The sequence below is a fragment of the Hemicordylus capensis genome, chromosome 1, assembly GCF_027244095.1.
Source record: "Hemicordylus capensis ecotype Gifberg chromosome 1, rHemCap1.1.pri, whole genome shotgun sequence".
Classification (NCBI taxonomy): Eukaryota; Metazoa; Chordata; class Lepidosauria; order Squamata; family Cordylidae; genus Hemicordylus; species Hemicordylus capensis.
The window spans coordinates 219,568,976-219,823,081 of NC_069657.1; the positions used below are offsets into that span (position 1 = coordinate 219,568,976).

The 254,106-nt window shown below is 42.9% G+C and overlaps 7 protein-coding genes across 31 annotated transcripts; 3 read left to right on the top strand and 4 right to left on the bottom strand.

Moving 5' to 3' along the window:
- Nucleotides 1-1,895: 1,895 nt before the first annotated feature.
- Nucleotides 1,896-16,205, bottom strand: CLK1 (CDC like kinase 1). The gene is made up of 13 exons (XM_053279261.1): nucleotides 16,047-16,205; nucleotides 10,885-11,042; nucleotides 10,457-10,682; nucleotides 9,055-9,145; nucleotides 8,618-8,684; nucleotides 7,919-8,035; nucleotides 7,539-7,705; nucleotides 7,257-7,351; nucleotides 7,045-7,174; nucleotides 5,015-5,097; nucleotides 3,944-4,023; nucleotides 2,277-2,367; nucleotides 1,896-2,186 (listed from the first exon to the last, which is right to left on the bottom strand). Exons 2-13 carry the CDS (start codon nucleotides 11,040-11,042, stop codon nucleotides 2,043-2,045), a joined length of 1,449 nt encoding a protein of 482 aa, XP_053135236.1. The 5' UTR covers nucleotides 16,047-16,205; the 3' UTR covers nucleotides 1,896-2,042.
- Nucleotides 16,206-18,180: 1,975 nt separating this feature from the next.
- PPIL3 (peptidylprolyl isomerase like 3) lies at nucleotides 18,181-34,365 on the bottom strand. 7 transcript variants are annotated; one of them, XM_053279314.1, is made up of 8 exons: nucleotides 34,083-34,209; nucleotides 33,677-33,835; nucleotides 32,340-32,385; nucleotides 30,588-30,662; nucleotides 28,685-28,778; nucleotides 27,353-27,420; nucleotides 20,523-20,641; nucleotides 18,181-18,564 (listed from the first exon to the last, which is right to left on the bottom strand). In XM_053279314.1, exons 3-8 carry the CDS (start codon nucleotides 32,340-32,342, stop codon nucleotides 18,438-18,440), a joined length of 486 nt encoding a protein of 161 aa, XP_053135289.1. In that variant the 5' UTR covers nucleotides 32,343-32,385; nucleotides 33,677-33,835; nucleotides 34,083-34,209; the 3' UTR covers nucleotides 18,181-18,437. The 7 variants fall into 7 exon arrangements, with proteins under 7 accessions (XP_053135289.1, XP_053135299.1, XP_053135270.1 ...); XM_053279324.1 differs by lacking the exons at nucleotides 33,677-33,835; nucleotides 34,083-34,209 and adding an exon at nucleotides 34,210-34,361; XM_053279295.1 differs by lacking the exons at nucleotides 33,677-33,835; nucleotides 34,083-34,209 and adding an exon at nucleotides 34,228-34,338.
- NIF3L1 (NGG1 interacting factor 3 like 1) lies at nucleotides 34,025-44,466 on the top strand. 2 transcript variants are annotated; one of them, XM_053279274.1, is made up of 7 exons: nucleotides 34,025-34,454; nucleotides 36,391-36,834; nucleotides 39,638-39,803; nucleotides 41,165-41,291; nucleotides 42,334-42,472; nucleotides 43,250-43,333; nucleotides 44,115-44,466. In XM_053279274.1, exons 1-7 carry the CDS (start codon nucleotides 34,283-34,285, stop codon nucleotides 44,297-44,299), a joined length of 1,317 nt encoding a protein of 438 aa, XP_053135249.1. In that variant the 5' UTR covers nucleotides 34,025-34,282; the 3' UTR covers nucleotides 44,300-44,466. The 2 variants fall into 2 exon arrangements, with proteins under 2 accessions (XP_053135249.1, XP_053135259.1); XM_053279284.1 differs by lacking the exon at nucleotides 34,025-34,454 and adding an exon at nucleotides 34,461-34,639.
- A 13,395-nt stretch (nucleotides 44,467-57,861) lies between these two features.
- On the bottom strand, nucleotides 57,862-93,964 carry ORC2 (origin recognition complex subunit 2). 5 transcript variants are annotated; one of them, XM_053279412.1, is made up of 17 exons: nucleotides 93,946-93,964; nucleotides 89,888-89,988; nucleotides 88,919-89,062; nucleotides 88,289-88,375; nucleotides 86,072-86,164; nucleotides 81,733-81,764; nucleotides 80,007-80,064; nucleotides 78,166-78,329; nucleotides 76,530-76,628; nucleotides 74,820-74,929; nucleotides 72,221-72,353; nucleotides 71,639-71,735; nucleotides 69,142-69,288; nucleotides 65,504-65,675; nucleotides 64,592-64,653; nucleotides 63,423-63,541; nucleotides 57,862-59,099 (listed from the first exon to the last, which is right to left on the bottom strand). In XM_053279412.1, the coding sequence occupies exons 2-17, from the start codon at nucleotides 89,976-89,978 to the stop codon at nucleotides 59,016-59,018; spliced, it is 1,692 nt and encodes a 563-aa protein (XP_053135387.1). In that variant the 5' UTR covers nucleotides 89,979-89,988; nucleotides 93,946-93,964; the 3' UTR covers nucleotides 57,862-59,015. The 5 variants fall into 5 exon arrangements, with proteins under 5 accessions (XP_053135387.1, XP_053135376.1, XP_053135365.1 ...); XM_053279401.1 differs by lacking the exon at nucleotides 93,946-93,964 and adding an exon at nucleotides 93,653-93,719; XM_053279390.1 differs by lacking the exon at nucleotides 93,946-93,964 and adding an exon at nucleotides 91,938-92,105.
- A 380-nt stretch (nucleotides 93,965-94,344) lies between these two features.
- Nucleotides 94,345-161,244, bottom strand: HYCC2 (hyccin PI4KA lipid kinase complex subunit 2). Of its 8 annotated transcripts, XM_053279445.1 has the most exons (16): nucleotides 160,989-161,154; nucleotides 159,803-159,835; nucleotides 159,190-159,245; nucleotides 135,847-135,906; nucleotides 126,531-126,626; nucleotides 122,929-123,008; nucleotides 122,597-122,698; nucleotides 120,702-120,881; nucleotides 119,972-120,052; nucleotides 119,388-119,503; nucleotides 118,447-118,542; nucleotides 115,749-115,865; nucleotides 114,817-114,904; nucleotides 109,303-109,462; nucleotides 107,920-108,087; nucleotides 94,345-102,732 (listed from the first exon to the last, which is right to left on the bottom strand). In XM_053279445.1, the coding sequence occupies exons 6-16, from the start codon at nucleotides 122,983-122,985 to the stop codon at nucleotides 102,134-102,136; spliced, it is 1,764 nt and encodes a 587-aa protein (XP_053135420.1). In that variant the 5' UTR covers nucleotides 122,986-123,008; nucleotides 126,531-126,626; nucleotides 135,847-135,906; nucleotides 159,190-159,245; nucleotides 159,803-159,835; nucleotides 160,989-161,154; the 3' UTR covers nucleotides 94,345-102,133. The 8 variants fall into 8 exon arrangements, with proteins under 8 accessions (XP_053135420.1, XP_053135429.1, XP_053135401.1 ...); XM_053279454.1 differs by lacking the exons at nucleotides 159,190-159,245; nucleotides 160,989-161,154 and adding an exon at nucleotides 161,224-161,244; XM_053279426.1 differs by lacking the exon at nucleotides 159,190-159,245.
- Nucleotides 161,227-179,396, top strand: NDUFB3 (NADH:ubiquinone oxidoreductase subunit B3). Of its 5 annotated transcripts, none has more exons than XM_053279545.1 (3): nucleotides 161,227-161,337; nucleotides 169,222-169,359; nucleotides 179,140-179,396. In XM_053279545.1, the coding sequence occupies exons 2-3, from the start codon at nucleotides 169,226-169,228 to the stop codon at nucleotides 179,294-179,296; spliced, it is 291 nt and encodes a 96-aa protein (XP_053135520.1). In that variant the 5' UTR covers nucleotides 161,227-161,337; nucleotides 169,222-169,225; the 3' UTR covers nucleotides 179,297-179,396. The 5 variants fall into 5 exon arrangements, with proteins under 5 accessions (XP_053135520.1, XP_053135489.1, XP_053135499.1 ...); XM_053279514.1 differs by having other exon boundaries at nucleotides 161,285-161,433; XM_053279524.1 differs by having other exon boundaries at nucleotides 161,299-161,433; nucleotides 169,225-169,359.
- Nucleotides 179,397-207,512: 28,116 nt separating this feature from the next.
- On the top strand, nucleotides 207,513-249,013 carry CFLAR (CASP8 and FADD like apoptosis regulator). Of its 3 annotated transcripts, none has more exons than XM_053279580.1 (10): nucleotides 207,513-207,927; nucleotides 217,689-218,297; nucleotides 223,646-223,757; nucleotides 228,902-229,037; nucleotides 233,560-233,645; nucleotides 234,760-234,805; nucleotides 235,626-235,675; nucleotides 239,127-239,214; nucleotides 245,095-245,572; nucleotides 247,642-249,013. In XM_053279580.1, the coding sequence occupies exons 2-10, from the start codon at nucleotides 217,945-217,947 to the stop codon at nucleotides 247,775-247,777; spliced, it is 1,485 nt and encodes a 494-aa protein (XP_053135555.1). In that variant the 5' UTR covers nucleotides 207,513-207,927; nucleotides 217,689-217,944; the 3' UTR covers nucleotides 247,778-249,013. The 3 variants fall into 3 exon arrangements, with proteins under 3 accessions (XP_053135555.1, XP_053135535.1, XP_053135546.1); XM_053279560.1 differs by having other exon boundaries at nucleotides 207,518-207,927; nucleotides 235,623-235,675; XM_053279571.1 differs by having other exon boundaries at nucleotides 207,519-207,927; nucleotides 217,794-218,297; nucleotides 235,623-235,675.
- Nucleotides 249,014-254,106: the final 5,093 nt, after the last annotated feature.

Consider the following 254,106-nt stretch of genomic DNA (forward strand, 5'->3'; position numbering starts at 1 on the left):
CCTTTGGGGACAGATAACCATCTTATTTATGTATTATTTTTTTCTATGTGGTTGGAGCAGTATATAAATAATCATAGTAATAGTAAGGGAGATCCCCCCATTTTGGGGGACTCTCCTGAGCTGGTAAGGTCTTCTCACTTAAGAACCTCCTCTAGTAGGATCAGCTCAAGTCAGACTTCAATATATTTGGGGATTTCCTCCAACCCCACCAGTACTGAAATCCTTGAACCCTGGGGCAGTTATGGGCAGCCAGGACTCACCACATCTGATGTAAGCTGGCTGGACTGCATATGCTGGCTCCTGGGAACTTTACAGCCCTCCTCCAGGACTGCCTTGAGCCCCCAACATCACCTGCTATGTATGCAACTACTTTCCCACCATCAAGGCAAGCAGGGTTCTTTTTCTTTGAGACCATAGCTGTATCTTAGGGTCCTGCCACTTCTTCAGTTGCAACTCAAGAGTCTGCTTGAGGTTCGCACAGCTCACAGCATGTGGCAGAGGCAGACTCATCCAGAAGAGAAGCCTCCCTCGCACTCTTATTGTACCAACAATCAAACCAGGTCTGGCAGGTTAAAAGCTAAAATCCCAGCTGGCTGATGCAGCTGTGTCCTTTTTCTCTCCTATAGACACAGGAACAGACAAGGCACCAAGGCTCTTGCTCTGGAGCTAGAAGGCAGTGGATATGCCCCTCCTGAATGGGTTACTTGAGCTGCTTTGCTATTGATCCTGTCTTAGGAGCAACCCAACCTATGGATACACTCCTCCACTGAGAAAGGCGGCCTATCTAGTGAGCTCTTTTTGCCCAGGAAAACATGAAGTACCGTATTTTACGGACTATAAGACGCTACAGACTATAAGACGCACCTTAATTTTAATCCAGTTTTTCAGAGTTTTAACATATTAAACTGTTAAAACATATAAGATGCTCCTGAATTTTGGCGGATATTTTTCGAGGAAAAAAGTGAGTCTTATAGTCCATAAAATACGGTATTTAATAGAATATGTGCCTTGCTCTTTGGTAGACTGAGGGCCTTTCCCCTGACAAAATACAAGGGGCAGACACTTTTAACATGATCTCTGGTGGCAAGAGGACTGTAGAGCTGGATAACTGACAGCAACTCTTCTACCAAGGGCAGCTTCAGCAGAGGCATACAGATTATTATTATTATTACTACTACTACTACATTTATATCCAAGGAGCCCAGAGCGGTGTACTACATACTTGAGTTTCTCCTCACAACAACCCTGTGAAGTAGGGTTAGGCTGAGAGAGAAGTGACCGGCCCAGAGTCACCTAGCTAGTATCAAGGCTGAATGGGGATTTGAACTCAGGTCTCCTCAGTCCTAGTCCAGCACTCTAACCACTACACCATGCTGGCTCATTATACAATGCCAGATGAACAGAGTAGTCAATGCCAAAGTGCACCTCCTACCACTTTTCCCTCACTAGATAAGAATGAAGCTACGTTATTAGATTTAGAGCGCTGAATTCAACCCAATACTGCTATGAATATATAAAACAGCCTCTATTTATTTATTTATTTGCATAGTCTTTATAATATACTGTATGTGTAAACAATTCACAGAAGGTGAGTGGGCATTGATTTCATGTATTAAAATACAAAATGAAAGCTTAGATTTCATCTCTGACTGTGAGTGGCGACAAATATACAGTGAACCTCAAGCCAGACTACAGCTGAATAGCTGACAGCATTTAGTGCCCAACCAATAGCTTCATGTTAAGCTAGCCTCCACTGTAAAGAAAGGAATACCTTTCTGCAACTCCACACAGGTTTGTGGAGGTATGACAGCAATACTAGATGAACCTTGTGCTAGTGTCCTAGCCTAGGCTACAGAAAAGCTGTAGAGATAGTAAAGTTACCAAGTATTGGTACGTCACTGTCAAATATTTTAATGCAAGAGCTAGGTCAATGGATTGAACAATACAAAACATTTACAGAGCTAATATACAAGAAGATTAAAAATCTTATTTGCTTTTTCCTGACTGACACAGTCTTTAATCATCTACAGATATGCAGTTATTTACATCTTCTCCTTTAATGAAGAAAAGAATGGATGTTCCAATGCTTCTACAAGAGTAATTCTTTTGGCAGGATCATACTCCAACATTCGTTGTATGAGATCAAATAGATCTTCGTGATCAAGATCATGGCACTGCATGAATTCCTACGGAAACAAGAAAATTAGCACCATGCAACTATGAACAAATTAAGAGTAGAATCAATCACTGCATGAGCATACAGGATCGTTTCGTACCTTCAGTGGCTTACAACGCCTTGAAACATATCTGCCAGCAGAACTTTGCTCATCCCAATCCAATCTGTCATGGTGGAAATACTTGCGCTTTCTGTTTGTGTAAAAATTAGATTTAATTACCCAACAAATCTTGTGCAACAAATTGTCTACATTTAGCAGTTCTGGTAATGCATTTGACATAGGACTACAATAATATTTAGGAAGAGCGCAACTACAAAAATCCTGACATTTTAAGATTGATGCTTTTTGGGTATCAAGACTAACCAACTAATTGAACCCTAAAGTAACATACTAACATACTAAGCATGCTATATTATATTAAAAGTAACAATATATCACTACATCAGTCAGTATCAAGCTTGTGCATAATATACCAGGTTTCATAAATGCCGGTGATTACAGAAAAGAATCACTTTTCCTTTCCTCCCCCACTCTATAATAATAGGTGCTTTCCCCTGCAAATTGGGCTTCTGCAAGAAATGCCAGCAACACTGCACTACTGCCTTCTGCATAAACCCAAGTAGAAGTATAAGAAACACAAAAACTAGGCAGTCAACTACTACAAGAGAACAAAAGCAATTTCAGAGCAGGATTTCCTACTGAACATGAGCAGAATCACATCCAGCATATTATCAAGGATAATGATGTCTAAAAAAAATTGCCCCGCCAGGCCTACATAGTGAAATATTTAAAAATTGCTTCTTCATGATCTATGTATTCTTACAGATGGGTTTGTGCCATCACAGGACCTAACATTCACAAATTTTCAGCACTTAGCTTCAAATTTTGGGAGGTAAAGCCCACCTCCAGAAACAAAAACTGCTTCTGAGTCTAAAGACATATTCACATTGACCGCAGCAATTACGCAGACAAAATATGGATATACTGTATTCACTTGAATAGAAGGCGACTCTAAATGTAAAGCAATGCCTTAAAAGAGGTTAAATACAGGTTATACCTGTATATACACTAAATAAGGTGGACTCTGAATCCTTATTTAACAGGCAAGAACTAGGAAAAAATCTCATCTTAATAGATGCCCCCTGTGAGAAATGGGCCTAGTATAAACATCACTGTACCTGGAAATGCAACTTGTTTCTACAATTGTTATTTTCACATTCAGAGGCAATTCACAACATACAACTTCCATGCAATTAGTAGATGTGTAGGCATTTACATCTTAAGTAGCACAGTGGGGAAATGCCTGACTCACAAGCAGAAGGTTGCCAGTTCAAATCCCCGCTGGTATGTTTCCCAGACTATGGGATACACCTATATTGGGCAGCAGCGATATAGAAAGGTGCTGAAAGGCATAATCTCATACTGCGCAGGAGATAGCAATGGTAAACCGCCTCCTGTATTCTACCAAAGAAAACCACAGGGCTCTGTGGGCGCCAGGAGTCGACACCGACTCGACAGCACACTTTACTTTTAGGCATTCTAAAGAAGTTACATGTGTGAACCCATATCCTGTATGCATCATTGCTGCCACTAGTATTCTAAGACCTTTAGTTCCATACAGTATTCCTAAAAAGCCAGAGGGAGTGGTTAACAGACTTGTTATTGTGATATCGAAGATAAACTGAAAGTCCATATAGGTATTAGTGGCACTGTGCTTGGGGGGGAGGCTCCTGAAAAGCTGAACTCAAACACAGAATTATGTTTACCTTGTTTTCTGGACCATGTGAATTGGTAGTGGCCCCAATATCTTCTCCATCATTGCCAGATGCTCTTTACTGTCATGTGTCTAAAACAAACAAACACCACAAATATTTACATACAGCTTGAAAAAGAATCAGGAAAAAGAAAACTAACTGAGGGTGATTCATACATTTGGAGCAAAGGGTTTATTTTTGCAGAACCCTCAAGTTGCTGCAACTTGAATGATACTAACCAAAGGCTATAAAACAGCACAATTTAGAAAACATGTGTTGCACTCAAGAGAGCGAAGGCTCTCAAACCAGAGATTCATAGAGCTAGGTGTACCACAAGGCTTATTACTCTTCCCTCTCGTAGCCTTAACATTCTCATGAAAGCCTGCTTTGCAAGAATTATGGATAATATCTTTATCAGGCATCATGTAGCACAATAATTCAGGTGCTTCTATAATGGCTTGATCCTGGGGGCCCTAAAGTCTCAAGGCACAGGTGGCAGCCAGTAATCTGAGTGACATTTTATGGTTAGTAGCTATCCAATCTGCAGTTGGCTTAGTCTGTTCTCCAATAATAAATATTTCTGATTCTATCTACCACAGAATATAGACATTTACACTTCCCTCTCATGAAGAGCACTGATTTGCCCAGTACTACTTCTGGAGGATGGGTGAACACTTGCATGACTAAGGGGCAGAACACTGGGGGAAAATTCCAACCAGCACCAGTCTTAAAAAACAAACATCTCTGCAGGCTATAAAGAAATCTTATTTGGGAATATTGTGAAGAAATCCCTTTTGGGAGTAGCGGAGGCAGGCAATATGAAAAATGAAAACATTGCAAGGAAGAGCTGCAAGGCATGGTTGACAAAATGAAGCAATATTAAATCAATATGTTTTTATGGTTATAATAGCTGATCAGTATGCTTTTACACTAAGAAGTATCTAAACATTACATTGTTTGCTTTAAATAACTCAAAACACATCTAGCAAACAATATGCAGCAGCATATACATCATATAAAAACCAATCTGTTTACTCAAGAAGGATGTCACCACTGTTTTTTATAGCCAATGGTCTTACATACCGGAAATACAGTGAATCCAAGGTAATATTCAATGAGAATGCAGCCAATACTCCATACATCACATGGCTGTGACCATCCCAAAGCTGTAGGGGCAAAACAGAACAAAAAACCCTTTTCAGATGTGGGTAAATTTCTGGTCTGCAGAATCTATATTTTTGTGCATGTGCACTTGAAATCCAAAGTCCACCAGCCAGAGCTATGTTGAAAATGATTTAAGGTTGTGAGAACTGTAGAGTGTGATAAAAAAATGGTAGCTCAGGGAGCATACAGTTATTAATTGCACACTATGAGCTACATATGTCCACCTAATGGCACAGTGGGGAAGTAACTTGTTTAGGGAGCAAAAGGTTGCTGGTTCGAATCCCCACTGGTATGTTTCCCTACGGGAGATTATTATTGCTAGCCGACCCACACAGAGCATCTGTGTACTCTTTGGGGCTGGCTGTTTTCCCCTCCCTCCAGCCCCCCTCCCCCTCCTGCCCTCCCCCCAAGTCTCTCTTGCCCTTTTGCCCTCCCCCACTCTCTCTTGCCCTTTTGCCCTCCCCCACTCTCTCTTGCCCTCCCCCTCCTCGCACTAAGTACTTTACCTCTGCTGCCACAGCCCAGGCCCTCTGTAGGGCAGTGGGCGGCCGAAAAGGGCCCCACCGCCGCCGTTCCGCCTCCCAGACAGCAAACAGGGAAGTCCCGCTGCCTGGTTCTCTCCCGCCCCGGCCTCCCACAGGCACCTTGTCTCAACGGGCGCCTCCATGGCCAGGCCCACCGCCTGGACTGGCCTCCGTGGGCGGGGCGGGCCGGGCCCACTGCTGCCTCGCCACGGTGGCCGGGCCGAGTGCCAGCTCCTTGGCTTGCTGCTTGCCTCTGCTTGTCTCCCAGTGCCAGTCCTGACCCTCACACAGAGCATCTGTGTGCTCTTTGGGGCCAGCCAACTCTCCCCCCCGCACCTGCCACAGTCTTCAGTGGGGCCGAGTGCCACCTCCGCGGCTGGGCCCACCGCAACCGCTACTGCGGCCTGGCCTGGCTCACCGCTGCCGTGGCCAGGCCCGCCGCCTTGCCTCCGCAGCCGCCTGGCCAATTCTCCTGGGTGCACCCCAACCAACCAGGCGCCTCCACAGCCCAGCCAATCAGCTGAGTGCCGGGACGCACATTCCAAGGCACACCCAGGAGAATTAATATAATAGATTTATTTATTCATTCAATTTCTATACCACCTTTCCAAAATGGCTCAGGGCGGGAGATGGCAATGGTAAGCCCCTCCTGTATTTTACCAAAGAAAACCGCAGGGCTCTGTGGTCACCAGGAGTCAACACCTACTCAACAGCATAACTTTAACTTTACTTTATCAGCTACATGCCAAAATAGCCTGCTTATACAAATCTACATCCAAATTCTTAGAAAAATTGAACAATTATGAGTCAGAAACTCCTCCTGATCTATCATAAATCTAGTAATTTACCAGCATATTACAATCCACCCTCTTGTCCACCACTAGCTTATTTAGTTTAAAAATAGTTTACAATATACAATATGAAATATACAAAAGCAATTTGAATTTCTTTATGAATTCTTCAAGTACACTCACAAGTTTCTGACAAATGAAAATCTAGTCATAAAACAGATTGCCAAGACCTGTTTTGGCATCAAGAATTCTCATTCAAAATCAGAATGAATCTATTACAGTATGCACATTAGTAAACTTGTTCTACACTTACTTAGAACAACTAAATTGGAATCAGAACCAATATTTAGTCTGAAAGCTTGCCATGGGTAAACAGAAAATGACCAACATACTGACTAAAGTTACTCAATATTAAGTCCCATTGAAATAGGACATGTTCCTCATGATGAATGTGTCCTATTAATTTCAATGTGATTCCCCGAGTTACTCAACAGACGTCAGCCAGTATTTTTACCAGCTCTAGGAGTCAATCCTAAGCTAGAAGCACGTTCTTAAAAAAATAAAATAAAATAAAATAAAAGAATACTTCAAGCATTGTAACTTTCTGGATTCAAGTGAAATCTTTTCAACTCACCCAAAATAACTTCAGGAGCTCTGTAATGCCTTGTAGACACAAGAGTACTATGATGTTCATAATCGTATGTTGCGCTTCCAAAATCTACAACTTTGATATCTGGACTTTTTAGTGTTCGTTCATCACGTTTCTGAAATATACCATAAACAGCTAAATATTCCAGCAAAAACAATAAATGGTGTAAGTAACTTAGCACAAGATATTAGATTTACCAGTTTGGGGTTATACTGTTCTGTGTAGTCTGACTTCACAAATAATATGTTTTCAGGCTTCAGATCGGTATGAGTCAGTTTGTTTGAATGCAGAACTGCAACAAGAGGTCAGTAAATAATTTTAGTTAATTATCAGATATAACACTGACCTACATGTTTGAAGCTGCCATTTAGGGCAGCTTTTAGTGTACTGTGTTATAATTCTCTTTTCTTTAACCATTAACTGCTTCGAAAGAGGCAGCACAGAAACTGAAATAAACAGATTGTATGTCATATACTTACAGTTTACAGATCTGCAAATCTGGTATGCCATTCTTCTAATGTGGTCAAGACTGAATGGCAGAAAACTATTCTCTTTAATGAAGTCGTATGTACTAAGTCCCAGAAGTTCAAACACAATGCAAATATGGCCATGATGTTCAAACCATTCCAACATTTGGACGCAGCGACTGAAAGTACAATAATAATGCCATTCAAAAGATTTTTCAATTAAATGAGGAACTTAAATACCTTAATTCAAAATACAAGATTAGAGTTAGGATCAGCAGCCAAAAAGTGTTATTTAATACACTATAAAAGGCCCACACTTAGTTACTTTTTCTAGACAGGGAATCTTTAAAAAGAGAGTAAATGTTTAAAAACTTCCATTACTGTATACTTACAATATGTTGTTAGGATCCGATGCATTTAAGTGCTCCAACACTTGTATTTCAGAACGAGCTGCTTCTGTGTATCTATCAACATTTTTAACTATTTTTACTGCTACACGTCTATCTCCCCTAAAAAAAAAGGGGGGGGGAGAAAGAGCTTTGAAGAATCACTGGGGTACTTCAGGATGTCACTATCAGAACAAGGTAAGATTCTACAATGCAGTTTCCTCACAGATAACAAGGTATTCCTTTTAAATTTAAATACTAATGGGGGGGCTCTCTCTCTGACTTTTTTTAAAAAAATGATTCTGGTGTATTATTGTAAAGAAAATTAATGTTCACCACGAATACACATTGGAAAACACAAGTAATAAGCAAAATAGGACAAGATCCCTTTCCTGGAGAGCTTACAATCTAAATTTCAACAATCAGGAAGATAGCAAAAGGCGAAAAATGAGAATGAATATATACAAGTGCAGTTAAGTGTATACAGGTATTGGTTTCAGTTGGGGATGGAGACAGATGGGTTAAATAATCGGCTTCATGGAAAAAAGTAGGTTTTCAGGAAGGTTTTGAAGAGAAAGATGTGGCATCTTATAGATGTTCCAAGTTCTCATTGTAAGGGGTGGCAACACAAAAATATGAGACCATACACAATCCAAGATCTGCAGTTCACTACAAGCACTTCTAGGGGGGGAAAATGCAACTTACGCTTTATGATCAATGCACTCCACCACTTTTCCAAAAGCACCTTCACCCAAAGTAGTGACAATTTCATCTAAAAACAGGGGGGGAAATCAGTTATGCAAACAGTGACATGTTTTCATTATTCAATACACCATGCTATGTTCTAGGCTGTGCCGCTATGTAAAAAGTGTAACTAGCCATCTTTAAAATATTTAATTGGACAACTCTTCAAGACAGTTATGGCTATCTCATTCTAGATTAGCTTTGTTTACTATGTAGAAAGTTCTGATTAAAATTTAACTTCAATGCAAAAATAATTCCCACCCCCAGAGAAAAACAAAAAGCACAGAACAAAACAAAACAAAAACCAAAAGAAAAGGATTTCCAAAGACTCCTGACTTCTTATCTAAAAGAAATTATTCTATCTGAAAAGTGAATAAGTTTTGAAAAATATTCTATACATCTTGCACTTAGTACGTCTCCACTCTGACAGATCAGGTGACCCTCCTCATCATCCTCTACACTCCTCGATCTTTTCCTTCGGTGATTCCTCTGGTAACGGCAAGTGCGCGGCACCAAGATCATCCAGCCAATCAATATACCCGAGTGAATTCAGGGTAGAATACGAAATTCATTCAGCAGGGAGATATTCAGGTATTCAGATACGCGCCAGGCCACAAACGGTTGGCAGGAACAATTTCAAATTCCCCAGAATTTCACAGGGCACATAGTTTAGGTTTCAGGAAAAAAACATGGCAAGGAACAGATTTTCAGATAAGGTACTTCAAGTGGCAAGGCAACATCACAATATAAATGCTTTTTTAAAAATATGGTTTACTAGAAGAGTTATATATTTTTAAATGTGCACACAGAATCTCTACTCTAATGCTTTTACATAACAACCGTTAGAATTTACCAACCTATAAATTCTACTGACAGACAAGGAATCTAAAACAATGCTATATCGTAAAATATGTCTAATTCAAGGCTCTGTGTATAAGAATTAACAAAATCCAGCTGTACACAGCCACCACTTCAGTTGAAGAGATCTGTGCATTACATATATCCACCCCCATCCAGTAACACAGCACTCACTGCTATGCTTGTGGACACTCTTCCACCACTCAACAGATTATCAGCACCATCAGCTCTGACAGCAGTGATCACCCATTAGACGGCAAGGAGTGGGGGAAGAGAAATGTGTGGACCAAGTCCAACAACAGCTTCCTATTCCTGCCACAAACATGCTCCAATAGCAATGAACATGCAAATCCCATCCCTGAATAAGCCATCTGCTAGCCTGATAGAGCAGATCTGTGCACAGAAACAAGTTCCCATGCATAATGACCCTTGCTGGATTGGGTGACTATGTTGGCTTACTGTTCTGCAAAGGTTTATCAGAGAGTACACCCACCTAGTAAACAATGTATAGCTAATACTTAAAACATGCACCACTATTTGTTTACAAGACATTTATTCCACTTAATCTTCATACAATGAGATCTCTATTGTATTGCTCAGGAAAGCAATACAAGACACTCACAATTTAATTTATAGCTATTGCTCCTATGGAATTTGTTTATTAGGAAACACACTTCACGTTGCATCTTAACCACACTTCTAGCAGTTGCTTAATTCAGGAATGTAAGAAGATCAGTGGAAGACTGTCTAATAAACAAGTCATACTAATTATGCTTAAAAAAAAATCTAAATGCTATGCAACCTTCCCATTTCAGGGACACAAGACCTAACAGAAAGATTCATATTACTACTGGCTAAAATACATCTCCAACTTCCTTCTTGTGTGTTGTTGTTAATGTGAATATTTAGAATAGTATTCAGAGTGTCCTAAATTATTCATACCGTGTGTGAATGATGATGTGATTTATGATGAGTCTTGTGCTTCCTTTTGTAGCTGCTTCTGCCACTATGACCAGATGACTTGCTACTGTGGTTGTGATAACCATTTTCAGGGTCTCTGCAATGGTGTCGGGTGTCAGAAAGTTGACTATAGTTGTTTCTGTATTCTTCAACATAGCACCGTTCATGAGGATCTTTTTCATGGAAGGAACAGGCATCTGAATAAAGGCTGGGGGTGGGGGGTGGGTGGGGGAGGAACACACACAATTGATTCTAAATATAGCCTACTAGTAAATCTTCTCTATGTAAGTTATATTTGATTCTAATTCAAAACAAAGGAACAGAGACCCAAGATTAAGAGCAAGACATTTTTAATCAAGTTAAAGACTTAAGAGACAGACTTTCCATTGCTGTGGAGGAAAGTAACTTACCTGTCATACTCTTCAGTGTGATTATGTTTACAGCGCTTGCTCTCATGGGCACTGCTGTGGGATTGTCGCCTTCTCTTCTGGTGGCTGCTGCCTGCTTTGTGATCCAAACCTTGTTTTTCATCCCAGTCAGGATAGTTAGTTCGTTTGGAATACCGCATCTATTTTAAAAAGAAATCTCCTTTACATGGCTATGTAACTCATGAAAATTAACACAAAAAAGTCAACAGAAACGATTACAGTACAGAGCAATGTGCTATATGAAGATACAGTTTTAGAGAAATTTCTAGCAAGTTTGTATTTACATTATCAAGGCAGGGGGATCTGCTACTAAAGCAGCCTTGTAATTAAGCCCTCAAAACGTACCTGCCCATAACATTCTTGTACATACCTGCTTGGGGGCATTGGAGGGAGCAGATTATTTTTTAAACGTGCCTCTGCAAACAGTGCCACCTTAAGTGGCGCAGCAGGGAAATGCTTGACTAACAAGCAGAAGGTTGCCGGTTCAAATCCCCGCTGGTATGTTTCCCAGACTAACACCTATATGGGGCAGCAGCGATATAGGAAGATGATGAAAGGCATCAACTCATACTGCGAGGAAGGAGGCAATGGTAAACCCCTCCAGTGTTCCACACATTTTTTGATGTCCGCTCAGTTAATTTTAGATCCTGCTCAGGTTGAATTGAGAAGGCCCCACCCTGAATGCATGTGTGCACACACTGCCTTGATACTGCCATCCAGAACAAATCTAATTCCACACAGATGGAAAAAAGAGAGAGAACACTGAACCCCTACTAAAGAAAACCACAGGGCTCTATGGGCACCAGGAGTTGAAATCAACTCGATGGCACACTTTAGCTTTACCTGCAAACAGCAGTGATTATAACATTCCCAGTGGCTGGATAGCACCATTAACCAATTTCACCCTTTAGAATGTACCAGGAAATGATTCTACAACATGTCGTAGGGCAAGGGCACACAATTTAAATGGCCTGGTGGAACAGGGCCACCCATGACTTGATGTGCAGGAGCCAAGGTCAATGCTCAGTGCATAAATTTACATTAAAATTATTTAAATGATTAAGGAAGGTGAATATTAGTTACTTGTGGATTTGCATCAAGGGACCCACAATTTTAACCATGAATACTGGTCAGAAAATATACTCTTGTCAGTCAGTGGGGCACTTAAATGCATGCCAGGCCCAATCTGGTGTCAGGGGGTAAAGGCCAAGGGAAATAAGGGAGGGTGTCAATGGGCTCCTGCTCAGAGGTAGGGAGCATCTGGCTTCAAGTAGCCAATTGCACTGGGCCACAGCTGTATGTCAGTAGACAGGTCAAAATCTCTTCATGGTTCCTGCTGTTGCTACAGGATATTCCTACCTGAGGGCCAGCCAAAAATAAATAAATAAATAAATAAATAAATAAATCTATCTATCTATCTATCTATCTATCTATCTCCACAGTCCAAATCCAGCCCTGGGCCTTATGTCGTGCAGGCCTGTCATAGGATTATTTCCTCCTAAACTCTTAGAGAGGAAAAGTTTACAACTGGCACCTGCAGGCCACTGGGGAAGTGATCAGCATTTCAAGCACTGCTAAAGGCACCACTACCCATAGAAGTGCACTGGCGGGTGGGGAGGGTTTAAAAATAAATAAGTCTCACTAACTAGAGATGTGGGTTTTCCAGAAAAGTTTGAACTGGAAAAATTTATCATGTACGTTTTCAAACTATTTGCATAAAACTTGCATTAATATTTTTCTCAAAAATGTTTGCTATACACATTTTCCTGATCCTCTAAATAGATTGTGATCTGATATGACATGTTATTTGACAGTTGTAAGAACTACTCCACCATATTAATTTTCCACACGATCTCAAAGGTTTTTCAAGTGGTTGAACTGAAATGGGGGGGGGGGGCGGTCAATAAAGACACTCCATGTGTTTTAACTGTTATACTGAAACATTCAAAGCTTTATGTGGAAAGGTCTTTTACTGCAATATTAAATAAAATGTATGTACCCTCACACACACTTCCTAGATATAATCACCTTAAAAACATTAAAACTTTCAAATTGCTGGACCTTCCTAATATCGCATTGGCAGTCATTGTTATCAATAGGTTTTATGACACAATTAAGAACATTTTGCACATGTGCAGCACTGCGAGTTCCAGACTACTGCTGCACTGTCACTCCAGCTGGGGAAAGGGGAATTTCCCCTTCCCACTGAAGCCCACTCTGCATTACCAATGTATGTCCCTGAGCATCATACAACCCTCAGGAGCCTCTTTTGATGACACACAGTGGACTTCAGAGGTAAGGGGAAATGAACTAAAATCACCCCTTTCCCTGCTCCAACAACCACACAGCATTAGTCCGGAACTTTTACTGTCGCACATTTTTTATTAATTGTTTTATTGTTTGATTTCTATACAGCTTTTCATTAAAAAATGCCCAAATGGATTGTGCAATACTATCAGCCAATGAAATTTTAGCAGTAAAAAGTTTCCAGGAAGTTTTCCACCCGTTCTGCCACTAATGCCAGCGTTGTGTATCAATCAATTTATTACAACCATAGGCCATACAGAGAACATAAAAAGATAAAAACAGGATTAAAAACACAATATGCAAACAATAATATAATACATAATAAGGACCGGGGAGACCCGAGTTCAAATCCCCATTCAGCCATGATACTTGCTGAGAAAATTAAGTATGTAGTACACCGCTTTGGGCTCCTTGGAGGAAGAGTGGGATATAAATGTAATAATAATAATGATGATGCCAGTCACCCTGACAGAAATTGAAGGTTATGACTGGCAAGCAGTAATAACAGTTGTGAACCCTCGGCTTTGGAACGCCCTCCCTGAAGAGCTTCGCCATGCTCCCTCCCTCAGTGTTTTTAAAAAACATCTTAAAACACACCTTTTTAAGGAGGCTTTTTAATGTTCCATTTTTGTGTGTGTTATATCTGGTAGGTTCTTTAGCTTTTTATAATTTTCAGTTTTAGCTTTCAAAATAACCTTTAATTTGATTGAACCTAATAATGATTGCGGTTTTTAATCTGACAACCTTTTTGTTTAATTTAGTTAATTTTATTACTTTTATTGTATCTTGTGTCTATCTTATTGTTGTGAGCCGCCCCGAGCAGTAGTGCAGTGGAGGGGCAAGATATGAATATTTTAAATAAATAAATTATAATAAATAAGAAGAGTGCTTAAAAGACACAACAATATTGGGGCAAAGATGTCAGACCCCACCAACAGTTTTCTTCTGCCTGGGCCCTCTGACAGCTGACAACATTTTCAAGAGGGGGTGGGGGAGACATATCTGAAGTAGTGACTTAATGAAACATACAGTTAGTTCAGGAATAGAATTCCCAGCACATCAGTCTCCCATTCAATCCTGCATTATGCAATCCAATGCAGAAAACAAAAAGAACCATGAACACCAATACTCTTGTTCCTATTCCACAAATACTATCCAAATTCCTATATAGGAGGAATTAATATATGAATGTGTGTATCAACACATTAAAACAGAAGGATTGGCCTGAGTGACAGCTTGCAATTCAACCATGCAATTGCCAGATTGTGCATATTTGTTATTGATCCTTCCCTTCTCCCATCAAGGAACAAAGGATTGTGAATGCATGCTATAGTAGAAGTGTTTCATAAAGTAAAGTGTGCTGTCAGTTGACTCCTAGCACCCACAGAGAACTGTGGTTTTCTTTGGAGGGGTTTACCATTGCCTCCTCCCGGGGGCGTAACTACTATTAGGCAAGGGGAGGCGGCTGCCTGGGGGCCCCCACACCTCGAGGGGCCCCCCAAAGGCAATTCACACGAGGCAAGTCACATGACTATATATTGTGAAGTGTGTGTGTATCAGCGAGGGGCCCATTTTAAAATTTTGTCTCTGGGCCCACTCCAGCCTTATTACACCCCTGCCTCCTCCAGCGCAGTATGAGATGATCCCTTTCATCATCTTCCTATATCCCTGCTGCCCGATATAGGTGTTTCCCATGGTCTAGGAAACATACCAGAGGGAACTCAAACCGGCAACCTTCTGCTTGTTAGTCAAGCATTTCCCCACTGCGCCACTTATCAGATGTCAGTAAAAAAAAAATTCTATTATTGCAGTTCCCCCTCACTCCGCCCAACACGAAATAGGAAAACCAAACACACAGGGGCGCAGGTCACCCAACCAATGACTTCCAACACTTCCTGGAACACCAAAGAGGCTATGCGCACTTAGCCTCTGATTGTACTGGTAAACATCACCAGAAACCAATGGCCCAACTCCGCGTTTACTTAATGGAGAAGGTTCATATTTCTCCATGCCAGTTGTGTTACTCAGACCCTTTATGATTCATTAGCTCAACGCATCAGCCGCATCATTTCCCCCGGCCCGCATTTCTGCCCTCTTCTCTCTCTTGCGCTCCCATCTTTTCTACATTCACTCTAACCTTCGTTTCCACATGGGACGCAACGGGGCTCCTTTTTCTCTTGCTTCCTCTCGGTCTGCGGCTGCTGCTGCGCCCCATTTACTACCCCCCGCCCCGCCCCCCCGTTCCATTCTGGGGCACCTGTTGCTCGAGGAGGATGGCACGTGCAGCCGTGGCTCTTCCCCCCCCCCCCGCTACTCTCGCCAGTCAGGAACTAGAATGCCAGGCAGGCCTCAATAAAAGAGGCTGATGGCCACCAGGGTGGCCAAGAAACCCGAACCGTAACTTGAGACACAAAACTCGGGCCCGACAGGAACAAACAGAGACAACCCGCCTGGGGTGGGGGCGGCGAGAAAACCCTGGCCGAGCCCAACGGGGCAGCGCCGTCCTCCAGGGCCGGCCCAGCGCAGGCGGGAAGCGGGGCCATTTTCTCGTCTCTTGGAAGAAGCAGCAGGAGACGGGAGAAAATGGCGGAGAGAGAAGGCAGCGCCCAGTCCCTCATCCTCCATGTCCCCGTCCCCGCTGTTTCCCCGGGAGAAGCCAGCGACTGCGCCCCGCGTCGAAGGCCAACCCGGGAGGCCCCTGCCCCCTCCCCCCGCCAACCACGCACCCACCCTCGGGGAGTGAGCCGATTCGGCTCTGGGGGATTCACGCTCCTGCCAGCAGCTGTCCGTGTGCCGACAAGGCGGTAACCCCAATTCCTGCCCTAGAGACTACTTACTGCTCCTTTCGAAGTCGCCACCCCTTCACAACTAAGGTCGGGGTCTTTCTCTTTCTCCGCTACCTGACCTCTTTCGGCCAACCGCCGCCAGGAAATATTCCTCGCGACAAAATGGCGCCGGATAAGAACCTTCTGGAAAGGAAAGGTTGTCACACAAAGGGGCGCATGCGTAACAGTAGCCCTGCCCGCGGGAGGGGCGTTCTCTTGGGCATAGACTAGACCTAGAATCAGCGCATATTTAGCTGCCGGGCTCTCATAACTCGGATAATGTAGTGCTGCTCAGCAGAATATATTTCACATGACGTAACATCTAAGCAAGATCATGAAAATATGCTGTTACCTTGCAGGGTTTTTGTTTTGTTTTTTAGAAGAACAAAGAAGAAACGCCGCTACTCATAGCATAGTTACCAGCCGCGAAGGAGGAAAAATCCCCTTTCAAATAACCAGAAAGTATTGCTACTAGATATTGATCGAGGGCAACCACTCTAGAATTTCTCTAAGTCTATGGTTCTTGCTCAAGAGAGGGAGAGAAAGCTGCGCCCACTTGCTAAAAAAACCAAAAAGCGACTGTAAAGGGCTGGTGCTGTTTACGTAAGTGCTGCTGCAGTCTCCATTGTGTTCGTCGTGCCCATTGCTCACAGCCATTATGCTCAAACAAGTATGGAATTTGTAACAGGTGTCTCCAGCTACAACCCGTCTACCCCGGTGTGTTAAAAAAGCAGCAGCACAATAACATGATCAGTGTGTTTTGCAATAAATTGGTTTAAACTTTACAGTTGACCTCCTTCCCTGAATAATCCTGCGAGTTTTGTGAGGGTGCCGAGTCTCCTCCTTGGATTATGGGCCATCCCTAGAACGCCAGTTCACAGACTTCCTTACCAAGGATGGCACGACAAACCTTTGGCTTAAGTGTATAGTGTGGACACTTACTTCGTGTTGAACACAAGTGCAGCAAGGGTCCAATGCTTCTACTTACTCATCACCCTGAGAATCAGTGGCATAAGCACAAAACATTTGCAGCAGATACAGAGTACATTGACCAGGAGGGGCAAATATTGTAGAAATGAGAAGTGCCTACGCATATTGTTTTCCTCAAAATAAGTTCAATCGTGTTCCATGCAGCTGACTTCCAGGTATGTGTGCACAGACTGCAGTTTTGTGTACATACTCTTGAGAGCAAACTGCCCTGAACATAGTGAAACTTACTTCCAAGACAACATGTGTAGTGTTGGGATGCAAAAATTTCTGAGCTATTAAACTATGGAGCTGAATTCTATGCATACATGCTTGAAAGAAAGCCCTGTTGAACACATAGAGACCTACCACCAAGTATATACACATAGGATTGCATTGTAAGCAGGAAAGTGTAATCCCCAATTATAAAGTTAAAGCCTTACCATGAACTGCCCATCAGGTCTCCCAAGCATTTATTGTACCTTTGGCCCTGTCCTGGTGGACAATATCCAACCTTTTAAATTAATACAAATCCTACCATATTGCTGAAGGGTGCAGGAACTAGGAGTTGCTTTGCAAGAACAAGGCCAGAATTCTATTAGAGATGTGCACGGAACTGGTGGTTCGAAGGGGGGGGGCATACATTTAAGGACGGGGGAGGGTGTCCTTACCCCTCCCGCTGCATGTCTGCTGCCGATGCTCCATTTTAAAAGTCTCCGTCAGGGTGGCAGCGTACCTCCCTGCCGTCCTGGTGTCGTTGGCGGCCAGAAGTAAAAGGAAGCACCTGGCATGTGTGCACAATATGCATGCGCTCTGGGTAATTCTTTTTACTTCCGGCTGAGGAGGATGCTGGGGCAGCAGGGAGGTATGCTGCCACCCTGATGGAGACTTTTAAAATGGAGTGCTGGCAGGGAAAATGCTGTGGGAGGGGTAAGGGCACCCTTAAAAGGTATCCCCCCCACACCTTCAAATTGCCAGTTCCATGCACATCCCTAAATTCTGCACACTACTTATAAGTTCCTCTGGGTAGCCTTATAACTAGACTTCAGTGCATATGTAGAAAAATAAAAGGCAGCCACCTGTTCAGAATTCCAATAAGTGAAATTGAGAGAGACAAAATGCCTTTCAAAAGAACAGCTAGTATCTCAAGACTGAACAAGAGACCTTTAACAGAAACACATGGCTTGATGAAAAGCATTTAATTTTTTTTAACATACACACATACATATTTCCAGATGCTCTTCTTTCAGCTTTGAGAAACATAAAATGGAAATATCAAGAGAAGACTTTTCTCCCTCATGAAGTGTTGACATTAAAAAAACCCAGAAGAGATTTTGGAAAACTTTTCATTCAAAAAATGAATTTGTGAATCCCTCTCTTTTCAGAGACCATCAGCAGTTCAGTCTAAACAAATTTTCAGGAATCTGTCCTGGCAACTTATTGAGCAAAAGGGTTAGCATGGATTGTAATGTCTTTAATATGAACATCATTAAGAGGCCGGAATGTCTTTTCATTCACGGGTAGTTTTTCCAGCTCATCCAGGGTATCCAAGCCATCAATAACTCTAGGAGAGAGGGAAAAAGAATTATGAAAATATCCTGTTTTTGTGAAAACAGTTATAAAAAAAAGAAACCCTCCTGATGTGGAAAGGCAATCTTTTCGTGACAAATGTTCAGCCTCTAGCATGACACACATATGCACCAGGAGCCATACACTTACCAGGGATGTGCACAGAACCGTTCTGTGCTCCATTGTAGGAGTGCTGAACCGGTTCCGGCAACTGGTGTTCCAACCGATTCAGGTGGGGCGGGGGTCAGTTTAAAGGGCAGGGACGGTACTGCCTACGTGCCAGCCCCTGCCGACGCGTGTGTGCATGCACGTTGGCCTTTTGTGTGGGGATGCTGATCCCGGCTGCAAGGAGGCACGCTGCAGCCCCGCATGCCCGCTTTTTGGGAAAGCGCCGGTGAGGGAAAAGCTACCCCCCCACCCTCCCGGGAGTGTACAGAACCAGTTCCATGCACATCCCTAATACATACAGAGGATCCCTATACATATGTACAGACACACAGTTCTATTGCTACAAGAAGAGTTTTAAAAAAGTATTAATCATTCAACTAAAAGTGATTCAAGGGTGCAGACCTGCTTGTGGCTCTGTGGGCAGAGTCTCATGAGAAACTACCCCACAGAAATCAGTAGAGTCACTGGGGTGCCATCACACATCACCATGGTCAGGTCCTTCTAAGCCTCCACTTCAAATATTCACAAGCTCATTTTCTCCAAGTCCCCAACTTTTCCTGAAAGGAGCCTCTCCATGAGGTCTGCATATGTGTGTAGAGAATGGACTGTCATGGAATTAATGGCCACAAAGCGGGAGGAGAGAGCTCTACTAACTCCTATGGGGTAGCTCTTCAGGCTACTCTGCATGTGTGGTCTCTGCAGAATTGCACTCTACAGCTGTAATACTTCATCCTGTTAGATCAGCATGGGCACAAAGTTACAACTTAGAATATCCTTGACCATTTTAATTTTGATTTTGACAACTGCGAAGCTCTTGCAAAGCACATTGGGCATTAGCCAATCAAAATTAAGCTCTTATGAAAATTAAATTTTCGTAAACTATATTTGCAAGGCAAGGATTACATCTAAACTTACTCCTGCACTTGCTGAAGCTGAACTTCCATGAGCACAGCAGCAAGTTTGCATACAACCCAATGACCATAAGTCTAAAGCAGAGTTACGAGTGCTAAAACACTGGTTTCAATGGGCTTAAACATGCCCAACTATATTGCACTATGGCCAAAATCCTTGAAATGAGAAATTAATAAAATGATGATGATCCATCAAACAGTTGCAAAAACATAATGAGTTCTCCAACAGTAAACACTGGGTGCAATAAGAAACCAAGGGTTTCCTCACTTGCAGATTAGGAATTGGAGAAGAAAAGTATGCCCCAAGTAAAGACAAAATTCCATCTGTGGGTTCCCACAGTTTACAGAAAGTTCTATTTAATCTTACAGGCCGACATCCAGAATAAAGTACTTTTGAATAGCCTGCTGAAATTAGGCTTTTGAGTACCCTACTGAAATGAAGTAGTCTTTTAATGTAACTCCTGAGTAATACAATAAGAGTAACTTAATTTGGATGTCAGCCACTATCTGCTACTTTTATCTTGATTTTTAAAAGCTCTAACTAAATTAAATACGATAATATCTTCTACACTTTTACAGACCACCACCCGCATCATTGAAAACAAGAGTGCCAATGTTTATTTGCTACTTTCTTATATTACATGTTTGTTAACGTCCAGGCAAACTTCAAATATACTTGACTAAATCTCTTCATGACTACTTGTTTTTCCATTACATTAATATTTCAGTGTTTGTAAAATCAATCACAGTTAAAAACTCTTGTGAATCCCCCAAATATGTCATGCCCTTTTAAAATCATAGAATGACTGCCATTTTGACTGATATACCATCTTCCTACTATTCATATCATCAGGTGCAATACTGTATTACTTACTTCCCAAACACAGTATATTTCATGTCCAGATGTGGCTGTTTTCCATAGGTGACAAAGAACTGAGAGCCATTTGTGTTTGGGCCATTATTTGCCATAGAAACAACGCCACGGACACTGTGCTAAAAGAGAAACAGCAAAATGAAAAAAAAAAAGCCAGAATCCACAGACAATCTTAGAAAAATTTATATGCTCAGTTTCTGGGTTTGGGGCGGGGTGGGTGGGTTAATCCTTTGAGAACGCTGTTCTACTGATCTATCCCTCATTCTAGGGATGTGCAGAATGTTTCAATGACAAAATGTTTTGACTTGAAACAGGCCGTTTCGAGCTCAAAAAAACCACCCTCTAAATAAAGGACCTGTTTCGAGTTTGGAGCAGAAAAACATTTCAAGTGCGATTTTAGAGGCCTGTTTTCCCCTTGCTGGTTAGTTCTTTGGCACTGGCTTCCAATTGGCTTGCTATCTCCTTGCTTCGAGGTTGGCTTGTTATCATACAAATCAAATGTTGTCATGGGCAACTGTGCCCCCCATTGGCTAGGGGGAGGGAGGGGGGAACAAGTAACGCTCTTTAGACTGGCTCTCCAGTCCAAAGTCTGGCTCTCCAGTCCAAAGTCTCCATCATTGGGGGGCGGGGATGTCCTGCATAGAACCCTATGGGGGGTTGGGGAAATGATTAAAAAATTGTTAAAAATTGCCCGCTTGCCCATTTCTTTTGTAGGTTGGGTGGTATGTAATCTCCATTAGATTCCTATACTCCAGTCTGACCTCAAACTGTTTTGGGAATGTCCCTTAAAACACCACAAAAAGAGGCCAAAAAAGGAGGAGAAGCCCAACTGGAAGTACTGGCTCCAAACCAATCCAGAGCACAGCTGTCACTTTTCTGGGGGGTGATGAGGGAAAAGTAGCTCCCAATTCCTGCTGAGCAATGGCCTGTAGCTAGAGCAATAGGATATTACCAATATTACTGTTACAATCCCTGCTGCAGATCATCCCTGTTAGGTTGCTGCAACACCAAGAGTGCAGATGAGATGGTACTCAGAGAGAGAAGAGGAATACACGATCCAAACGTTCTCACCCTCACAATATCAGTAGCGCTGCTGATGTTTGATCCTCAGTGGTAGTGGCAGGCAGAAAAAAGAAACCCATCCAGAAGTATCACCTGCCCATAGACCAGTCTGGAGCAGAACTGTCACCTCTTCTAGTCAGGGGACCAGCAGTAATAAATCTTTCCTATGATCAGTTTTCCATTGCATGAGGAAGGCAAGCTCAGGGATCAATACCTGGGCAGTACAGGTGATCCAAGCGCTAGGAGAGTGGTCCAAAATAAGCCAGAGCTCATCCGAGATTTGATTATGGATGAAGGGGCTGACCTGGTATGTATTACTGAGACTTGGTTGGGGGAAGTTAGTGGTCCAGTTTGGTCCCAGCTTCTTCCTCCAGAATATTCTGTAGAGGAGCAGGTCAGGGGACGTGGGCGGGGATGTGGAGTTGTAAGGCCTAATCAGATCAATTTTACATTGAATAAGTGCATGGATGGGCTAGCCATATTGTATTAGATAGATGCTTGACATAAGTCCATTTGCTTGATGCAGTTTGGGCCTTGATTTTAGCACCCACGAGTGAATGCCAAGTTCCCCTGTTTCAGTAACAACCCCCACAAAAGGCTTCTGTCTAAATCTAGAGAGAATCGGCTTGTCAGTTCAGACATACTTCTTCATTTTTTGGTAACTCATATCGAGAATGCTCCCTCCCAAATGTTCCATTTGAAGGAGGGGGTCACTTGACCTGCACCTGGTTCCTCTTTCATATCTCTCCTGGTCGTACAGCACACCTGGTTCCTCTTTCGGACCTTCCCTAGCCAATGGTGTTAAATGTCAAGAGTTACAGGTTGGGCAAGGGGTCATGGATGGTCAGGCCCCCTTCTCTGTCCAATCACTATTGATGCGTGGGTGGGAAAGATTCGAGGATACTTAAAGACCCTAATCTGAGGATAGAGGGTACCGGGCTCTCTCCCTCAGGGAGGGTGGCTCAGGCATGGCACACAGGAGGAGGAAAGGAGGAAGTTGATCCGATTAATCAATTTGACGGCACCTAGCATCTAGCAGAAAGAGGAACAAGTCGAGGTTCCCTTGGGGTATAGTATATTGTGACCGCAAGGGTCTGGCTGTCCTGTCAGTGTCTCAAGGCTGTGAATTTTATGATTGCTTTGTGTGAGAGAAGTAATTTTGCTGCTTGCTGTATGCTGTGATTCATCTGAACATTGGTAAGAAAATAAATCTGCTTTGATTAGATATAATCCCTTCATTCTCCTCGTATCTTCTTGAGTCTTGGGATTCTTGATAGCCAGGACCATCAAAAGAACCCATTGGTCAGTGTGAGGATTTTTGTAGCCCTCATTTATTCCTGGTTGCAGGGATTTTGGGGTGTCAAAAATCTCTTACAGAGTGGCTGTGGTCTATAAGGATGTCATTTCCCTTACCAGGGTCCCTGTTAGGGTATCGGACCATATTGAACGTGTGTACTTAAGTTTGGGGACCAGGGATAGATTGGGACTTTTGTTGGTGTACCGATCGCCCTACTGCCCAACTGAGTCCCTTACTGAGCTCACGGACTTGGTCGCGGGACTCGCGTTGGAGTCTCACAGACTTTTGGTGCTGGAGGACTCACCTTGCTCCTCTGTAATGCCAGGTCGATCCAGAACAAATCAGAAACCATCCATGATTTGATTCTGGATGAAGGTGCCAACCTGGTATGTATTACAGAGACCTGGTTGGGGGAGGCTGGGGGCCCAGTGTGGTCCCAGCTTCTCCCTCCAGGGTACTCTGTTGAGGAGCAGGTGAAGGACTGGGGGGCGGGGAGGTGGAGTGTCTGTGGTCTATAAGAATAATATCTCCCTTACCAGGATCCCTGTTCGAGTGTCAGACCATATCGGATGTGTGTACCTAAGTTTGGGGACCAGGGATAGAATGAGATTTCTCTTGGTGTACCGATTGCCCCGCTGCTCAACAGAGTCCCTAACTGAGCTGACGGTCTTGGTCTCGGACTTGTTGTTGAGGTCGCCCAGGCTTGTGGTGCTGGGTGACTTCAATGTTCATTTCAAGACCAATTTGTCCAGGGCAGCTCAGGAGTTCATAGTGGCCATGACAACTATGGGCCTATCCCAAGTGTCTCGGGACCGATGCACACTGCAGGTCACATGCTTGACTGGGTCTTTTACTCTGATCAGGGTGGTGTTCCGTGGGTGGGGACTCCTGTGATTTCCCCATTGTCATGGACGGACCACCATCTGGTTAAGGTTGGGATTACAACCACTTCCCATCTCCTCAGGTGCAAGGGGCCTATTAGAATGGTCCGCCTGAAGAAGTTATTGGATCTAGCAGGATTCCAAGAAGCCTTGGAAGGATTGGAAGGATTTAATGTTGGTTTTGCCAGTGATCCTGTTGATGCCCTGGTTGAGAATTGGAACAACTTGCTCACCAGAGTAATAGATACGATTGCTCCTAAGCGTCCCCTCCGACCCGCTTCAAAATTGGCCCCTTGGTATACAGAAGATCTACAGGGGCAGAAGCAAGGTAGGTGACTGGAGCGCAAGTGGAGAAAGACTCGACTCGAATCCGACACATTACGACATAGAGCACATTTAAAGATCTATGCTCAGGCAATACGTGTGGCAAAGAAACAATTCTTTTCTGCTCTTATTGCTTCTGCGAGTTCACGTCCAGCGGAGTTATTCAGGGTTGTGAGGGGACTAGTATCTGCCCCCCCTCCCCTGAACCAGAATTTGGAAGCATCAGTCACCCGCTGTGATGTGTTTAATGAATTTTTCACAGACAAAATCTCTTGGATTCGGGCCGACCTAGATGGTGACTCCACAATTAATTTTATGTCTGAACTGGAGGTGTCCAATAATTCTTCTTATACGATTCGGCTAGATCAATTTCAGTTTGTGACTCCTGAGGATGTGGACGAACTGCTTGGATCTGTGAGGCCTACCACCTGTTCTCTTGACCCTTGTCCAACATGGCTTAGTCTATCTAGCAGGGAGGCTGTTGTAGGTGGCCTGGTAGAAATCATAAATGCTTCTCTGAGGGAGGGCAGGATGCCTCCTTGTCTTAAGGAGGCAATTATTAGACCTCTTCTAAAGAAGCCTGCACTAGATCTCTCAGAGTTGAGCAATTATAGGCCTGTCTCCAACCTCCCATGGCTGGACAAGGTTATTGAGAGGGTGGTGGCCTCTCAGCTCCAGACGGTCTTGGAGGAAACTGATTATCTAGACCCATTTAAAATTGGTTTTCGGGCGGGCTATGGGGTAGAGACTGCCTTGGTCGGCCTGATGGATGATCTCCAATTGGCAATGGACAGAGGAAGTGTGACTCTGTTGGTCCTTTTGGATCTCTCAGCGGCTTTCGATAGTATCAACCATAGTATCCTTCTGGAGCGTCTGAGGGGGTTGGGGGTGGGAGGCACTGTTTTACAGTAGTTCCGCTCCTACCTCTCGGACAGGTTCCAGATGGTGTCGATTGGAGATTGTTGCTCTTCAAAATTTGAGCTTAAGTGTGGTGTCCCTCAAGGCTCCATACTCTCTCCAATGCTTTTTAACATCTACATGAAACCACTGGGAAAGATCATCAGGGGATTTGGAGCTGGGTGCTATCAGTACGCTGATGACACCCAGATCTACTTCTCCATGTCAACCTCTTCAGGTGATGGCATATCCTCCCTAAATGCCTGCCTGGAAGCAGTAATGGGCTGGATGAGGAAGAATAAACTGAAGCTGAATCCAGATAAGATGGAGGTACTTATTGTGCAGGGTCAGAACTCCAGAGACGATTTTGATCTACCTGTTCTGGATGGGGTCACACTTCCCCAAAAGGAACAGGTTCGCAGTTTGGGAGTACTCCTGAATCCACACCTCTCCTTGGTTTCTCAGTTTGAGGCGGTGGCCAGGGGTGCTTTCTATCAGCTTCGGCTGATACGCCAGCTGCACCCATTTCTCAAGATCAATGACCTCAAAACAGTGGTACATTTGTTGGTAACCTCCAGACTTGACTTCTGTAATGCGCTCTACATGGGGCTGCCTTTGCAAGTAGTCTGGAAACTTCAGTTGGTTCAGAACGCAGCAGCCAGGTTGGTCTCTGGGTCATCTCGGAGAGACCACATTACTCCTTTGCTGATGGAGTCACACTGGCTGCCGATAGGTTTCTGGGCAAAATACAAAGTGCTAGTTATAACTTATAAAGCCCTAAACGGTTTAGGTCCTGGGTATTTAAGAAAGCATCTTCTTCGCTATGAACCCCACCGCCCATTGAGGTCATCTGAGGAGGTCCGTCTTCAGTTAATGTGAACTCGTTTGGTGGTCACACAGAGACGGGCCTTCTCGGCTGCTGCCCCGAGATTGTGGAATGCGCTCCTTGCTGAGTTACGATCCTCCCCATCTCTGGCTATTTTTAAAAAACATTTGAAAACGCTTTTTTTAACCCAAGCCTTCTCAGGTTTTTAATTTAAAAATACTGTTTGTTAATTTTATGGTTTTTAAATTATTGTATTGTTGTAACTTTTAAATGTGTAATATGTTTAACTGTTTTAACTTTTTATGTGTTTTAATTGTTGTTAGCCGCCCAGAGATATAGGTTTGGGCAGGGTAAAAATAAAATAAAATAAAATAAAATAAAATAAAATATAAAATATAAAATATAAAATAAAATAGCTTTTATTTATTTTATCACATTTTTATACCGCCCAAAACGCGAATTCTCTTTTAGCACTGTCCGGAGCAACCAAACCTATTTAGTCCTGTGCACAAAGTTGCCTTCTTTCAATACATTCACTGCAGGTAAATGAAGGCGTGGGACCTGTTGATGTAATGTTTCTGCTAGGTAGGCCTCTAAACAATCTATTCAACTACCAAGCCAACTGAGGAGCAGAACTGCATACCAGGGACCATTCCCCTTACACCAGAGAAACAGGTGAGCTACCATATCCTCAGTAATCAGTTACACAATTGCCTTGGGTTTTTTCCCTTTAAAAAGTTTTATTTCTCACTTTTCATTAATAATGGAACAAAATAATAATAGCACCAACTGCTGGTCTTGTGGTAGCAAGCATGAATTGTCCCCTTTGCTAAGCAGAGTCTGCCCCTGGCTCACATTTGAATGGGAGATGTGTGAGAACAATGTAAGATACTCCCCTCAGGGAATGGGGCCGCTCTGGGAAGAGCATCTGCATGCTTGGATGAAGAAGGTTCCAAGTTCCCTCCCTGTTGTCTCCAGATGGGGCTGAGAGGGACTCTTGCCTGCAACCTTGGAGAAGCGGCTGCCAGTCTGGGTAGACAATACTGAGCTAGATGGACCAAGGGTCTAACTCAGTACAAGGCAGCTTCCACAATACTATATAACAGTATACATCAGGGCTGCACAACTTGGGCTCTCCAGATGTTGGAATACAACTCCCATCATCCCCAGCTACTGTGGCCAATAGTCAGGGATGATGGGGGTTGTAGTCCAACAACAGCTGGAGGGTCAAAGTTGTGCAGACCTGGCATATATCAATTACTAACAAAACAAAATTTCAGCACAAAGAGGACCTACAAAATACCCTTATAACTGAACACACAATGTTTACTTAATATCATTTTTAATTATTCTGGCCTAGTGTAAATAGATTTAGAATTATCAATACAATTTTAAAAAGGAATCCATCTATCAAAAAACAAACTTGTAATCCAAATTCGACTAACTGCCTTAGTGACACAGTTGCTTTAGGCTCAAGGCTCTAAAAAACAAACAAACAAACAAACAAGAGAACAAAAAAAGCTACTGTAAACAGCAAACATACCTTTAAGTATTCACTGTATTCGTCCTCAAATTTTCTGCCCCAAATGCTAGTTCCTCCTTTCCCAGACCCTAAGAGAGGGAGATGGGGAAAAGTAGCTTAGCAGGGCTCCACAAACTCTGCCCGGCACAAAAATCCAGTCGCCTCCCACCAAGACTTTGCTAAATTGCCTAGGGCAGGGATCCTCAAAGTTGGGTCCCCAGATGTTCTTGGACTTCAACTCCCATAATCCCCAGGCCCAGTGGCCTTTGGCTGGGGATTATGGGAGTTGAAGTCCAAGAACATCTAGGGGCCCAACGTTGAGGATCCCTGGCCTAGGGGATGGGCAGAAGCCTTCTCTCATTTGCACTGGGATTTAGGAACGATAGAGCTCTCCTATCTTCTTCAAAACTCAGTGCATATAAGAGAAAGTCACATCTCTCTCCTTTGTGTTCTCCAAGTAAGCTAGTGAACTCAGGGGGTTTGTGGAGAGCACTGTTGGCTAGTAAAAGTTTGTCAACTCCTGTGGATTAGATTTTAATAGAGATGAGATGTTCTCAGTCATTAGGTTTGAAGATAGAACTGAAGATAGTCAGTTGACAGCTCAGTCCCTTATCCATTCCAATCTCACTTCCACCATGAACTCACTACCCTTAAGCAAGCTATTATCTTCCAGTCTCCATATACCACACAGGGATAATACAGCTGCTTTGTGAGAATTACCAAAGTAATGTATGTGAGGCACTTTAGCACTTACATTTAGCACTTACATTTATATACTGCTCTATAGCTGGAAGCTCTCTAAGCGGTTTACACTGATTTAGCATATTGCCCCCCAACATTCTGGGTACTCATTTTACCGACCTCGGAAGGATGGAAGGCTGAGTCAACCTTGAGCCCTTGGTCAGGATCGAACTTGCAACCTTCTGGTTACAGGGCGGCAGTTTTTTACCACTGCGCCACCAGGGGCACCAAAGCCCTATATAAACGCCAAGTATTAGTTTTGTGTGGTATCCAAGATTTTTTCTCTATACCAGGGATTTTCAACTTTGGGTCCCCAGATGTTATTGGACCTCAACTCCCATAATTCCCAACAAAGGCCACTGGGGTTGGGGATTACAGGAGTTGAAGTCCAATAACATCTGGGGACCCAACATCGAGAATCCCTGGTCCATACAACAGGTTACCTTGATATGCCTTACTGAGGTATATTGTGTTCTAAAATACAAGCTAGCACTTACTTGTTTAAGAAGTTTACATAGCAGGTTAACAAAAACCACAATAGTGGTTCTCGTCTGTGCAGCCAGATGCTGAGAACAGTTTAATAACTTATCTGATGTTATTAAGAGGAATTACCTGTTGGGTCTCCTGTTTGCACCATAAAGCCTTTGATATTCCGGTGAAAAATACAGCCATTGTAATAATTACTAGCACAAAGAGCCAGGAAATTCTAGAGAAAGAACCAGATGCTATCTAAGAAATAATCAAGCAATGATATGCAATACATCAGTCACACACACTCACTCCAGCATATTAACTATGGTTAACTTTCATGCAGGGTTAAAAATGAAGGTATGCAATGGCCAATGGTTAGTGTCAACATTAGTGCACATGAAACTCTAACCAGAGTAAGAGCTGAAAAGGGAAGGAGGGGGTAAATTCAAACAGGAAAGGAAGGATGGAGAGGAGGTGGGAGGAGTGCCCAAGTTCAAAGGGAGCCCCCAATCTCTTAAAGGGACTGGGAAACGTTGCAGCTACATTGGGCCAAAGAATGTAAACTATTCAGGCATGTAGAACTGAAAATCAAAGCTTTCAGTTGTGGTCTGCAACATCTGTATTTGTCCTTGCCATGTGCTATCTGAATAGGCTCAGAACCAGTGACATACAGATAATTTCATATAACCAATTTAGATAGCATCACATTTACTGCAGACATAGGCAAGCAATCCCTCAATCACAGCTTCTTGTGCTGCATCGTAGATCCTCTCCCAACATTCCTGCAAGATCACAAAGTGGTCAGGTAACACGGACGCCTATGTTCAGAAGGAGGCATCTTTCGGTTCAGACGTCTCGCTCCCTGCATGCAGCTCACAACACAACCCTTTGGATCCTGGCCATAGTTTCAGAGAAGTATACTAGTCATAACCTGACAGCAGAAAGTAGTAGAATTAAGTCTAAGACTTTAATTCCAAAAAGAATCTTAATATGTACCCCTCAGTCAATGAGAGGAATTTCAGAGGACAAGTCTGTTTACACGGAAGACAATTAATAAGACTAAACGCAGATATCAGACAGGGGAGGCATATTGCAAAGAAAGCTAGTAATGTATAAAAGATAATAAATGGTACAGTTTGCAATAAACAAAAGGAACTGGGGAAGTGCACATGTGCGCGCATGTACGCGTATAAAAGTTGAAAACATAGTTCTCAGCATAAACACTCAACACCGGAAACCCATCTTATTATTTCTCTATGTAAACCGCATTGGAAACTTTTGTTGAAAAGCAGTATATAAGTATTATTTGTTGTTATTTTATGTCAGACAGTCCTGGTCACCTTGCATTACTTTTGGGGCACAGCGGAGTACAATTAGAATTGGCACACTGGGGCATGGCCCATTTGTCTGTGCAGTACAGATGTCAGAAGTATGTTATTATACAGCTGATTTTGCAAGCAAGAAGTCAAACTAAAATGGATGGGAAGCAACATTTTTAAAAAATTTATTAATTATTTATTTTATTTGATTTGATTTCTATACTGCCCTTCCAAAAATGGCTCACATTCTAAAAAAAACAACCACCACAAGATAGACACCAGCAACAGTCCCTGGAGGCACTGTGCTGAGGGTGGATAGGGCCAGTTACTCTCCCCCTGCTAAATAAAGAGAATCACCACGTTAAAAGGTGCCTCTTTGCCAAGTTAGCAGGGGTATAACGTTAATTGTGCTGCCATGATAAATAGCTATTAACCAGAGAACAGATATCTTGTCTGTTCTGAAAATAAAACCTGTTGGAAAATGAGCAATGAAACTGGACTTGCAGTGTAACAGGTTTTAAGCTGTAGCTTGGTCAGTTACAGTAAAGTGCCTATTAAACACAAAAAGGTTTAGTCCGATAGCCATCAAAGAAAATGCACTAACCCCGCCTACCCTTTCTTGTCCTACTGTGCCCTATTGTGAATTTAGTTTATAACAGGAGAGAATGCTGCTCACATAATGCACAGACAATTTAAGTAGATGCTGTTGCAGTTTCATTACTTACTTCACAAGCCTTGGGCGTTCGCTCACAGAATAGCTCTATTTTAAAATCTCCTACATCAGTGTGTAATGTCACAGCCTGGGAAGTGGGGGGAGAATTAAGTTACATTATTTATTCATAGCACCACACACAAAAATTGTAAATTTTATAGTGATGCTCATTTTCAAAACTAATTTCTCCTCTTTTGGGGAAGTTTCCAGGTCACTCTGATGAATTTTATTTAGAGCTTTTGTTATCTAACTTTTGCAAAGAGATCACTTTCAATGTGGCTAGGTATTGCTACATTGTTTGTATTACACGCTTGAGTCTCATGTAATTTTTTGTTGTTGTATTGTCTGATCTAGGATCGTAATAAAATGTATCCTCTCTAATAAAAGGCTTGGTGTCAGTCCGTGGACAACCAAGTGTCTGTCCGTGCCTCCCTCGGCCGTTCTGCGCATGCGCAGAGCGCATGCGCACAACGGCCGAGTCAGAAACGAAAAAAAGGGAACATGTTGGGCGGCCAGAAGCGGCCGCCGCGAAGAAGCTGGTGAAGCCTGGCCGAGGTGGTGGCAGAGCCGCCGCCAAGGCCTGGCGGCGCCAACAAGGACAGGCGGCTGGGAGACCTTGGGGCCCTTGCCCGGCCCCAAAATTGCCTTTGCCCTTGCCCCACTTGTTACCCGCCGACCGCTCTCCCGCCCTCCCAGCTGCCCAAATTCTCCTTCCCCGTACCCCCCCCGCAAATGATTAAGGGCCAAAATGGCCCATGAGAATGCCTCCGCGGCCGCCGCCACAGCCGACGACCGCCCTCCCAGCTGCCCGAGCCCTCCTTACCCGATCCAGCCCGCAACAGTCGGGCGAAGTAAAAGCATATTTTGCAAAGAAGAAAAAAGGAGCTCGCGAACAGAGCTCCTCTCTGTGCTAAGCCTCTTCCCGAACTGGTGCTTTGGGCGCAAAGGACGCCTATTGCGTCCTTTGCGTCCATAGCGGCAGTTTGGGCAGTGGCTTAGCACAGACAGGAGCTCTGTTCGCGAGCTCCTCTCTTCTTCTTTGCAAAATATGCTTTTACTTCGCCCGACTGCCGCGGGCTGGATCGGGGGCGGCGGGACCACGAAACAAGGGAGAAGGAAGAGCAAAAAAAAAAACTGAAACAAGGGAGAGGGAAGAGGGGGGGGGAAAGGTGCAGGAAAACAAAAACAAAGAGAAAAAGAGGAAGAGACACAGAGAGAAAGAAACAGACAGGCAGGTAAAAAACAAACAAAAAACTAGCGCCTGTTATTATAACGGGCTTAAACATACTAGTTCTATTCTATTCTAACAGGGATTCCCAGATGTTGTTGACTACAACTCCCATAATCCCCTAGTAAAAGCCATTGCAGCTGGGGATTCTCGGAGTTGTAGTCAACATCTGGGAATCCCAGTTAGAGGGAGCACTGGGCCCAAGTCTCACCTCAGCTATGCACTCACTAGGTGACCTTCAATTCAGTTCCTTTGTTTGCTTTAACCACTGGCCTTAACAAAAGAAGTCACAGACAAAAGAGCAACTAAAATGTCTTCTTCAGGAACCCACTGTTGCCTCAGCAATATCAAGATAATTATTCTAATCTATTTTTTGCAAGGATTACCAAGAATGTGAAACACTGTTCACTCAAGCAATATACAAAATGTTAAGTAATGTTATAGCTATATTGCACTAAACTGGAATTATTTACATACCTACAACTATCTAGCGTTCAAGAACTATTAAGTAGAAGATACTGAAACAAACAGCCTCACCATCTCTGATGGCTAGGAACACAAAACACATCCGTCTGACGATTTCCTGCAAAAACAATACTGTTTAATTTAGAATTTCACAGCTCTTCTTCCCCAGTCCCCACCCCCCACCCCAAGTTCACGATTACTGGCTGTGTCATTGGAGCTTCCATGTTGCTTCAGTGACAAAGGCATGAAGGAACTGCATAAGTCCTGCTAGCTTGGCAAAGAGGCACCTTTTAACATGGTGATTCTCTTTATTTAGCAGGGGGAGAGTAACTGGCCCGATCCATCCCCAGCACAGCATCCCTCCAGGGCCTGTTGCTGGTGTCTGTCTTATGTTTCTTTTTAGATTGTGAGCCCTTTTGGGGACAGAGATCCATCTTATTTATTCATTATTTCTCTGTGTAAACCACCCTGAGCCATTTTTGGAAGGGCGGTATAGAAATTGAATAAATGAATAAATAAAATAGCTGGGAGAGTCTCATCCATGGGGGAAGATCCACGTTAGAGGCTGGATCAGGTGAAGCAGGGTGGCCTTCTCATGGCTCTGCCCACATTATCCCACCTTCCCACATTACAGAGCAGTATAAGAAGCTGCTACTAGGGATGTGCACAGAACCGGCAGTGGCTGGCTCAATGGGAGTGGGTGGGTTTTACCTTTAAGGAGCAGGGATGATGATCCCCACCACCAGGTTTCCCTCACCAGAACTGTCTTTTTAAAGGGTCCGGCGGGGCAGCAGCATACCTCCTTGCTGCTGCGGTGCATGTCGGACTGGAAGTGCCCAGTGAGCGCATAAAACCAGAAGTGGCGGGCATGTGTCACGTACGCAAACGTGCACAGGCCACTTCCAGTATTACATTCACCGGGGCGGCAAGAGGGTATACAGTTGCCCCGTGCCAGCGGTTTTTGAAGCAGCACCAGAGGAGGAGTTAAGAGCATCCTCCCCATACCTTAAAGGTGCCCCCACCCCCACGTTCCAACACGGAGGTTCCAAACCTGTTCAGCATTCTAGGAATAGAATACCAAGCAGGTTCATGCACATCCCTAATTGATGGCAATCAATAGCAGTGCTAGCAGAGAAAACCTGTCCCAAAAGTCTGGTTCAAATTAAACCCTGCTGGGATAAATACACTTGGGATGTGTATCTACCTATGAGTGCACACACACTTTTAAGTATCCTGAGAGCATTGTTAATAGCCCATAGCATTATTACTGGGTTGTTGTTGTTGTTTTACTTTCTTCACCCTCAACTGCACCTTAGTTTCCAAGAAGAGAGATCAGAGAGCATACACCTCTGTATGCCAGTAGATAGTATTGGAGTGGGTTCAAATTCATGTTCAGCCACAAAGCTCACCGAGTAGCCTTTGAAGACGAGTAAAAAAGGGAGAAAGGGCGGGTTTGCTCGCCTTTCCCATCACGCATCAACTGTTGAGCACCAGTGAAGGTACTCTGCTCTCCCTCCCCGCGGAAATCTTTTCTCTCATACAAACTCAAGTACATCCTCTCTCCAGCACTGAAATGAATGAATACACAGGTCATGTTCATGAAAAAAGCAGCAAACGGCTGATCCTGTCTTCAGCACAGCTACCCATCATATTTACGCACACAGCCGCCATCATATTAACGCTACTTTAATACACTTTGATCTTTCCGATTCCATTGTTTCCTCAAAAGTAAGTCTTACTGAATTCCACGTGACTTCCTTCCAGGAAGGCGCGTGTGTAGCATTACACGTGTTATTATAAGGAGCGCACACTCACTCTCGCTCCCTCCCTGACAACTTTTCTACCCTTCGTTCCAAGTAAACATTTTTGTAGTTCTTTGAATCTACGGTATTTCTCTATCACCCGGAAAGATAACCCTACGGAGGTCCTTCTCCCAGCGTGCCTTTTGGGCAGCTCTTACCGCTTGCTTCCTCCTGCGTTGACTCAAAGGGACCTCGCTACTCCTCCCCTTCCGAATGCGTAGAGTCAGGACGCCTTATCGGCCCCTTCCGACCATCAGGGGATGCTGGGACAGCAGGTGGCGCTGGTCCGGCGCCGAGGAGGAGGAGGAGCCCCTAGGAAAAAGGCCGATCGCAGCGTTGCGTGACTCCTTGCCGTTTCCTCGTCTCGTTCCACAGAAAGAAAGAGGTAAAGAGATTGAGAAAGAAGATATCCATCCATCGGATTCGTCGCTCTCGGACACCTGATCCTCTCCCGGATCGGCGAGAGTGTTTTTATTCCTGTTAATATTATACAAAGAACATACCTTTCCTTGTAGTTGCAGAATAGACGCGGCTGAAACCTGAACTAAACTGCGTTACAAAAAGCTGGAGGTCGGTGTTCATGCTCGAGATCATTTAGCATGACCCGTGCATGTTTGTTTGAAAGCTAAACTCATTGAGTTCAGTGGGGGTTTTTTTGCTCCCAAGTAAGCTTCCGTTACTACTTTTTCCTATGCAAAACTCGAGTGGCAAAATCCGTTCAAATTTTGGCCAACTTACTGATTCGATTTCTCTTTGTAGATTTAAGTTTATGTAGCTATCGTTGAACACTGAACAGGCTACTTCTTTTGATTCAGTTGTATTCTGTGACGTTCATCTCCAATTTAGATCTTCCCAGGTTTTTATGCCCTTTTGGTGGTCTAAAACTACAACAGCACTCGAGCCCACCTGTAACATGTAACAGTTTTTCCTGTGAGCAGCTTGTATATCTCAGTATTTAAAACTGTACAGAGAGGGGGTGTTGAGTTAGAATAAATGTGAGGGAATAGATTTGTTGAAGAATATTTTACGTTCTTTTAGGGGTATAAGCCAGAATGGGGTCAACAAGTATGTTGTAGCTACTACTTGAACTTAATGGTGGATTCAGTTATTTCCTGCCTTTCCATATACAGCAATGAGCAACAGTACTACAAAGATGTAAGCAACCACGTTTGTTTGATGATTGAGGAGCTGTAGGTGCATGGAGGCTGCCAACTTCCACATGTCCATGCAGAGTCCTAGCCTAAGGAGGTACTTTGAAGCACGAAATCATTGGGAAGAAGGAAAGAGAGGGGGAATTGAAGAAAAAGATATTCCTAGAAATCCCTCTTGACCCCCCCCCCCAACTGGAGCTGTTCTCTGTCCTTTGGAAGCAGAGAACAGAGAAGACCCAACATTTCCCATTATCTTGTTTTAGGGACTACATAACGCTTGGTGATCTTGAAGTCCTCTTATCACCGCTTTGCTCCCAAACAAGTGCCATTTGTCCAGAGCTATATCTTGAGACCATGTGTACCCACCCAGCATCTTAGCTGTATTTCCAGACATTGTTACAATTTTGTCAGATAAATCTTCAGAAGAAGGCCATCCTTTATCTCCACTGTTCACAAAACATTCAGCTCTTCCAGATGCTTCTTGTTAAGAATCTCTTGTTGTTAAGCATCCCTTGTTGCTGCATCTCAGACAAAAGCCACATTTATTTATTTATTTGATTTATTTGATTTCTATACCGCCCTTCCAAAAATGGCTCAGGGCGGTTTACACAGAGAAATAATAAATAAATAAGATGGCTCCCTGTCCCCAAAGGGCTCACAATCTAAAAAGAAACATAAGATAGACACCAGCCTCAGTCACTGGAGGTACTGTGCTGGGGGTGGATAGAGCAGAGCCAGGCTTTTTCCATATCCCAGCACTCCTCAGAGATTCACCAAATGTGAGCCAAACTCTAGTTCACCAAACATGCAACTATTTAGGGGTAGCAGGAGTTGAAGGGTTATACAGAGGTTTCTAGAAGAAGATTATCAAAAAAGACCACTAAAAGGCAAGGGGGGGGGAATCTGGTGCGTATGGGGAATTGCAAGAGCCCATGCCGTGCTCTCAAACTTTTATCCATGGTTAAGTAGTTGGGAACACTATGTCTGCAACTGGCCAAAGAAGATGTTACGATTGAAAAATTGTGGTGTTAAGTTGTCATTAGTTTTCAGATGTTCATTGAACCAGAGTTGCTTTGAGTTCTTAAGATATATGTATCATGTCAAAATATTTTTTTTTACATTTTACTTTCAGAATTCCAAATTGTGTGTTTTGCTTTTGTTGTTGTTTAGAAATCTGCATGCAACTGTCCTGTCTGAAGCGGATTCCCCGACAGTTCTTGCATGTACAATCCCTGATTGCTTGGACTTCACGATCTTCCATGGATCTAAAGGTTCTGGTTTCTTCCCTGAATGATTTTGCTTCACTCTCACTGGCTGAAAGCTGGGACAATGTAGGACTCCTGGTTGAGCCCAGTCCTCCCCATACTGTCAGGACTCTCTTTTTGACCAATGACTTGACAGAGGAAGTGATGGAGGAAGCACTGCAGAAGAAAGCAGACCTCATTCTTTCTTACCACCCACCCATTTTCCAGCCACTCAAACACATAACATGGAAGACATGGAAAGAGCGACTGGTGATCCGAGCTCTGGAAAACAGAATTGGCATTTATTCTCCACATACAGCCTATGATGCTGCCCCTCATGGAGTCAATAACTGGCTTGCTAAAGGACTTGGTGAGGCATTCTTATTTCTTTAAAAAATATATAGTGTCACTAGTATTTTTCAGCCCGTTATAATAACGGGCGCTAGATTCCCCCCCCTTTATGCCTTCTTCCTCCGCCCCCTCCCCACCTGATTAAGGGCCAAATCGGCCAAAACAATTGCCGCCGCCAACCGCCCTCCCAGCTGCCCGAGTCCTCCTCTCCCCCCCCCCGATTAAGGGCCAAATCGGCCCATACAATTGCTGCCGCCGCCCGACCGCCCTCCCTCCCAGCGGCTCGAGTCCTCCTCCCCCGCCACCTCTTCCCTGGCTTCGCTTCTTCTTCGCCGCCTCTTCCCTGGCTTCGCTTCTCCACAGCGGCCGCTTCTGGCCGCCCAACATGGCCGCCTGGTGCTGGCGGTCGTGTCTCCCTCGCTCCGTGCATGCCCAGAACAGCCGAGGGAGACACGGACACACGCCACGGACGGACACCAAGGCTTTTATTATAGAGGATTACTTAAGTACAAGGAGAGTGTGAAGAACATTAACAAAGATTTGCTGTTTGTGCTTTAAAAATTACTTTTATGCTAATGTTGTAACATTTAATGTTGCTATTTTATGTTGGCAAATGCTGTACAGGCAACCAGCTTGGCTCAAATGCTAGCTTGAAATGGATGGCTGCTTCAGTGAATGGAGAGCAGGAAATTGAAAGCAGAAACCAGACTGAAATAATGTAAAGACATAATACTCTATTGAGAGTATTGAGTGTGGGCCTCTGCAGATGTAAATTCATACCTGATTCCTTAACCATGGTTAAGAGTTTCGGGGTGGATGATGGAATTGCACACTCCCTCTACATAGCCTCTCCTCTCCTGTGCAAAAGTATTTCTGCCCTTGATCATGTTTAAGGATTACATCTGCAAAAGGCTTAATCATTATTAATGCTAATCAGATTCCCCCTGAACCGGTTTGGAAAACTATTTCCAGACCAAATGGGAACTCTGGTTAGTGTTAACCACAGTGAAGGTCAGTGCAGAATGAACTCTCAACCAAAGTTAAGAGCAGAGGACGTTTGTGCTAGAAAGCAGAGGGGACACACGATCCTGCTCCCTGTTAGCCATGTGGATCGGCAGGGAGCAGGACAAGACCAGCCCTAGTCATGACCTGTGCTCATCACACAATGAGGAGCAGCGAGGTGATGCCATAGGGTAAAAGCAGAACACTTGGCTTTTGCTGGAAAATTGTCTGCCATTGGTTTTATACACACACACATCACTGTATGGTAACTAATTTTTTTTTTAATGCCTGGAATCTGTAGAGTCAGTCTGCAGAGCAAATATAAATTATTCATGGCTGAACACTTTTAAGTACATTTTCAAAGACTGATAGGAATGCATCTGCAGGTTATTTTCTGCCTGTACTTACACTATGTAGCACTAGTGCTGCTGACGATGTATTATTAGTGTGCCACTTTTTTAATTCTATAAAAATGGAGACGAGGTGCCTCACGTATATTATTTCAGGATCAATGAAATGGTGCTACCAGTTTCCCTAAATTAGAGCCACCTGGGATTGTCCTAAGTTTCTTTGCATTGAAGAATGATGAGATTCACTATGACCTGCATACAGTGTAACCTTACACGAACAAGCTAGGTTCTACTAGCACAAAGAAGGAATATGTCCCTGAGGGGGGACCTTCAGGAACATATTTTTGGAGGAGCAGCCGAAGGAAGGATGATTGGCAAACATCATCCCACACACACACCTTCTTGTGCAAACAAAACATACTTTTGTATGTGGAATGTTAGTCTGTATATGAGCCAATGGCTTAAAAACAACAACAACCAGGCACTTTAAAAATGAGGCCCTACTACTGAGAAACTTGTACTCACTAAAGGACTACTATGAAAATTTATATATCACTCTTCAACCAAAGATCTCGAAGTGGTTTACATAGAAAAATAAATAATACGTAAATAAATTGGTCCCCAGAGGGCTCGCAATCTAAAAAGAAATATAAGGCAGTAGGGATGTGCACAAACTGTCTGTGCACTCCTGGGAGGGCGGGAGGGGTTGCTTTAAGGGACAAGGAAGGCTCTTGCTTACCTGTCAGCCCCTGCCCCGCTGGCACTCTCCAAACCAGTGGGGCGCACTGGGTTGCAGTGTTCCTGCTTGTGCCCCGATCAGTGACACACCACACTCATGTGCTCATCAACATGGCGACGCTGCCCATTGAAGCGGTTCAAATGCTGGCTGATCAAACTGGTTCTGCACTCCAGGAAGTGAGCGCCGAACTGGTTCATGCACATCCCTATAAGGCAGATACCAGCAACAGCTACTGGAGGGATGCTGTGCTGCAGTTGGATAGGACCAGTTGCTTATAAGAACTGGAATAACTATATATAGAGAGATATAGTTTTAGCTGGTGACTATATAAGACTGCTATATAAGAACTGGAAATACGTCCTATGACAATTATCATGCAATATAGTGCTTTTGCCCTCTACTACTACAGAATGCAGATGGGTGAAATGCATAACCGAATGTCAAACTCCCTGCATATTGAAAACAAGCATGTAATGGGGAAGGCTAACTAGAACCTCACACTTTTCCCTAATATATGATTCATTTCATATATTTAAACATTACTGTGGTCATCCTTGCTTGTCAGCTTGATACTAATGTACACTAATAAAGCCTTGCTACCGCATAATGAAACTCTGCCAGTCTGTGTACAAATTGATACTGGGTAAAGTCATATAATTTGATTGCTAGGAAGACAGATTTTTGCTGAGTGTACCCCATTCAGTAGTAAACTGTTGCTTTCTTTTTCTAAGGGGCCTGCACCTCTGTCCCTCTGCGACCCTCGGAGGCTTCTAGTTACCCTACAAGTGGGTCTTACCGGATTGAATTTAGTGCTCACTCTGCTGAAAACCTAGACACAGTTTTGTCCAGTCTACGTGAAATGTCTGAGGTGTTTCTCATCACAACTCATCCTGTTAGGTACAGTTCAAGGCTGCACAAAGCTTTTTGCGCATAGTAACAAAGGTGAACATGAAAGCCTGGAGCTTTGGCAGCTTTACAAGTCAGGCAGACATGTTTGAAATGTTTTTGTTAGCAGGATATTTGTGAGCAGCCAGGATTTTACCACGCAATCTCTGTGGAGCAATTGAGAGTTTTTAGGAGTGGGGTCAGGGAGTTGTTCAGAATTTCATATACATTTTAAAAAGGTCTTAGAGTCATAACTTGCCTAGTAAAGATAATTGTGCTATAGTATATGAGAAAATTATTTGAATCAGATGAATTAAGTGAGGCCATCGCTTGGATGCTATTCAAGTTTGGGTTATTACAGATGCTTGTACATTCTATGTAATGGAATTCCATTAGTCATATTCAAAAATTGCTGCTGCTTTCTTAATACTGGATGTCTGATGAAGTAGATTATTCTTCCAGAAATATGCCAAATCATTTAGTGTCTAAGATGCCACAGCAGTTTTTGTATTATTGTTTCTACAGACTAGTACAGGTAACATTTGTGGAATCTAGTTTCCCTATAGTTAGTGTGCCATCGAGTTGATTTCGACTCCTGGCGCCCACAGAGTCCTGTGGTTGTCTTTCGTAGAATACAGGAGGGGTTTACCATTGCCTCCTCCAGTGCAGTATGAGATGATGCCTTTCAGCATCTTCCTATATCGCTGCTGCCCGATTTAGGTGTTTCCTATCGTCTGGGAACCATACTAGCGGAGATCTGAACTGGCAACCTTCTGCTTGTTAGTCAAGCATTTCCCCACTGCGCCACTTAAGGTGGCTAGTCAAGATTAAAGCAGGGGATATGATAGCCCTTCTGCATGTAAACTGGAAAGTGCCTCTGTGTCCTGGCCCCAGATCTCTTGCAGCCCCCAGTGTGGAAACTGCATGTTGCAGTCCACATACAGGGATTTGGTAATTCACTCAGCTGTGTCCAGGTGCTGGAATGGAGCAGAGTAGATAAGTGTGCAAAAAAAAACCCCACCTGGAACCTGCAGAACCCAGGAGCTTTTTCTCACTCCCAGGAATGCATCCTGGTGAAACCGGGTGTCCATAAAGGATGTCCGTAAGGACACCCCCTTCCTTTCCAGCAAGATCCTGGGTTCTGTCAGACTCTGAGTGGTCCCAGCACACTTTCACAAGAGCCTGCACTGGCAGGTGCACCTGTTGCATAGCCATGATTTGAGGGGCATGGCCACTCCACAACCGGCTCTTCTAGGCACCTTGTCCAGGGACTAGATAGAATCCCCAGACAGTAAATAATAGGAATTGTTACCTGCCTGAAGCATAGTGGATGTCAGGACAGAAATGGTAACGAAACGTTTAATTTTTCCAAGGGTTGACGATGAAGAGCAGATACAAGTGCGCTTGAACTGCACTCAGCAGGCCTTGCCGCAAGTGGTGGCTTTTCTTTCCCAGAAGAGCCCTCTTTATCAAAAGACTGAAATCCTATCCTTGCAGAAGGTAAGTGCTGTACATACAGATGTAACTCTTCAGCACTTGCCTCATGAGAGCAAGGGATCATGACAGAAATGGCAAAAAATAAAGGGTTGAAGGGACAGTGCCCCACTTGAGACAATCTAACAAGCCAAGGTTTGTTGCACTGTGAATGCGCAAGGAGGCGGCGACCGACCCCTGTGCTGCCCTCCTCCTCTCCCCGCATGTGCACCTGACTAAAGGCAAAGTTTCCAGGGGAACTAGAGTTTTCTAGGACATCTGAACTAGGAAACTGGTTTAAGCAACCCCACAGGGCAGGATGTCGAACCACAGCTTGAGCTTGATTTGATAACCTGGTTTGTTGGGATTGCTTAAACCACAGTTTCCCAGTCTGAGTCTGGGGCATCGCCAGCTTAGACATCACAGAAAACTGTGGTTGAATAAAACAGCCACGTGTAGTCTTCTAGAGCGCCTTATGTATGTTTTTGAAGCGTGCCTTTTTTGGTGGAAAGTGACTGCAGTTTTAACAGAGTCTGTCACTGTGGGAGCTGTTGCATTGAAATAAATGAGATATAAAGGTCATCCTCATGACCGAAATAGGGGCGGGGAAGGCAGGGAGGGACCTACCTCCCCCCCACCCCCCTGACTATTGGTGATGTCCTCTTTGGCATCTTTGGATCCATGCAGTACAGATCTCTGGAGTCTTGGGCTCGTTTTCCGGGTCTCCAGGAATTCCACCTGCGTGGTGCATTGAGGGATTTCCCCAGGAGGCAGGTGCTCTAGGCGCCCAACTCTGCGGGTGCTTGGGTTGGGTGCAGCCTGAAAATGCACACAACCCTGGACCTGGGGGAAAGTGTGCATTCATGCCCTTGAACCCAGGTAAAAGTACAAGTCGAAAACATGAGCTACTGGGGGAGGCAGCACTGCGATTGGCCTTGATCCCAGCGCTGCACATGAGCAGCCCTAGCCAGGTAGGGCTGCCCTAACCTGGGCACGGCTGCTTGTGTGCCCAGCCTCATAGGTGTTTAAGCAGTTCTAAAGTAACTCTTTGATCTCTGCTTCTTCTCAGCCTCTGCTTAAAGATACTGGAATGGGGCGTTTATGCACACTGAAGGAACCCGTCTCTATATGTGTCTTGATTGAACGAATGAAAAGCTACTTAAAACTACCTCATATTCGCCTGGCCCTTGGAGTGGGGAAGTCTTTGGGTATACTGATTATTGTATTTGATTTTTCTGATGGCACAAAACGTTGGCAACACACATGTGCATGCTTGCTTCCTGAAAACAGTCTTTAGCTCTCCTCCCCCTAGCAAGCACTCCCTCTCTTTCAGAATACAGAGCAATCCAATTCTGAAATTATTTGTTCGAATGATCATTCTGCTAATACTAGATATTTCAGTTTTTGAAGGTATTTCAAATTCGACATGAATTTGTTTGATCTGCTCCTGAAACCAGTTTGGATTGGCTGAAACTGGCCAGAGAAAATGGCTTCAAAATCATATAGACCAGCAGCCAATTTTCTCTTAAACAAAAATGGAACAAATCTAAATGAATGTCCTGAATAGGACAGGTTGTTTGTGTGGGTGTGTTTTCTAGCCTAAGAGTTCCTTCTCAAGATAGCAACTACGGAGGGGGAATGAAATCTGCATAGATATACTCCTCGTTAACACAATTTAGAAATAAATTTAGTAATATGTTTTTTAAATTTTTATATATATAATAAACATATATATATAAACAAAGATATCTTACACAGAATCAGACCATTGGGTCATCCAACCCAGTACTGTCTCTGACAGAGAAGGGTTTTTCATGTTCCTGCTTCCTTTAACTGAAGATGGTGAGGATTGAACTTAGTCCCTTCTGTGTGCAAAGTGTGTGCTTTCTCCGTAGGCTGCAGCCCCTCCACATGAAATTCTTGTGGCAAAGTAAGCTGTCTAAGAAGAACTAAGGCATCTAACTATACCATTTATTGTTGTGTAGAGTCCCAGGTGAAGGTGATTGCTCTCTGTGCTGGTTCAGGAGCTAGTGTTTTGAAAGGTACAGAAGGTGATCTCTATTTCACAGGTAAGAAGCTTAACATACCTAATGATCTCTTAAAGGTAACCACTGGAAGGGGAAATTACCAGTTATAACAGTGAAACCAATGTAGTAGTCTGTCTTGTATGTTCCTCTAACTGCACCAATACCATCCAATGGCTCAACTTATTTGAATAAAATATAAACAAACTATCGTTTACAAAAACCTCCAGCCACCATTTTGAGTAGGAAGCCAGGAAGAGACAAGAGGAGCCATTTTGTGGCTCGTTTCTGTGTGGGGGGAAGGTCTTTCTGTGATTTTTCACGGTTTGGAGGGGGGCATTCCTGAGCACATGGGGGACCCATGGAGCATGCCCGAGTACGTTCTGGCCAATTTTGGAGCTTTAAAAATCCCCCCCCTGCACCCTGGAACCTAACCCCTCTTTCCCCATAGACCTAATGCCTTGTTACTTGCGGTTTCGCTACTCACGGAAGTAGGTGAGAAACGGAACCCCGCGAGTAATGAGGTTCCCCTGTGCCTTGCATAGCACGGAGAGCTATGGGATACAAATAAAGGCCCTTCACTCCCTATAGCACCCCCACCCCCATTATTGCCCACCAGTGCACTTGCATGGGGGAAGGGGGAAACAGGGCTCAGTTGAGTAGTAGGAGCCAAGTGCTGGCACTGGTGATTCCTAGATCAAGCCCAGCGTTTTTTATTTCATGCATTTTCATGCCAATATAGCTATGTCCTGTTGATTACTGCCTTCTTGAATTACAAGTGATGTGACTCAGGCTCTGAGTGGTATTCTCTTGATGGTATTGCTAGGAGAGATGTCCCACCATGATGTACTGGATGCTGTTGCCAAAGGGATCACTGTGATTTTGTGTGAGCACAGCAACACTGAACGAGGCTTTCTGTTGGAGTTGCAGCAAGTGCTGGCGGAATACCTTGAGAACAAGATTGATATTGTAGTTTCGGAGAGAGACAGAGACCCCCTTCAAGTAGCCTAGAAAACAGCAAAGGCTATGGTGTGAAGGCATGAATCTCAGTATATCTTTCAGGGTCTCGACATGCAAGCAAGCAAGGGTCATGCGGACAGGCTGGAAGAAGACCAAAATATGCCTTCTGAAGCATTGATGGCAATCTGCGAGTAAACAAATAAATGGCTGCTGACAAATCTTGGTGCAGAGTTTAACTGTGTTTATTGCATCTAAGAAAACCATTTATTCAAATATTTAGACTCATTTCATATCATGCTGAAGACTTCAGTGTTTATCACATTTTAGAATAGCCATACATAGGGGTATCCCATCTGACTAATCATTTTGGGAGGCCAACTAGGCTGCGCAAAAGTGACTTGTAAAGGGCCATCCAGTGAACTCCAAGGAAGAGGGAGCATTTGAACCCAGGGTTCTTCCAAAAAACAGTCTAACACTCTATCCACTACACTACAGGGGGTTCTGTCAAGTGTACAGATACCCAGTACTGGCACAGCTAGCCTACAGTAAATGGAAAGAGCTGGGAGATGCTCAGGTTTCAGGGGAAGTGAACACCATACCTATAAGGTACTAGGAAGAAATAGCTATGATCTTTTATGGTATAGACTAATTAGTCATGAAAAGCATTTCTTTTGCCTTCTGTGGGATACTGTTTCCATCTACCAGTTAAAAGCAAGAAGGGATGGTGGAGTAGAGCAGTGGAACATAGGAAGCTGCTATATACTGGGTCAGACAATTGGTCCATCTAACTCAGTATTGTCTACACAGACTGGCAGCAGCTTCTCCAAGGTTGCAGGCAGGAATCTCTCTCAGCCCTATCTTGGAGATGATGCCAGGGAACCTACAGGTGAAACTTGGAAAATTAGAATATCGTGCAAAAGTCCATTAATTTCAGTAATGCAAATTAAAAGGTGAAACTGATATATGAGACAGACGCATTACATGCAAAGCGAGATAAGTCAAGCCTTAATTTGTTATGATTGTGATGATCATGGCGTACAGCTCATGAAAACCCCAAATCCACAATCCCAGAAAATTAGAATATTACATGGAACCAAGAAGACAAGGATTGAAGAATAGAACAATATCGGACCTCTGAAAAGTATAAGCATGCATATGTATTCAGTACTTGGTTTGGGCCCCTTTTGCAGCAATTACTGCCTCAATGCGGCGTGGCATGGATGCTGTCAGCCTGTGGCACTGATGAGGTGTTATGGAAGACCAGGATGCTTCATTAGCGGCCTTCAGCTCTTCTGCATTGTTTGGTCTCATGTCTCTCATCCTTCTCTTGGCAGGCGAGTTTGCTGGCCAATCAAGCACAGTACACTGTATACTTTTCAGAGGTCCGATATTGTACTAAGATGCTCTTGCCAGAGCGGCACCATCCCCTGAGGGGAAGATCTTACAGTGCTCACACATCAGGTCTCCCATTCATATGCAACCAAGGCAGACCCTGCTTAGCTAAGGGGACAAGTCATGCTTGCTACCTCAAGACCAGCTCTCCTCTCCCTGTGGCAAGCCTCTCAACCCTATGTGTGGCTAACTAATTGGGCCAATGTAAAGCTTCATCCAGAGACAACCTTGTAGTGCTATACTTTGCCCAGTGTGTGGCAGGGGGGAAGGGTGCTACTTAAAAGGAAACAGAGCCCTCTTGAGCCCCTTCTCCATCTTGGAAGAGTGCCTGGGAAGTGTAGCCCTTCACAGTGCTTTCCTCCTAGAGCTCTTAGGAGAGAGGTCCATTTCTCTTAAAGGGCTGTCCCAGCACCGAGAAAAAAGCAGTACTGTGCAGAGGTCAGCACAGTGGGAAATGACTCACACAGTGATGGGGGGGGCGTGTTTTCTTTTGTTTTTTGCCAAAGTGGCCCCTGCCAGAAAGACAGAGACCACTGAACGAGATGGACTTGCCTCTTTGTCAGGGTGCATGACAGAGGCTAGAAACTCCTCCTTTTCCTGTCTGCAATAGATCAGAAGGTTTGTTTTGTAGCTTTCTATAGACGCTGTAGTGGACTGAAATGTATACAGGTCTGGAATTAGTCATTATAACTGATGAATTACACATTGAGTACTACTAATGGAAGTCTCTTTGGGGAAGTATCCCAGAGAACAGAAACAAGAAGGAAGTTAATAAGCAACACTTCTTTAGAAGTTTTCACAAAATAATTTCCTGCTTGAAGGAAAGCAAATCCCAAAGGGCACTGAACAGACACTTGCAGTAAAACCTGCCATATGAACCCAAGACTACTTTCCTGGGTAGCTGTAACCAATTTAAATGCCACCAGTATGTGAAGTTAGCCTTGTTTTATGCCATTGCATTGTACTTCCTTTAAATCTCATGGCCCTCTGAAGCACTCTGTCCAGAGTCTCCTTAGGATCTCCCTAACCTAAATAAATGGTGTGATCTGTACAGTTTTTCCCTGGTTCCCTATCATTTCAGTAAGAAATGGCATCAGTCCCAAAGTTAAATCCTTTACCGTCCACTCCTTTCCCACTGTGAAATCTGTCCTAATAAGTTACATAGGAAGCTTCCCTCTATGAATCAGACCATTGGTCCATCTAGATCAGCATTGTCTACACAGACTGGCAGCAGCTTCTCCAAGGTTACAGGTAGTAGGAGTCTCTCTCAGCTCTAACTTGGAGATGCCAGGGAGGGAACTTGGAACCTTCTGCCTGCAAGCATGCAGATGCTCTTCCCAGAGTGGCCCCATCCCCTAAAGGGAATATCTCACAGTGCAAACCAGGGTGGACCCTTCTTAGCAAAGGGGACAATTCACCACCAGGCCAGCTCCCCTCCTCCATGACAGTCGTTATCTGTCATGACTTTGACACATCGAGAAATGCTTGTTGCCCCACAGTTCCTATCAATATGACATGCACTCCCCATTGCTCTTCATCCCTAACTGAAACTAATCAACCAGTTGACCTAAAGACAAACTCAGAGCCCTGAAGTGTTTTCCTTGCTCTTTCCTTTGAAGGAAAAGTTTGTTCCCTATATACTAGTAAGCTTAAACCATTTTGCAGAGGTGATTAAAACTCCAATAACTCCAACTCAAAAATTTGAACTGATGATTAAGTTAGACTTTTTAAAAACAAATTGTACCTATTTGCTTAATTTGTTCAAAAAATAACTTGGTTTAAAATAAAATCTGGACTTAATGCAGACATATAACCCCTTAAAATAGAACTTATGCCCCTGTTACGAATAATTACTTTCCTCTGTAAAGTAAGAACTGCAGAAAAACTACCTTCATCAGACATTATACAGTGTAACATGTTATAGCTGGATACAGAGAGTCAGGCAGGGACTAGCAAGGCATCATAGCTGTCATCTATTGACTGATCTTTCTGGCTGATCTTTTACTCTAATTTCCTGCCACCTGATATCCTTTGGTAGACAGAGCAATAAATGGTATATATTTACCTCCCATCTCATGGGCAACACTTAACTGGCCAATAACTACTTGGGGTGGGGGGCATGGCAGCTGAAAACAGAGAAGGAACATTTATAATGTTTTTCTTTCAATTAAAAAAAAACTGCTGTAGCTGCAGTTCAAACTCCCTTTGGGAATATTTTGAAGAAATCCTGAACTGAGAAAAGGAGAACATGTAGCAAATGTAAGCAGTGCAACAATTGGATGCAAGATCTGATTGTCAGACTGATGAAACATTAAATCCTCACCTTATTGTTGTAGCAACCAATTTAATATGTTGTTTTCTTTAGAACATATCTATATAGTAAACAATTAGATCTGCCCCCTTTTTTTGGCAATTTCTATCAATCCACCTGCCTTAAGAGAGGCTTGAGGCTGTTTCAAAGCTCATTGAGTAGTCCACGGGTTCTCAACCTGAGGTACTCCAGATGTTGCTGAACTACAATTGCCATCATCCCCAGCCTCAATAAATAGTAGCCAGGGATGATGGGAGCTGTAGTTCAGCAATATCTGGTATGCCACAGATTGAGACAATTTGGACCTCCCTCTGCCCATCCAACAAATTTGCCTTCATCCAGCCTTTTCATCTCCCAACTCTTCAGTGGGATATGAATCTCTTACCTTTTGAAACCCTTCTTCCAAGGATTTTGGGGGAGGGGAGAGAGAGAGAGAATGCATTAAGAATAAATTTATACATATGGATCTTGCATGTTCCGCCAGGAGAATCTGCCTTGCTTTTCTCTCTGCTTTCAAAGAAACATGTATATAATTAACTCCCTCTGGCAAATAGATCCTGCAGTAAATTTGAAACAGGTTACTTTAACTTTCAGTGAACTCATGCCTTAACCTTAGGAGAAACTGAACCAAATTCCACGTGTGTGTCAAAGCCAGCTGTTGAAATAGGATCCTTATAAAATATTCAGAGCTCAAACCTCTGCACAAGAAGTTTTCACACATTTCAGGGCAGATATATTAATTTCTTCTGCAATGTGAAGGAATTGACCCAAACCTCATTTTGGAACTGTACACTGTGCAAGGGGAAAAGTGAGCAACCACAGACGTTTAAAAGCACCATATGTAGCATCTCTATCATGTGCAAGGAAAACAGGATGCTCACCTGTAACTTATGATCTGGTAGAGATCTGTCGACATCCATAAGAAGTGGGTACTGCGCCTGCGCAGGGACCATGCGGTAGCTATGCCGAAGCTTGTCAAGGCGTCCTGGCCATGCCCCACGCTCTGCGCGTGCTATTTAAGGGCAGCCAGGACGCACGTTCCTCAGTTCTTTGGACGACCGCAGCAAGGTGACGATCATCCAGGTGAGTTTGTGAAGGTATTTCATGTTTAATACACACATAAGACCCTAGGGGAAACAAATGCTGCACACCTGACACACTACTGCAGAGGGGTAGGACGGGAGGGTCTTATGGATGTCGACGGATCTCTACCAGATCATAAGTTACAGGTGAGCAACCTGTTTATCTGGGTCGAGATCCGTCGAGATCCATAAGAAGTGGGTGTTTGGCAAGCTCCCAAAAAGGAGGAGGGGCAGTAGTAATCAAGGTAACACCCTTTTTAAAACACTCCTCCCAAAGTTAGCCTCTGCAGCAGAGCGTATATCTATAGCATAATGTCTCACAAAGGTCGTCTCGGAGGACCAGGTCGCAGCTTTGCAGATGTCCATGAAGGTCACTCCGGAGAGGTGTGCAGCGGAGGAAGCATGAGCCCTGGTAGAATGGGCTCTGATGGCTTCCGGAGGAGTTTGGTTCTGAAGTTTATACGTGAATAGTATAAGATCCACTAGCCATCTGGACAGACGTTGACGGGAGATGCAGGTCCCCGTGGAGGAGCCCGCATAGGCCACAAATAACCGAACCGCCTTGCGAAACGACTTTGTACGCTCCAGGTAGAAAAAGAGCGCCCTGCGTACATCGAGAGAGTGCATGGATCTTTCTAGAGCCAAGGATGGGTCTCTAAAGAATGTCGGCAGGACAATGTCTTGGTTCAGATGGAAACTGGAGACTATTTTAGGCCGAAAGGAGGGGTCCATACGCAATAGGACCTTATCGGGATAGAATCGAGTGAATGGGGGGGTCACTTCGCAGAGCCACCAGTTCGCTAACACGTCTGGCCATCGTGATGGCGATTAAAAAAGCGGTCTTCTAGGAGACTAGTTTTAAAGGTGCCGTTGCCATGGGTTCGAATGGTGCTTCAGTGAGCGTGGAAAGAACCAAGGAGAGACTCCAAGGTTCCAGAGGCGGTTTGACCGGAGGGTAGACGTTAGTCAATCCCTTCAAGAAGGCCTTACTGTCCGGGTGAGAGAAGAGGGTCTTGCCATCCGCACCAGGGTGACGGGAAGACAGGGCAGCCAGGTGCACTTTCAAGGAAACATTAGCCAGGCCCTGGGCCTTCAAGGAGGAGAGGTAGAGTAGAACTTGCTTTACAGAGGCCCAATGGGGCAAAATCCCCCTGGCTTTTGTGTAGTGTTGGAAGCGGAGCCATTTGCTGGCATAATTTCGCCTTGTTGATTGTTTTCTACGGTTCAAGAGGACTTTCTTCAAAATCCCACGCGCCACACGGTCAGTTTCAGGGTGTGAACGTCCGGGTGAAGGTTGAGGCCGTCGTCTTGAGATAGGAGGTCCGGCACCTGTGGGAGACGTTGGTATCTGTTCCGAGAGAGTCTGCGTAGCTGTGGAAACCAAGCTTGTCTTGGCCACCACGGCGTCACAAGGATACAGGGAATGGGAGTTGCTAGGAGATGGGCCACTACCCTGGCTATTATCGGTAGAGGTGGGAACATGTATGGTAACTCTGTTATCCAGTCCCACTGGAAAGCATCTCCCAAAGACAGCGGGTCGCGCCCCGCTCTGGAACAAAAGCGGGCACACTTTGTGTTCATGGCTGTTGCAAACAAGTCCACTGTCGGTTGAAGCCATTGGTCGAAGACGGGGGTGATATACTCTGGTTTGAGTGCCCACTCGTGGGGCCTGTCCTGAGGGAAAACCCGGCTGAGGTCGTCCACTAGGACATTGTCCAACTCCTTGATGTGGACAGCTATGGGTGAGACTTGGTGACGGAGGCACCAATTCCATATTTGAACAGTGAGGGCACATAGGCTGCGAGACACCGTCCCACCTTGACGGTTTATGTAAGCCAGAGCCGTTGTATTGTCTAGTTGTATTTGCACATACGAGCTCTGGAGGAGAGGTTGGAAGGCTTGCAGAGCAAGAAGAACTGCGAGCAATTCGAGAAAATTGATATGAAAACTGGCCTGTGTCGGTGTCCACAGGCCTTGAGTCCAGTGGCAGCCACAATGCACTCCCCAACCCAGAAGAGAAGAGAGGCGTCTGTTGTCAGCCAGACTGTCAGGGCCGGGGGTTGGAAGGGCACGCCCTCAAGGAGATTCCATTCCGTCATCCACCAGGTGAGTGAGTCCAGGACCTGGGGCGGGATTTCCAGACGTCTGTGTTGGCTGTGTCTGGAGGAATGGAAGACAGATAGGAACCACAACTGTAGCTTTCTCATTTTCAAGCGTGCAAAGTGTATGACATTGTTGCAAAACGCCATCAAGCCCAGAAGGCGTTGTATTGTGTGAGCTGATTGGACAGGGAATTGGCGGCATAGATGTACCAGGTCGCGGATGCGTACATATCGCTCTTCTGGTAAGTATGCTCTTTGGGTGTTCGTGTTCAAGACCGCCCCAATGTACGTGGTCACCAGAACTGGGTCCAAGTGAGACTTCTTCCAGTTCACCTGAATGCCCAGGTCGGAGAGTAGGTCCAACACACAGTGGATATGCGAAAGTAACTCGTCTTTGCTCTTTGAGGTCAATAGCCAATCGTCTAAGTACGGGTAAATCGAGATTCCCAGTGTCCTCAGATGGATGATCACTGGGGCCATGCACTTCATAAAGACCCTCGGGGCCGTAGACAGTCCGAAGGGTAATACGTTGTATTGGAACACTTGCGTTCCTATGGTGAACCTCAGGTACTTTCGATGTTGAGGCCTGATGCTGACGTGGAAGTAGGCGTCCTTGAGATCCAGCGTCGCAAGCCACCTTTCTCCTTGTAGGAGGGGGAGAATTTGTTGTAACGCCATCATGCGAAATTTCCGGACGCGCACAAACTTGTTCAGACAGCGGAGGTCCATAATGGGACGAAGTCCTCCATCCCGCTTGGGGATTTGAAAGTAGCGGGAATAGAAGCCTTCCTGCTGGTCCGCCTATGACACCAGGGCTATTGCCCCTTTTTGCAGTAGTTCCTTTACCTCTTCCCACAGGGCACACATTGGAGGGGTGAACCTCATAGCCATGAACCGTGGTATCGTCCTGAATTCGATGGCATATCCCGAGGATATGATCTTCAGGACCCAATGGTCCGATGTTATGCGGTGCCATGCGGGGGCATGGCTCGCCAGTCTGATGTAATGTGGCGGCACAGATGATGGTAGATACCCCGCAGGCAGGGACGGGGAAAGAGGAGGCATCAGTGGGCGGATGGATGGTTCAGGGACGTTTCTGGGTGTCAGTAGACTTCCGATGAGCTTGGCCTGATTTAGACTTGGCTTGAAAGTTACGCCTTTGGAACTGGTTGTATAGCCTACGGTAATCACGGCGATCTTGGCGATGGTATGAGGGCCTTTGACATTGGAATGAGGAGCGGAACCGTGACTGGTAGGAGGTCGAGGTTGAGGCTTGATTTGTAAAGGTCTTTGCTGTAAACTTTGACTTTTTTAGTTGTTCCATTGTGGAGTCAGTCGCGTTGCTGAATAGGCCAGTGCCATCAAAGGCCAGCCCTTCGATTTTTCCCCTCATATCGGGTTGTAAGTTAGTGGAGCTCAGCCAGGCATGCCTGCGTAGGGTAATTGTGGAAGTCATTGCCCTGGATTCGCTTTCCACCAAGTGTTTTGCAATGCTCAGGAGTTGTCTGGTCAAGTCACCTGAGCGTTCTAAAGTGTGGCAGAATTTTTTTACGAAACTCATCTGGGGTAGTGTGTCAAAGTCTGAAAGCAAGCTCTCCCAGATGCTGTGGCTATATTTGGCGGTACAGGCAGAGTAATTTGCCACCTTTATGGAGAGGCAGGAGGTCGAGTAAACCTTCCTGCCCAGGAGATCCAATTTCCTACTCTCTCTGTCAGGCGGCACCGTATAGTGCTTCCCTGATTTGGATGTTGCAGTGCAATCAATCACCAGGCTATTTGGTGCAGGGTGCTTGTGAAGATAGGCATTATCCTTGTCCTGGATACGATATAAGCTCTCCAGGCGTTTCGACATTGGGGTGGAGGTGTGGAGCACCTCCCAGGCACACTTTGCAGCTCGTGTGATAACAGGAAGCATAGGTAGGGCAACAGGTGCAGTTGACTGGGTCTTAAGCATGAAATTATAGACCAGGTCGTCGATGGTTGCCAATTCTGAATGAAGGTCCAGACCCAAGGCGTCAGCCATAGCCTGTACATGTTTGTGATACGCCTTGAGCTCCTCATTTGGCAACACATAGGTGGCAGGGGTCACTTCCGTTGGTGGTTCCACAAGTACTTCCTCTCCCTCTTCTTCTTGATCTGATACAAAGTCTGATGAGCCCCCGTGGTCAGAGTGCGAGGTAGAGGGTGACGCTGGCGTCGGGGTTTGGGTTTCCGCAACAGACTTTTGAAGAAGAAGAGGAAGGTCAGTTTGGGTGGACATGGAGCGCGTACCCACAGATCTTGTTTGTGAGGCTTGGTGCAGTAAAGTGACAGTAGTGGTCTGTGTCGAAGCCACAGCGCACTCCGGGCATGCTATCAATGCAGCAGGGTGGGCTAGCTCAGAAACAGGTCTCCACGGTCCCAGTGCCTCACCTACGCCAGTGGCCCCTTGTGATGAAGGGCCCAGATTCTGGACAGTACCCACATGGGAGAATCCACATGAATGCCACGAAAGGGGGCTGTGCAGGTGGGCTGCTGTCAGTGTTGAGGTTGGACGAGACAGCGAAGGCGCAGATCCAGGGTTCTCTACTTCTGGGAGAAAACCCAGAAACGTCGACGGGGTGTTGGATGTCGAATCTAGCAAATTAAGGAGAGCATTCTGTTCCGTCGAGACGAGAGGCACCGAGGAGTCGACAGGTTCTGCAACTTCAACATCGAAGGTCGGTGGTCGACATCGAGGTGAGACTTGAGTAGATACCGAGACTATTGGAGTATGCAGTGTCAAGAGAGGAAGAATTGTCGTCCGCGGTGTAGGTGGAGGTGACGAGGTAACCGGCGTCGGAGCTGGGGAAAGAGATAGTGCTCTCGAAATATTCACACTCGGTACCGACGGCTCGGTAACGAGAGAAGGTTGTGAAGCGCTGGCCGAGGTGGCAGGGGCCGACAGAGGATATACACTTGAGGGTGATGGAGTATGTTCTCCCGTCAAATCAATAAGCCTCTGACGCTTCCTTCCCGGTGTCAAGGTGTGTTCATGCCTTCGCTTTGGTGACTTAGGCATCGAAGGAAGAGACGTCTCCGGAGCCGCCTCCGACGTCGAAGAGCGGTGTGCCTTACGCGTCGATGCAGCTTTTCCCGTGGATGTTGATGGGGTTCATTTTCGACGTCATGGGCGGTGTCGAGGCCCGTTTGTCAGTTTTACTCGCTGCAGCTCTCAAATAACGGCCAGGGCTCTGAGTCGAAGATCGAACGTGCGACTTCTGCTTATGCGAAGTCGACGCCGATGGTGGAGCCAAGGAGGATTTTGGGGGAAGTTCGCTTACCCGATGTTGAAGGGCAAGGCATTCCCGGCATCGAAGGACTCAGCATGTTGTCATAAATGGCCGCCTGTAATCGAAGCGTGCGGTTTTTCCTGGTTTGCTTCGAGAAGGATGGGCAAATTTTGCATGTGGTGACGTTATGCTGCTCGCCTAGACAGATGAGGCATAAGTCATGCAAGTTCTTAGAGGGGAGTTTTGCTCTACAGCACTCACACCTCTTAAAGGATTTCTTCTCCTCAGCCATCGTGCCGAGAAAGTTGAAGGATCGTCAGTCAGTCCGTAAGGTCAGAGAGCCAGAAGAGTCCGTCAGCCAGTCCGAGTTCGGGGAGAGGGAGAAAATCCGTCAGCCAGTCCAAGTTCAAAATGAGGGAGAGAGCACGTCAGCCAGTCCAAGTCAAAAAAAGGAGAAAGAGCAGTCCGCTGATTCACAAACTCTTGAAGAAAAAGATACAAGGAACTTCCCAACTAGTGGCAGACCGAGGTCTTAACGCAACGGCGGTCGGAAAAGAACTGAGGAACGTGCGTCCTGGCAAGTGGAATAGCAAGTGCAGAGCGTGGGGCGTGGCCAGGACGCCTCGACAAGCTTCAGCATAGCTACCGCATGGTCCCTGCGCAGGCGCAGTACCCACTTCTTATGGATCTCGACCCAGATTATTAAGTTACAAGTTTAAGATATTACTTATTCATAACCAGATAAACATCACATGAACATTGGTGCTTTTGCAATACAACAGAAATGCAAGACAATGTATAAGCATATTGATTGATTGATTGATGAATTTATATACCACGTTTCATTAAAAACAATCTCAAGGCGGTTTACAAAAGTTACAAAAACATACAATAAAATGACAATTAAAAAGATTAAGCTAAAAATATAAAAACAAACCAAATTTCAAATCTATAAAATACAAGCATAAAAACTATACACGGGTAAAAACACATAGAAGCAGCAATAAAAACAATCATGTAAAAGCCTGGATAAAAAGCCAAGATTTAACAAGTTTTCTAAAAACTGTGATGGAGTCCGAGGAGCGAATGGTCACTGGGAGAGCATTCCAGAATCTGGGGGCAGCAACAGAGAAGGCCTTGTCCCGAGTGCATGACAGCCGAGCCTCCCTCATTGTCGGCACCCGGAGCAGAGCCCCTTCAGATGACCTCGTCAAGCAGGCAGCAACCCTTGGGAGCAGGCAGTCCCTCAGGTATCCTGGGCCCAAACCATTAAGGGCTTTAAAGGTCAAAACCAGCACCTTGAATTGGACCCAGAAATGAACTGGCAGCCAGTGCAACTCTTTCAGAATGGGTGTGATGTGTTCCCATCGGGCAGCTCCGGATAAAACCCTAGCTGCCGCATTTTGCACTAGCTGCAGTTTCCGGATATTCTTCAAGGGCAGCCCCACGTAGAGCGCGTTACAGTAATCCAGCCATGATGTGACTAAGGCATGGGTAACCGTGGCCAGATCTGCCTTCTCGAGAAAAGGACACAGCTGGCGCACTAGCCAAAGCCGTGCAAAGGCACCCCTGGCCACTGCCTCCACCTGAGCTTCCAAAAGCAGAGCTGGGTCCAGTAGTACCCCCAAGCTGCATACTTGTTCTTTCAAGGGGAGTGCATCTCCATCCAGAACCGGTAAAATCTCCTCATCCCGATTGGCTCTCCTACTGACCAACATTACCTCCATCTTGTTTTGATTCAATTTCAGGTTATTAGCTCACATCCAACCCATCACGGCCTCCAGCCCCCAATTCAGGACATCCACCGCCTCCCTAGGATCAGGTGACAAGGAGAAATAGAGCTGAGTGTCATCCACATATTGCTGACAACTCAGTCCAAGTCACCGGATGACCTCTCCCAGCGCTTTCATGTAGAAGTTAAACAGCATGGGGGACAAGACCGAACCCTGCGGGACCCCACAGGCCAGTGGCCACGGAGACGAGCAGTAGTCCCCCAGCACCACCTTCTAGACCCTCCCCTCAAGAAAGGAACCACTGCAATGCAGTACCTCTGACTCCCATACTCGAGAAGTGGCCCAGAAGGATACCATGGTCGATGGTATCAAACACCGCCGAGAGGTCCAGCAGAACCAACAGGAATGCACTCCCCCTGTCTAGTTCCCGGCGTAGGTCATCCACTAGAGAGACCAAGGCAGTCTCAGTCCCATACCTGGGGCGGAAGCCAGATTGAAAAGGGTCCAGATAATCTGTATCATCCAAGACCCTCTGCAGCTGTATCATCCAAGACCCATATCATCCAAGACCCTCTACACCCTCTGCACCACACACTCTATCACCTTGCCCCAAAAGGGCAGGTTAGAGACCGGTCTATAGTTGTCCAGGTTGGAGGGATCAAGAGAGGGCTTTTTTAATAAAGGTCTTACCACTGCCTCCTTGAGGCACAGTGGCATCCTGCCCTCCCTTAATGAAGCATTAATAGTCACCTCCACCCACCCACCTGTACCCTCCCTGGCAGCTTTTATTAGCCATGAAGGGCAAGGGTCAAGAGCACACAATGTCGCCCGCACTCTGCCCAGGATCTTGTCCACATCCTCAGGCTGCACCAACTGAAAAGAATCTAAAACAACAGGACCAGATGGTACCAGAGGCACGTCTGCCGGAACTGCCAAAACTCTGGAGTCCAAATCGGCATGGATGTGAGCTACTTTATCCACAAAGTGACATGCAAACTGATCACAGCGGGCTGTAGATTATTCCTCCCCCATTGTCTGGGGGAATGAGTACAGCAATGTCTTTGCTATATGAAACAGCTCCGCCAGTCTACACTGAGCAGATGCAATGGAGGTGGAGAAAAAACATTTCTTCGCCACCGCCACACAGTAGTCCCTAAAATGGCCTCTAGCCTGTGTTCGGTCAGATTCGTCACGACTCTTCCTCCAGCATCGTTCCAGCCGTCGCCCGAGTTGCTTCATTGCCCTAAGCTCCGAGGAAAACAAAGGAGCAGATATGGTTCCACCAAGCCAGAGAGGGCGTTTAGGAGCAACCGTGTCAACAGCCCGGGCCGTCTCTCCATTCCATTCCAGAGATCGACCAGGGCCTCAACAGGGTCACCAGCTCTGGACACCGGAAACTCCCCGAGGGCCATCTGGAATCCAAGCGGATCCATAAGCCTCCGGGGCGGACCATCCTAATCGGCCCACCACCCCTGCAGAGGGCAGACGGAGCAGTCAAACTAAACCCCACCAGATGATGATCTGTCCATGACAAGGGAGTCGTCTCAAATTCCCCCACCTCCAGATCATTTATTTCCTGGTCGGCAAAAACCAGATCCAGAGTATGTCCTGCCACGTGGGTGGGACCCGATACCAACTGAGACAGGCTCATGGTTGCCATGGAGGCCATGAAATGTTTCCTAGAAGCAGGGAACAGTATTGGTTACTAATAGGGTATGATAACAACCATTAAAAAACAACGATTTCACAGTGACAAATTACTTTTATTCAGGGGATTTAGAACAGTATTCCATCTCCTTACTTTGGATGTCATCACTAAGAAAATAGACGTTAAAAATCAGCATATTTCTTGAAAGAGGCAGTTGCACACACAGAGCACTGGAAGACCTCCATCCATTGCTGAACAAAATATTGTTGCCACCCTTCATCCACCATTCACCCACTAGGGAGGCCTCAGCGTGGACACTGAAATCTCAACCTTTTCAAATAATCAAATTTTAAAATAGCAGAGGTTGATCTGGCCAACTATTCCATAGCGGTGCAGGTTCTAATTTAGACTGGCCGTTAGGTCAAACTACCTGTGACAAGCAGAGTCTAACTCTACCCCAATTTTGCTGTATACAATGTTCTTAAGCCCCAGCCTTTTCAATATTTCAAATGCAGATGTTTCCTAGAAGCAGGGAACAGTATTGGTTACTAACAGGGTATGATAACAACCATTAAAAAACAATGATTTCACAGTGACAAATTACTTTTATTCAGGGGATTTAGAACAGTATTCCATCTCCTTACTTTGGATGTCATCACAAAGAAAATAGACGTTAAAAATCAGCATATTTCTTGAAAGAGGCAGTTGCAATTTAGAATCAGACATGTAAAATGGTTTATATTCTGAGGAAAAGCATCCCTGTTCTACCCTTAAGGTTTTTGATTAAGGCTAATAGTTTATTTTAACTTTCCATAATATCCTGAGTCTCTGCTGTTCATATTTGCCTTTGCCTAAGTTCAGGCTATTCCCATCATTGCCAAAATCCCAAACAGCACACACTAGACCACCAATAATGCAGTCTACACACAGAGCACTGGAAGATCTCCATCCGTTGCTGAACAAAATATTGTTGCCACCATTCATCCAACCTGCAATTCATGAGTAATTTCAAGAAGTTCTTCCAGCCAAGCCCTTCCTTGCAGAAGGCTTATTTATGAGCAGAAAAAATTGTCTGTAATGAAAGTCAGGATGCAGATATAATCCAAACTAAGAAACCTGAGCAGATCTAGTACAGACAAGCCTCCATTATTACAGGTAGAGAAGTCTCCTGAGATTGAAAACAGGCTGCACTGCAACAAGCATTCCAGTAGCCTTTGAGAGTTGTTGCCATACGATGTTGGAGGGACTTCAAACTTCATTATCTTTCTGTAAAAAGTCAGTCAAGGTTCCGGGATCCACAGGAATTAATAAATATTCCACTCCATCAGTGCCCTGAAAACAAATTACACTACATAAATTAATTCAAAGAGATACAAATGGAATCATGATGCAATCATGATGCATCACTAGGATAAACAAACTGAACTATATTTATTCCTTATTAGGGCACTATACAATGTCCTACCAGAAATGTTAGAAGATTGTTGGAGCTTTGTATGCTACAGAAGTGTTAGCAACTCTTATTTCTGTTATTTAAAAACAAAGAGACAGGAGCGGCATTCTCAGTAACAGAGATTCCCAGATGATGCTGACTACAACTCCCATCATCCCCATCTGCAATGGCCTTTGGCTGTGGATTATGGAAGTTGTAGTCAACAACATGTACCACACCCACTGAACGGGGGTAGTTTTCTGGGCACTTTACAAAGTAGGCATAATTAGTCACCCAGACTATTATAGTAGTATGGACATCATTTAGCAAACAAAAAGAAGAACAAATATTTATTATTATTATTATTTCTTGTTTACTCAGTCAGACAGGTGTTATTGACTGGTTTGTTTTATCCAGACATCGAGTCCTTCCCAAGGACCTGGGATGCCAGAATTTTATTGTCAATTGTTATAGATATCGTCGCAGAATATAGGCTGTTCCCAGTAAAGCTGCTTTTTGTAATTGGCTGATGGTAATTTCTGTGGCCCCTTTGGTGTTGAGGTGCTCTTCAAGGTCTTTTGGAACTGCACCCAGGGCGCCAATTACCACTGGGATTATTTTGGTCTTTTTCTGCCACAGCCTTTCAATTTCAATTTGTAGATCTTTGTATTTGGTGATTTTTTTCTATTTCTTTTTCTTCTATTCTGCTATCCCCTGGTATTGCTATGTCGATTATTTTGACTTCTTTTTCTTTCTTCTCGACTACAGTTATATCTGGTGTATTGTGTGGCAGATGTTTGTTTGTAGTCGGAAGTCCCATAATATTTTTACATCTTCATTTTCTTCAACGTTTTCAATTTTATGGTCCCACCAATTTTTGGCTACAGGTAGCTTGTCTTTTTTGCAGATGTTCCAGTGTATCATCCCTTCTACCTTGTCATACCTTTGTTTGTAGTCAGTCTGTGCGATCTTTTTACAACAGCTGATTAGGTGGTCCATGGTTTCATCTGCTTCTTTACAAAGGCGGCACTTGCTGTTTGTGGTGGATTTTTCGACTTTTGCTCTTATTGCATTTGTTCTTAGTGCCTGTTCTTGTGCAGCCAGTATTAAACCCTCTGTTTCTTTCTTCAAGTTGCCATTCTTAAGCCATTGCCAGGTCTTGGTGATGTCTGATTTTCCACTTATATTGTGCAAATATTGACCATGCAGGGGCTTATTTCTCCATTTTTCTGCTCGGTTCTTGACTTGTTCTTTCTTGTAGGCCTGCTTTCTTTCATTGGTGTTGAATAGTTTCACGTTATTGACCATTTTAAGTGCATCTTCTTCACTGTCCTTGATATATGCTTCAAGGCCTCTTTTCTCCTCCTCTACTGTTTGATGGACTTGCAGCATTCCTCTTCCACCTGAGCTGCGAGGGAGGTATAGCCTATCGACATTACTGCGGGGGTGCAGAGCATGATTGATGGTCATGATTTTCCTGGTCTTACGATCCAGCGTCTCTAGCTTTGCCTGGGTCCAGTCTATTATTCCTGCAGTGTATCTGATAACAGGTATAGCCCAGGTGTTTATGGCTTGTATGGTGTTCCCGCCATTGAGTTTGGACTTTAGGATTTTTCTAACTCTCCTGATGTTTTCACTTCCAATTTTTCTTTTAACTTCAGTGTGTGCAATGTTATCAGCCTGGAGAATGCCCAAGTATTTGTAAGGTTCTTTCTCTTCCAGGTTCTTGATCTTGCTTCCATTGGGCAGTTCTGTTCCTTCTGTTTTTCTTATTTTCCCTCTGTTCATTATTAATGCAGCACACTTGTCTAGTCCAAACTCCATTGCTATATCGCTACTGAATATACGGACAGTGTTTAGCAGTGATTGAATTTCTGACTGGGACTTTCCATACAACTTCAGATCGTCCATGTACAGCAGATGGTTGATTTTACTTGATGTTTTAGATGTTTGGTATCCGAGGCCTGTTTTGTTGAGTATTTGTGAAAGTGGGGTCATGGCGATTACAAACAACAGAGGGGATAGTGAGTCCCCTTGGAAAATGCCTCTTCTAATGCTAACCTGTCCAAGTGTCTCGCCATTGATTGTTAACTGTGTACTCCACATGCTCATTGCTTTTTAAATAAATATCTGAATGTTTTTGCTGACACCAGTTGTTTCTAAACATTTTAGTATCCATGTGTGAGGCAATGAATCAAAGGCTTTCTTGTAGTCAATCCATGCAACACTTAGATTTGTTTTTCTTCTCTTGCAGTTTTCTAAAATCATTTTGTCAATCAGCAGCTGGTCTTTTGTGCCTCTGGTGTTTGGGCAATTTCCTTTCTGTTCACCTGAAGCTGTTTGTTAGTTAATAAGTGTTGCATCACTTCATCTGCTATTATTCCAGTTAATAATTTGAACATGGTTGGCAGGCAGGTGATCGGTCTATAATTACTTGGAACTGCACCTTTTGCTGGGTCTTTCATGATGAGATGAGTTTTCCCAGTTGTTAGCCATTGTTCAACATCACCGCCTTGCAAAATGTGTTTGAACTGTTTTGATAGATAGTAGTTTATGAAGGCTTGTTAGGTGTTTAAGCCAAAAGCCATGCAGTTCATCGTTGCCTGGTGCAGTCCAATTTTTAATTTTCTTTGCTCTTTCACTTATTAATTCTGGTGTTATTATTAGATCTTGCATTTGTTGGTTACATTTTTTGACCTCTTTCATCCAGCCTAATTTTTTATTATAATCTATTGGATTGTCCCATAATTTCCCCCAGAATTGCACTGTTTCTTCTTTATTTTGTGTTTCTACGTTTCTTGCAGTTTCTCCTTCTATACTTTGGTAGAAACGTCTCTGATTCGACTGGAATTGGAGATTCTGCCTGTGTTGTGTGATTCTGGCTTCATATCTGCTAATCTTCTTTGACACTGCTGTTATTTGCTGCTTTATTATTTCCAGGACTTCTCTAATTTTCCTTGAATCTAGGTGGTATTTTTGGATCAGATACTGTTTGGTGTTTTCATTCTTCAGCTTCTTGTCTTTCATATCTTTCAATTTACTAGCATCTGATCTAAGCCTGGAGATTTTATTTTCTAATCTAATCTTCCATTTAGGTGATGTACTGCTTTCTTTTTTGACAGGTCCACTGATCTTATATCCGAGCTCTTGTGTTGTTATTGTTGCTGCACTGTACATTAGTTGGTTTGTTTCTTGCAAATTATTGGTTGTTATTTCTGCAAGTGCAGCATTAACATCTTTTAATGCCTGAGCAAGTTGTTTTTTGGCAACTGTTTTTAGAGCTGGAAGTCGAACTCTGGTGGTTGTTTGGTTCATGTGCTCAGTTATTTTTTGCTTTAGTTCTTGTTGCTTTTCTGTTAAATGGCATTTGGGTTTTTGAGGTGAAGGCAAAGGGGCGGTTGCCTGGTTTTGATTTTGAAACAGTTCAGCAACAGTGGCATCCTTGATTTCCAACACCTCCTCCACCTGCGCCTGAGCAACTTCTTCAGTTGGAGGTAATTCTTCTTCCATATCTTGAGCCTGTGTTGCTCTTTGCAGTTCTTCCAGCTCAACTCCTGTGAATACTTTATTTCTTATTATGAATCTTCTCTGGTCTGCTAGCCTTTGTTCTGTTATTTCTGTATCTGGATGCTTCTCTTTCCAAATTTGGTACATTCTTTTTAAATAACCTCTTCTAGTTGGACTAGACTTGTAATAGCAGATCATTATTTCCTTGTTGGCATTTTTCGTATATTTTTTTCGGTTAAGCGAATTATTATTATTATTATTATTTTATTTTACATTTATATCCTGCTCTTCATCCAAGGAGCCCAGAGTGGTGTACTACATACTTGAGTTTCTCTTTCACAACAACCCTGTGAAGTAGGTTAGGCTGAGAGAGAAGTGACTGGCCCAGAGTCACCCAGATAGTTTCATGGCTGAATGGGGATTTGAACTCGGGTCTCCCCGGTCCTAGTCCAGCACTCTAACCTTCCAAAGTGGTTTACATAGAGAAATAATATATAAATAAGATGGATCCCTGTCCCCAAAGAGCTCACAATCTAAAAAGAAACTTCAGATAGACACCAGCAACAGTCACTGGAGGTACTGTGCTTGGGGTGATAGGGCCAGTTACTCTCCCCCTGCTAAACCACCATGTTAAAACCACCATGTTAAAAAGGTGCCTCTTTGCTCAGTTAGCAGCTCACATTAACATTTCTAACACACAGTAGCACCTCACTCACCCTCTTGGTCCGAATGAGCTTGTGATCCCTGAATTCTGTGAGTTGAGCTCTAAGTGTTAGGTCACTGTTGACTAGGAAGGCCTCCCGACACTGTTGGTAGAAATCTTGGAAGGAAAGCCCTAGCAAAAGGAACAGAAGTAACAAAACACCTAGCATTAAAAACCAACTTCTTACTCCAGGAAAGAGCAGGGTTACTATAGTGCTGAAGAAGCATAGTCTTAGATCATCAGAACAAATCTGTTGAAGTTAAAATATTTACTGGTCTGGATGGAACAAGGTTATTGGGATACCCAGCTGATAGGTGCTGCAAGGAGAAAGACAGCCCCCTCACCAAAGACTACTGTATTAAATGCAGTAGCATTTTTATGTCTTTACACGAAGTCACATTTTAATGCCATTTTAATCTCTTTGACCTCAGAACAGTGGTACATATGCTGGTAACCTCCAGACTGGATTACTGCAATGCATTCTATGTGGGGCTGCCTTTTTATGCAGTCTGGAAACTACAGCTGGTTCAGAATGCGGCAGCCAGGTTGGTCTATGGGTCATCTCGGAGAGACCACGTTAGTCCTGTATTGAAAGAGCTACACAATGCCCACTGAGATAATCAGGAGAGGTTCATCTGCAGTTGCCACTGGCTCATCTGGTGGCTACTCGGGGACGGGCCTTCTCCGCTGCTGCCCCGATGCAGTTTTCAAAACCAATATGTTATTCTTGTACACAACAGTAGCATAACTTTGGTATTATGGCGGAAGAAGTTGAGAAGAGTATTTTGGTAGAGCTTTGGGAAGCTTTCCTACACTTAGACAGCAAATGAATGGTCAAAGAGAACAGGATTTAGACCTCAGCTCTAGAGTGGATATTTCTTTCAACTTAAAGCTCTATGATATTTCAAAGACTGGCTTCGTGACTATAAGAGGAGCCTGTGACCCCCATCCATCACTTCTGCATGCGTCAAGAGTCACAGTACTACTTAAGAGATACTAATCAATACAATCCCACAGAAAATGGGGTGTTGTTTTGCATATACTGATAGATACCATCCTCAGAATTCATGTCCATTATCAAAATGTTGGTATCCATTGCTAGTTCTGGTGGTGGCAGCACTACAACTATTTGACCTCCAGAAAGAACCAATGAGAATGCATGCCAATTGGCACATCAGTTACCTGGATATGAGGTGTTATCCTTATTTTCCAACTGATACTGCACCAGAAGCCTGAAAATCCCCCTGAAGAGAAAAAGAATCAAAGAAATATTTTCAACAAGACCAGGAACTTATTTTCCCCTCGTACAACCACCAAGGGGGGAAATGTTTTGAATTCAAAAAATAAAGACACTTTAAATCCATATATGGCCACTTCCATATTATTTCTATTCTCAATTCTGAACCTTCTTTTGTGGTCTCCCTTTCATGCGTCAACTTACTGGGGATCCCTATTGAAAATCTACCTTTTCTCCAAATGTTATTTTCCAAAGTTACTAGTCTTCCCGTTGAAGGAAGTTTATCTTCAAGCATTAACACTGAATTAGACATGCAAAATCATCTTTGGGCCAATTGAGATGAACACAACCCCCACTAACGTGATAATGCTGGGGATGTGCTCAGAGTGCATGTCTCCGGACACAGCCGGCAGGCACACGCTCTTGGCTTGTCCTTTAATTGTGACAAAGAGGTGTTCATTTGAATCATCACTATATACATTCCCAAACCCAGGCTTTTATGTATTCTGGGAGGCACCATACATAATTAAACAGTTTAACTCTGTTGTAAGGGAACAACAGAGAGGCAAAGATGATGATCTGTAAGGAACCACATTCAATATGATCTACAACATACAGGGAAATATTTGGGGTCTCCCTCAGATGTGCTGCTGACAAATATTAGACCACACTAATCCTCAGACACTTAGGAAATCCAGCATTCAAGATGCTCTATTTTCCCAACTGAAAAGTTGAAAAGGGGCTCTTCATTTCCAACCGATGCTTCATGAATTTATTTATTTTCCTAGGGCCTGACCATTTCCATTCTGTTCACAGTGAAGCTCTCCAGTTGCCGTTCTTCACTGACAACGTCTTACCTTGCATTAGGAGTGAGACTACGCAGCACATGTGTGAGGGAGCTCAGAGCCAAAGCCCCAGACTGCTGTATCAAGAGGGAGTTCTCGTAGGAGGTTTCTTCTACGTAAGGACTGTAAGTGGTCGTTTCATACCACAACCAATTATACAGACTTTGTTTTGCCTGATCCCACACTACAAGAGCAGAAGACAAAATGAAAACAAGTAACAAGTTAGATGTACAGGGTCAGCTTTATGACTCAGAATTTGGAAGGGGTAGGAGAATAAGTCCCACAAGGTACTTACACGTAACGGTATCCACACGTACCTTTTAAAAATTAAATTAAACCCTTCTTGAGAAATTCATAGTGCAAAATTCAGACTAAATCCCATAGAAATTAATTGGACTTAAATTAGTCATGACTATGTTTTCTTATTTATTTCAATGGTGCTTAGTCATGACTAACTAGTCTGGATGCTGCCCACAATATCTGAAATGGTCTTAACTTCTGTTTTGTAAAAGAAAACCGTAACAACTGCACAGAGGTAATATTTTCAGAAGTGTTCAATATGACAGATATGTGCAATGTCTGAAACAGCCCATAGCTGCTGGAAAATAAGTCTATCTGAACTGAACACCAACTAAAGAGCCATTTTCAGCACTTATGTTTGTTGAATAGGTGGTCATTTCCCCCCAACCCATTGTGACAGTCCACTGGTATGTTACTGGATATGGTCCAGAATTGCAAGCCCTATGTTTAAAACGTGGCACTCTTGTGGTTGGCACAGCAGCATGCCTGAAATGAATTCTCACCTTAATAGTGCATTTAACGATTCATGATCAGCTACTGGCCAAAGGACAGGGAATGTTGTTTGGACATCAGAGACAATAGTCGTATCCTGCCTGTGTGCAGCACCTGCCACATCTAATCTACAATCCTGCCCTTTACTGAAGGCTTTGAGAGCTCATTTGTGGTCTCTTCTAGAGGATACGGCAATAAAAAGGAGCATTGGTTACTCACTGTGAAGGCTGCTTCTTGCTGCTGGATTTGAGGACATCTCATGTGGGTTATCCTTCCCATGTGCTCCAGTAGGCAGGACTATGCAAATCAGAAGAAGCTTTAAGAGCATGGGAAGGAGAACCCTCTGCAGTTCATAGGAGCAAAGTCCAAGATATAGAGAGAAGTGAGATTAAAAAAACCAGGTAAACACAACAGAATGAAACACACCAGTAGACATAGACGCCCGGTCAGGTGGGTCGAGGTGTCCTCAAATCCAGCAGCAAGAAGTAGCCTTCATGGTGAGTAACCACTTTCTCTGCTGCTGGATGAGGACATGTCACATGGGAGATGCCACAGCTAAGCACCCTGAGTGGGAGTGTCAGCATCTACTAGGGAGGAAGAAAGTGTTGAAGGACACGTCTGCCAAAGGCTGCTTGTGAGGAGCGATGGAAGTCCAGCTTATAGTGTGGTGTGAAGGAGGATGGTGATGCCCAGATGGTTGCTTTGCAGATTTCTGAAAACGGTGCCTTAGCAGAGAATGCAGCTGACGTTACCACTGATCTCGTCAAGTGTGCTGTGATGTGGGGCAGTAGTCGGAGGTTTTGTACCTCATAGCCCAACGTGATAAAGGCCTTAATCTATCTGGCTATGGTTGTGTTGGAAATCTTCTCACCCACAGAAGAAGGAAGGAATGAAACGAACAAGGTGTCTGTGGAGTGAAAGGAAGCCATGTGGGAGAATTCCCATGAGGGAACTTGTCCCTACAAACAGGCTCTGTACCAGAGGACTGGGAAATAGCTACTGTAACTCCAATTTTCAAAAAGGGATCCAGGGGGGATCCGGGAAACGACATGTTGCTTAGCTTAACTTCTGTGCTGGGTAAATTGATGGAAAACATACTTAAAGGGCAAAACTGTTAAACATATAGAAGAAAAGGCCATGCTGAAGGACAACCAGCATGGCTTCTGTAAGGTCAAGTCTTGCCTCACTAAACATTTGGAGTTCTTTGAGAATGTCAACAGGCATGTGGAGAAAGGTGATCCGATTGACATAGTTTACTCAAGGCCTGCACTCTCATCCCCATCTTAAATATTTCCTCAGAGGTGCCTCACTACTTTCACCTCCCACTGTACACAGGTTCCCATCCTGCAACTTGCATAAAGTGCTTCACAAGCCACCCTTCGAACTCATCATGTCGATACCTCTACACATTCACTCCTTCAAACTCTTATTCTCTGTAGCTATCACGTCAGCCAGTCGTGTCTCAGAATTGTGCGCACTGTCTGCCAATCTAATTTTTTTCATTTTTTCACCTGACACCATTCATCTCATCCCGGACCCTTCTTTTCTATCTAAAGTAGCTTCTGTATTTCACCACTCTCAGGAGTTAGTTCTGCCATCATTCTGCCCTAAGCCCATCCATGCCTTAGAAAAAACCTGGCATAAACCCTATGTCAGCCATTGTCTAAAAGGTGTATAAAGGCCTATGGGTCTAAAGGCCCATTTAGTCCGGCATCCTGTTTTAAACAGTGGCCCACCAGTTGCTTCTGGGAAGCCCACAAGCAAGAACTGAGGGCGTGCCCTCTCTCCTGCTTTTGTTCCCCTGCAAATGGTATTTAGAGGCATTTTACCTCTGAGGCTGGAGGTGCCCCAGGTCTCACCCATTCCAGAGGGAGGTCAGGAGTCTGTTGGTCCAACTCACTGTTTGGGTGTTCTGGCAGGAGCGGCTGTAAGATAGTCCCTTTCCCACCATTGCCAGGCCTGTCTTGGTCTTGCTTGTGACCATTCTCTGGCATTGTGGGGTCATTGCTGGGTGGCGTAATCAGAGAAGTGCTCCCTCCATAGGGTCCCTTTTGCTGGTCCACCCGGGGGCTGGAGAGCTTGAGTGGTGGGCCTGTAGGCAGTGCATTTGTTGTGTGAGGCGCTGCACAGTGTGGCCGTCTAGTGGGCAGTGAGGTCCTATATATGCCTGTTGGAATGCTGGAAAGCTGTTGCCAGTGCAAACCGGCATTCCAGGGTTTGCTGGGACCAGCAGGAAGGACTGTTTGTGCCTGAACCCAGAACGAAGACTGGCTGGGCCCGATGGGCCTTCCAAAGGGTCAGGACTGCCTCTTTCAAAAGGAGAACACCGGTGAGGAACAGATGCTCGTTGACATGCTAGTGGCAGCAGAGAACGTTGTCCCTACTTGTAGGTGACGTCTCCCCAGTGGAGGAAAGGGGGAATTCTTTTTCCCTTCAGGGAGGAAGATGTTCCGGATTCTGCCTGGCATCTGGGCCATAGACAGCCGAGGGACAGAAAAGATGAGAGACACGAGGTTTTTGTTTCGTAAGAACTAGAAGCAGGAAAAAAAGCATGGAAAGCTGAGGATACATAGAAGTTAAAAAGGATATAAGAATAGAAAGGCTTGGCTAAAAGGAAAAAGCTGTCTCTGGAGCAGGATGCAGGACAAGTAAAACTGGGGAGGGTTCTCCTTGCCAGTTTGCATAGTCCTGCCTACTGGAGCACATGGGAAGGATAACCCAAGTGAGATGTCCTCATTCAGTAGCAGAGAATAGATATTTTACACACACACACACACACACACACACACACACACACACACACACACCCCACTAGTTACAAAATTAATCTTAAAAGCAAAAAAGGCTCAAGAACTCACTGAGTGGTGCATTGATGTGATCAATAGAGGCTATGAAATAGATGTTGGGAAGGGATGACAATTGTCCTAGGATTTGTTGGCTTTTGTCTCCTCTCAACATCTGGCTGTCCAAATTATGGATGATCAGGTAGAGCTCCAAAGAAGGATCTGGTAAAGAAAAAGAGTATCCATGTAAGGATTAAAAATGATTATGAATATGAATGGGTTTTAAATAAATTATAGGTAAGGGGTGCTTCAAATGAGCTAGATTTGCTCGAACAAAGCATCCCATTCAGAAGATTCGGTTCTATTTGGGCAACCTTCTCTAATTGATCTCAGGCAGTGATATGACTTGGTAAGCTGTTCCCAAAAATCCCCCCAAGTAAAGAAACTCAGGTAAATTTCTGCTAAGCCTTTATTTTTATCTTACCACGATTCAAATCTGCAGAGCAAGGCATAAGAACATAAGAACAGCTTTGCTGGATCAGGCCCGAGGCCCATTTAGTCCAGAATCCTGTTTCGCACAGTGGCCCACCAGATGCCACTGGAAGCCACAGGCAGGAGAATAAGGTCTAAACTAATGGCAGCTTTACTAATGGTTGGGACTAACAGATCCTCTGCCGGAGATCCAGTCAGACCCCAAACAATGAAATACAATCCATTTTATACCATCAGCACAAACAGCACAATTGCCTATCATATTCTAACTGGCAGTGCATCTGATCACGTACGCATTATGTTTACGCATGCTATCATGATCACAAACATTCTATGAGTTATTCAATACTTTCAGAATCGTTGCCCAGTTTCACACCCATGTCTGCAGTTTAGTTTCTTTCCTGTTCTTCTGCCCCACGTTGAAAGTAACCCTTCTAATGCTTCTAGCATCAGCATATATTAACTTCCCCATTCAGACAACTTCTGATGCACAAACATCTGTAAGGTCACTCTTGAGGACAAGAGGCCTGCTGATAATGTTTGGCCAAGTATACACTTATTTATATTGATAACGATTGCTATTATGGGTGAATATAGAAATTGCGCAATAGAAGGTCTAACACCAGCAGACAAAAGTAAAATACAGAATAGCAAAAGAGACTCAACTATAAGAACAAGCCAGCAACGACAAGCTCTCTGTGGCTGCTCATTACCTGCAAATGATAAATCTAACTATAAATCAATCAATAAAATGAATTAATTCCTTAGGTCTAAATGCCTATCAACCAGTATTTAAGTGTCCAGGATACATGGCTATTTGGTAAATAAATAGTCATGTATTCTGAATAAAAATGGAAAGGCATTCAATTTTAACCCACACTATAATATTTTGTATAGCTAAACTCTAGAGGCACACAATTTGTTTCAAAACTCACTTCTTGCTAAAGAAAGAAAGAAAAAGAGTTCTGGAAAGAGATTAGGAAATACATTAAACATTTAACAATGGCAAAAAAGGCTGTCTTTGGATATAAAATATGTAGCCATATCCTCATTCAACTCCGGAATTCCGCTACTATCCAGTAAGACAGCTAGAAAATAAATAGTCCTTTACTTAAAATGCACAAAATTATTTTTCGAAACTTAATTCATTGTGACTAACTTAAGTTCTATTAATTTTAGTGGGACTTAGCCATGACTAACCTTCTTTGAATACAACCCATTGTGGACAAAATATATATTTTCGAACCCCAATTAGTTTTTTAGTTTGTACATTCAAAGATTCATTTTCTTCCATAGTGAACAGACTTATTTTTATCTGGGACATTTATATGCACACTACAGAGGTTTTGATTAAGAAACTCTCTTCATTTTTTTAAAAGGAAAGATTTCTAATTCTCCTGACTGCAGGGGGGGATATGCTTTTGATGTGTTTAGAAAACCAAAGAAACTCCATTTTTGCTTAGAAACCCCATTTCTAACCCCAGCCCAGCTCAGGGACATAATTTACATCACTGCCTTTATTGTAGCAAAATTGTATCTATAAAACTTGTTAACAGTCAAGCTTCTCACTGTTTTTCGCTGACAGTCAAGAAAACAGGATCTAACCAAATAAGGAGTAATCACCCAATGAACAATGAATCATTCGCATGCGTACTAGATACTTGGGCCATGTATACTGTGTCTAGGGTGTCAGCACCATTTAGATTGTTTGTATCAAAGTAAGATGTATCTGTAACCAAACGGTAATCGGTTTGAGAGCATGAGCCTATTGATTACCTATTGCTGACTGCAGAGCAATAAACCTCAATTAATAATTCCCAATCCTTGTGTCTGACTGACTGGTTAAGCGGACTCAGGAACGAGCCCCATCCACATCACTTTCATAGGAATCCCATCACCACCACCACCACGAAGCATTTCTGCAAAGTGTTGGCTCTCAAACATAGCAGGGGAAGAGAAACTGTCCCAATTCAGCTCTGCGGTGGCCGCTGTTGGTGTCTCCTTTTTCAGTGTGTGTATTTAAACGGCATGCCCTTTTGGGACAGGAAGCCATTTTTCATAATCTTTTCAACTACTTTACCTTCTTTAAATCTTTTCATGATCAAGTCCAACTGATCCTGGGGGCTGCGAAAAGTGCCCACGTGATCCAGCACCTCCTCCGTTATGGAATTCAGAATCTAGCACAGAAAAGGGGCAGATCACCATCTTTCCTTTGGGACTCTCTTTTTAGCTATGGCTTTAGAAAAGAGGTAGGCCCAGACTAACTTAAAACCTCCGTTTTATATTATACATTAGAAAATTCCTACACACTGAAGGCAACACACAGTTCACATACATAATGCATGGAAAGACCTTCCATGTATGAATTTCACAATGTAAGAAAAAGTGGTATGTTACTTTTATAAGCAAAAATCACAAAATGCGCTGGTGAATTTTCTCTCGGCTTCCAACTGGTGCCGTTTCCTTATGATAGTTCGGCCTTTCCTACAAGTGAAATTTGCAAACCACCAGCCCCAGCTGTAGTCCAAGTAAGCCCAGCGCAAGGACTGCCTCTGTGTTCTTGAGCTGTTCATCTGAATGAAAAAAGCTATCTAAAGGAAATTGCACTGCAGCTTTTGCCAACTTCTTTCACTGAATGCTGACTGTTTCTCTTTTTGCTTACCGATTTTAATGTCATGTTGGGGAAGAATCCATTTACAACAATATGAACAGAATCCTGAAGAAAAGAGATGCGAAACTTCTCTAATAGTTCTCTCTTTGAGCCTAAACCATACAGCATAATATTGAATCCCAAGCTGCAAGAAAGAAAGGGGGAGGGGGGCATTGAAGGTTATAACAGTGTGCCGTCCCCTTTCAAACTGTTTAGATTTATAACAGGGCTAATTTTGCTATTCTGACATCACAGTATTTGCCTTTCCTGGTTCTATTCCTTAATCATAATCACCACTGAATTTAACTTTTTGAAGTAGCTCTGAAGAAGTAGCTCTGATTTCCAACCCCCTCCAATCCTGTAATATCAGAACTACATGAATGAACACAGTACTGTATTCCCAACTCCATGTTTGTTGTGTATATGCAAAACAGTGAAAAGAGAGGATGGAGAGATCTCCAGAGAGAGAGAGTGGCAGACAGGTAGGGCAAGTACTTGATGCTGGTCCTCTACAAGCAATTCTCACAGCTGCTTTTTTCTCCAGCTAGGGTTCAACATCTTGTTTCCTAGCTAAGTAGGAAGGAAACTTCAAGGAGGAAATGGTGGGCAAGGAAAGGCTTAAGCAATCCCATCATGTCTGCTGCTTTTCTCTCACAAATGTGCACATCACCACCACCACCCCACTCCCCCAAACGCGTGGCATTTTATTTATTTAATTATTTATTGACATTTCTATGCCGCTCTTCCTCCAAGGAGCCCAGAGTGGTGTACATGAGTATGTTTATCCTCACAACAACCCCATGAGGTAGGTTAAGTTGAGAGATACATGACTGGCTCAGAGTCACCCAGTGAGTTTCATAGCTGAATGGGTATTTGAACTCAGGTCTTCCTGAATAGGTCTCTGTTTCTCTTAAAAGTGATAGGTCCGAGAAAGTATGCAAACCTATGCCCTGTCACTTGCTTAGGGAAATTTAGTATCTCTGAGCCTCATTATTTCCTAGCTCTAAAACAGAAACTTTATGATTAACTAGTATTTTTAAGCCCGTTAAAATAACGGGCGCTAGTAGGCTGGACCTGCCGCTGCCATTTCGCGAAAAGCTGGACTATTAAGGCGGACAAAGCTTTGTCTGGAGACCGGCTTGGGAGTGACACGCAGGCAACCCTGGGCGGCCGCCCTTCCTTTCCAGAGGAGCCCTGCCAGGCGGACGCTCACGGGCAGAGTTACTGCTGTCGTCGCTGCTGCTGCCGCCGCCGCCTGACAATGAAACTGAAAGACAAATCCCGAGGAGGGGGCGGAGGAGGAGGAGGCGGCAGCAGCGGCTGCTGCTCCTCCGTCTGCTGCTGGTCTGGGTGATCCGTCCTGACCTCCGCGGTGGGCTTCTTAAATCGGGGACGGTTTGAGAAGGAAATCTCCTCTCCCCTTCTCCTCCCTCACCGGGGTGATAATCGGTGACTCCGCTTCCCATCAGCAAAAGAGGTGACTGAAGAAGGAACGGGGAGCCTGCCTGTGCGAGGAGGAGGCAGCCCTGCCTGCCTGCCTGCTCCACCAGCAGCCCCCATCGCCTCTGCCCTCCCCGCAGTCCGTCCGGTCCCGCGGCCGCCGCTTCCGGCCTTCCCACGGCCGGGCCGGCTATCCGGCCAACATGGCTGCCTGATGCCTGCCGCTGTCTTTTCTCCCCGCCGCTGCTGCCTCATATGTTCCAGCGGCAGGGCCGGTCCCGCCGCCGCTGCCTCCGCCCTCCCCGGTCCCCGCTTCTCCTCCTTTCGCGCGGAGAGGCAACATGGCTGCCTGGTGCCTGCGGCCGTATCTTTCTCGGATGTTCTGGGCATGCGCTCTGCGCATGCCCAGAACAGCCGAGAAAGACACGGGCGCAGAGACACGGGCGCACACCCAAGCCTTTTGTTATAGAGGATAATGCTGACACACCACACAGTTCTAAAAACAGCAAATAAAACCATTATTATGCTATGGATTCAGTGGCTGGCTCTGAGCTCATCTCTCATCCCTTGTAAAGAATGAGGATTAATTGGTTGCCTTTTACAAACTCTTAGGCCTGCTCAGCTGACCATTCGGGGAGGTCTGACATTAAAACCCATGGACAACATCCCAACCAGTACTTCCACAAGCGGAAGAAATGCAACTCATGCAAGACAGTGAGGGGCAGTTTTCAACAATCACCCTTTCCCTCTACTGTTCTTAGCCCCCCACCTCACCCCCCATTTTGCTCCCCATAACCTTCAAGAACATATTGTCAACTTCAGAGGGAGGTGGGGGTTGGAGAAAAGCACAAGCTAATCAGGAAGCTGCTCCTTGTCTGCTGTAACTTATATTTATACGTGAATATATACAGATCAGCCCAATGGTATGTTTCATGGAGTGCAGCAGGTGACTCTGCCCGTGAGCCACCATTCTGGGCCTGGTTCCATGCACTTTGCTACTAGTTTGGGTTTTGCTCAATGGGTAGATCTTGGAGTAGTAGTAAAAAAAACAATGCTGGTTACCCAAGCCTGAAGTCTACTTTCTCCTAACCAAGCTGGATTCCAATTTTTTGTTTCTTCTGGTAGACCACGGCATGCTGCAGGTTCTTAAAGAGACCCACGAGCTACTTACCGGAGTTGCAACATCCACTTGTTAAAGAGCGATTCATGTTGTTTGGTTAACTCCTCACGCTCAGCAGCAAAAGCAACAGGCACTTTGTTCAAGAGGTTTTGCAGGGACTCCTGTATCAGGAAGGGGGAAATAAGCCATTAGATTGAATACAGAGCTGAAGGAAATCATTCAGTGCCTGCCTAGGTAAGGATGAAGATGGAAAGCTGGCTTCATCGCAAAATATACTGTTCAACACACGTGGAATTCAGCAGAGGCGTTAGATTCCGGACAATCTCAACTTTCACTATAAAAGGAGTTTTCAAAGAGACAGAAACTTGTTAGACAACTAGCAGGCACTTTTTGTTAGCACAAGAGTGATCGGGGTACAGCATCTATGCTGTCTCTGGTTCCATTTAATCCCTTACTGCCTTTCGCTTATAGATATCAACTGGACTGCTTCTCACTATCAGACCATTTTTAGAGCAGCAGATCAGTGAAGGGGCTTGCCTAAGGCCACCAGGATTCAGACCAGGGAAGTCCCGATTCACAGCTCAGCCCCTCAGTCACTACTCTGCTGCACCAGCTAAACTAGTGTTCGTCACTGTAAGGCCCAGGAGCCAGAGGCAGCTCTCCAGGAATCATTCATTGGGCCTGTGCATAGGATTTTGCTGAAGCTACACAGTCCCATTGGCACCATGCACAGGTGACCATCCCCACCAGGGCTTCGCCCAGCACCACCTTGGAAGGTGTGCACAGAGCGCTGGGAAGCGCAGTACAAATGGACCCCGTTATCCACAGGGGGTCATTTCTCCGCTACAACTGTGGATAACAGAGCCACAGATTACTAGTCATTGAGTCAATGGGAGGGTTAGGTTCCTGAAGGCTCAGAAAAGAGAGAAAAACAGCAAAAAGGGGCCTAAAAACTATGGGGAAAGGGCCCTACCATGCTCTGCAGGTCTCCAGGTGTCCAGCAATGCCCCCCAAAAGTCCCAAATCCAGCATTTTTGTGCAAATAATTGTAGAGTTGGGTTTTTTTAAAAAACAAATGAGCCACAAAATGGCTCCTCTCCTCAAAATGGTGGCCAGAAATGACCTTGGAGGTCATTTCCAGCCACCCTGAACCCACAGATATTTGGAAATTAACCCTTTGTTTTCTGCGTATGCCAAGGTCAGGGGTCAATTATCCAACCGTGGATGTCGGATCCGCAAATGGCGAGGTTTGCTTTATTGTGCAGAAGTCAGCACAGTGGGAAATGGCAACCACATTGAAGGTTGTTTTTTCCCCTCCTCAAAATGGTTCCTGCTTGAAAAATAGCGAAGACCACCAAGCAAAGTATTCTGTTATCTCTCTCTGGTACCCTGAATGTATTTAAAATAATTTAGAAGATGCTGCCCAAGAGAAAATGTCAGCCTAGTTTTCTCTCTCTGTATGTGTAATCCCTGCTTTCTCCTGATCATACTTTTTAGCTGAAACAAGGTTGATAAATGCCTTTTTCTTCCAAAAGTCTTCTCACTATGATTTTAAAACTCAAACTATACTAGTGATGTAAAGGAAATATTTATTACTCTTATTAAGAATATGTTATACAACACCTTTCAACAGTGGTAATCATTCTGTCCCCTGGCTCTGCTAACAGCAAGTCACCTGACAATCGCTAGCCATTCTCTCAAACAAAACCCCCACAGGAGAAAGTCCAGAACCAACACAGCCCCTCTTGGTAAATACTGTACCTGATCCAGTTTCCCCCGCTGCAGCTTCTGAAGTGTTCGGTCAGAGGTTAACACTTTGGAACTGCTATGTGCTTCAAAATACTCTTCCACCAAATTGCTCTGAGGAAAGAGACAACAAAGATCATTAGGTTTCTCTCCTGACAAAGTTAGGCAACAAAATGATGGGTTCATCTCATCACTTGAAGATAATAGCTGTCCAAGTTCTCTTCAATGAGAGGAGAGCTGGTCTTGTGGTAGCAAGCATGACTTGTCCCTTAGCTAAGCAGGGTCTGCCCTGGTTGCATCTGTTTGGGAGACTTGATGTGTGAGCACTGCAAGATATTCCCCTCAGGGGATGAAGCTGCTCTGGGAAGAGCAGAAGGTTTCAAGTTCCCTCCCTGACATCTCCAAGATAGGGCTGAGAGAGATTCCTGCCTGCAACCTTGGAGTAGCTGCTGCCAGTCTGTGAAGACAATACTGAGCTAGATAGACCAAGGGTCTGACTCAGTATATGGCAGCTTCCTATGTGCCTAAGCGAGACATGGGCCTCTCGGAGACAGCACAGAAGAAAAAAGCAAAAAAGACAGGAGCAGACTATGAGAGAACAAGAGGCTACCTTGTGGGTGCAGTGTACCATCATTTTAAATGACCTTTATATTTAAGAATGACTTTATACCTTATATATAGTAAATGAAAAACAAACTTGCCTTCACATTCTTTTTGCATGTGTACTAAATTGTGTGTGGTGGTGAGGGAGGGGGGTGGATTACAGCTCAGTCTACTTCCCTTGTATTTGACTGTAGCTGAATTACATCAGGGTAAGGAATGTACATGTTTCGTTCTTGATTACTTTGGGAAGCTGCCGTTTTTGTTTTAAACTTTGTGACAAGTACAAAGTTTTATGAGGTCTTGACGTGTAAACCTGGAAACACACCTGACTTGAGCCGAAAGAAATGTCTCATAAAAAGCACGAGTCCAGTGGAACCTTATGAAAAGTCATGTGGTTCACCTCAGGCCCTGCCTGCAGCAGGCACCACTGGGCAGCTGCCAGAGCTTCAGCACCCTGGCAAGGTTCCTCCTGCTGACGCCAAAGACCCAGCCAACACAGTCTGCCCTTATGTCTACTGGAGAGGATTGGGCCCAGATACTCTCTCCCCCCGCCCCGCCCCGCAATGCTCCTCATATGACATCCCAAAACATTATGGCCAAAAAAAAAAAGGCACCCACTACTGGTGGCCACATTTCCCCCCACAATGCCTCAGAACGATAATATGCTGGAAGCGCGGGGGAGTTAGCAGCTGCCAACTGAGGGCTACCAAGACTACTGCCTCTCTGGTAGAGGTCAAAAAACAAAAAACCATACCTGCTGCTGCCAAAATAACTCGCCTCTACGAATCTGAAGGGGCCCAGTGGAGAACATTTTACCAAGGGCACTCTCAAACCTAAAATTAGCCCTGGGTCATGGTTGCAAAGATAAGCCTGTCTGGAGATTGAAAACTGGTTTACATTTAGTTTTACAAAACACTTAAAACTTTTCCTGAATTGTGTTTAATTTAATTTTTGAATGCCATTTTAAACATTTTCATTGACAACATTTCTTACTGGTACTGGTACTATGGCCAATGCAGTTGATAAAATGAACTGCATCTACACTCACAGAAGTCTCTTTCTTCAGTTTCTTAGCTGGAGCAGAAGTTGTTTGGAGTCTGGGGGCTGTTTCCTGATGAGTTACAACAGTAGTTTCTTTGTAACTGTCATCACCATCCTCTTCAGAGCACGATGCTGAATAATCACTTTCACTATCGGAGGACGTGTTTAAAGCTAAAAGGAAACGTTTGGCAGGAGACAGTCATGAGTTTCTTTTCCCAAAAGACCCATTCTACCAAATATACTGCCTTCAATGTATCTTTTGCACACTGCATCAAATTCACGCTGGATAGAATAAAGTCCTTTAAACAAAAGAGCATACAAGACAGACTTTTCCTCATTTTCTCCTATATTTACATATCAGATTATCATATCCCCCTTTGCCACACAAACTGACTCAAAACCATCCCAATCACCTTTCCTACTACCAGCAGAATCTCAATCCGAGTTAAGAAGAGAAAGACATCAGAAGCAACTGCAGCAGGGAAAGAACGAACACTGCCACTATTACACAGGGCTTCCCATTATTGAAACAGGAGAACACAATTGCTTAGACTTGCTGACTAGAAAACAGAGGGGCAACTTATCTCCTCCAGAACACGTTTTGTACATATCAATCTGTAAAACCCCTGAACAGATAAAGACTGAGAATCTGCTATTCAATGTATTCAAGCCCAATCCACTTCCATCACAGTTGAAGCAGTCTGTCTAGAAGCAATTCTCAGTGGGCAAACCCACATTCGCTCCATCATTCTCGCTACCGGTGAGAAATAAGCCACAATGTGACTTGCTGTGATCAGATGTGTTTCAATTAGCACATCAGAATCTGAGAAAACTCTCTGTGGACTTGCCCTCCATCTGGGTGGTTTAGTGCTGTCGGCATCTGCCCTATTAAGTTGCTGCTCAAGGAGTAGAGGATGGATCCGGTCATGTGTCTTGTCAGCCAAGCACAAATCATTACCAACATGTAATCCTTTCCTTGGAATGATCTGGGCTTGTTCTTTCCATGGGAAGGATTACATTTTGGTAATAATTTGTGGTGTAGTGGTTAGAAAGTTGGACTAGGACTGGGAAGACCCAAGTTCAAATCCTCATTCAACCATGAAACTCACTGGGTGACTCTGGGCATCATGTATCTCTCAGCCTAACCTACCTCACAGGGTTGTTGTGAGGATAAAAATAATCATGTACACCGCTCTGAGCTCCTAGGAGAAAAAGTGGAATTTAAACAAACAAACAAACAAACAAACAAACAAACAAACACTACAAACCTATCCTTTACTCCTTGGACAACAACTTCCAGGATTTAGAGGGCAGATGCCTACATCTCTAAAGCACCCAAATAGAGGGAAAGTCCACACAGAGGTTACCCAGATTCAGATGTGCTAACTGAATCACGGCTGATCACAGCAAGTCATACTGTACCCCTAATGCTCATCAGTAAGCAGCACAATGGAGCAAATGTGGGCTACACAGCTCACTTGGGGCAGGAACAACAACATAGTACGTTTGAAGAGACTGATTTTCCATGCATTAGATTTAGCATGAAACCATCAAGCACTGAACACAGAAAACTCCCATGTGAACGTACTCAAATACTGGAATTGAACAGACAAAGGGCAAGACCAAGTTAGTTATGACTGAGCACCACTGCAGTAAGTGAGACATGGTTAACTTACATCCCACTAACTCTAATAGGACTTAGGCATGATGAACTTAATCTGGATCCTACTCAGATTATACAAACAATTTCTCAAGTTATAAAGCATTTGATAAGTTTGTTCTTATACTCTGAGCAGAGTATATATCAGCTATACCAGCTGGGGATCAACGACAAATGTTACCCTTTACCTGTAATTCTTTTCCTGAGTCTGTAAGGTGTTTTTGACAAACACTCGTTCTTTTTACTCTGTTAACAAAAGTAAGCATGTTAGACCATATCTTCAAACAAAATATAATCTGTTTAAACTTTCTGATCAAACAATAATCTGAAATCAACACTTTTAATGTTCTGCAGTGTATGTTTTTGGTATTGGCTATATCAGCTGAATTCAGATTTACATACATGAGATAATAATACCTCATTTTTAGACAGTGTGGATAAAAATCAATGATTTTTTAAAAATGGAATTTGATTTAAATTATGTTTTTTAAAAATTTAAATCAGATGTTTAAATTTTCTTAAAACAATTTGTAAAAAAATGAATGTAAGTCAAACGTATCATCATGAATAGTAATAACCTAATTATATTCTATGAACACAGTCATTAAAAAGTAGATTGTTAAAAAGTATATGAAGATGAGAGATCAGACCTATTCTGCAGGTGGTGTACATGCACATGTATGTGTGTGTGTGTGCGCACACACACACAAACACACAAGTCAAACGCTTAGCTCTTTGTCTAAAAGTGCAAAGACAAAGAAGGTCAATGAATAGAGGATTTGAGGGGATGGAGTAAATTTGAGCAAGGTGGAGGAGTCTGGATAAAAATGCAAGCGGCGGGGAGAAGAATAGAAAGTGAAAGAAAAAAGTGAAAAGAACATAATCATGCAGTGCTAAGGGAACTTATTCTTAGTGTACCCTTCATTATAGGAGAGAAACACCTATTATGGCAACAGGCCATAAAAGAGACCCCATTTGGGAATATTTTAATAAAGTTGATGTACCTGTAAAGCAGACAGTGCAACAAAGAAATGCAAAGCCTACTTGCTCTAATGAAACAGAATAATGGGACATCTTGCTTTGGAGGTACTGAAAGGTGCACGTCTGAACATACAAATGTGCCTCTGCTTTGGTACTAAATAAAAGGCCCAAATCATCATCCAATGTTTTGATGAAGTTTAATCTGAAAAAATGTCAAAATAAATAATTGCTTTAAAATGTATAGTGTGTACCTAACTTCTAAAAATGAAACCTACATCTATTTCTGAGTAGTGATGAATATATATGAAGGTTATATCAGGCAACAAGAATGCACTTTTACTAGAAAATGATGATTAAATAAAATCTGCCTGACTAGTGAGTTATATCGTCATTTAAATCATTAAATTCAGTCTTCCTGAGAAGTTATTCAAATCATGATTTAAATCGATCGACTTAGTCTTATAATATTTTGTTCTTCTGAAAGTTCTCTTATGGTCTGTTGCTCTTTTCTCCTTTTATTGGATTACTTGTTTTATTGTAAACTTGTTTATATAAATATTTTTAGAAAAGTAGTATATACATATTTAAAACAAACCAATAAAATAATAAAATAAATAAATTAATAAAATCATATTAACAAAAGGGAGATCGCTAAGGAGTACAGTTCACTGATTATTAGTCTAGTCTTAGATTATTAGTCTTACAGCAATGGAACACAGTCAATTTAGAAGATTTTCGTCAGCATATTTTGATGTAGACTGCAAATCTAAGCATTTCATTGGATACAAGACCTAATACAAATGTTCAGAATTGCATATGTATAGTCCTGTATGGGACTGTCCAACCTCAGAAGGCACATTTGGGAAAAGGCCCTGCTCCCTTTCGAATATGCTGCAGTCACTGTGTTTTGAATGTCTCAACAATGCCACTTACCCCCACCTGGCCTTTGCTTGATGCAGAGTGCTCTGGAAATTGAAAAAGATATGCCACAAATCATCAGCACTCACAAGCATTAACTCTTTTGTGCTTCCTTAATTAAAGAATATTACTTTAGGCATCTATTGTTCATAGTAGAACATGTTACAGAACAGGAGTAATACTGAATTGAGACAACCTGCACACATTCTCCTATGTGGGCAACAAATCAATTGTGTTCCCCATGAAACTAGCTCAAACTAATTTCATTGATTATACTGTATGGCCACAATTCTGTGCAAAAAAGGGAGACAGAAATCCAAAGCTAAGAAATCAAGAAAGCCCAGAGGCTAACAATAGGACTATTCTGCCTTGACAATTCCACTTCCTATGTTACTCCTAAGTAGCACTTGCAATCTTTCAAATGCTTTTTGAATCTTATCTGCATTATCTGTTCCAATAATAATTGTTCCTAAGCCTGAAGTACCCGGAGACTAAATGGGTATGTAGATTTATTCCTTTGTGCAAATGGTTCAGACAAGAAACTGCACACCAGAAGAAACGTTAAAGTCTCTAGAGCCGCCCAGAGATGTAAGTTTGGGCAGGGTATAAATTTGGTAGATAGATAGATAGAGTTACACTGTGCCTTTCTTGGAATCACTGGCAAGCAGTTCTTTTACCTGAGCCACTCACTCAGCACTCCTTCAATGGCCATCCAATCATGGAAATTGGGGGACATCATACTACAGACATCATACTCTACATACTAAGAGCCCCTGGTGGTGCAGTGGTAAAACTGCCGCCCTATAACCAGAAGGTTGCAAGTTCGATCCTGACCAAGGGCTCAAGGTTGACTCAGCCTTCCATCCTTCCGAGGTCGGTAAAATGAGTACCCAGAATGTTGGGGGCAATATGCTAAATCATTGTAAACCGCTTAGAGAGCTTCCAGCTATAGAGCGGTATATAAATGTAAGTGCTACAACTGGAAAAGTGTGGCTCTAAGGTTGGAAAGGGGCCTCAGTTGAAAGGGAGCCCTAAAATCTTGGATTCTGCATAGTGATGGTCATGCTGCAAGAATAGCTATGCTATATAGCTATAAATATGGATTTCCAAGATGCAAGCTTTAAATTACCAATTGCTAGTGCACATATCTATGATGAAAAAAGCATTGGCAATGTCTGCTAAAGATTTAGAAATCTACCGGAGTTTGGTTGAGACTTGGATTGAAAAAGAGGCAAGTTCCTTTCCCCAAGATCTTGTCTTTGCTCCTCCCCAAGACCCTCAAATTCTTGTCCTTCTGCATCTACACATCTGTTGCCTTAATATTCCATGTCCTAAATCCTCCTTCATAACAATTGTATCAACAAAAAATCCAGATTCTACAAAATACAACCCAGAAACACATGCCACGTACCTAATATATCCTAAGAGCAACACTTGAATTTTCAGGATGCAGGATTTATTTATTTATTTACACACACACACACACACACACACACACACACACACACACACACACTTTTTAAGCAGATTCCACACTCCTTTAATTTAAGTAGGCACACATCTTTCACCTCATCTAACCAATGAGGGGATCATAGAACCATCCAACCGTAGGGATGACCCAGAGACGAAATCCTCCGTTCTGGGCCAGATAATTAAGTGGTCCCAGAGCTGGAAGCCAGACTCATGAACTGGTGTTATTCAGAAGCAGGAATGGAGAAGCATAAAAAAAACCAAAAACCCTAGCCTGCATTAAATGGCGCGAAGGACCCACCCCCGGAGAGGTGTAGGTGTCCCAGACTGTGACTGCTAATTACAAAGCCTTAATCTCTTCACTTATCCCTTTATTGGTCAGAGACACTCAAGCCAGGGCCACCTCACACGTATCTCACAATAAACCCTGGTTCGACCAGGACTGTAAAAAAGCGAAAAAAGCACTGCTACAACTCTCTGCTGATCGTAAAATAAATAAAACCTTATCCCTAGACATGAAATTCAAACAGTATAAGGGAAGTTATAAGTCTCTGATTAGAGCCAAAAAGGAGGCCCTGAAAGAAAGATGGTGGTTAGAATTTATAACAGCCCTTAATAATAAGGATGAAGCCAGTTTCTGGCGCTTAGTATCCGGGGTTAATTCGTTCTCTAGATAAATTTCAATCCCAGAGGAAAGATGGGTAAACCATTTCACTAAAATCTATGCTGCCCCACAAGTGCACTTAATCTCTCAATTTCGGCCCAGCATCCCCCTGGAGGAACTGCCTATATGGCCTCCAGTTACCATTGAAGAAGTGGAGGATTTGTTTGGTCAACTAAAGAGAGGCAAATCCCCAGGAAAAGATTATATTCCCCCCAACTTTTTAAGGGCCAATGCAAGCTGGTGGACTCCACTCTTAGCTTCCATGTTCACTTACATAGACCTAACAACAAATATGCCCAATGGCTAGGGACAGGCAATTGTCATCCCAATTTACAAAAAAGGCCTGTCTGATGACCCATCGAATTACAGACCCATAAGTCTATTAGCGTAATTGGTAAGTTATACGCTAAACATCTAAATTCCAAATTGTTGAGCTGGATAGAGAAAGAAAACATTCTAGAACAAGAACAAGGGGGTTCAGAAAAGGAAGATCAGTGATGGATCACTGTTCGGTCCTCCAATGTTTAATAGAGAAATACGGTGAGGGCAGAAAGGCGCCATTATATGTCGCCTTTATAGACTTTAAGAGCACCTTTGACTCAATATCCAGGGATGCTCTCTGGGAGAAACTCGCAAACTCTTCTATTGATAAGAGATTGCTAACTCTAATATATAAACTCTATGAGAACACGAGTCCGCGAGTAAAATGTGACCATAATGGCCAATTATCCAGAGAGATCCCTGTAGGAACGGGGGTCCGGCAGGGATGCATATTAGCACCAGCTCTTTTCAATTTCTACGTAAACGGCCTAATCACCCGTCTACGGCAAGTTGAAACTCACGCGCCAAAGATAGGGGATAGGTGTTTACCTATCCTCATGTATGCAGATGACACGGCCTTATTGTCACAGACCAGAGTCAGCCTAAAAAGAGCGCTAGAATGCTTGAGTCTGCTCCGCAAAGAGGAATTTTTGGAAATTAATTATACCAAAACCAAAATCGTGAGATTTGCAAAGAAGCAATGGATCTTTAGATGGTCTATAGACCATCTAGAGTAGAGCAGGTGAAGTCTTACAAATACCTGGGGGTGGTGTTTCAGTTCAATGGGGGTACTTCTATGCACACCAGTGCCGCTAAATCCAATGCCACCCGATCTTCTATGGCAATTAGGAAATTTTTCTGGGCACAAGGTGGTGGCTACATTCCGGCAGCAAATAAAGCCTTTCAGGACAAAGTGATACCTCAGCTGCTATATAGGGTTCAGGTTAGACCGCTAAAAGACCTACAAGCTTTAGAAAAAGTCCAATCGGGCTTTCTGAGATCACTGTTGGGGGTTCCAAAATGCATCCCGAACTTCTTAATATGGCTGGAGGACTGGGCTTTTGAAATTGGAGGCTAGGGCCTGGTTTCTTATCATCCTGTATTGGATTAAGATTTATCTTTACCCAGTAGGACTTATACCTAATCTCCTTGCCGCTACCCTACAACCCCATTGGTGTAAGGTGGTTGAAGAGAGACTCCGGAAGATGGGTTTCTGCCCAGCTCAATTGTTACAGTATAGCAAGTCAGTGGCAAGATGCCTAGTCAAACAAAGGCTCAGGGACATAAACTTTCAGAAGGAAAGGGCCTCTATAAATAGGCCTCCACAATTGCTAAGCGCTAAGAAAGATTGGGCCATAGCCTCTTATTTTTACACAATCTATTCACTAAAACTTCGCTGGGCATTTACAAGAGCTCGCTTGAATTCCCTACCCTCAGCGATGTTATCAGGAAAATTTGAGAGAAAACCCTATGATGAGAGACTATGCCCTTGTGGCTCTGCTCCCGAAACAATGAAGCATTCACTGTTACACTGCCCGCTTTATATTGCTGAAAGAGATTTATTTTTATCCCAGTACCTGAAAGGTCTCAAAAGCCACTCGGAGGAGACGATTCTTACATGTTTATTAGAAGATAGGAAGGGACCCAACAATATCCTTGGCGGTTGCCAAATTCTGTTATATTTTGACCAAAATATAACAGAGGCTAGAGCACAGCAATCAGCTACTGCCAAAAGTTCTTGATTTTATGTACGTGATAACATTTTAGTTTTTGTTTCCGTTTTTCTCTTTTTACTGAGTATATTCTGTTTCTATTGCTGTTTGATCTAAGATTGTAAATAAACAACTAACTAACATCTTTCCCCCCAAAATGTGATAACTTTATTTCAATAGAACTTACTCTTGCTGCTTTTAGGAGTGCTTGCTTCCTTCTCAGGATCTTTAAGGCCATCGTATATTGCATTCTTTCCTGGCGTACTAGCAAGCTCTGAGGCTTTGAACAAAGAATTGCCAGATTAAAGAAGCGAGTACATAACCCACAAATATGATATAAAGAATAGGTCAGCCACTAGACAACAGTTCAACACTACTCCATTCAGCACCCATAGCTGATGATGTTGGTCAAAGCAGGACTAGAACACCATATCACAAAGATAATACAAGCAGCATAATGCATATACAGTAAGGGACAAGACTACCTTAAAGATGTGGCCACTAGCATGTTTAAACCACAATCGAGAAAGCTCAATTAGGGACATCAAAGGCTTACATAGACCCAAAAGGACTTCTGGCTTTTAAATATCTGAACAGTAGCATCCCATGCTGTAGCACCAACTATTTTTGAAACACTCCTACATTTAAAGTAGCTTGCCATGCAGTATGAATGGTGATGGCTCTGAAATAGTAGTCAAAAATCCCACAAGGTATGTAATAATCCCTGCTAACTTGGCAAAGAGGCACCTTTTACCGTGGTGATTCTCTTTATTTAGCAGGGGGAGAGCAACTGGCCCTATCCACCCCCAGCACAGCATCCCTCCAGTGGCTGTTGCTGGTGTCTATCATATTTCTTTTTTTAGATTGTGAGCCCTTTGGGAACAGGGATCCATCTTATTTATTTGTTATTTCTCTGTGTAAACTGCCCTGAACCATTTTTGTATAGAAATCAAATCAAATCAAATCAATAAATAATAATATGATTTTCTAAACTGTGGCCTTAGTCATGCTAAAAAGTCTGTTACCAACAGCACCACTGTACATTGAATATACAGCATCAAAACAGACTTTGCTACAGCTGCTTTTTTGAAAAGGTCTTAATAGCATTATTAGCAGGCAGCCTACTTCCCCACTTTCCTTCTGCTGTCTCTTAATGAAACTGAGGCTTGCCACAGGAACAGGGCCAGCAGTAAGTCAGCGTTTTAATGCCCGAGAAATTGAGTCTGGCAAAATGTTTAAATAACCACCAGAGCAAAAGCTCAACCACGGGAAAATTCACCTGGAAAAGGGAAGCTCCCTCGGCGGAGTAAGCTGTGTCTTTGAGGAGTTCCACAGAAAAATGTTGATGTTTAGAGAGCATTCAAGACCATGGGAGCTGCCTGCCATGCAAAACACTTCTTAATGCAATCAGAACCATTTCTGAGTATGCAGATTGGAGGCCAGGAGTGTGAGGACAATGGAGCAAGGGAGTACGAGTGTCCCTCAGCCACCAGGCTATGAGGAGACCACCAAGGCACCCCTTCGCCCTCACCCAGAGTGAGGTGCACCCCTCTCTTCCCCAGATAGTGTTTCACTGAAATGCTGGCTGGGGGTTCTTTCCCTGCCTTGCTTCTAGTGAGGCAGAGAGGAAAAGAGCCCAGCCAATCAGCGTTTCAATGAAACACTGACTGGGGAGGATGGGAGGAGGTCTGAACGGACCCTCTCCTGAGCAGAGGCCACACACCCTGCATCTGACATCAGACATAGCGGGAGTGCAGACATGCAATGCACATGCACAAATCTGAGTCATGGGGAGGAGAGCTGCTGGCGGAACCTAATGCCCCAGCTGCCAGCAAGCTCTCTACACCCCATTGGAAGCAGTAGAGCCCTGTTAACCTGGTCACCTATTGCATGGACACCAGTACCAACACCTCTTCCAGCCCCATCACCTGAACAGGAGAATGATTTCTCAAGCTTTCCCTTTACTAGATTTGCCCCCAAGTGTGTGGGAGGAGTCAGAAAGGAAAAGGGAAGGGAAGGAGAAGGAGAAAATGGAGTTGTTGCTGAATAAACCTTTTGTTAAATCTACATAAGATTTCTTTGTGTGTATGAGGAAAGCAACTATAAAACAAAAGGCTTTTCACAAGTCATACCTACAAGTCTATTGCACCTTGAGAGGTACTCTAATGGTGGTTTGTCTTTGACCAGACAAAATGATCCTGGATTACTGCACACTTGCAAATTGATTTCATAGCTATGAAATCAATTCTCCCAATTCAAGCAAAAGCATAGTCATAGACCATGGTGGCTAGCAAGCACGTGTGGTAACAGAGTAGCAAATAATATGGATACAAGCAAATTGCTATTATGTGAAGACCAAGATCAAACAGTTACTTTGCTTAGCAAAACAAAACAAAGTACACACCCATCTCTGCCATCCTGTTAGAGCGTTTTGGCGTTTGGAATGGGAAGACATCTCTACCACCTGCACTGCATCCATTTCTCAAAAAGCCTTTAAAAAAGGAGAGAGAGAAAGCAGTGACCTCAGGTTACCACTGCTAACTTGGCAAAAAAGCACCTTTTAATGTGGTGATTCTTGTTATTTAGCAGGGGGAAAGTAACTGGCCCTATCCACCCCCAGCATAGTACTTCCAGTGACTGTTGCTGGTGTCTATCTTATGTTTCTTTTTAGAATGTGAGCCCTTTAGGGACAGGGATCCATCTTATTTATTTGTTATTTATCTGTGTAAACCACCCTGAGCCATTTTTTGAAGAGTGGTATAGAAAATGAATTAATAATAATAATAATAATAATAATAATAATAATAATAATAATAATAATTATTATTATTATTATTATTTCTTCCCCTTTAGGGAGACAAAACACTTAATTCTTGGCTAAAAAGCCAAGGACTTGTATATTATTAAAAATATGCAACCACCACCATAATTAATTGTTTGGCATCAATATGGAACAGAGTTATTTCTTTGACAACTCCCACACCACTGTGGCTGTGATGGGTTTCCCAAAGCACTACATTTTCCTCAGAAATACCTTGGATGCCTACTCCTAGAACAGACACATAATCTTGCTCTTCAAAAATATCCTGAGCCTCATCATCCGAGCTGTTTTCAGTCTTTTTCGCCCATCTTTTTACATCAAGGTTATGTGCAGCTTTGTTCTTTCGAGCCTTAAGACCTGAGCAAACAACAACAAGCTCTAAAGTCAAAGAAACAGTAACCGTTCTGCTACTTATGCTTAAGAATGATTGCCCCTCTCTCTGCATGCACAGTTTGCCCCCTTTCCATGCTGCGATATTAAGTTCAATTCAATAGGGCAGTAACACAATTACCAAAATATTAAAGGAGCTATATGTTCTAGAAACCCACATTCTCTCCCAGTTTTTTATTTTTTAAAGGCTATCAAAAACTATTACTGTTTAGCAAAGGGGAGAGAAGGGTGCTATGGTTGGGAGAGAGTGTGGCTTCTGTTGTCAGGCTTTCTGAAGGCAAGGAAGCAAAACTTGCAGAAGATGGTATTCAAGCAAAGACACACCCACCGCAAATAGTAAAATTATTGCTTATCAAACTCAAGTGTGTAAGTGTTTCAAGATTTATGCTTTACTGATAACACCAATGCAATTCTGAACACTATTAACTTGCAACCCTAAGATTCCCAAATGCAAGAAGAAGGCTGTTCTGAAGACCTCACAGCTTATCATAATCAGGAAATAAAAACTGCATAAAATGTAGTCAACTGCTGTTAACAGCTTCAAGAAACAAATGAGCAGTCTTTGCATTTTTAAAATGCATAGAAACCTGGGATGTCCAAAACAACACACCTTCAGAGAGCTACAGGAAAAGCATTAGATATTGTCCTTTTAAAAAAACATGTACCTTTAAGAAATCTCAGGACATCAGAAATTATTAATAACTTGTTGGAGAAATCCCAAGATCAAAAACCTGGTACCTCATTTTAACACGATTAAAAGAAGATGGCTATGTACAGCCAAGCAAGCCATACCTGTATCCTCCAAAATGTGCTTCAGAACATCTTCATCTGCCACAAACTTGATCTTTAGGGCATTGTTCCTTTTTATCTCTGGCTCACTCATAGCAAGAGATCTACAACCAAAAATAAAGCAGTATATCATGCAGAGGTGCTCTTATCCCTGGACTTCCAGGCCAAAGTCCAGGGCCTCCACACCTCCTGCGCCCCCCAAATCCTCTTTAGTCTGTCCAGGGTGGTGTGGTTGCCACACCGCACGAATAGCCCGCACTGTGCCAAACATGATTGTGATTTGTGCTGGGTGCCGAGTGTGACCTCTGCTTTAGAGATGGGGGAGTGGGAAAAGAAATATGTGGGATGGGAATATGTTGTGTGTTGAAATGTTTCTGCGAATGTATATTTGCATAAATATATTTGCTTTATATTCTTACATTCTTGTGAGTTCAGTTGCCGTTTGTGCCCTCAAGAACCCATGTGTTAAAAATAGTGTGTGTGTGTGTGTGTGTGTGTGTGTGTGTAGGGGGATGGTGCTTAACTTGCAGCAGTTGGGGAGGGGAGCCTCCAAAGGCCTTTAGGTCCAGGTTCCAAAATTACCTAGGTGCACCTCTGGTATTGTATTCCTATCCAGGTATAAGCACAACATTCAAACCTGAAATGCATGGCATACAAATAAAAGCTTAGGATTTATTATAGTGGAATCCCTTTGTGCACCCCTTTTGTAAATCGTATGTATATATGTATAAGAAGAACCTTATCTTACTTTTTTCACAACCATCATTGGTCCAATTCCCCAATCTAACCCCTGCTCCAGATATTGTGAACCGCCCTGAAACCTTGGGTTAGGGCGGTATAAAAATGTGCTAAATAAATAAATAAATAAATAAATTCAAAAGGTTCCATGGGATCTGAAATAACAGTAAGAATATGCACCATTCCTCAAACTACTGATTAGAGATGTGCACAGAACTGGCGATGGCTGGTTCAGCAGCTGGGGAAGGGTTACTAAGGATCGGGGAGGGTGCGCTCCCCACTACCACATTCCCCCCGCTGGCGCTGTGTTTAAAAATGGTCCCACGGGAAGGCAGCGTACCTCCTCACCACCCCAGTGTGTGTCAGACCAGAAATACCTGGTGCATGTGTGCATGCCACGCACACCAGATACTTCCGGTCTGACATACACAGGGTCTGACATACACGAGGAGGTATGCTGCCACCCCATGGGACCATTTTTAAAAACAGTGCTGGCAGGGGAGGAGAACACCTTCATCGAGCCCCCGTGTTGGAACCAGTTTGAACACTGGGTTCTGAACCAATTTTCGTGCACGTCCCTACTACTGATAGTGTGAACATAACTGAAGGCTCATTTCTGAGATCTAGTACAATCACACACCACATCCAACCCCTCAAATAAGTGCCAGCTGTGTCATTATAATAAGCCTCCTACAGGGAAGTCATGAGATGTTTTGGAACTTGGAAAAGGTGCTGGCTTACCTCACTCTGCCAGGGATTCTCAAACTAGGGTCCCCGGATGTTGCTGTTCTATAGCTCACATCATCCCCAACCGAGCTGGTCTTGTGGTAGCAAGCATGACTTGTCCCCTTAGCTAAGCAGGATCTGCCCTGGTTGCATATGAATGGGAGACTTGATGTGTGAGCACTGGAAGATATTCCCCTCAGGGGATGAAGCCGCTCTGGGAAGAGCAGAAGGTTCCAAGTTTCCTCCCTGGCAGCATCTCCAAGATAGGGCTGAGAGAGATTCCTGCCTGCAACCTTGGAGAAGCCGCTGCCAGTCTGTGAAGACAATACTGAGCTAGATAGACCAATGGTCTGACTCAGTAAATGGCAGCTTCCTATCTTCCTATGGGAGTTGTAGTCCATCAACATCTGGGGATCCGAGCTTGAGAACCTCTGACTATTGATCACGTGACTGAGACTGCATAAGTTGGCACATAATTCATCATGGCATGGCGACAGGGGACCCTTGTCTGATCATTTAGCGACCCCGGCGCGACTTCTGACCTCCGCAGCCAGCTATCATTCAACTACCCGCCCCGCTAGTCACTCACTCGCCAGCTTCCTCCACGGCCCTCGATCGGCTCACTCCGGCCGGCGACGCGGTCTAATGACGTCACCTCCCCAGCGCAAGCCCAGCCCCCCCAGCAAACAGGCGTCGGGCAATGACGTGCTTAGGCCGCGCCACCAGCGACCCGGAAAGAGCTGCTGCTGCTGCACACGTAGTATTTTCTCGTGTTTCTCAAGCACAAGAAAGTTCTACTACGCCGGCTGAGCGGTAGTGGCGGCCAGAAAATCGGACACAGGCCGCGGACGGAGTTATCTAGCACCCGGTCTCACGTGGCGGCCGCCCGTGTGCAGAACACAGGTTGGCTCAACTGTAGCTCCGTCCTGCCTTGGATTAGGCACGTGGGCAGTTGCATGGCAGCGGCGTGGTCCTGCTGGGACGCGGGAGAGGAGTCGCGCCTTTTCGCCACTCTCCACCCCCAGATCTACGCAGGGGGCCCAGATCGGGGGTCGCTTCCCTTGTGGTGGAGGAGTTCTACTCTGGGAGGCTTAAATCACAACACACCGGGCTTCTCCAAGATAGGGCTGAGAGAGATTCCTGCCTGCAACCTTGGAGAAGCCGCTGCCATTCTGTGAAGACAATACTGAGCTAGATAGACCAATGGTCTGACTCAGTATATGGCAGCTTCCTATGACTGGGGCCTCGCCTGCTGCAACGCCCGGAGAAGCATCCAAGCCCGCCTTGCTCTCTCCCCCAGCCAGGGACAATCTCACTTGCCCGGTCCGCTGTTTCGCCAAGCCAGCCGGAGCAGCGGCAAACGGGGAAGAAGAGATGTAGAGCACGCCAGCCAGTCGCTGCTTTGCTTTCCCAAGCATTTGCTTGGAATTGGCTACCTAGCCTTTGCTTCTTTGTGTGTTCTCGCTCCAGCTTCACTGCCCGGTGAAGTTTGAACTGTTTCATTGTGTTGCTGAGCAGTGTATTAGCACATCAATATTGTCAACAAGAGCAACTAAGAAATGTAACATAGTCTGAACCTAATCATGTTTATATGCTCTTAGAAGGCTTTTATTCAGTTGCAACTCTCAGGCATGTGTCAGATTATGGCCTTGCAGGGTTCGTTTTTACTTAGACAACCTCTTTCTAAGAGAACATTTTATTAATAGGAACCATCGATCCAAGTAAAGTAGTTGGAAGTGTAACTTGATTAACTGAGGGTTTTGCCTGTTTACAACAACATAGCATTTCACTGAATAGTTTCATCCCTGGAAAGCATGTAGTTTACTGAAACAAAAACTACACATTCACAAACATAAATCACCCCTATGGTTTTAATCCTCTCTGCAATGAACAGAAATAAGCATTTCCGACAAACACTTATTTCTCCCCTGAGCAGCCAACCTGTCCTTGCCTACCAAGAGCATTTAATGAGTCCACATGGGGGCAGAACAGCACCAAAATGCTAAATAAAGTTCAGCATTAAGTGGAAGGAGAGGAAAGGGGGAGCCACAATCTTTGCATACACCAAAACAAGTAATAATCACCCTGAGGTTGGTGGAAGCTTGGCTGGTCTTGCATAAAGCTGCAAAACTAAAGCAAAATCCAGACCTCCTTGGGGCTGGGAGACAGAAATAGCATTAACTGTCCCTACCCCCACCAAAAAAGTCTCCATAACACAAAAAACTGAGCAGAAGGAGGAAAAGGAAATCAAAACGTAGTTTGGAGGATTGTTGAATGAAAATGTTAAATAACTTCTCTACTTGCCTTCTTTAATGGAAGTAAGCTTATGCGATCACCCAGCTTGCTCTGTGTGTGGGTCTGTCTCTGTCCCCTACCCCTATCAACTTAGCAATGCTTGGACTAATTTGAACCAAATTTGGTACAGCTGTAGGGACCTACAGGGACACCACAATGGTGTAAACTGTGATAATTTTATCCAGCCCAAGGCAAGCTGGCTGTTGCATGAACGATTGAGGAAGGATTGAGGCACGAGTGGGCTAACTTCTGAAGATTATCAATCATCGATAGGGAAGGAAAGCAGGCAGATTAGTTCTTACCAGAATTTCTTAGGACATTCTCTCTCCCCGCCCAGGTGTTTTCCTCCTCCTGATTCTCTGTTTCCTCTCCCCGCTTTATCTCTGTGTTGCTCAAAGGACCGCATCCAAAGATACAATAGTCTACTAGAGTGTGTAGATCCATACACAGTGTGTATAGTAGAGATTACTATCCCACAACCTTAAACATGTCTTGTTGATTCACTGTGCCAAGTGCAGCCCGAGATAATACAAAGTCAGTACTTAGATATACTCTCCTAGTTTTAAAGGCAAAAATAAAAGAGCCTCTGAATTGCCCCATCAAAACCTATATAGAGATAGAGCCTGTCTTAGTGGGAAACTATCTTCCTTTTAATAATGTAAATTATTGCAAGGAGGCATTGGAAGAAGTCAAGAGCAATATTTTTTTCCAGAAACAGCACAATATTTATTTAAACATTTTAATAGATTTATATATAGATTTTCTGCATTGCAGATTCATTTCAATTTTATACATCTGTATTTACAGTGATTAAAATATTCTCTATGACTCTGGCAGATATTTACAAGGTCAACAGTTAACTACATTTCACATTTCAACAACAGTTAACAGCATTAACCAAGTTCAGTAAGACAGTTAAGATAATGGCTCACATGCACCAATATAATGATCTTCAAACATGTCCTCTGAGCTCTGTTCACAAGCATTTTCACAGTTCCCAGGTTAGATGACCAAACACTGTGAAGACATACCCATTTTGATAGCCTTTCACCAGCACCAAATCCTGAATGTTTGGGGTGTCAATACCAACATGCAAATTCATGCTGGTGGAGCATTAACATAATTCTAGTCCTTTTGCCAAATAGATTTTGTATACAGTAAGTGGGGTATTTGCTGCCTATGCTCCTTTTGTGAGTGAGGTAATAGATTACACAATGCCAAAGCAGTAAAAATCCTTCACAAAAGCTTAGTTCAAAGTAGTAAACCCTTGTATGAAAGCAAGTTTGGGAGCAAGGGAAAGGGTGTATGTCTTTCAACACTAGAGGATTATACAGCTACTTGGCAAACTAATTAGTTTCTCCACAACAATAAGAATCAAAGTTAAATTGTAAAAGTGATCTTACTACAAATATTAGAACTTTGCTACAGATTGTGAGGAGTGTGAAAAATCTCTTCATTGCCTGTAACAATTTGTAAAACTACTCAGACCAAAATTGTAGTTTCAAAATGATTAAGTGGCTGACAACTCAACAACCCTGCCTGTAAAATACTTAATATGGAAGAGTTTTCTTCCCACTTAAGAGACTCCTTTACAGTGTATAAAACTTTCCAAGAATAGCCAGGTACTAATGCCCTTCCCACAATTTCTAAACTGATTGGTAAGAATATTGTAAAAAGTATTTTTTTTAAAGGACCAGATAAACACACACATTTCACTCACATAGGAGTACTAAATCAAAACTGATTATAGGTTAGAAGCTCTATTTATCATAAAATAAAATTTAAAGTCAAAGAGATTAGAGTTGTGTAAACGTAGGGAAATAGCACACCTCGCCCTTCAGATAGTTCACATCCTAGTTTAAGTAGAATAAAGATTTGGGGTTTTGTTAATTTAGATGAACTATTAACTGTTGGAATTCATATTTGTACTGCTAGAACAGGAAGAATCTTGGTCCCTTCTGAATTAACGCACCCAGAAATGTCAATGTGATCTAATGTGTAAGTACTTCAATACTTCTACATTTAACAGAAAAGACAAAGGTTTTTGAAGTCCACTTTTAAAATAAGTGTGAAGTCAAGAAATAAAAGAATTTAATTGCGCTCACTAAAAATCTCTCTACCTTGCAATTTGAGGAACAATCAGAAATGATTTTTAAAAAAACTTTATACCCCAACTCTGCAACCATCTAAATATTATAAATTCTACTCCTAAAGTTGACTATTGAACCTATTATGCAGTTCCAGTGCCCAATCGTGATAATCCCAAGCGACTCCAGTAAGTTATTTATAATGGCTATATCTTTGTCTTCTGCGCCTGCATTTAAAACAGTGATACTGCAATTTAACTGACTTTACAAATGTTGAAGATGGTTAAGTGAGCATTAGCACACCCGATTTTGAAAATCCTACTCATTTACTCTCTGGAGTGCTTCAGGTTTGATATTTTTCTCTATCAAGTCTAGGTAGGTTTGTTTTAGAGCAGAACATTGTTCTAAATAAGTAGTGAGCATGGTCCAAAATGCATAAACCTATCAAGTCCAAGAGGCCTCTCGATTTGTTTTTTCTTCCAACAGCAGCCCCGCAAATGTCACGACAGACTACTTTTAGAACTGAAGAGAGTTTCTAAAGCTATTTGCAATATGGATGGGATGTATCGGTTTTTCAAAGAAAAAGGTCAAGGGACTCATTATAAGCACTTAAGTGAACCTAAGGAATCTTTGGTTTGTGACAGACAGAAAAATGACAGGACATCAAAAAGTAACAAGTTCCATATTCTGAACAGGACCAAGAATTATGTAGATTAATTAACATGGAGTATTCAGACTTAGCACAGTGAGGGTTATCCAGAGAAATTTGGACATGCCTGAGACACACTGAAACCTATGAAGTAGTGACATGTCATTGAAATAAATGAGAAATCAGTGACATGTCACTGATTTCAGTGAGAAATAAGCAAACCTTTCCTTCTCTAGACTGTACCTAAAAGTTAATCTATGTAGCTTTACAGGGCTGGAATGAAATAGAATAAATTAACCAGTGAAGGGTTTTGTATAAGTAATATTTTCTCCTAATGCCCCAAGACTGAATATATGTAATACTACAGCAAGTTAACTGTCTTTGGCAATGACTGAATTTCAGCACTTTACAGTTTGTCTGATTTACATTTTGAGTAAAAGCTAATTTATAATTGCACAGTGCTTTCCGTCTTCCTGTTCAAGCCTCTGAATTTGTAACACCAAGCTTTTTTATTTTATCCAAATAGTATTTTCTTTTTCAGTGTGTTTTAGGATTAAATAAAAATGAAGATTGATAATTAATAGACTAATCCTCATTTTACAAATTCCATTACAATAGGTGTACTTAGAAAAAAGGGGGAGGGTCTGTTTAAACCATGGTCTTATGATAGTACTTTCTACCCTAAAATTATTCCTTTAGAAATTATTATTTGTAGCCAACTGCAGAAGTTTTTCCCTGACAGGTAAATACTGATTATTAAATATTAAAATGCAAATCACATTTTTAAAATAGGCAAGATAGATGCAGTAGTTTTACAACTGTCTTGCTTTATGATCTTATATTTACTTCTATTTACATACAGCATACAAACAACTGAGGCAATTGATTGTCAACACAACAAATCCACACACACTAATCGCATAAGGAAAAAAAAATCTGCCCCCTTAACTCTATTGTTCTTAGAATAGTGCAAGTAAAATAGTTGAAAACATTATTTTCACTTCTCCAACATCAGAGTGCAGATGAACATAACCTGCACTAATTCTAGAAAGAACAGGAGACAAACCTGATTAAGTATCAGATAATTTTACATGACTATATTGCAAATCCTATGAGTAGTCTAAGTGAAACATATTCAATGTGATATGATGAATCCATCATTCCAGCATGGAACTAAACATAGTTTCATATTGATAAGCTTTTAAAAAAACTGAACCAAAGAGCTGCCCCAAAATTTGCAATGAGGTACGAAATATTCATCATCAGCCCAATACTCAATATTGTTTTGTATCAAATTAACTATTTCCTTTCACACAGTTGTCTGCAACATGAAAGATTGTTTCCTTAACCAAACTAACTACATAACAAATAATCAAAAGGCTTGGTCAAAGTCTGTTGACTTGACTAACTTGCAACTGTATGTTTACTCTTCCTCATATATGGAACCCAGAGCAAAATGAATGGCAGTATATTTAATTGTGGGAAATTAACATGCAAGTCCAATTAAGATGTACAATTACTTCACAGAAGAATGCATATGCAATATACTATGTCATTCCTACCCACCACGTCCATAGATATTTCCAGAAAAATCTGATCTTGCGTTGTCCATAGAATTTTTCTTCAATCAAAGAAGTGAAACTGAACAACAAAAAGTTGGTTACCCACAATAAATCTATAACGATGACCAAGGTAAGAGAAAAACTTAATGTGTTTTATATAACTCAAAGCCAAACCAACATATACATCAAAATGATTGACTTTTGGAGTTATATAAAATCTATATTAAGTTCCTCTTACCTTGGTGGTCTATGAACATAACTTCCCACCCAACAATATTCTTTCACAGCTACTTAATTCTACACATAAGATGTCCAAGTGTTCTATTTTGTTCTTTTGTATGCTTCATAAGGAACAAAGTATTATAAGGTGCTGGCATTAGAACAGAACCTATATCAGAACAGCTTGGGGTAAAGGACTTTAAATGCAGGTATCTATTTTTGTCATAATCATCAGATAACTAGTTTTCACTTAATAATGGATTGTAGATAAGCAGCTTGTACGGACAGTGCCAAATATGTGACCCTTCATTTGGCAAGGCTGGCTTTTCCACATCAATTCAATGCAGTTTCATTCCATTTTCATTCACTTTATAAAAATGCAGTGGCTATAGATGTAACATTAGCCAAGTCTCTCAACCATCATTAAGAGATAGGAGCACTACTCACATTTGTGTGCATGCTGCCCCCCCCCCCGCTTTCTTTTCAGAGAACTATGGTTAGTATCGTATCTACACCAAGATTAATGCTAACCAAGCTTAATGTTAAACCAGAGTTTGTAACCTACTTCTCACTCGGGTTTCAAGCACTGGTTTAAAACTATAGTTTGTGTTCAACTCAGTGCAGGTATAACTGAAATGCAAAGGGGGAGATTGAGTAGAAGAGGAACATGCGAGCACAAGGAGAGGAAAGGAAAGGGCATCACACACAAGCTTGTGGGGCATTGCTACTCTCTTAACCATGTTTAGGAGATTGGGGGATATTCCATCTACATTGAGCCACTTCTTACACATACTAAGCATTAGTATACTGCTCCAATACAACTTGGGGCATCTTGGCATGGAGCAGCAAATACATCTATGGATACTAAAACATTGCCTGTTAAAATGATTGCTCAATATTAGAAAGAAAGAGGAATAACCTGAAGGAAAGATGTTCAGCAGCATTCATTTTTTAACAGAACATAATATAAAAGATCCTTGGGACAAAGGTAAGCATATCAGTTGGAGCCCACTGTTTGAGGAAAAGTGCATATTAGAAAGTGGACAGAATTCAAATGCTGTGTCTAAAGCACACAATGAAAGTCACTGACAAAAAGGAAAACAGCAAGCAAACATTTGTAACAGATTAGATTTTTAAAACACATCAAAGGCACTAAACACAACTAAATAAGAACATTTTACTGCACAACAACAAAAGAAGCAAATTGCTAACTAATGAGATTGGGCATCTTTATCTCATCAATGTCTACCCCAGCCCAAGGACACATAATGGGAAATTTTAACATGGTGAGGACGTGTGTGACATATTTTGGTTCAAATGAGCCAATGCCTTTCTGCAATATGGTGAGTATACTACAGCTACATATCAGAAATATGCTGGCACATTCTTTAAGACTAGTTGGAACATCTGACTTGTATGCCTTCCAAAGAGGAAAAGTACAAAGCAGCAATTTGGTCCTTAGTATACTTTATAGCCATTGCTATTATTTGACTAAGATTCCCTTTTCAACTTAAGTCTGCCCAGAATACACACAGCAGGATCCAAAGAGCTACTTCAGGTGTGTCTATGGACTTGGGTATGTTCAGTGGGACTTTTAAAAACCCATTTTTGAACCCCCTCACATCCCCAATGCCATATCACAAATCTGCTTTAGGAAGTCCTTATATTTAGAAGTGGTTTGGTATGTGGCATGGGGGCTTCTGTTTAAGAAACAGAAGCCCAAAGTTCCCCTTGGCCTACAGCACTAATCATATAGCCTTGGATCCCAGCCATAGTTTAACAGGAGGAAGCATTTCTGCACAACAACTGTTTGATTAAGAGTGCATCCTACCAGTACTCTAGAACATGAACAGCCTGTTCCCATCTCCATTCAATGAAATATAAGCATTTTACCAAGTTTAACTTGATGTTGCCTTTGATTACTATGTCAAAGTCAAAAAGAGGCCTAGCAAAGATTAACACCGTACAACATATTGCTTAATGTTACTCTCTAAATTAGGGCTGCACAACTCTGGCCCTCCTGCAGATGTTTGACTACAACTCCACTCATATCTAACTAATGGCCGGCTGAGGATGATGGGAGTTGTAGTCTAAAAAACAGCTAGAGGGCTACAGTTGCAGCCCTGCTCTAAATGCAATGGCTAAACATCTAATCACAGGCAAACCTTTCTGTGCTTCCAGTTTATGGTCGTTAATTACTGAAACAGGAGTTTTCCTTCTCTCTTGTAACAACTTTACTAATTAGCTTGGCTATGTTTCTGTGAAAAGGCCCAATTTCAAATTAAGAGGCAGAAAGGAAAAAGGGCAGAACTGGAATCACATTTTAAATATTGTTTTAATTATTTTCCAGCAGAGTAATGGCACTTCATAGTACTGAATGCCATAGGCTTTAATCCATCTAAAAATAACCCATTTTGTTTCTACTTCTCCCAGCTTCCCTTCAGATTGTAGTGAACCTAATATGGATATGGATATATAACTTCCATCTGCTTAAAAGATAAGAACCTGAAAAATGCAAGGTCAACATACAGCAAGGGATAAGAGAGCAAAGTCTTTGCTTTTGCTTCTTATGTATACAAGACCAACTAAGACCTGATGAATACTTTTCTCTAGTATAACTAAAGCATTTTAAAACAGTGATATAAAACACAGATGACAAATATTGCCCACGCATAAGTTACATGCATTCAAGATTAGAATTGGGGGGCAGGGGGGAAAGAACTACTCTCCCTTCCCCCATCACCATCACATTAGCTAGAAGGAATGGTCAGTTGCAATGGATTAATCACAATATAGGCAGTAAGCTGTTATCCTATTGGGAGAGAAGACTGCCCAAAACCCCACTGTTTGGGCAATGATTTCAAGGGAACACAGCCACCTCAGTGTTTCCAGAAACCATTACCTCTGTTTCTGGCACATCCTGCTGGAGAACATTCTGTCTTTCCTATAAGTTTCCAAGTCTCTATTGTGACCAAATTTAGTCATCCCAGAGCAAGCAGCCTGAAGAGTTTCCCCTTAACCTGAAATTCTTGTTGATTTCAAAGATCACTAGTTTACAAAAATAACTCTTCTTTTAAAAAGGAGCAGTACCAAGCAGTAATTTGGGCGAAAGTCTGCGTGCCCCTTTTCTACTTTTCAGTTACTGAAAACATAATTTACCTTTCAAAGTCAGAGTATACAGGCAAAATAACCCTGTGTCCTGAAGGGGGAAGACATGTAACATGAAATATGGCTACAACGCCATTAAAAGTGCATTGTAACCTACACTGTCTACTTAACAACACACTCTTTCTGAGAAAGCTGTAACTTGGTAACACACAAGACTCCGTTGCTGAATATTAGGGAGTTTTTTGTGGGGGAGAGCAAGAGAGTGAAGGATGGTGGAGAAGGAGGACTACTCTCATTTCAATGACAAAGTGCATTTAGACAGCCGCCAGGAACAGTGACAGCATTCCCCCTCCCTCAAAACTGATTGCACAAACTCAGAGGTCCAAAGTCCTACTAGAATCTCTGAGGCACTCCTGGTTCCAAGAGACAAAGTCACAATCCAGTAGTCTTTGCAGAACTGTAGATTCAGAAAACTAACCCGTTTCTATTTCTCAAGAAAGCCAAAAGCTTCATTTTCATAGGGATCACATTCACCATTTCCTCTGATCTTCTCAAGACTCACAGTGTTGAAATGGGATTGATCAGCCTACAATGGATTGCACATCACCCAAGGAGAAAGGAAGGCATGGAAAAGGCATAAAGTACATTTTATACTGCTTCACAACCACATTTATAGGGGAAGGGGCCACGAAGAGGAACTGGATTATGAGGTTTTATTGCTGTTTCAGTACAAAATATAGTATGGTATCTAAAATGAGTTGAACAAGATCACAAAAGCCTGGATTTTCACACTATAGGATGATGGTTGCTGTAGTTGCTCAAGGAAGAATTGGGTAAAGGGAAAAGTATAGGAAGGATAACAAAGCTAAACCTGGGATATCAGTTGCATATTGAAACTTGGGGATCGGGACTGCTTGGTCAGAGGAGCTCCTGGTGAGAGGACATCTTTACCATTTCCAGCTTGTCCTAAGCGGTCCTCCTGTAGACTAATGGTCGAAAATCGATTGGTGTTGCCAGCTGCTAAGTTAGTAACACCCTCGCTGCCAATGCCAACACTGGAGCCCACTTGACTGCCATTCACATAGTCAAATGATTTACTGGAAGAAGCACTGGCAGTCCTGATCAGGCTCACACTATTGGCTTTTGGCACCACCTGCCCAGCAGGCAGGCTCAGGTGTTTCTTTGTAGGAGTCATTTCAATTGCATCTGTACTGAGGTCGATTGACTGGTGTAGGTACTGCTTACGGGCAGATTCTCGAGGGCTCTCACTCGGTTTGGTGGCCAAAGCGATTTCTTTATCCCTGGCTGAACGGCCACTTGCTCCTTTCCTTAAGCTGCCCCTTTGGGATGTGGATGAAGGTTTGGTCCCAACTGGCTGGCTGCTCAGGGATGCTCCAGAGGAAAACCCTTCATCAGCATCATTAAGGTTCACAGATTCTTCTCTTCCATTGATACCATCAGCATCTAAAACAAATCCAAACAAATACAATTTGAGAATGAAACTGTCATGGTGCAGATTTATACATTTAATCAGACGCTTTTGAAAATGCATTTAAGTTTGTTTTACACTCCCAGTTTTGTGAACAGAAGTGTCTTTGTGTTGCAGTGTTTTATTTTACTGAAACTGCTGAGTACCCAGAATGTTGGGGGCAATATGCTAAAATCACTGTAAACCGCTTAGAGAGCTTCCAGCTATAGAGCGGTATATAAATGTAAGTGCTATTGCTATTGCTATTCAAACTCAAATAACTCTCCTGGCAAAACTATACATATCCTGACAGATTCAACTGCTTTATATTAAAAAAACACATAAATTAGCTTAACCTGCTGTGCACCACAGGCCAGGTCATATTAAACCTCTTTTCTTGAAACAAGAGAGTTTATAGTAATACACCTATGACCAAGGCTGCAATCTTAAACACACTTTCTTGGAAACATCTTCCACAAGAACTACATATTTAGCGATGACTACCAATATTGCAATTTTCTCCAACTGCTCAAAGTGTTTCACAAATTATTTCTGATCTACTAGAACCCTTTTAGAATTGTAATGTTTATTAATGACATCAGAGTGCTCCTGCCACATGCACTTGTGCCTGAAACTATAGTGCATGTAATATGAAGGCATATCATTCACTTGGCAAGTAATGAAGGTGCGGCCAAAATGATTTTAGAGCCCAACAGTAGTGGTTCTGGTCTCTAAGCTAATTAAATGCATTCATCCTTCTCCATATTAGGATTTCAGATATGGGTGTGACTTAGAGCAGTGTTTCACTTTATGCCGTGCCCCCACATTATATGCCACTGGAAATGCTTCCATGTGGCAACAGCCAGACAGCCCACAATTTCCAACAGTCACTCATGACGTGGATTGCCCCAACTGTGTGGATAATCTCCATGAGAGTACCACAGCCGTTGGAAATGTGTATCGCTGTCATAGAAACTTTGCTCAGTTAGCAGGGGAAATGTAAAGAGGCACCTTTTTTAAGTAGTGGTCCTCTTTACTGAGCAGGCGAAAGAGCAACTAACCGGCTCTATCCTTCCCCAGCCCTCCAGTGGCTGCTGCGGGTATCTATCTTATGTTCCTTTTTTGAAGATTGTGAGCCCTCTGAGGACAAGGAGCCTTTTTATTTTTGTATTTATATCTATGTAAACCACTTTGGAAACCTTTGTTGAGAAGCAGAATATAAATATATTTGTTGTAACTGTCTCTGGAGCAATCCGCAGTGTGAGTAACATTCCATGATTAATGCCATTGTGTGGCATTAACACTGAATGGAGTTTCCAGCATCCTCCTCACATGTGCACGTAACAAGAGCCCTGGCCCTTCTGAGAGCATTAAGGAACACAGGAACATAGGAAACTGCCATATACTGAACTAGACCATTGGTCTATCTAGCTCAGTATTGTCTTCACAGACTGGCAGCAGCTTCTCCAAGGTTGCAGGCAGAAGTCCCTCTCAGCCCTATCTTGGAGAAGCCAGGGAGGGAACTTGAAACCTTCTGCTCTTCCCAGAGCAGCTCCATCCCCTGAGGGGAATATCTTGCAGTGCTCACACATCAAGTCTCCCATTCAGATGCAACCAGGGCAGACCCTGCTTAGCTATGGGGACAAGTCATGCTTGCTACCACAAGACCAGCTCTCCTCTCCAGAAATTACATTTCTATGCCTTCATATTGTTGTATGAAGTGAAACAGCCCTCTGTAGCTGTTGCTTCATCTCTAACACTTAACCTACAGGCAGCTTGTCAAGCCACTACTGTGCTCCAACCCATTCTCTAGAAGTCATTCTCCTATAACCAGGTTCATTCTCGTGATCATGCAATGCTGCTCCATGGAATTCTCAATTTTATGTATTCTGCCTCGCATCTCCTCTCCCCACCCCAACCCCACAAACCAGATTTTTAAATCTAGAATTACAAATCAAACACCGGGGGTGGGGGGAGAGAAGAAGACATACTGGAGGAATATTTTCTACTTTTTTCCTAAACAAATTAAATTTGTTTACTTCAAGTATTACAAATAATGGTCTGCATCCAAACTCAGAACTGCATGTGGGCAATGCTTCTATATGTATACAGGAGTGGCAATTACTGGCAACCCTCCTTCCCCTCCATGGCCAACAATGCCTCCCAAAACATGTCCTTTTGGGATGGGGGGCCCTCAGGGACATATTTTCAGACAGCACATGGCACTGGTGGGAAGGGGGCAAGGGCTGAAAATTCCCCCTCCCAGTGCACAAGTAGTAACATCCCTGCATGCAACTCTAATTTGGATGCAAGTCAGTAGGAATAAATAATGCTAATGCTGCTGCTCTGTGGACCAGAAATATGCTTTAAGAAAGAGCATGTAGTTTACATTTTCCTACAATACTTCCCAGCAGATCAAAGGAGACTTTAAAAAAAGAAAGCCACTTTGCACATGGTATTCTTCACAATGAAAAAAGATGCAATTTAATGCATACCTACAATAGAATACTCTGAAAGCAAAAGCACCTTTGATTCAGATGCAGCATTTACATTCTTTTAGATTATCATGCAAAGCTAAATGACAAGTGCATTTGGTTGAACGGCAGCAGCCACCACCGCTAACACCACCTCTCTCAACCCTGTCCAGCAACCTCCCCACATGGGGATGGTAACTATAGGATCCACAATAAGAGGATTCTAATGAACAGCACACAAACTGGCATGGAGAAGCCTCCCAGCTATATGGCCAAGGTCCCTCCATGGATGTCTCAAGTTCTAATGCGTGTTTTGCAAAATACTCAAAAATAAGTAGTATGAATCTGCAAGTGGCAGACCAGAAACAATATTTGAAAGAGTAATGCTGTAAGGTAGCCGTTCAACTTAGAGAAGAGTCAGAGAGGCTCGGTGTGAGCTTTCAGGATGCTACCACCATGCAGAGGCCCAGGCAGCTCAGCAGTGCTCAAGTGAAAGCAGACAAAACATGCAGAGTAGTACCTTTCCAATCAGAGCCCAGACTGCATCTGGGATGAGCTCTTGCAATTTGCTTCACTTACACTTGCACAGTCTATTCATGTTCTCCCTCTTATTCTATCTCGGTCCTCAACAAGGACATGGCAGTAAGAGACATGTCAACTTTCTTCTCTTGCAGAAAAGAGAAGTTTTTGTTGTTGTTGTTGTTTTAAGCAAAAGCTGAAATCTTAGCAGGCAACATAACTTTTACCATAACACTAAAATCTGAAAAGCAGAACCACACATCAGCTAAACATCTGTCCTATCCTATTTATTTTTTGGTTGTGGTTTTGACTTTGTGCCATGTCAGCTTCTAATTTTTTGGTCCAACAGTCATAAACTGCTAGAAATAATCAAAGCTGTTGCCGCTAACTAGTGCAAAAAAGACCACCACATTTCATTTAACACACACACCCCTCATGTCAAGCATTACTAACCCACTTCTTGCTAACTTGCAGAATATTTCTGTATTAAACAAGATATTCTTCATTATTAAAAGAATTAAAAACTTGTAATATAAGAATCAAGTGCAGCCAAGAAATAGCACTTCATTCAGTCCCACTTTTCTGTCGTGTAATGTATTAGTATTTACTAACTTAGTTTTCACAAGATCAACACCTCCAATTTAATCATCAGAATTATATATATTCAAATCTGGGAATTATTTGTGATAAAGCCAGAGTCAACTCCAAACTTCTTCTATCCCAGAACTTCACCAGGTGACAGCCTTGCTCAGTCTGAATACAAGATTAATTTTCAGTTTTCTGTACTTAGTACCACATTTCAGGATTCTTCATTTATTTGTTCAGTATTCAGTGATGAGGTAATCCGCACTCCAAAGTAGTCGGCACATTTAAAGTTATTGCAATATTTAAAAAATAAATGAAGTGTTAAAAACAGGAATACTACATCTTTTACAACCATTTTTCAACAGAAGATTCTCAGCAAATGTGAGGACTTCTTGGCATCCTTCTGGTCATGCACATGCAACATTTAGTAAGTACAACAAAATAAGAGCAGTTGGGAGAAATGGAGAAAAGTTGAGTTTGCGGCTTTTATTTACTGAGCAAGCTCAAACTCACTGCACCAGGAACTAATTCTAAAACTGCTTAATGCTTGCAGAATTATTTTCCACTGACGTTTGAAGACTCCTATTACTATGGAAGATCTGATTACACATGATGTGTTCATGTGTAACAAAACATTTACTCTAGAAGGTGTTGGATGATAATCTTCCTCCGGGAAATTGTGGAGCATGTGCATAATCTGCAGGTACCATCTCAGACAGGATATGTCTTAAGTTATCAGCAATGCCAAAGAGACTGCACCAAAATGACAAAGGGGGCATTACAGAAACAGATTAGGAATTGCAAAATATATTTTGTGGCAAATTCAGCACCCATCCACCAGCATCAAGGGGACTATACTGATTACATGCACTGCATAAAGAGAATGCTTTTTAGTTAAAAAAGAAAGAAAGGATAAGTTAATAGTTTGTCTAAATACAGTCTGAAGAATACCACTGTATAAGGCTGTATGAATTATCTCCACCCCCAAGCGTGGGCTGCATCTATCAGAATACTCTGGTTTGAGACACTCCCTCTTAAAGACTAAAAACGTGACAACTTAATTCTGCTTTGAGAAATAGTTGGATTGTAAGAGACAGCCCACTCACATTAGTCTCATGATCAGATGAGCATTTCAACTACCTGGAAATTCAGCAAGGTAATGTGAAAAGTGCTTGACCTTAGAATTTAAAAAAAGCTATTTTCACAATATTCTCTTGTTGACTTAAGTCACCATTATCCTTCAACATACCCTAAATGGATTCCAGTTTTCCAACATGATCTTAACATAATTTGATGCATTATCTTATTCTAAATTTTAAGCGTTAACATGCTCAGTAACAGGGTGCTTCCAAACAATCTCAAAGTCATTGGGTATGGCTTTTTGCCTTATTTTAGCCAAGCCAAGCTAAGTGTCACACAGAGGTTCAAGAGCCAGACCTGGTGCTAGGCATGAAGGAGGTGCATGTATTACAGCAAGAAGAGAATACATTTTATGGCCATTGGAAACACATTCTAGGATGCAAAGGAGTTTTGCTTGGGGATAAGGAGCCAGGATCTCCTTCAGGAACTGCCTTACTGACTTCTGCCTCCTCATCTCTGTCCTACCCTCTGTTGTGGCTGCTGCCAAGTTGGGCTCCGGTGAGCCATACTCAGGGGTCCTGAGCACCAGCACGTCCCCCTCTTGCTTGCGTTTGATCCCTAGGTCTGTGGAGCCGTGTAGGATCGGGGATCCAGGAATGCTCAAGTCAGCATCGTTTGAGAAGTCAAAGCCATCTGGGATTCAACATATAATATTTTAGTGCTTTTCTACTCTTTCCCTAAATATATTCCAACCCAGGCAGGGAAATAAAAGTTTACATGGACATGGAACACACAAGATCAGCACCTAAATTTTTCTAGGCAGAGGAAGGTGGACACCATATGAATAGATAGGTGTGCTGTATACAGGAGACCAGCAAAAAAACATATCAACAATAAGGACACACATGACCAGGGATTTGTAAAATGGCAATATTCATTTTTAGGGTCAAGCCACCAATAGAATAAAAACCCAGATTTCTAGTGCTGCTGAAGAACGGAGTGTGAAGAGCTGCATTTTTACACATTTCAACTGTATGCTTTTCCACTCTAAGGCAATATTGTATAATACACCTATAAGAACCTTAATAGCCTTACACACAGGACACAGTGCTTATCATTTAAAAAGCCACCACTATCTTCATAATTGCTTCCCTTTTCTTTGACACAAACTTTCAAGCAATTTCAAACCAAAGTTGATTAGAAGCTGTTCATCATGAAGAACGAAAACAGGTTCCTGAAAACAGCTTGACACACAGACTGGTATTCCTCAGTTATATTTTTAAGAGCATGTAGGGCTTAAACATATTATTTCAGAGGTGAATATGCATTATGGAAAGTTGGCTTGAAAAATATTAATAGGCTGAGATGTTGTAGGGCCAGCATATAATGTTTTGCAATGAGAATTGGTTTCCTAGGTGAATTCTATCTACACCAAGTGTGTAGGCATTTAGAATCTGAAACAGTGTCCTTTCGAAATATGAAATACTTTGAAAAAGAAAAGGCACTGCAGGTCATAACTTTGAGACACACTATTTGGCTGCAGTTGCTCACTGTTTTCCAACTTCAAACATGAGTCATCTGAGACAAATTAGGAGTAGAGGGGCAACACAATTCACCCTACTGAATATGGCGAAGTTTGTACGTTCAAGCCCTGCAACCAACATTCTGTTCCACAGGATACCATTTAAGTCTCGAGTCATTCTAAATTTCCTACACCATGAAATAAAGGCAACATTTTCTTCCTGCGCAGGGCGTGATCATGATCACAAATGCATATACAAAGAACAAACTGATCAGCACTATGTATATCAGAAACCAACATCAACATTCAAGCTCAGAAACCAGTTTGTAGCAATGGAGGTGAAGAATGCTATGCTATAGTGACTACTTTCCACTGGGAAGCCTTACCTTCTCTTCTCCAGCGATGTCGGCGGATCGAAGCTGTTGTAATAGCAGTCCGAGAAATCCTTGGCACCGTTGGGGTAACCTCCACCTTCAGCACCTTCCGCCCTTCTTGCGATGCATCAGGAGCATCAAAGGGCAATGAGTTCTTCATAGCATTTGCAACCTATGACAGTAAAATGATGTACAAATTGGCCATCTTAACAAGCATGTTAAGAAGACTGGAAGAAGAAATGGTAAAAAGTATTATACATAAATATAACAATTTGTGTAGAGTTACAAATGTACATTTCGTAACTCTAAAAACAGTATCACAATATACTATCTTCATATGATCACTTTTGACAACTCTGCCTTATTTATATACCCTTATCACAATAAGTAGCATCCAGACCTTCAACACATCTGGATACTACACAATGCTATCAGTAAAAGCTTCTTCTGTAAACAGAAGGAGGTACGCTGCCGCCCCAACCAGACCATTTTAAAAGGCAGTGCTGGTGGGGAAGATGCGGTGGGAGGGGTAAGAGCACCCTCCCCCGTCTGTAAAGAGATCCGCCCCCCCTTCAAACCAGCAGATGCTGTTTCCGTGCACACCACTATCCTAAATAATCAAGAAGATTTAATAGGATACAAATAAAAACTCTGAGAAGTTGCAAGTCAGGAATACCCATACATTTCCTATCAATTATGCAGATGCAGCAAGTGTTTATTAGATATAAGCAAGATAGGATATCCTTTCTTAAGAATATTTTCTATACTACTTTTCAATAAACATGTCCTCAAAATGGTTTACATAGCCAGAGGAATAAGATGGTTCCCCATCCCCAATGGCATCATAATCTAAACAGTCACTGGGTTGGACAGGGACAGATACTCTCCCCTTGCTAAATATAAGGCAGCCATCACTTCAAAAGCTGCTCCTTTGCCCTGCTAGTCCAATTTTTTTTAACAAGAAAAAGTGACAGGAGTAATGCATCTCTATTACTCATTAAGGGGTTGGGGGTCAGAGACACTGTGTTGCCGTGGTTCCACTCCTACCTCTCGGGCAGATTCCAGACAGAGTCGCGTGCTCTTCAAAATCTGAACTGTTATAGCTGCCGAGCATGTCCTCCTCTACTGTTTGTTTTACAGATATATTTGCACCTCTCTCATCTTTCCATTGCTATGCAAGTATCCGGGACACTCAAGCCAATTTTATGTCTCCTTCCTGCTTTCTGACTCTAAGCCTGCCATTACATATAGCGTTGGAGAAGGCGTAACCTCCCTAGATGCCTGCCTGGAAACAGTGATGGCTGGAAGAGGGGTAACAAACTGACAATCCAGAAAAGACTGTGCGGGGTCAGAACTCAGGAGACAATTTTGATCGACCAGTTCTGGATGAGGTTGCACTTCCCCAGAAGGAACAGATATGCAGTTTGAGCATTGCTTCTGTATCCTAACCTCACCCTGTCCTAAGTTGAGGCAGTGGCCAGAAGTGCTTTCTATCAGCTTTGGCCGATTCGCCAACTGCATCCATTTCATGAGATAAACGACCTCAGAACAGTAGCACATATGCTGGTAACCTCCAAACCTGATTAATGCAATGCAGTCTATGTGGGGCTGCCTTTATACATAGTCCAGAAACTGCAGTTACAGAATGCGGCAGCCAGGCTGGTCTCTGGGTCATCTCTGAGAGACCATATTACTCCTATACTAAAAGAGCAACACTGGCTACCAATAAGTTTCTGGGTAAAATACAAAATGTTGGTTATAACCCACAAAGCCTTAAACAGCTGAGGTCCTGGGTATTTAAGACAACATCTTCACTATGAGCCCCACCACCCATTGAGATAATCTGGAGAGGTTTGCCTGCAGTTGCTATCAGCTCATCTGGTAGCTACGCAAGGAGGAATAGGCCTTCTCTGTTGCTGCCCTCAGACTCTGGAATGCACTCACTGATGAAATAAGAGTCTCCCCATTTTTGACAACTTTGAAAGAATAAAATAAACCAGCCATTTAATCACACTGTAGATGAGTTCTGTATGGCAATAAATCTTAAGCCAAAGTGTGCCACACTTTCAGAACAGACCAAAGATCTCTCTGAAGTTTTGTTTTTCATGAACTTGTGACACTTTCAGTAGTCAAGATAGCTGAACATGAAAATTGCAACCTTTTTGCTTACATTACAGATGCTTTAAAAAAGGAAGTAGTCACTTGTACAGCAATTCAGGCATATGATGCTTATTCAAAACTATTTTTTCCTTTTTAAATGTTAAAAGTGGATCTCCTCATCACCCTCAAATTAATGGGATTTCTATTACTGTTCAGCTTATCACAGAATTGTTCTCAAGATGCAGGCACATAGCTCACATTAGCACAGCAGTAAGCAAACTATGAACAGAAATCTCAAATGGCAGCTTGCAAAAAAATTTATTTAAGAAAAACTGCTACACAATTAGAGTTCCTCTTGCTTTCATATTCTTATACTTCAGAGAAATGCACAGTCATCTTCCAGAGGAAAGCAGATAGCAAATAAAGGGAAGATGCAACATGACTGTGCTTTACATCATATATGTTACTTAAAACCTTGCTTTACATTTAAAGTAATAAAGCTGGGAGTTGCTTGTGGCTCTTGGAAAACTCAAAATGGATGAAAGAGTTTGAGTAAGAACTGGAAGACTCAAGGTCACCCAAAGATTCAAGGTCACTGGCAAGCAATTCATCTTTCTAAGACTGGGCTAGCATTTTTGAGACCTAGTTGGAAAAAGAAAGGGCACTCTGGATAATTTTTTTTAATTAAGAAAAAATAGAAGAGAGACAGATATAAAAAGAAAAATAGTGTAAAAAAAAGAAGAAAGTGGGCTGAGAGAAAAGTGATAGACATGTTTGAGAAGAAAAAAACGATTACTCCTGTATAAGTATTATAAAATGTGACAAATCAAACAGGAACTGCAATCAGATTAATTTTCTGTTCAGTGCATTGTTCATGTTTAGTCAGAAGTGAAAGCTGAATTCAAACATGAATCCACCTACAGGCTTTTTAGTATGGTTTGTCTCAGAGGGAGACAAGTAGCATATTCAATTTTTAATTTACATTTTTCAATCTAGTAGTGCATTTAGTCGTTTCCTAAAGGAAATCACTGTTCCAATAATTCACCAGACAAGAAGCATTTAAATCATCATATTCAGAAACATAAAGCCAAGTGTCCTAGCCAATAATAATTCATCAAGAGAACTATTTAACCGAATCTATTGGAAAGATGAAAAATGCATTTTTGATTTGCCAAGAAATGATCCTGCAGTTCTCCCTGACAAAAAAGGGCTAGTACTTAAAAGCTGTGAAAAGGCATCACATTATTATTTTCTTCAGATTTGTTGCTATATTCTGCTACAAGAATATCAGACCAATATCACTGTGTTTACCTTCTATGAAGCACATATTCTGCACTGATTCTCTGCCTCTGGCCTTTACAGATTTCAGCACTGGAAGCCCCTGGGCCAAATCTGCCTCCCCATCCCACCCCTAGTCCCCATAAACAGCCTAGAAGTGAAATAACGATAAGGAAAGGGCGATGGCTAGGGCAACAGGGATCACCAGCAATACACAAACTTTAATCCACTAGCTACCATCCTCTTCTCAATGTGGCTGTCTTATAAAACTAGTTTTTAACCATTCCCTCTTCTCCATTATAGGCAAAGATGCAGATCCTCCTCCTCTGTGTTTATGTATCATCTGCCAAAGGGTTTACAGAGATATAAGAACATACAAAAAGCCCTGTTGGTTCAGGGATGAGGCCCATCTGGTCCAGCATCCTGCTTCACACACAGTGCCCCACCAGATGCCTCTGGGAAGCCCATAGGCCAGAGATGAGGCATGCCCTCTTAGGAATCTTAGGTTAACAAGTTTGCTCCCAGAGTCAAATGCATTTTTGAGAGTGTGTGTGAATGAATGAATGAATATTTAATTTCTGCTTCAATTGCCAACTGTGCAAAGATAACAGGAAAAAAAGATGCATGGCTGTATCACAATCTGCTTACCATCAGCAATACCAAACAATATCTCATCTATTGAAGCTCCTTTTGTGCGGTTAACACCACAAGTTAACATCCTGTCAACTAACCAGAACATTAGCGCTAAGACGCAAGGAACCACTGAATTAGTCATGGGGCTTCTGACTTGTTTTTCCTTAAACATCAGCCACTCATGCTGTAAGAAAAAACTGGTTTTGAAAGTGTGTTAAGAGCAGCACCAGGGACATTCAATTGTACCAAAAAACCCAAGTTGTTCTGATAAGAACTAATCTGCCTACTTTACTTTCACTATAATCTTAATAATTACCAACCTCACAAGTTAGCCCACTTCAGCCTTAAAAGTTCACACATCCGCCATCTTGAACACACACACACACACTCACTGCTGGGTGATCTCATAAGCTTACTTTCCTTAAGGAAAGTAGACTTTAAAAAGGCCAAGTTCCACAATGTAAACCTCTTAAATGCCTGTGAGTAGATTACAGGCTTGTGAGTGGTGTTTTTAAAAAAATGGATCCAGTTACAAAAAGTGCATCTGGTGGGGAGGAAACTGTACCAAAGGCTTCATGGTGTGCAGACAAACACTATCCCCCTGACCTGTAACACCGCTGCATTAACTCTGTTGCTACTGTTGGAACAGGCCAAGATGAGCCGACAAGTATGCACTGATCAGAGAGAGGTAGGTTTCAAGCAAGCTAACTTCAATCCATCTCACAAAAACCCTATCTCCTCACAGGCAGTACCAATTCATCCACTAGGGTCAGGCAAGTCAGGGAAGATTATGGGCAAGCAAGCTGGCAGGCTAGTGGATGGGCTGCCTTGCCTGCGTTCAGCCATTTCTGATGTTAAGTACTTTCACTTGGCTGAAAACTGAGAAGCAAGAGAAAATTCTGCCCCAGCTTGCCTCTCCAGAAGTGAGAAGTGTAATAATGGCAGGAAGGACAGCAGAGCCTGGAGTCACTACTCTGGCTTTCACAATACCCAGCAGATCCTCCCTAACTCAGGGCTAAGATTAGGCCTGAGGCTGCCCTCCTCTAAGCAAAGACAAGGAGCTGCCTCACAGTGGCTAGCAGGAGCCATCCAAACTGCACTATCCTAGGCTGGGCCCTCACCCTAATGCAGACGGACGGCACATGTATACATCTGCGTGGCTTTCAACAGAGCAAGCATGCAGAGGGCACCAGTCAGCTGCCAGTCCACCTCCAATGTTTCCATAGGCAACTGATGTTCATGACACTGAGCAACTCTGATCCTGGCCTAGCAGAGAATGCCTGATCTGCAGAGCACACGGCATTGTCAGAATTCCAAAGCACCCATTTATAACATTACTACATTAAATAGTGCACAGACTACTACTAATACAGGATGTAAAATCAGGCTTATTTATATTGTAGCTTATGTTGGGTTTCCAACATACCATATAAGCCATTTGGAAGTAGCCTATTAATGTTAGTAACGTATGCATGTTTTAATCACATCAATGGATTTCAGTAATTTTCTCCTTACCAGCAATGGCTGAGAATAGAGTTCAAGCTGCGCTCTGTAAATTATATCCTCCAGTGACTCCTGACCAAGTTCCCACTGTCCATTGTATCTACGTATGAATAAAAAGGCAGTAAAATCACTCATTACGACTCTGAATGTGAACCCTTTCTCTACTGCATAGTCCAAATGCAGCTGTCATTAACACTTAAATAATTAGGTTACTTCAGACTCCAACCATTGGCCAACATCCAGGCTAAACCCTCCATCAATGCATCGTTTTCCTGTTGCATGAAGAGAGAAAAGCGATTTTCAGTGATCTCTGCTTCCCACTGTAGCCACCTGTGCCACGCAAATCTATCTCCCCGAGGGCTCCCCCCAACCCTCTGGGAGATAGACCTGTTTAAATATCACCCAAGCCGGACAGTATCATTAGTAACTTTATTATCTACTATCAGGTTTCCAAAATTAACAGATAACAAATGTGAAAAATAACCTGGTAGTTTAGATCAGTCAGCAGATACACATAATAAAAATGCTAGATTCACAAAGAACAATGACAAACTGTGCATTAAGTACTCCAGAAGAGGGTTATTGAAGCACAAACAACTTTCATTACTGTTCTTTTAGACACACACGCAGCTATGTGTACTCACAAGTTTACAGTTAGCAGTAGAGGTACACAATCTTCTTTTTAAAAGGTATGCTGATGTGATTGTGATGCGTCTAAAACGAGAGGAAGCCAGAAGTGCAAATCTCCAGGGTCTAAAGCTGGTAGACTGATAAAAGCTAAATTTATGCTGATCAAGGTATTGACAAAATGTCTGCAGACTAAAGTGGCAGATCATAGGAAAAATTAGGAGACAAAATAGCAAGCAACACGAGAAGAAAAGGAAATCAATTCCTATTCAGCTGAAAACTGGGAGCTATTCCTTGCTCAAATCTTGGATACTTACATAGCATAATAGACACCAGTGAGTAGCTGTACCATGAAGTCAGGCTCTAGTACCACTCTGCCACAGTCTTCCTTCCAACTTTTTTCATGTTGCCGTGGAAACCCACTCACACAGAGCCTGGCAAAAAATAGGAAAATCAACAGAACAACATCTTGATCTTACAAACATTGTGAGTGAACAAGCTTTCATGCCATCAATTACATATCACATATAATCAAGCATAATGCTAGTCAACAAAAATGCTATTTGAATGAAGTAGTTGGGGAGGGGGGGAATCACCAATTTTAATCTCTTTTAGAGAATCATTTTTATGAGATTCAATTCCATAAAATACATTTATTTTATTTAACACATTTTTAAAACCACCCCATATGCAAGTCCCTGGACAGTTCACAATCAAAACAGTTTAAAATATAGTTAGCTAAAACTTAAAACCATAAAACTATAAACGTAGCCAGCTCTTCTAAAACTAAAGCTGATAAAACACAACACACTTCAAATTTCAACACAAAGTCAATCCAGTTACCTGTTTATGGGAAATACTTGAGTGACAATGTTTCAGTGTCCTGCTATCATTACTCATAAACCAGGGACCATGTTTTGCTTAACTGTAGTTACTGTCAGTACCAATATAAACAGCTAATCATGGGTAGATCCAGCAAGTAGACTTTGTGAGTCGACACAGATTTATGGTCTGCTCAATATTGGTTAATAAAAGAATCTTTTCATCAGGATGAGTGTGGGAGGGTACATCTTTGTCTCTCAAAATGAATATGAAGAGAAATTAAATTGAGCTCTGTGGACGTGCACCTCAGCACCTAAAGCCCCCTCCCCAAGGATCCTTTTGGCACGAAAAGAATCATAATCAGAGGGAGAATTAGCTCCGATTATGCCGTTCTACCAAGCTCAACCGCCATGAATTTTCACACATACACACTTATTTTGTACTAAAGATGCAGCACGTGCAGCAAGAAATAGATGCAATATGTGCATGCCATGTGTATTACAGAATTCTGTTGGAAGACATTCAGACTGTTATACAGGAATATATATATATATATATATATATATATATATATATATATATATATATATATATTGAACTGGAAGGCAACACTAGCAAAGGCTAGAATCTGAAGTACTACTTTAGACATCATCATCATCATCATCATCATCATAATTAATAATTCGATTTCTATACCGCCCTTCCAAAAATGGCTCAAGGCGGTTTACAAAGAGAAATAACAAATAAGATGGCTCCCTGTCCCCAAAGGGCTCACACTCTAAAAAGAAACATAAGACACACACCAGCAACAGTCACTGGAAGTACTGTGCTGGGGGTGGATAGGGCCAGTTTCTCTCCCCCTGCTAAATAAAGAGAATCACCACGGTAAAAGGTGCCTCTTTGCCCAGTTAGCAGGGGTTATGATATGTCCAATATCATAGGTGCTCCTAGCAGAATTTGGTAGCCCAAATATTTGAACTGTATGGGGATCTCAGTCTATTTCTTTTAGTCTTTCATAAAGCAAAACAACAATTTAGATATCCAACAAAAAAAGAATAGGGACACAGATTATTAATCTCTACAAACAAAGATGTATAGTAGAATCAGGGGCGTATCTAGGGTGGGGCAGGCAGGGCATGTGCCCCGGGTGCCACTTGAAGGGGGGCGCTATTTTTTAAAATAAAAAAAAATAAAAGTGGCCACCACAAACAAAATGGCCACCGCACATGCTCAAATGGTCCCTGCGAGGCCCTAGAGGCCAGTGGGGGGAGGGGGAACCTTTGCAGACCCCACCCCCCATGGCCTTTAGGAAGCCCCCCAAAGGGGATACAGGTAAAACAACTTTTTAAAAAATCAATATAATATGTATTTGTTTTTTTGGGTTTTTTGTATGACAATATAATATAAGTCACTGTACACATATTTAGTTTGGCACTAAGTACAGAGAATCAGGGCTTGTGAATACTGAGCTGAAGATTATGAGCTAGGATTGTATTCATTTGCTCTTACTTTGCTTCTTGTGATAAATGAGTTAAATGTGATGTCTTAATAATATGGCTATTAATGGTGAGTTTGTCTTTGAATCAGTTTGAAATCCTTAGTATAAAGGCCCACTGGAAGTTTCTTGCTCTCTTTCTCTCATTTTAACTGTCTTTCTGGAATACTAGAATATATTCCAAGCAGTGACACAGTTTACTCGGCATATCCTTTAATTATTTTCAGAGTATCTGGGAAAAGTCAAATTCTCCATTTATTTTTAAAACTTATGTAATAGTGATGCTACAATGCATAGTAGAGAATTAGACAGGCATTTCTGTTTAGTTTTCCAAGTACACCTCCACATAGTATTTGGGTATTTCAGGAGCCCCAGCATACTGAAATTTGTAGTTTCCCAGCATTTTTTGGTCTGGCTACGTCCACTGCTAAATAGTTTTTGAAATATTAAAAGATTAACAAGCTTGACTTGAATTTTTGAGCTGATATTATGGTAAAGTTATCTGAAAGATGGGTGTCAGATGTTTGGACAGGGGGCGCAATTTCAGTGCTTGCCCTACACACTATTTTCCCTAGATACGCCTCTAAGCAAAACTCTAATCAGATTAGATTATTAATATAAAACTCCTTTGCTTTGCATGTTGATACAAAAGCCCTTTCAAATCTTCCTCTCAACAACGCCCAGTGTAAAATGCTCACCTAGAACCCATCCTGCAAAGTGACTGATAGGAAGAGGCAGGCATGTAGACAATAGCAGAGTTGTAGCACAGCATAAGAAAGCTCAGCACCTCAAACCTACAAAGAGAGAAATTGAACAAGATATATTGCTATTATTTCTGTTTCATTACAAGAGACTCCCATTGGCAGGTCCATTCAGAGGACAGAGTATATCATTTTTTTCCTTAGGTTTGGATCAGAAGTCTTACTACAGCATGCTTAACTATCCCACTGAAAAGCTACAGTGGTGGGAGAAAGCCACCAGTTTCTCTAATTTCTTTGGGAGAATATAAAGAGTAGAACTGGAAGTCTGATGTGCTAGAAAGTTTACATCAAGCTAGTTGATTCACTCCAATTTACAGAAGCTAAAAACTTAAACATGCCAACCAAGAACATGGCTGCCATAGGGGTGGCTATAAATTCTGTATTAATCAAAGCCGTAAAAATAAAGGAACTGTCTTTCAATAGACACTGGGTAGCAGCCACTGGGTAACATCCATTCTGTACTTAGTCCAGAACAGGAGACCTTAGTCTGGAGCAAGCACTTCTATTCCAGACTAAGTACAACAACATGCCCACTGAACAGGTATTTTCTGCTCTGCTTATTGTTTCAAGCTTCAAAATTCAATAACACTACTCTTTGTTTATTTATCATCATTAATATACAGTCTGATATGTGCAGTATATAGGCAGTGTATATAAGTTAAAATACAACAAATAAAACAGAATAAGGTGATTAATACAATTTCAAAATATAAAGCAAACCACTTAAAAATAATTAAATGAATGCCTGAGAAAACAGGTGTGTCTTAAGGGTCACCTTAAAAACAGCCAGAGATGGAAAAGCTCTGATCTTGACAGGGATTGCCTCACGAACATGTTCACAGGTTGTTAACAAGCAGTCTTGTGCTTCACCTGCTCACCTGTTCTGTGCAGTGAATGTTTCTCTTTGAGGGTGAAGGTCACTATAAACCACTCTGATGAGGTCATGCTGACACAGGGCTCCCTCGGTCAAAGCCATGGATCCAATGGTCGACGGCTTGGGGATTACAAAAAAGTTAACACATGGCTTGAGGCATCATACAGGAAGGAGTAGGAGCAGAGGATGATGGGAATAAGAGCGAAAACAAACAGTATTATCCCATGATAGTATTGAGCAACATAGACAATGCAGTCTAGTTTTAGATGTAACAGTCCTAGAACTGAACGCTACTCAACTTTAATTCCCAATTAGATCCCCAGCCCCAGCTGTACTCTTAAAGGTAAAGTGTTCTGTCAAGTAGATGTCAACTCCTGGCGCCCACAGAGCCCTGTGGTTTTCTTTGGTAGAATACTGGAGGGGTTTACCATTGCCTCCTCCTACACAGTATGAGATGATGCTTTCAGCATCTTCCTATATCGCTGCTGCCCAATATAGTACCAGTGGGGATTCGAACTGGCAACCTTCTGCTTGTTAGTCAAGCATTTTCCCGCTGTGCCACTTAAGGTGACCTAGCTGTACTCTTACCTCATGATAAATTGACGGCTTGGATAAGGAAGGGATGGTGAAGGATAAGACTTTATTGTTTCCATCTTTATCAGCAATTTCCTGCAATAAAATAAATGATTGAAAAACTAGACAACTTTTGCATTTTGATGCCACACTTAAGTGTCAGCAGCCAAGGTTGTTCTGCTGCAGGTGACCTGCCTACCAAGTGCAAGTCCAGTCCTGCAATGAAACCAGATGGAAATCCTGTGTGGGCAATAAACCAGTGCATGGTTCAGAGGGCAAATTCTGACCAGCTTATTTGCTGAATAGACCTGCAAGTCTCATATTCACAAGCATAAAAAACATTCCACACAAACTGGAGGGCAATGTGAGAAGAACCAGATATACCCTTCTATAAGCATATCAGACAATTGCCCTTTTTTAAAATCCCTCACCTCAGGGTAGGGGTACACTCTAGCACTTGAGGAAAATATACAAACTTAAAGCAACAACATAATAGGAAAAAAGTATTTTTATATTTTTGGTTCGTTTTCAAAAGCTAGATGAGCACGCCACACTGAAATATTGGGGGAGAGGGTAGGATAAAAAGGGGGGCATCTCACAGCATAGCAGCCAAAGTCTACTAGAATTGTTCTTAAGAGTAGACATTAAAAAGTGGTAGTTCCCAGTGTTTTCCTTTAGTGTTATTCTGTACCGATCCAGAAGGTCAAAACACATCCCAGCTATTTCCCCCCTCAGTCTTGCTTACCAAATTGTAAATTCCTAGAAGCAGGGCTTCAATGCAGCCATTACTCTGCCTGTCTTTGCTGGCAGTGAGACGCAGATAAACCCAGACCAGTTCTGGCAAGAACTGCAGTGTGAACCTTTTGAGGCGAACCTCAGAGCTACGATAGAGTTCAAAAAGTTGGTGGCAAACAGGCTCCAGAAACTGTAGAAGAAGAAGAAATGCACACACTACAGGTCACTGGTTATTATCCTGGTCTATTAATGAATATCATGCAAACAATCCGTTTTAAAGTGGTGAATTGCCATTAACAACACACTGGTCTTTAAACATAAGAAGTTTTTAAGTTTCCCATTAGCAAAAGATTACAAAAAATAATTCTTAAAACTCATTCTTGTGAACATCATACTTGCTCTCAAGGGACACATCAAAGATCTCCTAGGTTTTCACTACCTGTTTATTCTACATTAGCAATAAGAAACTTGTTTGACTCCAAGGTTCATATCAGATGCAACATGATCTGGAGAGCTATAGTTAACATATTGCAGGAAATTGAGGAGGAATGTTGCATTTCTCTTCTTTAAAAGGATATCATTAACCACAGAAAAATCTTCCATGACTTATGTGAAATAACATTATTACATGTTCTGTAAATTGATCACATTGGCTTTTGCCAATATAACACTCTCATTTCCAGAAACCTTAAAGGAAACAAGCTTTACATTCTCTATAGTTTGACTTTTCACCATAAAAAAGGATGGTTCAGGATCTAAAGACCCAACTAGTTGCAAATACCCAAATCATAGCTTCATGAAAGAGTGCTTCTGAAATTGAGGTCAGTCTCCAAAGCAGTCTATGATATGGTACTCTGTGAAAACTACTGTTGCGGGGGGAAAGGGGGACTTTTTAAATAAGTTCCGACTGCGTCTGTGGCCTGCAAACTAGCTTCAAACCATGGTTCCAGAAACTGGTTTGACAGACTCAGATAAGCTACAGTTTGTGGCCAGACTCTAGCCCCATTCACACGACTCTAGCCCCATTCACACTGTGTACACAGCTACAGTTATTCTCATGTTATGCTGAACACATGTACAGCAGTACACATCTTATCTGTATCCTGCATTTCAGGAGGCCTATACCCAGGTTCATTTTTAAAATGATGAAGACACGGACATTCACACAAACACATGTATGAATGCACAGACATCTGAATGTAGTTATGACAACGTTTGAATAGGATTTCTGATTCAGACACAATACAAAACCATGATTTTGCATTATGTCTGAACCTAGCTAGTGTGTGCTTTGTTTCTGCTCTTAATTACACATGTTCAGGAGGCAGCAGTAGTTTTGTAAAAGTTGATGAATTATACTATTAACCTCGGCTTGTTTAAAGGCTAAAGATTAGTCTATTTAATCTGTTACTACTGTAAGAGGTAATCTTTCTTTAACTTACTAATAACCCAGAGGCAAACACGTGTCTTGAATTATTATGCAAGAAGGTCATTTGTCCCATCTATGAGAGATTTTTGCTCATTTTCAGAATTATATAACTTCCTATATCATATCTTCCATCAAGATCAAGCAGCAAATTTGAATACAATGCTTAAACTCCTGCTAACTAGGTAAAGAGGAAACTTTTAAAGTAGTGGCTCTCATTTTTAACCAGGGACACCACATGCCCCTATTCAGCCCAGCATAAGATCAGCATCATGCTACAGTTAAGTGTTTTAAAATATGTTGCATTCAACTGGAAAACATATTCTACAAGTGTCAAATATACTGGAAGTAGAAGAAAGCAAGATAGATGGAAACAAAGTTTTCTCCACACTAAATCAAGGTAATAGAACACCAACCTTCTGAAAAGTGTGTTTAACACATAATTTTGCACTTTTAAAAGTCATTTGGCTGTTTAATACCTCATTATTTGGGTCCTGAATGACTTTATAAAGAGCTGGCACCAATGTTTTCTTCTGATGAAGTGTTGTTGCATAATTGGAAATCTGTGTTTCAGGTAATGCCTAGAAGATGAGACACAGCAGTGTAAAGAATGGGTTATTTACTTCTCAGCACAGACTGCAACAAGCATCCTAGCCACAATCCAGTGAGAACAATTCAACAGACAGTCTATACAGTCAATAGACCACTGAAGTGGAGATGAAGGTGAAGGTGGTCCAAAATTCTCTCACTTCCAGCCACCTCCCAGGGTTGTTGAAAAATGAATCTGCCCCCTTTAGGCATTTTTGTTCACCTTGAATTCCGATAGCCATTCTTCTACCACACTGCGTTCAGATCCAAGCATTTTCATACAACGTCTACTCCTCTTTCACCCTTGTGAGGAAAAAGCAGAGATTCACTGAAGAAACTCAACGCTGATTACAAGGCATATTTCAAAGGAACAGTTCCAATGTCTGAAAGCATAATTTCAGTCACTCTATTTCCCACTGTTTAAAAGAGATTACGCCTTTATGCACTGTGAGTGCATGGGGAGGGGGAGAGGAAAGAGATGAGAAGGAACTACTGCCTTAAGGCAAACTAAAACAAACACACTCTCCATGCTTACCCTCTTATAAATAGAGTACAAAGAAACAACAAAGAACAAACTAATAAGCACCATGGCACAAAGCTATGTGACATCCTGGAATGATAATTCTGGCCATGGAACAAAGGAACACAGTTTCATGGAGTTTCTTGAAGACACAATGGAGTTCTGTCTATTTCCTCCACTTGTTGTTGAGAAGTTGTGAAACTTCTGTTTAATAAACAGGTCTGAAGATATACAATGCCTTCATTTGAGAGAGTGAGTACACCAAGCACTAAGGAGTTGAGTTTCAAACATTAATTTGTTGCTAAAATGTTAGTTCAGATACAACCCCAGTTAGCAACAATAATTATTAGTGGTTTGTATTTCTGCTGTTTTTAAAATACAGCGCTGAACCATCATTATTCAGAATTAACTGACATCTTAGGCCTTTCCCTTGACCAAAACAGGAAAGCCTATGTTTATTTGAGTGATGTATCCTGTAAGATAAACATCTGCTTTCTAGCTGGTTTATTTTCTCAAGTCAGAGGCTCTTTGATGTAGTCATAGCTCAATGCTAGAGCACATACTTTATATGAAGAAGGTCCCAGGTTCAATTCTTGGCATTTCCTGGGAAGGCCCTAACCCTAACACATTCTATTACATTCTGGCTGTGCTTGTATTGGGAGAATACTGGGCAGTCACCCTTTTGAGTACATGTCAAAACCTGATGTCAAATACAGAGCCAGCATGGTGTAGTGGTTAGAGTGCTGGACTAGGACTGGGGAGACCCAAGTTTAAATCCCCATTCAGCCATGATATTTGCTGGGTGACTCTGGGCCAGTCACTTCTCTCTCAGCCTAACCCACTTCACAGGGTTGTTGTGAGGAGAAACTTAAGTATGTAGTACACTGCTCTGGGCTCCTTGGAGGAAGAGCGGGATATAAAATGTAAAAAATAAAAAAAATATTCTGGGTCACCTTAATGTCTCAACATCTGTTCCCTTAAAATCAGAATTACCCATTTCACAAAGGGGTGGCTGAAGATAAATGCAGGAAGTTAAGTGCTCCCTACTCTGAAAAGCCCGATACAGGTGTTTGAGAAACATACCAAAGGGGATTTGAACCAGCAACCTCATGCTTGCTAGGCAAGTACATTCAAATAAATAATTTTAGATAAGACAAATGGCATCATAGCTGATCAGGATGCCCCATTCAAAACATCTGATGCTGAAAAGAAGACCACAAGAATTGAAATTCCTTGCATGTGGGGAGTAGAAACAAAAGTCTGTGATGCAAATAAAAATGAGGGCTATACAGTATATAATTTTTCCATGACAAGTAGGATGCCAAGTGCAGATAAGCAGCAACAAATTTTAAACCTAGAATACCTTAACCTGCTCTATGTTGACCAGTGTTCCTCTTACAGGGATTCCCAGATGTTGTTGACTACAACTCCCAAATGTTGTTGACTACAACTCCCATAATCTGCAAGCAAAAGCCATTGCAGCTGGGGATTCTGGGAGTTTTAGTCAACATCTGGGAATCCCTGTTAGAGGGAACACTGATGTTGACATGGGCATCAACAGCAGGTAGGGGAGGGCAAGAGGGGCAATTCCCCTCCTTATATTGGATAGCTAGATTAAACCATGGAGCAGCATTTGCTTTTACTTATAGTTTCCCCCACAGGGGTGGTGGGGACAAATTCCTGCAGATGCAAGGATGTTGATATAGAAAATCATGTTTGCGGAATCTGTCATGTCAACCGCCCAGAGACAAATGTTTGGGCACTATAGAAATAAAATGAAGTCAATTTTATGACTTCAAGCAAAACAATTTTTAAAAATTCAAACAACTTCACAACCTACAAAATGGTACAATGAATTTTTCAGAAATTAGATTAAAGTTATTGTACAATTGAGGACAACAAAAATAAGTCAGTTATAACAAATTACTAAAATGTAATGTTAACATTCCTCATGTGCCTTTAAACCTGTTTTGTCATTTCTTATCTGAAAAATTCCACTAACAGACATTAATGGAGGCCATTCCTGTGTAGGAGTTCCAAGCATTAAGCCAGTGTGTTTTCCCCCACTCATACCACACACAGAGAGAAAATATACAACAGTTTTGCATCATAATCAGTTCACACTGTCATAGAACACACCCCACTGCAGTATGTGTTTTCATTATTATTCCACTTGTCAAAAATAATTTCAACAGTCTGAGAATAGAGGAATAGTAAAGACAAGGTGGGATTTCTGAAATAAATTGTCATGGCCTCTCTATCCTATCCATATTTTGTTTGATTCAAAGTGCCCTGGGTGAAAAGCTACTGGATCCTCTTGTCCCATGATTAGGTTCAGGGCAAGACACAGCTTATGAATCTGCTATATTGCAGCACAAGGTATATACTTAAACAACATTTACCAGAATTAGACAGCAGAGCTGGTCAGAAAAATGCATTTCTGTTCATATTCTAGAAAGCTGATTCTTTCAAGGATGCATTTCTAGCAACATATGTCTTACAAATCAGACAGAGCTGGGAATGATCACTTATGTTTTTCAAAGCACTGCCAAAAATCAGCATTCCTGTAGAAATTTCATTTAAAAAAATGTTTTGGCAAACACTTTGAATATAAATTTATCTTGTAGCTTCTTCTGAGATTTTTACCTACTGGGAAGAACTTAACATTTCTTATGAAGTGCAAAGGAAGATGATAAAACGCTTGATACAAGACATCAAAACACCAGCAGTCTTAAAGACTACAGGTTGAACAAATTCCTTACAAGTATAGAAAGTTCTTGAGAATTGAGGCAAGCCTCAAACCGACGGATAAGGAGATTGCATAAACTCAAGTTGTTTTAGGGCTGATTGAGGATTCCAAAGGAGGATTCCCCATATTTTTCATGCTTTGTGTCTGCTCTTGGATCATCATCACCCACCGAACTGCCTATATCTGCTTGGTCTCTGGGCGACTTACACAAGAGTGATCATCACTTGATATCTTCAGGATCAAATAGTGTTATGCATTGTATCACATGCATCACAGTTAAAGTCACCACCAGACTCAGAACAGAATGCTTTTCAATGAAGTGAAGTTCACACATGCAGCTGCAGATTTAAGTTAGATGAGGAGGAATCAAGCTATATACATGCAGGTGTAAAATGGCCCTGGGTTTATACTAGAGAAGGTTAGCAGAAGAAGATTAGAGAATATTTATAATGCAACACCAGAACAAAACTGCTAGGTACCAGAAAAGTTATCATTTCATTTGTCTTCATCTATATAGGACATTTAACAGTACAGCACATGCAATGTTTCACTTTACCTCTGTTTTGATAAGTCAGTTCTTTAATGCAGGAGGGGATGGAGGAATACAGGCATTGTCCAGTCTGGGATACATTTGCTAGTCATCATCACAGTTCTGTCAACAATAAGATCAAAGAGACTTTTTTAAAAAATCAAAGGATAATTTTAAAAAACACACAAAGCAAAGTATGTTCAAACGTGGCTATAATTCTTTGTATATCAAACTACATAACTGGCACACACACAAAAAGTCTACAAGAGTGTGAAACTCTAGCATGTAGAATACCCGCATAAAAAGGAGCTATTTATAAAAATGAACTCTGTTAAACACAGAGATCACATTGCAGTACAAAAATATAACATTTGTATCTGAGGGCAGCAAATAAGGAAAGAAAGTTTTAAAAGTGTCCTCACTCCACATCACAACTTCCCCCACTTTGATATGTAGCATCTGGAAAGTTGAATATATCAAATTGTTGCAACTACATATCCCCAGATGACTGGCAGGGGGAGAAGAGAATCAGTTTGCTTGCCAAAACTATAAAGCCAGTAGCTACAGAACATACAGAACATGAGTTAAATGTGGTGTCTTAAAAATATGTTTATTAATGGTGAGTTTGTCTTTGAATCAGTGTGAAATCCTTAATATTAAGGCCAACTGGGAGTTTCTTGCTCGCTTTCTCTCATTTTAACTGTCTTTCTGAAATACTAGAATAAATTCCAAGCAGTGACACAGTTTACTTTGCATATCCTTTAATTATTTTCAGAGTATCTGGGAAAAGTCAAATTCTCCATTTATTTTTAAAACTTATGTAATAGTGATGCTAGTAGATGCATAGTAGAGAATTAGACATTAGTTTTCCAAGTACACTTCCACATAGTATTTGGGTATTTCATGAGCCCCAGCATACTGAAATTTGTAGTTTTCCAGCATTTTTTGGTCTGGCTACGTCCACTGCTAAATAGTTTTTGAAATTTTAAAAGATTAATGAGCTTGGCTTATATTTTTCAGCTGATATTATAGTAAAGTTATCTGAAAGATGGGTGTCAGATGTTTGGACAGGGGGTGCAATTTCAGTGCTTGCCCTAGGCGCTATTTTCCCTAGATACGCCTCTGGGCACCAGGGCGGCAAGGAGGTACGCTGCCGCCCCACCAGACCATTTTAAAAAGGAAGTGCTGGTGGAGAAAATGCGGTGGGAGAGGTAAGAGCACCCTCCCCCATCTGTAAAGAGATCCGCCCCCCCTTCAAACTAGCAGATGCTGGTTCCGTGCACACCACTATCCACAGCAGCCTTCTGTGCTTCCTGCAAAGTCACTTCTAAGGGCCCAAGGACTGACTGCAGGGGGTGGAGGAAATCTGTAAGCAACGGATTGATGGAGCTTGCATCTGCTTTAAACAGAATAGAGCACCTGTTTTCAAATCTATGCCTCAACCCTGGAACAAGGGAAATAAAGAGGATATGCAAAATGCTTTTCACTCATCATTGAACAATTGCTGTCCATGCCTACAGATTTGGGAGTATAAGGCAAAGCTTCAGGGTCAACGGTTATACCTTCTAGTTATTAGGTGGTAGCAAACATGAACTGCCCTCTTTGTTAAGCAGGCATCACCCTGGTTTGCATTTGAATGGGAGACTACATGTGTGAACACACACACACACACACACACACACCAGCTTTATCGCTATTATGATCCCTCCCCTTTTATTTTTTAAAAATAATGTCTGCATCTATTCATGTTTACTCAAATGTAAGCCGCATTTGTTCAAGGGACTTCCTGCCAAGAAGTGGGAAAAGAGAACAACCATGAGTTTTGGGGAAAGAAGGTGGGCTGTTCAGATTGGGATGTTTTTGTTTTTTAGAAAATCATTCTCATCCCAACTGTTCCAAGTGTAGCAATTTAAATAACAAAAGCTTCAGCCTTAAAACTTGTGCAGAAACTACTGGAGCTATTTTTCTGAAATCTGGCAGGAGGCATCATCACCTCAGAAGGTTCTACCTGTATACAAGTTATGGGGTGGGGTGAATTCCAGTTTTAAACTCTTACTTATCTGGGTGGCAACATGCCCTCTGAAGGAATTAATAGGCTCGTGACTTTTGTACAATTTTGACCAAAAACAAGTTCACTTCAACTTGAAAAGCCACAGAGGTCAGCGCAAAAACCTTCTGGAAATACGCTTAGATTAGAAATTGTGATGAGTTTCTTAAAAACAGATCTAAGTCTTACAATTTAAATTGCTAGGCTGAGCACAAACTAGTACCACAAACCATGTTGTAGAAATCAGAGATGAAAGCTAACTTCTGTTGAAAGGTATTAAAGACCATTTCATACCTCTCAAACCCAGTTACAGCACTAGGATTGTGGAACTGTGGTGAATACAAATATGATGGATATTTATATACCGCTTTTCAACAAAAGTTCCCAAAGCAGTTTACCAATATATTAATTAGTAAGTAAAAAACACATACACACATACACAGTTCCCAAAGGGCTCAGACACCAGCAACAGCCACTGGAGGGATGATATGGTGGGGATAGATAAGGCCAGTTGCTCCCCCTGCCGCTAAATAAAGAGAACCACCACTTTTAAAAAGGTGCCTCTTTTGTTCAGTTAGCACAGGTTATGTTCAGTTAGCAGGGGAATGTAAGCAAAGGCTTCCATTCTATTTGGGAAGTAATTACCCCAAAGCTAATGAGTTTTAAAAGCTAGTGACTGAAGATAATCAGCATATAGACATAGTTCTCTAAGGGGTACCTGTGGCTAAACCTGTGTGTGGCAGCTCTTGCGAGAGTTTGCAAGCAGAAGCCCCATGGTGATTGGGCAGTGGAGATTCTATATGCAGATAGGGAGAAGGCACCTGTGAGAGAAGAAGCACCATGGTGATTGCGCATTGGGGATTTTATATATATATATATATATATATATATATATATATATATATATATATAAAATTTCTTGTTTACACAGTCAGACAGGTGTTATCCTCCCTATCTGGTTTGTTTTATCCAGATATTGAGTCCTTCCCAAGGACCTGGGATGGCTGAATTTTATTACCAATATTATTGATATTATTATAGATATCGTCACAAAATATAGGCTGTTCCCAGTAAAGCTGCTTTTTCTAACTGGCTGATGGTGATTTCTGTGGTCCCTATGGTGTTGAGGTGCTCTTCAGGTTGTTTTGGAATTGCACCTAGGCCTCCAATCACTACTGAGATTATTTTGGTCTTCTGCCACAGCCTTTCAACTTCAATTTGTAGATCTTTGTAGTTTGTGATTTTTTTCTATTTCTTTTTCTTCTATTCTGCTATCACCTGGTATTGCCATGTCGATTATTTTGACTTGTTTTTCTTTCTTTTCGACTACAGTTATTATTATGTTTACATTTATATCCCACTCTTCCTCCGAGGAGCTCAAAGCAGTGTACATGCTTATTTTTATCCTCACAACAAACCTGTGAGGTAGGTTAGGCTGAGAGATACATGAATGGCCCAGAGTCACCCAGTAAGTTTTATGGTTGAATGGGGCTTCAAACATGGGTCTTCCCAGTCCTAGTCCAACTCTCTAACCACTACATTATGCTGGCAGATAGGGAGGATATCTATGATATACTATGCAGATAGGAAGGAGGAGCCTGTGGCACCATGGTGATTGGGCAGTGCAGATTCCATATGCAGATAGGGAGCAGGAGCCTGTGATGGTTAAGGTCTTTTGGAATGCAACTGTTACCGGTTGGAAGATGATAGATAGATAGATAGATAGATAGATAGATAGATAGATAGATAGATAGAGGCGGGGGGGATGTGGCCGAAACGTTTCGGAGGCCATTATAGAAGCCTCCGAAATGTTTTGGCCACTGGGTCCGTTTCAGGTTTCGGAGGCAGCAGGGGTGTTCACATAAGGGCAGGGGGGTGCACTTACCCCTTCAGCCACATTTCCCCCGCTGGCGCTCCGTTGTATCAAAGCCCCTCAGGGCCATTGCCGTCCTCGGCTGGAAGTAGTTGGAAGTACCGGGTTCGTGTGTGTCCGTCACATGCATGCATGGCAGATGGGAGCCCGCACACACACGACAGGCACACGCGCCCGGTACTTCCAGCCAAGGATGGCAACGGGGTGGCAGAGAGGTACGCTGCCGCCCCAAGGGGCTTTGATACAACGTGGCGCCAGCGGGGGAAATGCGGCAGGAGGGATAAGTGCACTCTCCCCCGCCCTTAAGGGAACACCTCCAGAATGCGGAGAAGCCGTTCCAGGCACATCCCTAATATATGGATAGTGGGCAGGGATCCCTGCAGGAGAAGGAGGCTGCCGTTGTGTGAATTAAATGAGGAAACAAGATCTGTCAACTGGGGGGGGTGTAAGAGAAGAGAGGGAGAGGGGGAGGAGCAAGAAAAAAGTGAGAGATAGAGAAAGGAGGAAGGGCAAGGGACGGGCCCGAACCTGTCAACGGCCTGAGGGGAACGAGCAGCCATGGCAGCGAGGAAGGGCCCGGTCAACCACTGCTGTTCCTGTGGGGAGGAGCAGGAGCAGGGCTCAGGTGAGTGTGGGGAGGTCTCTAGGAATAGGGGGCTGCAGCTTGGCCAACAGGCACCAGCAACACTGCAGCCGTGACCAAGAGGGGTGAGGGGGGTGGAGTAAAGGGATGGAGGAGTGACCAAGAGGGGTGAGGGGGGTGGAAGCAACCGGATGGAGGAGGAGTAGGAGCAGGAGTGTGGCTCAGGTGAGGGTGGAGAGATTTCTGAGGTGAGGGGGGCTGTGGCAGGAGGTGACGGGAGCAATCAAGTACTAGTACACAGATGCTCTGCACGGGTTAAACTCGTTTGCTTTATTTATTTATGGCGACTGTTAGAAATTGCCCTCTTCCTAGCCTACTTTACTGCCACTTCTCTCCTAACTGAAGAAAGGACTTCAAACCCAATGGTACAGAGAAAGATAGAGACTGGGGGTGGGGGGAGCGGCTGTTTGAAACGATGGTTAAGTACAGGCAAAACACATATCCACCCTGCTTCTTTCTCCCAACTAAGGAAGGTCACATGCTTGCTCAAGAAGACAAGGGGAAATATGAATGGTTTTGGAACCAGCCAGGCTTGCACACATAATCTAGAGACCAGCCCGGTATTTCTGAAATCTAATCAGAAGCATTTCCAGCCAGGAATGTTTCCCAATCAATTAAGCAAATTGACCTAGGAAGCATGACTCCCTGTCTTGAGTTACAGCTATCAGAAACCCAGGTATGGTCACTTAGTCAAAACTACACAAGGACAATGCTGACCCAAGTGCACCTGACCTGACGAACAAAGGCTATCAGTCTCCTAAACCTCTCTTGGGGAAAATGGGGACTAAGCGAACGGACTTGTTTTCCCAGGAAGGCGAGTGGGTCCCTATCCTTGTCTAACCTACAGTCAAACTTTCAAAACAAAGCTCCATACCCCCACCACCCCATAAAAGGACTGTCCCATAAGCATAACAAGCCAGAAAGGGAAAAACTTGTCTTTTGCTTCCCTCCAACCACCTGTATGAAAAAGTTCAATTATGGCTGTACAGAAAAAAAAACTTTAGAAAATCATTTGTTAAACTCTATCAAACTCAGGTATACCTGGTAGGTCCCTCGAGCCTGCATTTCCAAACCCCAGCCAGGAGAGAATGTGTGCAAACTTGCTCTCAGGGACCCCTGGCAACATGGGTCTCCATTCCTTGATCTATGCTCTTTGACCAGACACTTTCCATGACCCTCAGATTTGCCTCCCAGAGCCCCTTCACAATGTGGATCTCCATTCATCTTGCTTCCCACCCAGGAACACTGTACAGACAGGACAGGTATTACTACTACAACTCTATAACTATAGTTCTTAAGAAAAAAGTCATTATTAGTCATTGTTAGTCATTATTAAGCACCATTAAAATCAATGAGACAAGGGGCCCATGACTACCTGAGTTGTGTTAATTTCAATGGGACTGAATCATGACTAACTTAGTATGGATGCTACCTACTCAACTAAGCTATAATATAATATATGATCTTGTTAAAATCATATATTATATACGTCTCTGGCTACCTTCAAGTCAGTTGGTGACCACTCAGGGACAGGCCTTCTCAGTTGTTGCTCCGAGACTTTGGAATGAGCTTCCCACTGACATAAGACTCTCCCCATCCCTAGTGGTTTTTAAAAGAGCTCTGAAGACTCATCTTTTTAACCAGGCCTTTTAACCTTTTAACTTTAACATTTTTAAATACTGTAAATTGTTTTTGTTTTTAGGCTGCTTTTTGGCATTTTAATTGATTTTAATGTTTTGTGTTTTTGTATTGTTTTATTATTGTGAACTGCCCCAAGACTTTGGTTTGGGGTGGTATAGAAATGATAAATAAAATAAAATAAAATAAAAAAATAAAAAAATAAAAAAAATAATATAAATAAAATAAAATAAAAAACACCAGATCAATGATAGTATACCTTGTAAAATACATCCTGTTATTATTTAAGAAAGCATTTTTTCAGTTAAAAATTAAGTGATGTACTTAGAAAAAACTCCACATTGCTCAGCATACACCCAGCTAGAAGAGCACCATTATCACAGCACTTTAAAGACTTCTGGTTAAAAGTTCCAAATTCTGTGTCACATTCACTCAGAGTTCTTTAAGTTCTTAAAGCAACTAAGGGGCAACGAAAAACTAACCTGAATAAAGTTAAGCGGACCACCCCATCACAAGAATGGTTGCGATCCTCATTTATCACCAAAAATCACCCCATTCTTTGCAAAATTGAATATATATTTCAAATTCCTATGCAACAGCACCACATTTTTAAATGCTTGAGGAGCTACACACCAAGGAACTTATCAAGGTTTGTTCATCCGAAAATTTATGTAAATATGTGGTGAGAAGTTCAGTTTGTCATATAGTAGAAATGATGTAGCAGCTAAAAGACTGAGCTGAGTTAGGTCTTCTCTGTTCTTCTCAGCCTCAACTACATTATGGGGATGACACTGCTTGCTTACATTACAGTGTGGTTGTAAGGATTACGCCAAGATAATACATGCAAAGCACTTTCTGCACTCAAAAGGTGCTATACAACAGCTTAGCAGTATTGCTGCTTCTACTATTCCTGAAACATGGGAAGAGATATTGAGAAAGGGTGTGTTCCTAACCATTTGTTAGAAGCTAATGGTGGAGATCCATTTGTATTCTTTAAGAGAGTGTTCCTTCAAGTGAATAAGGCATAAAATGTACTAACATTCAAGGAAGTACAATATTTTTACTTTTTTACAAGATAAAGCACATTGCTTTAATATTTCAAGTTCTTCTCTACAATTAGAAAAAGTTAGCAGCCTGTTAAAGACATACCTGTTTTCCCAGGCTTTTCGTTGAAATTTTACATTTTAATGTGTGTTTTTATCTATTGTGATTTTTTTTAATGAATTTTAAATGTTTTGTTTTATATTATGTTTTTATCTGTACCCCACCTAGAGATTTTTATACTAGGCAGTATAGAAATGCAATTAATCAATCAAAGTACAGCCGAGATCCTCAGGAATCTCAACAAAAGTTCAGGTATCTAGTCCAGCATCCTGTTTCACACAGTGGCCCACCACCACCAGATGCTGCTGGAAGCCTACAGGGAGGAGCTGAGGGCATGCCCTACTTCCTGCTGTTACTCCCCTGCAACTGGTACTCAGAGGCATCCTGCCTTTGAGGCTGGAGGCAGCCTATAGCCCTCCCACTAGTAGCCGATGATAGACCCCTCCTTCATGAAGTTATCCAAACCCCTCTTAAAGCCATCCAGGTTGTGGCATACTGGCCACAAGTCACATATAACCATCTCCTGATCTATATACATGTGTTACATCCTATTTCCTGGTTACACAGTTTCTCAGTCTACTGCATGATGGAATGTCACATCAAAAGGAATGAGCTACTGTAAAACATGAAATAGAAGGTAACTTCAGAATTCACATACCAATTTCAAATCAACAAACCAAATATTGGAAGATTTGTAGTTAAGAATGCATTCCCTTTATAAAAGAAAAGCTAGAGGCTACCACAAGAGGCGTTTCCAGTTTACAACTTTCTATGAAAACCAAATATACAAGAAATATGGTAGGTTGGGGCAATTAACAAGCTTTTAATGTTATATAAACACCAAGTGTCATATTAACTGATCTGCACTAAATCTGTTGATACAAAGCCTTAAGTACATCCCTTATAACTGAACACCTTTTTAAAGTGGTAGCTTTCTTTTATTTCGCAGGGGGAGTGTAACTATCCCTATTCAGCCCAGCATCCCTCCAGAGGCTGTGCTCTTGTCTTTATGTTTTATTAGACTGTGAGCCTTTTTACACTGGGAAATCATTTTCTCATATCTTATGGTGGCGCAGTGGTAAAACTGCCGCCCTGTAACCAGAAGGTTACAAGTTCGATCCTGACCAGGGGCTCAAGGTTGACTCAGCCTTCCATCCTTCCGAGGTCGGTAAAATGAGTACCCAGAATGTTGGGGGCAATATGCTAAATCATTGTAAACCGCTTAGAGAGCTCCGGCTATAAAGCGGTATATAAATGTAAGTGCTATTGCTAGTGCTATTATACCTCTTTGAAACCTTTTTTTGGTGAAAAACATAATAGTAATAATAATAATAATAATAATAAATTTGCTCACATTCATCCTTGTTGCCTTTTCCCTCCTCTCTGTTTTCCCATTGCCAACATTGAATTACAAGCATCTGGGGAGAGCAGCCCATCTTAATGGCTTACACTACCCTGTAAAGTATTATGTTCACTGATGGGACTATATACTCCAACTAATAATGTAAACTGGACATAGGGTCAGGAAAATGAGTGGGCTTAGAGATTCCATGCATCTTTTTACAGAATTCTGAGCGTCTCTAGCTTTAGAGAGTCATCACTTTACTGTACTATTACAGTGGGGGAAAGTCCCAGCCAAAAGAGTTAAAATAACTTCTCCCCTTGTCCCTGTCCCATAACAGTTCAACATTTAATACACTGAAGGGAAAAATGCATTTGGGTTACTATCCCACAGTTAATGGCAACACAACAGTTCCAAAATATCAAGTTACTCTGTCCATCTGCAAGTACTCTGCTTCTACAACTGTAACTCAATTATGATATGTAATTACTTATTCTATTTCATATTTATTTAATACCAACAGTATCAAGGCTCAGCTCCGCTGCAAATGATTCCGAAAAGTAGTAATTAGCAGGCAGACAGGTCAAGCACGGAGATTTAGTGTAGCCACATCACATCAAAATAAGAAATTAACAGCCTCAATTGCAGCAAAAAAAAATAAATCCATCTTTATAACACCTAATTAAAAGACATTACCTTAAGATGCTCAATATCCAGATTTAGTATAATGAACGTTTGCAAGGAAGCCCTAGGGCTCTGAAAACAGAATGAAAGAGAAGGTAATAGAAACAGAAGATATAGCAATACTGTACACATAAAATCATTCAGACCAACTCAGTGTGAGCCAAGCCTTGCTTTTCAAATGCTCATCCTGAAAACAGATTTCCTTACCTTTCTCATGCTCCCACCACCAGTTTCCCTAGAAACAACATCACGCAGTCATCCTACACTAAACCTGAAACATTCTCATCAGCTGCTGTGTGATAATCCAACCAACGCAAGATGAGAGATTTGCAATCCATCTTTCGTCAGCTCCTACATAGCAGATCAATTCTTCCTATGCTGAACCTAACTAACATTGAATATTACACCTTTCAAATCAAACCAACTTCTATAGACAATTTCTGCATGCTTGAACAAGTCTCCTTCTCATTAACTGATGAAAAGATTTCCAACCTTTTAAAAGCTAAAGTTCATTTGTTCAGTTACAGGACTAAGATGACAAATGCTTTAGAAATATGGCCAAAAATATGAATGCATTTCCCTCAACAGACCCAGTCGTACACTCACTGTTTGGAACACGATTACGAGTTCTGTCCATCTCAACACAGATAACCTACTTACAGTCACCTGCTTTCCTACCATAGGCAAGCTGTGACCACTACTCCCCCAAAGCTGCAAACAGCTGGGAGACAGGGTGGGGAATCAGTCCATTCCCCTTCCCTATCTGAACTTCCCCACCCTGGGGTGGGGGTTTGAGTGGCCTGCTCTGCCTCTGCCTGCAAACAGTCACAAAAAGCTTCTCATTGATGAGCAGGGTCCCTAAGAGTTGGTCTACTGCCTTGTAGGTTGCCTTGCATGCAGGCCCAGCAGCCCTTTTGTATGGGCTCTGACGAGTTTTAGTTCTTCAGCGTAAACCTTGAAAATCAAGAAGCTGCTATATTCAGGTCCTTTTAGCCATCCTTCTCCAGATCCTCAATACACGGATGGACAGACATGGATTCCTCCGAGGCCACACAGTCAGTTTCATGTTGAGCACTGAGAGAGACACCTCACTCATTCACCCACACCCACCCACCATGCTAATACATACTTTTTCTGCTTAAGACATCCCCAGAAAAGCATACTTGGAGATAGGCAAGCTCATTCATAACCATTCTACAATACAATGTTTGTCTACAGGTATGTTCCAGCACTCCTGTAACAAATTGTTGACATGTCTCTACTTGTATAAAGCAAGCATGGTATACTTGGAACCTGGCACCAACCCATATGCTAAAAGAGAATGATGCCACAAACAAACAATGGCAGTTAAAGTGCCTCTTCGGCCAGCAGCAATGGAATGAAATATAGAAGAGGACATCTTCACTCCCGCAAGCTCATAAATCCCTTTACACTTAACCTCATTCTTGTATCTTGGAAATCATTCTTTCCTGCTGACACTGCCAGTTGAGATGGGTCGGCTCAAAGCAGGTTTGGGCCCAACTAACAGGGACCATAGGCAAGCTGCAAGGATCCTAATGGAATGGGGAAAGAAGCAGAGCTCAGAGGCAGCTTTCAGCCTACCAGCTCACTACATTTGCTCTTCACTGTGAGAACATTACTGTCCAGCTAGAACTATTGGTCCAGAGCTGAGCCTGAATCCGATTAACCTAGTAACAATGATCATGACATCATCACGTGACTACCGGTATGTATCAGCTCCCAAAGGGAAATACATGCTTGTAATAACTATTTTAGTTAGAGCAAGGGTGCACATCTTCAGCCCTCCAGCTGTAATTGAACTACAACTCCCATTAACCCTAACTACTGGCCACTGGGGATGGTGGGAGTCATAGTCAAACAGCTGGAGAGCTGAAATTGTACAGCCCTGGTTTGGAGTAAACTCAAGATGCAGAGATTGGGGTTTTGGTTTTGGTTTTTTTGATAGAAACCTAGCTTGAATAATAGCTACGATGCTGCACATTACCATAGAAAGGTGAGCATGTGTGCTCCAGTAATGTTAACAAGCAAAACTATGCCAGAGATGATGATTCAGTCCTTAGTCAACACTGAAGTACAAAAAGGGAGCAGACAGATAAAAGGCATTTGAAACAGACTGACATCTCAATCTTAAGTAAATTTATTAGAAAGTAAAATCCTTTTATTTCTTTCAAACTTACCAGTGTGCACGCTTATGTTTCAGGTGACAATTAGACACAGGACTGGTTTAGACATCACATAGAGCCAGGATTTAGACCTAGTTTTGCATAACGTTCCCCTCGCTTGGAAGGGGAGGAAGGTTGATTATTTTGACCTTGGCTTAGAACAAGTCACGATCTGCTATGATAGCTAAGCCAGGTGATCCTAGCTTATTCTAGCCAGAGTTAGCAAATAAACCAGGATCTGAAGCAGGGATACAATCACCTAATTCAGACATCACAACAGCTCCTGCTTGTTCTATGCTAGGATCAGAAGAATCATCCTTTCTTCTCTTACATGCGAAAGAGAGGGAGGAGCGCACACCTCTGAGGCTAGGGACTGCCGCGTGAAGTCAGAATTCTGTCCCAAATCCATGCCTCATCTCAGTCAAGCCACAAAGGTGTAGCAGGCATCAACTGTTCTAGACAATGCTTAAAAGTCCTACATAAAAAATAGTTTAGGGAGAACAGAAGCACTCCAAACATCAGGCACATCAACCACATTTTCTGCCACTTCTGGCTGTTGTGATGGATCTCCTATCTAGACAGACAGCAAAGGAACAAATAGCATCAAACAAACTTTCAAAACCTTGCTCTTAGTTCAAAGATGATTGGAACTCTCTATTTTCTTTCTGCATTTTGGGAGCAGAATCTGAAAAGATTGCTGTAAGCGAGAAACACACAGTATAACATCTTCAGTTTCTTATTTTTATTAAGCAATAGAATTTCCAGCTGCTGAAAGAAGCATAAGTAGGATGTGAACAGTTGTCTGGGTGTAAACAGCATTGCTGCCTTTAAAAAAAGGTTCAAATGCTTTAATTACAGTACAAATCAAAGCCAATATGCAAAAAAACAAGTGCTGCTGATAAAAAATAAACCACAAAAGCACAGCAACAAGGGATAATAAGTTACAATTTAGTAACTTACACTTCCCAAACTCCAGTGGCTTCAATGAACTAAATCAATGCCTATGGTATCATGGCAATCACTCTTTCTGAAGTATGAAGTGCTTTAACAATTCAAAATCATGAACAGATCTACAAATAATTTCAGTTGCAAAATTTTACTATACATTAACAGTATATGTAATTCAGACTGAAATATAAGCTAGATTCAAGCAAATAGCTGATTCTTATTTCTAATATATGTAATGGCTCCAGTTAGGTGCTATTAAACAGGTCTTTCCTTAGGAGCCAGACAATGGACACTTGACAAAATTACTGGATTAGGGACTGACATGATTGAAGGGGAGAGGTAAAGGAGCTTCTCTTTTTCCCCTTTACAAGCAACCTACTTATACAGGGCTGCCTGAGACAAATATTTTATTCAGTAATCCAAAAATCTTCCATTTAAAATTAGCATTAAGCTGCTTTACATTTTCACTTGTGACTTTAAAAAATGGAAATTACAAGCTAAGGTGTCCATCTTAATTTCCGCACCATATATGCTGTAAAGACTTTGTACAGTCCAGTACATGATGATGGCTTTAGAAATGAGGCTCCATGCACCCACACTTTGTCTCGATCAAAGCTGTATCAGGCAGAAATTCATCAGAGTCATTTCTAGGAAGGGATTAGAGTAACTGCACCCGTCTGCCTGGATGCATCCCTCCCCAGCCCAGTGTCCAACTGAAAGTTTAGGTGCATGGAGCCTCATTTCTAAAGCCATCATCATATACTGGACTGTACAAAGTCTTTACAGTTTATATGGTGCGGAAATTAAGATGGACACCTTAAAATTTCCATTCTTTTTAGGGCACGAATGAAAATGTAAAGCAGCTTAACCCTTATTTTAAGCTGAAGGTTTTTGGATTACTGAATTCCCAAGTGTTTTAAAAAGGGAAATCCGATTCGACACTATGGATACACAACCAACACATACCAATGTGCTGCTGCAAGCACAGCCCTAGGGACTCTGCAGAACTGAAAGCAGAAACTAGAAGAGCCTGAACAGACTATGAAGATGACGGAATACACACAAGTGATCATTTCATTTGGCAGCACTACTAGCAGCATAATGGGAAACCGAAGAAAAAGTTCTGAGAGCAGTGAGCAAAGGGGGAGGATGGGGTCAGCCAAGGGTGTGCTCCAGATTTTGCACCTGGGCCTCCTGCAAACCGACTATGCCACTGAACCTGCCCAGGGCTACCCAACGAGCATCATGACAATGATGCCAGACACACACAGACACACTCACCCGTTTCGGCATATGCCTCGCCTCAGTATAGGTACCCGCAAACCAGCATTCCCTGCTGGCTGCCATGTCCCCAGGGCTCAGATGGCCTCTACTCATGTGCGGAGACCATCTCAGTCCTGGGGGTGGAGGCCAGGGCAGCCGGCAGGGAATGCCGGCTTCCCAAGGCTGGAGTGAGGCACACACCCAAACGGCACACACCCAAACGGGTGAGGGGCACACACTGGAATGGAGGAGCAGGCAGGGGCGTTCCCTGATGGCTGCCCTGTCCACAGGGCAGAGGCCAGGGCAGCTGGCATGGAATGCTGGCTTGCTGGGACGGATATGGGGCACGTGCCAGAATGGAGCAGCAGGTGGGAACAGTGGGCAGAAGCAGTGGCAGCATGGTCAGGGCAACTGGAGGAACCAAGCAGTGTCAGCCTTCATGTTTACTGTGGGCAATGCTGTGAGCTCTGTAACCTCAAACTTGCTACTGCACCAACTCTGTTAACACTAAAAATGCAATTTTCTGCCTCTTAAAACCCAACTTTTAAGATCAATTGTAAAACAATTGGGTCCCAGGGGGATATACAAAAGACAGATTTCTGGCATGCAGTCTAAAGACAAACTATGCAAACTGACTACAAAATCATTTAAAAAGCACTTCCTCAGTCAGACAAAATGTCTCCAACCCTTTAAAGCACTGTTCAAAAGGGGAAAAACTTAAACTGCTCTAACCAACCCATTTTCCAATAGATCTTCACCAAATCTGCAGGGGAGGTGTCCCTTGTGACCTAGTGGATGTGTTCCAATGGCCAGGCAGATCAGACAAATGGTTTTGATTTCATAAGCAACAGAAAGTTCAGGGCTTATAATAGTGGAACACTGAAAACACACTCCAGCTTAACTATACTGGCACAATCGTCCCAGTATAATTAAATAACCATACCTATGAATATTCTAGTCCAGGTGCCATGGCTCCGTGCTGCCTGGGACTTGTCCAGCTCTGCTTAAGGCAATGAAGCCATTTGTATGTGACTCTTTTTAGCATCACAGAGAACTAATGACCATATTGTTATGCTGTGCCAAAAAATAAAGGCTTGGGCAGGGCTGTCACAGGGCAATGGCACAAAACATGACATGCTACTACATGAGGGATGTTCAAGAGGGCTGTGCATCAAATCGGAACAATATTTGCAACCATTTTCATGCAGCTCCTACCAGCAGGAACTTTGCATCTTATTGTTTTCTATGCAAGAAGATTGCCTGCCGAGACAGAGGTAGTTATTGTTTGGGGTCGGAACTCGGGAGATGGATTTTGATCTGCCCATTCTGGATGGAGTCACACTTCCCCAAAAGGAACAGGTATGCAGTCTGGGGGTGCTTCTGGATCTGAACCTCTCCCTGGTAACCCAGGTTGAGGCGGTGGCCAGAAATGCTTTCTATCAGCTTTGGCTCATACACCAGCTGCATCTGTTTCTTGAGCTGCCTTGGGATTTTCTTAATGAAAGGCGGGGTATAAATTTAACAATCAATAAACAACAACAATAAATGAACTAAGACGAACGACCTCAGAATGGTGGTACATATGCTGGTAACCTCCAGACTTGATTACTGTAATGTGCTCTATGTGGGTCTGCCTTTGCATGTAGTCCAGAAACTACAATTGGTACAGCATGTGAAAGCCAGGTTGGTCTCAGAGTCATCTCAAATAGACCATATTTCTCCTATATTGAAAGAGCTATACTAGCTACCAATAGGTTTCCAGGCAAAATACAAGGTGCTGGTTATAAGCTACAAAGCCCGAAACTGCTTAGGCCCTGGATATTTAAGTCTTCTTTGCTAGTAGGGATGTGCATGGAAATGGCGGGGGGTGGTTCCAAGGTGGGGGGCATACCTTTAAGGGCAGGGGAGGGTGCTCTTCCCCCTCCCGCCGTGTTTCCCCCACCAGCGCTCCACTGAATAAGTCCCTGTCGGGGTGGCAGCATACCTCTCTGCTGCCCCAGTGTCCTCAGCCAGAAATTCAAGGAAGTACCTGGCGCGCACCCTTCCTCCCCCGCCCTTAAAGGCATGCCCCCCCCTTCAAACCGGTGGAACTGCCAGTTGATCAAACTGGTTTGGAGGCCCATAAAGGGCCTCCAAACTGGTTCCGCGCACATCCCTATTCGCTATGAGCCCAATCGCCTATTGAGATCATCTGGAGAGGTCCGTCTGCAGCTGCTGCCAGTTCATCTGGTGCTACGTGGGGGCAGGGGCAGGCCTTCTCTGTTGCTTCCCTAAGACTCTGAAATGCACTCCATCTAGATGAGAGCCTCCTTATCTTTGACAACTTCTAAAAAAATCTTTAGAGACCTACATTTTCACCTAAGATTTTTAATTTAATTGTGGTTTTAAACTGTTGTGAGGTTTTTATTTCTGTGTTTTATTCCTTTTTATCTTACATACAAATTTGATAAATAAATATCAGTGCCATCTGATATATTTTCTGTTTCATACCCGGCTGCATCCAACTGTATCGGAAGATCAGGTGGCTGTTTTCGTTCTTGTTTTCCTGTTGCTTATGTTCCAAAATTTGTTTCTCTTTCAATCTGGAGATGTACCATATATGGAAAACATTGTACTATACTACCATGCACTGTGCATGCATCATCACACACTTCCCATAGGCTGTCTGTGTCTGGTTTTATTCAGTCTCCTTCTCCTTTTCTTACACGTGTCCTGTAAGTAACACAAGCAGGACACATACCAAACCCAAACTCACATTTCCTCCTAAGCAAGCTTCTGCATGCCTGCCATTTTGTTTGTTAGTTCAGCTTGCCTTCTTCAGCCTTATCCAAGCAAAGCAAAAACATGAAAGGGTTTTTTTCTTAGACACCATCGTACAGGTGCACATCAGCTTGCTTTTGCGGGGAGGGGGGAGACCAAGTCCCCTCAGGAGGGGCTTTGCATGCTTGAAGCATCCAACTAAATGACCTAGCAAAGGAGATGTAGAAATGGGGACGAGAGGTCTCCCTGCTTCTCAGAAACATTGGTGCTTCTGCATGAAATGGGGGTGGTATCAAGCTGTAACAAGGGTCCACCATCAACTCTAAGCAAGGTCTGCCATATGTGAAAGTTTCATCCCCTTCTGACATAATAATATATTCAAAGACATTTTAAATTACCATTATATCCTACAGGACATCAACCCCATAGTGATGCATTGACCGATTCAATCCCGGCTGGTATTAATAGGAACATAAGAAGCTGCCATATCCTGAGCCAGACCATTGGTCTATCTAGCTCAGTATTGTCTTCACAGACTGGCAGCGGTTTCTCCAAGGTTGCAGGCAGGAATCTCTCTCAGCCCTATCTTGGAGAAGCCAGGGAGGGAACTTGAAACCTTCTGCTCTTCCCAGAGCGGCTTCATCCCCTGAGGGGAATATCTTGCAGTGCTCATACTTATTATTATTATTATTTACATTTATATCCTGCTCTTCCTCCAAGGAGCCTAGAGAGGTACTACATACTTGAGTTTCTGTTTCACAACAACCCTGTGAAGTAGATTAGGCTGAGAGAGAAGTGACTGGCCCAGAGTCACCCAGCTAGTATTATGGCTGAATGGGGATTTGAACTCGGGTCTCCCTGGTCCTAGTCCAGCACTCTAACCACTACACCACGCTGGCTCTCCTTCTAGCCTCCCATTCATGTGCAACCAGGGCAGACCCTGCTTAGCTAAGGGGACAAGTAATGCTTGCTACCACAAGACCAGCTCTCCTCCAAATACTGGATGAGCAATATAATAATCATTTGCACTGGATTGGAATCAGATTGGATCAAATATTCTGATACATGTACAGCCTTAACATTCATCTAACACTGCTAACCGATTATGCAACTTTACATGTTTTACAGCCGATATGGAAATTGCACAACCAAAACAACTGCTTCTTTGGCTTCTTGGAATTGCTCTTCCAGACAGGCATTGTCATCTCTGCTTTGTATCTACCCATTCACTGCACATAAGCACACACTTAAAACAAGAAGCGTTGTTTTTAAAACACTGACTTAAAGCAGCAATTTAAAATACTTTAGGCCTACATACCAACCATATTAGTTACCAAAACGTATCCTCTTAAAGGAATTTGCATTTCAAAACACTTCTAATTTTCCCAGAAGTCAATTTTGTACCTGGATATGCAACTGTTAGCTTATGTTCAAATTATAGTCCTTAGACAACATCCAAGCTAAGTTAGTCATGACTAAGTCCCACTGAAATCAACTGGGACTTCAGATAATCATGATTAAATCTCATTTATTTCAATGCTGCTTAGTAATGACTAATTAATCTGAATGCTGCCCCCTGTCCACAGTAAAGCAACACTATGAACAAATGATATTTACTAAGTAATCAAAACCAAAAAGTACACACAAAAGAATAGATAAAACAAATATACAAAAATATCAGATGCAGAGAGGTCAAAGTATAGAAGAAGATTACTTCAAATCTCTCAAATTCTTTATGTAAGTAGTCCCTGAAAAGCCAATCTTGTAACATGTTTTGCTGATTAGGCACTTTATACCAGTCATGGGTCTTTAATGGCTTCTGAACTCTTTCTATACAGGTTACAAAAATAAAGTTAAGTAAGGCTTAACTTTTTTTTACTCAGGACCACTATGTGTGCTTTATCTCATTGTGTGTCAAGTGCAGATCAGGTATTTTGACAAACTGACGATAACAATGGAAGACCTAACTACAGGAAGAAGGTGCTATCAAAATTAAAGGTGGAAGGGAGCAGAGACCCAGAAAAGAACTGAAAGTGCCAGATACAGAAAAAGATTACCGATACTATATAAAAATACAAATAAATCTCATTAATTTATGAAGCCCAGCTCATATGAAGTTAAAATCACATATCACTTACATGTAATCTTCAATTATCACCGGGGGTGGAAAAAAGGATTTATTGCAAATTTTATAAGATATACCATTTTAAATAGCACACATACATACAAACACCACCACAAACAACCAAAGATGATTTATGACTTACTAGCAGAACAGATAACTGCAACAGGTACACAAGACATCATCTTGCAGAAAACTAGTTTCTCCACCCTCCAATACTAGTTTAATAATTCACAATGCTACTGAATAGTTAAATACAATGCTGCCTATTGTTTACACACTACAGCTATTCTTCAGACCTGAAGACAACAATGCAACAGTATGGAAATTAGTTGTTCTTAAGTCTGGCAGAGACCAAGAATGTTACATTTTAACTAACAAAAGTCGTAGATAGTCCTGCTGACCCATTAAAAGAAATCCACCAGTCACAATCTTTATTAGGTAATCCAAAACAACGCACAGTCTTAGGTAAACTTTTGAGTTCTCAATAACTCTTAATCAGGCTGGATGTTATGCAAGGCAAAAAGGAGGTGTGAGTGGGCAAACTGTGCAGGTGTAATACCCCAAGAGCTGCAGCTGAACAGTCTGAAGGTGAAGTGTAGGAGACATTATGCACAGGGCTCAGGAAATGCACTCATCTACTTGTCCAAGGTAAGGTGTGGGGGGGGGTTGCGGGGGGGAGATCCTGACAGGTAGTGTACCAACAGAGTTCGAGGAACCATTTGATGACTAAAAAATGTTGTCTGGCAGGTGAACTGAGCTACCATTTCTTGACCCCTGGTTATGCAGACTTAGATTAGCTTCAGAAGATGCTAAATATTAAATTCAGGATGTACACCAGGCTTCTGGGATACATAATAATTGTTGCCCCCCCCTTCCTCCCATTTAAAATATATACATATATAATCCAGCTGTTTGTCTATAAAGAAGGGAACCAACAGGATTGTTAGATTTTTTATTTTCTAAAAAAATATTCAATCTGCTAGATTCCATTTTCTAGAAATTATATTTCTCCTTCTATATCTTAGGACTGCTAAACTGAAACATTTTGGTCAAGTTATATCACACAGTTTCACCAATCCCATTTTGTTTTGCTTAAAATCCAGCCTGATTAACCGTTCTGGGGAACTAAAAAGCTTGGTTAGAACTGTATCATTTTGATTGGCGATACCTAATAAAGGTATTACTAGAGTCTAGATTTTGGATGTCAACTTATGTTACATGCAAAACAAACATTCATACTCAACATGTATGGAGCCAGGGCTGACTAATTCCATTCGTCTACTAGTCTGCGACGAGTGAAAAAATCCTGATGGATAATGTACCAACATATTTCAAGGTCTGGCACCCTACCTCTGTTGCCCGTGCTCCTTCTTGGTCTCCTTGGAGAGACAACACTCAAGATGTCCTCAAGGAATAAGAGCCGAAACAGCCGTGATGAGCAGCTACTAATGGAACATGTGGAGGAAGCAAAGCAGCATTTCACAAGATGAGCTACAAGCACTCTCCAAGTTCTTGCATTGTTTTTGTGCTGGATCTGGCAGGCAGCAGTAAGTTTCATCTTGGGCAGAAGTGCTTTTTTCATGGTGGGGGTTTCTGCCCCTTTCTCCTAGTATGAGTAGTAGACTAGCCACCCAGCAATCAGAATAGGCAGGCTGACCCTGGCCAGCAAAGAGGAGCAGCAGACCCAAGAGCACTCGTGAGTCCCCTCCCTTGAAATATGTTGACTTGGCAACCTCAGCCTTGGTGTGTTCACAAAAATTCAAAAGGGAAAAGTGGAGCTAACTGTGGGAAGGCTGGGGCTCAAGAGAATGAGCTGCCTCCAAAATACATATTAGCACATTCTGGAGTAATAACTAGTGCATTCAGCTAGTGGCAGGATTGCCCATGTAGAATTTGGTATATGTAGCTCAGTGGGAAGCATATTATTTAGACTTTTTTCTAGCCCGCCCCCCAACAATCACCTTTCCCAGTGCATATTCTGAAGTAAAAAAGAAGTGCATTCAGCTAATTTAAGTGACAGGATTGCCCATGCAAAACTTGATATCTGCAGCTCCGTGGAAAGCTTTTTATTTAGAATTTAGTGTACCACCCCATCTTGAGAAATAATCTGACTAATAAACATTTTGTCCAGCTGATGAACTGAGCCAACATTTCTTCACCCCTGTATGGATGGGGCTACCTTATACTGAGCCAGACCATGGTTTATCTAGTCAAGGTTGACAAATTGACATCACATTTGTATGAAGTCACAGACACTTAGGACATGTTTAATTCTGTTCTCACTGACAGAACTGAGAAGGGAAGATAAGAGTTTTTAACAGAAGTAAATAAATCCATACTCTGTGAATGGTGTTGATGAAGTTAACATTACTAAAGAGACGCAAGTTTGGGGCGGTATTAAAATATGTTCATAAATAAATAAATAAATAAATAAATAAATAAATAAATAAATAAAATATCTGTATCCTTGTTTTATTTGGCTTCCTCTTGTTAAAGAGAGAATGCTTACTACTTTTCTAAGATCCAAAGATGAAGAGAACTCTGCTATTGACCCAACTTCATGGAACAAGATACTCCTAGCAGAAAACAAGTGGGCAATGTACTTCTTTACATTCTGGCTAGGATCCAAAGAATTACTTTAGGTGCACTCAGGCTGATGTGCACAAGTCCTTCCATCTCTCTCCTCTGTGGATCAAAGCCTCACATATGCCCTGTGGATTTTAAAATCTTTTTTCTTTCTTTCATCACAATATCACATCCGAAATTGCTTTTTAAACTCCCCTCAGTTTCTAAAGGAATTTGGCTTGCAGTATGTGGAGCTGCTGTTCAAGATCAGGGCCAAATTATGGCAAGTCTCCTCCAACAACATATACAGATGCAGTATTTCCACACTGTTCCCCCTAGCTTATGTGAAAGTTATCAGAACCTATAGGATACAGTTCAGACATAACAACAACCCCTGATTTAGCCAGATGTTTGCACTGACAAACCATGATTTGAGATCAGTCAGAAGATCAGAAACAGACACCATAGTCTGAAGTGGGGTTGCAACCCAAAACATCCGATTTAGTAAGTCATCGTTATGGCCACTGACTTCCAAATATTCCTGCACCACGGAAATAGGAGCTCAGCACATGTACAAGATGAAAGCAGGCGTGCAATTCTAAATCATCGCTTGCCTATACATTTGGACCCATGATTGGGGTCCTGAACTATGTTGAATGCAAACCATGTTTTCATACAATGTTTGAACTGAACCACAGTGTTAATTAGAAATCTCATCAGAAATATTAACTATCTTGACCTACAACAAACTATTAGCAACTCACAATGAAATGGAATACTGAAATGGAAGCCGGTGTTTTCTACCTCTTCCCAAATTAGAGAGAACTTTGTTAAGTTCTTTCACAGATGGTATTTGACCCCTTCTAGATTATCCCACATTAATAAGAGTTTGTCCCCACTATGCTGGAACGGCTGTGGAAATAGTGGAACATACTTCCATCTATGGTGGTCTTGTCCCAGTATTTTCTGGTTTTGGACAGAGGTATTTTTACAAATGGGTAAAATTAGACAACAGAGGTTAGATACGAGACCAGAACTGGCTCTATTAAATGTATTTTCGGGAGCTAATTTGACATTATTGTCTAAGGATCTTATAGTTTTTATGTTAACTGTGGCTAGATTATCCATTGCACAATACTGGAAGCATAAAACCATGTCTCGGACATCTTGGTATCAGTCTATGTGGCATATTGCCACATATATGAAAAATTGACCCATATTGTTTGCCTTCGAGTGAGTCAAGCTAATTCTAATGATTTTTTCATGATATGGTCAGATTTTATTCTGTTCACGTAAAGATAATTTTAGTCATTCTCCTCCATCTAATTATTTACTTATCTGGAAGGATGGTTAATGAATGTCATTATGTATCAGTTTTACTATTCATGTTTATGTATTGTCTTATTAAATAAATAATTTTTTTGAACTCTTTTGAAATGCTGCCCCAAAGCCATCACCTGTCCTGCACACCTGCTGCTTCCGGTGGCACCGCAGCCACACATGTTTACAGACAGTGGGCTTTTCTTTTAAACCCTGTGCAATATTGTAAAACAATGCAGCAAACAGGACTGGGACAGGGGTAGCCACTGAACAGCACAGAAAAATTAGAGGGGGAAATGACAGTAATGAAGGGGGAAAGTACGTGTTAGCAAGGTAGCCAGAAAAGCTTGTTTGGCTTGATATGTGCTATGGGCAGTTTACAGATATCCTAGTTACTGCAATGTTCTTTACATGGGGCTGCCTTTAAAGCTTCAACGAGTGCAAAATGCAGCAATCAGAGCACAATATACATTTTTCCAATGACATTAGCTACCAATTCACTTCCAGGTTCAATTGCAAGAGCTGGTTTCAGCCTTTAAAGCATTAAACAATCCAAACCAGGTTACATTAAGGAGCATATCTTCCTATATGAGCCTGCCTGAACTATGAGATCATCTACCATACTCTCTAACCTACTATCAAGATATTCAACTGGCAAATATCAAGATCAGGGCCTTCTTGGTGGTGGCACCACAGCTGTGGGACTGGTGAAGACCTTTCCACTCCAAACTGCTTTTAATTCCAAAGCATAAAACTGTCTTTACCTTCTGTACTCTTCCCTATACTGCAGCTATATCAGGGTGGATAAAAATCAATGGTTAAAAAAATCAAAAAAATCAGGTGTTTAAATTTTAATTCAGGTTTGGTTTTTTTAAAAAAATGCTTTTTGAGGAAAACATTTATCTAAAGATAGTTTTCTATTTAAGACACATTATAGTCCAAAGGTTATTCATCATGAAATAAGGATTAGTTTTTTAATTATGTAACACGAGGCTGTACATATGCAATGTTTAAATTTTTTGGTAAATGAATTCTATTAATCCATTCACAATGTCATGCTCTTCCAGAGGTTTCTGTAAGATTATTTTGGGCAATTTTTCTGTCTAGAAGATATTATCACATATGCTTGCTTTTGCAGTTCTCAAAATTGTCATTTTGTGTCTGCAGAGATAACATGCCTCTTCTTCACAGTAAAAATGTTATAAAATAAACATACAGAGTTGAGAAAAAGACCTCTTAATCCCATTGTTCCTTTGCAAATCTATGTATATAGATCAACCCCTTACCTCTTAAGTGCTAAGTTTCAAGAAGTTCAATGAATAGACGATTGTTTGGAGTGGAACAGATCTGTACAAGGAGCTAAGTGGGAGCAGGGAGGGGCAAGCAGTAAAAATGAAAGTGAAACCTTTTAAGCAGAGTAGCAGACTATTCCACAAGTCTTGGGATCTTCGTATGGATAGCCTGAGGTTCATCATATTATTCTCTCCTTGGAAGAAAAAACCTATAATGGCAACAGGCCGTTATCTGGTTGTAAATATTAAGATTATACCAGCAAGAATGAGTCTTTATGTAAAAAACCATGATTTAAATCTAGTCTTACTAACTAGTGATTTAAATCAAATCCACCCTGAGCTATATGCTTCTAATTTGATGAATTTTTAGAACTACTTTTATTCTTCTACGTGTATTTTAAGTCACCAGTGGTAGAAAGCATGAATTGTCCCGTTTGCTAAGTGTGGTCTGCCCTGGCTGGATTTGAATGGAAATCTACATGTGAGCACTGTAAGATATTCCCCTCAGGGGATGGGGCCGCTCTGAGAAGAGCATTTAGGTTCCAAGTTCCCTCCCTGGCATCTCCAAGATAGGGCTGAGAACAACTCCTGGTTCCAACCTTGGAGAAGCCGCTGCCAGTCTGTGTAGACAACACTGAGCTAAATGCACCAACAGTCTGACTTGGAAGAAGGCAGCTTCCTAGGTTTTTAATTTAAAAGCAGGGTACTGGAGGGAAAATAAATCAGAATCTTCTTTATCCCAGCTTGTTAAACTTAAAATAACTCTTGTTTGGGAGGTTCTGTAACTTCTGTACAAGTTTCCCTGTAACTTACAAGGGGCCTCACTAACCCAAGTCAACATCTGATGAAACAGCTCTCATCAAGAAAGCCCTCTGATCTTCAGAAGGGCTCCTATCTTTTCTCTTGAACAGTTGAATCTGTACTCCCACATAACACAATACCTCTACAGCAATCTTTATCCCCCTGTCCCAGTACTCCATACTTATGCAAACTTCAGCAGGCCACCACCACCAACTTTTATTTAGTCATTTTAAGAGGCTATACACAGTTACCTTCCTGATCACAAACTAATCTTTGTTGCTTTAAAAGAACTTAGTAGTGCTCAAAACCATCTATGCAATTGTGTTTGAATGTCACACAGACATGATGTTGATGGACAGTACTCATTGCTACATGGCACAAACAAAAGCTGTAAATAGATGCTTCCCTTGTAATTAAAAGAATCGATTTAACACTAAACTATCTGAGTAGCTCATTGTTCTTTAAAGCTACTCCCCATAGACAGTGACATACTTTGGGTTATTGGTTTACACAAACTGAAGATTTCTAAATGCTGGTCTTGGAACATAATAAGATAAATGATTGGATGAAAGTTTTCTAAGGGATCTGAAAGCCAGTGACTCCAAATGATCTTACTCAACATCTGAACTGCACAATTTGTGGGCAAGCCCTTGAGTCTAATCTACCATACTCCTCGCAACAAGATAGAAAAGAGAAATGAAGCAGCACATACATGCACCCCAACGGCCACATTCTGGTTTTTTGGTTTTAATTCCATCCGGGACTTTTGATGCAGCCACTTCAATTAATTGGGCAGAGGGGAAGAAGAAAAGCAAGAAGCAGAGAAGCAGACACAAGCAATAAGAAACAGCTACTAGAAAAGATATTCTTGCCCCTTGCCCGCACCCTGGTAGCAACAAGGTTTGAACAGGGGCAGGAACAGCTCCCCTGAACTACAGGACCATTTCCTTTCAGTACAAGTCAATGGAGCCAATACTGATCCATTGAATTCTATGAAGAAAGGCGGATCTGAAACTGGGGTAGGCTGCGGGGGGCCAAACATGTAGTCATTATGCATGTTTTGTGGTTAGGCCTAGGGTTGCAACTCAAAACCACTTTCAGAACAACTGAGATAATCAACAGCACAACAATCTGGTACTCAAGTAGCCCTACAAACCAGTCACTAAAGTAATATGGTTAACCAGAGGAACTCACATATTGCCTATTAACATTTCTTTTTCTGAGCACCAGAGTAGTACCTAGAACAATATTCTTCTGAAACACCAAACTCAGTTTCTAAATATAATTATTACATAAATCCCAAGAAATACATATTTTTGAAAAATGCTCCCTATTCAACAATGCCAATTTAGCAAGAGAATCCAAAGTTAAAGGTAAGGGGGAAAATAAGTTTGCAATGGTCAGTTCTCATTATGTTAAAATGGAATTTTCAAAGTCAAGTCAAATAAAAATACTTACTGAAAACACATATGAGATGACTTCCTGACTAAATTACTCAACAAACTTTGTACTGAAATTAAGTAATCCTTTGGAGTAACACCCGAGTACTATTGAGTCAGCCATAGTTCTTTACAACTTGCTGTGTTTTATTTATTTATGTGTTTCATGGCTGAATAGGGATTTGAACTTCGGTCTCACCGGACAACAAATGGCCAAGAACTAAATTTCTCCATAAGGAGGGAGAAGTAGCAGCAATAAAGCTTTGTTTAAATGTCAATTAACATAAAAAGCCAAAAATATTAATTCTGCACATTTCTAAAGTTTGCTTTTCTTATTTTGACCACTTGATTAACTTGATAGTTACTTGATTACTCCCTCCCACACCCACTTGATTTGTACAGAGACCATATCACATTAGCTTGTACCAAGATGGAATATTCCCACATACATAGCAACAAACTGGCTCAAGTATTAATCTGGCAAACTGAACTGAATATGAAACTAGGTTTATACACATTGAGACAAAGATCACAACTTCACACATGCACTGATGGGGCCTTGAGCTGTTGGTGACAAACCAAGAAAGAAATCTGGGGGTTGTGGTGGATAGCTCAATGAAAAGGTCACCTGATGTGCAGCAGCTGTGAACAAGTTTAATTCCATGGTTGGGACCATTAGGGAAAGGATTTTTAAAAGGACTACTAATATTATAGTGCCCTTCTACACATCTGTGGTATAGCTATATTTGGAATACTATGAACAGTTCTCCATATCAGAGAAAGGATATTATAGTGCTGGAAAAGGGGTTGACCTCATCAGTGTATGTGGGAAGCTGGGAAGCCACACAGCCATCTCCTAGTTGTGTGGCTTCCCAAGCATCTGGTGGGCCACTGTGGGAAACAGGATGCTGGACAAGAAAAGAACTTGGATTCAGCAGGACTCTTCTTATGTTCTGCAGAGTTGCCAGAACCTAAGGGGTATACTTGTGGGTCAAATGGGCCGTAAGCCAGAATTTGGCTTTTTTAAAGCCAAATCTGGCCACCTAGGTTCTTAGTAACATTTACTCGTTACCCCACTAACTGAGCAAAGACACGCCTTTTAAAATGGGGATTCTCTTATATTTAGCAGGGGGAGAGCAACTGGCCCTATCCAACCCCAACACAGTATCCCTCCAGGGGCTGTAGCTGGTATCTAACTTATGTTGCTTTTTAGATTGTGAGCCCTTTGGGGACAGGGGGCCATCTTATTTATTTATTTACTTCCTATATAAACCACTTTGTGAACTTTAGCTGAAGAGCGGTATATAAATATGTGGAGTAGTAAAGTAAGAATAGGGTAGTGGTGTAGATAGGAAGGGAATGTGGAGTAAAAACAAGTAAACCCAGGAAGAAAAATAGCAACAAAACCAAACCAGTAGTATAGCTGAACATTTAACTTAAATACAAACCCGTTGGCACTGATCCCTCTAAGGTGTGTGCATGTGCACACGCTCACAAGTTTACTGACGTCCGCTCAGTTAATTTTAGATCCCACTCAGGTTGAATTAAGAAGGCCCCATTCTGAATGCATGTGTGCACACAGTGCCTTGATATTGCCACCCAGAACAAAACTCATTCCACACAGAAATGAAAAAAAGTAGAGGAAGCACTGCCTGTTGGTAACAGTGGATTAAAAAAACTATTTTGATCTTTCTTTATTACAAGTTATTATAAACAAGTTATTGTAAAAATGTAAATAGTGCACAACACTTCTGTCACCAAATTTAAATATCAGAATGGATACTTAAGCACAATTTTATTCTTCTAGACTCCTAAATCCCATTGACCGCAGAGTGAGTGAGTGAGTGAGTATACACAGAAGACTGAGTGCTAACTGCAGTCTAAAAAAACCTGAGATGCAACTTGCAGGGTGGCATAGGTCTGGCAGTTTTCTCTACCCAGTTATCATGCAGCCCAATTCTATCCATATTTACTGAGAAGTCAGTCCCATAAATGTCTCTGGTAGTTACTCTCAAGTAAGTGTTCATAGTATTGTAGCATTAGAGTTAATGATACTTTAAAATTTGACTAACTCATTGCTGTAGACAATTATTTTCCAAGTAGCAAAAGCACACATTCGATTCAAAGCATTATATTTGGGAGGCAAGAACATGACAAAGCAGATGACAAAGCAAAATAAAATAGATTAAGTGCCTGAAGTCTTCCCTTGTAAGAGATATGCTTTCAGCTGAGGTTTATTAACTAGTGGGACCAATTCCAAAACCATACTAGGAAAGGGAATCCTAGCAAGTATATTACTTCATTGAGCAAAAAAATCCAGCTACAAAAACCTCTAGACAATTAGAATGTTTCCAGTTCTTCATCTAAGTAAAGGACAAATGACATTAGAAGATTGTTGCAGGCCTTGAGCATAGATCCTGTCTAAAACAGAAGTGGTCAGTGCAGTAAAGGTTTAGTAAAGCAAATCTAGTACTAATTCGATATAGCCATGTGGATAACAACTTGCCTGCTCAGTGAGCTGCTTTAACAACTCTGCAGCAACAACAACAACAGGTTACTCCCTATACTCCATTATTATACCTTACAGCACACTTCATGCAGCATAAGCTTTCCTTCACCTTATCACTATATAACTCAAGGCTGTCTTCAGCTAGCTACAGTACTTCATATGCAGAGGATATCATCATGCCTTGCTTCCAATTCCCTTTATCAGCCAAGAGTCAATAAAACAATGAATTAAAGAGGACACACATTCATGGTCTTCATTTTTGTAGTTTAAAATGCTCCTATATCTACAGAAGTGTAGTATTTAATTTCCAAACAATCACTTCAGAATTAGCTGAGCTGTTTTTGTTCCTGTGGGAAATCTTGTGCTCTGGAACTGTACAGTTTTTCTTAATAGTTCATATACTTCTCTAGTTCAAAAATATTTTGTATTGCATTGTTTTGCCAACATGCGCATACACACACACACACACACACACTGTCAGCTACAATTTCAGTGAAAGATGCAATGAACAAATAAAGCCATTCTTGACAGTTTAGGCAACTGGTATTGCCATAAAATAAGTAAACCCACTTCCCCCAGGGATGTCCTTTTCTCAGGAGACCTTTGGAAACCATTAGACCCATTTTCAAAGAGGTTGAGAAACTTGTCTCATTCTGGAGAAACGCAATTCAGAATTTATTTATTTTATTACATCTTTATACCACCCTATCCAAATACTCTGGATGGTGCACAATCAACTTAAATTTAAATACAGTTTAAACCCATTTAAAAACAGTTCAAACATTCAAGAACAATATAAAAGCCTTGGAAGGCCAGACCAAACAAGTTTAAAAGCTCTCTTGAAGGCCAACAAAGATCCCAAACCATGAATTTCTGCCAGGAGTGCATTCCACAGTCCAGGAACAGCCACAGAGAAGGCCCGGTTCTGAGTCGACACCAAGTGTGCCAATGGTAACTGGAGATGGACCTCTCCAGATGACTTTAATGTTTAGTGAGGATCATACAGAAGGCAGCACTCTCTGGTAACCCAGACCTATTATGTTGGAGGGTACAGATGTCTGTACACTTGCAGACACAAAATATGTCCATGACTGTACCTGTAACCAGTTTAAGAGTGAACCTTGGTACAGGCCTCTCAAATGCATGGCACAGATAGGTTAAACACACGTACAGTAGGACACTTCCTAAGATGTGAACAACTGCACTGGTGTACAGATCTGTACCTGTGCACGCTAGTTATATGAGTGTTGAACAAAACACATGAATAGGGCTAGAGTTTAAACAAGACAGTTGATCCTAAAATATGACTACTAGAAAGGTGTGAACATAACAGATTAGTCCATAATTTGTCATGAAACTTGTTGATTAAACCAAATACAAAATAATAGAACGCTATCCAATCCTCATGGGTCTACAGGGAATTTCATAAACCATTTGACATGTGGCATGAGGGGGCTGGTACTGGAGGAAAAACCTAAAGCCCCCTTGGACTCACAGAACTAGTTTCACTGCTCTTGGATTCCGACTTCTGTTCAAAATCCAAAGGGAAGTGTGCTACCAAACTTATTTTTATACTGTCCTATAGTGATATAAAGTTCTTTGTTCAAACAAACAGAGGAAGAGGAAAGAGGTCCTCCATTTTGAGAAGATGTCACAAAGGAACCCCAGGCTGCTCTCAAAACCCTCCCAATTCTTTATAGTTTTTAAAGCCATTTGGGAACTTGGCCATCAGAACAATTTAAAGGCAAACCAAGGGGGGGAAATACTGTACTATACAATCCATACATGCAACAACAATACTTTCCTTTTCAGGGTCTCTTGTTTCAACAATTCCCAAACAGTATTTTGAATAGTCTGGGTAACTTCTAAGGGAGAAATAATTCCTTGCTAAAAACTAAAACCAAAAAAAAAAAAAAAAAAACCACATGTGGTCTACAATACTGTATCAGCTGTCTATTAAACATTATTAACCTAGTCTACAGACAAAACATCTAAGAGGACAAATCAGTTCTAAATGATGCAGTGCTGCCAGTCAATATCTCTAGAGAGGATTCAGATCTGAAATTTCTCACTTATCACAGATCAAGATCCTACATAATCAAAGCCATAGTGCAACTTCCTTTGGTTTTCATATAATTGAGTATATTTGTAAGGTATCTCATTACTAAGATAAGTCAAAGCTCCTCACATTATTGTCTAAACTCCCAGACCTACAAGGATCTATATTGTCAAAGACAAGATGAAACTAACAAGAGTATAACACATTTCTCTGCACATTGTCCTAGAAATAAGAAGTTAGGAAATAAGCACAGCAATAGAGCAAGAAGAAAACATTTACTCCACTAAGTTGAACAGATCAGGAGCTCTTGAACATTTTCACTGTTTAGGAGAGAGAAAACCCTGCTGTTCCCAAACAAAATGTTTTCAAATCTAAAACAGAAGCCTTCTTCTGCTTTTCTTTCTCCAAGAGTTTAGGTTATTTGGTCAAGAGAAAGCAGAAAGATGAAAAAAGGGATCTATACCTAATAAATATAAGTGCCGTACACCTTAACAGTAGAGATTCAAAATTAACTTGTCACCCTGAATAACTGTATGCATCTCCTTAGGCACATTTGTCTCCAGTTTGAGCATTGTCTCCAGTTTGAACATATATTTCACTGGAGTTAATATACACAACATCCATCCAATACATCTACTGTGTCCTCCCATAGACATCCCCACAACCAAAGACAGACCTCCACTCTACACAAAGCTACCAGCCTCTCAGGCTGACTGCCAATCCTTACATGCCAAGAACCAATCATGCTGGAGAAGCCTGTAGAAAAAACAAGAGGAACTCAAGTGCAGTACCATTTCAGGGGGCCACACACAAGGTACAAGATGGCAACTAGCTTGCAAAATGCAAGCAATAGCTTAGTATCAGCCATTTTAACTAGGCTGTAGCTATAAATTGTCATTTTTTTTAAAAGCAGCTGCCTATGTCTCACTGATACTGCTGCACATTTACCATTTTACAGACACGAGAAAAGGCCAAGTTGTCATAGAACATTTATCATTCACATTCTCTTCACATTTTGCTATCGCTAGCATAGAGAAAAGTAATTCAGATCACACATGCGATAGAAAATAAGCTAAGGGCATGGGTAGTTTTCAATTGTCCCCAAAGGAAAAAAGCATTTATAAAGTGCATAAAATGTTTCAATACCAACTGACAAATACTTGTCTTTATTTTATACTGTACAAAGAACCAAGGCAAATAATAATGAACTGCACCTACGTTATGTGAAATGTTAGCCTATGGCTCTCTTTTGAAGGGGGAGGATACAAGAAGCCCATGAAGATACTCACTTTAAATAAAATAAAGAGAAAGCCAGAATATGAATATATAAAGCTGCCCCCTACTGAGTCAGACCACTGGTTCATCTAGGTCAGCATTGCCCTATACTGACTAGCACCAGCTCTCTATAGTCTCAGGCAGGCATCGCTCTGTCCTATCTAGAGAAACCAGAAATTAAACCTGGGACATTCTGCATGCAATGCAGGTGCTCCACCACTGAGCTACAGCCCTTCCCCAAACCTGTGACATGGAAGTTTACAATATTTCCTTTTACTTGACCTATAGCTATCTAAATAAGTATGATAAACCAAAATTACTGAGAGTTCATCTAAGTGGAGATAAGAAACCCCTCCTCTAGGATTATTAATTTTAAAAATATAGTTCTGCTCAGCCCTGCTGGAGTCCAGAGGCACATCAGTGTTTACATTTCAAGAACACAGCATCTATTTCAATGAAAATCAATGCCAACATCTGGCCCTCCAAGAAAATCAGCCTATCTTCCTATAGTCCCATTATAAAGTTCTACTACAGTCCCATTACAAAATCCACATTACAAAATTCTACCAATCAAATGCATCAAATAACATTTTCCTTTAAAAATGAACAAAATTGAAGTGCAACATATTTAAGTGACAACAGGGTACAACAGATTATATAACAGTTACTGCCTACATACAATGCGCATGACTTAACAGTAAGCACAAAGTATTTCACAGATACTCAGCTAAAACTCTCATTCTGTCTAGGGAGACAACACTAATCAGTTTTACATCTTATATAAAACACAGCTTGTGAAAACAGTTTTATTCCCACCTAGCTTGTCACTGCATCCCCAGAACTGGAAAGGCTATCCATCTGTCAGATCTTATCTTAAAGATGAAACAAAAGGTATAAACCATGAAATTAGATAAGGACAGACAACACTAGACTAATAATGTAAGTGTTCCATCCTAAACTCTTCTTGCCAGCATTTATCTATAATAAAAATTCAACATCCTAACATTAAAAAGATTATTAAAGCAAGTCTATATAAATGGAAGCTTCCTCTAAGACATTTAAAAAAAATTGACACAAACATGCTAAAATATTTTCCCTATGTTAAACCTTATAGGTTATCCTAATATGCATCTAGACACATCAAAATGAAGCAACTATCACATTATAAAATTAGCAATAAGATATTCTTAAATTTGTGCTGAACCAGAAGGCAACAACTACATACTCAGTTCTTGTAGCACAGGAGATGGGACAGACTACACAGCCCAGGTGCATAAGTAATCAAGCCAGCATGATAGCACATGACTTTCAAGTTAGTATAATCTTAGTGCAGATCTTGCTCATTACTTTCAATATCTATGCATTCCCTATTAGCAATTACAAATATAATTAGTGTCTTTGTCCAAAAAAATGCTGAACTTTCATTTACCTTCCACTATAGATTGTAGGAGTTCTGCTCTTCCTGAAAAAAAGGAGTTGACATATTGAAAGCCCACCAACCCAACCCATTCTTTTAAGGAAAATGCATTCTATGTTGTGTCTACAAGTGCAAATACAGAAGCCTCTTCCCCTCTAACTTCATGAGCATCTCTAACACTCATGTTTACATATATGTAAGCTTGTCAATTTGTATGAGCTACACACCAGCTCTGTGGGTGAATATCCACAGTGTAATACAGCTGGGAGGTTACATAACCTGTAGATCTAGAAGTGTCCCTACAACTTTCTCATATTCTGCCACATTGCCTATTCTTCTCACTATCCTGAGTTAACATCTTAAGACAAAGGCTTCTGGGAACCAGTTCAGAAAGGAATATCAATAGGGAGGAACTTTCCTTTGCTTAGATAAAGGAGCTGTTCAACATCTTAATGATCATCTTATTATCCAGCAGGCCAGGAAGCACTGTCTGAAAGGAAAGGCTCCTTTTTACATAGGGAAAAGGAACCAACTGTTTCTGAGAAAGAACAACTGTAAGAATGCAGTAAGGGGCCTCAAATGTAGGGGGGGGGTTCCTTTTCTTTTTTAAGCTTGAGATGAGAAAAATGATCAAACACCTTTCAAGCAAAAAACCCTCTACAGTCTCAGCCTGCCCTGGAATGAGAGTTCACACAGCTGTTCCAGAGAAGAGCAGTAGGGCTGAGGAGATGGATAGGATCCAGAGAAAGCCTATAGAAGCAGGTGTCTACAGGGAAGGGAAGGTGGTCTCGCTTGCCTCCGTCACGTCGAAGAGACGCACGTAGGAGACCCGTGTTTGCCACGGCTGCTGCAAGAAGAGGGCCGCTGAGGGACGAATTCGGAAGGGCGAGTCTGAGGGGCGGCGAGGCGAGAAAGGCAGCTCAGAGAACACCCTCGATGGATGAGAAAGTAGGAGTGGGGTGGAGGGAAAAGGAAGGTGTCCAGGACGAGGACGGCAGAAAGAGACCCGGGGAGCAGGAGGAGAAGGAGCAAAAGAGACGCGGGCTGAGGGGCCGCCTCAAGCCAACCCTGATCCCGCGCCACCCAGTGCAGGACTCCACTCGAACTACTGGCGAGGTCCTGCAGGGAGGGGAAGGGAACGAGACTGCCTACCAACATGCGTTCTCTGCCCCGCAAGGGTAGCAGACCAAGCACTGACCTCAGCAGCCTCCCCCCGCCGGAGCCCCCGCCGCCGCCGCCACCATCGCTGTTTCTGCTGCCCCCCTTTCTTCTTCTTTTTCAATCCCCTTCTTTCCTTCCTTCTCTGGCCCTTGTCAGTCGCCCCGCAATGTAACAAGACGCCCGCCCATTGGACAATGACCCGCCCCCAAGAAGCGCGTCATTCATTGGCTTCCTTCCCTCCCTCTCGCGGCGCGCGTGCTCGAGATAGAAACCTGCAAGCGAATTGAAGAACGCGCCGCCGTTCAGGAGGGGAAGGGAAAGGGGCGGAACTTTTGAACCCGGAAAGGACCTCTCGCTTCCACTGACTGCGGAACTGTTTCAACTAGGTGAGGTTTCCTGATCGAACGCGGCGGGAAACGGACCTATTTCCGTTTCCGTTTGGAAAGCTTGGATGTTCTGCTGAAGGGTCATAGAGCTTTCAGGTATTGTGAGGGCTTGTTATAGGAGGGTTTTGATTGGGTTGTATAACTTTATATCCAGTGGGAGTAAAGCGTCTTCTTCAACAATCTCTTTTCCCTTTCTATTCTTTTCCTCCTGCTTTTACAGCCTTCCAGGCGTTTCTCTAATATCTAAAATAGTCATGTTTTCTTCTCTAACCTTGATTACTATATTTGAACAGCGTATCGTCTTTGCAGTGGCTTTTGGCTATAATTTAGCGTTTTCTTGATCTAAGTACTGAACGCTTCACTGTAACTGCTGTACCTTTAAAATCAAGGGCAATTTGGTAGTCTGTATAAAGAGATGCTAGCTTTTGGGAGCAAAAAAAAAAAGCACATTCACCTTAAAGACATGGGATACTTTTAAAAAATTGTTTGCAATGAAGATGTGGAGTTGTATTGCTGAACAACATTGATATAGCTACTGTGCCTTTTGACACTAGAACAATCACATTCCACATACTAATCAAATCAACAGTGGTAGCACTATCTGGTGGAATCAGGGGCATAACAAGGCTGGAGTGGGCCCAGAGACAAAATTTTAAAATGGGCCCCTTGCTGATACACACACACACTTCACAATATATAGTCATGTGAATTGCCTCATGTGAATTGCCTCGAGGCATGGGGGCCCCCAGGCAGCCGCCTCCCCTTGCCTAATAGTAGTTATGCCCCTGGGTGGAATAATTGTATTTCCCACCCTTTAAAAAAAATGACAAGGTGTTGTACCCAGAAGTGCTACCTGAAGGGAAGATGAGTGGAACCCCAAAACTAATATTGAGTGCACATATGCACAAAAATAGAATCTGGGAAGTTTGTGAAACATTCACATTCTCCATATGGATCTGTGATGTTCTAGAGTAGGCTACAATAATTAAAATTAATCACAGTAGGAACTTCATGGTTTGGTGCTTGACTGCCAGGTATGGAAACATTAAACTGTCACTTCCTGACAACTTAATTTACAGCTGGTTCTATTTGGATCATGACTTCCTGGATCTTGAGAAACAACTGTCAATTTCAGTCTCTTGGCTGTAGTGTGTTATTACTGGTATTCTCTTGTAATAAACATGGAACAAAATGCCATATAGTTGGTTGTGTTGAAACCAAAACAATTACTACTGATGTTAATACTGATATCAGTATTAAATCAAGATCAAGTTAATACTATATTGAGTTCTATGAGGCAAATTTTAGAAATTCAAAATCTACTTGAAAGCCAGTTCTGAGGGTTCAAAATTCCTGAAAGAGGATTCTGAACTTTAAAAAAAACTGTGCAGTTTTAAAAGATAATTACAGGAAACCTCCAAGAATGTTATACATTTATTTTGAGGATAATAATTGCAGATCACTTAATTAATCATTTAAAATAAATTACTGCATGATTGGTGTGAAGAAATTACAAATTGAATCCACAGAACCTGTGGGACTGCATTATTGCTTCCAACTACATACAAAATCTGTCACCACTTTGAATTTTGAGAGTATTCAGACTTTATTATGATGATATACTGCTTTTCAACCAGGAAAAAGTTCACAAAGGGGGTTGCAAACAAAAGGATGATTTCTTATCTTAAAGAGGCTCACAATTTAAAAAGAAACACAAGGGAAGCACTAGCAACAGCTACTGGGAGCAATGCTATACTGGGCTGAACAGGGCCTGTTGCTCTCCCCCTGCCAAGTATAAGTGAGTCATTTCTTTTAAAGGTGCCTCTTTGTCCAGTTAATATGGGGAGAAGTACCTGTCTTTCTTAACCTGAGACCTGTAGTGTACCATTTGTATATACTTTGTATATATGTTTTTCTCACAAATTGCACAGATTCTTGTTTTTTAAGCCACTACACTATAAAGTTAACAAAGAGCAGCCTTTTAATTATACCCAAACCTCTGGAGAGCCATTCTTAGTGACTGGCTTCCTATTAAGAACCTTTCAGTACTTCATCAGTAGTTGGCCATGGATAGGAACTGGATGTGAGTGAAATGCTTATAAATTTATCCAGATAAAACTGAAGTAACATTGAGTTAAGACACGGCTGCACAATGTTGGGCCTCTGCTAACTGTCTATTCTCTTTTTGCTGGTTAGAGACCAAACTAAAGTTGGTTTGATTGCTCCTTGGGCCTCCAGCTGTTGCTGGACTATAATTCTCATCATCCCCAGCCATAGTGGCTGATAGTCAGGGATGATGGGAGTTGTAGTCCACCAACAGCTGGTGGCCCAAAGTTGTGAAGCTTTGGGCTAAGACCTCCCTGGTTACTCAGGCTTGCAGCCTCCCAGAGTGCTCCTGGATTACTCAGGGTGTCTGGAATTCTAGACTGGGAAAATGGCAAGGAGTGCCTTTTGCCAACTCCTGGTGAGAAAACTTGGACTCTCATTGAAGTCTTCCACCAGCTGGAGGTTAGATTTCTGGCTGCAATAGCCTGTTCATAATGGCATGTGGTTCTCCAGCATTTATAGTGACAACTTCTTGTCTTCTAGGCATAATTCAGGATGCTGGTTTTTTACATTTAAAGTCCAAAATAGTTTAGCTTCAAATATACAATATCTTTCTCTTTGTAGTATCATGGTCCCTTAGGATGAAGAAGACTGCTCTTAACAATGCCATCTGTATTCAAGGTTCAGATGTCAATGACATATTTAGGGATGCCTCCTAAGAGATAAATGTAAATGCACAAGCTACGAAACTTCCTTCCCTGATCATAGTCAAAGGACAGGCACTAATGTTTTTTGTTTTTAGGATAATCCAACAGCATGCTCGGATTTTAAAATTGTTCTAGTTGGATTCATGGTGAATTGCATTTATGGACTTTTATCTCTTCTTATCAGCCTATAGAAATGGAGATGTCTATAAAGAAAAAAAAATTGAGAGTCAGTTGAGTTAACATGAGAATTCCTCTGGTGCAGCATTCTGTTTCCAACAGGCTACCAACCAGATGGCTCGGAAAGCTCACAAGCAAGGCATGATGAAATTGTTTCCCTCCAGCATCAGCTACTTGGAGAAATACTGCTTCTGAACATGGAGGTTCTTCTTGGCTATCAGAGCCCATCACTACTGATAATCTGACCTCTTTGAAATTATCAGATCCTTTTTTAAAGTGAAGTGTACTACAAGGACAAATACCGAAGTTGTCCATTTCAGTAAGCCCTTTGTTTGGCACCGCGCGGTGAACTCTTTTGGCACCTTGAGGTTTTCTCTCCTATATTAAGTTATAAGGTAGCTTCCTATAGAGACTGTGGCCTCGGAACAAAATGGATGCTTGTAACCAAATCCTTTGGAACTCCTAGAATCCAGTGATGACTATAGCTTTAGGATGGCAGTTTATATTTGCAAGAAAGTAAAGCTTAGCTCCATCAACACGAAAAGAAATATTGCTGGCCAAACGCTTTCAAATATAAAGCAGTGTGAACAACTGAGCCAAAAAATATGAATGACGAGTAAGCCAAATATAAACAAGGGTTCCATTTTAGATATGAAGTAAGAAATCACCATAAGTTAGCTTTACTTTTTAAACGTGAGTAGCTATGTAATTGCTGCCATTTGGAATAGTGAAATAATTATTTGTGGCACTGCCCAAATAACTCTTCGTTTGCAGTGCTTTTAGATTGGCATGACTTGTGCGCATTCTCTCTCCTTCTCTCCCTAGATGTATGAATCTGTGTATGTGTATGATTAGTGATCAAGCCAGGAATAAGTGGTGGCCTGACAGAAATGCCTGGCTTGTACTCATTTGGCTGAAGTACAGTAGACGTTATGCTGGTATTTACACAGTCCTGATCTGGGTGACTGGAAACTTGAAGCTCTTATGAAAAAAAATCCTATATGCTTCCACTGTCCACACTTTCCCCCCTTTGGCCTGTTCTATCCATGAGCATTTTATTTATTTATTTACTTACTTACTTACTTATTCAATTTCTATACCACCCATCCAAAAATGGCTCGGGGCAGTTTACACAGAGAGATAATAAATAAATAAGATGGATCCCTGTCCCCAAAGGGCTCACAATCTAAAAAACATAAGATAGACACCAGCAACAGTCACTGGAGGTACTGTGCTGGGGGTGGTCAGGGCCAGTTACTCTCCCCCTGATAAATAAAGAGAATCACCACATTAAAAGGTGCCTCTTTGCCAAGTTAGAAGGGTTTTTTTGCTATTTTGCTATTGATTATTGATCATACCGTTTTTGACAAATCAAATGCCAACTCTAATATTTGTTTGTATAGCAAAATAATTAAAAATCCTAGCACTAGGCAGATAGTTTTTTTAAAAATTCAATGAACAGTAGCTGCATTTTCAGTACCAATTTTTTTTTTTAATGTTAAGTTTACTTAAGAACTGGAAGCCTTGCCTTGCCTTCTGAATATAAACTATCATCTGAAACTCACTAAAGTATTCATTAAAATATATTCTTTGATCTATCAAAAGAATGGGAGGAGCCCAATTTGACTTATTTATCACAGTACTTTTTAGTTACATAGTTCAATCTAGGCCCTACTTTGGCAAGCACTTTCCAGTGTGCTTATCTTGCTGCTGAGTCAAACAAGTGCATTCAAGAGCAGAACAATGATTATGTCTGTAAAACCCCATTTTCTAATTTCTTTTATGTCCAAATCTGGAATATGACTAATGCAAGTCAGTACATCTTGTTCACAAGCGGTGGATGTTTCATGATCATCGTGTACAGCAGTTGTTAGAATCCAAGTCCATTTAAAATTAATTGTGACTAATAAAGCTTATTAAAATGCAGCTTAATTCAGATTTCCACAACAATGCATAATGTCAATTAAATATGGAGAATCCTTCTTTCCTAGATCTTAGGTTTAATTTTAAAGTCCAAAGGCTATAGTATGCATACATTTAAAAACAACACAGTTCCCTGGAATCCATCTCTTTGCCCTCTAGCATAATCAAGTAAAACTCAAGGCAGCATTAACTGATAGTAGTGGGCGCAATTCTGAATAGCTCCTATTCATTTTTATGAGACAAAGTAAACAGGCTGCAATTGGAGGATGGACAAAGCTTGCTTCCCTCTGCTCCCAGTAATTGAGACTGCCAGGAACAGATTTAGTTCCCACTCCAACAGTGTGTCCTAGTACACCCCTTTATGATGTCACATAAACAAATCCACTGGGCAGAGAAGGTAAATGATTGCATCTGGGGAGACTGTATGGGTTGTCTCTTTCCCCAGCGCTGGGTGGTCCAGTTCTCATTGATAGAAACCGTATGGGATGTCTGCAAGATAATTCCCCATGCTTCCCTCTCCCAGCCATTCCCAGTTGTGAGCACCCAGCTAACTTCTAATACAAGTGTAGACTCCTGAGAAAAGTCATGGTTTTTGTATTTTGCCCCTATAGTGTTGTGATTTGGTTTTGTTTTGGTTTTTTTCTGGGTTGAATCCTATTTTAGAGGAAGAGAGGCTGAGTAAAGTAGAAGAAACTCTGCCTCCTTTTTCTCCCCTCTTCACTGCCAGGGATGCAGTTACTGTGGGTGAGTTGGGCTCAGGAAAACATAGACCAGAAAGGCTCCTGTTCTCCATGCCCAATTTCTTCCTACCGCTCTGGTCCTTTTTAAATTGCAAAGTGGCAGTTCTCTAGTTTAAAGAATTTTTGGAGGGTGGAATTGGGCTCACAGCACTTATATACATGTATATACAAATATGTGTATGGGCTCAGAGTATGTATATCTCTGCCTCCCATATACCCTGAAATTCTGGTGGCTTAGGGTTTGTGCCTGTGTGCTGTTCTCTGCTGCCAACAGAGAGCAAACTTGCTCATCCAACACAACTTCTCCACTGATCAGCTGGAAGGGGAACAAGGCTTTTTTTCTTTTTTCTTTTTGTACAAAAGGGAGAATTTTCCTGCAAAACCTCAGAGGCCCCTTTGGGAAGAGAGTTGGTCTTGTGGTAAAGTGTGCCGTCAAGTCGATTTCGACTCCTGGCACCCATAGAGCCCTGTGGTTTTCCTTGGTGGAATATTGGAGGGGTTTACCATTGCCTCCTCCTACACAATATGAGATGATGCCTTTCAGCATCTTCCTATATTGCTGCTGCCCGATATAGTACCAGTGGGGATCCGAACCAGCAACCTTCTGCTTGTTAGTCAAGCATTTCCCCGCTGCGCCACTTAAAGTGACTTGGTCTTGTGGTAGCAAGCATGAATTGTCCCCTTTGCTAAGCAAGGTCTGCCCTGGTTTGCATTTGAATGGGAGACTACATGCATATGAGCATGGCAAGATCCCCTTAGGGGATGGAGCTGCTCTGGGAAGAGCAGAAGGTTCCAAGTTCCCTCCCAGGCATCTCCAAGATAGGGCTGAGAGAGACTCCTGCTTGGAATCTTGGAGAAGCTGCTGCCAGTCTGTGTAGATAATATTGAGCAAGATGGACCTATAGTCTGACTCAGGATATGGCAGCTTCCTATGTGCCACCTGTAGGAACCTATTGAGCCATGCGTCTTTTCACATGTTCCTATCCAACTTATCTACATGAAAACATCCACTTTATAAATAAGAGAAGCCGTATCTAGTTTTAACTTTGATTTTAATGAGATTTAATCTGGTCTAAATGTTTCTTGATTTTAATTATTTTATTCTCTGTGTTTGATTTAAATGTAAGCTGCCATTATCCACTTCAGGAAGGGCAGTATATAAATTGAATATATTATTATTAATATTATTGTTATTGTATTTTAAATTGACAGGGATGTTAATGTATTAGCACTTACTGAAACCCTTCATGTTAGAAATTTTTACTTAAAAAAAAAATCAGCTTGTTGTTTCCAAGAATCTGTTAATTTGTGAATGGATCAGAATGTTCTTAGGGGGTCACATTTATGCAGACCCTTAAGTACTGTTCCGCATTAGCTGCTTTGTATTTAAATCTTACAGATATTATCATCTTCTGCATGGGGTATATTGGTGGTCCAGTTTCTAGTGGTTGAAAAAAATCTTCATAGTGATATTTTCTAGAGCAAACTAATTCTATAAAAAAGGTAAAACTAGTGGGCAACATCCAGGCAAGTTAGTCATGAATAAGCTTGTCAAGAGGCAAGTTAGTCATTACTAACTTAAGTCCCATCAAAATTAATAAGATTTAATCATAACTAATTTAATCTGAATTTTGCCCAGCATTAGTACGACTCATGCAATTTATCAGTGAAGGAGGGAGCTGAAACTCTGGCAAGCAGATCAGCTTGGCTGTATAATTCTCCATTCTCCACTTTTCTCTCTCAAATCCATTTGAAGGCTTTCAGAAGAGGTTCTTTACAGCATATCTTGATGAAACTGGGAAGCGAGGACTGAAAGGACATCTTTCCATGGTTTACAAAAAGGAATGATTGGAAATAGTAGCAAGACTTATTCTGGCATAAAACTATTCTTCCCATCTATTCCAAGGGGATTGTTTTTAGACTTCAGACACTGTGTGAAGCTATTGGAAGTACAACACTACACAACACAAGCCAGCATTTTTCCCCCTTTGTCTCAAAAGGCCTTAACAAAATAGAGCAGCATAATCTTTCTTACATAAAAAACTGTTAATCAGTTGTTGCTGGATGCTGATCTTTCCAAAATGCAATTTGAAAAAATCCTGTTTTGCCAATAGAGCCACTATGAATGATCACCATTCTCTGAATAGTGCTTGGCATGCCATTTCTTATGTGGGCAAAGCGAGGTGGGTGGTGCCTTTCCCATTCTCCTGCAGATAATATTGGACTGCAATATTCATATAAACCTGAGCCGTGCATCTTGTGAGAGCTGTGTCATTTTATTTTTTTCTTAGAAGCATGGGACATGGACATGAACAGGGTCATGGCAAAATGGAGCTTCCTGATTATAAACAGTGGAAGATAGAGGGTACTCCTCTACAGGACATCCAGGAAAGGTTGGCTCGGCGGGGTCTCAGGGATCCATGGCTTCGGTAAGAGCGTACATAAATACAGTATCTCACTCTGATCAGCCACAAACCCGTAGTACAGCAGATTACCTCTCCTTTTAAAATAAAACTTACATGAACTTCTAAATAAGATCAGTAATTAAAATGTTCCGTTCAGGACCACAATCCAGCAAGACCCTTGGGCATAAACATCAGGGCTTCTTGCTTCCTTGACAGTAACTCCTTCTCCTTCTGCAATGGAAAAGACCAAGCAGCTTGCAGAAGCATGGAGGGAGGGAGTGACCCCACTGCACACATGGCACAGTCTTTGGTTCAGAGTCTGCTAGTTCAGCACAGAGCAGTAGGGTACGATTTGGTGTGTTGTTGGGGCATGGAACTGATGAAGTTCAGTAGCTGAATTCCTATTTAAGGTTCAGTTTTCCCATGGATGTTTTTTTAGAACTGGAGGGAGAAATGGGGTCAAGGATTGAAGCTGTAGTTCATATGTTCAATTCATAACTCATGAGATTTCTCATCTTTAATTAGAAAGTGTTATAAATGCTCTTGGTTACAAAGTGAGTTAAGCCATCACTAGGTTTTTCATGATAGACTTTAACTGTAGCAGCAATTTTGCAAACATGAAGCTTCACAGTAATATCTGACAAATATAAAAGTTGATTAAAAAGGAGTGAAGTCCTAAAATAGCTGATATTGTTGGGGAAATAGTACTGCTGCTCTCCACAGCCTCCATGGGCTTATAGTTTATCTCCAGATAGAATTCAAATTGTGGAACTTGATCCACAAAACATGCATGTTTTGGAACCCGATTTCTTAGAAATAATTTGTTTCTTCCAGTACATCATTGCAAAAGCTAAGATCTGTTTGAAAACTCTTGTTAACATCCTTATTTTATATGAATAAACCACATCTTTAGAACTGCCATGACCCATCAGTCCTGATACAATGACATTCAGGAAATGATGCAGGGCAATTTAAGTTGGTTTAAATGTTTAGAGCTTGGGATTTTTCTGATTAAATTTTTAGATATCAAAGCCTGCTTGTCTGATTATTTGTGGGTTTTTAAAATTTACATGCCATGAAAGGCTTTGTGGCCTTGACTGCATTGACATTTAGAAGTGTTAAGAAGGGCTGGAAAAATTGATATATCAAATGGATTTGGGACTGCTCCACTAATGAGGTGTGGTGGGGGGTGGCCACCTCAGGTGATGGGTTGGTAGAGGTGGCAAGAGGGGCGCTGGCCCCTCATAGGATCATAGGAAGCTGCCATATACTGAGTCAGACCATTGGTCTATCTAGCTCAGTATTGTTTTCACAGACTGGCAGCAGCTTCTCCAAGGTTGCAGGCAGGAATCTGTCTCAGCCCTGTCTTGGAGATGCCACGGAGGGAACTTGGAACCTTCTGCTCTTCCCAGAGCAGCTTCATCCCCTGAGGGGAAGATCTTGCAGTGCTCACACTTCTAGTCTCTCATTCATATGCAACCAGGGTGAGCCCTGCTTAGCTAAGGGGACAAGTCATGCTTGCTGTCACAAGACCAGCTCTCCTCTCTCACCACATGCCTCATTACTTGCCCACCACTCCATTCCTCAAAACTTGGTTCCCCACCCTCTCCCTTTTCAAAAGCCAGGGAGGAAGAGGTGGCAGAGGTAGCAGCAGGGAAAGGGGGAGGAGGAGGGGGAAGAAAGAAAGAGTTAGCTCCTTCTCTGCCAGTGGGAGGAGGAGGGATAAGGAAAGAGCTCCTGCTCTGCTGGTGGAGGAAGGAGAGTGCTGTCTGCTCTGTGCACCGAGAGATAGGGCCAAGAGACTGCGCCTCACCCTGCTTTTTGATTTCTCAAAAAAGAGCCTCTGTTGACTGGGCACTGCCCTCTGGTGCTCATTCTGAGCCTGGGGCATCTTGCTGCTTTTCCAGGTTTTTCCAAGGCTTGACAGGAGTCAAGACGATTCCTCCATGTGCTGAGAAAAGAAAAAGAAAATAGAAAAGTTCAAAGAAGAACATTAAAGCACACCACATGTATGTCATCAGAAAAATTGGTTTTAGACATAAGGAAACCTATGCAAAGATTTCTTTAGAGTAGTCGATTAGTTGAGCTCCAGCCCTAATAATAATTTCAAGGTAATCAGGGGGATTTTACATTTTTATAGTGTGAGCTAAATTGCATATGGTTTATTTTTTCCAATATGAAAATATGTTTCAGTAATTTTGTCTTTAAAAAGGAGAATTACAAGAAAATTGACATAATGTAAACAATTGGTTTCCAAGGAAGCATTCATAACATGTAAGTTTGTCCCTTTGATGATGCAAGAGATTCCTAAAGTAGAGTGCTTTACAAATATTATAGTTTGGAACAAGGAACTAATAAGTATTAGAGTTCAGTCAATCAATCATCTTTACTACGGTCCTTTACTACAGTCCAAGACCAGCATAAGAAAAAGCAGTAGAGCATGATTAAAACAAATTATGAAACCATAAAACAATGTTATTTTAAATTGCTACTGTAATGCTATAAAGCTATAATATCATAGCTATAATATAGTACTAAACAGCTGCTACCCTTAAAAAAGAGGGTAGCCGTAAGATTATTAAAATTATAAGCATATAAAATGTGGAATATATAAAATGCAAAAAGCAGTGGCTAAAATAGAATATATAAAACTACCTGAACCCGCACAGAGCATCAGTGCGCTAGGACTTAGCTGCTTTCCTCGCCCCTCACCACAGCCCCTGCTTTATTGCTCAGTGTCAGCTGCCCACTCTCAGCCACCCACTGCCCGCCCACTCGCCCTTCCCCACCACCTGCCCGCCCCCCTGCCTTCCAGTACTGTGGAGGGAAGGACATGACAATGGGCGAGGGTATAAGCCTTTCTGTGGCTTGGGATTTCTAGCTGTGATAGGTATGTGGTGGGGGAAGCAGAATATCTGAGCCCCCTCTAGTCTGTAGGAATTTTAGAATGGCGGTGGAGCTCCTCTGAGCGGTGAGGGCAACACGATCACAGTGGGCCTTTCTTGAGCCACGGGCATGTAGGACAACTCCCAGATAATTGAAACAAGTGACCTGTTCAAGCTTGTGGCCATTTATACTCCAGGAACAGGACTTGGGTCTCCTTGCGAAAGCCATAACTTTATTTTTTTTTAATAATTGATCCTGCAGTACTGAGCTAGAGCCGTCAGCACTCTTCTGAGACCTATAGGGGTCCTAGAGAGGATTGCAGCATTGTTGGCATAGAGCAGGGAAGAAATGCATCTATCCTCCAGCTTGGGAGGGTGAAAGTCTGGGCTACTAAGGTGTCTCACCATGTCATTGATGTAAAAGTTGAAAAGGAGCGGGCTGTATCCTTGTTTGACTCCCTTCTGTGTAAGGACAAAGTTCGTGAATTGCCCTTGTGGGTTGCACCTTACCTTGAGGGTTGTGTCTGCATGCAGAATGTATATCATATACAGCAGACAACAATTGATTGAGGAGGTTTCCAACTTCTCCCATAGCTTAACATGGGTGATGGAATAAAAAGCAGCCTAAAGATCAATGAAGGCAGTGTAAAGGGAGGCTGAGTTTTGGAAGAAGATTTTTCAATGAGTTGCTGAAGCACCAGGCATTGATCGGTTGTGGATCTACCCTCCCTAAAGCTGGCTTCCTCCTCTTCAAGCAGATTTTCTTGGACTAACTCGTCCTTAAGTTTCCCATTCAGCTGTCTAGAATAGAGTTTGCTGATGGTTTTGAGCAGGCTGATGGGCCTATAGTTGGCGGAGTCATCCTTTCTTCCCTTTTTGAATATGGGGAAGATAATCGCCAGCCCTCAGTCCATGGGAACACGGCCATAAGTGAAACACAAGGCCAAGACTGGAGCCCACCACTGTATATTATTTTTTTATAAGCTCTGGGGGATCAGGTCTTCCCTGGGGGTCTTCCCCACTCTCGTTTGGGAAATGAGAGACCAGTGGCAACCTGGGCAAGTTCTCTACATCCGGTGGCGGGGGTGGGAGGCATCTTCTGCAGTGGGGTTTTCATACAGCTTCTGAAAGTGCATTTCCCAGTTCTCTGATAGGATATGGGTGTCTAAGTCAAGCCATAGCCAGTAGAGTTGGTCGTGATGTGCCAGGACATAGCTGAGTCCTTTGCTCTGACCACCTGGACGTGATCAAGTGGCTTTCATTGTCTGTTTTCTTGCATGCCAATAGGTGTTTGTATTGCCTCTTAAGATTGAGGAGGTTAAGGAGGACCATTGCGTCATTGGTACCTGAACTGGATTTGTGGATTTGGTAGGCGGAAACAAGAGCTTTCCTGGAGTCAACACAGTCCTTGTCAAACAGCAGTTTGGATAGACACACAGGCAGTTTTGGAGGGGGTGTGGTCCGCCTTATAGATTTGGTGCCTTTGTAGCTCCTGCCTAGGGTTTTGTAGGTTGCCAAGGAGGCACAAGTGGGATCCTTTGAAGTTAAGTCTAGCTGGTAGCTCTTTAGAGTTTCCCCAGCAAGCAGCTCCTTTATTGTTCTAACTGGGGGGAACATTTTAGGGATGTGCAAAAAATTTCGGGCACAGAACGATCTGTGCCCGAAACGAACAATTTTGGGTGATTCGGGGCCGAACCGAATCACCCCCGATGTCCCCTGATATTTTTCGGGCACGAGCCGAATCTCCCGAATTTTGGACCCGAAAAATTCGGGTGATTCGGTTCATGGTTGATTTTTGGCGATTTTTTTAAGTTTTAGTGACTTTGGGGCAGTTCGGGGGCATAGCATGGGATCTGGGCAAAAGGAGTGGGGTGGGGTGGTAGTGCCTAATGGGTGCAGGCTACCACCCCAATTTCAGGGGGATTGGGCAAAGGGCTGATTTTTGGGAAATTTCTGAAATTTTTGGAAAATTTCTGAAATTCCGAATCACCCGAAAACCCGAATTGCACACCCCTAGAACATTTGGCATGACACCTGGCTTGTCCTGAAGTTAGTAGGGTGTGGGGGGAACGGGCCTCCAAGCAGATCTGCTGGGAAGGAAATGATAATTAAAGGCAAATTGGGGAAACTGGAAGTGTTGACCAATAATCCCCGAGGCAATTCCATCAACAATGATTGCTGTCAAGGTGAAGTACTACCTTAAAATTCTAGGCAAATGGTAGCAGGTTCTCCAAAACAGCAATATATAAGTATTCAAGGGGTTTTTTGCAGGGGGAAGGGGAGAAGGAGGGGAAACATCCATAAATATTTTAATGTAGTGATGGTCAATATATTAATTTTCAGCTGGGGGGTAGGCTGTCTTTTTTGGCTTTCCACTGCTCAGAAAGTCTTCACTTACTTTACAACAGAAGACCATTATAGTGCCAGGAGGCCAGAGCTTGTTCCCCTTTTAAGATTCTAGGATCCCCTTTTAAGACATCAAGTAGGAAGTGGAAGTTAGTCACTCGGATTTAGGGAAAGAAGCTGTTGCTGCAGGATTTCCTCATGTGACGCCACACAAAACTGCTCAGTGACCCCAGACTCCTGGATTTCTTAATTACAAAGTGCTTTCTTTTTTGAGAGGCGTTAGACCTTGCTTGCCTAGTTCTGCCAGTGCATATATAACTATTAGTTTATTTTTAAGACTTGTATATAGCTTTTCTACCCGCAAGGGTAGGAAAATAGTGCATATACCAATGCAGCTAATAGAAGGCAGTAAAAGCAAAATCCAAATGCATCAAATATTTCAGTTCAGCAAGAAAGCATATTAATTTCACACTAAGCCTGGTGTTCTATGAGGCTGTGATAGAGAAAGTAGTACTAACAAATGACTTAATAACCTTTGAATGCTACAGGATATTTTAATACCTAACGTGCCACCATTATCTGTCTTTGTTAATATTTGTATTGTATTCTTCCATTAGGAACTTAGCTCCCAAATATAACTTATTCATGTTTACGCCTGTGTAAATAGTGAAAACTGCCAATTTACGGCCCTGAAGTTCTTCATCCAGAGAATGATGCAAACCATTACATTTTGTAATACCTCTTCAACTCACCAGTCACTGTTGTGACTGCCTGCAAAACTGCAACAAAAAGTTGTTCATTGATTTGTAGAAATTTAGATCTTGATACCTGAGAAGATGAAGTTTCATATAATGTATCTAATGATTTTTCTGATATGAATGTTCATTTACTGGAAATATGTCACTTAATAGCAATAATTTTGAGACCTGCTTGTACCAATCTTCCTTGCTAAACTATTTAATTTCTCTATGATGATTTAGCAGCACCGATTTGTCAGATGCCAGTGCTTGTGAAATTGCTAGCATTCATGGTATCTGCAGGTCAGGTACCTTGTGAACTATATATGATTTATGCAAGAAAGGATGGTGTAATGTCTACCAAAGAGTTTGACTATGGATAGTCTGGAAAATGTTCCCATGATGGAATTAAAACATGTTGTTAGTAGTTCTTTCAAAGACTGCTTCATTCAAATTTGGCACCAGAAACTCAATAATAGCAGACAGACATGGACAATTATTATGGAGGTATGTTAATGATTAGTTGTGTGGATTCTGGCTAGGGACTGCAAGCCATAAACAGTCATATACAAAATCCACACTCAGGTGATTTTCTCTGTGATCATATATTGGGGGTGGGTGGCTTAATTCCAAGCTCCTGTGCATTAGCTTTCCTTTTTCAGCATATATGAAAATTAAACAGGCAAGGTAACAAACTTCAAACGTTGGCTGTGTTAAAATCTCATAGTGTTATAAACTTTTCTCACGCTTCCAAATTGCTACTCACATGGTTGCCTGACAAATAGGCACCACCTCCAAGGGACCAGGTCAGTAAACTTGTAAACAGAAAGGAAATTGGTATTGAATGGTGACGGTATTACATACAGTATGACTAGAATAAAAATCTGTAGGTGTGTGATTTAGCCAGCTCTTGTACATTATGAAAAGTTGCTAACTATGGCAGAGTTTCTGAGCAGGGTCCCAGATGTTAACAACATGTTTAGGCCATCTTTTTAAACTAGTTGGGTACTTTGGAGAGAACGTAAACTTGATACCAGGAGCAGCATCAAAAACTTTAATGGAACAGTGTTCTGTTGGCAGAATTTCCTTCAGTCCACAGAAGGAGGTTTCACCAATGGAATGCCCCACCACTAAAGGTCTAGATGCTGCCCTTGGTATATGGTTTACAATCCCTCCAGACTTCTCACTTATTCATTGCAGAGTTAACCCACTTATAAAACTGCAGTGGAGGCTAACCTTGGGAGGTTATCCTAGAATCTACTTGGGAAAAGATGCAGAGGGAAGGAGCAGCACTAGGTATATGGTACCTCCTGAGGCAAGGTACAAATGTCACCTCTCCTTGCCCTCAAGCCCCGCCTCTGAACATGGAAACAGAGCATGGGTTGAAGAGGGGAGGCTGCTTGCTGGTAGTCTCTTCTTGTCACACTGGCCACTTTCCAAGGCTTGCAAGGGCTGAGGTGACAAAAAGAGGCTGGCAGCAAGCAGCCTCTTCTCCTTAACTCATGTTCCAAAGCCATCTGTCCATCCTCCCTTCCTTGGGAGCTACAATTACAGCACACCAGGGTGAGGGAGACTGTAATGCAGCAGGAGCAGCTCAGGTGCTGAGGGAACTGAGGAAGTGCTGGCAGCCGTGCTGAAGCCTTTGCAGAACCTTGCAAAAGCTGTGAATGGGAAGCTCCCAGTTTGGCCATGCAAGACTCTGCAAAGGTGCAATGTAAAGAGGGGGATCTGACCGTTGTAAGTTCTTGGAGGCAAAGTGAGCCCCCACTAACCTGGTGGTTGTGACAGCGAGGGCCATCCCAGTTCCCTATCTTCTTCACTGCATCTCACCCTTTGCCTGTTCAAAAACAGAGGGCGGAGAGGGTGGAGCAACAGGAAGTATGTTTTAATCACTTCCTGGCACTCCTTCCCTGCCCTCTGACTCTTGAGCAGGCAGAGAACAGGGTATGGCAAGGAGGGACGAAGAGTGACAGGCAGCAGAAGCTGATTCACCACAAGAACAAATTATGGGGGGATGGGAGGGGTAATGGGTTGAGGTGGAGTGAAGCAGTCAGAGGCCATTCTACCAATCCACCACTTGAGGTGACCACTCCACTTAGTGGAGTGCCCCAATTGCTGCAGATGTGTGAATAATGCAGAAGCCTTTTGAAGGCAACCAGAAGATGTCACATAATGCTCTCTACACTTAAACCAGTTTAACGTTGCCTTTGGTTGTTGGAGTTATTATGAGCAAAAGGGAACATTACTGATTATATGGTGAAAATGTCTCAGATTTAAAAACGTTTCTGCTGTCAGTGATGCAATTCAAAGGGCAGATAATGAGGTGACAGATCCATATTACTTCCAGCCTTGCCCTTCTTATTTTCTCTTACCTTTATTATGATCTAGTGCATTACAAAAGCAAATGGTCCTCCTCCTGGCAGCCTTGAAGCTTGAATTGTGGGAAGCTGAAAAACTCCCTTCTCTGACACAGTGTTTTCATAGGGGCTGAAAGCTCTGTGTAATAAACTATCTTGTTTAATAAATTATCTTGAACTGGAATTGGTTGACAGATGGAGTCTGAAGGTTTTCTGCTCACTTGAATATCTTTTTCCATCCTTCATGGAAGGAGTCAAGAACCACTTGCAGGGAGGGGACTTTGACCTTGGTGCTGATCTGGATCCCAACCATAGCAGCTGGAGGGTTTTTTGCCCTGGCAGAGAAGCTCCCCTTAGTGCCCATAGAGCTTTCCTCCCAGGGTAAATAGCATCCACAGGGGAAATCCTACTACTACATATATTTATATACTGTCTTTCAACAAAATTCTCAAAGCAGTTTACATTGAAAAATAAATACATAAATAAGATGGTCACCTGTCCCAAAAGGGCTCACAATCTAAAAAGAAATATACGGTAGACACCAGCAACAGCCACTGGAGAGATGCTGTGCTGGGGTTGGATAGGGCTAGGAACATAGGAAGCTGCCCTATACTGAGTCAGACCATGGGTCCATCTAGCTCAGTATTGTCTACACAGACTTGCAGCGGCTTCTCCAAGGATGCAGAGCGGAATCTCTCTCAGCCCTATCTTGGAGAAGCCAGAGAGGGAACTTGAAACTTTCTGCTCTTCCCAGAGCGGCTTCATCCCCTGAGGGGAATATCTTACAGTGCTCACACATCAAGTCTCCCATTCATATGTAACCAGGGCAGACCCTGCTTAGCTAAGGGGACATCATGCTTGCTACCATGAGACCAGGTCTCCTCAGAGGCCAGCTCAGTTGCTCTCCCCCTGCTAAATATAAGAGAATCATCACTTTAAAAGGCGTCTCTTTGCTCAGCTAGCAAATTAGTACCTCAACAAGGACCCTAGTTCCAATCAGAAATCCACCCACACCCCATTACTGCTTTGTAGAAAACAAAAGTTGTACATCAGGGCCAATGACTCATTAAACCTAACATGTAGTTTCGCCCTTTGATGCAGTTTTATTAGCTTCAATCCAGTTTAATAGAGTTGTATATTAGAGTATGTGTTTAAGACAGCTTTGCATTTCATACATTTTAAATAGAGCCTTTTAACACATTTTTATGCATAGTTTCTAGAGAGTAACTAAATAAAATGAAATAAAAGGTTATTGCATGAGGGTATAAGTAAATATTGTTACATAAAGCCTATCATGGTATAATACTGAATTTGGTAGCATTGATTAGTAAATTTTCTTTTCTTCCTAGTGCATTACTCAAAACACTTTGCATTGAAATATTGCTGTTGCTTCAGAATATGTAATTACTTTAGGAAGGCAACAGGTAAAGTTCCAGAATCTTAACTCTAATTCATCCTTTGTCTTTGATTCCCCTCTAGCAATGAAGCATGGAGGTTTTCTGGTGGCTTTGCAAAACCTGTCACTTTCATGGAAGTTATCGGCAGAGGATTCAAATGGGGATTTGCAGCCTTTGTGGTAGCAATTGCAATTGAGTATGCATTGTTCCCGCCAAAGAAAGATAATGGGCATCACTGAAGATCAGAATTTCCATTTTGGTTTATCTTCTGAATTATTAATAATTGTATATTCTGGGTTTGCTTGGAAAGAAGCACATTAAAGCTCTTCAAGAAGAATATGTCTGTGTTCTGTCACTTTTCTTGGGAGAGTAGGGGTCCTCAAAAGAGCCTCCAGTCATTAGACCTGATGGCAGAGATGAACTTCTGTTGGACTATTCTTGTCCAAAAGGTTCTCAGTTATGTAAGAACATAAGAACAGCCCTACTGGATGAGGCCCATCTAGTCCAGCATCCTGTTTCACACAGTGGCCCACCAGATGCCACTGGAAGCCTACAGGCAGGAATTGAGGGCATGTCCTCTTTCCTGCTGTTACTCCCCAGCAACTGGTGTTCAGAGGCATCCTGCATCTGAGCCTGGAGATGGCCTATAGCCTTCCGACTAGTAGTCATTGATAGAACTCTCCTGCATGAAGTTATCCAAACCCCTTTTAAAGCCATCCAAACTAGTAGCAAACAACACATCCTGTGGCAGATAATTCCACAATTGATTATGTGTTGTGTGAAAAAGTATTTCATTTTTTTGACCTAAATTTCTTGGCAACCAATTTATTTATTACATTATTATTTATTTACTACATTTTTATACTGCCTTTCTGCCTTAAAGGTGTCCAAAGTGGTTTACAATATTAAAAGAAGCAAATAACAGATTAATAACACGTTACCTCAGGCTGTTAGTCTTTTTGGAAGCTGAGGACAAGAGCTCGCTAGCCTGGGTGCATCCTTTCTTGCCTTCCTCTCAGGGCACACTGGTCTTTCCGTACTCCTGGGAAGATGGGGAGGGGATGACCCCTGGTAGACCTCTATCAGGTCTCCCCAAAGTCTTTTTTTTTTCCTAAACTAAAAAAGGTGTTCTAGCTTTGCTCATAAGGAAGGTGCTCTAGGCCCCTGATCATCTTGGTTGCCTTCTTCTGTACCTTTTCCAGTTCTGCAATGTCCTTTTTTAGATGTGGTGACCGGAATTGTACACAGTATTCCAGGTGTGGCCACACCATCGTTTTGTATAAGAGCACTATAATATTAGCAGTTTTATTTTCAATCCCCTTCCTGATGATCCCTAGCATGGAATTGGCCTTTTTCACAGCTGTCGCACATTGAGTCGACACTTTCAACGAGCTGTCCACCACAATCCCAAGATCCCTCTCCTGGTCAGTCACCAACAGCTCAGATCCCATCAGTGTAAATTTGAAGTTGGGGTTCTTTGTCCCAATATGCATCACTTCACACTTGTCAACATTGAACAGCATTTGCCATTTTTAGCCTCCTCACCCAGTTTGAAGAGATCCTTTTGGAGCTTCTCACAATCTATTTTGGATTTCACTACCCTAAATACAGTGATCCCTCGACTTACGAACTACTCGACATAAGTATTTTTCGAGTTACAAACGGCAGTTTTAGATCCGGTTTTAGATGCGGTTTTTTCGACTTACAAATTTTTAGATGGGGCTTCCTCGACTTACGAATTTTACATGCGGTTTCCTTGACTTGCCTGCCTGTTTACTGCCTGTTTATTCTTGAAAAGAAATGTTCCTGTGCAGTTTGCAAGCCTTACTGGGGGTCTGGGTCTTTTTTCTAGGCTCCGGAACGCATTAATCCGTTCCCAATGCATTCCTATGGGAAACCGCTTTTCGACTTACGAACTTTTCGACTTACAAATGTGCATTCGGAACGGATTAATTTCGTAAGTAGAGGGACCACTGTAGTTTGGTGTCATCTGCAAATTTGGCCACCTTGCTGCTTACCCCAACTTCTTGACCAGACCTAGATCAGAACTTCTAGTTTGAAGTTTGAGAGCAAAGAAGCCCTAGAAGTTAAAAGTTGTGATGCTTCTAACACCCATATCTGAAAGCAGCTCCAATTTCTTGAAAGGACAACTTCTGAATTCAAAACCAAAGGAGGAGAATACAGATAAAATATCTAGAACATCTTCCTTGATATTCAGCACTCATTTCAGCCTGATACCTCCCATGTCCCATGCTGCTAAAAAGAAAAAGAAAAAAGCCCTTTTCCATGACGACTCTCCATGTAGCTGCTGCAGACTTTTAAAAGATTTTTAAAAACCTTTAAACTAGAGGGCTAAGGCAGGCATAGCACTCCTGGGTCTAGTGCCGCTAAAAAGCTTTCCCCCATGGTAGCCACGTGACTGCTGTAAAACTTGAAAGGTTTTTGCCTTGTTCTTGTCAGACTTATAGATTTGTGAGCCAGGTAGCATCTTATCAGATGGTGGTCTGCTGCATGGGGTAAAAACCCATTCAAGGACTACAGGAGCTGCATAGACAGCCATTGTGGGAAAGGACTTTTTAGCAGCATGAGACATGGGAAATAAGTCAAAATCGGCCCTGAATATCAATGAAAATGTTCTAGATATCTTCTCTTTGACATCCTCCTCTGATTTTTGAATACATTGCTAAGTATTCAAATGTCTTTTGTCTTTTTAAAGGAACTGGTGTTGCTTTCAAATAAAGATGATAGAAGAGCCACAACTTGTCAAACTTCCCTGCTTTTTAGCTTTAAAATTTGCCTACTGTTCACCACTCCTGTTCCTCTATCCTCAGACTTTCAAAAACATGGAGACCATCAAAACTGGGCAAATAATGCCTTGCCTGTTGAAGTACAGTGCAAAGTTATTAAACATCTGAAATACAGACTTGGAAACATAACTTGATTGTGAATATATAAGCCAGCTGCCCTGTGCACTGCTATGCCAGCAACTGCTGCTTCAAGTAGGCGTCACCTATTTGGTGGTGTGCATATAATCCAAATATCAGACTACTTTAGATGTAGTAGTATAAACTCAACTTACTAAAGAAAATATGGACAATATGAGGTGGCTTCTGTTTTTCATTTTGTGCATCTCTTCTGAGATGAAAATGGAGACTGGAATAAATGCCACCTTAAGATGCACATTGTAACATTGACACTCCATGCCTGTTGAAGGTAAGTAGAGAAATGAGAAGTTGCCAGTGGCCACACACTGAGCTTCACAGTTAAGCTGGGATTTGAATATGGGTTTCCCACAAGCAGACCCAGGAAACAAGTGTTATCCTGAAATTGTAGCTGTACTTCTGTAATTAAATGCTGCTTCCCTTCATGACTTCATTCCAGGGTGCTGCTTAACACGGCAAAGCAGGATAGTTCACCTGTTGTGCCTCTCCTGCTGTATATTGTCCTCTCTTCAAGCATTCTCTTTTCCTCCTGCTGCTCTCAGTAAAGCAAAACAAGAACACAGTGCTTAATAGCTCATGCATACAACACTTCCACACTGTGTTCCAAGCTCTGGTGGATATTTGCATCAGCTTTTCTGCATTGTGTACCAGCTGGAGCCCCATTTCAACAGCACTTGTCGTATCATGCTTTCAAGCAGAAACATAAGAAGGAAGCCATGATAACTTTTACAAATGTCCAGTGTTCACTGGATTGAGTGGTGTGGAGCACTAAAAAGTTAATTCTGCCTTAAGGTGTTCTATATGTTAAGGAAACAAATGGGAAAAGGAAAACAGTAAGAACATATGTTGAAGGTGAGCTGGCTTATCTTAGAGCCAACAAGTGCAGTCAGGGCAGTGCCCTCCCCACCATCTAAAAAGACGAGGCGCCTCTAGGGATAAGGCCAAGCTAGCCCTTCTCCCTCAGAAGAAATAGAGACAATCTGTCGGAAGACAGAGGTGCCTGATTAGAGGGATGGAACAGTGATGGAATGAACCCACTCACCTCAACAACCAACAGTTTGGCTGCATGCTGAAACCCACCACTTTGCTAAGTGGTATCTACCAATAACTACAGGTTGGTTACTTGTAACTCTGGTTCTTCGACATGGTCTCTGTGCTTTACATGAATGGGTTTTGCGCCTGCGCAGAGACCACATCGGAGCTTCCAAGCTAGAGTTCTAACTTTTGGCGGAAGCCTCGTCCCCTCGGTATATAGGCTTCCCTCTCCAGTCTTTCTTCGTCTGCGATAGAAGACACATCGTTGAGCACTTCTTGCTAGACTACACTGTTGATTATTTACCCTTACCGGTTTTTACCCTATATTTTGTTCAGAATTCCCCTTCGTTAGCATCTTTATTTCATCCTCAGTACCCCCCCACACTTCCCCCTCCCCCTTGAAGTTCTTTCTTGAGTTCGCTGTTACGTTGTGGCCTTCGGGCCTGGCGTGTTACGGTCTCTTCACTCTTTCTTCGGCTTATCAGGAACTCGAGGCTGTTCTCTACGAGCACTATGCCCGTCAAGTTGAGGAAGAGGTGGACTACTTTTATGCCCACCAAGAGGTTCACCAACACCACCGAGCCTCGGCCACCACGGAACTGCCCCTTCGGCGTTCTGTCTCACCCCGGACATCAACCTCAGTACCGGCTTCGATACCAAACCCATGCTCGGAGACAACAACTCTTCCTCCTCCACCTCCACCCCGAACCACATCTCTGCTACCGCTGTGGGTTCCACTGAGAAGTTCTCCCGTGCAGGCGGCTACGGCTACGATCACCCCAGATTCTCGGCCACCTCCTACTCGGCTTCGAATCCGACCCCTTCCTCCTCCAGTTTCGAGTGACTCGGATTCGAGTGACTCCTCGGACCGGAATCCTCTATTTCAGACAGGATATCGTTGGGCTCTTCGCCCCCTACACTTATTATGGAACCTAGGCCTAGCTCTCCATCGGAAGATGTTTGAATATATACTGACTTTGTCTCCCATATCGCAACCTCCCTGGGTGGTTCAACTTTCCCAAGGAGACAAATCCTAGCTGGACCCCCTTTTTCAATTGATTGAAGACGATGCCCGTCCATCGGTATCACTCCCTTTGAATCCATCCATCCTCAAGGTCACCAAGGCCTCTTGGTCAAAACCCTTCTCCCTGCCCCAGACATCGAAGAAACTCGATTCCTTCTATAAGGTGCATGCTTCTGCTGATCAGGATGACTCCTTTCTGAAGCAGCACCCTTCCACTGACTCCATCGTAGTAGAGTCCTCACTCTCTAAGTTCCCTGGATAGACCTCATCCACACCACCCGACAAAGAAGGAAAGAAACTGGACACATTTGGCAGGCGTTTGTATTCGATTTTGTCTTTATTGACCAGAATTACAGATTATCAGGCCTACTACACCAGATACCAGTCCTTTCTGTGGGACCACATTGCCCCCTTCTTTAATCATTTGCCTGAAGAACAGCAGGGCCCTGCTAAAGTCTTCCTGCGTGAATCCACGCAGGTTTCAAAACAGGAACTCAAAGCAATCCGTCACCTAACAGAAGGCGCTGCTAAGGTGATGGCAATCTCCGTCTCTCTTCGTCGACACACCTGGCTCCGATCTTCCGGCCTTACGCCCGATGCTAGGTCCAGGGTGGAAGATCTTCCCTTTGACAGCTCATCCCTGTTTGGAGAAAAGATGGATGATACACTTCAGAAAGTGCAGAAACCTCGTAACACGGCCCGCTCTGTGGGATTTCAACAATCCTCATCCTGGCCTTACAAGCCTCAGAAATGGCAGCAACAGCCATACTCCTCCAAGCACCATTACTACCAACCGCAGGACAGATCCTTTCGTTCCGCCAGGTACCTGCCTTACAGAAAGCGCCCCAACTTCACCAGCTCCAAGCAGCAGCTACGCTCTAAGGGGTCCCAGCCCCAACTAAGAGACAATGACTTGAAGCCCCCTCCCCGTTGGGGCACCAGACTCTCCCCCTTCGTCTTCACTTGGGAAAATATCACCACCGACTCTTGGACTCTTACCATCGTGAGGGTTGGCTATGCTAAATAATTTGTATCCATCCCTCCATACAGTCCCCCACTCCCCACACTGGCCACCCCGGCTCTCCTCGTGGAAGTCAACTCTCTACTTGTAAAACCTGCAATAGAACTGGTTCACAACCCGCAGTCCCCGGGTTTCCATTCCCGATACTTCACTATACCCAAGCCAGATGGCTCCCTATGCCCTATCCTGGATTTCCGGGAACTGAATTCCTATGTCACATACCGGAGGTTTCGTATGGTCACCATTCCCACCATCATCGCCCTCCTGCACAGGAACCAATAGTTCATTTCAATAGACCTCAAGGATGCCTACTATCATGTCACCATCAGACCTCAGCACCGTCGTTTCCTCCGCTTTCAGATAGCGGATGCCACTTACCAGTTCCGCGCCCTCCCCTTCGGGCTGGCATCTGCTCTGTGGGTGTTCACCAAATGCATGGCTCCAGTTGTGGCGGCCCTGCAACAACAAAACATTCAGATTTTTCCATACCTCGACGCCTGGCTCGTGGTAGCCGACAACCCACAGTCCCTACTGAGGGATCTCCACATGGACGTCGACCTCCTTTCCAACCTGGGGCTCCAGGTGAATTACAAAAAATCAAAACTCAACCCTTCCAGAACCCTAGAATTTTGGGGGATCATCTTCGACTCCATCCAGTCAAAGATCTTCTTACCTCAGCGCAGGATCCAGGCTATCCTGGACTTGTCATCCCACCTTCTCTACCACCCGTGTCAGCCAGCTCGAATGATCCAGTGCCTATTGGGCCACATGGCTTCCACCACCTACGTCCTCCCTCACGCTCGTCTGCGTGCTAAGACTCTGCAACACTGGTTCCTCTCCGTGTTCTCTACACACGAAGATTCCCTCACTGCCGTCTCGAGTCCTGCATTCCTTGCTGTGGTGGATGGACCCTGACAACCTCAGCGTCGGCTCCCCCTTCCAAACCCCGTGTCATGCCCTTCTACTCACTACGGACGCGTCCATGGACAGCTGGGGTACCCACGCCAACAACCACAACATCTGGTCCCCGACCGAAGCCACTCACCATATCAACTACCTCGAACTGCTGGCCATTTTCAAGGCTCTAAGAGCTTTCCTCCCTCTGATATGGGACTCCCACGTTCTGGTCCAAATGGACAATACTGCCGCCAAGGCCTACCTGAACAGGCAGGGTGGCACCTCCTTCAGCTCCCTCCTATTCCTAGCCATAGAAATGTGGTTCTGGTGCATTCGCCACGGCGTCACCACCCTGGCGGTTCATATTCAGGGACAGAACAACGTAATGGCAGACAGGTTGAGCAGGAGTCAGTCAACATCACACAAATGGCAACTACATCCCCCCATGCTCCGCTCCCTCTTCCGCCGCTGGTTCCTTCCAGAAATAGACCTCTTCACATCAGAAACAAATGCGCAATGCCACCTGTATTGCTCCAGGTCCGGGATCGGACCCAACTCCCTCGGGGACGCGTTTGCCTTGAACTGGGCGGGACGTCTAGTCTACGCTTTTCCTCCAATTCCTCTACTTCCTCGAGTCCTTCAGAAAAGCTCCCAGGACCGACCGCATTGCATACTCATTGCCCCGTGGTGGCCCTGGTTTCCCCGCCTCCTCCGCCTCTCCAACCATCAGTACCACCACCTACCACACACCCCTCACCTCCTCTCCCTGCAAGGCGGTTGCCTCCTACATCCAGACCTACAGCGTCTCCATCTCATGGCTTGGCACATAGTCCCAACCTGCCTGTAGAGCTATAGAGGATAGTCAATGCCTCTCGTAAACCTGCTGCCATCGCCTCCTATTCCCATAAATGGACACGTTTTCAGAACTTTCTAAAGGAAAGAGACGTCCCCTCACACTCTGTCTCTGTGGAACATATTTGCTCATACTTACTCTCCCTCAAGGAGGCCGGTCTTAAGATGCCTTCCTTGCGTGTTCATCTCACAGCCATAGTGGCTAACTCCCCGCCACTATGGTTCCAACACATATCATGGTCTACGCCATCGTGGTCCAACACCCTACAGTCAAATGTTTCCTCAAAGGACTCATTCACATCTATCCGGACCCTCCAGTCATGGCACCTGCATGGGACCTGACCTTGGTTCTCTCCTCTCTCATGCACCCTCCCTTCGAACCCGGCTACAATTTTTCTGGACCTGCTTTCCTGTAAAGTAGCCTTCCTCATGGCCATCACTTCTGCCAGGCGGGTCAGTAAACTCAGGGCACTTAGAGTTGACCCGCCTTACCTGGTTTTCCACAAGGAAAAGGTCGCCCTTAGGCCGGACATTGCCTTCCTGCTGAAGGTAGTCACTTCGTTTCATCACTCCCAACCAATCTCCTTACCTGCGCTCTTCTCTGAGCCGTTGACTGAGGCCGAATGACGTCTCCACACTCTCAACGTTCGCAGATCACTTGCCTTCTACGTAGACCGGACCTTCACTCTCCGCACTTCTAACTCTCTCTTCATGCTTCACTCTGGACCCAATAGAGGCAAGCAGGCTTCTACACAAACTATATCCAGATGGGTGGTTTGCACCATCTCTCTAGCATACTGACTTTCCAGGAAGCCTCTCCCATCCTCCATCAAGGTGCACTCAGCAAGGGCGATCACAGCTTCCACTGCCCTTGACAGGTCCATTCCTTTGGACGTCATCTGCCAGGCGGCTACGTGGGCATCAAAACACTCATTTGTACAACACTACGTCCTAGATGCCCAAGCCAGAAAAGACATGGCGTTTGGCAGGGCGGTGTTACAATCCATCTTCACCTGATCCCTCCTCCAGGTGAGCATGGCACGGGTGCAGCTTGCTATGCGCCCATTCATGTAAAGCACAGAGACCACGTTGAAGAACGACAGGTTGCTTATTTGTAACTTGGGTTCTTCTAGTGGTCATCTGTGCTCTTACACACCCACCCATCCTCCCCTCTTCTAATGTCTTTTCAGATTTGTGGACTCAGAAGACTGGAGAGGGAAGCCCGCGCAGCCGCCTATATACCGAGGGGGCGGAGTTACTGCCAAAAGTTAGAACTCTAGCTTGGAAGCTCCAATGTGGTCTCTGTGCATGCTCAAAGCCCATTCTTGTAAGAGCACAGATGACCACTAGAAGAACCCAAGTTACAGGTAAGCAACCTGTCATTCTTCGACGTGGTCATCTGTCCTTTTACACTGATGGGCCGTGTGCCTGCGCAGAGACCTTGTCGGGATCTACCAAGCTCTATCTCCTGCTTTTTGGTGGGAACTCTGCCCCCAGCCGCTGTGCTTCTCCTCATTACCTCAGTAATGGAGTCTGCGTTCAGTAGACCCCAGCAGGGAGGACGGAAGGGCGTGTAAAAGGACAGAGGACCACTAGAAGAAACAAAGTGGCAGATAAGCAACCTGTAGTTTTTCCACGTGGTCTCTGTCTTTTACACTGATGGGTGCATAACAAGCTAGCACTCGAGGAGGGAAGAAGTTGATAGGCATGAACCTGGACACAGGTGGTAGTGAACAAGATTCCTTTATTCAAACAAATAAGAGCAATTAGGAGAAAAAAGACTGCAGTACAGCTCTGCCAAATTTAGCATCATTATGACATCTGGCATCAATAGCATAGTGCCGCAAAAAGGAATGGGGCAAAGCCCATGTAGCAGCCTGACAAACAGACTAATGAAATGGAATGGTCAAAGGCAACCAAGGCCACCACAGATCTAGAGGAGTGAGTTTTGATTATCCCCCGGTAACTGCTTTTTTGCCAATTTATAACAAAGCTCAATAACTGAAACAATCCATCTGGATAACAACTGTGAGGACACCTGCAGATCTTTACAATGGCCCTCATACTTAAGTTTCTCTTTCACAACAGCCCTGTGAAGTAGGCTAGGCTGAGAGAGAAGTGACTGGCCCAGAGTCACCCAGCTAGTATTATGGCTGAATGGGGATTTGAACTCGGGTCTCCCCGGTCCTAGTCCAGCACTCTAACCACTACACCATGCTGGCTCTCCACCACTTCACCACAGTGGTGAAGTTGTGGGCTTCTTCCAGTGGCTATGCATGACCTCCAGAAGCGCCATGTTAAGGGGTAATGAAACGGGCACCTTGGCTTTTGTGCCAATGAGTCCAAATAATGGGTCAAGCTCGCCTTTCTGTTGAACATCCAAGCTCACCCCCAGTGCAGATGCCATATGAGAAACATAGGCAGAATACTGTTTCAGATCTTCAGAAGGACAAACCAGCTTGGAGTCTGAAGCATTGTCCAACGGGGAAGAACCCACCGACATGAGGTCTGATACAGGAGATGCAAGTTCCCCAACCTCATCTTCATATTCCAGAGGATCTGCTGGATCCACATCTTGATCTATTACAGGGGTAGAAGGTTCCCCTTGAGGGACATCCAACAGAGCTGTTACCGAAACATTCCTGAGTGGTATGGGCACTGGCTCCTCACTTGGTGGTTCCAGATTACTGTCCAAGGGCAGTTTTACAGGATCCTGCCCTCGCTGGTCCCATGGCGGTGTTCAGCATTGAAGTCTGCTCTGTGAACAGGAAGGACTTCGTCACAAGGATCAGTAGTCTGCCTGAGCCTGTTCATAAGAGTCCTCACGGTACCAACGTCTGGACCTGAACGTATTGAACTCCGTATGATAATGTGACGGAAGTTGTCTATAAGCAGCTTCCTCCCAATGCCAATCACTGCGAAAGGGTGAATCAGGGCCAGCAGCATAGAGAGAGCTCCTTGGGGTATCTTGGTATCGATCCATAAGGGAGCGATCACAACTGTTCCAGTCTCTCCCATATCTATGCTGCCAGGAATGATCCCCAGCATCCCAATGATCTTCTTGATCTGAAGAGAGGGCACAACCAGAGTGTTTAAAGGGAGAGGAGTGTCACCGAGGGAGCCAAGATGAGTGGTCACCAAACTTCTCTGGAGAGAAAACTTCATAGTCATCAATGCCATAATCAGGGCCATCTTCTCCTTCAGGGGCGTCGTCGTCCAGTTTGGGTATGACAAAAAGTGAAGCCTTTCACCGAGGCGAGACATTGTCCTTCGGTACCAACTGCTCAAGCAGGGTGGCATCGACGGGCGCCTCAGCCAAGGAAGGAAGTTTAAGCTTCTTCTTCTTGGGCTCCTCTGAAGGCACCACTGGAAGGAGTTTCTTCTTCTTGGGGATTGGTGGCAGATGTTGACCCGCCGGTAACAGAGGCCCTTGAGGAACTTTATTTTTCTTCTTCTTCTTAAGCGTGTCAGAAGAAACTGGAGGACATGTCAATATCAAGGATGACAGAATAGACGTGGGTATCGAGCTGAAAGGTGCAGAGGGAACCACCAACTCAGCCACTTCTGATACCAGTATCAAGGGAGGCACCAGGGCCACCTCAGACTGCAGCAGTGCCTGAGGAACAGATTCCGGCTGCTCTGTGGAAACTGAAGAAGCCATTTTCAAAGTACGCTTCAACAACAAGACCTCTGAAGAACGGAGGGCTAATTCCCACAGGGCTGCGTGCAGGTGAGAAGCCCTATATTTTTTAGCCTGTTTTGTAAGCCTCTGGCAGTGAGAGCAGGTCAGACAATGTGGGATTCTCCAAAACAAAGAAGACACTCGGTATGAGTATCAGGGGAATGGATCTTAGATCCACAGCGGGCACACTCTTTAAAGTTTGTTGTACTTTAACGTATGGTCCAATGCCACCAGGCTCTGTCCTGTCCGGGAGCGAAGCCTCTCAAAAAAGAAGGCGGGGGGAAGGCACCGATAAAAGAAAAACTCTAAGAAAAATACGCAACTACACGAAAAATAAAGAGATAAAAAGATGTGAAAGGAGAAGCAGGAGATACAACAAATAGAAGAAAAATGCTTTTCTTTCTGCTTGCTGCAGAGCCAGCAATCCTATAACGTCTACTGAGGCATGGACAACGAAGACTGAAGGGATGAGGAGAGGCACGCCCGCATATAGCGTCTGGGGGCGGGGTTCCCGCCAAAAAGCAGGAGATAAAGCTTGGTAGATCCCAATGAGGTCTCTGCACAGGCACAAAGCTCATCAGTGTAAAAGAAAGAGACCACATCCCCAAAACCAGTTTGTTAGCGTAAACCTGCATCAGCTGCTCAGTGAGTCCCAGGTCCCCTCTGGGACCATTTGATGTGAAATTGCTGAGGACTGGAGGCTTTTAGTACCCTAGAAGAGATTTTTAATTATCGAGCAAGTAAGGTTTAAAAAAATCTTAATGGAATACTTTCAGAAGCAGCAAGTTCCAATATTTTGTATTTTGAAGTTGTGTATAAATACACCGGCACAAAACCAGCTCCTTAAATGCTGCAGTGGGTTCTTCCAATGCAGTGTAATAAAACAATGTATTGAATTTTGAGGACTAAGGGCTGGTACTATGGTCCCTCCCATATAGTTCTGACTCAGACCTATGCCTGCAATTTGGAGATGCTGGTCTACCTTACAGGGCTGTTGTAAGGAACGCTGAGATAATCTGTCAAGCACTTTGAAAACTTGAAATGTGCTTCTGGAAAATGATCTACTTATTCAGAGTTCTGCCATTAAATGGTGTATAGTTGCACTTGTGCTAAAAGGATGCTCTATGATGCAGGACAGAATGAGAATGAGAATGCTCTTACAGATTATAACTGTAAATTACTGGAGATTTTCTTTAATGTATGTATTCTATTAATGTTGTATACTGCTCTGAGTAGTAGTGCACTGAAAGGGTGGGGTATAAATATTTTAAATAATAACATAATGGTTCTTCACTTTTATATGGGAGAGGTTTCTTGTTAATGACATCAAGGTCCTTGTCTCTAACGGTAGTAACAACAGCTCTACCAAAAAAACCCAACAAAAACCAGTTTTCTACAAGCAGGAATGTGATCACTTTACAGATTGGAGTTCATAAACATAAGAACATAAGAACAGCCCTGCTGGATCAGGCACAAGGCCCATCTAGTCCAGCATCCTGTTTCACACAGTGGCCCACCAGATGCCTCTGGGGAGCCCACAAGCAAGAGGTATGTGCATGCCCTCTCTCCTGCTATTGCTCCCCTGCAACTGATATTGGGAGGCATCAGGTCTCTGAGGCTGGAGATGACCCACAGCCACCAGACCAGTAGCCATTGATAGACCTGTTCTCCATGAATCTAAGTTCCTTTTATTATTATTATTTTATTGTTTACACGGTCAGACAGGTGTTATTGACTGGTTTGTTTTATCCAGACATCGAGTCCTTCCCAAGGACCTGGGATGCCAGAGTTTTATTGTCAATTGCTATAGATATCGTCGCAGAATATAGGCTGTTCCCAGTAAAGCTGCTTTTTGTAATTGGCTGATGGTGATTTCTGTGGCCCCTATGGTGTTGAGGTGCTCTTCAAGGTCTTTTGAAACTGCACCCAGGGTGCCAATTACCACTGGGATTATTTTGGTATTATTATTATTATTATTATTATTATTTATTATTACTACTACTACTACTACTACTACTACTACATTTATATCCCGCTCTTCCTCCAAGGAGCCCAGAGCAGTGAACTACATACTTGAGTTTCTCTTTCACAACAACCCTGTGAAGTAGGTTAGGCTGAGAGAGAAGTGACTGGCCCAGAGTCACCCAGCTAGTTTCATGGCTGAATGGGGATTTGAACTCAGGTCCCCTGTCCTAGTCCAGCACTCTAACCACTACACCACGCTGGCTCTCTTTTAAAGCTATCCAAGCTGGTGGACAAAACCACATCCCATGGCAAATAATTCTATAGATTAATTATGCATGGTGTGAAAAAGTACTTCTTGTTGGTCCTAAATTTTCCAACCTAGTTTCATGGGATGACCCCTGGTTCTAGTGTTGTGAAAGAGGGAGAAAAATTTATCTCTGTCTACGCTCTCCACTCCATGCATAATTTTAAACACTTTGATAATGTCTCCCTTTAGTTGCCTCTTTTCCAAGGTAAAGAGCCCCAGATGCTGTAGCCTAGCCTCATAAGGAAGGTGCTCCAGGCCCCTGATCATCCTGGTTGCCCTCTTCTGCACCTTTTCCAGTTTTACAATATCCTTCTTAAGATACGGTGACCAAAGCTGTACGCAGTACTCCAGATGTAGCCACACCATAGATTTGTATAAGAGCATTATAATATTAGCATTTTTATTTTCAAACCCCTTCCTAATGATTCCTAGCATGGAATTAGCTTCTGATTGCCACAGGGATCTAGAGATCTCACACATGCTGGCAATGGAACACAACAACATGAGAGGTTGTGCCAAATGCAGGAGTCTAAAAATAGAATGAACAATGAACATCATTCAGAAGTGGCTGGCTGGCTTGTCTAAGCAGAAGATGCACTATCTACTGACATTTTGTTTATTTTACAATAACAACATATTTTGTTACAATATTTCACAATACAATCAAATACATATTTATTTTATGTTATCCAGGGTTAAAGATGTTGGGAATTCTCTCTGGCAAGAGAATCCCTTTCTCATTATAGCAGAGTGCACAGAGGCACAACACAGCGGAATTTAGTTAGGCATGCGTGTATGCTGAGAGTAAAGTAACTTGGAGCCAGTTCATAGTTTCAAATCAATATATATGGCATTTATTAGAGAACTCCATTCTGGATAGGAAAGTGAGGAGTTAGGATCTCTAATCTAGCTAGCTAGCTGGATGCAGATGGATTCTGCATCTCTGCACACATGGTGCAGGGAAGAGGAGCTTGCATGTTGCAAGGTAGAAGGAACAGGAAGGGAAAAGGGAGAGAGGAAGGAAGCGGCTGGAAGGAAGGAAGTCCCTAAGATTAGCAATCTACATATCAAAGGGATAGTGTCAGAGAAGTAGAGAAGGGATGACCAGTGTCTTGACCCTCTAGCCCTCTGACTCACTAGTTTGTCCTCCATTGTCATTGAGACAAGAGACAGCACATAGTCCTTCACTTCCAACACCCCCTGCGGATGTCTCGTGACTCAGTTCACAAGATTCATTTTCTCCCTCAGCTTTTCAAAGCAGGGTCTTGGTAGTGGCTTAGTGAGTATGTCTGCAAGCATTTCATTTGTTGGGCAGTAGATCAGCTTGATTAGTCCATCCTTTTGCAGACTTATCACTACATGATACTTCACATCAATATGTTTGGTACGCCTCTTTACATCTTTTTGTTTGGAGAGTTTAATGCAGCTTTGGTTGTCTTCATACACTGGTATGGGCTGTGGTACATCTGTACCTAGATCTTTCAGTAGTTGACACAGCCATTGTATCTCGTGACAGCCCTGTGCAGCTGATACATATTCTGCTTCAGTGGTTGACAATGCTGTTATGTCTTGCTTAGTGCTTGACCAGCTTATGGCTCCATCTCCATAGAAAATTATGTGACCACTGGTGGATTTCCTTTCTGTTAGGTCTCCCCGCCCCCCGCCCAGTCTGCATCTACATATGCTTCTAGTTTTGGTTCACTGTTAGCTGGTAGCTTGAGCTTAAAGTGTGCAGTACCCTTTAGGTACTTAACAAGTCTCTTAATTGCATTCCAGTCCTTGACTGTTGGTGATGCAGTCTTTCTGCAAAGTAAGCCAACTACTGTACTAATATCTGGCCTAGTGAGTGTACTAATGTATAGAAGCTTACCCAATGCTTCACGATATCCATGGTTGTCTGATAGTGGCTCAGTTTGATCTTCTTGCTTTATGTAGTTCACTTCCATTGGAGTTGGTGTAAGATTCGCATCTTCCAGTTTGAGCAGGTTTATCAAGTCTTTAATTTTCTGTTCTTGGTTGATGAGGAAACTTCCATCTTTCTCTCTTTGTACTTGAATGCCCAGGTAGTGTGCAATGTTGCCAAGTCGCTTGACTTCGACATCTCTGTTCAGATGATGCATTATTTCCTTGCTGTCATCTGGATTCTCATAGGCAAGAATCAAATCATCAACATACGCCAAAATGTAAGTCCATTTGCCATCTCTGAATTTGGTGTACAGGCAGGGATCAGCTTCACTTCTTTTGAAGTTTGCTTGAAGCAGCATATCATTCAGTTTTGTGTTCCATGCTCTGGCAGCCTGTTTTAAACCATAAATGCTCTTTTGCAGTTTGCATAAAAGGTCCTCTTTGCCTTTCTCTAAGAAACCTGGTGGTTGTTGCATGTAAATGTCCTCTTCTAGTTCGCCATGCAAGAATGCGGTTTTCATGTCTAGGTGTTCAACATGCATTCCTTTGCTAGCAGCAATACTTAACCGAGTCATTACTGTGGTGTGTTTAACCACTGGTGCAAATGTTTCATCATAATCTTCTCCATATCTCTGTGAATATCCTTTCACTACTAATCTGGCTTTGTAGCACTGAATCTCACCATCAGCATCATGTTTGAATTTGAAAACCCATTTGTAGCCTATAACTTTCCTTCCTTGAGGTAACTTAGTAAAAGTCCAGGTTTTGTTTTTCTGTAGAGCCTCAAGCTCTTCAATTGCAGATTGTTTCCACTTCTGGGCTTCGGGTTGTGGTATCTGGGATATTTCCTCCCATGATTAAGGTTCTGGTTGTTCGACCATTCTTGCGAGGTAGGACAGTCTTGGGGCTGGAACACCTCTGTTTGAGCACGTTGATCGCCTCACCTCACCCTCTGTGGTCCCTTATCTCAAGTGCGTCTGGTGGATCTCTGGGGGGTCTCTGTGTTGAGCGTGGTTGGGTCTGGATCTGCTGTCTCCTCCTCCTCAATTCTGCTGAGATCAGGAAGCATAATCCAGTCATCGGGGTGTTTGGTCTGGTTGCTTGCTTCGGTGTAGGCCCCCTCTGAAGGTGTAGCTCTTTCATTTTCATCAAAATACACCAATCTGCTTATGGTTATCTTGTTGGTGTCAGGATCCATAATTCTGTAGCCTTTGGTTTGCACTGAGTAGCCTACAAAAATCCCTTTTGTGGCCCTAGCCCCTAACTTAGTCCTTTTTTCCTTTGGGATGTATGAGTAAGCCATGCTTCCAAAGACACGCAAATGTGTCATGGACGGCTTATGACCATGCCAAAGTTCATATGGTGTTGTTCCTACAGGCTTTGTGTGCATTCTGTTTTGTATGTATGTAGCAGTCATGATACCTTCTCCTCAGAGTTTCTGTGGGAGGTCTGCGTCAGCAAGCATGCATCTTACCATATCTAGAAGGCTTCTATTTTTTCTTTCTGAGACTCCATTTTGGGACAGATTGTAAGGTACCGTGGTTTGATGCATGATTCCATGTTCTCTCAGGAACTGCTGTGTGGCACTGGACATATACTCTCCTCCATTGTCTGTGTGCAGGATCTTTGGCTTCCACCCAAATTTGTTGCTTGCCATGGCCACGTAGTCCTGGAGTTTCTCGAGCATCTGTGATTTCTCCTTTAGTAGAAATACAAGTGCGTATTGTGAGAAATCATCAATGAATGTGAGAAAATATTTGAAATAACCTATGGTTGCTGGTAGTGGTCCAGATATATTGCTGTGGATCAGCTCCAGGGGTCTTCTGGTCTTCCTTTCACTCTGCTTAGGAAATGGCTTGTTAACTGCTTTGGACTCAAGACAACAAACACAGTTAGTCACAATGTCACATGGTACAAAATCAATGCCATCAGCTAGTCCCCTTTCCTCCATGTTCTGGATTGACTCATAGCTCCTGTGTCCCAGGCATCTATGCCACAGTTGCAAGCAGTTTTCATGCAGGCATGACTGAGCAAGGTTCACTTCATTGGGCTGGTATGCTTCAGGTTTGGACCAGGCTGGTCTTTCTCTGTCTGTCTTTGATACAGTTTGCTCCTGCACGCTGTACAGGCCTTTGCATTCAGAGCTACAAGGCAAACTTCTCCATTCTGGGTAACAACACAGCCTTGTGTTGTTTACAACCTTGTTTCTCTAGCTTGGATATTGAAAGCAAGGAGCTTGAGAAGTCAGGAATATACAAAACATCTCTCACAAAAAATGATTTAACTGATCCATCTAATAACTTGCAATACAAAATTCCTTCGCCTTTCTTCTTTGCTTTAATTGTAGTATTATTGCCCAAATTAACAATCTCTTCAGGAATATCAAACAGTTCAGTATAGAAATTTAAGTGGTTTGAGATATAAACTGTGGAACCACTGTCTAATATGAATCTTCCATTTCCTTGAAACAGGGATATTTGCAATATATTTGAAATGGACAATGTGTTGTTACCTAGAATGGAGAAGTTTGCCTTGTAGGCTCTGAATGCAAAATCCTCCCTCTGGCAAGACTGAACAAGACTCAAAAAGCTGCAAAGGAAAGGCAGTTATGGATAGAAATTCCTTCAGTGGCATAACTTATTTTGATTCTTAAACTGTATTTCTGTGCATGTTATCTATGGTGTCAGTGTTTGATGCTGACATGTTTTTGAAAGTTTATCCATATATGGTTTCTTGTGCATAATGAAGTGGGCACACATGGAATATCAACATTTGTCACTGGCTCTTTTTAGTCACAGAAGTAGGGGCTGTGATCTCTGCTTCACGTCAGGGACTCAAAAAAGTAGCAGAATTGTTGTCAGGAGTTGACAGCCATAGGGCCCCCTGCAAACTGCCCTCCATAGGCCCCTTCCTATTTGGGTGGTCCCAAAAAGAGTAAATCGGCTGCTACCACCCAAATGCTATGGGCACGTGTGGTCTCTGAGAGCCTTCTGAGGGTTCTTGACAGCTGATGTCCTCCTTGATGCTGGCCCCTCTGGCAACCCTAGAGAACAACTTCGTTGGATCATAAACCTGATCCAAAGTCTGCTGTGCCTGCACACTGCCTCTCCTCCCCTTCCCTTCTCAACTCAGGTCTGGAGCTGAGACAACTAAATCCTAGTTCAATTAAATTGCTCTGTCATCTCAGCCTGGAAACTTTAGTTTACCTATAACTTACAATCAGGATATGAAACTGGGAACCGATCCCATTTTCACATCCTGGTTTGTAAGTCATAGGTAAACCTTAGCTCAGGGGTTCAGATGACATTTGGAGCTGTGAATTAATTAAACAAGGATTCCTTGGCCATGCAAAGAGGAGGAAGGGTGATGTGGGCTTGACAGACTTGGGGCCACATTCACAGCCCAACAAGCATTGTTTATTGGGCTGTCTGAACTGACTCAAAGACCTTGTATTTCATGGGCCTGGAAGCAAAACAGTCAAGAATGCAGAGGTGAGCAACTGGGAGGGTATTTTTCTAGTTCTTCATAAAGTATGTTTCAGTATCTTACTCTTCCGACCTAATACACAGGGTGGGTGGGTGGGTTTGTGTTTGTTTTGTTTGTGTATGCACCTGTTTGACATTTTTCTAGTGTTGTTGTCTTCCTTGACAACATATGTGTATTTAATTTTTTTAATTACATAATTTTATTAATGCTTATAGTTCACCCTGTTTTGAAGGCTCATATGGGTATTATTATTATTATTTTAAACAAACATTATGGTGTTGGCATAGAGAAATGATCTGAAACCTGGGGTGTTTTCCTCCTCATTATCTTCAGTACTTTCAGACTTAACGTGTTTTGTATACCAGTTGGAATTATCAGGGAAAGCATGAGATTTAATGTGTATGCGGGCAGCATGATATAATATTGGCACAGATCTACACGAGGAAAACATGCCCTAGAGAAATAATAGACTTTCAGCTTCTGAAGTAGCCTTGGCATTATATTTCATGGATCTATCTCCAGACAACCCAACCTGGGACCCACCAAGTCTAATGCATCCTACTATCCATGTACAGTGGCTCCCTAGGGGCTCGATATACCTGTTTTTTCCTCTTTGCATGGCAGTACTGCAGAAACAGAGGGGTGGTTGTTGTATACATGGCAGGCCCTATGACTTCCTGGTTTGTTGTGCCACAAGTTGAGCAGGCTTGAACTTCATCTTCTCAGCTTGCTAGCTTCACTCTCACCTAAATGAAAAACACGTACGATGATTTTTACTTTTAAGCTACATTACATTTTTAACTTTCAATTTTTACAACTCTTTTTATTTATTTATTATATTTGTATACCGCCCACTGCCGAAGGCTCTAGGCGGTTCACAACAATATTATTTTACAATGGAGGGTACACTCAATATAAGTTTCCTTAGGACTGCATCAATATGTTGTTTGGTTTCACTTTTATTTATTGTTCAACGTTTATACCACCTTTCATAATAATAATAATAATAATTATTATTTTTACATTTATATCCCGCTCTTCCTCCAAGGAGCCCAGAGCGGTGTACTACATACTTGAGTTTCTCTCATTTCAAGGTGGTTTACAAAAGTTAAAATACAATGAAATTCCATAAAGGTTACATTTAAAACTTTAAAATCAGTTAAACACTAAAACCATAAAAATACCAAAATAAAAAAAGCAATAGAATCAAGGAAGCTGAGAACCCAGCACCCTCTAAAGCGTAAAATCCAAGCACCCCTGGTCACCACCTCCATCTGAGCATCCCAAAGCAGAGCTGAGTCCAGCAACACCCCCAAACTGTGCACTTGCTCTTTCAAGGGGAGGACAACCCCATCCTCCACAGCCGGTTGAATCACTCTATCCCAACTAGCTTTTCTACTGACCAACAATACAACCATCTCATCTGAATTTTAGCCTCAGTTTGCTAGCCCACATCCAGCTCAGCCCCGCCTTCAGCCTCCGGTTCAGGATATCCTCTGCTTCCCTAGGATCTGATGTCAGAGAAAGGTAGAGCTGAGTGTCATCTACATATAGATGACACTTCAGTCCAGACCTCCTGATGACCTCTCCCAGCAGTTTCATGTAGATGTTAAACAGCATGGGGGACAATATTGAGCTTTGTCTCTTCCTCAGACTGATGTCCTTCTTCCCTGAGACCTTCAGTTCTCCATAACAGAGGAGTTGTCAGCCTGGGAATGGGATGCTTCTATAACATCCCTGAGAGTCTCATCCACATACCTCTCTGTCTCCCTGAGCTTCTCCAGGTCAGCCATTTAATTCCAAATTCTGCAGAAGCAATTTCTCGTTGCCTGCAATTTCATTACTGGTGAAGATGCTTTTATGACAACCACTTTCCCTGGAGGCAGTTTAAGGCATGATACAGTACATCATGACTGCTGTTATGCTACTTTTAGGCCATTGTGTGACAGCTTACATAAGTGTATTATATACTGTAAACTGCTGCTTCTTGCTGTGAAAATATTTACATTATATCCGACAGAATAACAAGAGGAGAGATTTGCTGCAAATAGTTTTGGGGACAAATGGCAGCAAGTGGGGGAGTGATTTTCAGCAGGAACATAGTGCAAAGGTCCCAAGCTCGACTGGGGCTCCAGATAGCTGCTTTAGGTAACAGAAATATTGCAGAGTCCCAAGCACAGGATTCCACAACACATTTAAATTACTATCTAGTTTAGTCCTATTGGGCCACCGAATGGTGCAGTGGGGAAGTAACTTGCCTAGGGAGCAAGAGGTTGCCGGTTTGAATCCCTGCTGGTATGTTTCCCAGATGATGGGAAACACCTATATCGGGCAGCAGAGATATAGGAAGATGCTGAAAGGCATCATCTCATACTGTGTGGGAGATGGCAATGGTAAACCCCTCCTGTATTCTACCCAAGAAAACCACATGGCTCTGTGGGCGCCAGGAGTGCACACCGATTAAGTGGCACAACTCTACAACTTGGTCCTAGTAGTAAGTAATACATTTATTGTTGTGACCCCAGGTCATAACATAGCATAAAATAAGAAATACAATATACCAAGAAGTTATATCAGTTAGGTTGGGTTAAAACCAATGCTACTCTTTAGAAAATATAAATTTCTTTCTGAGTTTAAAAGAAAGCATAGTGAAAGTAGCGACTTGACAGCCGACATGTGGAATCGCATCGCATCCGCAAGAAGAGAAGTCAAACGTTCTACATCCAACCCCTAAGACTATCTATCTTCAAGTGTTTTTTTGCCTGATATCATCATAAATAGGGCAACAGAGGATGTAGTGGATGATGTCCTCCACTTGGCCAGGGCCACAAGGACAAAGGTGTTGTTCCACTGGGAGTTGACTAAATCTCCCTTCAAGATATGCTAAAGGCATCCTTTTAAAACACCAAGATGTAGAAGCCTTCCTCAATGGAGCACCGGTAATATTTGTGAGAGCCAGCGTTGTGTAGTGGTTAGAGTGCTGGACTAGGACCGGGGAGACTCGAGTTCAAATCCCCATTCAGCCATGATACTAGCTGGGTGATTCTGGGCCAGTCGCTTCTCTCTCAGCCTAACCTACTTCACAGGGTTGTTGTGAGGAGAAACCTAAGCATGTAGTACACCACTCTGTGCTCTTTGGAGGAAGAGCGGGATATAAATGTTAATAATAATAATAATAATTAATAGATACTGAGAGCGACTTCTGTGTTTCTTATAACGGTGTACCAGAATTAGAACATAGGAAACTGCCATATACTGAGTCAGATCATTGGTCTATCTAGCACAGTATTGTCTTCACAGACTGGCAGCGGCTTCTCCAAGGTTGCAGGCAGGAATCTCTCTCAGCCCTATCTTGGAGATGCTGCCAGGGAGGGAACTTGAAACCTTCTGCTCTTCCCAGAGCGGCTTCATCCCGAGGGGAATATCTTGCAGTGCTCACACATCAAGTCTCCCATTCATATGCAACCAGGGCAGACCCTGCTTAGCTATGGGGACAAGTCATGCTTGCTACCACAAGACCAGCTCTCCTCCAGAACTTTGATGGCTGTACCACAACGGTGATAAACCTAGTAAGAAAGTGATGGGGGAACAATATGAAATATATTTATAAAATTATTAACTGAGTGGGATGAGGAGAAATTTCTCTCTCTCATAGCAGAACTCAGGCTCATTCCATTAAGCTGACTGTAAGTAGATTTAATTGTTATTCGTAAACTGTCATGAGAGTTATAAGTTAGCGGTATTAAAATGTAACAGGTAAATAATAAATAAATGTATTTAATTCCCTCCCCCCGGCCCCCACATATTCACCACATGTCTGAAAGGTGAGAAGTCCTAGGAATGCAGTGCTTCTTGGATTCTGGCTTCCTTTGGTGGTTTATGGTGTCTTAATAACATTTATGTACTAATATACAAGTTCAACTTTAGATGGAATTGAAATCGCAAAGGGCTTCCTCCTACAAGCACCAACAGGTTACAACAGCCCTGCACCCTAATGGAATTCCGCTCTCTGTCCAGCAGCTCCATTCCAGCTCCTCTGAAATTCAGTCTCACATATCCGCCCGCTCATTAGGTGAAGGATCCTTGCCATCTTACAAGGCTGCTGTGTTTCTGCCCACCCCCCACCGCCCCCACTGGGATACTTCAGGGCCATTAATTCTCTCATTCAGGGACATCCACTGGCCTCCTGAATTATCAGCCAAATATTTATTTCAGACAAGGAGAGGGCAAAAGAGCCATCACTAATCTGTAACAACATAACTAATTTATGGAATTAACTGCCACTAGTTGTGGTGATGACCACTATTTTAACTGATTCTTAAAAAGGGATTAGACAGTGACCTTGATCTTTATATGTATATTTTGTATATTTATTAAAAAAAAATTTAAGGATTAGACAAATTAGTGGTGAATAAATATATTGAGCCATGATAGCAAAATTAAACCATCATGTTCAAGGGCATTATATCTCTGAGTATCAGATGCTGGGGACAAACCACAGTCTCCTTCATAGCCTGCTCATGGGCTTCCTGGAGGCATTTGGTCAAAGTTAGAAACAGAAATGTGGGATGAAATGGACCTTAATCTGATCCAGCAAGGCAATTCTTACTTTCTAAGCAAGATATATATATACAGTAAAGGAACTGGAAATGTGATCTAAGTCAACTATAAAGGCTTAGAACTTGACAGTGGATGTGTTCTGGAGGATAGAAACAATTCAAGTGCTATACAAGAGGAATTTATTTTACTCCAAAATTACCACAGGAACTGGACTACTGGACTACAGCAACCCAATCTTCAAACAAGTTAAACCAAAACATTTGCTTTTAAGGCCATTTGGTTTCAGTGATCTCAGTGAGAGGAACCCCCCCAAATACTTTGAATTTTACTTGCTTGTTAATGAATCACTTGGACTTTGGAGGGCAGAATAAATAATTATATGTGCAAATATTTGCAAATAGGGTTTAAATGTTTGAACAAGTAACAGGAAGAATGCATACAGGAGGTTCCAAGCTCCCTCCCTGGCATCTCCAGATAGGGTTGGGACTAGGAGAGACTCCTGCCTGCAAACTTGGGGAAGCCGCTGCCAGTCTGTGTAGACAATACTGAGCTAGATGGATCAAGGGTCTGACTAGTAGAAGGCAACTTCCTACATAAGAAACCAAACTACAGCTAGCAATTATAAATCACCTTCAGATCCAAGAATGAAATCCAAATGATTACTATTTAAAATGACTTCATGGTAAAGTCATTTACCCATTTTGCATAAACAGAATGTAAAAGATGATAAAAGCGGTTACCAGCCATACTTATTCTACGCTGGGTTGCAGTTGCAGTTGCATCTCCAGGCTTGGAGATTGCACTTTGTATATGCTCAGGAGCTGTACTGCAATGTGAGTTCTCAGTTTATAGTACACATGGGGACAGGTCCCATAGGTGGCAGTGGGCTAGTCGCCCCTGAATTTGGCTGCAAACAAAGCAAATTGGAACCGGAATAAGATGCACCCCCACCTCTCTCCCCAGATGGGAGGCCCAGCTAAGTAGACTTGAGAGTTAACTATATTGAGTTAACCTTCAAGGACACCCTGTACTTGGAGTGAACAACCTCCCTCCCCTGATTTTCATCACAAACAGCCATACTTGCAAAAGGCACCCCCCCTCCCATTGTTACACCCAGGAAAGAACAATCAGAAACAATGCCTTCCAAACAGGTCTGTCCGGGGCCCTTCTATTCAGCAAAGCATGAGAATAGGAATGTGCCCCCAAGGCATGTTTTGGGATATAAGTATCCCCAGTTCCATGACCCCATGTGTTCCCTTGAACTTGCAACTTGGGACCCCAACTGCAGACCATTTTCGTGTTCCCTTGTATCTCCACCGTGTGCTATAAAATTGTGTTTTAAATTTCTTGCTTTTAATTTTTTTTGTTTTTGTTTTTAATTAATGTTTTACTTTTAATCTTCTTGTAAACCGCCCAGAGACGTAAGTTTTGGGTGGTGCAAAAATATGATAGATAAACAAACAAACAAACAAACATACTTGGGACTCCAACCAGCCACCTTCACTCTCCCTCGTATGCTGTATTTGGGACCCCACTGAGCATTCCAGATGCTCCCTTGCAACATCAAATGAGCTTGCAATCACGAGCTTGATCAGTCCTTGTGCCAATCTATCCAGCTTACCTCGCAGGTGTAGGAGGCTGGACCCACAGAGGAGCCATTCTCGTGGGCATCACTCCTTCCTATATGAATCCTTGCAACCCTCCTGCTCTACACCTCGCTGTCCCCGAAGGACCCGAGTCTCCAGCTGCTCAAAGTCCCATTGCCTAGAGACAGTTGCAGTATAGCAGTTGTCTGGCTCTCAGGACCCCAGTCTATAACTTCTTTTCAAACTCCCCCCTCCCCCCCCCAAGCCTCTTTCCCTTGCCCACCTGGGAAACTTACACAATTAGACCTTAAGCTAAAACGCCTCATTGTAGTTTGTTTATTTTATTTTTACATTTTATATCCCACTCTTCCTCCAAGGAGCCCAGAGCAGTGTACTACATACTTAGGTTTCTCCTCACAACAACCCTGTGAAGTCGGTTAGTCTGAGAGAGACGTGACTGTCCCAGAGTCACCCAGCAAGTCTCATGGCTGAATGGGGATTTGAACTCAGGTCTCCCTGGCCCTAGTCATAGGAACATAGGAAGCTGCCATATACTGAGTCAGACCATTGGTCTATCTAGCTCAGTATTGTCTTCACAGACTGGCAGCAGCCTCTCCAAGGTTTCAGGCAGGAATCTCTCTCAGCCCTATCTTGGAGAAGCCAGGGAGGGAACTTGGAACCTCCTGCTCTTCCCAGAGCAGCTCCATCCCCTGAGGGGAATATCTTGCAGTGCTCACACATCAAGTCTCCCATTCATATGCAACCAGGGCAGACCCTGCTTAGCTAAGGGGACAAGTCATGCTTGCTACCACAAGACCAGCTCTCCTCTCCTCTCCTCTAACCACTACATCATGCTAGCTAGTTGGTTTATTTAGAAATGTACTTTTTTGCTCTTTATGTTAGAAACGCCTCATTGTAGTTAAATTGCTTAGTAACGTATTTCTATTGATCTAATCACACCATTCTCTTCCTGTACCTCCTTTAATTTTAATAAATTATTTTAACTCTGAAACGATATCTTTGTCTCAAATCCAGTCATTTCTTGTGTCCAAACGTCTGCACAAATTAAAACTGATGAAGCTGGCCCCTTTAACAGCTAATTCCCCACACAAGCCCGAACGTTGGGGATGCCAAACACTCCTGGGTCCGTTTCATTAACAAAGCCCCCTTCGATTTACCTATCTGTTAGGAATATAGGAAGCTGCTCTACAGTAAATAGAGTGAGAGACCCAGGGGCGTAGCTGGGGGGAGGAGGCCCGTGTTCATCCCTTCCTGGTGGACTCTCTAATTTTTTTCATCTGTGTGCAGAATGAGTTTTATTCTGGGCAGCAGTATCAAGGCAGTGTGTGCGCATGTGCATTTGGAATGGGGCCTTCCTGATTCAACCTGAGCGGGATCTAAAATTAACTGAGCGGACATCAAAAAACTTGTTAGCACACACCTTAGGGAACACTGGTTGCAGCAAGAGAACTATCTCATGTGCCTATGCTGTGGGCAGATTAAATTTCTTTAAACACACACACACACAGAGAACGTTGAGAATAAAACATTGATGTTGTGCAGTGTGCAGCATATACATTGTGAACTAAAGATGCTACTTGAATAAATCAGCTTTGGTTGGATAGCAAAGAGGTGTCAATGTTTACTGACAGAGCAGTAATTGTGCTACGTTTTTTTGTAGACAGGGAAGTTTGTGCCACCATATATTTGTTGTTCTTTAGGGTGTCATATGATGGAATATTTGCTTTTATGATAACAGACTAGCACTGCTACCTATCTGGAATGGAGGCCAATGTTACCTTACCAACAAACTGAAGCTTAATCCAGACAAGACTGGAGTGTCTTGTCCAAAGACTAGTCATTAGAGCTGCATGGTGATAGGAGTCCAGTCTGCCTTGGATAGGGTGCACTCTCCCCTGCATAAGAAAACAGGTTTGTATACTGAAGTCGCTCCTGAACCCAGTGTTGAACTTGGATACAACTCCCTTGTTACAGCAGCTTCGCAGGGGTTTTCAAATGTGGGGTTTTCAACTCCCAGCATCCTCAGCCACAATCACAGGACACTGTGGCTGGGTATGATTGTTGTCCAACACCTGGGGACCCACGTTTGAGAATCAGTGGCTCAATGGCTTGGGGCCAAGTTTCCTAAAGGACCATCCTCTCCCATACAAACCTGCTAGATGGTTCAGCTTCCAGGAGGAAGCCCAGAAGCAGGGCATAAAAGCAAAACTCCTTCTCCCTTTGTGCTCCTCTCATCAGCAGCTGATATTTAGAGAGAGACATTCTCTGAGCATACAATTTTGTCTTAGCCATTATCACAAATAATAATAATAGAGTTTGCCTAGTCTCCTAAAACAACCACCACCTCCCTAGAGAAACCAGTGATTATCACATCTTGTAGCAGGTAATTTCATAAATTAAAATTATCTCATCTGTTGTGTGTTATGTGCTGTTTGTTTTCTTCTGTCCATCTTGAATCTCCTGTCGATGAGCATAACTCTGGGCTGCACAACTTTGGCCCTCCAGCTGTTTTTTGGACTACAAATCCCATCAACTTTAGCCACAGTGGCCAATACTCGGGGGTTATGGGAGCTGTAGTTCGGCATCTGCAGGAGTGTTCAAGTTAAGCAGTAGTTGGATGGTTTTAGTACTGGAGGAGGGGGAGATATCCACTTTCTCCACATCATGCATAACTTTACAAACCTCTATCATGTCCCCCCTTGCATTTTGTTCCTCCCCTATAGTGATGCTTGAGTGATGCTACACCAGTGCTGTGTAGTGGTTAGAGTGCTGGACTAGGGCCGGGAAGACCCGAGTTCAAATCCCCATTCAGCCATGAAACTAGCTGGGTGACTCTGGGCCAGTCACTTCTCTCTCAGTCTAACCTACTTCATTGGGTTGTTGGGAAGAGAAACTCAAGTATGTAGTACACCGCTCTGGGCTCCTTGGAGAAAGAGCAGGATAGAAATGTAATAATAATATTTATTATAATAACAAGCAGAAGGTTGCCGGTTCGAATCCCCACTGGTCTGGTACTATATCGTGCAGCAGCATATATGCGCGGGAGAAGCCAATGGTAAACCCCTCCTGTATCCTACCAAAGAAAACCACAAGGCTCCATGGGCGCCAGGAGTCGAAATAGACTTGATGGCACACTTTACTTTAGAAAGCCATAGACGCTTTCGCCGTTCCTCGTAGGAAAGAGGCTCAAGCCCTTTTGCTGGTGTTTCCTCAAGTATCCTTTAAGCCCGCTTTCTCCTTCTTCTTCTTCTTCTTCTTCTTCTTGTCACCCTCCCTCCCCGAGTGTTTTCCGCGCCTCCCTCTCCCTCGTCTCCGAGTTCTGCGTGCACACGAGCAGCCGCCTCCGCCTCTTCGCAGGTCGCACAGGGTGTGGAAGTTGCTCCCCAGTCACGTGTCCAATGGCCCTGCTGGTGTGTCGAGGAACTGGGCGGGCGGGCTGTTTCGAGAGTCAGCCAAGCGGAGCCGCTCCCAGAAGCGAAACTTCGGTCGGCTGTTACAAACAATCGGTGATGGCCGCAACCCAAGTGGTGGAGAAGCAGACGCCATGTTGAGAGGGCACCCAGGAGAGGGGAGCACCCGCCGCGCCGGTGAGTGGAACTTGCCAGGAAGTGATGTTGTCGTCGGGAGTGGTGGTGGGGTTTGCTCTCCTGGGAGAGGGGGAGGGAGTGGGGCGCTGGGGTGGCTGCCTCCCTCGCCCTCCTGCCTTCCCGCCGCGCCACAGAAGGCTGCGCGCGGCGGCTCTGTTTAGTCTGCCCCATTGTAGCACTACGCAGGGCACAAAGGCGACGAGCGCTTCGCTGCTGTTGAACCTCAATGCAGATAGTTGGGTCGCAAGTTACTGAATTCGAAGGACGCCGGAATAAAAGGCAGACAGGCTTTTAATATTTGGATGGTGCTTGTTCAATCGGGAGCCCTTCGTTCCGGGACGAAGAGTTCTTTTCTCACGTTCAGGAGGTCCCAGAATCCTCCTTGGGTTTCGTTTTAGAGTCAAAGAATGCGTTGAGCGCAGTTACGTTTCTCTTTTCGACTGTATTTTGTAACTGAAAGCCTGCTGCTGTGACCGCTGGGGTTTAAGCTTTTTCCCCCCTCTTGCCGCCTTCTTCCCCAACCTACTCCCTCCCCGCCCCCCCGAAATGAGAAACTAACTTATTTACTTGAAAACACAAATTTCAAACACGTTAGTTCTTCACTAAATATGCATTGAATAGCAGCTTTTCTTGGACTAGAGAAGAATAAGAACTATAATTTAATTATAATAATAAGTATGATTTATATAATAATGACTATTTGTATAATAATAAAATTAATATAATAAAATTATATATAATGTATATATAATAAATTATACATGTTTGTATTATCATTAGTTTTAGGTAGCACTGTCAGTTCTGTGCTACTTCAGAACTTTCTTCCCCTTTTCCAAATTTCTACACAAACTTGGGGTTTGTTGTGTGTTTTTAAAAATCCAAGGCAAGTAGTATATTCTGTGTCATCGCTTTCCCCCCTTGCTTAGGTAATTTTCTGGTTTGGAGGAAATTGTTTTCCGCCCACATTTCAGGAACACGAGTTCATTGTGAATCATAAAACTTCCCTTTAGCCTAGTCTAGAGACTGAAGTTTCCACAGGAAGACTTTTGACGTGCAGTCAGCAGCAATATTCTCTGTAGGGTAAAATAGCAAAGAGTCTTGTGGCACCTTAAAAACTAACAAACGTATTTGTGTTATAAGATTTTTTGAGGACTAGAACTCTTTATCAGATGCAAGGATAAGGAGAGAGGAATCTGGTAGGGCAGAAACTAGATCACCCACCCTTAGCACCACTTATCCCACTTGAATGGAGTCTACTCCCCAGGCAAAAGCCCTGACTTATGGGCAGCTGCAGGAAATGCATCTCTTTTGTATTTACATAATGAAATCCCGGAAGTGGAATTATCGCCTTTTCTGGGACTGTCAGTCTAGAATTAAACCATATATAGTACCAAAGACAACCACAGGGCTCTGTGGTCATAGAAACATAGGAAGCTGCCACATACTGAGTCAGACCATTGATCTATCTAGCATAGTATTGTCTTCACAGACTGGCAGCAGCTTCTCCAAGGCTGCAGGCAGGAGAATCTCTCAGCCCTATCTTGGAGATGCCAGGGAGGGAACTTGAAACCTTCTGCTCTTCCCAGAGCGGCTCCATACCCTGAGGGGAATATCTCACAGTGCTCACACTTCTAGTCCCCCTTTCATATGCAACCAGGTGGACCCTGCTTAGCTAAGGGGACAAGTCCTCGTCGCCAGGAGTCAAAACCGACTTGATGGCGTACTTTACTTTAGTGACTCAGAATTATTTGAGAAGTTCCATGGGAAACAGCTAACTTGTGAACTGCCTAACCATTTTGAACTAAATTTGCTACAACTGTAGGGACATACATACATCTGTGGCATAGTTTGTGATGATGTCATCCACCCCAATTCAAGATGGCGGATGTGTGAACGTTTAAGGCTGAAATGGGCTAACTTGTAAGGATGGTAAATATCAATTAAGATTATAGTGAAAGAAAGTAGGCAGATAGTTCTTACCAGAACAACTTGTTAAAGTTTGTGTTTGAAGACTTGCCTTAGCCCGAAATCTGGATCTATGTAATTTGCCATGGTGAGAATAATGCAAGTGCAACTAAACAAGATTCTAGTTCTTATGAAGGTGTAGTGTAGCAATAGCTGGTGAACATCAAGTTGGCCACCACAGCATAGTAGCTAAGGGACTGAGGAATCAGGACCTTCCTGGTTCAAAACTTACCTTTGCCATGAACTCACTAGAAAGGTCACTCCACCGCTACAGCATAAAGGTAATAACACATACTTACTTTACACTGTTGTAAGGGTTACAGGATAACTTGTGATACACTTTGAACTCTCTCAGGTGAAATTGGAAGTAATGTTCAGTATTATTGCCATTTGCTTCTTCCCATGTCTGGTTCTGGCATATTAATAGGTTTACCACCAAGCTACACATAACTTTTTTGAGTTCTGAACTTCTGCTGTTCAGAAAAGTTATATGAACTCTCTAAAGTGCCAGTCTTGCTCTTAAACTATATTTTATATTTCCCAACAAATCTCAACCTTGCCCTACACTTCTTGCATCTCAGTTCTAGGCGGTAAGTCCCACTGGCTTCAAAAAGAGCCTTACTTCCAAATAAGCATGCAGAGTTTTTGAGCTTTATTTTGTGGAACCAGCATGCCACCCAGAGCCTAAAGCATCTGCATGATTACTTGCTAGTGAACCCCACTTAACTTGCTGTACTGAGTAGGTTTGCATGGGATTGTTGCAATACTATGCGCAGTTAAACTGGAAGGGAATTGTACTTTGGGTAAACACATGGAGTGTGTGATGGTCCCAGGTTCAGCCTCGGGTGTCTCCTGTTAAAACGGGCATAGCTATAATTTATCAGATGGGTTCAAAGAACCCAGGCCCCCAGCTCCTGAGGGCCCTCCAGCTCCATCCCTCCCTATTTTCTTCATCATCTCCCTCACTCTGAGGGGTTGCTGTAGAGAGGGGCGAACACGGGGGCCCCTCTCCCCTAGATACATTCCTGTGTTAAAAATAAGACTTTAGTTAACAGGGCTGGGGGGGAAACCCCTGCTTGAGACCTTAAAGAGCCACCAGTCAACAGGAGCAGCAGCAAGCTCTTGGAGTCCCTGGAGCTCAGGCCTGCATCATCACAGGAAGAAGTCCCTTCACCAAGCGGGAGGGCAAGAAGTGGCAACAACTCTTTAAGTGTTTTATGCCACTGCTGCCTTCTCCCACTTATCTCTCCATCCATAAATAAGAACACCCAGGCCCTCCATTAACAGATGGGAGAAAGCAGTGGTGGTGAGCAAGACTTGAGGCACGGCTGCTTGCCCCCCAGCACCCCGCTCCATGGGAGGGCTGGCTATGAGTCCCCCAACCAAGACCTTCCTTAGTTGGCCCCTGGCGCCAGGACTTATTGTATGGCACTCAACATTCCATTGTCAGTGGGATTTAAGTGGCTGAATTGGTGCTCCTGAATTGCCCCCCAGGAGCACATTTTTAGCTGGATTCTTGGTGGTGTTATTTATTAGTCCCACTAATTCAGCCTTTGCTGTTAATGCTAAATGTCAAATCCTTGAGTTTTAAAACCAGTATAAGTCTGACTTTTCTGCTCAGTGCTGCAAGTTCATTAGTTGCCCTTTGGCTTGTTTTTATGACCAGGTTGCCAAAATACAAGAGTATGGTTATCTTTAAATATATGCATGTGAGTGGAATATCATACTTTCTGCTATCTCTTTTATTAAACTCCTGGTTGGGAGCAAAGTGAAGTTTCCCATGTGGTTACAAGGAGTTTGTATTCAGATGCAACTAATCTAGACAACTTATAACATTGCGCTTGGTTCCATAGGAGCTCGTTTCAGGATTGTGAACTTTATCTGGACTAGATAAATAGCTTTATTTCCTGATTCTTTTGCTCATGAACTGAAGGAGCCATTTGGACTTATCAAAGGGCAAGTACACTCTCTAGGACTGCAATCTAAAGCATGCATAAAGGTAAAGTGTGCCATCGAGTTGGTGTCGACTCCTGTCAACCACAGAGCCCTGTGGTTTTCTTTGGTAGAATACAGGAGGGGTTTACCATTGCCATCTCCCACGTAGTATGAGATGATGCCTTTCAGCATCTTGCTATATTGCTTCTGCCTGATATGGGTGTTCCTCTTAGTCTGGGAAACATACCAGCGGGGATTCGAACCGGCAACCTCTGGCTTGCTAGTCAAGGCATTTTCCCGGTGTGCCATTAGGTGGCTAAAGCATGCATACCTGGATGTAAATCCCTTTAAATTCAGTGGGATTTACTTCTGAGTACAGGAGTACCTCAGTATTTGTGGGGGTTCTGTTCTCTACAATTAACCGTGGATATGGAAATTGTGAATACTGAGTCACTGGGGCAATGGGATCGTGGGGGTTAAGTTTCCGGAGGCCTGAAAATTGTCCAAAAAACAGGGAGGAAAGTTTTAAAACGGTAAAATAAAGTATCCTACAATGCTTTTCGGGCCTCCCGCAATCCCTCCAGAAGTCAGAAATAGTCCTTTTAAAAGCATTTCCCCATGATTTTTTGCAGGGATTTCAAGTAAATGGCTCTGTTCCACAAAATGGTTGTGGTTCTGTTCCACAAAATGGTGGCCAGAAATGACTTTCGGGATCATTTCTGGCTGCCTCTGACCCACAGATACATGGAATTAACCCCTTGTGGACCATGTTTTTCCGCATATGCTGAGGTCAGGTGTCAATCACCCAACCGATATGGGAAACCACATGATGGTGGCCAGAACCTCAGGGGTATACTCGTGAGCCAAATGGGCCATAACCCAAAATTTGGCTTTAAAAAAGCCAAATCTGGCAACAGAGAGTGGATCTGCATATAGTGAGGTCAACCTGTAGGTGCTGCATGTGTATTTGTAGTATGCTGAAATTTGTGGATTTGAAATGTGGATAATAAAATCAGTCTAATTTTGTATCCTCGTAAGGAAATATGGATCACAGACCCTGTTCCAGATGGTCTCTGTAATAATATGTTCAAATCCTTTCGTATCTGTGTTGCATTTCATATCTCCTACCATTTTGACAATTGGACTGAACAAAGGGAGGACAGCTTCTTGGTTGAAGAGGGCATGCTGCATTTATTTTTGTTTCATTTTTGTCCTGCTCTTCCAAGGATCTCCAAAGGGCATAGGTGACTTCCTCCACAATTTTAGCCTCCTAACAATGCTGCAGTGTAGATTAGACTGAGAGACAGTGACTGATACATGGTCAACCAGTTAGATTCATGACTGAATGGAAACTTGAACCTGAACCTGACCTAAGTAGTGCATACTTCTCTCTCAGCAATGCTACCAAAGCAATCGCTCTTATTTCATTGTCTTGTGCCTAGGCAAAGGACCCAATGCAGCCTTCCTGCTTGCAGACCCTCTTGGCTTTGTTTTCTTAACTTTAATAAGAAGGCTAAAAGTCAGCATATCCCTTTCCAGGTGCCCCTAGAAATTCTGTCCAGATTGCTGTTTATAGTTACTCTTTGTAGATAGTTTTCCATGATGTTCCCACCCTATACTTCCTGCTTAGTTATAACCCTATATTTTTCAGCATGTTTATCAGAGTGGGGCGTGCAGAGCTTTATCTGAGCCAGGTTTACCTCTGGAAACTGTCTTCTTAGGCCAGGAACTGAGAGTAGCCTATATGATATAAGAAACAAAACACTGCATCTGACCATTTTATTTAACAGATGTATACCCCACCTTTCCTGATCAAAGTCATCCTAAAGCTCCCTTTGTATGTGCCTCCCTTAGTAACCACAGCTAACAAACACATCTTAGATAAAAGAGAAGGGCACCCGGGTATCTTCCAAATGGGCTTTAGCCAGCCTTGCAAATGATACATTTGCACACAGAAGTTACCACCCAACAAGAATGTGTGGCTTGTGTGACACAGCCTATGTTGTATGTTTCATTTATATCTTTCCCATCTTGAGTCCCATTATGGATGGAATACTTGGGAGTTACCAGCCAATCTCCCATCCAGATACTGACTAGACCTGCTTAGCTTTAGCAAAGTGCCTGTGACATTCTTATAGACTGAAGTGGGGGCTGAAGAAGGACAAACTTGTATCCAGATTACAAAATCTTTCCCACTAATCTTACTGGCCACAGGTTGCAGGGAGTGGTTGTTTGTAAGTAAGCTTTACCCTAGCATCTCTTTTTAGAAATGACATACTGATCATGTGAACATGTACTGATAATCTTTCTCATGATATTAGGCTACAATGAATACATAATGGGCAAGATTTCCACAGACATAGAAGGCAATAGTTTATGCTGCATCCATATTACGGGAATGAATGTAAACTCATTCTGCGGATGCATGTGTTTGTGCATGCATGCGTGCACACACACACAGTCATTTTGTTTGCTATTTGTTTTAAGCTACAGAGAGGAGGAAATACTTATGTGATGCTTCAAACATACTCCAGCATGGGGATTTCTGACACACATGGAATTCAAGTTCAGTTTTCAAGTTTGTCCTGTTGGGTCCAGGATAGAGACATTTGAGAGTTTTCAGTTGCGGGAGTGGTGTCAGTTGTTATTAATCCTGCTCGCATCCTCAGTACTCCAGGTTTTCTGGGAAGATGATGCTTATCTAGACCAGACCCATTTCAGTCTGACTTTTCCTGGATCTGAAACTACCTTGGTTGCTCTGTTATATGATTTACACCAGAAGATAAACAAGGGGAGTGTGACTCGTTCTGCTTGACCTCTTGATGGCTTTCAGTACCATTAATTTTAATATCCTTTGGGACCACCTGACAGATATGGGGGGGTCACCTTGTATAATTGATCCCCTCCCCCATTACTCATTCCTGGAGAGTAAAGTCCAGAAGGTCATGTTGAGAGACTTCTCTTCTACCTCCTGCCTGGAATAGAATGGAGCCTTTATTACAGTCATCGACCAGATTTGAAACAAACAAAAATAACACAAAAGATCAGTAGTAACCACCAGCAATCATGATTTAGCCAGTACTTTCTTACAGAGCACAGTTTAGAATATAACAGTATATAGTACAGTCGACACTAATGATTTTACCAATTGCTTCCTTACACAACTTGCAATGTAGCAAATTTTGCCACCTTGGTGGAAACATTAATATCACTGTCGGACAAAAGAAAAGACACATAAAAGGCCAATGGCCTTCCTGGGAATTTAGACAAAATAGGTAACAAAAGTGCTAGTAGAATATTTCTATAAAACAGCTTTTCCTGGTGGTCTTGGGAACAGGAAGTGCCTTTTTATTACTCTGTCTGGTTTACCACCTGTGGCCTTTTCTGGAGAAGTCTGACATAGCCACAGTTATCCATGCCCTGTCATGTCCCGTTGGCCTACCGTAATGCACTGTAGATGAGGCTGTTCTTGAAAACCACTTGAAGACTTCAGTTGGTACAAAATGTAGTAGCCGGGCTTTTAGCAAGTGCTGCCTATTGGAAGCACATCACCATGGCTGTGCATTATGTGTTAGTTTTCAGGCTCAATTCAAGATGCTGATTATCACCGTTAAAGTCTTAAATGGGCTGGGACCAGTATTCTCGCTAATTTTTTTCATCTGTGTGCAGAATGAGTTTTGTTCTGGGTGACAGTATCAAGGCAATGTGCATTCAGAGTGGAGCCTTCCTGATTCATCCTGAGCGGGATCTAAAATTAACTGAGCAGAAGTAAAAAAAAAAAAAAGTGTGAGGATGCGCGCACAAGCATGCCTTAGAGGGAACACTGGCTGGGAACCATGTACCTTAGGATCACATCGTCCTATATGTACCTCCTCATAAACTCCAGTCATAATCTGAGGCCTGGCTCCATTTACCCTTGCTGCTGCAGAAATGGTGGTTATCTACTGAGAGCAGGGCCTTCTCAGTGATGGCATGAATGCGAGTCCTTTTATTCTGGCATTATATAAAGAGGGGGCAGTATCTTTGAGAGTGCATTTGGAAGTCCCATCCCCATGCTGATGTGCTCTGAACTCTCCTCCCTCCCATGCTCCATGCTTATAGCATTTTGTGGTGAGATTCTTCTCCTGGTTGGAATGCTGGGGCACCCCAGTGTTCCACATCAAGAGGAGGACCTCTCGACAAGTTCAGCATTTTGTCTCTTTCAATAAAACACTTTAATAATGAGGAGAGATTAGCATGCGTTAGTGCAGAGGCAGAGTTTCCAAATGTGCTCTCGCACTCCACTTTCTGTCACACCTGAACAGGGATTTTGTAGAATGTCCTTTCAACATAGTGGTCTGACCTCTACATTATATTCTTCTTGGTGTCTTGTTAAAACTTAGGGTTTTTTGCCATCAAACTTTTAAGAGAAATACCTCAAAGAGGCATTTTTTCCTTGTTAAAGTAGACAACAATGAAGCAGATTAATAGGTAACTAGCTGACCCACACAGAGCATCTGTGTGCTCTTTGGGGCCGGCTGTTCCTCCCCCCACCTGTCCCACTCTCTCTTGCCCACCCTCCCCCCTGCCCCACTCTCTTTTGCCCCCTCCCGCCCCCCCTCTCTTGCCCCTTCCCCTCCCTCCTGCCCCTCCCCTCTGCCCCACTCTCTCTTGCCTTCCTTCCCCTTCCATTCCTCTCCTCCCTGCCCCTCACCCCCACCCGCACTGAGCAACTTCCAGCCAGACCTCACCGCCACCACAGCCAGGTCCTCCTTACAGGGAGGCAGTGGGCTGAAAAGGGCCACACCACTGCCGTTTCTCCTCCCGGGTGGTGAACTGGGAGTCCCGCTGCCCATTTCCCTCCCGCCCCAGGCTGCCCCACTCGCTTCCCCACCCTCTTGCCTGTGCCTCCTCCCCCCTCGCCTGTGCGTGGCCATTCTGCTGCTGCCTCCTGCTCCCGGCAGCCAGGCCAGGCCAGGCCGCCGCCTCCTCCTCCTTACCCAGGACGGCCTGGTCAGGCCGTCCCGCCACCTCCGCCTCCCAGCAGCCAGCTGAGGCCACCTCAGGCCATTTTGCGCCCCCCCGCCGCCATTTTCTCTTGCCCGCAATTCTCGCCCAAGGCCGGGAACTCTCACATTGTGTCGCGAGAGTTCCGCCACCAAATCCAGGATACGCATGCCGGCTAAGAGAATTAAATATATAGATGCTGTTAAGACCTGGGGGCGGGGAATCTCATGGGGAGAGTTGTGGCGGGGGGGGATCCACAAAGATGTTTTACAGCAGATATTTTGGAGATTTCCTTGTCTGATGTGTGCTGGATGCAGATATGCCTCCATGGTAGAGCAGTGTGGTAGCTGGTCAGTGTGACTCAGGGCAGTCCACTAATTCTGTTCCACTGAATTCACCAAAAGGGATGCGGGCCAGTCTTCATTTGTCTTTGACATTAGTAGCAGAGCTGTACGTTTTTATTTTCTTCTTTATTTATTTAAAACAAAGATGCCATCATGGGGAAGTCCATAGTGTGAGGGTGTGTGTTCCCATCTCTCTCAGTGAGATGCAGTGGAAGCTGTGTCAGTAAAACATCAGAAAGCACATATTGTTCCTCTTGTTTTGAGAGGAATACTACAGATGTATCTAGGTAATTGCATGGCCATATCTGTCTGTATATAATAATAATAATAATAATTATTATTATTATTATTATTTGTGTAAAACCTGGATACACAATCTTGCTGACATTTTGTGTGTGTGTGTGAGAAAGGAGCAAGTAGAAGGCAGAATGGGACTTCTCTGTTTCATTATGTGTGTTCTCCGACAGTTTTAGTATCATTTCCTGTGGGCATTCCAAATTGTATGACTGGGATATTTTGTCTTTCATTCAGCCTGAGCTTTGTGTAATAAAGAAAAGAAAAGAGCTGCCTATTCCTTACTTGGAGCAGTTTGATTGCTGAGCTTGATGGGATGGTTTGATGTCTTATCTACTGCAGTGCAACCCGTGAACGTGTGGGGCTTGGATATCCTGCCGCCGAACATCTCTTGTGCCTTCATAGAGCTTCTCTGTGTACATAAGAATAGAAAACAAAGTCTATTTGCTAAGATCAAAGTGGAAAGAAGATCCTGTGATTAGAAACAAACCTCATGATGTGGCTTTCCTGTTTAGAGAACAAAAATAATTTAAAAGGACAGTGGCCTGCAGTGACTGTTCGCAAAGTGCCAGCTGCCATCCTTCACCAGATTGAGCAGGAATTAGACATGGATGAAAAGGAAACCATGGTCTTCTTGTGCCGAGATCTTGTTCCTGACCTATCTGCACCAGATGTTAGGAAGATCTTCGTGGCTTTGAACGAGAGGGAGGAACTGACAGACACCAGCTTGGCCGAGCTGTTATACAGACTAAAAAGATTTGACTTGCTAAGAAAGTTTCTGGGGATTGGGAGAGCTGCCGTAGAAGCCAGTTTGTCCAGGTGCCCTCAGATGGTATCAAATTACAGGTGAGTTCAGTGGAAGCTTTTTTAAAGGTTTTCCTCTAACCCATTATGGCCTTTGTTAATAAGATTGTTGGGTGCTGGTGTGCCACATTGCACTTCTGCCTGAGGTCAGATTGGTGGGTCTGCAGCAGTGATGTAGTCACAATTTCAGAAGTGCAGGTGCTGTCCATGCCAATGGCCACATACCCCACTTAGATATAGTAATTTAGGCGGTTCTGTTACAGGAAGTCAAGGATCATACAGACTCTAGGGAATATACTAGAATGAATGACAGGGAATACCCTCTGAAATGCACTGGTTCCTTCCAAATGGCCATAGGGATGCATGGAATTTCTGAATGGCAAATTCAATGCATTCTGTGGCCATTTGGAAGGGACTAGTGTATTTCAGTGGGCATTCCCTGTCATTGGTTTTAGAATGTCCTGACACTAGTCCACCATAGGACTTGCATGCTGATGGTCCCAGGTTCAGTCCTGGCAGGATCTCCAGGAAGGGCTGGGAAAGATTCCTGCCTGAAACCATGGAGAGCTGCTGCCAATCAGTGTAGACTATACTGAGCTAGATTGATCCAAGGATCTGACTTGGTATAAGCCTAGCTTCCGCGCGACAGGAAGAATGGTAATAAACAGTTGGAATAGCAAGACCAGCACATGATTTCCATGTAGAAAGCCAAAAACTTTGCACCCCTACTGAGACCTGGGAGAAAAGAAAGTACCGAGACTGTGTCCCTGAGTACTACACTGCCATCTGCAGGATAGAGCCTTCTTGGTAGTGGCACCTAGGCTCTGGAATTCCTTCCCCAAGAAGGCCTGTCAAGCCCCTTTTCAGCCTTCAGAACGATTGTGAAGACTGCCTTGTTTTGACAGGTCTTTAAAATTGAATGGTTGCTCTCCACCTGGATTGTCTTTTGATGTTGGCTGTTTTTATTTTCTTGATTTATTGCTCTTTATTTTCATTTGATATGTCTGTGATATTTTTTGTTATAGTTCATTGTCTTATTAGCCACTTTAGGGGCTTAACCTGCTAAAAAGCAGCATATACATCTTAATATAACTAACAGTAAATAAATACAAATACAGTTGGGTTCTAAACTGAATCTCAGGTTCAACTACAGGCTCACTTCTGAGGATCATTGCTCATACAAGTGGTCTACTTGCGTAACTAGTGTAATGTAGGCACTACAGACACACAGAAGAGCATGGCTCCAGTTCCAGTCACACTAGCATGTTATTCTGTGGCTTCAACATAACACAAGTAGTACTTGTGACCAGTGATTTACAGAAGGGAACCAGCAACTGAAACTGAGAACCAAATCTTTACACTGGTGCAATTTTTAAAAAAGCCCCTAAAGCCCTTTAAAATTAATGGGATGGAAATTAGCTGTGTGAATGACTTGCCCCATTAATTTCCATGGTCTTTCTCTGGATTGTGACCTCTTTCTCTTCTCCAAGGCTAAGGGTTTTGAGAGAACAGTGTTTGTTTGTAGTATATTTTCAGCAGGTTTACTTAAGAATCTTCAAAGATCTAATGGCACAATCTTGCAGAACCCCAGAGTAGGAACCTATTTATATGCGAGTGGACAATGCCAAGGAAGTCCAACACAGATGTTGACACAGCTATAAGTGTCATGGGGAATAACAAAAACTTCTTTAAATGTATCAGAAGGAGAAAAGAAAGGTGGTTGGACTATTAGATGATGAGGGTGTGAAAGGGATTAAGGAGGAAAAGGAGACTGCAGAGAAGCTAAATGAGTTCTTTGCATCTGTCTTCATGGCCGAGGATACTGACCACATACCCACTCCAGAACTGAGCTGCTTGGGCTTGGAGGCTAAGAACTGGGCCAATTTGAGGTGATGAAAGAGGATGTTCAAAACTGTCTTGAAAAACTAGTGAAATCCTCAATAGATTGTGAAGAGCTCTGAAAGGATCTCTCCAAACTGAGTGAGTGGGCGACAAAATGGCAAATGCAATTCAGTGTAAGTGTAAAGTGATGCAAATTGGGGCAGAAAACTCCACATATATGCCAATGGGGTCTGAGCTATCAGTGACTGACCAGGAGAGAGATCATGGGGTCATTGTGGACAGCTTGTTGGAAGTGTTGACTCAGTGCACAGCAGCTATGAAAAAGGCCAATTCCATGCAAGGAATTAGGAAGAGTATTGAAAATAAAAATGCTAATATAATAATGCCTTATACATATCTATGGTGTGGCTACATTCAGAGTACTGTGTGCAGTTCTGGTCACCGTAACTCAAGAAGGACCTTGTAGAACTGGAAAAGGTGCAGAAGAGGGCAACCAAGATGATCAGTGGCCTGGAGCACCTTCCTTATGAGGCAAGGCTAAAGCATCTGGGGCTTTTTAGTTTGGAAAAGAGGCAACTACGGGAGACATGATAGAAGTGTGTAAAATTATGCATGAGGTAGAGAGAGTGGACAGAGATAAATTCTTCTCCTTCTCTCACAACACTAGAACCAGGGATCATCCCATGAAACTGAAGGCTGGGAATTTTAGGACCAAGAAAGGAAGTACTTTTTTCACACAGCTTATAATTAATCTATGGAATTCTCTGCCATGGGTTGTGGTGAAGGTCACTAATTGGGATGGCTTTAAAAGGGACTTAGACAAATTCATGGAGGACAGGTCTATCAATGACTACTAAACTAATGTCTGTAGGCCACCTCCAGGCTCAGAGGCAAGATGCCTCTAAATACCAGTTGCAGGGGAGCAACAGCAAGAGAAAGGGCATGCCCTTATCTCTTGTTTATGGGCTTTTCAAAGGCATCTGGTGGGCCACTGTGTGAAACAGGATGCTGGACTAGATAGGTCTTGGGCCTGATCTAGCAGGGCTGCTATTAAGTTCTTATGTATACTTTGTAGTCCATTCTCCTTTATTTTTCTCTCTCTCTTCCTTCCAGAGAAACAGTCAAATCCACAAGCCTATTAGGCCAAGGTGCTTGACCTTAAGCTGATTGTCTCATTGAGTCCAAATCTGTATCCACATTCTTCTAAAGTTGGTAGCTTAAGGATTTCAGGCCTGGGCTGTATCTTTGGAGAAGAATTGAGATATTCATAGAATTCTGAGTTTCTTTTAATGCAAGAATTTTGAGCACCTAAATTATTTTCATGCTGCAATTCTGAGTACGTAAACCTGATACATAAAAATAATAGGTGGCCATGTTGGTGTATTGGAAAAAATCCAAAGGTTGCAATCTGGCAATACCTTTATTAGGAAGAACCAAAACAATACACAGACTTGAGCTTTTGAGTTCACCAGAACTCTTTGTGAGACATATTTAGGGTTGTGCTGCATAAATATTTGGACTTAATGTAGTTTAGTTCTTCTAATGGAAATTGCTTTGTCCAAGGACTCCTGCCTTGCTGGCTTAAAGGTTAGGATAAGAGACCATTCTTTACACAAAGATCCACAATATAGCTATACATGGGAACTTTAACCTGGAACTTGGATCTGTAGTTGGCCAATATACTATTCAGAGGCATACTGCCTCTGAATACTTGTTGCAGGGTAGTAATGGCGGGAGAAGGTGCATGTCTTCATCTCCTGCTTGTGAACTTCCCAAAGGTATCTGGTTGGCCACTGTGAGGAAAAGGATGCAGAACTAGATAGGTCAGCAGGGAGGGGCGCTTCTTCTGTACACGCCCCCACTCAAGGTTTATCTCTTCATTCTCAATCCTACCTCCCAGCTTCTGAGTCAGTGTTTCCCAGACTTCTGAGAGCAAAGGCACACACTCCCCCCTGCCCCAATTAAAATCGGAGTCATGCATCACAACTTAAGGTTTACTTTTAGAGCATGTAAAAGTAAGAATTGTCTGCCCTAACAGGAGTATGTACCTTATGTTTCTGCATAAGTCACTGATCTGACTCCTACCTCAGTTCAGAAATCAGTTCAGAACAACTCCTGCAGAAATGCAGTGGGCAGCTTCCTCAAAATCTGGATAATTCTGTTTCATCTTTGCACTGGGAATGCCTGAATACTCTAGTTGCATCCTCCAGTTGGCTGCAAAAATGCAGCCAAATTATCTTTCCCCAGCAGAGATGCAGCAAGGGGTTAAGTGGGTGCTTTAGACTTGAAGGGACCATGAATGAATTCTCATGGCACACAGTTTAATTCTTAATTCACTTGATAAGTTGGCGATGCTATGCACATATTGGTTTTAAGCAATTCTTCCATCAATTCTTCCATTATCCAAAGATAGAATACCAGATGTTGTAACGATTTGGTTTGGTTATAATTTGTAACATCTGGTATTTTATCTTTGTGTAATGAAGAGATCTTAATTCACTTTTCTAAGTATATCTGCACATGGCTTAAAAGGTTTGTGTGTGTATTCCTTATTATTTTCATTATTATTTAAGAAGAAGAATACATTGGTACATCAAAATAAAAGAGATAAAAAATTAAATTAAAAAATTAAAAATTTACAATATGTACAGTTGGTATAACCATATTTAGCAGGTATATCAATCACATATTACATATTACATATTTTTGATATTTCAATCCATCATCTTCCCTATCATTTCAACCAAAATCTTACTCGGGTTATAATAAACCCTGTTTACCTTAATAGTATCTATAACAGGTTTCCATACTCGCTTAAAATCATATCTATTTAACTTTTGTTAAATATTGTTACATTGAGCTGAAACAAACTCCTCAAGCATATATTCCCATATTATTTTGTACCAATTACTGACATTCAAATTTTCAGTAGTTTTCCAATTACAGGCAATTAATCGTTGTGCTGCCAATACAAAAAACCTTAACAGAATACTGTTATCAAATTTTGTATTACTTCCAGTTAAACAAAAGCAATAACCTCAATTCTACATTAAGTATTAACTGAACTCTAAATTTAATTACTATTTCCTTTTCTACCGCTTGCCAAAATCTTTTAACTCTGGGACAGTCCCACCACATATGTTTATAAGAACCCAATTCCAAACATCCCTTCCAATACATGGCATTAGAGGTTTTCTTTATCTTGGCCAACTTACTTGGCATCATATGCCACTTAGTTAATATTTTAACCCGCTGCTCCCATATTCTAACATTCCTTGTCCATTTTAAAGGTTTATTTAACTTAGCCCAGTTTACTGAATCTATACTACTTCCTATACCCTGTTCCTAAGAAATTTTCATTCCTAACAATGGAGAAACATCAAAATCCAATAGAATATTGTATAATTTGGAAGTTTTTATAGATAAATAAAAAAAACTCTGGAATGGAGTGTTGAAAAATAGGAAGCCAGCATCATTGGGCCAGTTGGGCAGGAGAAATGGAATTTTGCTGCAGGTGGATGAGTTGCAAATGGTGGTTCTTTTTGCAGAGTGCTGCTGACAGAAATCAATGAGGATCTGGATAAAGATGACCTGGATGCTCTTGTTTTCCTTCTGATGGGTGACCGTGAAATGTCCTATGCGAAGATGGCAAAAGACAAGGTGATTTTTCTTTATGGTGATCTCCTCTGTGATTCTAGAGCACAGTACTTCTGTAAGACTCATCACACCTTACATTCAACTGTACTTCTGTAGGACTCTTCATCACACCATACAATCAATGCATTTAGAGCAGGGATTGCAGCTGCTCATAACTGCTGGCCTCAGTGCCTCCCCAGGTTTGTACACATTGCTTTTAAAAGCCTGTCTGCATCCAAAGAATACACACACCGGCTCTTTCACAAGTCATGCCATATGTGTGTAGATTAAGGGGTCAGTAGGTGTGATCCCGTTACCTCCAAGCACATTCATTGAAAAATGTCAAGATGCAAAAGAGGGCAACCAAGATGATCAGGGGCCTAGAGCACCTTTCTTATGAGGCAAGGCTACAACACCTGGGGCTATTTAGTTTAGAAAAAAGACGACTGCGGGGAGACATGATAGAGGTATATAAAATCATGCATGGTGTGGAGAAAGTGGATAGACAGAAATTCTTCTCCCTCTCACATAACACTAGAACCAGGAGTCACTCCATGAAATTGATTGCCAGGAAATCTAGGACCAACAAACAGAAGTACTTTTTCACACAATGCATAATCCACTTGTGGAATTCTCTGCCACAAGTGACAGCCAACTACCTGATTGGCTTTAAGAAGGGTTTGGATAACTTTATGGAGGAGAGGTCTATCATCGGCTACTAGTTGGAGGGCTAAAGGCCACCTCTAGCCCCAAAGGCAGGATGCCTCTGAGTGCCAGTTGCAGGGGAGTAACAGCAGGAGAGAGGGCATGCCCTCAACTCCTGCCTGTGGGCCTCCAGCGGCATCTGGTGGGACGCTGTGTGGGACAGGATGCTGGACTGGATGGGCCTTGGGCCTGATCCAGCAGGGCTGTTCTTATGGTCTTATGATAAGAGAATGATGGGCTAGTAACAGATCTGAACAAGCATTGCTATAAACGGTTCGGGCTTGGCATGTCCCAGAGAAATCCTCCTCCCTGAGTTGAAACACTAAATTCAACTGAGCTGAATTTACCACACCAAATTCAGTCAGCAAACATCCTGTAGAATAGCCTCCTGGGTGGCCATTCCAGATGGCTCATCCATCTGGAAACTATTTTTCCTCCCAGAGGCTCATCAAAGTGTAAGCCTCTTTCACAAATATACTATAGAAAATACTCTTTAGAAATGGGGTTTGTTTTTTAAGCTGTCTTGAATGGGAGATTTTGTGTATTTTGTTACCCTACTTGAAGTGTTTAGGGTGACTAAAAATGAACAAACATAGAAATTGGTCCTTTCTCTTTCTCAAACTGTTTGCATTTTTCATAGAATTGGAGGGGGTATTCAGAGCTAGAGCATCTCCAACAGATGATTGTCCAGTTTCTACTTGAGAATCTCCCATGAGGGAAAGCCCATTGCTCCCTTTGGTCACTAGTTCCATTGCTGAACTGCTCTGGCCATTAAGAAGTTTCTCCTAATGTTTAGCTGAAATCTATATCCTCTGGTCCCATTAGATCTAGTCCTGCCCTCTGGGGCAGCATAGAACAAGGCTTTGCCCTCTACGATGTGACAGCACTTCGGGTATTTGAAAGGTGCTGTCATGTCTCTTCCCCCACCCCCAGGCTTCTCTTCTTCAGGCTAAACATACCCAGTTACTTCAACCTTTCTTTATAGGGTTTGGTTTAAAGACCCCTGACCATTTATGTTTCTCTCCTCTAAACCCATCCCAATTTGTCCACATATTCAAAAGCTGCTGGGTGGAAATATACACAGTTGAGACTCCTGAGTAGGTCTGATTGATCTGAGTAAATGCAAAATAAGATGAAACCATTTCTTCTTGTGACTTGGAAACTATGAATCTGTTAATGTAGCCTAAAATAGCATTGGCCTCTTTTGCAGCTGCATCACACTGCTGATTCATGTTCACCTTGAGATCAGCTACAGTTCTGAGATCCTTTTTACATGTACCACTGCCAACCCAGGTACATCCCACTCTACACCCGTGCATTTACATTTTTTTAAAAAAAATCTATGTGCAGAACTTTGCGTTTCTCTGCAATATCATTTTTGATAGTTTCAGTCTAGTTTTCCATTCCATCAAGGTCATTTTAAATTTTGTTCTTACCTTCTGAGATATTAGCTATTCTTCCCACTTTTGTGTCATCTGCAAATCTGATGAGATGCCTTCCAACCCTTCACAAAACGGAGAGTTCCAGATCTAGAGCCCTGCAACATCCCACTCATAACCTTTCTGCGGATTGATGAGGAGCCATTGATGAGCACTCTTTGAGCATGGTATTCCAATAATTCACCTGACAACATTATTGTCTAACCTGCGTTTGACCCATGCACTCTTCAAAATGTCATGGGAAACTTCATCAAATGTTTTGCTGAAGTCAAAATAAGTTGCATCCACAGCATTCATACAATTCACTAAGCTAGTAACCGGACCCAAAGAAAAAGAGAGAAGTTTAGTCTGTCAGTAGGGATGTGCACGAACCACTTCAGAGATCCACCTCAGGACTGGTCCAGTGTTCGAGCCTATTTGGCTCTGTGTGTGTGTGTGGTGGTGGTGGGGTTACCTTTAAGGAGCAGGGAGGGTGCTCTTACCCCCCCCCACATTTCCCCTGCCGGTGCTGTGCCCCAAATTGCTGTGTGCGGCGGCAACATACCCTCTTGACCTACACTCGACCTGGCCGTTCCTTCCCCCTGGCTCACTGCTGGAAATGGTGGCGGGCCTGGGGGAAGCCTCATAACCCGGCAGTGATCACCCAGACAAACACCAGCCGAGGTTAAGCGAGCCACCGTTATACAAGGAGTCGGGAATGGGGCTTGGCACGGGGGCAGTGCCAGGAGCTCACTTGCAGCGCTTCACACTTGCAGGCTATCCCAGGATGGGCTGTCCTAGCCTGGGTTAGCCTGCGCATGTGAATACCCTTCTTCTTGACTAACCCATGCTGGCTTCTGCTAATCATGGCATTACTATTAAGATACTTACAGACTGACTGCTTTATAATCTGTTCTTGTATCTTCTCTGGTATTGAAGTCAGGTTGATCAGCCTGTAGTTTTCTGGATCCTCCTCCTTCCCCTTTTTAAAGATCATGGCAACATTAGGGTCCGTGTTCCGTCTTGAGTTACCTTGCTCATTCTCCAGAATTTTGCAAAGGTTAGCCACACTGGGATTTTAGGTGTTTCCCATTTTTATTTCTTATTGGAATTTTGTTTCTGGCCACCTTTGTAGTAGGAAGTCACCAGCCATCACCACTCTTCCCCTTCTCCTCTTCCTTCAGGTGGTAGTTGAGTCGCCTCTGTCCTTAAAGGGTCCAGAGAGTCTTCTTTTGCATCTATTATAGCTTGCTGTAGCTGACTTCCATTAGAATACTTTGAGCCATTGTCATTGGAAAGGTACTGAAAACAGTTTTTTTAGTTCCAGTGGTTCAGAATGCCTTCTGATTCTCCTGCTCTCAGCAGTCACTCTTTTTTTACAAATCTAGTCTTCCCTCCTCCTCAATCTACTCCTGCTGTTGTCCTTCATCTGTGTCCTGTCCTAATGATGAGGCAAGGGTGTAGAAACCTGCTTCTCCAGTCCTCTTACTTTCTCTTGCAACAGAGGAGCCAGCTTACACTTTCTGCTGGTGTACCTGTGGTGCTTTCCAGCAAGAAAACAAGCATAGCACATAATTGCAAGTTATGTCGAAGAGCCCTCATCGTCCATCATATGACCTCTTGTCATGTCAACCTCTGCCTGTACTGATGGAGTGGCCCTTCCTGTCTTTCTTCCTGACAGTTCCCTGAGGTCCTGTGATGTGGTGCTGTTTGTTTAGGAGATTATATTACATTTATTTTATACGTTTATGTACCACTAAAGCATGTCTCGAGGCAAATGATTGATTGATTGAGTGCTGTCAAGTCGGTGTCGACTCTTAGCGACCACATAGATAGATTCTCTCCAGATCTGTCTTCAACTTGGCCTTTAAGGTCTCTCAGTGGGGCATTCATTGCTATCGTAATCAAGTCCATCCATCTTGCTGCTAGTCATCCTCTTCTTCTCTTTCCTTCAACTTTCCCCATCATTATGGACTTCTCAAGGGAGCTGGGTCTTCGCATAATGTGTCCAAAGTATGATAGTTTGAGCCTGGTCACTTTACACAGAGTTAAAATACAGGAAACATGACACGTGCCTTTGGGCCCACTGGTGCATTCCATGTTACTCATGAAATGGCAAGAAACCCAAGCCCCAGTGAGCTCATGGTGCTCTCTAGAACTTTCAACAGAAGCTGCTGGGAGAATGTGCACGCAAGCTGCTACCTCTCCAGATCTCAGCCTCTGCCTTTTAAAAAAGCTCTTGATAATGCAGCTGTGTCCTGCATTGGGATACTGAAGGTATTGGCTTTTGTGCCACTGATTCTCAGAGAGGCTCAGTAGTGAGATAATGAAACCATGTTGATGGAAAGCAAGGCCATTTGGGGGATTATCTGTTTAATTTACCACCAGTAGCAGGGAAAACCCTTTAAATTTCCCAGTCCTTCATATTCGCTGTAGCATATGAGGCAGAATTATCTGACTGGCTGAGCAGTGGGAGAAGAAATGCAAATTATCCTTCTAAAAGAGCTGCTTTCTGCTTCTAAGAGCTTTAAACTCTTTTGCAACTCTTGATTTGATGCGAACAACCTTTTAGGGCCTTTCTTAAAACAATTTGTCCTAAGATGAAGGCCAGTGTGACCCAGTGGATAAAAGTCTTTGACTTGGAGTGAAAAGACCCAGGTCCTCAAACTCTGGTAATGAAAGGTCTTCTGTTCAAACCACTGTGTCTTGGACTCAGTTTTTCATCAATAAAATGAGAATATCAAAGGAATTTTGGTAATACAGTTTGCACCCTAGGGGTTAATTAGCCTTCTGAAAATTAGTTCTGTGGTCGTGGCTTTATATTGGCAACAGGAACTTCTGGACTGGCTTCCTGTCATAGACATACTGATGCCGCTGTTGGCCTTCCAAGAGAGAGCACAGGCATGGAAAATAAATGCTTTTGTCTTGATATTCTTTGAAGGTTTCAAATCAGCTGTACTATTCCCCCATTTCGTCTGACCTGTGAGTGTCTCAAGGGTGTGCATTGTTTGGTCTGCTGTTTATATGTTTCTTCTGGCTTTCTAGAATTTCCTGGCAATTATAACGGATCTTGAGAAGTTAGACCTGGTATCACCAGATCAGCTGGATTTTTTAGAAAATTGCTTGCGGAACATTCACAGGAAAGACTTGGCAAAGAAAATCCAAAAATACCAACGAGAAGGTAAGGTTTGCTGTGTTGCCATTCAGCCCTTTAAGGGACCAGTTCACAGAGTGCACTACTCTGGCTGACACCAGTTGCTCCCATACATGGAGTTACATCTTACGTAATTGATGCTGAAACCTGATGTATACTTACTTGGGAGTAAGTCTCATTAAATTCATTGAGACATAGTCCTGAGTAAACATAGGAGTGTAAAGTGGGGAAGGGACCTTGGAGGTCTTCTGGCCTAACTCTGCACAGTGCAGAAAACTGCAGCAACCCTGACAGTTGACAGTCAAACCTCTGTTTGAAAGCTCGAGAGAAGAGCCTACCATTGCACGAGGTAGGCTGTTCCACTGTTGAACAGCCCTTAACGATTAGGAAATTCCTTCAAATGTCTAGCTTAAATCTGCTCCGTTGTAATTCAAATTGGTTCTAGTCCTGCCTGTGGGAGCAACCTAAGTCCACTCCTTTCTTGCTAGGAAAATGCATTTTTCTGACAATGGAAGCACTACCTTCCGTTTCTGGGGGTTCACCTCCCATTGTGCAATCCTTGCCAGCACTGGCTCCCTCGGTGCCGGCCCCAGCCCCTGGCTTGTCTCTCTTGCTCTGCCATGGCAGCAGGAGGAGGGGAGAGATAGGGAGTGTGATTGAGGGTACATTGTGTACATATGCAGGAAAGTTACAGCAGCAGTGGCAGGAGAAGGAGAGAGCAGGAGATTGGGGAACCTGTTGACCACAGGAGAAGGGAGAGGAGGAGGGAACTGAGAGCGCATGGGGAGCCTGAGGAGAAGGGGGAGGAGCAGGGGCAGGGAGAGAATGCGAAGGGGGAGGAGGGAAGAGAGAATCTGCTCTGCAGAGGAGAGAGAGAGAGCATGCTCTTTTGGTGACTGTGGCAGAGTATAGAGGGGAAATCAACTGTACATGTAGCAGGAGGCCTGGGTTGAAAACAAGAGGAGGGGACAGCAACTGGAATTTATTTTTTTTAAGATGTGGAATGCTCTAGAGAGGGCAGCATCCAATAAAAGAGGAGAATGTAGAGCACGGCTCCTCAGTTTTGGCCATCCTGCAGATGTTTATTTATTTTATTCATTTATTGTTGCATTTATATACTGCCTTTCGTTAAAAGACAACCCCAAGGTGGTTTACAAAAGTTAAAACATACTATAAAAAGACAATAAAAGTATTAAGCTAAAAAATATAAAAACAAACCAAATTTAAAATCTATAAAATACAAGCATAAAAACGATACAACAGGTAAAAACACATAGAAGCAGCATTAAAAACGATTATGTAAAAGCCTGGATAAAAAGCCAAGTTTTAACAAGCTTTCTAAAAGCCGTGATGGAGTCTGAGGAGCGAATGGCCTCTGGGAGAGCATTCCAAAGTCTGGGGCAGCAACAGAAGAGGCCCTGTCCCGAGTGCACGACAGCCGGGCCTCTCTCATTGTTGGCACCCGGAGCAGGGCCCCCTCAGATGTCCTCGTCAAGCGGGCAGCAACCCTTGGGAGCAGGCGGTCCCTCAAATACCCTGGGCCCAAACCGTTAAGGACTTTAAAGGTCAAAATGTTGGCCTACAACTCCCATAATCCCTGACTATTGGCTATTGTGGCTGGGGATTATGGAAGTTGTAGTCCAAAAACAGCTGGAGGGACAAAGTTGAGCAGCCCTGATGTAGCGATTGGTGGCAGTTAGGAGACAGAGACGAAGCAGAGGAGACCTGTGGTCATTTTGAGGAGAAAGAGGTGGGGGGAAGAGAAGGAAATTGAAAGGGAAGAAAGGAAAGCCGGAGATGGAGGGAAAGCAGCCAAGGCTATATTCCTGACTCCCACCAGGAGTGTCTGAACCCAGCCCCAAAACAGTTGTGATACATTCATACTTGCTTCTGAGAGAGAACAACTGAGGGACAACTTGATTCTCCTGAGAATTATGTGGGTGTTTACAAATTTGATCTTGTCTGGAAGTCAAAAGGATCTGAGCAATATTCCATCTACCACATTGTTGGGTTTAAAGTGCTATCTGTAAGTGTCATTATTTAAATCATTATAATTGGTTATATAAAATATGTACTTCAAGTGTCTGTAGATATGATGCTTACAGGTGAAACTCGGAAAATTAGAATATCGTGCAAAAGTCCATTAATTTCAGTAATGCAAATTAAAAGGTGAAACTGATATATGAGACAGACACATTACATGCAAAGCGAGAGAAGTCAAGCCTTAATTTGTTATAATTGTGATGATCATGGCGTACAGCTCATGAAAACCCCAAATCCACAATCCCAGAAAATTAGAATGTTACATGGAACCAAGAAGACAAGGATTGTAGAATAGAACAATATCGGACTTCTGAAAAGTATACAGTGTACTGTGCTTGATTGGCCAGCAAACTCGCCTGACCTGACCCCATAGAGAATCTATGGGGCATTGCCAAGAGAAGGATGAGAGACATGAGACCAAACAATGCAGAAGAGCTGATGGCCGCTAATGAAGCATCCTGGTCTTTCATAACACCTCATCAGTGCCACAGGCTGATAGCATCCATGTCATGCCGCATTGAGGCAGTAATTGCCGCAAAAGGGGCCCAAACCAAGTACTGAATACATATGCATGCTTATACTTTTCGGAGGTCTGATATTGTTTCACCTGTATTTCATTATAAGTTCCCATATATTCATATATTACTATTCCCCCCCCCCTTATTTATTGTTCTATATTTACTTAACTAGTAAATTTGTTTCCCTTATTGTTGTGTTCAACTTGTTCTTAAGTGAATTCTGTGGATCTGTAAATTTTATATTTTATTCTCAGGGCAATCTAAACCAGGGAAAATATGAAACCTTTATAAATGGGCAGGGCCTATGAAAATAGTTTCTTCCCACAGGAAAAACAACAGCCTGGGAGTTCTACTTAGGTTTACATCCCAACAAAGGCTACATAAAGTTTTACAAAGTTTTCCATTGTACGCAAATTAGTCTGCAGTGAAAAATGTACAATGACCCCCTGCCCCCAGCAACAGAAGGTCAGACAAACATTAGCTTCACATGTGAGAATGCTTTAGGAATTTGTTTTATAATTTTTTTATTAAAGGGATCAAGAGACTTGAGTAGTCTCTAGACAAAGTTCTTAGGGGCATGTGATTTTCTTTCTTTAAAAGAAAAGTTTTACTGAAATCAGAATCACAAGGGCATGTTGTTGCTCTTCTATTCCAGTAAATATTTCTGGGTCTTATGATGGTATTCTGAGAAGAGTATATTATATTAAATTGTATATTTGCAGTTAGGTATATACAATGGGATTTAAAAGGTGGCTGTATCCATTACATTAGGATGGTAGTGAAATTAAATCATGGAATGGTTAAAGCAACATCTCTCTGTGGAGTGTGTTCATGTTTTTAGGTTGCACTGAGCACTTTGTCAGGCAGATTAGAATCTTACATCTTGGCTATCTGTATTTCTATATCTTATTTATATGGAGGGAGAAGTGAGTCAGGGGAGAGCATTTTTCATTGTGGGTTTTTGTTTGTTCAATGTTGCACCAAGCTTTTAAGAAACATTTCTGAATGCAGAGGATCACTTTTGCATTCTCTCTCTCTTTTTATATTTATATATATTTAAAGCAGCAGTAGCAAAAGGTTTAGTTCAAATTTTCTTGCAAAAGAAGCAGTATTTATATCTTGCGTACCCTTAACATATTTACTTGAAATTCTGCTCTAACAATAATACTTGGCCATTATACATGGGTTTGGAGCATTCAGAGCTTCACATTTATTTGCTTATTAACTTGCTCCTCTAGGAGCATCTTAGATACATTCAGTGACATACAATAACTCAGTAAGCCTTACAATAACAGCCCTGTTAGGTAGGTCGCTATTATTAACTAGCCATTGTATCCATCAAAAAGGACAGCAAGACTTGATTTTCAGTGCCTTTCAGACACTCTTCTCTTTGGGTCTACTCTGGACTAATAAGTCTTGAGAGAAAGTGAACTCCCTCATTTCTGGGCTGGCACTGCTCCACTGCTCATTTCTGCTGCCCCCTCATTGGCCAGGGTAAGTGCCTCTTTCCCTTTGCCTTACTTCAGGCAGCAGAGGCAAGTAGGCTGCAGGGATTTGCTGCTCTGAGCTGCTGGAGCTCCATCCCATGGATGACGGCATCAGGGGCAATGACTACTGCTTGGGCTCTATGATTTTAGACTTAACAAACCACTGTTTGTAAAAACACTTGCTAGGAAGTACATTCTCTATAAATAAACAGGATTTCCCAGCCCCTCCCTCAAATAAATACTTGAATCTGATTAGAGACCACAAACACACAATGCATCAAATTGAACAGTACTTCTAACTGTATTTGTCCTTCACAGTTCTGCGTGGTTTTGACCTGTAAGAATGTTCAGAATTTATTGTTGCAGGAAGATGCTGGGGGCAGAGGGAAATATCTATCTAGTGACAGCTGGCAAGGGTGGTGTAATTAGATGGGCTGGAGTGGAAAGGCATGCTCTAATGACTCCGGTTGGCATTGCTGAGAGCCTCTGTTCAATTTTCAGCTCCAGTGCACACCATTGGCACTCCGGCTCTTTATGCAAATGCACTCCAAGTGCTTCCTAAGCTGACTCTAGTGGACCCTCCAGGGGTAAGTATGAAGTAAGGCAATAGAGTTAAATGGTTGCCAAGAAATGCTTTCAGGATAAACTGTCTTCCCAAGCATACCAGTGGAATGCCAGTTAAAAAACATTGCTGGTGATTGTGAATCAACAAGTTGGTTGCGTTAAGACCTCTGACTCGACTTGGCAAGGTGTAGCACTCCACTACCCTGCTTCAAGCTTGATTGGAGAGCATGTGCACAATGTATGAATTGCAGCTGTGCCCGAATAAGGTGGATCCCCCCTGCCATAGACTTGCATTGTCAGCGGATAGGTTACCAGCATCAGACATCAAGGAGAACAGGGAATAACAGACTTAACCTCCCGGTCGGGAAATGAAATTGTTTGGAAGCAACCTAACAAAGATGCCTTCCTTTTAGAAAGCTCTGCTAGTCTGTCTGTCTGTCTGTGTATACACTATATTTCCTGCCTTTCATTATAAATAGCCATGTTACCCAGCATTAAAGCCACCCTGGAAGCAATAGTGCAGTCAGTATATGCAGAGCAGCAGCTCTAGCAAGGAAAACATTAAAACATAATAGAAAGAGCCTAGCAAAGTAAATAAAGTGGCTTCCGAAACAGGAGAGCCTTGACCGGGGCGGTCAGCCCAGGGCTCTCCAGAGATCCTTCCCTCCCCAACTGCAATAAATTGTGGCTGGGGTGATGGGAATTGTAGTCAAGCTGCAGCTGGGAAGCCTTGGGTTGGCCACCCCTGGTGTTGACCATTTATCTGAAGATGAAAAAAGAGGGTGGCAGCCTAACCTCCTTCAGAGGGCAATTCTACTGATGTGATACCACCACTGAGATGGCCTACTTGTGGCATGTGCTTCAGGTGTTTTGGACCATGTCTGTATAGATGCCTGAGGGCCTAGCTGTGGCACAGGATTGGACCTGTACTGCCTGCCTCCCTTGCAGTGCACTGCTGATTGTTTGCCAACTTTTTAGATTACACCAAGGCAGGGGAGGCTGCATCATGCACTTGAATTGCATTCTCTCATACTTTCAGGTATAGTTAAAGGGGCATGATGCTGCAATCTTTTTTTTTTTAAGCAAGAGATGAAATATGTTTTGATGCTTCCCCACCCCTTTTTTTAAAAATTGCAGATTGTGAGCAAAGGGAGACTGCTGAATGGACCATATGCTACCAATGGTAAGCCCTGTCAATCCTTACAGCCCTGGGCCATCAGTTCAGGCCTGAGGTTTTATGAATATCTTACACTGATTTAAACTGAACATTGTATAAGATTGGTCAGGGATTTGAACCGGGATCTCCCATATGTAAATCCAATGTTCTAGCCTCTACACTCCACTAGCCAGTACACCTTGCTACCTAATAGTTGGGTTGATGACCTTCACACATGAATGCACACTCCCCTCCAATTTCTTATATTTCTTAAAATCTATTTAAACAGCCACAGCTTCTAAACACCCTTCTGGTTCACATGCATCTACCTGGCAGCATGGTGAGGTTTTCCTTTTTATTAGATAGAAATTCGCAAGCTTTTAAGAGACTGGCCAGCTAAAATATTGCTATATTGTATTGCAATAAATTTTATTGCAATAAATTCAATAAATTTTGCAATACTTTTTTTGCAGTAAAATTGCAATAAATTTTATTGCAATAAATGTATTGCCCTTAAAACGTATTTGTTTGGCCTGGCTTTCCAGGGTTTTTAAATCGGTTTTAATATTTTAACCCGGTTTCAGGGTTTTTAATTACTGCGATTGTTTAATTGTTGTTTTAAAATGTTTTTAAATTAATTGTTGTTATATTGTGTTTAATTTTTGTTTTAGCTCTTTACTGTTTTAATGGTTTGTTTTAATTTTAAACTGAGTTATTTTGGAAGAGAGGTATAAAAATCAAATAGATAAATATTGTGCATGTCTTTGTGCTTTAAAGTAACCAACATTGACATTATGGGACAATACAAGTGTACTGTAGCTAACTTCATTGTATTTTGTCACAGCAGCAGAACAAGTCCAGATATCCATACCTGAAACAGGAAGAGCCCTAGCTCAGGTATTGTGTTATGTAAATGTATGGATTTATGGATTTATTTATGTATATATTTATTTTATCACATCTTTATACCACCCTATATAAAAAAGGTGGTTTACATTCAAATCAAACAACCAAAACCTAAAAATTATATAAACGTTAACATTACCATAAATAAAACCTTAAAAAACCAAACTAAAAGTCTGATAAAACAGGTGTGTTTCAAAAGTCATTTAAAAACAACCAGAGATGGGGAGATCTTGATTTCATTTGGGAGTATGTTCCAGACCCAGTTTTGGGTCTCCACCAAGCAAGCAGGTGGCAACCACAACTGGACCTCCCCCAATGATCTTAAAAGGCAGCGGAGTTCATGAAGATGAAGGTGCTCTCTTAAATACCCTGGTCTCAAGCCATTCAGGACTTTTTAGGTAATAACCAGCACTTTGCATTTTGCCCGGAAACTGATTGGCAGCCAGGGTAGTTATTTAAAATAGGAGCAACTTGATCTCTACAGGTGGCCCCAGAGACCAACCTAGCTGTCTCATTCTGCACCAGTTGCAGTTTTTGAACAACGTACAAAGGCAGCCCAACATAGAGTGCATTATAGTAATCAAGCCAGGATGTTAACAGCATATGCACCACTGTTTTAAGGTTGTTTGTCTTGAGAAATGGATGTAGCTGGCATATCAGCTGAAGGTGATAAAAAGCACTCCTGGCCATTGCCTCAACCTGAGATATCAGGCAGAGGTTTGGGTCCAGAAGTACTCCCAAGCTGCATACCTGATCTTTCAGCAGCAGTGTAACCCCATCCAGAACAGACAGATCTAAATCACTTCCAGCCTCCCACAACAAGTACCTCTATCTTGTTTGGATTCAACTTCAGTTTGTTAGCTCATTACCAATTCCAAGTAAGCATTTAGAGAGGTTAAGCCACCTCCTGACAAAGATGATATGGAGAAATAGATCTGGGTGTCATCAGCATATTGATAGCACCCTGCACCAAATCCCATGGTGATCTCTCCCAGTGGTTTCATGTAGATGTTAAAAAGTATTGGAGATCGAATGGAGCCCTGTGGGACTCCATACAATAGCTCTCACTTTGTAGAGCAACAATCTCCAAACAACGCCATCTGGAATCTACCTGAGAGATAGGAGCAGAACCACTGCAAAGCAGTGCCTTCCACTCCCAGCCCCCTCAGGTGGTCCAGAAGGATACCATGGCTGATGGTATCGAAAGTCACCAATAAATCCAAGAGGACCAACAGGGTCATACTCGTGCTGTCGGTTTCTAGTTGGAGATCATCCATCAGGCCAACCAAGGCATTCTCCACTCAGATAATCTGCTTCTTCCAAAAGTGACAATTGTTGAGAAGCCACCACGCTCTCAATCACTTTGCCCAACCAGGGAAGATTTGTAGACAGGCCAATAATTGCCTTGCTCTGAGGGATCTAATTCAGGTTTCTTTAAAAGTGGCCTAACAATTGCCTCCTTGAGAAAAGGAGGATTTCTGCCCTCTCTCAGAGAGGCATTGATGATACCAACAAGACCCTCTCCAACAATTTCCCTGCTCCATTATCCACAACCAAATTGTGGATAATTTCTGTTTTATTTTGAACCAACCTGGCATTACAAAGAATCAAAGGGAGGTTCTGTGGGTGGTTGGTATTGTTCCTCAAGGTCAAAGAGTTGGCAGAGATGGAAGGGGTAACAGCTATTAAGTTTCTGATCTTTCTTCCCCTATAATAGTCTGTTGCCCTGCCAATGCCGCATCCCCACCACCACCGGAATAGCCACTCCATAGGCACCAAACACCACTCCAAATAAACCAAAAGACATAGCTATATCAGGCCAGAACTACATGTAACAAAGGAGGTATATCTGATGATAGCCCTGTCCTACCCCAGCCCTCACTCCCATCTCCGAAGGCTGCCACCAAAGGGCAACTGGCTGTTGGCTGTGCCTATGTGGCATCGCCTTGGCTTTTAAAACAATCATGGCTGCAATAGACTTCTCCTCCAGCCAACAGACCAGCTGAAAAAGGTCTTTCATTGAGCTGGGAGAGGCCACAGACCAGGGCAAGTTCTGTCTTGTGAGACATCAAACAAACAGAAAGCGAAAACAAAGTTCCTCCAGCCCTGCTTCCAGTTGCTCCCTCCAGGAGGTTCATTTCTCTTAGGTGGTTCTAGGTTTGTCTTGCCTTTTGCCTCCTTGGTTTTTCATGCCAGTCTATTTTCATAACTCTTTGTGAGTTCTTTATGCCCTTAGGCCATTCCCCCTTTACAAATAATGTTTTGCACTCCCAAACTGTACAAATAAATAAAATTGTACACGAGGCCTGGAAACTTGACTAGTAAATGAGAACTTGGGGCTACTTTATTTGTTCATTTGGCCACCAACATGTCTTCACATGATCATCCTAAAGCATGTGCTGGCCAACAGTATCATCGAGGAAGTCCAGTGTGATAGGAGAATAGGAGTTAGGAATAGGAATAGGAGAATAGGAGTGTGATAGGAGTTGCAGACATGAGGATGGTTTACAAAGAGAAAATCTAGCCCCAAATAACTCTGTGAACCAATCCTTTCTGAAACTTTCACTCAAAACCATGAATAGTTGTGTGGGAGAATCTCAAGGGGTGCTTCGCACTCTCATGCACATCTTGCAGTGACTTATGGTTGACTCAGCCTTCCATCAAGGTTGACTCAGCCTTCCATCCTTCCGAGGTCAGTAAAATGAGTACCCAGAATGTTGGGGGCAATATGCTAAATCATTGTAAACCGCTTAGAGAGCTCCGGCTATAAAGCAGTATATAAATGTAAGTGCTATTGCTATTGCTATTATGCCTTGGAGTGAAATGTTATTAACTGCTGCCATTGAAATACATTCTGAGTGTTGAGGTGAGGTTGTCCATGAGTGTTTGATCTGTGATGGTGGTTTTCACATGTCCAAGTTATTGAAGATGAAAGTCGCTGAGTGTAAAGCATGTGACATGAGAGCTTGCCCTCCAAAGCCTCCCAACAGTCTTCATGGCTGTGCAACTTCAGTCCTGGGCACTTTCTTTTTAGAAGAAAAGAATGAATGGGTTGCAGGGAGTCTTTATGAGTGGCCAGATGATTAGCCCTTCCTGAATTAAACATCCTGCTACAGTAAAATAAATTAACTGTTCCCAAACCTTGTATGTTTTTGGAACCTTGCTAAATCTTGTGAGGTTAGCACGGGGTAAGAGCTCAAAAACCTGTCCATAACAGAACTAAAATGAAACCTGCATATGCATGGACTTCCCCAAAACAATTTCATTTATGAAGAGTGAGTGACAGTTTCCAACACACTGTCACCCTCAGCACCTTTGCTGTAAAATGTTTCTTGTCACTCTGATTAAGATCTGAGTTAGGTGCTGACAGGGAAGTAACTGGCGCAAGGGCGAAAAGGGTCTGTGGATTGGAGAGGAAAGTGTAATTCTGTTTTGTCTTCAGAAATCTTTGCAGGTTTCTGATCAGTACAGGATGCAGAGCCGGCCTGTAGGAATATGCCTGATTATAGACTGCATTGGCAATGATACAGGTAAGTGCTAAAAAAAATCAAAATCACCTTTTTGACAGATTCTCCTCATATGTGATAGTTTAATACAGTCACCCCTCGCCAAAGGCAAAACCTTGCCATTGGCAAATTTGCAGTTGGCAAGGCATGAAAGTCTATGGGAAACGGGGTTGGGGAACTGTGTCCACAAAAAGACCTAAAAATAAAGGGAAAAAATACAAATAAATTGCTTTAAAAAATCACCAAAAATCCTATAATATCGCCAAAAGCCACCAAGAAGAATGAGTAGTTGAACCTCTGGAAATTTTTTTTAACTCCCCCAAATCACTCAAAGACTTTTTAAATTGGCAAGGATCACCAAGAGGAATGAGCAGATCAAACCTCTGAACCCCGCAAAACAGCTGAAAACCCACCATTTTTAAGCTAAAAAACAAAAAAATCACTAAAAAATCTTGCCAGCCGTGGATACTTATTTTGCAGTTGGCAAGACCTGTCACGATTTCCCATTCACATATACTCAAAACCATGGCTGGCAAGGAATGACTGTACACTGAATCTCATAGGCTCCCATTGTCTCAGTGTATAACAGAAACATTGTTTGGGTTGCAAAACAATGATGCCTAACAGCTCAAGTTAATAATTAAGGGCTTGGCATTAATCTAGTGCCCTTGCATGGGCAAAGTTCTAAGCAAATGTTTTCTCTTATTCATTCATTGTCACAAAAATCCCAGGTGCCCTTCAGGAAGAGGAAGCTTAGCAGTCACTAGATCATCAGATCACACACAGTTTAATCAGATGATGTGATAGTTTCAGAGTTGAGAACTTTCCAAACTCTTGATTCCTCCCCCCTCCCACCTCCCCACTTTAGGAGCTAACTTATAGAAGCCTATATTTCATCCACCAGAAATGGAAAATGGCAGAGGAGGCCTTGCTACAGCCTAGCTGTTTTTAACCTTGAAAAAAAAAGTGGGGGTGGGGGACTATCTTGGTTCTAAAGGAAAGGAAACTTTCAGTGTGCACAGAGAAGAAAATCTGAAGCATAATCATGAAATGGTGGAAAAACTGATTACAGGGAATGATGGGAGCATTCTTGGTGTTTAGCATGACTCTTTGTTTTGTTTGGTTAGAGCAAATGTGGGCAAACCTGGCCCTCCAGCTATGACTCCCATCTTCCCCAGAAACAACAAATTGTGACTGGGGATGATGGGAGTTGTAGTTCAGCAGCTGGAGGGCCAGGTTTGCCCGCCCCTGGGATAGAGGAATGTTTTCCGGTACAGTGGATGAGCACTCTGCCTCTCAAGAGGTTCTTTTTCTTTCTTTTAAGCATTTATAAACTGTGTGCATCTATGTGTATGTGTATGAGCAACCACAGTCACTATTGATCACAGCGATGTGACTATCTCTAGGTGACTGTGATATTCCCCTAACCATATTCCACACAGTAAGTGAGCTAAGTGTGTGTGTGGGGGGTGGGGGTTAGGTGTACATCATCCTGTTGCTTGTAAAATGTGAATGTTTGTTGTGTGGAAAACATTGTCTGGAAATGCCTCCGCATGCCTTCTTACACACGTTGACATATATTTGCCATTCAACATGTGTCTGAGAAGAAAGTTGGGGCCTTTGCCCCCCACCCCCAACTTCTGATTTCAAGGCTGAGCTTCACTCTTATTTGTCAGGACTTGCTGAAATCTGGAAGGTGCCAAATAGGTTTGAATCTGATCAGGACTGGGCTTGACACTAAGCTGACTTGATAGGTTTCTTAAGTAATCCATTTGTAGAGAGAGACTTGGAAGGTCCCATTACCTTCTGAATTAATCTCTCTTGTCATTCCCAACTGTTTGCTAAGTCTGCCTTTCATTCCATCACAAACTGTTGTGGAAATGATCAACCAGAGTTGGGCAGCAAGAGGACAGTCTTGCACCACAGCCAGCTGTGTTGAACTTGCCCCCTATGGGTCAGGGTGGAAAACTCATTTCAGATTAATTTACTTAAGTTCATGTAACGGGGATTAGTTACTCCTTGTAACCACCTTGCTGGACTCATAGTTTGGGCTATTTAAAGGATGGCGAAAACCCTGATGCCCCACCCCCTGCCAAGTCTAGCCTACTTCTGATTGAAGCAGTATGTTTATAATCTGTGCTAGTGGTGTGCACGGAACCACGGAGGCGCGGTCCGGCACTGGTGGGGGGGTCTAGCTTTAAGGGCGGGGGGGTAGTATTTACCCCTCCCGCCACTCTTCCCCTTCTGGCGCTACAGTTAAAAGTGAAGTTTTGCGGGCGGCAGCGTTCATCCCTGCTGCCCTTGCCCCAGTCGTTGCCTGGAAGTAGAGTAACGTACCAGCACGGCGCAGCGCACGCGCACGCACAGCAGCAACGGGTGTGCGCCGCGACGGGCGCATGTTTGCTGGTACGTTACTCTACTTCCAGGCAACGATGGGGGCAGGGGCAGCAGAGAGGAATGCTGCCACCCCCAAAACTTCACTTTTAACTGCAGCGCCGGAGGGGGAAGAGTGGCGGGAGGGGTAAATAATACCACCCACCCTTAAAGCTAGACACACACCCCCGTGCCGGACTGGCCAGGTTCCAAACCGGTTCGGAAGCCTCTAACATGGCCTCCGGACCGGTTCGTGCACACTACTAATCTGTGCTGGTAATTGTGAATATAGAAGATGGGGTAATTAAATTTTCCAGGTTGGTCAATTCCAAGCAGAATCCTCCCTTAAGGTTTACTGTTGAAATCTCAGGTTGTTGTGTTCTCCTCTAACCTTCATACCTTCCTGTTTCCGAGCTTGAAAGCACGTGATGTTTTGAGGACTTGCCTGTGGTTTTTGTTTTTATGAAACTGAACTGAAACTTGGCATCATTTCATATAAAGAACAAAAAATAAGTTTCTTTTGTTCCCTCTGGATTTTTTGTGGGCTGGGGGTAATATATGCACATGCAGTTTTCTTAAAGAGGGGATGCCCAGCGTAATCTTTGTGCATATGTGTGGGCGTGTGTGTCTTTTGGATCAAGTTTTGAAAGTTCAGCCTAAGTCTCTTACATAAGCAAATCTCTTGAGGGCTTGAAACATGCTAGTGGAACACAACAATAACTAAAAATAGCACATGAAGAGCAAAGACCATTGAGGCCAGTTTGTGCCTCAGGGAGCCTGAGAACAGAAGGAGAAATGTTTGTGAGCATCTCTCCTCTGTTTCGCATAAGAAGTTATCTTTGGAGATGAGGCAGTTTTATTTACAGCTGTACGTATCTTGACAAAGATATTTGTGGGATAATTATTGTAAGGATTCCAGTAACAGCAAATGAAGAAAAGTATAATTTATAGTATCTCCTAATCAGTGTAAGTTCTTTCACCCAATTTTATGGGTTGTGTTCTTGTTGAGATACAAAAATGTTGAAACATTACTTTCCCAATGGTGAAAGTCTTAAACACGTTTTGATATTATTTCAGAGTAGGATTTCCTATAGTGGAGTACCTCGCCCTCTAGGGAAGTACAGGAAATGGAGGAAGGGTGTACCTAAGACAAGCCTATACAACTTCTGATGCACCCAGTATGAGTGGCCTTAAGGCCCGCAGTCAGAAAAAGGAGGACCACACCTTCTTGTCTGACGCCTGATAGGGATGAGCCCGGACCGGTCCGGAGGCCATTTTGAAGGCCTCCGAACCCGTCTGGACATGAGGGCGGTCCGGCGGTCCGGCACTGGTGTGGGGGGCTCTTTAAGGGTGGGGGAGGGTGTACTCCCCCCCCGCCACGTTTCCCCCGCCGGCGCGTTCGTTTAGTAAAGCTTTTGGGGCGGCAGGATACCTCCCTGCCGCCCCTTCCCCCAGTCGTCGGCAAAAGGCTTCACAAAGCCTTATGCGTGTGCGCACATCACGTCTCTGTGTCACGCGCGTGTCGCAGAGACATGACATGTGGGCGCGATGTGCGCACGCGCAAAAGGCTTTGTGAAGCCTTTTGCTGATGACTGGGGGAAGGGTTTACTAAACGAATGCGCCGGCGGGGGAAGCTTTACTAAACTAAGCTTTAAAACTAAGACTAAACTAAGCTTTACTAAACTTTACTACTAAACTAAGCTTTACTAAATGAACCCGCCGGCGGGGGGGGGTAAAGTACACCCTCCCCCGCCCTTAAAGAGCCCCCCACACCAGTGCCGGACCGCGGATCCGTGAACATCCCTAACACCTGAAGCCTTGGATGGTCCACTGCTGCCATTGCTCCTTTCTACTGCTTGGTAAGCCAGAGCCCAGTTGAAGACAGTGGTGGAGAACAGTGGAGACAGCAGGCCATCCTCCTGTTGGCACCATTTAACAGTTCCCAGATGTCCCCTGATGCAGCACTGGGTTGCTAGTACATCTGGGAAGTGTCACATGGTGCCAATGGCAGGAGGAGGATGGTTAGCAGCAGCTGCTGCTTCCCATGGCTGCTCAGTAAGCCAGAGTCCAGTGGGCAGGCCTGGTGAGCAGCCATGGGAAGCGGTAGCAGATGAGGGGAGTCCTTCACCGCACCACTTGTAACAACTCCTTCACACTGCACCTAGGGATGTGTATGGTCTGGAGCAGTCCGGACCAGCACCGAAGGGGGGCCTTTCGTTTAGGGTGGGGAGGGCTTGCTTACCCCTCCCGCCTCTTTGCCCCCGCCAGAGGCTGTATTGTATCTAATAAATGGGGCGCTGGAAACCAGCCGCCCCCGCCGCTCCCCCCCCCGCGAGCGGATTAGGGGCAAAAATTAGTAAAGTGCTGCCGCCGTCCCAGCCACCGTCCCTCCCCCCGAGTGCTCACCGCATTGTTTCTTAGAAAAGAGAGGAGCCCGCCGAACAGAGCTCCTCTCTTGGCAAAGTCTGTGAAGCAACTGAGGACTGGGGCGAGCGCGCGCGCGCGCGCGATACGACGTCTAAACTTCCGCCGGAGGCCCGGTCTAACCGGCCTCGTCCCGCTGGGTAGACCAGGCCTCCGATCGCCGGAGGCCCGGTCTACCCGGCGGGACGAGGCCGGGTAGACCGGGCCTCCGGCGGAGGTTTAGACGTTGTATCGCGCGCGCTCGCCCCAGTCCTCAGTTGCTTCACAGACTTTGCCAAGAGAGGAGCTCTGTTCGGCGGGCTCCTCTCTTTTCTAAGAAACAATGCGGTGAGCACTAGGGGGGGCGGGACGGTGGCAGTACTTTACTAATTTTTGCCCCTAATCCGCTCGCGGGGGGGGGGGGTGGCGGGGACGGCTGGTTTCCAGCGCCCCATTTATTAGATACAATACGGCCTCTGGCGGGGGCAAAGAGGCAGGAGGGGTAAGCAACCCCTCCCCACCCTTAAAGGGGGACCCCCCACCCAGACCGGGACCGGCCAAGTCCGAACCGGTCTGGAAGTTCGGAGGCCTTTAGAATGGCCTCCAGACCGGTTCGGACACACCCCTAACTGCACCATCGGTGCATAATGGTGCCAGCAGAAAAACTAATTGGGCAGCAGTTGGATGAGAGTCGTCCTTCAGCGGACAGCAACAGTAGGCAGCAGCGCAAAGGAGGACTCTCATCCAGCTAGCTCAATATTGTCTCTGTTGACTCATGGCAACTCTCTAGGGTTTTAGACAGGAGACTCTCCCACCCATACCTGGAGATGCTTAGAGTTGAACCTGGGATCTTCTGCATGGAAAGTATGTGTGCACTCACTGACCTCTAGCCTCAGGCATGTCTTCACAGGCACAGAGGCTAGAAATTTGCTTTTTAAAAAGATATGAAAGCTTGGGATTCTCAGGAGGCTGGATTCTATGCCCAGTTTCATATTGTTTGTGTGCCACCCCCTCTCCTGGTGGAATCCTAGCATGCACAAGGTCTTCACTATACAGGACTCAAATTACGTTTATTGTAAAAATGTATCCATGCAACAGTCTTCTTTTGTTTGTTCTTCCTTTCTCCAGGCACGCTGGTAGACACCTTTAATACGCTGCATTTTGAAGTTCATTGTCGGCCATTCCTCAATGCAGATTCAATGATGCATGAGTTGTATACAGTAGCAGGACTGAATGAACATAAAGACTATGACTGCTTTGTTTGTATACTGATCAGCCGAGGGGATCATCAGAGCATCTTCTGCACAGACCACGTCGTTCCTGGATTTCCTCTGGAGAATGTTAAGAGGTTTTTTACTGGTGACACATGTCCTGGTCTCTTAGGAAAACCAAAGCTCTTCTTCATCCAAAATTATGTTGAGTCAGGAAATCAGCAAGAGAACGCCAGCCTGTTAGAGGCAGATGGAAATCTGTGTACTATCCCCCAAGTAGCGGACATTCTCTGGAGCCAGGCTATGTTGGATGCATCGACTCTTGACAGATCACCAGACGCATCCTCCTACTATCTGTCCGCTCTAACAGAGCTCTTGATTGATCCACACAAAAGGTAGATTTAAAAATAATAATAATAATAATTCAAAAACATTTCGAAAGACATACCGTTTCAGTTAATGCTGCTCATCAGGCCTATGATGTATGCTGCAAGTCTGTGAGAATGCAATAAAATAAAAATGCACAGAATGTGGAATTGGGTGCAAAATTCAGCTTTCTAAGAAACTCTGCTTTCACTTTAAAAAGACAAAAGAACACCAACTTCCTTGCTGCCGTGGCTGTGAAGATGTGCTTCACAGTGTGGCCAGCACTTGCTGACCTCTCAGCTGGCCGAATAAAACTTCTGAAACTTGGCAATGGGGCTTCTGTGTGCTACTTGCTGCTTCATATGAAGAGCAAAACTATAATAATTTTTGCAAACTAGACTGCATTATGTAGATTTGCTAATTAGATAAATTATACATGTTGCATTAGGGGTTGTTGTTGTTTTTAACTGGGCACAACATTTTCTAGCATGAAGAATACACAGTCCTGCTAATGGTTTATACAGTCCAGGAGGATGCTACAACTCCAGTATGTTTGCACATGCAGCTCCTTATGTAGCTCTTCTCTGTGAGCTGGAGAATATTCCACTTACACATTTCTTTATAGAAGGGAATTGGAAGCTCTCGCCCATGAGCAGCTTTAGACTGTGCTGATAGCTTGCCTTGCAGATGTGGGATTCTCTCTTCCAGATATACAGTGGGGGAAATGCATATACATCTCTTTCCTTGTTCTATAACTGAGAACAGGAAAACCTTCTGTGCAAATGGGCCAACTGTGCAAATGGGCAGATAAGTGTTGCCCTGCTTTGTACTTCAGAAAATGCAAGGATCAGCCCTGACTTGGGGGAGATGTATTTATTCACATGTATATCCCACCATTCCTCCAAGGTGCTCAGTGTGGCATACACAGGATGCCCCCTTTTGTCCTTGCAACATCCGTCTGAGTAAGTTAGACTGAGAAATGACGACTGGCCCAGGGCACCCAGTAAGCTACATGTTCGAAGGAGGATTTGGGCCCAGGTCTCCCCACACCTAGTCTGACATTCTAACCAACATTCTAACACTCATGCCTAGTCTGACATTCTAACCAACCACAAGAGGTCCCACAAGAAATAAAAGGTAAACAAAAAACTGGAACCTCAATCAAATACCATAATCACAACAAACATGAAAATAAATCTATATTTACAAATAACTGTAAGTACAAACAATGATAAAAACATACATATTGATGCTTCAAACTGCAAGTACAAACAATAAGGCATATGATGAGTTTTCCGAGTAATAACTTGTTTCAATACTTTGTCAAACTTCTAAAAATCCTAACATAAATACATAGAATTACTCTAGCAAAAGAGACACATACATATAGTATTCCTAAAGTGAAAGTGATCCATATAGATTTACAATTCCAAAATGGGGGGAAATGTGCAGCTGGACTGACTGCATTCAAGGACTCAAGTAAGAATTTGTAATAAGAGTGATTTGGTTGATTTTGATCATTTTGCTATGAAGCTGAGGATCCAGCTGCACATATTTTCCATCTTGGAACTGTGGCTTCCATATGGGTACCCTTCACCTGAGCAGTTCTATATGTAGATGTATCTTTCATTTGAATACTCCTGTGTATTTGTATTTACATCAGTTTTTATGTTTGAAGTATCAGAATGAGTTATCTGAAAAACTTCATATGTATGATGGTTGTATTTACAGTTACTTGTAGTTTTATTTGTTTTCATATTTTTTGATTACGGTTTTTGATTGAAGTTTGCTGTTTACCTTTAGTTTGACATTCTAGCACATTCTTTTAAGTAATCTCTATTGTAATCAGTGGCACTCACTTTTGAGTTAACAAAGTTATGCTGATCATCTTTTTGTGGAGTGTTAGGTATTTTGTCTAACAGAAAAAGCTGGTATTGACCTTTAGCTGATCAATACCAATTGCAAACCTACATTTGCAAAGCCCAGAGCTTTTGGCCTGGAAATTACTTACAACGTTTTTAGATATTATGAACCTGTCATAAACTTAACTGTTGAAAAGTTTCACTCTTTTTCTCTTCCTTTCGCCTTTTTCTTACAGGGGGCTTCCTCTCCTGGACGTTCTTGTGGAGCTGAACAACAGAATTTATGAGTGGAACAGGACTAACACCACAAAACAATATAAACTCCTGTTGAAGCACACTCTGAGGAAAAAGCTCTTCCTCTCACCACGGTGAAATGTAAACCTCATTGGTAGATCGGGGATATATGAAGTCCTGCTTCAGGATGTGTCTTGTAGTGAGGTTTCAAGAGTTATTCACCATATTTTTTTAAAGTTCCTCCAACACTACAGACCTGTCAGTATTCAGACTATTCATTTTCACACTTCAAATAGATGCTGGGCTAAAAGAAATGGCTGACAAATATATATTCCTTCAGCAGGTTAGTGTAGTGGGTTATAGATTTAACTGATTAACTGTATTGTTTTTAAACTTGCCTCTTAAGATTTTTGTCAGCCTTTCTCTAAAATAAGTATATTTCTTTTACCCCCTTTCCCTGACTGGGTGAGTGCAAGGTCAAGGGAAAAAGTCTTATGATGCCACAGATCTGTCTGACAACGTGGACAGACCCAAGCAGTAAGGGAGCAGCTGTGGCTAAGGACAGGAAGTCAAGTGCCACTGCTTGGCCAGGAGGGCCTTCTGGTTGAAGCATAACTTGGAAAGGAGCTTGGCAAAACAGGGACACATCTTGGCCTTGATAATGGGAATGCTTGGTTTTGTAATTTTGGTGTGCATAGGCTTTGAAGTCCCACAACCTACAAATGGGAATTGCAGGTGTATAGTTCCAAACCAGCCACTGATGTTTGGCACCTCCCTTGGAATTTGAATCCACTCCTACACCATCATTTGGGCCCACTCAAGATTTGCAGGAGGGGTTTTGTCTTGGAGTTATTCCTTCAGTGGGCAACTCTTGCTCTCCTACTAGGCAATTTCAGTCTCCACTGATTTATTGTGGTGTGGAACCAAATCTTCAAAAACTTCAAAGGAGCACAAGTTCACTTTTTACCAGATGTGTACAGGTGGCTAATATGCTTCTAGTAGCATATGTATATTATTGGGACACTGCGAACAGGAGGCTCACTGCTTTGGCTTCATGACAGACTAAATAAGCTCTCTTAGGTGTGTAGCAAGGGAAAAAGAAAGAATTCTGTTCTGAGTAAAGTTTATCTGTTGTAGCAAGAAAGATGTATGTGTTGTGGCAAGTTATAGAGGAAAGGAGCTACTAATCGAGTCATGATTAAGGTTGATTCAGATCATCGTTTCTGTTGTGATTGTTGTTGTTTTGGCAATAACTCAGAGATGTCAACTTTCCTAACATTTGTATGTGGTGTTCTTTGTTTTGTTGTCCTTTTTCTTCCAACTTCTACAAAAGGCAGACATTTCATATTCATAAATCTATATATCTTCCTGGTATCTATCTATATATTTAATTCTCTTAGCCGGCATGCGTGTCCTGGATTTGGCAGCGGAATTCTCGCGACACATTGTGAGAGTTCCGCCGCCGAAGGGTGAGAGTTGCGGGCAAGAAAAAATGGCAGCAGGCGGTATCGGCGGGCTGCAAAACAGCCTGAGGAGGCGGCATGACGGCCTGGCCAAGTCAGGCTGTCCTGGGAAAGGACAAGGCAGCGGCACAGCCTGGCCTGGCCCCCGGGAGTGGGAGGCGGCAGCGGTAGGACGGCCGGAGGAGGCGCCGGCAAGAGGGGTGAGTGGGAAACAGGCGGCAGCGCAAAGCCCCGGGCTCCCGTTGGAGGCTAGAGTGGGAGGGAAATGGGCGGTTGGACTTCACCACCTGGGAGGAGGTTCCCTGTTTGCCACATGCTGAGGTAAGATACATAGTTGGGTGCGGGGAAGGAGGAGAGGAACGGAAAGGGAGGGAGAACAAGAGAAAGGGGAGCAGGAGGGAGGGGGCAGGGGACAGGGGGAGGAGGGCAAGAGAGTGTGGGGTGGGAGGGGACAAGAGGGGAGCAGGAGGGAGGGGAGGGGCAAGAGAGAAGGGAGCAGGAGGGAGGGCAAGAGAGTGTGGGGCAGGAGGGGGAGGGGGGCAAGAGAGCGTGGAGGGGGAGGGAAGGCAAGAAAGTGGGGGGTGGGAGGGAAGGGGAGGGAGGGCAAGAGAGTGGGGCAGGAAGGAGGGGGAGGGAGGGCAAGACAGAGGGACGGAAGGGAGGGCAAGAGAGAGTGGGGCAGGAGGGAACAGCCGGCCCCCAAAAGTGCACAGATGCTCTGTGCGGGTAGGCTAGTTTGTGAAGAATTTTTCTATATTGCAGCTCATTTCTGGAGGCCCAGTTCTTCTAAACAATGCTTGAATGCCTTTTATATTAATTCAGTAGCTCCAGTAAATAGTACACTAGTAAAGTAGCTTCAACTGTGTGCTTTAACATTTCCCCCCTTAACTGAGCAGAGGCACCTCTTTAAAGTGTTGATTCTCTTTATTGAGCAAGGGGAGAGCAACTGGCCCTATCCAGCCCCAACACAATATCCCTACAGTCAGGGCTGTCCCTAAGGGAGTGCAGGGCTGGGGGCGAATCAGCATGTGCGGGGGCGCTTAACATTTCAAATAAATAATATACATTTTATGTAAAACCAAGACACAAATATAAACATGTGTCTAACACATTTGCATTCCAAACTTGAATTCTAAAATTCAAGTTGGAAGCACCATATCATCATGCATCCAAATTATTCACAGAATGCCCACTGCTCCTCCATTTCAAAGGAAGAAAATAATCAAGTTAAACATTATCCTTCACACACACACAGAGTGACATGTGGGTTCTTGAGGGTGCAAACAGCAACTGAACTCACAAGAATGTAGTAGTATAAAACCAATCTATTTATGCAAATATGCATTAGTAGAAACATTTCAACACACAACTTAACATATCCCCACTCCACATATTTCTTTACCCTCTCCCCCTTCTGTCTCTAAAGGTTTCAATATTTAAGAAACTGAATTTGCAAAGTTGTAAAAAAACAAGGCAAGGTGGGGGAGAGATTGGGATTTTTGTTGCTTTTTAATGCAACTTGGAGGCTGGGTGGAAAGAGGACCTACCATTCAGAAAAGCAGGCAAGAGGTTGGAGCTGCTTTTCTTTTCTTTTGCAGTGTTGCCATAAGTATGACTGAACAAAAGCTTACTCCCTCACCCCTCTCCCTCTTTCACAGTTAAATGCTTGGATGGAAGGCATCCCCCGCCTTCTAATTCCCCTCATGCTTTTGCCTTTTTGCAGAGTTCAGGAGTTTTGCAAGCACGGAGCAGTCACTCTGGCATAAAACAAAAAATACGCAGCCAGACCCGGGTTCCATGAGGGGGCTTCGTTCTCTACACCCACCCACATGCTGCACAGCCAGGCTATGTGCCAAAGCTGCACTTCCAAGGGTGTGTGTTGCAGGGGAGGACAGAAGGGTTTGATACACTTGGGGGAGAGACCAGCAGAGAGGGAGCATTGGAGGCTGCTGGCAAGGGAATGGGAGATAAAAGTCTATGACGCAATGGAGAGATCTTCAGAGTGTGCCGGCATAGATTGTCTTAATGCTTGCAGTGGAAGAAATCAAGGGAATGGGCAGGAACAGATGGAAAGAGAGAGGAAGAGTGTTTCTCTGGAAGGGAACAGATGCTGGGCGAGAAAGAGAGGCTATGAATAGAATGGGTTCTGGAGATGGGGAAGTAGGGGAAAGGGACACCAGCCCCATGGGCCACATAAAATCATGAATGCAGATTGGAGTAATCATACTTGCAGTCAAGGGCCTTACACATAGTTATGAAAGGGAGGATTTCTCCCTCACACCTCAATGCCAATGCTCTCACCCCACCCCACCCCCCACTTCTCTGCTCTCCAAAGACACGCCAAAGGCAGAGGCCCTGGTCACTGCGCCTTAAGGACGGGCCTGCCCACAGTGGCTATTGCTGGTGTCTGTTTCTTCTTAGATTGTGAGCCCTTTAGGGACAGGGATCCATCTTTATTTTTATTTCTCTATGAAAACCGCTTTGGGAACTTTGGTTGAAAAGCGGCATATAAATATTTGTCATGATCTATATACAGTGGTCCCTCGACTTACAAACTACTCGACATAAGTATTTTTCGAGTTACAAACAGCAGTTTTAGATCCGGTTTTAGATGCGGTTTTTTCGACTTACAAATTTTTAGATGGGGTTTCCTCGACTTACAAATTTTTAGATGGGGTTTCCTCGATTTACGAATTTTACATGCGGTTTCCTTGACTTGCCTGCCTGTTTACTGCCTGTTTATTCTTGAAAAGAAATGTTCCTGTGCAGTTTGCAAGCCTTACTGGGGGTCTGGGTCTTTTTTCTAGGCTCCGGAACGCATTAATCCGTTCCCAATGCATTCCTATGGGAAACCGCTTTTCGACTTACGAATTTTTCGACTTACAAATGTGCATTCGGAACGGATTAATTTCGTAAGTAGAGGGACCACTGTATATAATTCTCCTGGGTGTGCCTTGGAATGTGCGTCCCAGCACCCAGCTGATTGGCTGAGGCACACCCAGGAGGATTGGTTGCCGCCATTGCGGCGGGCCTGGCCCGGCCACCAAGGCAAGGCCCAGGATGGGGGAAAGAAAGTGGGGGGAGGGGGGCAGAAGTGGCATTGGGGAGGAAAGGTGGCTGGGCCCGGAAGCGGAGACTGGGGCAGAAGGTGAGGGGGAAGAGGTAACTGCCAGCCCCAAAGAGCGCACAGATGCTCTGTGCAGGGTCAGCTAGTATATAAATATTTGTCATCATTATCGTGAATGTAAATAATATTAATATGAATAATAGTTATATGAATATAACTATAAAATATTAAAGTATTAATCATTGTACAATAGACTGATATACACCTTATGCCTTATATATTTGAATCCTAATACATATTTTAGATTTCATAGTATGAATATGCTTCAGATATTAAATATGAATATACAAATACCTTAAAAAGTACTCCTGGTTTTATAAATATTTGTTAAACTCTACTTAGGGGTCTGAAAAACATGCCTAGTATTATTATAATTAACAGTTAACTGTCTCAGTTTTACTATTCTAGTAGTTCATTTTTGCAGTGTACCACAACTTTTTGCTTCATGTACTGCAAGTCAAATCCTCTTGAGTTTTTCCAGTCCCCCAACCCCCAGTTACCATTCTCACTGTAGTAACTAAAATGTTATAATTATTTTGGTACTATGCTAGTTTTACCCCTCAGTCAAGGGGGGGTTAAGGAAAACCGATTATTTACTGTTGGAAGTAGTTTATCAGCTCTGCTGAAATCAGCTGGCCTTTTTAGTTTCTGTTTAGGCCCAACTCAAAACAGCTTTGCAGTTTCTGTTCAGTGTCCCACCCAGTTTGTCTCTTAAGACATTGTTTCCAATGTTTTCTGTCCTGAAGTACACTGAAATTAAATATACATACATATGGGAGTATACTATCCTCATAATAGACTCTTTTTGTGTGGCATTTATTTATTTATTTATTTATTTATTTATTTATACAAACTCTGCTTCAGATGTGGGGGATTTAAAACTTAGTTTTTGTAGTTGATTCAAAGTGAGTCAGTGTGACACACTGGTTGGGAAACACTGTCTTAAGAGACAGCAACATATTGCCAGCAACACAAACAATTACATTTCAATTGCTCTTTACACTTCCCTCCACCTGAAACAAACAAACTTGTCTTACATTGGTGCATATCTGCTGGAAATGAATGCTAATATGCAATGCGTGGAAAGGGAAATGCCAGATGTTCAAGCTGGTTTCAGAAAAGGCCGAAAAACAGGAGACATCATTGCTGATACATGCTGGATAATTGAGAAAGCCAACAAATATCAGAAGGAAGTCAATATGTGCTTTATTGACTACAGAGAAGTCTTTGACCATGCCAAGTTGTGGAATATCCTTAGGAAAATGGGCATCCCAGAACATCTCATTGTTCTAATGAGAAATGTATACACAGGACATGAAGCCACATCCATATCCTTGGAAGGGATATTTAGATGCTGTGATGTGTCTATACCTACAAAGATTAGAATCATTCGGACAATGGTTTTCCCCGTGATACTATGGATGCGAAAGCTGGGCTTTGGAGAAGCAAGATAGAAAAAGCATTGACAATTTTGAACTTTGGTGCTGGAGAAGACTTTTGAGGATACCACGGACAGCCAGGAAAACAAACAAATGGCTCCTAGAACAAATCAATCCAGAATTTTCACTCAAGGCACAAATGACCAGGCTCAAGCTATCATACTTGGGACACATTATGCAAAAACTCAGCTCCCTTTCCCATAATGATGGGAAAAGTTGAAGGAAAGTGAAGAGGAGGATGGCTGGCAGCAAGGTGGATGGACTCGATCATGACAGCAATGAATGCACCACTGCAAGACCTTAAAGGCCAAGTTGAAGACAGATCATCCTGGAGAGAATCTATCTGTTTGGTCGCTAAGAGTGGACACCGACTTGACGGCACTTAATCCAGTTAATTAATCAATGGCACATAACTTAGCAGATTATAGTATACACAGA

Excerpts from the sequence above, each read along its gene's own strand:
- CLK1 (XM_053279261.1), bottom strand. The coding sequence starts at position 11,042 with ATGCGGTATTCCAAACGAACTAACTATCCTGACTGGGATGAAAAACAA. Across the intron at positions 7,175-7,256 it reads AACAGTATAACCCCAAACTG|AAACGTGATGAACGAACACT; the intron begins GTAAATCTAATA and ends GGTATATTTCAG. Across the intron at positions 5,098-7,044 it reads AGCTCCTGAAGTTATTTTGG|CTTTGGGATGGTCACAGCCA; the intron begins GTGAGTTGAAAA and ends TTGCCCCTACAG.
- PPIL3 (XM_053279324.1), bottom strand. Across the intron at positions 20,642-27,352 it reads AATACAGTGAATACTTAAAG|CACAGTGTCCGTGGCGTTGT; the intron begins GTATGTTTGCTG and ends TTTCTCTTTTAG. Across the intron at positions 18,565-20,522 it reads AAATATACTGTGTTTGGGAA|AGTTATTGATGGCTTGGATA; the intron begins GTAAGTAATACA and ends CCTCTCTCCTAG.
- NIF3L1 (XM_053279274.1), top strand. The coding sequence starts at position 34,283 with ATGCGTAGAGTCAGGACGCCTTATCGGCCCCTTCCGACCATCAGGGGA. Across the intron at positions 41,292-42,333 it reads AAATCCTATCCTTGCAGAAG|CCTCTGCTTAAAGATACTGG; the intron begins GTAAGTGCTGTA and ends GCTTCTTCTCAG. Across the intron at positions 42,473-43,249 it reads TGGAGTGGGGAAGTCTTTGG|AGTCCCAGGTGAAGGTGATT; the intron begins GTATACTGATTA and ends ATTGTTGTGTAG.
- ORC2 (XM_053279412.1), bottom strand. The coding sequence starts at position 89,978 with ATGAGTGAGCCAGAGATAAAAAGGAACAATGCCCTAAAGATCAAGTTT. Across the intron at positions 74,930-76,529 it reads AGCGGGGGAAACTGGATCAG|GAGTCCCTGCAAAACCTCTT; the intron begins GTACAGTATTTA and ends TTCCTGATACAG. Across the intron at positions 71,736-72,220 it reads CCAACATGACATTAAAATCG|ATTCTGAATTCCATAACGGA; the intron begins GTAAGCAAAAAG and ends TTTCTGTGCTAG.
- HYCC2 (XM_053279454.1), bottom strand. The coding sequence starts at position 122,985 with ATGAAAATGCTTGGATCTGAACGCAGTGTGGTAGAAGAATGGCTATCG. Across the intron at positions 115,866-118,446 it reads CTTTGCAGGATGGGTTCTAG|GCTCTGTGTGAGTGGGTTTC; the intron begins GTGAGCATTTTA and ends ATTTTTTGCCAG. Across the intron at positions 109,463-114,816 it reads TCTATTCTCAGCCATTGCTG|GTTGCAAATGCTATGAAGAA; the intron begins GTAAGGAGAAAA and ends TTACTGTCATAG.
- NDUFB3 (XM_053279504.1), top strand. Across the intron at positions 169,360-179,139 it reads CTCAGGGATCCATGGCTTCG|CAATGAAGCATGGAGGTTTT; the intron begins GTAAGAGCGTAC and ends ATTCCCCTCTAG.
- CFLAR (XM_053279560.1), top strand. The coding sequence starts at position 217,945 with ATGATGTGGCTTTCCTGTTTAGAGAACAAAAATAATTTAAAAGGACAG. Across the intron at positions 229,038-233,559 it reads CCAAAAATACCAACGAGAAG|CTCCAGTGCACACCATTGGC; the intron begins GTAAGGTTTGCT and ends TTCAATTTTCAG. Across the intron at positions 234,806-235,622 it reads TGGACCATATGCTACCAATG|CAGCAGAACAAGTCCAGATA; the intron begins GTAAGCCCTGTC and ends ATTTTGTCACAG.